At 38.9% G+C, this 231,423-nt stretch overlaps 1 protein-coding gene across 2 annotated transcripts; it reads right to left on the bottom strand.

The window, feature by feature from the left end:
• Window positions 1-21,927: 21,927 nt before the first annotated feature.
• Window positions 21,928-207,346, bottom strand: SYT9 (synaptotagmin 9). 2 transcript variants are annotated; one of them, XM_081262235.1, is made up of 7 exons: window positions 207,039-207,346; window positions 138,411-138,762; window positions 126,957-127,503; window positions 69,934-70,054; window positions 68,440-68,611; window positions 66,122-66,251; window positions 21,928-24,125 (listed from the first exon to the last, which is right to left on the bottom strand). In XM_081262235.1, exons 1-7 carry the CDS (start codon window positions 207,181-207,183, stop codon window positions 24,117-24,119), a joined length of 1,476 nt encoding a protein of 491 aa, XP_081118361.1. In that variant the 5' UTR covers window positions 207,184-207,346; the 3' UTR covers window positions 21,928-24,116. The 2 variants fall into 2 exon arrangements, 1 of the variants encoding a protein (XP_081118361.1); XR_014018141.1 differs by having other exon boundaries at window positions 24,110-24,125; window positions 66,122-66,246.
• Window positions 207,347-231,423: the final 24,077 nt, after the last annotated feature.

Raw genomic sequence — 231,423 nt, 5'->3', positions numbered from 1 at the left:
TCTGGCTGCAAATTCTTTTAACTTTTGTTTATCATGAAAGATTTTTATTTTGTTGTCATACCTGAAGCTTAATTTTGCTGGATACAGAATTCTTGGTTGGCATCCATTATCTTTCAGTGTTTGAAATACATTGTTCCATGACCTTCTTGCTTTCAGCATCTGTGATGAAAAATCCATTGTTAACCTTATTGGTTTACCCCTGAATGTACTCTGTCTCCTTTCTCTTGTAGCTTTAAATATTTTCTCTTTGTTCTGTATATTGGATATCTTCATAACAATGTGTCTTGGCGTTGGTCTACTGTGATTTTGTGTGCTCGGTGTCCTGTATGCATCTTCAATTTGTATATCTGTTTCCTTTTTTATTTCTGGAAAGTTTTCTGTAATTATTTCATTCAGCAGATTACTCATTCCCTTAGTTTGAATCTCTGTACCTTCTTCTATCCCGATGACTTGTAAGTTTGGTTTTTTATGTTATTCCATAACTCTTGGATGTTTTTCACGTGATTTTTTTACCAGCTTTTCTGAGTTGGCTAGACTCTTTTCAAGATGATATATTTTGTCTTCATTATCTGACGTTCTGGCTTCTACTTGCTCCACTCTGTTAGTGATACTCTCAATTGAGTTTTAATTTGGTTTATCATTTCCTTCATTTCTAGAATTATTGTTTGATTATTTTTTATAATCTCTATCTCCTGATAAAGATGCTTAACTTCTTCTTTTATCTGTTTATGTAATTCATTCTCAATGTGTTCTTTCGCTGCTTGAATTTGCTGTCTCGTATCCTCTTTAAGGTTCCATTCCATCTGTCTAAGGTGTTCCTTGAGTTCTTTATATGACCATTTTTCTGATGACTCTAGGTCCTCCTGAATATTTAGGCTGTCCTGCATTGTTTGTACTCCTTTTCTTCCTTGCTTTTTCAAGCTGCTCATGTTACTTCTTGTTCTGTTTGACTGCTGAGTTACTGTTTACTCCTATAAATTTATTTGATGCTTGGGACGAAAAGTATTAGAAGGGAAGGGAAGAAGTCACTAAAGAGAATGAGAGTAAGCAGGTAGAATTCAAGGAAGGGGGAATAAGAAAATTGAAAAGAAATGAAAAGACAAAAGAAGAAAAAAATAGGAAATAAAAAAAAATAAATAAATAAATGAAAAATAAAAATTAAAATTAGAAGAAAAAAAATTTTTAAAAATTGTAAAAAAAATTAAAAAACAACAAGAAAGAAAAATGAAAATGAAAGAAAAAACCCAAATTAAAAAAAAGAGAAAAAAAAACTAATAAATGCAGTCTTAGAGTCTGATTAACTTCTCTTCCAGTCGGTGGCGCTGTGCCCACCAGGCCAAGTTTCTCCTCTCAATACGCGGGAACCAATCACTGTGCAGCAGCTCCTCCTCCCAGACTGGGCGAGTCTCCAATCCTGAGTGCCTAGGGCCTCCTCTTGTGCCTAGTCACTTCCCCACTTTTCCTCTAGCCGGGCCCCTCTCCCGGGTGCTGCTCACCACAATACTGGCTACACGCCAGGTCTGCTGCTCCCGGGAGCCCTGTTTTCATGAACGACTGGGCACACTCTCCCAGTTTGCCATTCCCTCAGACCCTAAGTTTGTAGAGCTTGGGGCTGAGAATCCTCAGCAAATTTTACTTGCCCTCCAGTAGCCACGCCCGCGGTAGCTGGTGCAAGAGACCTCAGCTGTCAGCCCTGGTGGGAGCGGTAGTTCCGCGCCGCGGGTCCCGCGCCACCTCTGATTCCCTCGGGCTGTCTGTCGCACTCACGGGAGAGCTGGGAGGGGCCCTTACGGGAGAGCTGGGAGGGGCCCTTAAGGTTTCCCCGATGTGTGGAGAGGGAAGGCTAGGGAATTACACACCTGTAGCTGCAGGTTTCAATGAAGTTATCTCCTCCGCCGCAGTTTGGTGACGTCAGTTCTCTGCCATGGTGGTATCTCTTGCAAATGGCGACAGTTCGTTTCCCTTTGCCGGGCGACCAATGCAACGGGTGGGTCCTTACTGTCTCTCCCAAGCCCCGTTTCAAACCTGTGGCCACTACCTATGAAGGCTCGGTTGGCATTTACCTCCATAGGATCAGAAGGGCTGACCAGTTGTTTCAGCCGGATGGATTAATGCTGAGTCACAGCTGTTTGTCTGCAGGAAGCAGGCGAACGGGAGCTTGAATTCATCTGATCCGGGCTCAGTGTGTGTTCTGAGAGGCCCAGACTGTTCGCCCCAGATCCATGTCAGCTCAGCATTGCCTAGTGATCCTGAGCAAACAGAATTTAGATTGTTTACGACTCCCTATGCCTGCACAGCTGAAGAGGTCAGAGACTTGATCTCTCCACGCCCGCCGCCATGTTGGAATCCTTCAAATTTCCTTCTAAATGATTTTTTTTTCAGCATCATCTTTTACCTGGTTACAAAGACAAAAATGCAGGTATTATTCTAGATTCTTCCTGTCTTTTGTTTCTATGTTTGTTCAATTAATCAGTCATCAATGCATTAATTTTGCCACCTAAATACATATAAAATATGCCACCTTCTCTTTTATTCTACTGAAAATTCATTACTTAGGGATTCTTTGTTTCCTACTTTTTATTCACTTGACAAATAATATATCAGGGAACCTATTGTGTTCCAGATACTGGACTCTGCCCTAAGGTTACAATGAAGACACAGTAGATAGATTTCTTGTCCTCACAAAGGATGTAGGCTAGTAGGGAGATAATTTTATATATATATATATATATATATATATATATATATATATATATATATACACATAATTATTATCAGCATAATTTAATTAAGAAGTTACAGGGACTGGGGTTGTATCTCAGTGATAGAGCACTTGTCTGGCACATGTGAGGCACTGGGTTCATTCCTCAGCACCACATACAAGTAAATTAATCAAATGAAGATATAAAAAAAATCAAAAAAAGAAGTCACAGGGGTTGTACTAAGTGCCATGACAGAATGAAAGTGAGTACCTGAGCTCAGGAAATCAGAGATAAATTCTCAAATGAAGTGCATCTTAGCTGAGATTTGAAGGATGAAAAGGAATTAGTACTATGGTATAGATAGTGAGGAGAAGGGCTGTAGGCAGAAGCAGCAGCCCATGCAAAGATCCATAAGCCAGAGAGCTTAGCAGATTGAGGAACTGATAAAAATTGTATATGAAGTTAGTACAGGACTGGGACAGTATAGGAGTTTAGGCTTCCCAGGAAACAAACTCAGATGAATTTATATGTAAGATGTATCTTTGAAACAATACCTATACCTATGAGGAAGTAAAAGAAGCAGACTGGGCAGAAGAAAAGTTGAACTGAAATTCTTGGAACACAGGCCCCAACTGATGGCACTTGGAGTTCTGCAACTAGACGGGCCCAACAGCTATGCCCTTGGCATTCCCACACCAAGCAGTCATTGGATGAGCACTACTCCCAAGGAGGGAAGGCATGTAGTATTGAGAGTTTCCTTTGGCTGGGGATAATTACTGGAGAGAGACTCAGTTGTGACCTGTTAGTGTCCATACTTGCACAGCTGCAATAATGTGTGTCCTTGTCATAAAGGATAAGGTGGGGGCAGTGTACCACAATGTCCCTTTAAGTATGATAAGGAGAGGCCAGGTATTGTCAATTTTTTTAGGACCTGCCAAACCTTCCAGGTGTTATGGTAAGAATGAGAAAACAATTAGAATTTCAAGTGGATAATGCAAATAGATTTGTGTTTTAGAGAGCTTTCCAGAGGTCAGGTGAAGAGGTATTAGAGGGCAGCAAAAATAAGTTCTTGGTGGGAGATGGATTAGGAGGTTGGCACAGTGATTCGGAAGGACCAGGAGAGTGTATTGTCCAAGAAGAGAGGAAGTTAGATGGATGCCTTTGAGAAATATTTAAGATATAGTATTAGTGGAACTTGGTTACTGATTTAATGAGGAACAGAGCAAGGGAGAGTCAGGGTGATGGCCAGATTATGAACTGTTTACTGCAGCCTCCATTCTGAGCCCTTCTAGTCTATCATTGCATCGTAATGGAGCCAATATGCAAACCTCATTATGAAATGTCCCTACTTAGGAGTCTTGATTGGATGCCAGCTCTCTCCCAATGAAGACTAAATTCCTCAGGCTCAGGGAAGTCTTTGCAAGTAAATTGCATCTAAGCTGAGATGGATAACAGGAGTAACTGGTAGGCACAGGAGGAAGGAGTATGTGAGATACATTCCCAATGGCTGGGGATGCGCGTGCGCGCGCACACACACACACACACACACACACACCTTTTAAATGTAGCTCTGGCCAGAAAGTCGTCTTTTCAGAATTAAGCACACTTCTGCAGTCTCTGCTATCCTTCTAGTCTTTGCTACATATCCCTCCCTGAGTCTTGGAGCCTTGGTTAGACACCACATTCTTGCCTGATTAACTCCTGGATGAATGGCAATTTTCCTCTTGGTCTGGGTTCAGATTTGCTTCTAGAAGTAGCCCTTCATCTAAATCATGCCCCCCCCCTGCAACCTTGCCAACCTCAAGAGCCTCCAGGGCATATCACCTGAGGGCTTCTCTGAAAGGCACTTGGAAATTCACAGAGCTGCACATCAGTGCCTTAGTCCCTTTGTTGATAGATTTTAGCAGAGACGCCAAATCTTATTTTGAGAGAATCAGTTCTTCTATCCCTTAGTAAATGGATCAGATTTGGGACAATTTCACTATGGTTCAACATATTCCGCCTACCTGTGAAGATGAAGTTGCTGGACATGTCAGACTCATGGGCAGTGCAGTGCTATGGACTTGATACCTAGTTTCTCTACAATTGCTGAAGAACAAGACAGCCCTCATAAATAAATTTTCAAAAAAATATAAGGCTTCCCCATCGCCAAACCCCACACTGGAAAAAGCCAAATTTTTTTTAAGATATAGTATTTCCTTTTTTAAAAAAAATTATTTATTTCATTTTTATGTGGTGCTGAGGATCAAACCCAGGGCCTCACATACGCTACACGAGCACTCTACTGCTGAGCCACAACCCCAGCCCCCCAAATATTTTTAAGCTTAAATATTTTAATGGAAATCTTTCCAAGCATATTTCAAACATTTATTTTTTTTAAGAAAACATATTTTTAGTTGTAGATGGACACAATACCTTTATTTTATTCATTTATTTTTATATTGTGCTGAAATTCGCACTCAGTGCCTCATGTGTGCTAGGCAAATACTCTACCGCTGAACCACAACCCCAGCCCTCAAACTTATTTGTTTTTTAAAAGCCATTTATTATTTTCTTAATGACATAAGAAGATCTTTATGATTCATTTACTATATCAGGTACAGGGATCTTTCAGAGATTATTATGGTATAAAGAGATCTTTTCCTTAGTACTTACTAGGCAAGCACAGCTAGGAACTCCCAACTTGTGAATTTGCTTCTTATATTTTCTCTGACTGTCCCTTCCCCTCTCTGTCTCCATCAAACTCTCTTTTAAAAAAGCAAGCTAATTCTCACATTGGTTCCCTCCTAACATGTGAAATAGTCTTGTTTGGAATTAGGTTTAGTCTTAAGCTTCAGAAATTATTTGAGGCTGCCTCCTATTTTGCTTACTAGCTTCTCTGTGTCCCCATCACCCGGAATCATGATCTATTTCAATAACTTGTCCTGGTCCTTCCCTGCAACAGGACTGAGCTGGTTGTTCTGATGTATTCAGCACTCTTGACCATGGCCCTCCCCTCTGTCCTCCAGGTTTGTGGGCCTGTGACCCTAGTGGAGACCTCTGGCACCCACCCAGGGTGAATGCTCAACTCTACTCTCTCAGAAATCTCATCCTGCTCCCTTCAATCTCTTCGTGATGCCCCAAGGTTTCTTCACCCTTCACCAGGCTCCACCACACAGTCCTCCCAAGGAAAGAAGAGAATTTTGACAAAGGTTTGGGGAGGCCTTTTTAGGGTTTGAGGGTAGTCTGGTTCCTTCCTACTCTGTAAAGAATTATTCTTCTCCAAATACTGAGCGTATTTTGAAACCCAAGAAATTCCAGAGGGCCTTCCACATTTTCAGTAAGAAACCACCTTGCCTTCTACCTTTCTGCCACCCCAGAGAGACAGACAAATATCAGCCTGCACCCACCAGTCTTTGCAGTAGCTGTGTGCGGAGGACTTTGCAAGAACAATCAAAGTTCCCAAATTCAGGTACTTGCAGGAGGGAGGGGGTACTGATTAAAGAAGGACAGCCTGAAGTACCAAAAAAACTGTTAAAAATTCTCAGGGTTAGTCCTTTTAATTCAAAGGAAAACCAGAACTAGAAACCTTAGAAGACTGGTTGTAGTGGTAGCAAAATAAAACAAACAACAACAAAAAAAGCAAGAATGACTTATAGAAGTGTCTAGGTTACATCTTCATTGAGGTTTTTTTTGGTGTGTGTGTGTGTGTGTGTGTGTGTGTGTGTGTGGTGCTGGGGATTGAACCTAGGGCCTTAGGGCATGCAAGACAAGCACTCTACTAACTAAGCTAAATCCCCAGCCCTTCATTGAGTCTTGAGCCAATGTGCTATGAAAGTAAGAGGACATAGCTCTTTCCCCCAAGAACTTACAATTACTAGAACTGAGGCGTGGGGAAGGGAAGCAAGCAATAGAACAGAATCCACTTGTGAGGAGTTTTTTTAATTTTTTTTTGTACTTGAATGAGAGTACTGAGGAGTTTAAATGAGCTATCCTTCTTAAGCACAATGACATTTGCCAAAATGTATTGATTTTACTATTAATTTACTATTCTTTTTCTTTTCAGTTCTTTGGATTATGTGGAAGAGAAGGAGGTGAAAGTGGAGGGAAAGGGTGTGGTCTATGGGATTTCATAGGGACTAAATTCAGTTTCAGGATGGACTAAAAAGGAACAAATATATTGTCAGAGGAATTTAAGAGTTTCTGACTGAGAAGTTTTGGTAAGAATTTGTTGGTAACAGGTTATTGAAACAAGTTGGTATTTTTTAAGGAGATATTTCGAGAATCATTTTTTTCTTTTTTTTTTTTTTGAGGGAAGAGGTCGATTATTTAATACTTTTTTTCCAGTTACAAAAAAAACTGCAACAGAAGCAAGAAGATAAATGAGGACATACTCCTCATAGTTGGGTTAGCTTTCTTGGTGCCTGCCCTGCAATACCACCAGTCAGGGTGAGGTAATTCACCAGAATTAGAGCTGCCAGAGGCAGATGGGCAGTTCAGAGAGAGCCATTTGTCAACAGTTCTACTTTGGACATTGAGAGGGGGAAAATGAGAACCTGCCTCTAAAGGAAGTAGGCATAGTCTTTGTCCTCTGTTTAGGCAGTTTGGAGCCATTTCCTTCCCTTTGACTTTAGATCCGTTCTGCATTCTGCCTCCTTCCTGCCCAGAATGTTCTCTACGGCCTCACAGCTCCTCCTGCCTTTTCCAGCAAGGGTCCAGGCTTTGAATGTCTCTTCAAATAGAAGACAGCCGAAGCTTCTCCTCTAGACCGTCTCTAGTGACTCACCCAGAGCCTTCCACACATCTAGCATGAACTGAATGAATGAATGATGAATAGGAATGAATGTATCTGACTGGTTTATTACCAAGGTTTTATCTTTTATTTAATTTATTTTTTTATTGGTTGTTCAAAACATTACAAAGATTGCAGAATCACATCGGTTACACATCCACATTTTTACATAATGCCATATTAGTAACTGTTGTATTCTGCTACCTTTCCTATCCTCTACTATACCCCCACCTCCCCGCCCATCTTCTCTCTCTACCCCATCAACTGTAATTCATTTCTCTCATTGTTTTTTTTCCCTCTCCCCTCACTTCCTCTTGTATGTAATTTTGTATAACCCTGAGGGTCTCCTTCCATTTCCATGCAATTTCCCTTCTCTCTCCCTTTCCCTCCCACCTCTCATCCCTGTTTAATGTTAATCTTCTTCTCATGCTCTTTGTCCCTACTCTGTTCTTAGTTACTCTCCTTATATCAAAGAAGACATTTGGCATTTGTTTTTTAGGGATTGGCTAGCTTCACTTAGCATAATCTGCTCTAATGACATCCATTTCCCTGCAAATTCCATGATTTTGTCATTTTTTAGTGCTGCGTAGTACTCCATGGTGTATAAATGCCACATTTTTTTAATCCATTCATCTATTGAAGGGCATCTGGGTTGGTTCCACAGTCTAGCTATTGTGAATTATGCTGCTATGAACATCGATGTGGCAGTATCCCTATAGTACACTCTTTTAAGGTCTTCAGGGAATAGTCCGAGAAGGGCAATAGCTGGGTCAAATGGTGGTTCCATTCCCAGCTTTCCCAGGAATCTCCAAACTGCTTTCCAAATTGGCCGCACCAATTTGCAGTCCTACCAGCAATGTACAAGAGTACCCTTTTCCCACATCCTCGCCAGCACTTGTTGTTGTTTGACTTCATAATGGCTGCCAATCTTACTGGAGTGACATGGTATCTTAGGGTGGTTTTGATTTGCATTTCTCTGACTGCTAGAGATGGTGAGCATTTTTTCATGTACTTGTTGATTGATTGTATGTCCTCCTCTGTGAAGTGTCTGTTCAGGTCCTTGGCCCATTTGTTGATTGGGTTATTTGTTTTCTTATTGTTTAATTTTTTGAGTTCTTTGTATACTCTGGATATTAGGGCTCTATCTGAAGTGTGAGGAGTAAAAATTTGTTCCCATGATGTAGGCTCCCTGTTTACCTCTCTTATTGTTTCTCTTGCTGAGAAAAAACTTTTTAGTTTAAGTAAAACCCATTTGCTGATTCTTGTTATTAACTCTTGTGCTATGGGTGTCCTATTAAGGAATTTGGAGCCCGACCCCACAATATGTAGATCGGAGCCAACCTTTTCTTCTTTCAGTCGCATAGTCTCTGATTTGATATCTAGCTCCTTGATCCATTTTGAGTTAACTTTTGTGCATGGCAAGAGAAGGGGATTCAGTTTCATTTTGTTGCATATGGATTTCCAGTTTTCCCAGCACCATTTGTTGAAGATGCTATCCTTCCTCCATTGCATGCTTTTAGCCCCTTTATCAAATATAAGATAGTTGTAGTTTTGTGGATTGGTTTCTGTGTCCTCTATTCTGTACCATTGATCCACCCGCCTGTTTTGGTACCAGGACCATGCTGTTTTTGTTACTATTGCTCTGTAGTACAGTTTGAAATCTGGTATTCCTACACCTCCTGATTCACACTTCCTGCTTAGAATTGCTTTTGCTATTCTGGGTCTTTTATTTTTCCATATGAATTCCATGTTTGCTTTATCTATTTCTACAAGAAATGCCATTGGGATTTTGATTGGCATTGCATTGAACCTATAGAGAACTTTTGGTAATATCGCCATTTTGATGATGTTAGTTCTGCCTATCCATGAACAGGGTATATTTTTCCATCTTCTAACATCTTCTTCTATTTCTCTCTTTAGGGTTCTGTAGTTTTCATTGTATAAATCTTTCACCTCTTTTGTTAGGTTGATTCCCAAGTATTTTTTTTTTTTTTTTGAGGATATTGTGAATGGGGTGGTTTTCCTCATTTCCAGTTCAGAAGATTTGTCGCTGATATACAGGAATGCCTTTGATTTATGCATGTTGATTTTATATCCTGCCACTTTGCTGAATTCATTTATTAGCTCTAGTAGTTTCTTTGTAGACCCTTTTGTGTCTTCTAGGTATAGGATCATATCATCCGCAAATAGTGATAATTTAAGTTCTTCTTTTCCTATTTTTATGCCTTTAATTTCTTTTGTCTGTCTAATTGCTCTGGCCAGTATTTCGAGAACTATATTGAATAGAAGTGGTGAGAGAGGGTATCCCTGTCTTGTTCCAGATTTTAGAGGGAATGCCTTCAGTTTTTCTCCATTTAGAATGATGCTAGCCTGAGGCTTAGCATATATAGCTTTTACAATGTCAAGGTAAGTTCCTGTTATCCCTAGTTTTTCTAATGTTTTGAACATAAAGGGATGCTGTACTTTGTCTAATGCTTTTTCTGCATCTATCAAGATGATCATATGGTTCTTATCTTTAAGTCTATTGATGTGGTGAATAACGTTTATTGATTTCCGTATATTGAACCAGCCTTGCATCCCAGGGATGAATCCTACTTGATCATGGTGCACGATATTTTTGATATGTTTTTGTATATGATTTGCCAGAATTTTATTGAGGATTTTTGCATCTAAATTCATTAGGGATATTGGTCTGTAGTTTTCTTTCTTTGAGGTGTCTTTATCTGGTTTGGGAATCAGGGTGATATTGGCCTCATAGAATGAATTTGGAAATTCTCCTTCTTTTTCTATCTCCTGAAATAGTTTGTGGAGTATTGGTATTAGTTCTTCTTTAAAGTTCTTGTAAAACTCTGCTGTATATCCATCTGGTCCTGGGCTTTTCTTGGTTGGTAGTCTTTTGATGGCTTCTTCTATTTCCTCACTTGATATTGGTCTGTTTAGATTATTTATATCTTCCTGACTCAATCTGGGTAGTTCACATGTCTTAAGGAATTTATCGATGCTTTTACTATCTTCTATTTTATTACAGTATAGTGTTTCAAAATAATTTCTAATTATCTTCTGTATATCTGATGTGTCTGTTGTGATGTTGCCTTTTTCATCCTGTAAGCTAGTAATTTGGGTTCTCTCTCTTCTCTTTGTTAGCATGGCTAGTGATCTATCAATCTTATTTATTTTTTCAAAGAACCAACTTTTAGTTTTGTCAATTTTTTCGATTGTTTCTATTTCATTGATTTCAGCTCTAATTTTAATTATTTCTTGCCTTCTACTGTATTTGCTGCTGATTTGTTCTTCTTTTTCTAAGGCTTCGAGATGTAGTGTGAGGTCATTTATTTGTTGGCTTTTTCTTCTTTTAAGGAATGAACTCCATGAAATGAATTTTCCTCTTAGTACTGCTTTCATAGTGTCCCAGAGATTTCGATATGTTGTGTCTGAGTTTTCGTTTACCTCTAAGAATTTTTTAATTTCCTCTTTGATGTCTCCTGTAACCCTTTGTTCTTTCAGTAGCATATTGTTTAATCTCCATGTGATGTAGGATTTTTCCTTTCTCATTTTATTATTGATTTCCAATTTCATTCCATTATGATCAGGTAAAATGCATGGTAGTATCTCAACTCCTTTGTAATTGCTAAGATTTGCCCTGTGACATAATATATGGTCTATTTTTGAGAAGGATCCATGTGCTGCTGAGAAGAAAGTGTATCCACTTGATGTTGGGTGGTATATTCTGTATATATCAATTAAGTCTAAATTATTAATTGTACTATTGAGCTCTATGGTTTCTTTATTCAACTTTTGTTTGGAAGATCTGTCCAGTGGTGAGAGAGGTGTGTTAAAATCACTCATGATTATTGTGTTGTGGTCTATTAGACTCTTGAACTTGAGAAGAGTTTGTTTGATGAATGTAGCTGCACCATTGTTTGGGGCATATATATTAATGATAGTCAAGTCTTGTTAGTGTATGGTTCCCTTGAGCAGTATGTAGTGTCCTTGTTTATCCCTTTTGATTAACTTTGGCTTGAAGTCTATTTTATTTGATACAAGTATGGACACCCCTGCTTGCTTCCGGGGTCCGTATGAGTGATATGATTTTTCCTAACCTTTCACCTTCAGTCTGTGTATGTCTTTTCCTATCAGATGAGTCTCCTGTAGGCAGGATATTGTTGGATTTTTTTTTAATCCATTCTACTAGCCTATGTCTTTTGATTGGTGCATTTAAGCCATTAACATTTAGGGTCACTATTGAGATGTGGTTTGTATTTCCAGCCATATTTGGTTATGTATGTTACTTAACATGATTTGTTTTTCCTCTATGTTTAGTTTTTCCTTTACTGTACTACCGCCCGCTGTTGGTTTTCATTGTTATTTTTCATTTCCTCTTCCTGTAATGTTTTGCCAAGGATGTTTTGAAGAGCTGGTTTTCTAGCTGCAAATTCTTTTAACTTTTGTTTATCGTGGAAGATTTTTATTTCATCTTCAATCCTGAAGCTTAATTTTGCTGGATACATGATTCTTGGTTGGAACCCTTTTTCTTTCAGTGTTTGAAATATGTTGTTCCAGGATCTTCTAGCTTTCAGAGTCTGTGTTGAAAGATCAGTAATTATCCTGATTGGTTTACCCATAAATGTAATCTGCTTCCTCTCTCTTGTGGCTTTTAAGATTCTCTCCTTATTCTGTATGTTGGGCATCTTCATTATTATGTGTCTTGGTGTGGATCTCTTATGATTTTGTACATTCAGTGTCCTGTAGGATTCTAGTATTTGGATTTCTTTTTCATTCTTTAAGTCTGGGAAATTTTCTAGTATTATTTCATGAATAGATTGCTCATTCCCTTGGTTTGGACCTCTATACCCTCTTGTATCCCAATAACTCTTAGGTTTGGTTTCTTGATGTTATCCCATAATTCTTGGATGTTCTGCTCATGATTTCTCAACATTCTCGCTGAGCTGTCTATGTTCTTTTCAAGTTGAAAAACTTTGTCTTTGTTGTCTGAAGTTCTATCTTCTAAGTGTTCTACTCTGCTGGTAATACTCTCATTTGAGTTTTTAATTTGGTTTATTGTTTCCTGCATTTCCAGGATTTCTGTTTGTTTTTTATATCCTCTATCTCCCTATAGAGTTGAACTTTTGCTTCTTGGATTTGTTTATGTAATTTATTGTCAAAGAGATTTTTCATTGTCTGAATTTGCTGTATAATGTCTTCCTTGAGACTCCGGATCATCTGAAGCATATATATCCTGAACTCTTTGTCTGACATTCCATCAGCTGCAGATATTACCTCATCTAATGTTGAATTGACCTGTATTGTTTGTGGTCCTTTCTTTCCTTGTCTTTTCATACTGCTCATTATTCTTTCTAGCTTTGTGAAACTGTTGTGCTAATGTTTTTCCCCTTATATATTTGTATTGTTCTTGTATAGCTCCAAAATCCCTCTTTTGTGGAGAAAGACAATGTTAACAGTTCCCAATATCAACAGTACATTATCTAAGCACAAGTTTTCATTATTAATACATTTATAGTTAGATTCTAAGACTATAGATATTAGTTTTAATTATTACTTAAGAATATATTCATTAGTTTCATAAAAGGCATACCATATCTGGTGGCATATAGAAAACTTAATTTCAGACGGAGGATGTTATACTTAGAGGGAAAGGAGTGAGGGTATGAGGTTAAACTAACTTAGCACCTTTGGAGAACTCTAACCAATAGACTGGTAATTTATGGAAGAATGTATAGACTCAACCTCCTATCTGTATTTAGATAGTTACCCTATGTATAGATAGCAAAAGTTAGGAGATTAAAAGTGGGATAGAGAGAATACGAATGAAAAATAAGAAAAAAAATAACAAGGAAGAAAAGAGAAATAAGAGAAGGAAAAGGAAAGTAAGATAGAAATAAAGAAAAAAATGGGGGGAAGGTGGGGTATATGCAATTCCTCTATATTATATTACTTTGGTAATTCGGTTGGTCATGCACAGTTCTTGGTTTCACATATGCTGAAGTTGTGGAAGAGAGAGAAGAAAAGAGAGAAAGAAAGAAAGAAAAAAAAAGTCTCTCAGAACACTGTTTTCCTTGCTTCCAGTAGGTGGCGTTGTCTGTTCCTAGCTTGAGTCTCTGTATTCAGGGTGGAGGGTATAGCCAGTGTGAAAGGAAATGAGCTTCCACCTGTATCTTCCCTACTCTAGTCTCTGAGGTAGAAACCAGGTGCCTGTACAGTTGTTGTTTTGCGTTGATAGCTACAACCCCCAAAAGCTTGTGGGAAATATTTTGAGTTATCGCAGCTAAGGGTGGGGGAGTTGGAAACTGGGTACCTGGATCAGCTGTAGAACCGCGCTGGTAGCCACACCCCCTTTGATGGGTTTTAAGGGTTGATGGGCTTCCTCCTGACTAGCACTCAGGGCGGGGCCAGACTTCCTCCTCCAGTCTGGCTTGGCGCCTGGCGTCTTCCTCCTCTGGTCTCGAGAATCATTTTAAAACTAGTATGGAATCAGGAGAGAACACCTCCATATAGCTAATAGAAACTTTCTTATGTAATTGTGATATCTCTAGTCATTTCAAACTAGGCCTTTAATTACCTTTCTGTCTCCATGTATCCTTTGCTGTGAGTCACCAATTTTCTTAATTAACTTAGATCACTATAACAAAATACCAAAGACTGGGTAACTTAAACAACTGATATTTTTTTTTTCACAGTTTTGGAGGCTGTAACATTCACGATCCAGATATTGGATTCAGTGTCTAGCAAGGGTTGCTTCTTGGTTCATAGATAGCCATCCTCTTGCTGTGTTCTCACATGGTGGGGAGAGAGAGGGAGCCCCCTAGTCTCTTCCTCTTCTCATAAAGATGCTAATCCCATTATGGCAGCCTCATCCCCATGACCTCGTCTTATGCTCACTACCTCCAGAAGTTCCCACCTCTGAATGCCATCACCTGGGGGGCCAGGGCTTCAACATAAGAATCTGGGGGAACACAAACACTCAGCACCAGTATTTCCATTGATCAAGAATGTCATGATTTGACATGAGTGAGACGCCTCCAAGAGGCCCCCTTCACCTCCAGTTACCTCATGTTGTCCTTCCTCTTCCCTCACTTGGCTTGAGTCTACTCAGAGCACAATCTCAGTTTTGGACATTCATTTATGACTGCCCCATGTTTTACTGGAAATGTCTTCTCTCCAGAACCTTCTCAAGTGGCTGGCACAGGTGCTGTTCCCTACCTGAAGTGAAGAGCCTGGCCTGCTTTCCCACAGTCCTCAGGATGCCCAGCCTTCACTTGGTGGGCATGGCCTCCCTCTGCTCAAACCTCTCATTGTGGTTGCTCTGGTTTGGCTTTTGAAAACCACCTGTGCAATTTCCTATAAATGGATTATTTCTGGAAGCCAAGCACCTGGTCCTAATAGATCCTAGTCAAATGCTGGACACATCAGTTGTGGTTGGGTAGGCTCAGGTGGCTTATATTGAGTCTCTGTTTTCTTAGCATCTGGCAACCACATCTCTGCCAAGAGCTTTTGAAATTCTGCCTACTATTGTGCAGCTTGGATAGCCTCTAGTCTGGGGGTGTACAGACGACAGAGTAAGGGACTGAGTAGTGAAAGCCACTGACAGGAGTGAGATGTGCGTTAGTGACTCCTGGAGGTATGGAAGGTGTGGCTGCAGCTGGAGATGATGTTGGAGATGATGGCCAGAAGATGATGTTGGAGGCCCCAGGCCCAGGGCTGGTCAGTATGTGTGAAAATGCTGGGTCTTATCCAGGCTCTGTGTCTGCCCAGCACAGGACTTATCCTGAGTCTCTCCTGCCCAGGTTCCCAGGTGACATCTCTGAAGTTTTGTGAACATCTATCCCATTGGGGAGAGATCCCCAGGACTTAAAGCTGATGGTTACCTACGATTCCCAGAGAGTTGGGACACTGAACTAAGAGTGGTCTTAGTTCAGTGTCCCAAACCTAAACATTGGGTCAACTTTTGTGCAAACTTTTTGTTTGGAGCCTTTGGCCACTAGAGGGCAGAGGCTTTTCAGGCAGGCATCGGACTATGCCCAATTGTGTTCCTTTTCCTTTTTAGATTTGAATGAGAATATATTCTATTTAAAATAGGTACCCACAAACCTTCTCCTTTCTCTTTCCTCCTCCCCTAATCAATCTGACCACCATTCCTGATCAATTGGAAGAATGACTTGTGTGGTTTTATTTTCAAAACAGGCTGAGGAATGAGAATGACTGTCTTTGCAGTCAGGAGAGAAGCAGGTTCAAGAACTCCACAACTTGATCCAGTGCTGCAGGGGCTGCTGAGTGGGTGGGCAGTGCTGGTTTGTGTGAGCTGTGCAGTTTGGAGTAGAAGGTACTTGATTTTGACACCCAAATACCTCTGTCTTGACAGAAGTGAGCACAGAGCTGAGCAGCATGAGCTGCACAGACAAGTCCATGGGCTCATAGGACACAGTTTTCTATGACAGCCCTAGGCAAGGGATGAGAGGCTGCCCCTTAAAGAAGTAGGCCAGGAGCCGGGCACGGTGGCCCACACCTGTAATCGCAGCAGCTCAGGAGGCTAAGACAGGAGGATCGAGAGTTCAAAGCCAGCTTCAGCAAAAGCAGGGTGCTAAGCAACTCAGTGAGACTGTGTCTCTAAATAAAATACAAAATAGGACTGGGGATGTGGCTCAGTGGTCGAGTGCCCGAGTGCCTGAGTTCAATCCCTGGTACCAATAAAAAAAAAAAGTAGGCCAGGAAAAGAGGTGCTCAGTGTCCTGCCTCCTTCCTGGCCCTGAACTATCCACACAGACTGTCTTTCTCCTTGTTCTCATCTAATACATCCTTCTTTGTCAGAATTTCCCCTTCCAGGGAGCTTCCTGTGGCTCTACCCTTTCCTCTTTCCAGCTTCCTTGTAGGACTGGGGTTAACCTTTTGTGGGTACTGAGAGCTCCTGTTTCGGTATTTAATTCAAAATGGAATTTCCTCTGCTTAAGGAATTCCAGTCCTGGTTTTATGATCTGCACTAGACATCACTGGTTATTAAAGAGATTTTCTGGACACTCTCAAAGTCAAATTCCTTTCAGATCATTTGTGAAAAAAGAAAATCTATTGAAGAGGAAACTGAAAAACAATGGAGGGCATGGAAAGACAGATGATGTTCTATGGAAATCAAAATCCTTCCTCCCGAGGTAGCCTAAACTTGAGTTTCTTGGCAGTAGGTGTCGAGCACTGCACCATCACAGCCCAGCAATGTGGCTTTCCCAGTAACGGGCATAAGCAGTTCCCTAGACTCAGAGACACAAAAACACCAGAGACAGAAGGGCACAGGATACACTGAACAAACCCTGCCTCATGTGAGAAGAAAGGGAACCCCACAGGAAGGGCTTGGCATCAGAGGTAGGAGCAGAGCTCTGGGCTACCCTCTGTATATGACTCTGCCCACACAGGTGTGGCATCTTGGTCTTTGCTCAGCACTCCTCAGGCTAGGAGTCATGTGCAAACACTACATGTTAATGACAGCTTATCAACAGAATTGACAGCTCTGACAAGCCCTATGCATTTACACTGTAGTCTCTGACATCTTTTTGTAACCCACATATTATGGCTCTGAAAAGGTGGTGTCACCTCTAGGATACTTTTTCTAGACTGGTTTATGAAAATGAGTGTTATATGGAATTTTGCATAAAATGATGGGTGAGAGCTTCTGTGACTGCATGTCACAGGCATCTAAGGAGACAGGAGGCTCCTGAGAAGACCAGTCTATCTGTCCTAGGTGGCCGGGTACATTCATGGAGAACTCACCTTGTTTCTGGCATTCCCCCGGCAGCAATTTCCATACGACCCAGAGAGCTACTTGCTACAAAGAGATACACAAGGACAAATCTTCCAGTTCTGATGGGGCCATGCTCTCTGCAATAATTTTCCTTGGCCTGAAAATGACATCAAGTTCTGCACCAGCCTTTTCTGAGCTGGTCCTGCCCAGTAATTTTACTGGTGCATGTGTATGTGTAGAGTGGCATGAGGATGCCAAGCGCCATGATAGGACACCAGAGAGGGGTTGGGTCAAGGCAGAAAGTTCTCAGTAAGGGTTTCTTATGTCCATGCTTTTTTTTGTTTGAACCATTTGGGGATTGCTAACGTTTTCTAAAGACCAGAAGAGTGGGGGCCAAATACAGTCACAGGTGTGGTGCTTTTCATTTTCTCACATGTCCCCGGCCTGGCTACACTAGGGGCTGACAAGGGTCTGGGTGGGACCTGATGGCAAGGAGTACAGGAACGGGAGGCCTGGAGCTTACAGGGTGGTAAGTAGGTTCTTAGGACTCCACGGGGCAGGGCTGTCTCCCACCTGTGCTCAGTTTGAAGGTAACTGGTTTGAGTTCCTTTTGCATCTTCTGATTACCAGCTGGTCTCTACCACTACTTCCGTCCATCAGAATAGGGCAAATATTTTCTGGTTAGGACCCCAAACAGTGAGATGATTCACCAGCATAGTTTCAAGGAGGTGGTGGAAGTTTCGTCTCCCTCCCCAGGCCTTAACTGTGTAATTACAGTTTTAAGCTTAAAATCTTCCTCTCCCAGACTAGTGTTTTTACCTTGTCTCCCGAAGTCATAGAAGGTCATGAACTGAAGGTCAGTGGAGGAGGAATCTTTCCTCATTTATGGAAATGCCTTCCTCAACAAGGACCTGCCCCATTCCTGGGAGCATCACAGAACATGAAGGCTGTGGTTTCCTAAGCTGCTCTTCTCTTCCTAAGGCGCAGTGATTTTCAACAGAACTTTACACTCGGGATCAAGCAGTCCTTTATGAAGGAAACTGCTGACAGCTGCTTTGGCATGGGCTGGAAAAATTGACATAATGCCACCAATCAGCCAAATATCAATATTTGATCTACCAGATAATCAGGAGCATTTGAATGATTTGCTAAACTTTTCTAGTTTTATGGAACTCTTTAAATTTACAAACATAATCTTTAGATTTCCTTTGAAATCCACTGTTTATATATTTTGAAATCCACACTTATTTTTCCTAAAACTTAAATACTTTAAAACAGAAAAATCAAGGAGTCTATATCCAAATATAGACATGATGTTTCCCCCTCACTGCACTCCCCTTTTCCACATGGTGGTTGTCCTTGTTCTCTCCTGTTTGATGACATGGATACACTTTCTTTTCTTTCTTACTCTCTCTTTCTTTCTGTGGGGAACAAGAACACCTTTTCAAGTTAGGAGACAGCAAAACCCTTGGTAGTTGCTGTCAAATTGTATTATCTTGACCCGAGAGCCCCTGAGTGTTTGTCTAAGCTGCTAATTGGACTGCTATAGTAAGCACTGTCTCCCATGTCCAGTAGTCACTGTGAAGGGCCCAGCAGGTGTTCACAGCACTAGTGAGGGCCAGGATCTACCACAGCATGTCAGGTAGGCAGCCTCCTCTTGCTAACCCCCCAGGACCAGCTGCATCTCACACATGAATGTCATTGGCTCTTCAACATGGATTTCAAATGTGGAAAACACTGGAAGTCAAAACATAAATGATTTTTTGTGCCAGGCATGGTGGCACATGCCGATGATCCCAGTGACTCTGGGTGCCAAGGCAGCATCTAATGTCAAAATAAAAAAGGCTGAGGGAGATGTAGCTCAGTGGTAAAGCACCCCTGAGTTGAATCCCCAAGTACCCACCCCACCACAAAAGTTTTCTTGTTAATTTTAGGGAAGCAAATAGGATTCTTTCAAAACCAGAAGTGCTCTTTAAGATAACATGACACTGGGCTGGGGTTGTGGCTCAGCGTTGGAGCACTTGCCTAGCATGTGCAAGGCCCTGGGTTCGATCCTCGGCACCACATAAAAATAAACAAAATAGAGGTATTGTGTACAACTACAACTGAAAAAATATATATATTTTTTTTAAAAAAAGATAACAGGACACCTAATTTTGTGGAGAACAAGGTAAAGCCAATATGTATTTTAGAAAATATTTAATTTGGTTGGAATACTTTTAACTCCTGGAGTTCTAATTCGGAAGATAGCATTTTCCTGCTCTTCTTACATTTTCCTGTGCTGCCCAGACACCACCTTTTCTCTGGAAGGCTTGGCACAATGATGCCTGGGTCTTATTCTCTATAAAAGATTTTATAGTTGCTCTTTCTATCCTGAAAACAAAACATGGACCATAGTGTCGAGCCATAACGCAGATTTTGTGCTTAGCTAAAACGGCCCAGGAGCCTTGCTACAGCCAGCAGGTCCAGTGAACCCTGAGCAGAGGTCCATGCTGAGCTGTGGATGTGACATACAGGGACGGTGTGTTTGTTTTTCTTTTACAAATGTGCAATTTGTGGCAATGCCTTTCTTTTCTGCGCTCTTATCTTTTTGCACTTTCTTGTGTGCTTTTAAAACAGGATTGTTTGAAAGTTTTATTTCACAAAAAAACAAAAACATAAAATTTTAAACTTAGTTCTAGATTTCCTTGAAGAGAAAATAAGTATTTTCAAAATCATTACTTTTAAAAACAAAAGATCAAAATTTGTTTCTGGAAGGCCTATTTGCAAGCTCATTTCTGAAGTCCTGACAAGTGTCTTCAGGTATTTGAAGAAATGGTTTTAATATTCTCTGAAAGCTTTGAGTCTGGCAAATTGGAGAAATTCTCTTACTTTGATAAATTCAAATCGGATAAATTCAAAATTAAGACTCTGGACATCATAAAAAAGGAATTTTATGTACAATGAAAGCCAGCATCTTGGAGATAATGTTTGCTTGATGGGAAAAACCATAAATATTCCTATGTAAAATGCTGACTTGGAAATAACTTTAATGCAATGAATGGTCATTGAAACAATAACTACAATACATTTAGCATTGAGCCAAAAAGAAATAAATTAACTTTTTAAAAACTACGTTTACTGTTTAGAATCAAAGTTGAATTTTCAAAAAATAAAGTAAATAGATAAAAGCAATATCAAATATTGTAACCTGGAAGATGTAATGTCAATTATGATCAATGAATTTCATATTGATAAATAAATTTTCATATTGATAAATACATTTCTTCATTGTCTGGCAATGCTCATTCATCTTTCAGAGTCGTCTGTTTTATGATGTAGTTTAGGGATGTGGTATCAATGACAGAGCCTTGAAGACAGAATCCATGACCCAGGTCCCTTTGACCTATTCTTCCCTTTCCTACTAGCAGGAGGTGACATGAAAGTCATTGTCATATTAAAGTTTGGTGCTGGCCTGTGGGTGAGCTTGAGACTCTGATGCCACTAAAGCTTAGTCAAGATGACTGGACTGCAGGGTTGGGCCCCAATTTTCTGAGGCTTTGGGGGATCATCTTTAATCTTGGCTCTTAATCCTTTCCAGGCTCAGAACTCTGTACCCAATTGGGAAGACACCAGGGAGGGAAGTGCAGAGGTGATCATATAGCTAGTTGAATTTCGTAGCCCATATGCTCAGGGAACCTGGGCAGCAAGTGACAGTTAAGAACTTTGAATGGGAGAAGGAAGTGGGTTTCTGCCAGTCCCTGGGAGAGGCCTGATCTGCTTTCATGGGACATTAAGTGAAGGGAGATTTACATCTGCCATCAGGGATGCCTGAGGAGGTCCTGGCACTTCTCAGCACTTCTTTTTGCCTCATATCTGTCCTGGGCTTAGAGATGAGGACCTAGGTTCACCTTTTGAAGCTCCCAGAATGTTAGAAACATTATCTTTTCCGGTTTTCCTTGGAGTTGTCCCACAGGTTTTCCCTAGTGGGACCTTTTTTTCCCACTGTTGGGACAACATTCCTGTTTATTTTCTTTCCTCAGTTTTATCATTTCACTTCTTCCACGAAGGTCAGCCCAGATAACCCACATAATCTTGAGAAAGAATGCATTTCTACTTAAATCACTATGTTTTGTAGTGCTTTGTTATGTGATTAGAACATCCCCTATCACAGGACAGGATAATCATGAAAATACCAAACCATTTTCCATATCTCTCTTCTGTCAGTCTCCTTTCCTTCTTTTCATATGAAATATAGGTTTATTGATGACAATGAGGACTAAATCCCTGGAGTCATAACTGTTAGGGAAGTTTGAAGGCATCTACATTGTAGAAACCACTCTTTTCCCCTCCCTGACTCCTGCTCCTGCCATGTACCAGTATACTTTCTGGTACATGCTCAATGTGCACAATTCACCGGCCAGGAAGGGGCTCTGGCAACAAAACACATCCAGGGTAATTCTCCTTGAAGATGATGGCAATGAGGAAGGGGCTGGGACTTAGTGCCAGGAAGGTGAGAGGACAACTGGTTTCTTCCTTTCTCCTGGCACCAATCCTTCCCAAGGTTCCTCCCTGAGACATGATTAGTTGTTTCTCTTTCTACTACTATTTCCACTTTCCCCCAAGGTATTTAGTGTCCTTCTCTACCCTGAAAAAGATACTGAAGAATCCCCTTCCCACAAGTTCAATGAGACAAGGTTTGAGTTTTTCAAAAGGAACATTTACTAGGAAACTAAAGGGCAACCAAACAGAATGCAAGAGAACAGAGGCAGAGTTGCAAATGGGCTGAAGGAGTTCAAATTTATAACCAGACTCTGGCCACAGCTGTACTGGCTGGGCAGAGCTTTCCAGACACAAAATACCTACCATATGGGTAGTCACATTTGCCTGATGGCCCCTACAAAGCCACCATGTTTCATACCAACAAGCCAGTAGCATACTCATTAGGACCTCAGGGCTGCTAGGTCTGGGCAGGAAGATGCTGAGGTGGAGACAATAGGCACAGCTGGCTCTCCAACCCAGGCTCCCCTTGCCAAGGGCATGCCAAAGTGGAATGGGTTGACCACTGCCAGCTATTGGAGACAGTCTGGTTTCTTTGGGATCATACCTTTGGGCTCTTCTGCCTGGATCTAGTGACAATATTTCTGTGCACTCTCTTGCTGGCACTAGCCCTTCGTGCTTTGGTTCTAAACACTGCTATGGTGGAAGATGCTAAGGTGGGAGGGATGAGCTGAGGAGAACCTTGGGCAAGGAGAGATGAATTTTTCTCATGTCTTTAGACATAGGCAGGACTGGGATTCCCTTTGAATCCCAAGGTTGAAAGATAATGATATGGAAATGAATTAGGCAGGTTGGGGAATGCATGAAGCTTGAGTGTATTAATACTGCCTCACACACCAAAGGCCTCCACCATTTTTTGATTTGATATCAGGATACATCTGACATCTTGTACCAGGCAGCCAAGGTAATAAGAATTTCTGAGGATATGCAATGATCCTGCTTCTGCCCAGCTGGTCCCACATCAAAATGTTAATTGAAATGAAGATAATGCATTTTCCAGTAAGATAAACTACAATCCAATTCTGGAATCTGCTGCAAAGAGACTGTATGAAAAGGGAGATGTTATCTTGAAGTCATGGTGCAAATGCATGGATAGGGTGCCTTGTACCCATAATGAGAGAGGACCGCTAGGTAACAGCCCCCTGGTCCTGCCAGGGTATGCTGAGGCCTTGGTTTCATTTCTGTGGAGGCAGAAGCAATAATGATGGGGCACATAGCTGGTAGCAGATTGGCAAAAGGGAAGCTGAATAATGGAAGAGTTACCCGGGGAGAGCCCTTGACCTTCACTCCTATAGGTATTTCCATTCCCCAAGTGCTATGGAAATGATATGTGTCTGAAGTGAGAAGAAAACCCGTGTCTGTGGCTGTCCAAGGCTAGGCTCTGAGCTTCTGCATATGGAGATACCCCAGAAGGCACTCAGGCCAAGGAGGCCAAAAGCTGTGCCTTCCCCCAGGGAACCGCTGTGAGATCTCCATGATCTTATTTCACACATTGCTCTACCTACTTCTGAGGCTGTTCCCTCACTGGACAAATGTGCCTGGGAAAAGATATTCCAGAATGCATAGGACCTGAGAGGTATACCTCTCTAATAGAGATGACAATTAAATTTGATTCTAATAACACTACCAATTGAAAGGAAGTGACTTGGTTACTTAAAAATAATGTTGTAGAATCTCAAAACTCAGAATCCGGTTTGGGCATAAAAGAGGGCCATGATCAACTGGTAGTCTGCCATGTACACGGGAGGAGGCAGTGAATTTTCTGCAAACTAACCCTCTTTACACTAGATTTTTCTCCAGGGGAGTGGCCTGCTTATCCTATTATTCTCTGGGGGCTAGTCTTTGCAAAGCTGGAGTACTCCTGAAGGTAAAATTAGTCTCCAAAGACAGTTGTTAGCTAGGGTAGGTAGTGGAGTTTGAATTGAGATCTGCTGCTAGCACCTGGATATATTTTTAAATATTTTATCCTTCCAGGGCATTCAAGCAAATAATCATGTCGGAGTGACCACTGCCATAGCAGGTGCTATGCTCCCATCACCAAGGGCTTTATATCAATCACTAAGAGTCCTGATACTCTTGGGACTCTCACTATGTCAACTTGCTTTCTTCCATAGTCCAATCTTGATTCTTGGCAATGAGAGACAAGCTTTCCCTGTAGTTCATCACCATGGGCCACCCAAAGAAAGTGGCTGGACTATTCAGGTTCACCAAATCCAAATAGCAAAGATGGCCAGTTATTGCTGTGTTTACAGCTGAGCATTTGGTCACTGGAGTCATCCGGGTGTTGCTGGATGGAAAAAGTTACTTAAGATCTTTGTTAGATGTTGTCCTACTGTGCCTTGGGTCAAGCAGTTCTTCATAGTCATCGTTTCTGTAGGAAGATGAAACAAAAAGAGTGATTTGGTTTTCAATTTTACATTTTTAGCGTGTACCAAACAAGTGCCAGGCATTGTGAGGGAAGCTGGGAATACAAAGACCATGGGTAAGATAATTGCCCTGATTTCAAAGCACTCAGAGGGAGAAGTGAATAACAGGTGAACATATGCTGCTATAGAGACTTGAGGGGACTGAGGAGGTCTACTGGGAGGATTCTGAAGGGTGAGTCTTGAGCTATGCCATTTAGGCTGGAAAAAAAGAGTCCATCAGGAGATGGGGGGCAAGAACTTTAGGCAAAGAAGAGAGCCCAGGCAAAAGCATATAAGGCCTGGTGCATTTTGGAATCGTCAAAATTTAGGTGACTGCACTGTTTGTGAGGAGTGGAATGGCAGCAAGCAAGGCTGAACTGGAGGAAGGGGTCTGAGTGGTGCAATATTGCAACATCTATTCCTTGTTTTGAGGGGTAGGCTTTCTTAGTAGAGCCCCAGATTTAGATTAGCAGGATATCTTGTGTTGTACACTAATCTCAGCATTCAGTTGAAATACAACTCATCTTCCAGGATAGATTAAGGTTGCTGATTCTGTAGTCATAGGGACAAAGAAAGGCAAATTTCCATGGATATAGTAATAACAAAAATATTACTCACAAACTATGGGAGAGAAGCGAATATTCTCAAACTGAAGTATATGGACTGCATTTCAGAGATCAAAGGTTCACACATAGGGATATAACTTAAGGAAAATAATAAAAGCCAGAGTGTACACTGTAGAGGGGAAGGGCATGCTTTACTATGTCCTTGGCTTTGAAGTGTGTGAATGAGTGTGTATATATACACCCACACATCTCTGAGAAAAGGGGTATTTGATTCCGTATATAGCAGGAAAAGGTGAAAGGATATTTGTTTTAATATTATGATTTAAACATAAGTTTCCCAGAGAGGGTGCTACTCTGCAGTGCCCCCCAAAGGGCTGTTTTCCATCCTACCCCTCACATTGGACCTGGGTACATAGTCCCTTGCCCAGGTGTGAGACCCATCCTTGAAGGCCCTGTTTGCTGGTGCCTGAGTCCCATTAGTGAAGGCCAGAGTCAACAGCGTCAGCCCCACCAATGTATGAAGTCGGGAATTAGTTGTGTTGCTATTAGCACAATGGGCTCTGTGTACCATTCCTTCATTTTTGAGTGCCCACTGTGTGCCAGGTACTAGGATATGAACTTTACAAATCCTTAAAAGAACCCAGGGAGGTTCTTTACTGGAGGATACAGAGATGTAGAGAGATTAATTTACACGAAGCCATATCATGAATAAGTGTCAGACTTGGGATATAAACCCAAGTCTTCTAATTTTGAAGTCCAAGCTTTAGCAATTACATCATTCCTAAACACACTCTGTATGCCCAATCTCCACATCTGATGCATTTAAACGGTTTTATCTGCCTTGTCTTTTTAGACACTAAATCTAGATGTGTAATGTGCCTTGAAGATCCAAGCCAGTATCATATAGCAGGTGTCACATCCCTCATATAGCTTCCTAGCTTCTCATTTAGTTCCTCTAGATTTCCCTGGTTGGCAACTTGCAGGTACATCTCATTTTACCCCTTAGTTCTATATAAAATCTCTTTATTCCCTGTTATGACCTTAGCTTCACCAATTCTTTTAGACTGCTTTGGGTACAACTCTTCCAAAGTACCCAGGCCTGCAGAGCACTGGGTTTTGTTAATGGCTTTACCTTAAGTCTGATTAGTGAGCTGGGCTATGACTGCAACCCATTTTTACCACTCCCCATACCCAGGGATACCACCAGCAGAGGCCATGTAGTTGATGACCAAATCAGAACACTGCTCCAACTGGACCTCTATGGTAGTGTTTTACTTATTTGACAAATTTCCTTGTGCATTCAATTAGCGAGAATCAAGAACAGCCTCTAGAAAAACTGTGAGTGGCCTACTGGTCTTTCCATTCTTCAGGTGAAGCCTTCAGCTGGATGCATTTTCTAGACCCTGATCCTGTCTGGGCCTAGAATCCTTTATTTTCCTCCTCTTGACAGGGCCACTAAGGTCCCAAAATGTTGTGTTCAGGGACTAAGCCTACAAATGACAGGATAAAGGAGTGTTGATATATCTGGGAGTGGTGGGTCATCTCTACCAGAGGTCTTACAAGGGAAGTTTCTTGGGAACAAACTTTTTCTAGAGAAAATAAGGCATACAAGTGAGGTCTGAAAAAGGAGTCCAGTTGTCTTAGGGGAAAGGGCAACTGAAGAAGACATGAATGAAGCTGTCACCCAACCCTACTTTGTCTGTCTTTTGGGACAAAGAAAGAGTGTTGTTTTTTTTTTTTAATTGAATTCAGTTTTTTAAGACAATTTTTAAACTTTATTTTATTTATTTATTTTTATTTGGTGCTGAGGATCGAACCCAGTGCCTCTCACATACTAAGCCAGTGCTCTACCATTCAGCTATAACCCCAGTCAAAGACTAGAAAAATAACCAAACAAAGCAAATATCCAACATTTTTCCAACTCCAAAAAATAATGAGCTCTTTCTCAGCTAAGATTTTTGTAAAACAAGATGTGAGGAAAGATTTTCCTGTAGTTACCATATTTCACTGCCTAATTATGGCATCCTGCTTTTATAGTCCCAAAATTGGTTTATAACATTCTATCACATAATTTTCACATGGTATAATTCTATTCCTCATGCTGCTTAAAAGGTAAATAGAGTAGCAAAGTGTGGTGAGTGGCATATGGATGCACATTTGTCTCCTTGCACACTGTGAACTGCAAAATTAGAATTTTCAGTTCACACACATTGTCAGTATATTTCCACTGTCTTGTTTGATTTGTTTAGAGTGCTGCAATACTAACAATAAATACATCTTGTATGAGTGGTGCTGAGGATGGCACATCAGATGAGGAAACCAAGCTGGGTGCGGTGGCACACACCTATAATCCTGACTTTATTTTCCTCCTCTTAGAGGACAGGGCCACTAAGGTCCCAAAATGATTTGGGAGGCTGAGGCAGGAGAATTATAAATTCAAGGCCAGCCTCAACAATTTAGCAAGACCCTCAACAACTTAGCAAGACCCTGAATCAGCACACAAAATAAAAAGGACTAGGGATGTCCTTTTTTAAAAAAAGAAATTATTTTGAGATAGGGTCTTGCTAAGTTGTTTAGGGCCTTGCTAAAGTTGCTGAGTCTGGCTTTGAACTTGAAATCCTCTTGCCTCAGTCTCCTGAGATGCTGGGATTACAGGTGTGCATCATCATGCCTAGCTGGATTATTCAATTTTAATGAGTCTTCCATGTATTATAATTTTGCATCATATCACTTTAATAATTAATGATTTTTAAGTAATACTGGTACAATTTTATCTTTTAAGAAAGCTTCAATGGTCACACTCCACTTTTTTTGTATGCAAGGATTATTTTTTATTCCCTTGTGTAGATAGTCTTATAGAAAAGACAATTTTATTAATTTATCTAAAATTATGTATTTAATATTTATAAGGAGCAAAATTTGAGCTACTCACATTGAGAAAATTCAAAGCTAAAACACCATGCACATGCCTTGCCCCCTTCATATCTCTCTTGTTTCAGTCACTTGCACATCATTTTAAAGGTTATATAGCTAGTTACTCATAGATCTGGGATTGACACAGGTAGTCTGACTTCAGAGGCTAATACTGATCCTAAACTGACTCTTACATAAATTTATCAAAATGGTGTATTCTTTTTGAATTCTAAAAATGATTTCATATAGCAGTAGTGGGAATACACCATGCTTTGTGATTTCCTAGGAGTAGAATGAAGCATATAAATGGTTGTACAATAAGTGTTATGTACTATGAGAACGGACGTTTCAATAAACTGCTGTAGGAGATATATGAAGAAAAAGCATGACCCTCCAAACAAGAGGAATGTTCCACTTTAGGGCATGTGGGTGGATGTTCAAGCTGGGGAAGGAAGTATAGGAGATGTGTGACAAAGAGTGAGAAGATAATTTTGCTGGAGCACACATTGTGTGATTACAAATGATAGAAAATAAGATTGGAATATACAATAGTGAAAACACCGAAGGAACTTTTGATAATTATTTACTGTGTTCATGACAGTAAAGAAAGAATCTGGATGGAAGCTTAAAAATCTAGAAATGTATTGCCCCATGTATTTTGAGTTTGGCAATGTGTTTTAGAATGTAGTTTGAGAACTGTGTTGATTAAGTTATTTATTAAATATGCAAGGAAGTGCAACCTTGAAATTTGGGTAAACTGTCATCAGGTAGTGGCGGATATGTCAACTTCTTGGTCTGGATGATTGGACTATGAGAGAGAGCCAGCTCAGAAATGCAGCTCTTGACGTGGATAGGCTTGTGTGTACCATGTAGAGTTACATCCATGTCCAGGTCTATGTAGGATGATTTACTATAAACAGAGCAGCAGAATCCCTTTTGTATCTGACTTTTTTCCCCTCAAATTTAAGTATGAGCAATTGATCCAGTATTTATTCATCAGAGGTTGAATTTTCCAAAGCAGATGCTGGGCAGTGATGCAACTTGATAAAACCTCAAGTGAGTACTGCCCTAATTTACTGTCTCCTACTTTGAGTTGAAATGGCTAAGCCTTTTTCACTCCTTAGGTGAGAGCTGCTCTGAGAACAGCAGACCCCAGGCAAAGTAACTTGCAACTGGCAACTGAGGCAGTCGGCAGAACAAGTGCATGGTGGAGGCTGTCTGTTGACTGCACAGCTTGGGACTAGTCATTCAATCAGTTTCAGAGGTCTCAGTAGACTGTCTATCTATAGATAGACAGCACACTCCATTCTTGGGGGGCTTGAGATGAGGCAGAACATTATGTCGGAAGAGTGTAGCAGAGGGAAGCAGTTCACATGATGATCAGAAAGCAGAGAGAGCCACACTCCACTATTTTGAAAAAAAAAAAAAAAAAAACAAAACTTGGCATAAAATCTGCAATGATTATGCAGTGAAATACTGTCAGGACAGCATTGACCCTTGGGATTTGATGGGAGTTTGGGTGGAGACTGTGGCATCAACACCAGAATGAGCAATGACGGTTTAAACATGATGGCCCTAATGTTGGCCTAGCTGGCTCCAGGGCTGGCTCCAGGCCCACTGCATTGAGCACAGTGGCACTGTCTCAATGGCAACAGGAAGTAGTGGTTACAATCCTATCTGAACAGAGAGGATTTTAAGTGAATTCAATTGTTCCGAGACACAATGATCTGATTGGAATTAAATTGAATTGAAACCAAAGATGAGAACTGTCCCAGTGAAAACTGTAATGTGCAATGACATTTCCATCACAAAAATGACAGCTGATGTGAGACAGGCCATTGAAACTGACCTCAGATTAAGAAAAGAAAAAGACTTGAGTGGAGCATTAGATAATATCTCCCTGTGAATCTGAAAATGGATTTTGATTGCAGGAAGCATCTAAAGGCTTTGAAATAAGAAGCTTGTCAAAAATTGAAGTGGCTCTTATTACATGATTTAATCTTATATGTACTTAATACTTGTATTTAAAATTTCTATTTGAAAAACACAAAATCTCAGCATTTTGTTGACTATTATTACTTAGCATAGCTTTACAAATATGTATGTGAGGAAACATTATGTTCTGCCCACTTAGGATATGATTAGTTCCTTCCTTTCAAAGAGGGCATTCAGGCATTCTTTATTTTTCGTTCCCTCTTTCCTCTTTAAGAACTGGTATGTAAAAGAAATAAAGAGTGTGAATATGACTATACTGCCAGTCAGGAGAGTGGGACAATAGCATAGAGAATTAAAGAGTCCACTTGACTAATAACATTAACTGAGTGCTTAAGCACTTTGCTCTACCCTAAGAGCTCTGCATACCTTATCTCATTTAATTACTTATATCAATGCTCCATGATAGATGTTTTAGTCAGCTTTTTTTGTTGTTGTTGTGACCAAAGGACCCTACAAGAACAATTAGAAGAGAATAAGTTTACTTAGGGGCTTATAGTTTCATAGGTCTCAGCCCATAGATAGCCAGCTCCATTCCTCAAGGCTGGAGGTTGGGCAGAACATCATGGTGGAAGAGGACAGTGGAGGAAAGTAGCTGAGAACATGGCCACCATGAAGCATAAAGAGCACTGCTCAACAAGGACAACCAAATACCCCAATGATCTGTCCCCAGGGTCCCACCTTCTCTAGCCACACTCCACCTGCCTAGAGTTATCATGGAGTTAATCCCTATCAGAGGATTAACACAGTGATTAGGTTAAGGCTCTCATAACCCAGTCATTTCACCTCTAAACTTTCTTGCATTGTCTCACACATGAGCTTTTGGGGAACACCTCATATCTAAACCATAAAAATATATAATTATAATTATATATTTTCAGATTAGGTAACCAAGTTTGATAAAGACCAAATAATAAAGGATGGCAAATGGCAGAGTCAGAATCTGCCACCATGCCTTTATGGATCAAAATGTATACTCTTAAGAATGTAAATTATGGTGCTTCACATACCAACTCCATTCACTACATGGATGGAGCACCTTTCTACAAGGGAGTCTCAATCTAGACAAGAATTTTGAATAGTCCAGATGATACAAAAATGTGTCAAGATCCATTGTTAAGTTGACCTTGAGGAGAAAGGTAAAAAAGAGTGGCATGTGTGCCATGTACATTGTTATTTACCAAGAAGAATTCATTGGCAACAATCTGAGAAGCAAGGCTCATTCAGAAGGTAAGAAGAGTACTTCCATATTGTTTCAGATGAGGGGGATAGTTAAGGAATTGCTATATAAGACAAAAATTATTCTATCCAATGAAGTTAAGTGATGAATATTTGAATTTTCTTACTCCAAATTTATATTCATTACATTTATTTATTAATGCTTTCAACAAACATTCATTTAGCACTGGGGTCATTTAAATTGAGCAGTAGGAAAACAAAGATGATCAATGCATACATTGCTCTCTCTCTCTCTCTCTTTTTTTTTTTAATGAAGTCCTGCTATGGTGCTTGGACTGGGCTTGAACTCTTGATCCTTCTGCCTCTGTCTCTGTATTATGTATTATACATAATTATAGCTGGAATTATAGGTGTGTGCCATACCCCCATCCCCAGTTCCACCTTACTCTTGAAGAGCTCACAGGATTTACAGATGGCTATAGAATCAGGAATAAGAAAGAAGAGTAAAATGAAGTCTCAGTTGTGGTCTCTGAGCATAACTGCTGTGTTGGGGTGTGTGTGCATAATTCCATCCACCAAAATGAGCAAGTAAGACAAAAATTATGATAAAAAGAATGGATAAGAGTAAAAGTTGAAAGACCCCGAGTGTGTATGTGATGCATTGAATTCTGAAATGAAACAACAATTACTAATAGGGCATTATGTAAAATTGTGGATGTGTAACCGATGTGATTCTGCAATCTGCATTTGGGGTAAAATTGGGAGTTCATAACTCACTTCAATCTAATGTATGAAATATGATATGTCAAGAGCTTTGTAATGTTGTGAACAACCAATAAAAAAATAATAAAATTAAAAAAAAAAGAATAAAACTGTCCAAAAAAAAAAAAAAAAGCTTGGTATGGGTCTCCTAATGACAAAATAGGAAGCAGAAGCTTCCTTGTTAATTCATGGCTCCAGTAGGATTCCCCTGAGAGGAAACCTACTTCCTGTCCCCTCTGCAAGTTGGGACTCACATCACTGACTGGCCATCTGCTATCTCAATTGCTACAGAGGACCTGAACTGATAATTCAGTTTTTATTACTTGGAAAAACAACTTTGCTACACCAGAAAGATATTTTAAATAAGATTTATATATGATGAAGTAATGATGTTTTTGTGCAAGTTTTATTTATTCAGGTGCAATACACATTTTATAGTCATTTTTTGTTTATGCTTTTAAACTAAGTGCTCAATAATATGCTATACTAGAAAATTACTAAATTTTATTATTTTAATGTATATTTTTAGGAGAACTTAACTAGCTAAATTTATAGTCAACAGTTAAATGCTTAGGAAAATGAATAATACTAAATAAAGTTGATTTTTAAGATGTTGAAATGCCTAAAATAATTGAATGAAAATATATAAGATTTTATTTTTTAACATTCTGAGAGTTGATAAATGCTTGAGAACAATTTAATGCCTACTGTTTGATGTTTGAAGTATTTGATATAATCACATCTTAAGTTTGTTATTTTAATTTGAAATGTTGAGGGGAATTGTTCATGAATTGCTTAAACTGTGCTTAAATAATTAGGTCAATTTTCTTTGCTAGATTTATAATGTCTGTTTCTTTATTTTAAAATGTTTACGAGAATCTGATTAAGTATGAAATTCTTATTTTAGAAGTTTAGGAAAAAATTTAACCTGTTAGGTTAATGAGCTAAATGAGAAGCAATGAGCAAGTAAAAATGAGTGTTTTAATTTCAAAACAAAATGATAAGGTTTATAATCATAATAACATTCAACATTATATAGCATTGGTTATGTATACTTTTCTAAGAATATGACAAACATTAATTAATTTACTCTTCACCACAACTTCCTGAAGTAGGTGTTCCTATTATCCCTGTTTTACAGATAGGAAAAATCAAGGTACAGAGATGTTAAGTAACTGCTTTACCAAGTGTATTAGTTTCTTAGTGCTGCCCTAACAAAATACCACAAACTAGATGGCTTAAAACAACAGAACCTTAATCTTTCAGTTCTGGAGCCTAGACGTCTGAAATTCAGGTGTTGGTGGGGCCATGCTCCCTGTGAAGGCTCTAGAGAAGAAAACTTCCTTGCCTTTCCTAGCTTCAAGTAGTTGCCAACAATCCTTAGCTTGCAGCTGCATCTTTCCAATTCCTGCCTCCGCTGTCATGAGGTGTTCTCCTTGTGGATCTCTTGTATTCAGATGGCCTTCTTATAAAGACATTAGTTATTGGATTTATGATCCACCCACATCCAGTCTGACCTCATCTTAACTAAATATATCTGCAAAGACCTTATTCCCAGATTACGTCCCATTCTGAGGTTCTGGGTAGACATGATTTCTTAGGGAAGACACTATTTAACCCAGAATCCACTGTCACCAATATCTAGCATATCTTTAAACTTGGTATCGGTTCTCAATCCTCATTTTGACACAGCTGGCCATTCCTCCTCCTGGAAAAAATTTCTTATTGGTCTTTGGGTATAGAACATCCTCTTGATTTTCTTACTGCATCAGTGACTTTCTTGAAATTTGTTAAATTTCTCTAATGTTGGAATGTACCATTCTTGGTCTTTGGATCTCTTGTATTCTCCATTTATATCTCAACCATCTTTACAACAATAGTTTGACTTTGCTCTGGAAATCCAGATCCCTGTATGTATCTAACTGCTTCTTGATGTTTTGTGTGGATAGAGGCTTCAAACAGCAGGTCCAACTCCACTGTCTCATACAGGTGCTGTACTTGCAGGTTTCCCCAGCTCATTTCCTGTCACCTCCATTCTTCCAGTTGCTCAGGCTCCAAATTTTGAAATAATCATTCACTTCTCTGTTTCATACCTGAAGATCCTGTTGGGTCTCCCTTAAAAACACATCCAGACTGAAACCATGGATCACTTGCTTTTACAGTGGTTCAAGTCTCTATCATTTACCTCTGGATTACAACCACAGGTTCCTAATAGATATTTCCACTTTCACAGTCCATTCTCAACCTGGCAGTAGGTGGATCAGTTATAAGCTTAGATTTGTACATCAGTCTTGAAAATTCCGCAATTGTTCCCTCTACGTCTCAGAGAATGAGCCAAAGTACTTACAAAGATCTAACAGGTTCTTTGTAACCTGCACTCTACCTACCCATTACTTTTCTGATCTCATTTACTTCTCTCTTACATTTGCTCTGCGTCCTTCACATTGCTGTCCTCACTGTTCCTTATACAAACTCCTTTAAGGCATCTAAATGGGCTGTTCTTGAGTCTGCATACAGCTTTATGGCTTGCTCCATCTCCTTCAAGTGGTTGCTCAACTGTTTTAATTATCTCATTCCCACCATGACCTCTATTAAAACTAACCCCCCTTAAACAAAAATCTATGCCACACTTCTGCTATCCCTTATTTGCTCAATTTTATTTTTCATTATTCTTACAATGTAAACAGGCATACTTCAATATCACACAATATACTCATTTGCAATGTTAATTTTCTGCCTCTCCCACTACAATGCAAGTACACTAGGGCAAGGATTTTTGTCTACCCACTTCCAAATTCATCACACCACAGTAGATATTCAACCAATATCTGTTGAATAGATAATTACTCCAAATAAAGTATTTTCTTCTGTGCAGTCATTGTTTTATTTCTTTCTTTTGGTACTGGGGTTTGAACTCAGGGATGGTTTACCACTGAGTTACAATCCCATCCCATTTTATTTTGAGATAGGGACTCACTAAATTACTGAGGCTAGCCTCCAACTTGTGATTTGACTGCCTCAATCTTCCAAGTCACTGGGATTACAAGCAAGTGACACTGCACCCAGCTATAAAGTGATTGTTTTAAAGGAAGTTTGGATGATTCTTACTTGAACGGATTGCATAAATGTAATCAATGATGCAATGTAAACAGGCATCTTGAAAGCTTTCTGAGATAATCTGGCACATGGTCACCAGCATGGCAGTTCCCAATCACGCAGGAATTCTGAGCCTTTAAAATAAGAGAAGTGTTCTTACAAAGACCTTTATGAGAACTTTTTGAGCCCCTGGGCTGCTGCAAATTCCATCTGAAATGATGCCTGGGACCTCAGCTGCCATCGTCTTACCTCTCCCATGTCTATTGCCTGGTATTTGAAGTAAGTGCCAGAAAGAATGTACTATCATTTAGTCCCCACACCGGATGGAACTTCTTTGGCTTTCAGAGGTAGTGCTCAGCTACTTTCATGCATTAATAGAACCACTATGTCTTGTCCACAGCCCATGCAGATAAGACGAACTAGGTTTAAAAGAGCTGGCTGCAACATTAAGCTAAGAAAGTGGTGAAAAATCATACAACATGGACAGTAGTTTTTAAACTGAGAGCAGAACAGCTCTGCGATCTTAAGGGTCAGCTTCCGCACTGGAAAGAGAGCGTGAGCCCCCATTTCTTTTTTTTATTTTATAGCGGGGGACATCAGAGACAGGGATAAGGTTTCAAGGGTGGAGTCTTGCTTCAAGACGTCTTGTGGTCAGCAGATTGATTGACATCTTGGCAAGTCACACCCATCTCAGGTGCTGTGTGGGATCTTAGGCAGAGCTAGAGGGGGAGGCGTACCTGCATCCTGTGATCAATCCCCAACAGGGAGTTCGCAGTGCCAGGCCTAGTCCCTCTTTTGGCTACTGTGCTCAATAGTCCACACACACAGCCCTTGGACGGCTGGTGACAACTATGCCTGTAGCTTTGAAATACTGACATGCAGAGTCTAAGAAAATAGGAATCATTTTATAAGTTGTAAGAGAAGAAATTGGGATTCTATCTGACAAGAGTTTATTTAATGCTGACTCTTTGCTATAAGTACTGGTTATGATGAATAACAGTCTCCATTCTTGAGCAGCTGGATGTGCTGGGGATGACACATGCCCATTCATATAAAGTGATACCAGTGCTATGTTAGGGACAGGCACAGGGTGCTAGGAGAAGACAACTCAAGCAAGAAACATTTAACTCTCATCAGAAGATCTTCAGAATGCTTCCTGAAGACAAAAACTGATCAGATGTTTAAAGATGAGTTGGAGGGCTAGGGATGTAGCTCAGTGGTAGAATGCTTGCCTAACATGCTTGAGGCCCTGGGTTCAACCCCAGCACATGGGGGTTGCGGGGGTGGAGGAGCTGGAGCTGGATCTAGCCAGGCAAAGAGGTAGATAGGACAATGTAACTTAAAAGCAGGAGTAAGGGTGTGATGGGGGAATATAAATCATTATGTGAACCAGTGGCAACTAGGAGTGACCCCAATATTCAGTGTAAAAGGGAGATGAAGACACGGTCACAAAGGACCTCGGTCACCAAAGGAACCTCTTTATTTTATTCAGGACAAAGGGCAACTACTGAAAGATTTTTAAGTAGGGGACCAAAATAGTCAGATTTGAATTTCAGGACTAAGACCCTGGAAGCAAGGTTGGGTTGAAGAGTGCACAGGAGAGCAAGGAAACCAGAGTCGTGTGACCCCATTCACCCTGTCCCTGTGGAAGTGCAGGTGAGTGAAGATGAAAAGAGATACTTGTCTTTAGCACTTGAGAGTTCTACAAGGTTAGTTTCAAATCAGTCCCAGAAGGCTTAAATTCTGCATTTTCTGTAAAGGGCCAAAGAAGCTCTGGGAAAAAAAAAAAGTCAAAAATATAAATGTCAAAGAGATCATGAATATAGAGTCATATAAATTTGCCCTCCAGCCCCCAACCCTAAACTTTAGTGTACAGTAAAATGGATGAGATGTGTTCACCTGTGAACTTGATTTCAGGGTAACGCATATTTCTGGCTAAAGAGCAAGACCCCAAGGTCCTCTCATTTTCATTTCCCTGACTGGAGAGAGGGCATCTACATTGTCTCTCTTCTCAGGTTGCTTCTACCCACTGTTAGGAACTGTGGTGCAGACTGCATCTTGTCTTAATCCTCCTTTGGACACTGATCTTCCTCCTGCCTGATGACTATTATATGCTAAAAACTTCACAGAGTAGAGGCTCCATCACCATCTGTAGTAAAGATCAGCAGGGAGTCTAAAGCAACTCAACCCAATGATTCAGTGCATACTGACAGACCCTGCTTTTCACTTTTACCACTGGCAGAAACACTATTCCAGACCTCAAGGGGTTCACAGTTAAGACTGATGTACCTAATTAACTATAAAAGAGAAACAAGAGGTGGGGATTGGTCAATGTGAATCACAAAGCATTATGGGAGTACTTTGTTCTAAGTGGGGGTGTGGTTCACTGACACCTCATTGGGGAAGTGGCACTTAAACTGAACCTTGAGGATAATACAGGATTTATATAGAGAGAAAGCATAGAGGAAAGGTATTCAGGACTAACAAAGAACCAGGAGGAAAGGTACCCACACAGCAAACTGATTTAGGAAACAAAGAGGTACAGCCAACAGTGGAAGTTTTAGAAAAGACAAGACATGGTCAAATCTGGGTTCTCCTTCCAAAGGAGAGTGGCTTAGGGTGAAAGGGAAATGACTGAAGGGCTGCTAAAATTGCTTCTAAGGACGAGGAAGGGATGGCAGGCACTGGGTGACCTCCTTCTTGTGCACCTGCTGAGATCCCGTTCACTTAACTGGTTGGTGATAATTCGGCACACATGTCATTCTCACTTGGAGTTCACATGAGAAAAGAAGAGTGGCTTTGGAATTTATAACCTATTGTGAATCCATGAGGGATAAAATACCATCCACTGAAGGGTCTTAAGCAAGGGTCTTCAGCCCCCTTCCCAGGTCCTTCATGCTCCCCTTTGCTTTTCCAGGTATAATTTATAGACACGTTTTTCTCAGTTTTGGAGGAGGTCTCAGAATTAGCTTAAACACCAGAAAGTAGCTGAATGGAATAAACACATTTAATAGGCTGAACAATAGTCAAGTAACTATTTCTTAATACTGGGATATTTTTTTAAAAATACCAGATATCACTTCATCTATTAATCATCCATATGCATCTCTAACAGAAATTTTTTAAAAATATATAACCATAAGCCATTATTGCCTCTAACAAAATTAATAATGATTCCTGAATACCATCTTGTACTTGTTAGAGTTCACATTTCCCTAGCTGTTTCAAAACTATCTTTAAACAGTAAGTTTGTTTGAATGAGAATCAAATACATAGATGAATGGATAAAGAAAATGTAGCATGTATATACAACCGAATATTACTCAGCCGTAAAGAAGAATGAAATTATGGCATTTGACAGTAAACGGATGGAACTGGAGACTATCATGCTAAATAAGCCAATCCCAAAAAACCAAAGGCTGAACATTATCTCTGATACATGGATGCTAACACACAATGGGGGCGGGCGGGGGGAGAATAGAAGCTCTTTGGATTAGACAAAGGGGAATGAAAGGAAGGGGCATAGGAATAGGAAAGACAGTAGAATGAATCAGACATAACTTTCTTACATGAATACACAACCAGTATAACTCCACATCATGTAAAGCCACAAGAATGGGATCCTAATCAGAATGAGTTATACTCCATACATGTATAATATGTCAAAATACACTCTACTGTCAAATATAGTTAAACATTTCATAGGCAGTGCTGTGCTGTGTCAAAGAAAGAAATATACCATGTCCAGTTGTCCTATTCCTTGTGATCTTAAAGTAGACCACTGGGGTCAGATGTTATGTCTCATCCACACATCATCAAGTTCCCATCAACATATCCTTATTTTCATAAATGTTGGTGATAGTTGCTAACATGTTGAAGGCTTTTATACTGAAGAGCACAGAGCCAAGAGAAGGCCACAGACCTGTGGTACAAGTCCTAAAGACACTCTGGATTATACTGAAGAGCACAGAGCCAAGAGAAGGCCACAGACCTGTGGTACAAGTCCTAAAGACACTCTGGATTATACTGAAGAGCACAGAGCCAAGAGAAGGCCACAGACCTGTGGTACAAGTCCTAAAGACACTGTAAACCTCTGGATTAACATGCACCTCTTACCTTTGGATTTGCACAAGACAATATTTTTATTTTACTCTTTAAAGCAGTTGAATTGAGTTTTTAGTTCCTGTGGCTACAATGGATGAGCTTTACATTCTGTGCATGGGACCAACTCTCCGTTGAAAGTTAATCCCTTAGGTCATATGTTAATGATATTTGAGAGGAGAGGCCTTTGGGACTGGGTCATAAGGGCTCAGCTCACATGAATGATTCAACAGATCAATAGATGAATGGATTAATGGGTTATTGTTAGGAATGGCTCTGTTACAAAAACAATTCTCTCTAGCTCACTCCATCTGTCTCGCCATGTGATGCCTTGTATAACCTCAGGACTCGGTAGAGTCACCACCAGCAAGAGGGCTCTTCCCAGGTGCAGTGCCTCAACTTTTTGCCTTTGAGATGGGCGCAACCTGAGCACCCACGACCCTACAGGATAGAAGCAGTGGGTGGCCAGATGGCAGCTCTTCTGTGTGGAAGGAACTTCAGGGAACAGAATTGGAGTGAAAGCCCTTCAGTCCTGGAGTCAGACAGTCCCCAAGGCGCCTGGTGATTGCCCTGCTGTTATTAGGGGATGTGGTCCTTACCTGTTTGCCAGGACATTATCACCTGGTACCTTGAGGCCAACATGGCATCAAGCAGCAGTATTTATAAGTAGATTTTCTAGATGTTAATTGCTTACACTTTTTGGATTTCTTTTACATTTGACTATGATTTCTTATTACAGTTTGTTTCCTAAAATTGTGTTTTAAATCTGAAATGCTGTTAAGTCAATAAGTTTTCACTTATTGAACCTCATTCAGTTTCAAATTGAAAACTATATATTATGTGTTTGTTTTCTCTGCTTTTGTGATTGTGTAAGAATTTTCTAGCAGGACCATTTTCTAGCTCGCTCTCTCTCTCTTCAGATATAGGACTTTTGACCGGGAGACATGTCAGATTTCTTATTGTTGGTCACGGGGTCCATGCTAGTCAACTGCAAGAGACATCTACAGGCAAAGGTGGATGCAGAGGTTCAGACAATGTCATTAAGACCCATTAGCACCATTTCCATTTCTTAAATCTGCTTTCTTTTGTTTTGTCCCATTCTGGAGTTGGGTTCCACTGGGCTGATATCAAGAAAACAGCTAGCAACTACACGCTTACATGCTCCAAGAGGATTTATGGCTTCAAGTTCAGTGGAAATGTGGGACTCTTCCATATAGTCCAACAAGATTCCTGGGCCTACATTGAATCATGTGCCCAGCCTAAACCAATCCCCAGTGTGCTAAAAATAGACTGAAGCCTGAGAGACACTCTGGATCTCTGTGGGGTTACTTCTCCCCAAACCACATGAACAGAGTGGGGAGGTGCACTGAATCCTCAAGGAAAATGGGATTCTTTTATCAGAAGAAGACAGAAGGAATGTTGCATAAGCAAAAATCAAACATTTTTACTCCAGGGCTTTTCAAGCTAAAATAATTAGGCAAAATCATGTTCTGCTTCAGAGAAATCAAATCTTTGCATCTAAAGTTGAGTCTTATCAAAATGTGACATTTTAAAACACATTTGTGAGCTGGGTGTGGTGGTGCACACCTGTAACTGAGTGACTCAGGAGGCTGAGGCAGTAGGATCATCAATTTGAGGCCAGCCTCAGCAACTTAGTGAGATCCTGTCTCAAAATAAAAAAATAAAAAGAGCTGGGGATGTACTCAATAGTAAAGCATCCCTAGGTTCAAGCCCCAGACCAAGGATAAACAAATAAACAAACAAACAAAAACCACACTAGTGGAAAAACAACTCTAGAACATGCTATGAAAATATGAAAAATATGAAAAAGAGTATTCTATTAGCTTTTAGTGTTTTAAAAAACCAACAGTTTTCAGTTACTTGCTTTTACTGCATATTGTTCACTGCATGCCCTATTGGCTTTAGAAATTATGGTTATATTGAAGCAGATGATTTGGTGGGGAAGATACAGCAGAAACAAAACAACTGAAAGTAAATTAACAAAAACCTTACATCACAAATCATTCGGGAATGTGAGGCCATATTGGACAGTGAATTGGTGCTGGCAAAAGGCATTGTTTTAGTTTCACATTATTAAGTGAGCTGAATGTTAAGAGCACAGAAGGGAAACTCTTTTAAAACCAACATAGCCATGTGATCCCTCAAATGACTGTAAAACTGGTCAAACCCTGGCTTAACCAGTCTCCTACAACTGTGTCTCCTTGGAAGCCGCTGTTGAAAGGTTTGCTGAGTTCTGTAGGTATGTGCCAGGGTTTTCCCAAGGAGAGGGCAGTGGAATAAAAACAAAATTGCAACCCTAACATCTAGAGATTGTGAGATTCATATTGAAGACAAAGTAATGAAGGAAGAGAGCCTCTCCTAAGGGAGGGAAGTCTGCATCTGGACCCAGCTTTGTAGCTACATTGAAGCAGCACTAGGGTGGAACAGTACATGAGTTTAAAAGCACTGCATGGAACCGGAAGGATCTCAGTTTAACTATGTGTCACTCAGCTTTTAGGACAATAGCAAACAACCCTCAAATCTTAGGAGCTTATGCACTAATTTCTTGTGGGTTGGCTACAGTTCTGCCAGACAGGGGAAGGTCTGCTTCCCAGTCTTCTCCTTCCAGGATCAAGCTGAAAAAGCTTCCATTGTTCAAGGTGTTTGACTCCCGTGACAGATGTCCAAAGTTCAAGGAGGTGAGTGGAAACGTGGGATGCTTTAAAACTCTCCCTCCACATTCTATTGGCCAAAGCAAGTTTTATGGTTTAGATATGAAGCATCCCCCCAAATCAGGAATTTGGGGAAGTGAAATGATTAGATTTTGAGAGCTGTGACCTGATCAGTCCATCCTAGTTTGAATGGATTGACTGGGTAGTAGCTGTGGATGGGGCCTGGCTGAGAGCAGACCCTGGAAGGGCTCATCTTCCCTGCAACACCTTCCCTTCTCTCTCTCTGTGCTTCCTGGTTGCATGAATGGATCAGTGTTCCTCCTCCACACCATTCCACTCTGATGTTCTGCCTCGCTGTGGGCCCAGAGCAATGGAGTCAGCCAATCATGATCTGAACCTCTGAAACTGTGAGCCAAAATAAACTTTTCCTCTGCTAAGTTGTCCTGGTGGGGCATTTTTGTCACAGCAATGAAAAGCTGACTAACACCAAGCCCAAAGTTACTGTGTGTAAGGCCTTGACAAGAGTGTGGGAGAGGCTTATGATAATGAACAAATATTAAAACAGACCTCAATCTGCTAGCTCTATTGTTTATTTACCTAATGATGTGCCCCCTTTGTTCTGGGGAGACAACATCATTTACCTATTTACAGATGAGGCTTGTGCAGCATGTGGCACAGTGCTAACATTATTTTATTATTAATCTGAGGTGTCATAGACAGGCTTGGTGGCTTGTGTGGTAAGCAAGGGTCAACTCTGGGGAGACAGCAGGACAGGGATGGGCAAGTTAGACAGGCACGGGGAAGGAGGTGGTGGTCAGGGAGGCAGGTAAGGGTTTATGGTGGTGGGAAGACAAGGGCACCTTAGACCCAATGCTCATAAACACTGGACAATGGCTGAATGAAGGGGTGAATAGTGACAGACAGCTCAGGCCTTCTCTCAAATAACCCTACAAAAGCAGCTTGTCTGAGATAGTGGTGACTTTATCTTCTCAATCCCAGTATAGCCCCCAGGTGAGGCAGACTTTGTTCCTGGAGACTACATCTGCCAGACCTACCCTTTTGCACCCTCTTTTCCCTGTCTCCAGCCCTCTCTGGTGCTCTCCACCATCATCTAACTCTCCTATATCCTTAACCCTTTATTAAAATCTTCTATCCGCTTGACTGAATCTTGGTTCTCCCTCCAAGTCACAACTCTTTGTAGCCCTTCTAGAAGGAGGCAATTTAATACCTCACATTCTGTGACCCCCAGTGGGGTTATGGGGCTGTGTCTTTTGCTCTTCAAATCCTTTGTTTCTTCATCTCCTTGCAAAAATCCCCAGTCAACTCTCTACCCCTCCTGCCTGCTACCATCAGTAACACCTTGGCTATTCCTCTCCAGCCCATAAGGACCTTGCTGCTCCCAGTTCTCCTTTCCACCAAGTGCTGCCACTATTCTCTATCAGTAAACCAGGAATGGTAGGTGTCTCATCCGTGGTCTGAATCCTGGGGCATTATGGCTGGGAGAGTCAGCTCTGGGGAAGTTGCAGAGACCCTGCTCTAATTCATCTTGCCTGCTGAAGAATGAGTTATTTGAGAGAATTCTTTGCGCTCTGTAGTAGGGATTTTGCCACTTTATCCAATTATTTTAGTAAATCTAAAAAACAGAAACATGCATGATACGAGGTCGGAGACTCAGTGGGCACAGCTGCCATTTTCAGTATAGTTGAAGTGGAATCACTGTAGCATGAAATTATAAGTAAAGCACAGTCATCTTATTGAAGCCAGCACCCTCATGGAAGATGCTTTCTTCTTTGGAGCAGGAGGTATGGGCTAGTTCTTTCCACCAGCAGGAAATGTGGAGCCCAGAGGGGAAGACAAGGTCTGCTTGTGGTAGCTGTGTACACACTGCACTGGTAGCAGGAGCCATCGAAGGCAATGAAGATTTCCTGAAGTCTCAGGCCAGGTCCCTGCACCTTAGTCCAGTCCCCTCATGGGCTGCCTTCTGAACAGATCTGTGATGAAAATGAATGATCCTGAAGCCTTCTGAAAGGCCAATGCTTCTACATTCTGTTCTCCTTCCCTGCACCTCTCACCTCCTCAGTTCTTCAAAGTCATCAAATTGCCTGAAAGTATGAAGTACATGGGATCCTGAAGCCCAGAAGAACCCCGAGGTCCTGCAATATTTCTCTGTGAACCATCAAGACTCTTTATAAAGCTCCTCCAGAGAGGGAGATCTTACACTGTGAGGCAAAGAATGGGATGCCACCAATAAGGGCTCTTTCCATTCAGCTTTTCAGTGTGTAGAAGGTTTTTGTTTGCTTGGTTGGTTTGGTTTGATTGGTACTAGGGATTGAATCCATGGTTACTTTACCACTGAGCCACATCCCAGCCCTTCTTAATTTTTATTTTGAGACAAGGTCTCACTAAGTTGTTTATGTTCTTGCTAGGTTGCTGAGGCTGGCTTTGAACTCATTATCCTTTTGTCTCAGCTTCTGGAGTTGCTGGGATTGTAGGCATGTGCCACTCCACCTGATTAAGAACTGTCCTCAGTAAATAAGCCAAGGGCTGTGGGCAGGAGGGCAAGATGCACTGAGCCCACACATTGGCTGAGGACTGATATGGCTGACTGGATGAGTCACTTCACAAATAGGTGACCTTCCTAGGGCCCACCATGTAGCAGTGCCTCTGAGATCCCAGCATTAGGTAGAGTCTGAGGAGATGATTCAGCCCAAGCATCCAGACTATTAAAATTGTCTCTCTGGAATAACTTAATGTTCTATAGCATGGTAGGATAACTATAGTTGGCAACAATTAACTGAATATTTCAAAATAAGTAGTAAATAGGATTTTGAATATTCCTAACACAAAGCAATGATAAATGTATTAGGTTATATATATATATATATATATATATATATATATATATATATATATATACTATTAGCCTGATAATTACACATTGTACATAGGTATTGAAATGTCACACTGTAATCCATAAGTAAGTAATTACTATGTGATTGATTATGTATATATAGTCTCTCTGGCATCAGGAGGACAGCAAATAGTTTCATTCCTGTGGATCATGGGCCCCCTCTTCCCAAAAGGTGTTTTGTATGTTTTAGAAAGTGGCTTAGGACAGAAACATGGTGTGTGACCATGTCTATCGGACCTCTGATGTCTGGGGTGGGGAGAGCATGAAGGACATCAGAGATATGGGACAGCAGGCTTGTGTAGGAACCAGCAGAGCATGAGGCTCCTGGAGAGGCATGCAGACAGGAGGAGAGGGAGGGTAGATCAGAGAAGAAAGGGTGACGAGTGATGCTTCAATCAGGGGGCTCTAGGGTGGCAGGAAGGGAGGTCAAGGATGGTAGTGGCATCAGCCCACAGCTCTCCGTGATTTCAGAGACTCCTGGTACTACTTGAAACACATGTTTGGACACTCTAGTCCTCCTTCTCCTTCTTTTCCTCCTCTGATCATACTTTTATGTTAAATAAAATTGATTATTAAAATTTACCTAGAATCCATTAAGTGTTAGGCACCGTGATAAACATGTAACATTCATTTCTTCATTTAAGTCTCACAATAGCTCTATTAAGTAAGATCTATCATTGTGTGGTAAAAATGTTGAATAATCCAGTTAAAGAAATGTAGAAACTTGCTCAAGGACACACAACTCAGAAATGATAGAGCTAAGATATTGACCCACTGGTCTGACTCTAGAGCCTGTGCTTTTAAATGCCACATTCTTCTCTAGGGTCCCAAAGGGAAAAGGCCCCACCTTTGGCTTTGATTTAGCATTTGGTGGCTCAGGGACTCTGCAGGAGAGGACCCCCATGGAAGCTTCCTTGCTAAACAGGCCACTCTTCTGTCCCCAGCACTGGCCTCTAATTCCTGGCACTAATCTGCTTTAGAAAATCATGAATTCCATGAGGGATCAAAGGCAAAGTTGGGGCTCCTGCCTGCCAATCCATTCCTACTTGCTCCTTTATGTGGTCCAGGCCTCCAGGAAGCAGTGACCACGAGACACTCTGGGCTCTGCCTTCAGAGAAAGCATACACGTGGGCATCTGTTGGCTATGGAAATTGGGCAATTTTTCACTTAAAATCATCTGAAAACAAACTTCAGTGCCTTCAAAATTATATATTCACAGAACATTTCTAGACTCTGGAATAGGATTAGATGGTAATGATTTAATTGATGGTTAAGTGTGTAGATAAAATGAATGTGCTGAATCCTTTCCGTAATTATCTCTCCAAGGAGCCCTGGCAGCTGTAATTACTGTCTGAGGCCAAAATTACAAACCAGCTGTAGTTTTAAGCAAAATGTGTTGCAGCCCCTGCTGGATCTATAAGGAAAAGTTGGCCACTAGCTGGACAGGGACCCTGGAGGACCTGTCAGAGCAGAGACCTTGAAGAGGTTCATTTCCCAGACATCGGGGAATAAGTTCTTGCAGAGTTTTTTGCGTCCCCACTCCTCACGGTCCCTGTACACTGCTCTTCTCTCTTTCCCTTGCCTCTGAAATTCTTCTTCCTCCCCTTTGTTTACCAGAAAGATTTCTCAGACCAGTGAGCTCACACTGATCTCTTATGTTGGGGGTCAGGCAGTAGGTTGAATAAGGAGGAGGACTCTTAAACCTCAACTCAGGGATGATGGTGGAGCCAATTGTGGCCCCGGAGGAAGTCTGTTGATATCACTATAATTCAGTCTACACCATCTTGGTAGCCAATAGATGAAATTAGATTATGTATTTACTTCTGGTTACAATGAACAGGAGTGCTGTCTCCATTGATCCTATGAGTTCATTCATGACTAAATTATTTGAAGATATCCAGCTCCTCCTGGACAGTTATGAAAAATGCATGTGTTAATTCAGTGCACATCTCAGAATTATGGAGTTCCTCTTATGTGCCAACTGAAGGATTAGATATGTGAAAGATTAGATATACATTGATGAGTACAGCAGATATGGCTCTTGTAACCTTGGACTGTGGTTCTTGGATTATCCTTGATTTGGAACCTGCCAACTGCCCTGTCTATCAGGGTCTGCATCTAGAAATAATGTAGTTGGGTACAAGAGGGTTTCTGATAAAGTGAGCATGCTACAGGAGAAGAGAGCACTTGAGTTGCTGATTTCAGCTGAGCTGGCTGCAGACACCGACCTTGGCTCTAGGGAAGAAGGTCCCTCTCTGCTCTGCAGCCTCTTTCATGCATTTAGAGTTCTTGAGATGCCTACTATACTCATAGGCTATGTTCCTCTGTGGTTAATTTCTTGTATCCCCCGAAATATGGAATGCCATGCCCTATCTTTGCTGTGTAGAACTTTTACTAGGTATGAATAGGATAGAACACAATTCCAGGTAATACTTACCATAACTATTATTAAACAATCTATGTTTACTTAGCAATGGGGATGAAAAAATCAGCATTTCCCCACTGTATCTCTAGAAATATTTATTTTATAAATGAAAACAAGGCCTATAATACTAGACAGGAAGAAGGCAGATGACTAACATAAGCATTGACTGCAGGGAGGTCAAAGACCTCTAACTCCACTCTAAAAGAGGAAAGGATTCTCATTTTCAAGGTTTTTTTCAAGTGAAAGAGTTAGGCAGTGGAATTATGAGGATCTGCAAATGAGCAAATCTCAGCTTCCACAGGAAATACACTAGAATTCATCCATTCCCATTCACGTTCTCTCTCCCTCTAACCCTTTTATTACTCAACTGTGTTCTCTTGGAAGGAAGACAATATATATTTTTATTGCAGTATTTATTTATTCCTCAGCATCTGAACATTGCACAGTACTCAGAGGCAAGAACCCATCAGAGCCCAGAGCATCACCTGTAGTGATGTCAATGGCCAGAGGAGGGCAGCAAAGGGTAGCAGAGCTGACAGCTGAAGCCCAGGAAAGGACCATTTGCTCTTTGGGAGAAAGATGCTTGGTGTTGAGGTGAGGGTCCTATTACCTATATGAAGAAACTGCTGACAGGAATCCAGTGAAGCCAAGTGTCATAAAGGAAGGAGGCCAATTTGAGTGGAATCTTGAGAAGCCCGTGGATAGTGCTGGGGTAGAGATGTGGGGAGAGAAGCTGAGACCCAAGTTTCCATGTCTGGTGGGCTAGAGTAGTTTTGGCAGCAAAGCCCTGTGTTAAGTACCTCTGGGAGCTCCAAATGTGCCCCTGGGACTCTCTGATCCTGAAAGTTGGGGCTGATACCACCTTCATTCTGGTTTGGGCTTAGGAACAGCTGGAGGAAAGGGCCAAGACCAGCTCAGTGATGTGTGTAGGATATTCTTAGGTTACCAGCTTAAGTCCCACCACAGGTATGGGTGCTGGCAGAATTTTGGGAGAGCTTTAGAAGCCATATTCACTGGAGAGTAGAGTGTTGACGGCATGTACAGAGGTGTGACAGGCAGCAGTGGGGACCTGCCAGGATCAGGTCCTATCTGGAAAATTTCTCAATGAGAGTTCCTGGTCTGGCAAGCATAAGGAACCAGACTTGATCTGGTATTCTGTGGTGCCTATGCTGGCTTGAACCTTTTGAGATGGGCTTGAAGATGGGTTGATTGTAGGAAGGCAGATGATGAAGTCCTGGGTTGTAGGGAAAAAATTGGCTGGTAGGGGGAAGAGTCAAAGCTGGAAGGCTAGGCAAGTATTCCTAGGGAAGGGGGTGGGGAATGGTGTTTTTCATGGTGTCTCAGGAAAAGGTCCAGAAATAGACCTGTTTGGCCTACATTACTTCAAAAATGGGCAAACTTCTTGTAATGACAGATAAATGGAAAGTCTGATGGGGACTCAAGGAAGTTTTTCTTTGCTCCTAATTGAGAGGTACAAGAAGGACATTTTCCTCTGAATGTTTTCATGTCTGAACTAAATGCCTAGAACTGAATCCATGTAGCAGTTGACATGATTATGAATAAAAAGGAAGGATAGCTAACAGCCTGGGAAGAGCTGATGCTCCCACACCGTTGTTAACCATCAAATCTGCAATCTCTCAACTTTCACCCTACCACTAGACAATCTATCTGGCTAATGATATAATTTCTCATTGTTGAGTTTGTATCTCTATATTAGAACTATTCCAACAAATGTGTCTTATAGCAAGCAATTCAAGAACTTTTCAGATATTCTATGTTTTACAAAAGGAAGACTTTCAGGAAACATCTCTTCAGTGGGCTTCTATTGACAATTACGAGTTCTGTCTCTGTATTAATGTTATGATTTGCTTTAGGAACATCACCTGTCTACCTGGATATTCCCTTAGGTAGGTCATTTCTGCTAAATCCCATAATATGCTTCTTATTAAGAGCTTTTTTTTTTTTAACTGCATGCACAGCTTCCAGGAAGATACAGCACATTAATTTGTGTGCTTCTAAGTGGTCTCCTGTAGTGCTTCGGTATCAGTGATGCCAACACAGCTGCAGACATTGCCCTAGACGTTTTGTTTGTTCCCTTTGCAGGATGTATCAGGATACCTGTGGCCATGTACACCTCATACACCTGGGCTTTCCATCTTATATCTTTGAATCATTAGGCACCCCCTATCCTGAAACTCTATTTTCCACATCCCTCTTAATGTCATTCACAGCAAGTAGCAGCATAGGCTAGCTGTCTTGTTGTGTTGTCTCCCTCTATCTCCTGGTATCAGTTCATAAATCTTGATGAGTTGGCTAATCAATCTCTGAAAAACACAATCCTTCATGTCTTTGTAAGATTCTCTGCATTTTTGGCTAGAAATTATTTCTTCTGGTATCTTAAGCCATGGTTCAGAACCTCTTTTTAAATGTCAACCTGATCTTTTAAGGCAATTACTGATTATCTTTGAGGTACTCCTCAGTTTTCCAGAGTTCCAAAGGGCAGTGGGAAGAACTAATGAAAATTCTACCTGTATTCTCAAGTCCTTCAATTTCCTGTCCCAAAAAACACTGCCTCTAAAGACACATCCATGTTCACTCTGAGTAGATTGTCTGTCCATGAGAAGTAATGACTTGACCAATTTCAGCACACTCGGTCACACCTTCTACAACACCAGGAAGGCATCTATCTACCCATTAAACCTTTTTGGTCCATACACAGTCCAAATAAAGACATGCCTCACAATGAAGCATCACCAATAGTGATCTTTTTTTAGCTTCCCACTCAAGTGATTGGGGGCCTCTCCTTCATCTGTGCTTCTTTTCCAGAAATACTGGCTTCCTTCCAATGGTATGAATCTCATTTCAATTTGTATTATTTTATTTTGCTCAGTCTAGTTCTTTTCTACTCAGGGGATTGATACCATTTTAAGGTTTCATTTTCAGCACAGTTAAGATTGTGGAAAATGGTAGAACAAATGGAGAGGCCAAATACATCCTTTATCAGTTTGCTTTCGGACACGCCCACAGCTACACCTGTTCTGGGGAGTCTTCAGGTTGCCAGAAACACAGGCCCAATTGAGGGTGTTCGACACAAGTTTGGATTGTTTGTGGTGATTTATAATGAAAAAATTCATGGAACAATTATAGAAATGAATTCCCACAGAAGTTCCAAAGAAGAAACCATTATAGGAGTGGGTACAGGAATTCTGTTTGGGGTCCAGAATCTCAGCTTCAGAACTTCTCTAGATTTTTTGATCTGGTGTCCACAATTAATAAGTCTTACTTCTTTGTTCATCTGTTTTTCTCTCATCTTTTTATTAGCTGACTTCTTTATCCTCTTTTTGGCAAATATTTCTTATCACTAAAACATAGGATACTTATAACTATAACGTGGCTTTCTCATCTCTATCAAGACTTGCCACATTCCATCTTGAAAGTCTTTTGATATTTCAGTTTCTGGTTGTGTTGATTCTTCATGTTCTTGACATTTTAAAGTTTGGTGAAAGACTCTAATTCACTCAACTCACCTTAGGGTATCAGACCATGTCACTTGCAGCCCACAGATTGGCTGCTGGGAGCATGTGCCCCTCTTGATCCAATCACCTTTGACCAGAGATACACATTTTACAAACCATGATGTTTATGAGGTAGAGTTGTGTATGCATGCAAAGGAGGTTGAGCTGGGGCAAGCTCACATACTAGATAAAGGTTTTATCCCATCAGGAAATTAAGTAAATTGATTGACATTTCTTTTCTCCTGTGCTATGTGCATGCCTCCATGTTCTTATTGATTTGTGTAAGTCCAGTTTGTATAGTTTCTTTTATTCTCTCCTAGAACTTTGTCCTTTCTAGTAAGTTGTGTTTTTTTAAGGAACATTTTCCAGATGGCTTCATCCTCTGAATGTCTTGGGGTTTGTCTGATTGAAGCCAAAAGTAAAGGTGATTGTTTGCTTTCTGGGTGGTGAGAGTGTTCACTTGCATCAGAGTTGGGCCTTTTAGAACTTTAGAATAAATGCTCAAAGACTGCCCACAGCTGGACTTCCTGGAAGTGAATGGAGGAGGGGCTGTGAATTGGACCTGGGAGGAATGGACTTAGCAGGAATATGATTCTGTATTAAGAGCTGATACTGAAATCAGAGATGGCTGGAATAGAAGTGTGACATTCAAGCATCAGGGGCGGGATGTGGGAGGTGCCTGATATGACTGGAAGTGGGGCTCTGATCTAACGGGTGCAGTTTCAAAGTGCTGAAGAGAACACAGGGAAGAGGCTGGGTCGTTCCAGATGAAAGCTGAAGGAAGAATCATAAGAGGGGGGCCTGGATGCTTCCAAAAGTCCCAGTAGGACAAAGGTGAGAAAAGAGGACCCTTTTAAGGCTGAACTGGAATGGGAGAGGGTAGAGCCATTTCCAAGACACCATAGTGTGCAGTAAGTTTTCAGAGAAAGTCTGTGTATCAGAAACCCTGGGGAGAGGAGGAAGGTGACTGGCTGGGCCCTAGGTCTGGTAGTTTCCCAACTACCAGGTGGTATAGGGGCACTGCATAAATGTTGGGTCCTCCTCTTGTACTGAGAGCAGTGCAAGGTACTTCCTAACTCTGCCCATGGAGTCACATTCACTTATGTATGTTATGGAGGCAAGATGGCACCACAAGGCTTGTTATGGGAGGGCAGAGCATCTTGTATGCCCTGTAAGAAGGACTGCCCTATGTCTCTAGGTCAAAACCTACATAATAATTATCACTCTTCTGTATTTTCAATCTTTCCTTCTCTGTTGTCCTGTTCTCAATCTATAAAAATGGTCATATATTTTGCTCTGAAAAGGAAAATACCTCTCCTATAACCCTTCATTTTTTCCAGCTATAAGTAAGTATTCCCCTTTGTGCCAAAAAACCCCACCCAAAACCAAACAAAAACACTTGAAGGAGTTGTCTACTAACATTAACTCCCATTCCTCACTTCCTAATTCCTCCCTCCTTGTCTCTCTCTAATCCAAATGCTCCAGATACCATTGCCCCACTGAAACTGCTCTCTTTCATGGGAGGCAGACATAAACACTCAGAGCAATCAGCCCAACCAACATGTGCACATGAAACAAGTAGCACTGGGATGGGGCGAGTGCTGAGAGATGATTTAAAAATACCACTAAGTTTTGTTTGAAATTGAACAGATTTTACTGGACTTCCAATTTGCTGTAGCCTGCTCCATGGACCACTGTTGATATCCTGGTTATGTCTCCTTGTTTTTCTCCCCAAAATTTGCTTTCTCTCCCACTCATTCTTAGGAGGTCAGCCTCATATGATAAGGTTCTTTGCTAATGGTGTTCCTTTTTTTTTTCCTCTCTTGGCCTTGGAAAGGAGAAGCTGTAAGGTGCAGAACCCACCGGTCTGAACTGAGGTCCCTTCTCTCTCTCTTTTTTTTTTCTTTTAGAGAGAGAGAGAGAGAGAGAGAGAGAGAGAGAGAGAGAGAGAATTTTTAATATTTATTTTTTTTTAGTTCTCGGGGGACACAACATCCTTGTTGGCATGTGGTGCTGAGGATCGAACCCGGGCCGCACGCATGCCAGGCGAGCGCGCTACCGCTTGAGCCACATCCCCAGCCCGAGGTCCCTTCTCTTTGAGGAGGGGTGGTGGGTCACAGCTAAGCTGCCCTTTAACACTGATACATCAGGCCATGGGGGAAAAAATCCAACCTCCCTTAATCCAGAAAAAGCTTCTGTGAGTAAAGTTCTGAGTTTTCTGACATACTTTTCCTTAAAGGCTTAAAATTCAGGCTAATTAGCCTTTCATCAGCAGATTAGAGGCATAGGCATTTTCATTGTAAAAGTCAGCGAATCAACCTGCAATCATTCATGTGGTCTTAGTCCCAGAAAAGAACCTGACTGTCAGCTAAGAAAAGGGTAGTACATAGGAGCACTGTGTGCGTGCTTGTGTGTGCGTGCATGTGTGTGTGCAGGGGTGTGTCTGTGTACAGGAACAATCATTAAAATCTAAGCAACACTGTTGTGGACTCAGTATGTCTTAAAAAAAATCTTTTAGAAGGTATGTGTGAACACTGCATTTTGTCAAATTCCATTGCTCTTAGATCCAACACACTGAAACTGCTAAATCTCTCCTTTCTCCTTGTCAGCCTCCCCAACCCTCAACCCTTACCCCCTGGCCCCTGGCCCTTCTCTACCTTTCAGGAGCTCAGTAAACAGCAGGACCATCCATCTGGTCAACATAGAGGTCTGGCTCTCATCCCAAACTCCTCCCTCTTCCTGCCCTCTCATTCAATTTTAGCTCATAAAGCTTCACAAGTGCATTCTTCCCCGTCCATCCCCTCTACTTCTGCCCTCCTCAGGCTCCAGCATAGCTCATCTCTACCACTGCAGCTGTCTTTGCCTCCAGCCTCAACCCCTCCTGCCCTCCTCCAGATGGTCAGCATGATCCTTTTAAAACACCAAATTGAGCATGCTGCAGCTCCTCTTAAAATCATTCCAAAGCTCCCTCGCAGCCCAGCAGAAAGGCCAAACTCCTTCTCCCTCCCTTTTTGGCCTCATTTCTCTTCCCCAGGTTCCCTGTGTTTCAATCATCTGAACTCTTTGGTGTCCCAGGCACCGGCCCTCCTCTTTCACAACTTTGTGCCTTTGAACACACTATCTTTATTCTTTTCTTTTTCTTCTTTGCTCAGTAGGAGGACTCTTACACCTTTCCAAGAGCCTGATCAAGTGGGACCAGCTGTGTCTCTGGTTACCACTCTCTGCCCATGGAGGGTTGGGAACTCTCATCTGTGGTCCCACACAAATTTCAAAAACACCAATTACATAATTTATGACATCACACTGGAACAATTCACTGTCAGGGTCCCCCAGAAGCCTCCTTGAGGGCAAGTACTTAGTCTCCATCCCTGTGTGCAGAGCATTCAGTGTAGTACCTTGCCCCCAGGGGGAGCCAAGGAGTCCTGTGCAGTGGTCACTTCAGGGTTTTTTGGGTTTTTTTTTTCATAGCCTGACACACAACTTCAGTGAGAAATGCCTCTTTCCTTTGTCTCTATACAAAATTTTTCCTTAATTATAAACACACAGCTCAAAATCTAAAGTTAAATATTCATGGTAAAAATCATTTTGTCATGTTCACGCAAATATGGCAACACAAACTCAAGCATGTAGCATCCAGTGCAGAGAAACTAAAACCAAGGGATAATGTTGACTTCCAGCAAATATACTGATGAAAAGCCTAGAATTCTGGTCTTTCAGAGAAAAGACTAGAATGGATGGTTCTAAACATGTGGGCAGTTGATCGTGATTCCATATCTCCCTCTTAATACTCCCATATTAATCAAAATTACAATGTCCTCTGTGAAACTGAGTATCCTTTACTTCAGTGTTTTTCATACTAAGAATAATGACCCATTATTAGATTCATGACATTAATGATTGTGACCATTTTTTTAAAAAAGAGATAAAATTTAAAAAACAAACTACATTACACATATGTGCATTGCTTCACAAAACTTTGGTTTCAGTTTTATATGTGTGTGTATTGATATTAAATGTATTTCCTGCTGTGAATCACAGGCATGAATATCTGAGGCACCCTGCTCCATGTATAACCGGGAACTTGTTGAAATTCTGGGCTGAGCTTACATTCTTGACCCCAAAGTTTCTGTGAAGCACTGGTAATTCCAAAAACCAGTGCTAGGTGCTTTCATAAATATCATCATAACAGGTATTTAATACCAAGTACTAATATCCCCATTTATGGAGGAGGAAACTGATCTTCAGAGACATTGGGTAATTCTTTTTTAAAATATTTTTTTAGCTGTAGATGGACAGAATGCCTTTATATATTTATTTTTATGTGGTGCTGAGGATCAAACTCAGTGCCTCACATGTCCCAGGCAAGCACCCTGCCACTGAGCCACAACCCCAGCCCCCCCCCCCCACCCCGACACTGGGTAATTTGTTCAAGTCAATAGCTTTATGTGGAACCTTTTTGTTAGACACTAGTGACAACAGCACAATTTGAGTAGCCCACCAGAAAGTTAAACTGGGCCATGCCTTTCTCTCTGATTAAATAATTTTTCTGTCCTCAATTTTTGGCTGCTTTGATTACAAGTAGCTCTTGCATTTATTTGTTTTACATATTCAGCTTCCAAATTAAACTTGGCCTCAGGAATGAGTTCAGGAAAAAAACCCAATAAACTGGCCACCACTGTATTAAACAGTTAATTTAAGTCTTTATGTGTTTGCTTTAGTTTGCTAAGTAATAACTTAAATTTATACATAGATGTAAATATAAACAGATTTTAAATAATCTAGAATCACATAGGAGTTCTATGGACCACACCTAGTTTGTGGCCAGACTCAGCAAATTCTCATTATAAAATCCAAATGTAAATCTAGGTCAATTCTACTAAAGGTATTGTCCCCAGTTTCTGCTTCCCTCAGGGCCATCAAATTCTGCTCTCTGAGGCTGGCTGCTGCTTCTACACTTCACTTCCAAACTTATTCTGTCTTCAGCTTCTTCAACCACATGGAAGAAATCTTACATAACGATCTCCTTCCCCACCCCGCTCAATAGCTATTAAGTTAGGATGTCCTACTCAGCAGCACAGAACCTTAAAAACAAAGGCCACCTGTTATATGGGTATGGAGGTGGTGGTAACAATGGAGGGGGTGGTGATGATGGAGGGTACTCAGTCCTTAACTTCCAAGCCTCCCTTTTTTTTCTAGGATGGGAACAAGTGAAGCCCAAATCTGGTCCAGATCTATTTCTTTAATATTCCAGCTTCTCATTCTGTCTCATGGAGTCTTCAGGTCTCTGCAGCTGATTTTCTAAATCAAGTTATATCAGTCTCTGTCTGCAACTGCTCAAGGACGATTCTCTAATGTTTAGAGACCATCCACCTCTACAACATGGGGATAAGCTCTGTATTTCCACTGTTATTGCTATTATTAATTCTGTCCCTACTTTCTTCCGTTGAGGAAGCCCATACACAGCAGGACAGTCTCCTGGGCTCCTATGAATTCAAACACAATCTGTAAAGACAGCAAAGGAAGTTACATCTGTGCTTGGGGGCTTTAGAGAATTATTGCTTGAAACAGTAAGAGGAACATCTTCTGGGCTGAGTAGTCCTCGAAGACTCCCATGTGATTCAAAAGTCCTTTTTTTTCCTATTATTCCCTCTCTTGCTTTCAAGCATCTCCTCTGGCAACAGCAACTGGAGCTAAAAGTGATTTCCCTGTAACAAAAAGCAGCTTTCTCAAGGTCTTTGTTATTAACTCTTTCAGCTCCAGACTTCTGCTCCTCCAACATGTCCACTGACATACACTGGGCACACTGTAGCTCCAACATGCTCTCTCATAGATTGGAGGAGCAGAAGGGCTGGTGGTGCCCTAACTCAGTGAGATCAAAGATGGTATCCCTGATTTCCCCTCATTATCCTGAGTGTAGGGTTTCTCTCAGTTATGATTTCTTTCTCTGCAAGGATCTCTGGATTCCTGATTTAATATTTATTACTAGATAAGTCCATATTAGCGATATGTTGGTTTCAGACTTGAAAAACAACCGAAATGTCAGATTATTTGTAAGTAGCAGCCTAAGAACCATTATCCCTACTTCTGGAAGTAAGCATTCTGTAACTTTTAAGAACAAAAAGCTTGAAATGCAATGGAAAGATCAGATTTTGTCACCCTATCTACTTACTTAAGAATACAAAGTTCATGCTGCAGGCTGGAGGTGGAGAGGCAGACCTACCTTCCTGTGGCTATCTCCATGCTTTGGGGCCCTGTGACATAATCTTCCAGTCACAGTCTTGGTCGTCAACTCATTCTTGAATCTCATGTGCCAAAGTGAACTTTGGCAGAACTTCCACTCCATTCACTTCCACCACCAGATTGACACCGCCTTCCTGGCTAGGGTCCTCCAAGCTGGATCCCACTTCAATCCTTAAATTAAGGGCTCTACTGCTACCTTCTCTAAAACCAGAAGCTTATGCTAATCACTGCCAGGGGCTCTTGGTTCCTTCATTAAGGCATATGGCTACCACTGGAGGGCCCCACTCACTATTGCAGAACTAAGATGGAAACATCAGATTCTCTGGCTTGAGATCTTGTTTATGGATTCTATGGGCCTCTCGGCAGCCAGGTCAACTCCTGTTTCCCCTAATGGAGTAGATGTTGCCTGTTCCAACTCAGCCTTATTTCTTGATGTGACCCCGACTCCAGGCAACAAGGTGTCTTAGTCTTTTTGGGTTGTTGTAACAAAATACCCAAAAGTAAATAAATAAATTAATACATAGTTTATAAACTGGGTAGTTTATAAACAACAGAAATTCACTGTTCACAGTTCTAGAGGCTAAGATCAGGGCGTCAGTAGATTTGGTGTCTGGTGAGGACTAGCTCCAGTGCCTCAAAGACAGCGCCTCCTTCCTGCATCCATCATGGGCCTCTTTTATAATCCAATTCATGAGGACAGGGGCCTCATGGCCTATTCACCTCCCACCTCTTAATACTACCACATTAGGGATTAGTTTCACATATCAATTTTAGGGGGACAGAAACATTTAGACATCAACAATGATAGAATGAAGATGAGGCCCAGTGAAAAGAACAAACAGATGTAGGTTTAAAATCTCCATGCCCCCTTTAGAGACTTCATTAAGCATTAATATCAGGAAGGAAAATCCAGAATGTTTACGTTTTTAAATTTGTAGTCAGTCTTATTCCCTTTGGATGACATTTACTTTCTTGATTGGTTTTATGACCTTTCGTTGGCAAACTGTCAATCTGAGCACTTACTATCAATATGTAAAGTATCTAAGCGTATACAATTCAGATCCTTAGTTATGCAGGGAAAATCACCCTGATGTGTTCCATTTCATTCATAACTGCTTCTGTTTCTGATGCTCTGAGCACAACTCACTATAGCATATCCTATACCTAAAAGTTGAGATTGCATTATGTAATTGTTGATGATTTGTAAAGTCCCCCTGGCTATTTTAGGAAAAAATAACATGGGAATAAAAGAAAGTTGCTAAAATATTGTTTAAAAAGTATAGATTTCCATTTTCATTTTAAACAAGTGAATTTAAATCCCTCATAAGAGACACTGATGGGAAAGAGGCAAGGAGATAACCAATGTTCATTGCTGAGGATCTATACCTTTCAATCCAAGGGAGCCATCACACATGGAGAGCTTCCCATAGACCCTTCAACCCACCTAGGACTCAAATTCCTTTTGTAAAGTAACATATAAATACAAAATAAAAAAATTCCTCCTTAGCTACAAACAGTATTTATATATCACAGAGAGTAGAGTGTCTCTCTTTTGGTCATGAAGGTTTCAACACATGAGCTAATTAACCAAACATCAATCATTGGTTTCATTAGGAAAACTTTGCTAAAGGTCTACTACATGCCACACATTTTGTTAGGTACTGGATATATCACAGAAAGGAATACAGAATAGTCAATCTTATGGCAGCTGTGGAATAGGTTCCCTTCACTCTAAGGGTAGGAGTTCATCTGTGTCTCAGATAAGAGGTTTTCTGTTCTAAGCAAGAAATACCATCTAATGTTGCTCACACAACAAAGGGAATTTATGACTGATATATTCATAAAGGCCAGAGATTATACTACATTCAGGATAGGCTAGATCCAGAAGCTCAAAGTGTATGACTAAAATTGTGGATTGTTATTCTCTCTCTATTCAGCCACCCATGGGGTTGACTTCTAAGTCTGGCTCCTCTATAGAAGTCCAGAGAAGCCACAGCTGCTCCTTGGGCATACAGTTCTTTGTTTATGTCCAACAAGAAAGAGACAGCATCTTTGTCCTAGCATTCACACCATCTGTTTATAACACTCTCTGGTAGAATTCACTTCGACATTGTTAATTCCTAAAGTCACTTGTGCCACTCCTGGAGCTGAGATTGGAACCAGGCTCTAGGGAGTCATCAGTGAGAAATCAAGGCCATCAGAAAGGAGGCTTAATGCTGGAGAGGCAACCAATAGATGTTCATGCTGCCAGGGTGCAAATACCCACAGAACTGGGCAGAATCCTTTGCCAGCTCTCCAGTGTTTTTTGTTCTTGGAGTGTGAGAACTAAAATCGTACCACAACACAGTTCACCATCCACAAAGTAAAGACTGTACATTAACTTGACTTTACCATTCTATCGTTATCGTCTTCATTAACATAACTTTACTGTTCCCACAGAGTCTTGCTGAGAAAAATGAAAGTTGCAAGTAACATTTTCATTCCTGGGCTTCCCAAAAGGCCATCACTGTTTCTTAGAAAGCATTCAGAGATAGTATGTACCCCAAGGCTTTGAACCCCGGGGCTTGAAATCCTCACCTTGTTATGTCCAGTGAAACTATCAGTCACAATCCTTCCCCCAATCCTAAACTAGCTTCCCTTACTCCATGCTGCACTGAAAGACTCACCCTAAACCAGACTTCAAAAGAGCAGTAATCAAACCCTGCCTTTTCCCTTCTACTACCAGGGAAAGCAACATACACAGCTTTGTTGGAATTTGCAGGTTGGATGGTGATGTGTGAGAGGCAGCATTTGACAGGACCATCTCCTGAAAGACTTGTTTTCAGGAGCAGCGGTCTTCCTTGATGTCCTCCGGCCAGGATGCTCCACCTTTGCCTCAGGGTCCCTCCTCAGACAGGACACAGTCCTCCTCTCCCCAAATTATCGGGAGCTAGTATGGTTCTCTGAGTGGCATAAGCTATTCTGATTCATTTAATCTGTGGGAGAAGAAATGGCCCATCCCATCATGTCACACTCACCCATGAATGCTGTTCTTGGAGATGGGGAAAGTTGAAGCTCAAGCCCATTGTCATCCACCTTTCTATTTAATAACTATTCAAGTGTGACCTTCCAGGGAAGAGACTTCTGCAGCAAGGCCATTTATGAATGAGAGGAGAGTCAAGATGCACTTGACTTTCTGTTCAAGCAGAAATGTTATTTTCCACCACATTGTCATTATCTTTTATACCTCTAGTGTTTACCTTGAGCACTCCCATATTTTGTATGATTACTCTCTTCTCTCCAGACCTTTGGGAAAGTCACTGGTTTTGTATCATACCTAAAGATGAGACAATACTTAGCATCCTTCTGTTTTTTTTCCCTACAGATAATTCAATACAGGAAAGAAGATTTGCTTGGGAAAATCTGAGTGGTCTTGGATTTGCTTGCCAACCTCCATCAGCTAGAAACAAAGACCCATTAACACTAATCGTCCCTGCTTGTCCAAAAAGTGTCCTGGTCACTTATGTCATCAGGCATAGATTCTATCAGGCTTGTTAATGTTTTCAGATCCAGAATACACAGCACATTTTTATGTTCTTTTAAATCAATTATGATTCAGTGATTCTACGAGTGTTTTTGGACACTGACTTGCTAAATTCCACCATCAAAAATAGTTCATCTTTTGGTAAAAAACAAAAACCCAAGAATAAGTCCTTTATGTTACACCACTTCCCAATTTCCCTTCATTTTCCTCTTTATCTTCACAGATGGGTAGAGCAAGGCATTAAAAGAAGAGTGCTTCCCTGGTGAGAGCAGCTCGCTCGAGGGATGCTTGCACCCTTGTCATCCTCGACCAGTTCTCACTTGGGTACAGCAGTCTGCTATTCAACACAGGGACACTGTGTGCTTCTCCGAGTGCTTCTTCTCTCTTCAGAAAGGAGATACTGAAGTACTCCAGAACCTGACCACCTATATCAGCTTAAAGGGGGGGTTGTGTTTTACTAGTTCTCAAATTATACTCAAAATGCAATGCCACTGTCATCAGATGGGAGTTCATGGAAACCAAGGGAGTAAATAACCTCTGCTCACGTACTTCTAAATGAAGAAAGGTGATCAAAACTTGAAGCTTAACTCCGGCCATCTCCATTGAGCAGCCTATTGCAAATTTATTCTTTTATAACTTCCCTAGAACTGATTTCTACTTTGAATTCCACTGAATGGGGGAGTTTGTAACTTCAGGATTAAAGAAATCCAATTTGTTCCATTCTGTACCTCATTTGTTTATTTTTTCATTTATTCATCAAATACTAATTCAATATCTACGTAATAGGGATGGCATTTTTATTGTCTATAAATCATGTTGTCCAATGCATTGCCTCCATACCTTGTATTTTTACAAGCTGAAGGTAGATAACAGAAGGTGGACAACCAGCTAGTGTCAGTTAGTCTTAATGAAACAACAGTCTTAAAGCCAAGGTTTGTTAGGAGAAAAGGCACTTCTAAGTTCTGAACATTTCCTTTACATGTTGAAAGGAAACCTTGTAGTCCTGAACATAAATCATAGTTAGTAAGAACTCATGCTATAGTAGAAAGGAAGTTTCTACCAGATAGGAAGAGGAAGTAGAAAGCCTTTGAAGAAGAGATAGAGATGGGTAGGAGAGATTCTGGCTTCAGCTCAGGCTTGAAACCCCAAAGTCAGATAGACTGAGGGGAAGCTGAAGGCAAATGTGGCCCTGCGCCAACATGAGCTAGAGGAACAGGTAGAAAATACCATGCATCTGTACAGGCCAAGGTTCCCACAGCTCTTGTGTCCTTTCTACCCATATCCTTCCTGAAGAAGTGATCTTATTTCCTAAATCTGTCGTGAATTAATAACTTGCCCAAAGGCTTAAGTCTTTCACTATCTCACTTCAAACTTGTTTGGGAGCAGTCATGTTTACTGTAGTCAACTTCCCTTGTTCTTTCTGGACTCTTCTCAAGAAGTCTATTCTCCAAACTTCTGTTGGAATGGGTACCAGGTCATATCTCCAATATCCAACCTAGGCAATCAGATGCTTTCTCCTGGGAACCTTGAAGACTTCAGGTAGGTTCTGCTGAGCACTCAATAGATAATATCTAGAGATGGTTGAAAGGGGCTGCTAGTATAACTTCAAGACATGTCTGGGTAATTGACATTTGCTTTAAGCCTAAAGCTCTATTTTCACATAATAACCTATTTTGTCTCATTGTCTCAGATGTAGAACACCTATAAAAACTTAAATTGAGCAACAAATATACCATTTATAGGAACATTGAAATAATTACGAGCCAGACATGGTGGAGAACACTCAGGATGCTGAGGCAGGAGGATTGCAAGTTCAAGACCATCCTCAGCAGAGAGGCTCTCAGCAACTTAGAGAGACTCTGTCTCAGAATAAAAACTAGAAAGGGCTGGCAATGTGGCTCAATGGTAGAACATCCCTGGGTTCAATCTCTGGTACCAGAAAAAGAAGAAAAAAATGATTACTATGTTCACAGAATTGAAAACTTGGAACTTAATGGGTTAATGATGCTGAGGGTAATAAATGAGGACTCTATTCATTTCAGAGTATATGGTACCATAATTGCAGATAGTTGTGCTAGAAATCAAATAACCCTGAGTACAGATGGGCAGCAGACTCAGTCAGGAGGTCAGACAGCCAGACTAGTCCAGAATCATTTTAGCCTGATATACATGTATGTACAAAGGCTGGGCTTAAAGAGAGGAAGACTGATCTACACTTAAGCATCCCTTAAATAGGACTTTCAGAGTTAGAATCTTGCACCTCTGTCAATTAGAATAATGGGCTGATCTTTACTATATATGATTTGACACCCTTTTCTTCATTCTCTCAGAAAACTAAAATTTGCTTTAACCAAATGGTGTCTGTGTCTGGTATTCCCATCAAACCAAGCCTACTCCTCAAGAGTACAGAAATTACCCAGAACTACACAGGAAGCAAGGAAACCTGCAACCATTTCCCATTGCTCTTCCCAAAGTTCATGATGTAATTCAGCTTGACATTCAGGAGGATAGGAAAGGTGCTATCACATGTCAGGCCAATACCATCTTGTTACAGCTCTATAGAGGCAGGAGCTGTGGTAATGGCCCCTAGTGCTCTGTCATCTCCTTTGGCCCTCAATGGAGGGGACTTTCCTATCCCTGAGTGCCCAGTGGCCTGCTTGGGAGGAATTTACACAGCTCCCCAGCCTTTTGACATCATGGAGAGTAAAGGCAGCAGTGTTGGCTGACCTTTGAGTATGCAGTGGAGCCATCCAGAATCCCTGAGACAGAAAAGGATTTTTGAACTCACTGGCTTTGAAGACTCCATCTGCTACCTGCTCTGGCAAGGTCAGGGTGTGTTGGATGCAGCCCAAGCAGGCTGCCAGATCTCTGCAGGGTTCAGGGTTCAGTGCTAACCTGCTCCCCCACCTTTCATATATGTACACTTATATGTACACACAAACACACATACTTGTCAAGAAGACTGGGATTTAACACTGGTTCTTTTTAAAAGCAGAAATCTAAGAGAGTAAAATAACAACTTATCTTTATAGCCAAGGAAAATAGGAAAAGGGATAGAACTTAAATCTGGGCATCTATGTCCAGCCAAGTCCTGAGTCAGCTCCTCTCCTACCCCAATCTGAGATGACAGCTCAATGGAGTTCAGGCCTTTCTCCTGTTCTCCATGGCAAATGCTATGGATGACTTTCCCTTGTGTGACACAGTCCCATGAGGACACACAGCACCCAGTCAGAATGTGGGGCATGTATAATGATTATAAGTGAGTACTCTACTGAGCATTTGCCATTAGCCAGCCACAGTGCTGCCTCTCACATAGATTAGATTGTCTAATTCTCACAACCACCCTTAGGAGACAGGTTCTGTTATGGCCACTGAGATGAGAAAACATACAACACCCAGGTGGCAGCACAGCAATGTGAATCTAGGTCCATCTGACTCCAGTGTGTGTGTTTCCAAGCCTCTGTCTACAGCCCTGTAAGAGTGGAGGCCTACAGAGCATGGACCACTTCCCAGGACTGCTTTTCATCTCATCTGGTACCATTGCCCTAATTCTGCCAGTGACATGTTTATTTTTAAAAGGGAAAGCATCACTTCCCCTCTCTAGATGGATCTGGAGTCCAAGGCATACTTCAAAGAGACAGGAAGCAACAGGGAAGAAGCAGCCTCCCTTGGCTTGCCCTTCATATCAGGGGTGTAGGCATTCCATTTCCTTAGTTCTGTTGCAACAGTTGAGAAATGGCCATTGTATTAGCTGAAGGAATTCCAGCTGTTCTACAGATAACTCCCAAGTTTCAGTGGTTTAACCCTAAAGACATTTCTTTCTCACTTACATAACAGGGACTTGCAAAAAAGCTAAGCATTCAGAGTTTAAGGGATATCTCCCAGGTGACCAAGTCTTACAGCACTTCTTCCTCAACAGGGAGGCCTCCAAGGTCTGCTTTCCACCACTCTCTTTGCATAACACCTGCTGCTGTTCAGGGCTGGGTGTGTAAACCACTCCCCATACACACCAGGGTTACTCCCCTGTCAAGGTCACTGCCTGTGCAAGAGTCAGAGCTCATTTCCCTCAGCCCTTCATCACCCTCATCCTTACTCTTTTCCATTTCGTATCACAGAGCTTCGGCATTCCTGATTACAAACCAGAATTAAAGTCAACAACACCATCTAAGGATGCAGGACGTCTATGACAACTGGTCTGCCACTACTAGTGGCAGGCCCGGACAATTTAATGAGCCACAGATAGACTCCTTTGAGAATTCTACCAGGAGAGGAAGAAGTGATATATGGTTCAGTCAGGGTCAGCCCCCCCCAGCTACTTTTCAAGCAATTTTAGGTCCTTTGGGTCTCCCTGAGGGATTAATTTTGAGTCCAGGAAAGAGAGAATCTTGGCCTCTATGGCCCAAGGGTAGTGATGTCTTAAGGGACCTGCAAATTAGGGGGACCTAGGATCTCCTTGAATTCACCCAGAGGCCCTGATGCTTGGAGTTTCAAGCATTTCAACTAAGGAAATGTCCTTTTGTCCGAAGACCTGAGTTGGGAGCCTCTGACCTCTCCACCACTACCCTGCATGATTACTCCAGCTAGACTCACATGACTGTCAAAGGCAATGGAGCCCACACAGTGTGAGGCTCTGGTCTTGGTCTCTCAGGATGATTATGTTGAGAACAGCTGCCTGCACTGGGAGAGCACAGTTCTCTGCCTGGAACCCTTGCACCCACATAAATAGCTCCTGCCCACTTCCTGGTGATCCCATTCCTAGGGGTTCTGTCCTCTTCACTTACTGAGAGCAGAAAGAAGAAAGGCTTTATGAACAACCTCCTCTAAGTACAACAAACAACTCTCTCCTTTGTGCTCTTGTAGCACTTTATATGGATGATAATGCTTATGATGTACATGTTAATAATCATGCACCATCTTCTTCTGTCTCTTATTATCTATAAGTTCTATAATAGATGACTTCTTATTTACATCTGTATTTTCTGTACCTACATGCATGGCATTTGACCTTTAGAAATGTTACTTAGTGGATGTGAATTATTTTTGAGGGAACCAGTTAGCAAATGAATGCATCAATATGCAAAGACGAATAGGATAAGAATGAATGAGAAGAGATAGGGGAGGGAGTAGTGAATGAGACGAGAGTGGCAGAATGATGGCCAGTCGCCTTCAGTATCCTACCCTCCTCTTCTCTGCAAACATAGCCCTGTTTTGTAGTTGAGCATGTTGCCACAGTTGAGCAAAAAGAATATATTTCTAACTTCCTTGCAACTAGAAACATTCAAAGTTCTGTGACTAATTTAAGCATAAGTAGCAGTGATGCATGAGATCTCAAAGAGAATCCTTAAAAAAGGAATGTGTGTTCTCTTGACTCTTGCACCTTTTTATAGCCTAGAAGATGTGTGATAGATAGTTGGAGCTTAGCAGCCATATTACACAACAGGGTGAATTCTAGGTACAAAACTACAATGGGACCGTAAAGCAGAATGACAAAGTCCAGGTGTCTGTTGATCATGGAGCCACTATAATACCCTACCTTGCCTTCCTCTACATCTTTTATATACAAGAAAGAAAGACATTTCCATTTCACCTGTTGTTGACTTGTGGTTTGTTGTTTTTATTACATGCTGTTGAACCTGATTCTAACTGATTTACCCAGAACAACAGTTCTAAAATCCAGGCCTCCGCTCTCCCATTCAAGTTCTTCAAGAAGTCAGGTTCAAGACAACCTATGATGGACTAAGACTGTGCACTCATCCAGATCCTGCACAGGCCCTCCAAAAGATCAAGGTGGCACCCAAAACCATAATGTGAATCAGAGAATCTTGATCTTTTACAAAGACAATCAAAGTAAGGAATGACTCCTGATCAATGTTCAAAACCTACTCGATTAATGGGGGCACAGACTGAAACTTGCATTGAATGCAAGTCCCAACGACCCCAGGAATTGCAACCAGGGAAACCCATCTATGACTAGATCCTGGTGCTCTTAGGACTGGTCAGTTCTTGCATTTTTGACAGTAAAGTACTTACTCTTTTGCAAAGTGGAATATGCAGGGTTAGATCTTACCTCCACCAGGGAATGCCAATGTGCAATGGGCTTCCGAGGATATGACAGCATTTCACTCCAGTGGTCTCTGCCCAGCCTCTCAGCCTCGTTGCCAACTTGACACACGCCAATGATCTCATTGTGACCTACACTGTGAAAATGGCCCACAATAGTTTTTTCTTAATATTTTGGTATATAAGAGCATCAGTTACTCAAGACTAAATTGATGGCAGGAATGGGGAGATGGTATTTTTATATTATTCCCTAATCTAAAACAATAGGCCAAGCTTAACAGCCAATAGGACTTTCAATGTTGTACCCCAGTTTTCCTAACACTGAATGGCTTAGCTTATTCCCAAGAACTCTGTGTTCAAAGAACTTCTGATGCATGCTAAGAATGCCATCTCTGGTTCTGGAACTACATTGGTCCCCATATCCATAAAATGTAAAGGGAACCCTTTGAAGGAAGTTTATTTATTTTTTATTTTTTTTTTACAATAATGGCCATTCAAATCACCATAAGAAGCTACTCAGGATGGGTGAGCGAGCAGCTCTGGATCACAGCCACTGGTCTGGAGCCCACAAATGGAGCAGATTGGAGGAGGAACCTGGGTCTTCTTGCTCCCCATTTTGTTAAGAGAACATGGATATCATCTTATGCTGTTCTCTCTTTCCCTCTAAATCCAATTTTTGGTTCTTTGACCCAACTTGATTTCTCAACTGTACAAATAACTCTTTTAACCTCAGGGATGATATTTCTGAAACTCCCTGGGTGGGTCTCTGTCTGGGCCAATTTGTTTTTTCCTTAGTAATTTTTTTTTAATAAAAAATCCTTTGCGTCAGGTGCAGTGGCTCATACTTGTAATCCCAGTGGCTTGGGAGGCTGAAGCAGGAGGATGGCGAGTTCAAAGCCAGCCTCAGCAAACGTGAGGCATTATGCAACTCAGTGGGATCCTGTCTCTAAATAAAATACAAAATAGGTCTGGGGATGTGGCTCAGTATTCGAGTACCCCTTAGTTCAGTCCCCAGTACTCCCTTCCTTTTTCCTTCCTGCAAAGAGGAGTAATTTTCTCCTATTTGTGTGTGGGTGGTAAAGAGAATAGAAGGGAAGGGAGATAGTTTAAAGGATACTCAGGTCTATAATCATTAAAATCAGATGCATATAGAAACTCCATGGATTCTGTCATGGATTTTTCCGGTCCAGATTAATGAGTTTACTGATAATTAAATTGAGGCAGAGATCACATAATCAAATTTGTCGATGTAGGAAATTTGACAATAGCTTAAAAAGTGTTGGTCTAGGCTTCCACAGTTGGCAGTCAACACCCTCTCCTGGGGTCTGACACTAATGGTGTTGTGTGTTGCCCATAGGAGATGGGATAAGGTCTGTCACAGCCATAGGCAGGCGGATTGGAAGACGGTCATGCGTCATACAAGCATCTGCTGAAGACCGCGTTCAGGTCACTGGTGCTGCCTTGCTGACATTTCAGAGGTAGGTGGGAAAATTTTGGGCTACAAATAATATTTGTAAGATTATATTAGAAGTCAGAATGATTTTTTTCTTTTAAAATTGTTCCCAGACCACGTGGGAGGTTTCTAATTAAAAAGAGACTTTGCATTTCAGTCTAATGACTGGTTTAACATGTATAATTCCCTGTTGGTACTTCCTTTGCATATTAAAATGACTGTTTTTCAAATCTGTCCTTTAAATACACAATTGGCTACAATGTAGGCTATAAATATCTCTTCTGTGCTGTATTAATTAAAAAGTCTAGCATCTTATGCATTTTAATGTACCCTGTCATCCATACTGATTCTAGCATTTTCAAGAGAACATTTCTGTGTTTGCTTTCAGACTTAAGTGGATGGAAATGATCTTTATTAAACAGGCTGCAAGAACAAAAAAAAAAGATTGAAGTTATGTATTTAGAAATGTTGATGGTCTGGCTACAGTAATCATTCTGCTGTTTTGAGTTAATCTTTTCCCTAAAGGTAATCAGGATTGCTCAACAGAAGATATGACTTGTGGGACACTTCTTTAAGCCCAGATTCCGGGAGGTGTGCAAACATGAAAAAGGGAAGAGGTGGAGGTGTGGGGAGAATGGAGGAGGAGAAAGATGTAAGAAAGTGGGAGGAAAGAATGGAAGAACTGAGGCACAGTGGTAATCTGACTCTACAGAATGGTTTGGAAACTGGTGATTCCTTGTCAGTCTTCCTTCTACGTGCTACTCGTTCAGGCATTTCCTGCAGCCTGGGATACTACCTAAGAATCCATGGCCATTCCTTTCTGTTCTCACTGCCCAGGGCACGACAGACTTGCACTGAGACAGGGCTCTCACCGGTCATAATCCATGACTGCTATGGACAAATGGATTTGGTCAATGTTCTCAGGAGGGACATCAAAGACTATGGCTTCGTTGTAAACAGGATTCAGTGTGTTCCTCTTGGTGGATGTTTTCCTCTTCTTCAGTCTCCTGCCATCACACATCAGTGACACTTTCACATAGGGATCTGTATAGACCGTGAGAAGCAGGGGAAATGTGAAGGTTAACGTAGATGGTGGGTTTGCGTGGACAATGGTACACAGAACTCCTTTACCTGCCTCTGGACTGGAGTTTTGAGGATTTTAATTAACGTGCTATCTGGGCAGTGACTAGTTAGGATAATTAAGTCATTCATTCAAGAAAAAATCACAGGACACTGTCTCCTCAAAATGTGTGAAATTTAAAAATAGTGTGAAACATCTGTTACCAAATTAGAAAACATTCCAGCTAGAATTTAAGACCAGCTTGTCTGTGACAGAAAGAGAAATACAGACACTTCCAAGGAGTGGGAAACAGGCCTCAGACCTCCAACTTTGAGCCACCTCAGGGAATCTTTTCCTAAAGATCAGCGCTTTGAGAAAGGGAATTCCTGGATTCCTAAAATTTCTGAATCCCTACACATGGAGAAAGAGCACCTGGGGGTGGATCTCCTGGAGTACAGGGCACCTCCTGTCATCAGATTTCAAGGGGAGAAGCAGTCCATCCTCCAGGGAGAAAGGAACACGGGCTTCCTGTGGTGCACTGCTGATGGGGGCTGGTGATGAGCTGACCCCTGCATCACGCAGCTGGTCTCACCCATGCCTCACACTGTACTCCTGCTCAATGGCAGGTTCTCCATCTTTCTTTACTTGTGTAGCCATGTGCTTTCCTGACCCCTGACCCATCCCAGGAGGGACTTAGAGGGCAGAGACTTTTCCAAGGCTTTTCCCCCCCTTTAGAAAAACACCAACGTATAGGACACAAAATATCATGTATCTTGTGTTCTTTGATTTCAGTGATCGTGAGCCATTGTGCCCTTTATTCGTTGGAAAACCCAAACTGTTATGTTCACTTTTATAAGGAAACGGAATTATCTGCAATCTTCAATAAGCCTGGGATGGTGATATCTGAGGAAAAAGACCAATTAGATAAGCTCTACCAGGACGGACAAACCACAGATCCAGTTTACATGGTGACAGAGAAGACCTGAGAGAAAAATAATATTGCTGACAACTAAAATTATGCAGCATTTAATGTAGACCAAACATTGCTTTTATGAATTTTTATGTATTAACTCATTTAATCTCACAACTCAATGAGCTAGATACTATTATTACTCTATTTTACAGATGGGAATCTGAACCCCGGAGAGGTTACATGACTTGCCCAAAGTCACACAGCTCTTAAGGTGGTGGCTCTCTGATTCAATCTATGCAGTTTGGTTCCAGGGTCAATGTGCTTTATTACTATATTAGAAACTATATAAGACACTACATTAGAACCAGAGAGACTGAATTGATGATGTCCCACCTGATGCTCCTGTTATGTCCATTGCCTTTAAATTTCTTGCTTTTATAATGGTAATGGTCAGCCTGCCAGCCGTGGGAAGATAACAGAGGGAAAACATCAGCTCTCCAAGATCCACATTGTCCTGTTGAGAAAGCAGAGTGAAGCATTAGAAAATGTCTTCGTCCAGGTGTGCATGAGGCTCAGTGACAGGGCACTGGAAGGGACCATGCTGCTCCTTTTGCTCAGTCATGAAGAGTCACTGGTGTCTCTTCCTCTCCTGTCAGTCACATAGAGAAGAATATACCCTTGCACTCTAGGAGCTTCTCTTCCTAAGGAAGCACAGCACGTTTAGATGGTAAAGCTGCAGAGGCTGTCCAGGACTTCTACCACCATTTATCTAGCCACACACAGCCCTGCAAAGCCTCCACGGATCCCTGTAGCTCAGAACACAACCTCCAGTGCAGAACTCCACAGTCTTAACAATCTTCCATGGCGCTCCGCCGTGTGACTCTACTCACATCCCTACCACAGTCCACATAGAGCTCCCCACACAAAGCTACACAGAGATGCCCCACAGTTGTGCATAGCCACCCCAGTCCAGGCTCTGTGTGCACAGTCTCACAATGTACTGCAAAGGGTTTCAAAGAGGTCTGCACACAGCCCACAAGGTCCCCTACACAGTGCTCTCAAGTTAGCCACAGTATCCCCATATACTCTGTCCAACCACAACCCTCCTGCAAGTCCCCACTTCTCAGAACACTGCACACAACCTAGTCACATGTGACCTGTGCAGGACTCCATACCCAGAAATCTTCTAGCTCCTCACGTAGCTCTGGACAAGAGCACTGCATAAGTGTGAGAGTAGCAGCCCGTGACCCCACACATCATGGCCCTGGACACACCTGGACACTTGCTTCATCCTGTAGTCTCCATGAAGAAAGAGAAGGGCAGAGCCCCAGACCCCTGGGTGCCCTGCTGCCTGTCCCCAAGGTCCCCCTTTGCCACAGCTGTTCCCTTCTCTGGTGTTTCTATAAGGAGCCCCCATTCCCTCTGCTAGGGAAGACATCTTTTTGTGTGATGTGCAGCCATTCAAATAGGTCAGAAGACATGAGCCTCTTTTTCTCCTTTTTGAGGAGAGAGAGAGAGAGAGAGAGAGAGAGAGAGAGAGAGAGAGAGAGAGAAATAGAAAAAAAGCCAGTTCATTTAGTTTCAATTTCTGAGAGATACCTGAGGTTATGAAGCTGGGTGTCTGTGTCTAATTAATACAATTTCATACTGACAATGCTCTGGGGAGTCAGGTTCTTGCCCTCAACATCCACAGTCTCCCTTCCCCTTCTAGATTCTCCAAGGAGGCTTCTATTTTTAGAAGCACAGATTCAGCTCTGGAAGGTCACCTCACCCAACCTCCCGCCTTGACTGCTTCCACAGGAGGATGAGGCAAGCAAAGGGATCTATTTAGTCACTAAGGCAGATGGATTGCTCTGCATCTCCCTGCATCAATTGCCCCATGTAAAGCAAGCACCTCACCTTGCAAACCAGTTTCCCCTGGCTCCTGGAGCTGTGACCTCAAGAGACCAGGCAGCAGGGCATTTCCCTTTGGGGAGAGGTTGTGGGGGATGGGTTCTCTAAGAGTGATGGTTCGCACACAACAGGCTATGGCTGCTTGTGATGCTGGGTTCCCTGCTGCCTGGGAGCAGGATCTGAAGAGGATAAGTCTGACCCAGCTTTCTGCTGGTAGCAGATGGGAAAGAGAAGCAACAGCTGTCCCCACAAATCATCCTTTTTTGTCCTTATTCCCTGCCCCATTCCTTTGCCCTTTGACTTTCATTCTTCCCTTGGAAGGCTTTCCACTGCACGTCGCTCTCTCCTCTCACCTCATCCTGCCCAGAAAATCTTGGTTTGATAAAGTAATTACAAGAGCAACCAAAATCATGCCTGTGAAATTTCATAATCAGTTCTTTTGACATATTTCCTGTACATACACCCACACTGTAAGGTTTGGAGGAACTTTGATTGGGCAATGGGTAGGGAGAGTAGAGAGGGTGCATGGGGGTAGGGAAGATGGTGAATAAGATGGACACCATTACCCTAGGTACATGTATGACTGCACATATGGTGTGATGCTACTTCATGTACAACCAGAGAAATGTAAAGTTGTACTGCAACTGTGTACAATGAATCAAAATGCATTCTGCTGTTATATTTATAATTAAAATAAATACATTAATAAAAATAAAGGTTTGGGATATGAAAATATTCTCAGTCCAGTCCCTGCCCTCAAGGCTGATGCACATAATGAAATATGTCAGATCTCTTCTGTACCAGGTACATTGGATCCCTTTCCCAGCATAGACCCCATTCACAAAGATTGATATTATATGGCTATTTGCTTATGAGTTAAAAATAATCAAACTTCATACTCGGTACTATATTCAGAATGTGAACTGGGGCTACAGCACACATTTCTACTTTTTTTTTCTTTTAAATATAAGTTAAAGAAACTGTTATCAAAGAGAAAATGCTTGGTTTGATCTCTAAGTGCTTTAAAAAGAACTCTTCTAAAATTTTCTAAATTATAAAAATAAAATTCAAATATAGAAAAAATTTCAAGTTAAGCAGTAAAATATTTCCTTTTCTCATGCATATGCCCATAATGTCATTCCTTTCCCCAAAGTAATACAGTAAGAGTCATCCAAATCTTGTTCTTTTCATGTGTGCATCCACCCACCCATCCATCTGTCTGTCCATCCATCCATCCATCCATCCATCCATCCATCCATCCATCCCTTCACTTATTCTTTTAACATGTGCCATGGTTATAAGCATGGGTTGAGCATGCTCTTTTCAGAGGCCTGGAGCTGAATCTGCAGTAGTGTAAAACAGTCACTATCCCGTGAACAGACATGGATTTGTGGGGCAGTGGAACAGGAGTTAACTGGCACCTAATGGTAACTGTTTTTCCCAAATAGTTTATCTGATTGGGGTTAAGAAACCTGTAGATTTCAGTGTTTTGTAAACATTCTGAATCAAGTGGTTCTCAGTTCATAGCAATTTTGCTTTCTTAGAGGACATCTGACATTACTGGAGAAATTTTTAATCATCACAACTGTGTAGGGTGATGACATCTAGCAGGTAGAGCCCAGGGATACTTTAAACATCCTACAAGGGAGAGGGAAGCCCGTTATCTAGTCCATAATGTCAATGGTGCCAAATTCCGATGTATATGGACATGCTTACATTCTTAGTAAAAGTTTTTCTGAAATGCTCATAAAAGTCAAATGTAAAGGGGGTGGTGGAGTATGTGGCTTCTTTTTCTGCTTGACAGGAATCAGATATGCAGAAGTTTCAGTGTCAGCTGAGTACCCTGGAGAACACAAGGGGGAAGGAAAATGCCACACAAAGAAATGCTTCATTTGCTCCAGCTTTGTATGGCCAAGTTCAGAATTGTTAGCAAGATGCATTGGGAATTTATGGCAAGCATATGTGAATTCACTACCTACCAACCTGTAAATGTTTTCTTGATCTGTTTGCCTGGAGTGGCCAAGATAGCTGTAGTTTTTAGCTAATTAGTACACTTTTGTAGTCCTCTTCTTGGACTCTTCTGGTGAATTCCTTCCAAACTCCATGAAGATATGAAGGGCTGTTACCAGAATCCAGGCTAACTAAAATACTTACGCCCCTGTTCTTTGCTGGGATGAAGGATGGGTGTATACCCCAAGAAGGATCATTTAGAGTCATTCCTGGGATTGAAAAACATCAATATTGAGAAAGAGAAATTTTCATTTTATTGCGGTTATTTATTGGAAGACAGGAGACCAGAATTGTTGCAAGGTTCTTGTATTATATATAGTACAAATGGCATAATACCACTTTAAGTTAATCTATGTCAGTTAAAGACAAATACTCAAAGGAAATAACTAAAATAACACAACAAGGAGTTATAGCTAATAAGATTAACAAAAGAGATAAAGTGGTGCCTTTTTGTCTGATAGGAGGCCATAAGGCCCTCAGTGCAGAAGTGGTCCTGCCCTATTTCCAGGAGGAAGAAACACCAAGACAGAGAAACCAAGAAGATCTGAATAAACCGTGCCTTGTTGAGATTCCCCCTTCAGTGTGTCACCACTAGGTCAGACCCTTTTGTTCAATCACATTTCTACATGTTTTCCATTCTTCATTGAACATAAGCTTACAAATAAAGTTTTCCCTGAGTCTTTGGATCTTCATTTCTGAAGGCTCATGTGTCATATAAAACTTCGATTAAATAAATTTATCTTTTCTCCTGTTAATGTGTATCTGTCAGTTTTTATTTCAGACCTATAGAGGAATCATAGGAGTACTGAGGAAATCTGTCTTCCCCTACATCAGTCTGTGAACTCCTTAAGGGGAAGGCCCATTTATCCACCTCTCTCAGTGGTGGCCATGTAGGGATGGCTCAGTCAATATTTCTTGCACTAATGAAGTGATGCACAAATGAAGGAGAGGTGGTCCTTGGATATGTATCATACTCTCAGTAGCTCTGTGGAGCCTTTTATCAAATGTCCATTCCTTCCTCCCCAGTCCCCACCTACTCCCTGCCACCATTATCACCATTGTCAGCATTATCAGCTCACCGAGAAATCCTATTTTTACAGAGACTCTTTCAAAAACAAAACCTTGTAAAGAACAGTAGCAAGAAATCATTTGTTTAGCAAATACAATCCTAGTTGCAATGTTTCTCTCAAATGTCCTCTACCCTCACCTGTAATAATCACATTGATGGTTCAAACCTGGTCCACCTGTAATGTGGAAGCTGTTAATGATCTGATCTTCCTACTTTCTCAAAAAGAGAAAAAGTATTCCCCATACTTTCCCCAGACATGACAAAATTGGCAAAAATGTCCTTTTCCAGTGACGGATTCTACCAATAATTAGCATGCACTGTTAAAGTAACTGTTGACTGCACTTTATTTATAGATATTAACATGATTAATTGCATTGGAAGTGTGCCTGGAGGATGACACTTTCTGAGCTGGTGGTAGGGCACAAGCAAACCAGCAGCCCTCATGGGTTGTGGGAGAGAGCTGGGACCAGCCATGCCTTTCCTATTCCTGTTGGAATTGTTCTGTCAGGAGATTCTAAGTTTAATTCCATAAAACTAGCCTCCCTTAAGAAAGGATTTTCTTTGGTCCACTATATGTTTAGCTAGGAATGGACAAGATAACAACATCATATAGGTAAACACATGGGTAAAGTTCTTAGGGTCGACAAAAAAAAAGGCCCATTACTACTATATCTGGTCTTATCCAGTTCCCTGGTTTAACATGAAAAACATACGGGTGACCCCACCATTCATATCTGTTCCCCAGCCTCTTCCTCACATAAGAGCCTCTTATATCCAAATGTCTTCTTTAGATCTCCACTTACAGTTGTTTAAGAGCCATCTCAATCTTAAAAATACTTCAATAATGGAGTTCATTTTCCTATCCTTTCCCCAGCTTTCCTACCAAATCTTTCCTCATCTCAGTGTGGTAAAACCTCTAAGAGGCTGATGCTAAAAACGTGGTAGACATCATATCTATATTCCTCCTGTTCTCTCACCCTCCCACATCTGCAAGTCACATCATTTCTCTCTTCAAAAATATTTAGAGTCTATCCAATTTTCTCCTGCTCTGTGGTGCTACCCCATCTCAAGACACTACCATCTCTGTCATACGCACCAAGAAGTGAGTGCAAGGGCAGGCCACCTGCTGTGATGTGTGCTTATCACAGAATTTTGTCCAACCATAGACAGGCTCCCAGCTTGGGATTCCCTCTCTGGCCTGATGCACTGGTAAATACTCAGGATAGGGTAAAGACTTCAGGATAGGGCTGGTGTCACCTGTGGAGGTGAGGAGACACTGAAGTTCCTTACCTTCCCACATGATTGGGGTTTTCCCCTCAAAGCCTTCCTGGGTGCCCCCTATAAAACAAAAGTGGCTCTGACTCATCAGGAAATTTATGATGTCTGGCTTTGTTCCACTGGGACTTGAGTCTTTCATGTTTCTAAACACAGCCCAAATCAGGGAGGTTGTGGTAAATTTGGCAGGCACATTCTTCTGTGACATACTTAAATTATAATATCTCACTGAAGGCTTACTAGGTACCCTGCTTTTCTCAACACTTGAGGAAACTGGTTTCTTCCCCCATGGAAACCAACTATCTAGGGTGACAGGGCAGAGCTTGAGCATGGGGCAATGGTCTGGCACCACCTGGCAAATGAAAACCACATACCAAGTGTAAAGAGCTGAGTTTTTCTTGGTAATCTTGGTACTCATCTCAGGCCCGTTATTAGTATTGATTATGGAAAGGTATGGTTTCTGAACCCTCAAAAATCATTGAGTCTGAATGGGTTCATTACAACTAATATCACTTTCTTTTTTGATTTGGGTTATTGGACCTACGTATCAGGGAACCTCTATAGGCACAGTGAATGGACCTCAGCACAACCTCAGGTAAGCTCTTTCCTGATATCCCTGTAGATGATCTGGATCAAAGTAGCCCAGATGATAGTAAATGTGCATTCATATCTAGTTTGACGACTGTACCTAAAGAATGCTAATTAATTATTCAAAGAGCTAGGTATTATTCAGTTCTGTAATTTATCAATAGTTTAGAAGAAGAAATAGAATTTGGATATGAAACAACAAGCAAAATAAATACATTGTAGTCTAGAATCAAGATCCATAAAAATCCTGATAGGTGACATGGATAAAGCCTAACAATATAAATTTGTCAAGATAAATTAATTGACAGCCTAAAAAGTCAATGATGTAATCTCTGAAACAGATGCAACCTAATGCATGTTAAAAATTATTTTGAATCAAAATATGATATAGCTACCAGAAAGTAATTTTGCTTCAGGCTGCATCAATAGAGGTACAGTTTCAAAAGGAAGGGTGTACACCAGTCATAAGACATCTGAAATGTTCATTCTGTTCTGGGAATCTCAATTTTAGAGATACATAAGTGGCTGGAAGATGATGATAAAAGCTAGAACCACTATAAAAGAGGATCAGGATTACTAAAGGAGCAATGATGAGCTATTAAGCTTTATAAGAAACATTCGAAAAACACAAGATTCTTCTCAGCACTAATTCTATTGGTGTCAGACACCAACTTGTTTCACCACCACCCCCAGTAATGGGGATTAAATCCGGAGCCTTACACATGCTAGGCAAATGCTCTATCACTGAGTTACAATCCCAGCCCTAAAAAGTGTTTTCAATGGTTCCAAGGATAAGCAAAATTAGTTTCTGGTAGCTATATCATATTTTGATTCAAAGGATAAGAACTAGGACTAATAAGTGGGAGCCAGAGGAAGATTTAGAATATTCTTCTCTCTCACAATCTAAAACCAAAGGCTGTCTTTCTCTGAATGTAGTCATTTCCCCATCTGTTTAGAAAGTTTTTCTAGTTTAAGGAAGAATTAAGTTTGAAGTAGGTAGATGGAAAAAATGTAAAGCCCTCTCCAGTCCTGATCTCCTATAATTCCCTCTCTCAGACATTAACTGGAAGGTGAGGGAAGACCATACGTTTCTGGAGCAGGGCAACTATAATTATGGAGATAGGGTCTGGTAGAGTGTGCAAGTGTATTGGAAAGGAAGATTTCGAGCTGAAGGGGCTAGAAACAGTGAAGGTTTGTTGCCTAAAAAATGCTTAATTCAGCATCCTAGGGACGTGTATACTTTCAAAGGGGACAAGATGAAGTGAATTCCCAGCATTGGTGTGCCTGGCATAGGAATTTGGAGTACTGGAAACTTCTGTTTTTTCTCATCATGCTTCCTCAAATGATACTTGGAGATTCATGTGTGATATTTTTTTAATCCTTTTATTTTCCTAGGTAGTATATCTAGTTAAGGAGAGTTCTTGGCTAAACAAAGATAGCATTTTTTTTAATTAAAGGGCTATAGAAAAGGCTTTAGAATTTAATTTGAAGTTTAATAACTCATTCTGAAAAGATCCATCAATTCTCATAGGAAAAAAAAACAAAGAAATCAGAGATGAAAACTTATTCTTAGTTAAAGGCTGTGGGAATATCAGAGCATCCTTAGATTTGAGCATGTGTGCTGGCTTTGATGGATACACTGTGTTTCTCTGGCTTTTGAAGAAAAGAAAACACTAAGAAGAATTGGAAATAATTTTGAATTCACCCTGCATTCTCAGCATTCTTGTCATCCTGAAAATTTCCATCAAAACTAAGAATTCATGCAGTTTTGTGGGAGACAAGAAGGGATTTTCAAGTAAATATGCCCTCCAAAGAAGAGAACAGCAGGAAGTGAGTTAAATCAACATGTTTATGAACAAGCATAAATAAAAACACACTATTTTTATTCTACCATAAATGGAGACTTAACCCAAAGATAATCAGAGGGCATAGATGTTTTTGTTTTTAAAATCATCTACTGGAGATTTACTGGAGAATACTTTGCATTCCTGCATACCTTTTTTTGTCTCCCTCAGCTCTTCCTTCATTCCTATTATGCTTAGTACCAGGGTCACCAAGTCATGTTGATTCTGCCTCTAAAACATCTCTTGATGACCACTCTTCCTACTCATTCCCTTTGCAGCAGTATCCAAAAGATTAGGAGCATTTTACATTTCTGATCCATCTTACTTGTAAACACAGGTCTGGTCACGTCACTCCTTAAATCCTTCAACAAACCCTGGGTGCTCTTAGGTTAAAATCCAAATCTCACAGTATATCCTATAAAGGACAGCATCTCCAGCTGTTCCACTATTTCTCCTAACACACTGAATTCTCCAATCAGTCTGAACTGTTCTTCACTCCCCCATCCCCCAACACATTTCCTTCTCATTCCATTGTGTGCTGTTTCTTCTTCCCAAATTACCACTGTTCACTTCTATGGAGGCAAAATTTTCTTTTGTAGCTCTGAAGACCTAACTTTCCAAGTTATCTCCTGCGTGCCATTTTCAGCATCTCTCCAAGCCTGTGTTCTTTCTCTGCTCTGGCTACTCTTTGTCCATATTTCCATATTTCTTTATTTTATATTTTATCCATATTTCTATCTCCATACAAAATTAGAGATCTGTGACTCTGAGATGCTGAAGGTAGGAACTATGTCATTCTTGTGGCTCATTTATCCAGGGCTGCAGCCATTCTTCAGAGGAGAACAGGGTCAGAGAAGTTATTTCACTTACCCAAGGTCCCATGGCTAGTTAGTGCCCAGGCCATGTTCCCAATTAGTCTGATTAGGGCCTACAGTGCCCCCAAATGGGGACCCTTTCTTAGCCCTAGAGGCTCTTAAGGATGGGTAAATGGGGAGGTGGTCGAATTCCTTCTTGTGTGATGGAGACTTAAGGAAACTCAGAGGAGCTGGACTGGGAGCTAGAAGGGCCCGGGTTCCTTCCTTTGATCCATGATATTTTTGCCTCAGGATTGGTCTCCTCTCTTATCATTTATCTTGAGGAACTATTTTGCCTTGGCAGCTAATGGGGAAAAGAGAAAACAAGAGAGAAGTACCCTCACTGAATCCAATTTGAAAACTGGGGCAAATGGCACTTTAACAAAAAAAAAGAATCTGCCTTTCCTTCAAGCACCAGCATCACATCACTTTCCTCTGTATCCACTGCAATTTTATAACACAATTGAAGGAAATGAGAGGTTTTACTACACTAAAGGGCAGTATAGGTGTAATCAGGAGTCATCTTAGATGCATTTCAAATAAGAACAAAAGAATAGTCTCTCTCTCTCTCTCTCTCTCTCTCTCTCTCTCTCTCTCTCTCAAATTAAGTTAACTAATATTTGTAAAGCCATTAACACAATGCCTGAAATATATGTGTTAACTCATTATATGTGTCATTCTGTACCTCCTAGAATAGAGCCTGGCACAGTGGGTCCATGATAAGCATGCAGCATATCAGTAAGTGAATAGCAGTGTTCTCTACAGAAAGGGTAAGGCAGAATGATCAGGGACAGCACAGAATAGGATTCTTCTCCACCATTCTTACATCCAGATCTACAAGCTGGATAAAGGTGACACAAAGCATGCTAGAAGAATTCCTAGGCAGTGGACAGAATTAGCAAGAAAGAAAACAAATAAGAGCCATTTTAAATGGTATGCCTGAGAGCTTCAGGAGGTTATCAGATATCATCAGAGAGGCTGAACTATTTCCCTGTGTCAAGAATAGGTCTGAATGATACTTTCCATCCCTATGTACTCTCTGACCCTAAGTCTTCATTAAAAGACAGTGATTTTTTCCTGCACAAAAGTCAATACAAAGTAGATCAATCGCCAGAAATCTTGCAACTGCTAGAAGAAAACATAAGGCCAGCACTCCAACAGTCAGGCACAGGCATAGACTTCCTTATTAAGGATGTCTAAAGCTCAGGAAATAAAACCAAGAATTAAAATGGGATACTATCAAATTAAAAAGCTTCTACACAGCAAAGAAAACATTTAAGAGTGTGAAGACAGAGCCTACAGAATAGGAGAAAATCTTTGCCAGCTACTCTTCTGGCAGAGGATTAAAATCCAGAATAATATAAAAAACTCAAAAAATAAATCCCCTCCAAAAAACAACCCCAAATAACCTAATTAATAAGTGAGCAAATGGATTAAACAGACACTTCTCAAAAAGAAGATATACAAATGACCAACAAATATATGAAAAAATGTTCAGCATGATTACCAATTAGGGATATGCAAATCAAAACTACACTGAGATTTCATTTCTGGTTAGAATGGCAGCCATCAAGACTATGAACAATAATAAATTCTGGTGAGGATAAGGGGGAGAAGGAAATAACTCTTGTGGTATTATAAATAGGGTAACCATAATGGAAATCAGTAAGGAGGCTCCTCTAACGACCAGAAGTGGAACTACTATTTGACCCAGCTGTGCCACTCCTCATTTACCCAAAAGAACTAAAGTCAGCATACTATAGCAATAGGAACATACACATTTACAGCAGCACAATTCACAGTAGCCAAGTTTTAGACTCAGTCTAGGTGTCCGTCAGTGGATGAATGGATAAAGAAAATGTGGCATATATATGTAAATGAAGTTTTATTCAACAATAAAGAAGAATGAAATTATATCATTTGCAGGAAAATGGATGGAACTAGATGTTAAGTGAAATTAGTCAGACTCAGAAAATCAAGAGTTGTATGCTTTCTCTCATGTGGAAGATAGAAAAAAAAGGGGGAGAAGTGGGGGAAAGGCAGGGAAGGAATTTTCAGGAAAAAAGAAGGAAGAAAGACCAGTAGAGTATGGGGATTAGGGGGAGGGAGGAGAGGAGGGAATAGGGAGGTACTAGGCAATGAAATTTACCAAATTAAATGCATATGAACATATCATAATGAATCTCACTAGTTTATATAATTATAATGCACCAATAAAAAATAAAAATAAATACAAGATTAAAAAAAGAGAGATTTTTAGAATGTGTCAGATATTATTAGAATAATTTTGGAACAAACCTCCCAATCCAACTCCTAGGACATATCAGAGGGTCTGTAGTTTTTAATCACCCAGTGTTCCATTAGGCATTCACAGGCTTTCTAGGAAAAATGAGTCAGCTGATACAAGGAATCTACTTGTCTGTAATAGCCCAAGGTCACTTCATGTGTTAGGATGGTTTGAGAGACAAACCTGGACAACGGCAGTTGCCATGTTGACCCAGGGAGTTCCCTGGTTCCCTAGGGTAATGACTTAAGTTTCTGGTGTGTAGGAATCTGTTCTTTCCACAAAGGCTTGGCTCTCATTCACTTGGGAAGAGCAGCTATGGGAGAAGCAGGGGAGAATCTGGAGGGGAGGAATGGAGGGAGGGAGGCAACGAAGGAAGGAAAGGAGAAAATGAGTAAGGGAGGGAAAAGTGTAGGGGCAGGGAAGAAGGCCAGTTTTCTCTTTAATTCTTTTTTTTTTTCATTTTTCAGTGGTACTGGGGATGAAACGCAGGGCTAGGCCAGCAATCTACCACTGAGCAACACCTGTCAAGTCAATCACTTTAAATTTATTCATTCACATATTCAACAAATATTCCAGGCATTATACTAGAATCTAGAAATAAAAGGGAGATGAGGGAAGGGTAAAATCCTTTCCGTAATGGGATAGCCATTTAAACTGCATTTCTAGTCAGATAATAAGTTAAATGAGTAAGCTATAGGAGCTGGTGGAAGGAGATTCAATTTTAAATAGGATATTCAGTGAAGACCTCAGAGATGATGCCATCTGGGAGAAAACCTGAGGGAAGTGGGTGCAAGGTATAGGGCTATCTAGGGCAGTGGTTAGGCAGGGAAAAGAGCACAGGGCAGGAGTGTGAATGAGCAACAGGAAGGAGGTTAGTGTAGCTAAAACATATAGGTGAGAGGCTGGGGAGGAAGTCAGAAATGATGTAGGGTTGTGGGGTCTGAATCCTGTAGGCCACTGTAAGGACTCTGGATTTTACTGAGATGAAATGAGGAATCACTGGAAGATTTGGGGCAAAGAAGTGATAAGAACCAACCAATAATTTAAAAACATCACTCCAGCTTCTATACAGAGAACGGAATTGCAGGGGGTGGGAGATGGAACAAATTAGGAACAGGAAAACGAAGAAGGAGGCTATTGCAATTAACCTTCAACTATACAATGCTATTCAAGCTTCTGTTGTTTTTAAGATTACTTAGAAGAATTGTCTTGGGTTTTATAAGGTCTCCTTTATCATTAAGAAATACTTGGGACCAGCCAAGCCCAAGCCCGCACTGACCCCCGGGCTGAGTTCAGGATTGCTGACGGGGACGAAAGCGGTACAGCCCCTCCCCCCACAAGGGACACTCCACTAAGGTAACCAGCGGCCACCATCTTGGACAGCTGAAGTAACCACCGCCACTCTCCGACAGATTGCAACAACAAACAGGTGTGTGTCACCCAGCTCAGCCCCCATACATAGGGGGATTTCGCTTAAAATCTCTCCTAGACTTTCAGGGGGAGAGACTATCAGAGTGAGCCTGCATAAAGACTAAAGGAGAGCTAGAGGCACCTGACCCTCAACCCCCCCCCCCATCAGCAGCCAAAACAAAACCTGTCTAGCCAGCGCTGGGGAGGGGCAAGCAGAAAAAATCAAAACCATAGAGTGCCGGGGATCCCAAAAGCCAACGGTGTGACCCCGGAGATCCAGGCTGTCTGATTCGCGCGGCCTGCCCCGAGGCTACAGAAGGCGTGGCGCCGCAGAGAAGGGGTTAACCAGTCAGCAGGGAATTAAGTGGCTGCGACACGGTGGTATCCCACCAGCCGAGCCCAAGCCAGCACTGACCCCCGGGCTGAGTTCGGGATTGCTGACGGGGACGGAAGCGGTACAGCCCCACCCCCCAGAAGGGACACTCCACTAAGGTAACCAGCGGCCACCATCTTGGACAGCTGAAGTATCCACTGCCACTGTCCGACAGATTGCAACAACAAAACAGGCACAGAGTACAGTTTGAACTGCCGAGAATCATCACTGAGGGGAAATCTGGTCTAGCAGGAGAAACCAAGGCTAGCAGGAGAAACCAGGAGCCTAGAGGCAAGGCCCTCGCGACTGGGCAGCTGTAAACTGCAGGCCCACCGGCAACAGTTCACCCACTGCCCGCGTAACTGGGCGGTAGGAGAACGCCCTCCCGTTGGTGACGGATCACCTGCCCGCGGCCTGTGATACTGGGCGGCTGGAGTCTACCCGCCTGCCACGACCGGGAGCTGAAACCACACAGAGACAGTCCAGTCACACACCCCCATTAGGGCACCCCGGCAAGGAGACTGGGGCCCGTCATAGCAGAGTAGTGTCGTCACTGGAGCTCGAATGTCGGAATTCCTTCCCAGCGGAATCCACGTTAGCAGTCATACTTCAACAACACAAAGGAGAGACATCAGAGTAATACAGAAACAAAACAAATCTATAGAGGAGAGCAGAAACACGACAATCAAAAAGAGCTGGAAAGTAACGTGGACAACATGAGAAAACAAGGGAAAAAAGGATTACAAACAATGCAAGACTACTCAATTCTACAGGAGGACATAGAAACTTCAGAAACAGGTATAGGGAAAGAACTCAAGGCATACCTAACTCGAATGTAAAGGAATATTAGAGAAGACATGAGACAGCAAGTCCAAGAAATAAAAATATATTTTGAAAATGAATTAAACAAACAAATTCAAATGGCAAAGAACGAGCTCTACCAGGAGATAGAGATATTAAAAAAAAATCAAACAATAATCCTAGAATTACAGGAAACTATAAACCAAATTAAAAACTCAAACGAGAATATTACAAATAGACTTGATCAAGTAGAAGTCAGAACATCAGATAATGAAGACAAGGTTTATCAACTTGAAAAGAATATAGTCAACACAGAAAAGATGCTTAATTCCCACAAGCAATCTATTCAAGAGATATGGGATGTCATAAAAAAACCAAATCTGAGAGTCATAGGGATAGAAGAAGGCACAGAGATTCAAACCAAAGGAATGGACAGCATATTAAATGAAATAATTCTAGAAAACTTCCCAGAGATGAAAGATGGAATGGATTGCCAAATCCTGGAAGCCTACAGGACCCCAAACATTCAAAACCATAATAGACCAACCCCAAGACATATAATTATGAAGATAGCCAACGTACAGAACAAGGAGAGAATATTAAAAGCTACGAGAGAAGAGAGGCAGATTACTTTCAGGGGTAAACCAATTAGGTTAACGACAGATTTCTCATCACAAACTTTGAAAGCGAGAAGATCCTGGAATAACGTATTTCAAACGCTGAAAAATAATGGATTCCAACCAAGAATACTATATCCAGCAAAATTGAGCTTCAAATTTGACAATGAAATTAAAATCTTTCACGATAAACAAAAGCTAAAAGAATTTGCAGCAAGAAAACCAGCTCTGCAAAGCATTTTGAACAAAACACTACAAGAAGAGGATGTGAAAAATAGTGCCCAAAACTAACAGCAGGAAGTATCTCAGTAAAGGGGGAGGAAAATAACCAAAAAGCAAAACTAACCAAACTAAAATAAATAAATAAAGAAGCATGACTGGAAATACAAATCATATCTCAATTGTAACCTTAAATGTTAATGGCCTAAACTCACCAATCAAGAGACATAGGCTAGTAAACTGGATCAAAAAAACAAATCCAACAATATGCTGCCTTCAGGAGACTCATATGATAGGAAAAGACATACACAGGCTGAAGGTAAAAGGTTGGGAAAAATCATACCACTCACATGGCCCTCGGAAGCAAGCAGGAGTGGCCATACTCATATCGAATAAAATCAACTTCAAACCTAAGTTAATCAAGAAGGACAAAGAAGGTCACTATATACTGTTAAAAGGAACCATCCACCAACAAGACATAACAATCATCAATTTGTATGCACCCAACAATGGAGCTGCAACGTTCATAAAACAAACTCTCCTCAAGTTCAAGAGTCAAATAGACCACAACACAATAATTATGGGTGACTTCAACACACCGCTCTCGCCATTAGACAGATCCTCTAGACAAAAACTGAATAAAGAAACTATAAAACTCAACAGCACAATCAATAATCTAGACTTAACCGACATATATAGAATATATCAACCATCATCAAGTGGATACACGTTCTTCTCAGCAGCACATGGATCCTACTCAAAGATAGACCATATATTATGCCATAAGACAACTCTTAGTAAATATAAAGGCGTGGAGATAATACCATGCACCATATCTGACCATAATGGAATGAAATTGGAAATCAATGATAAAAGAAGGAAGGAAAAATCCTACATCACATGGAAAATGAACAATATGTTATTGAATGATCAATGGGTTATAGAAGACATAAAGGAGGAGATGAAAAAATTCTTAGAGTCAAATAATAACACAGACACAACATACCGGAATTTATGGGACACAATGAAAGCAGTTTTAAGAGGGAAATTCATTTCTTGGAGTTCTTACCTCAAAAAAAGAAAAAACCAACAAATAAATGAACTCACACAACACCTCAAAAATCTAGAAAAGGAAGAGCAAAACAACAGCAAATGTAGTAGAAGACAAGAAATAATTAAAATTAGAGCAGAAATCAATGAAATTGAAACAAAAGAAACCATTGAAAAAATAGATAAAACTAAAAGTTGGTTCTTTGAAAAAATAAATAAGATAGACAAGCCCTTAGCCACGCTAACGAAAAGAAGAAGAGAGAGAACTCAAATTACTAACATACGGGATGAAAAAGGCAATATCACAATAGACACTACAGAAATACAGAAGATAATTAGAAAGTATTTTGAAACCCTATATTCCAATAAAATAGAAGATAACGAAGATATCGATAAATTTCTTAAGGCATATGAATTGCCCAGATTGAGACAGGAAGACACACACAATTTAAACAGACCAATAACAAAAGAAGAAATAGAAGAAGCCATCAAAAGACTACCAACTAAGAAAAGCCCTGGACCAGATGGGTATACAGCGGAGTTCTACAAAACCTTCAAAGAAGAATTAATACCAATACTTTTCAAGCTATTTCAAGAAATAGAAAAAGAAGGAGCTCTTCCAAATTCATTCTATGAGGCCAACATCACTTTGATCCCAAAACCAGACAAAGATACTTCAAAGAAAGAAAACTACAGACCAATATCTCTAATGAACTTGGATGCAAAAATTCTCAATAAAATTCTGGCGAATCGAATACAAAAACATATCAGAAAACTTGTGCACCATGATCAAGTAGGATTCATTCCTGGGATGCAAGGATGGTTCAATATACGGAAATCAATAAATGCTATCCACCACATCAATAGACTTAAAGACAAGAACCACATGATCATCTCGATGGATGCAGAAAAAGCATTTGACAAAGTACAGCATCCCTTTATGTTCAAAACACTAGAAAAACTAGGGATAACAGGAACTTACCTCAACATTGTAAAAGCTATCTATGCTAAGCCTCAGGCTAGCATCATTCTGAATGGAGAAAAATTGAAGGCATTCCCTCTAAAATCTGGAACAAGACAGGGATGCCCTCTATCACCACTTCTATTCAATTTAGTTCTCGAAGTACTAGCCAGAGCAATTAGACAGACAAAAGAAATTAAAGGCATAAAAATAGGAAAAGAAGAAATTAAACTATCGCTATTTGCGGATGACATGATAATATACTTAACAGACCCAAAAGAGTCTACAAAGAAGCTGCTAGAGTTAATAAATGAATTCAGCAAAGTGGCAGGTTATAAAATCAACACGCATAAATCAAAGGCATTCCTATATATCAGCAACAAAACTTCTGAAATGGAAATAAGGAAAACCACTCCATTCACAATATCCTCAAAGAAAATAAGATACTTGGGTATCAACCTAACAAAAGAGGTGAAAGATTTATACAATGAAAACTACAGAACCCTAAAGAGAGAGATAGAAGAAGATCTCAGAAGATGGAAAAATGTACCCTGTTCATGGATAGGCAGAACTAACATCATCAAAATGGCGATATTACCCAAAGTTCTCTATAGGTTTAATGCGATGCCAATCAAAATACCAACGGCATTTCTTGTAGAAATAGACAAAGCAATCATGAAATTCATATGGAAAAACAAAAGACCCAGAATAGCAAAAGCAATTCTAAGCAGGAAGTGTGAATCTGGAGGTATAGCGATACCAGAGGTCAAACTGTACTACAAAGCAATAGTAACAAAAACAGCATGGTACTGGTACCAAAACAGGCGGGTGGACCAATGGTACAGAATAGAAGACACAGAGACTAATCCACAATGTTACAACTATCTTATATTTGATAAAGGGGCTAAAAGCATGCAATGGAGGAAGGATAGCATCTTCAACAAATGGTGCTGGGAAAATTGGAAATCCATATGCAACAAAATGAAATTGAATCCCTTTCTCTCGCCATCCACAAAAATTAACTCAAAATGGATCAGGGAGCTAGATATCAAATCAGAGACACTGCATCTGATAGAAGAAAAAGTTGGCTACGATCTACAAATTGTGGGGTCGGGCTCCAAATTCCTTAATAGGACACCCATAGCCCAAGAGTTAACAACCAGAATAAACAAATGGGACTTACTTAAACTAAAAAGTTTTTTCTCAGCAAGAGAAACAATAAAAGAGGTAAATAGAGAGCCTACATCCTGGGAACAAATCTTTACCCCCCACACCTCCGACAGAGCCCTAATATCCAGAATGTACAAAGAACTCAAAAAATTAAACAATAAGATAACAAACAACCCAATTAACAAATGGGCCAAGGACCTCAACAGACACTTCTCAGAGGAGGACATACAATCAATCAACAAGTTCATGAAAAAATGCTCACCATCTCTAGCAATCAGAGAAATGCAAATCAAAACCACCCTAAGATACCATCTCACTCCAGTAAGATTGGCAGCCATTATGAAGTCAAACAACAAGTGTTGGCGGGGATGTGGGTAAAAAGGTACACTTGTACACTGCTGGTGGGGCTGCAAAATGGTGAGACCAATTTGGAAAGCAGTATGGAGATTCCTGGGAAAGCTGGGAATGGAACCACCATTTGACCCAGCTATTGCACTTCTCGGACTATTCCCTGAGGACCTTAAAAGAGCGCACTATAGGGATACGGCTGCATCAATGATTATAGCGGCACAATTCACAATAGCTAGACTGTGGAACCAACCTAGATGCCCTTCAATAGATGAATGGATAAAAAAAAATGTGGCATCTATACACAATGGAATATTATGCAGCACTAAGAAATGACAAAATCATAGAATTTGCAGGGAAATGGATGGCATTAGAGCAGATTATGCTAAGTGAAGCTAGCCAAGCCCTAAAAAACAAATGCCAAATGTTTGCTTTGATATAAAGAGAACAACTAAGAACAGAACAGGAAGGAAGAGCATGTGGAAAAGACTACAGTAAACAAAGACGAATGGGGGGAGAGAAACGGAGAGAGAAGGGAAAGCATATGGAAATGGTAGGAGACCTTCAAGGATACATAAAATTATAAGAGGCTATGAGGGGCAAGGGGGAGGGAAAAAAAAGGGAGAGAATTGAACAACAGCAGGGGAGATAGAGAGGGAAGATGGGAGGGGAGGGGAGGGGAGGGGGGATAGTAGGGGATAGGAAAGGTAGCAGAATACAACAGTCACTAATATGGCATTATGTAAAAATGTGAATATGTAACAGATGTGATTCTGCAATCTATATTTGGGGTGAAAATGGGAGTTCAAAACACAATTTGAGTCTAATGTATGAAAGATGATATATCATGAGCTATGTAATGCTTTAAATAATCAATAAAAAATTAAAAAAAAAATAAAATAAAATCATCATGTACAAATGGAAAAAAAAAAAAAGAAATACTTGGGCTGGGGATGTGGCTCAAGTGGTAGCGCGCTCACCTGGCATGCGTGGGGTGCTGGGTTCGATCCTCTGCACCTCATAAAAATAAAATAAAGATATTGTGTCCACCTAAACTAAAAAATAAATATTAAAAAAAAGAAAAAGAAATACTGATAGTTGGGTGCAGCGGCACACGCCTATAATCCCAGCGGCTCAGGAAGCTAAAACAGGAGGATTGCCAGTTCAAAGCCAGTTTCAGCAAAAGCAAGGTGCTAAGCAACTTAGTGAGACCCTGTCTCTAAATAAAATACAAAATAGGGCTGGGGATGTGGCTCAGTGGTTAAATGCCTCTGAATTCAATCCCTGGTACCCACCACCCTTCAAAAAAAAAAAAAAAGCAAAGAAAAGAAATACTGATGTTTTTTGCTACTCAAAGAGTCAGATTCTGTAGTGATGGCAGGAAGTTACTTTTGTTTAGAGAGAGTTGCAGTAGGGGCTCAACTGAATAGTCTCCCCAGGAATTCAGGGACAGCAAAGCAAGAAACTCTCTAGAGCAATTTATATAAATGTAAAAAGCATGTTGAAATGTTCACGGGAAGTCCTTCCTCCATACCTGGGGCCTCAATCACTCTTTTGATGGTATCACCCTCCAGAGTTTCCAACAGAAAGGAAGAACAGGTTTTCCCAGGTGCCAGGTGATTCCAAACTCCAGGAGGAGTCTAAGCACTAGGCTGAGTTATGTGAAGTTGCCATTTTTGTAGGTCAAAACGGGAATATCAGCAATTTTATATAGTTCAACCAATTACATGGCTCAAGGTCGTGACAACTGTGCTGATTGCTGTCCTAGATGTGGTCATTAAATGCCCTCCAGCTTAGTTCATGAGAAGTCATTCAAGATAAAATACAAACCTGAACAACACAGGGCAGCCAAGGATGATGACAGAACCTATACTTGCAGCAACAGGACTGTATAAACAGGTAAGGCAGGGGCCTGGGAACTCTGGGGCTCGGCATCATCAGTAAAACAATATAGGAAAAGGAGGTATAAGGCTGGGAAAATCACTCAAGGAAATAATAGCTGGGAGAATGGGGATAACAAGGTAACACACATAGTCAAATTATTTAAAAATACATCCCAGAAGAGGAAATAATAACAATGCTTCAGCATCTCCATTGATTTTAGTATGATTCTGAAACCAATATTAAAAATGCTCAAACAAGCAAGCATCTCCACCAGAATGGTAACCAACAAGCAAACAAAACTATAAGCCACATCTTATATGAGTTTGGTTGAAAAATCTGTGTAATATATTAACAAGTAAAATCTACAGGCAGTATTAATAATATCTTGACCAAGTAGTGTTTATTTCTATATGCATTTATATTTCAAAATTAATAAACTAGGAATATAACAAGTCACATCAATGGGATGCAGGAGAAAAAACATGCAAACATCTCAATAGAAAATATAACAGATAAAATTCAATATCCACTTATACTAAAACACACAAAGCTTAATACTGTATATCTAATGGCATTATGATTAAGTTCCATATATAGACCAGAATTCCTACTACCATTCTTTTATTCAATAGTTTGGGCTGTTTAGCCAATGTCATAAAACAAGAAAAATACATGAAATACTAAATTATTATAAAAATAAGTTGTCATATAATTATTCAAAGAGGATATGATTGTTTTGTTAGAAAACCAAGGTAACCAAGTGGAAAATTACTGAAACTACTAATGAGATGGGTGACCAACTGTAAGTATACAAAAACATAAATTAGAAGATAAATAATCCAATTAAAAATGGACAAAAAACTAAAGCATCAATTTAATGAAAGAAGATATATATAAAAGTGCCCCAAATCATGAGTCATAGAGAAAAGCCACAAACACCAGCAGTAGAATGTCTGAAATTAAAAAAAAATGTGACAATTGGGTGTGGTGGTGCATGACTGTAATCCTAGTGGCTTGGGAGGCTGAGGCAGGAGGATCAAAAGTTCAAGCCCAGCCTCAGCAACTTAGTGAGGTTCTAAGCCCTGTATCAAAATAAAAAATTAAAAGAGCTGGGGATGTGACTCAATGGTTAAATGTCCTTCCGTAAGAAAGTGAAGGAACTGAAAATCACATGCATAGTTGGTGGGAATGGAAAATAGTAATTTGAAAAACTATTTTCATTTCTTACACATGTCTCCTATAGAAGTCAAATCATCGCTGTTTGCAGATGATATGATCCTATGTATAGAAGATCCCCAAAACTTCATCATAAGACTGCTAAAGCTAATAAACATATTTGGCAAAGTAGGTTATAAAATCAACATATAAAAATCAATAGCTTTCCTATATACCAACAACAAATTTGCTGAGAAAGAAATCAGAAAAACAATTCCATTCACAATAGCCTCAAAACAAACAAACAAAAAAACCCAGGAATAAATCTAACCAAGGAGGTGAAAGACCTCTACAATGAAAACTGCAGAACATTGAAGAAAGAAATTGAAGAAGACCTCAGAAGATGGAAAGGCTTCCTGTGTTCACAGATAGGCAGAATTAATATTGTCAAATGGCCATACCACCAAAAGCAATATACAGATTCAATGCAATCCCCATCAAAATACCAATGACATTCCTCACGTAACTAGAAAAAACAGTCCTAAAATTCACTTGGAAGAATATCAGACCCAAAATAGCCAAAGCAATTTTAAGCCTCAACAGCAATGCTGGAGGCATCAAAATACCTGACCTAAAATTATACTACAGAGTTATAGTAACACAAACTTCATGGTACTGGCATTAAAAACAGACACATAGACCAGTGGTAGAGAATAGAAGACACAGAGACAAACCCACACAAATAAAGTCATCTGATCCTTGACAAAGGTGCTAAAAACATACAGTGGAGGGAAAAAACAGAGTTTTCAACAAATGGTGCTGGGACAACTGGTTGTCCATATGTAGAAGAATAAAACTAGACCCTTATCTCTCACCCTGCATGAAAATCAACTCAAAATGGATTAAAGACCTTGGAATTAGACCAGAAACTATGTAACTCCTAGAAGAAGTAAGGTCAACATTCCAGCATATAAGCACAGGCAATGACTTTCTCAATAGGACCCTTAAAGCTCAGGAAATAAGGCCAAGAAGTAATAATTGAAACAGCATCAAATTAAAAAGCTTCTGTACAGCAAAGAAAACAATTAGAAATGTGAAGAGAGAGAATGGGAGAAAAATTTTACTACCTAATCTTATGAGAGAGAATTAATATCTAGAATATATAAAAAGCTCAAAAAACTTTACACCAAAAGATTAAACAGCACAATTAATAAATGGGCAAATGATTTAAACAGACACTTCTCAAAAGAAGAAATACAAATGGCCAACAAATACATGGAAAAATGATTAACATTGTTAGCAATTAGGGAAATGCAAATCAAAACTACACTGAGATTTCATCTCATACCAGTCAGAATAGCAATAATCAAGAATACAAATAATAATAAAAACTGGATAAGATGTGGAGAAAAGGAATTCCTGTATTAGTATTTAGAAAATTTAGAAAAATTCATGTATTGGTATTAGAAAATTCCTGTATTAGTATTCCTAACAGATCCCACAATCAATAGGCTTATTGTAAGAGTGTCCATTTAAGGACAACAATAATTAGCTTTCAAATTCTAATTATTTCACTTTTACCCCAATTTCATTACATTTTTGAGGTTTGTACTTTATAGCTGCAACAAAAGTTTAAAATGTGAGTATTCGTTATATGACATTATTGGTAGTATAGGAAATATTGGTTTATTCAGATGGGATAGAGATAGCTAATTATTTGAGGGATAATAGTTAAGATTGTTACCTTATAAATACACTAAATTAATTCTGAACAGACTTGTGTTTTAAATAGAGATTACAGCTTAGAGTGTGGCATCTGGAGTCAGATTATCTGGATTTGATTCCAGGACCTTTCACTCACCATGTGACCTTGAGTAAGTCACTTAACTATTTGTGTCTCAGGTTTTTTTTTGTTTGTTTGTTTTGTTCTGTTTTTTTTTTTTGGTAAAATGAGTTAATAATAAATATTATATGCCTCATAGAGTTCTTGATGAAGAAAGGAAATGGTATATACAAATTTATTAGAATAGGGCTTGGTAAATGTTTAATAACAGATATTAGTTCTTAATGTTGTTATTGTTAATATAAAAAGTTTTTATAATCTCAGGAGTAAAAGTGCTTAGGAGAGACTTACTAAGCATGAATCTAAAGGTTGGGTTTCTCCTGGAAGAACATTATATATGGGAATATATAAACATTTAACCAGGCCAAAAAACAAAGCTGACACCTTTAATTTTAAAGAGATCTTAAGAATTACTAAGGAAACAAAGTAATTCTTATTCCAAAAATGGGTAAAAAAAATAGGCAAGTCACTAAAGAAAAAAAAAAGTCAATAAACTTACCAAAAGGTGTTATGAACCTCATTAATATTAAAACACACAAATCATATCAAAATGGCCATGTCATATTTTGCTTATTAGACTGGTGAACAATAAAATTATAGTAACAGAAAAACTCTAGAAAGTCTAAACTAAACAAACAATAACTACAATTAGAAAAAGGATCAACAAAACAGCTACAAATCATTCTCTCTCATGGAAAGAAATGTGATGACAGGAGGGTATTAACTGCCTTCCTTACGGCTTTGTATAAAGTTTAAATTTTCTATAAGGATCAGGTATAATTTCTCTAACTCATAAAGTTATTTTGTGTACATTTATAATATAAATATACATACCTACACTGAAGATAATTAAATAATATGTTTACAAGAGAGCAATGAAATTGGCACTTGTACATGATTTGCAGAACTATAAAACAGTAAAACCAGATAAGAAGACAAATTAACAATATATATAAAAAAACATAAAATGTGTATATCCTTTGATTTTAAATATCTACACCTAGGACTATATCCTGAGGAAACAATTGGATAGTGTAAAAAACATACATACAAAGATTTACATCATGGTATAAAGCTGAAAGTTAGCAGTAACTCAAATACTAGTCAGTAGAAAATTGGCTAAAAGACATTATAGTACATCCACACATGCAAGAAAATAACAATAGCCATAGACATAAAATGAAGATTAATTGATGTGGAAAGTGTTTTTATTTAAAAGAGAGAAACATCAGATTGCAAAGGAATATGCATGGTGTAAGCTCAGGTTTGTTGAAAAAAAAAGTATTTGTGTGTTTATGCTTAGGCATTAAACAAAAATCCCAATACAAATATACCAAAATATTAGGGGAGTCTTAGAATAAGAATTGTCTGTACATTATCATTGCATAGGTGAGGAGAGCCCAGGATTTGGCAATTCAGTGGGAAAAAGAGAATACCTAGGAGAGTAATACACTTGAAGATGGAGACCCAAGGCCCAGGAATGTCAGAGCTCAGAGAAGCTACTAACTACAGAGTGACCAATGTGAGGAAGCAGTAGGTCCTCATAGCTGGTAAGAACAAGGAATCATTGGAGCTGGCTTGGAGAGTCATGTTGTCAGGCAGCACCGGGAAGGTGGCCTGGCCATTGACACCTTTAATCCCTTAAAGGGTAATTTACCAAAGCAGCTAGGGCTTCCTTCAAGTGAGATAATAAGGCTATAGAATACATCAGCAGAAGAGGAGTTGGTAATTAGTAGTTGCATCCCTAGAGGCACAAGGACTGCCATTATGCTGTAGTGGCCCCAAATTCTACTGACTTCAAATCCTACAGGCTATGAACTAGAGCTGGATGGGAAAAGAGTGAAAGTCTGATGTTTATCAATAGTACATGTGATTATTGATGACTTCTAACCCTGCTCACACATTTAAAAAATTTAAGTTGTTTTGGCAACTTAAGCAACAAATATAGCAACTAGAAAAAATTAAAATTAAAAGAGGTATAACACACTTTCTGAAAATGTCAGTAAAGAGAAAGCAATGACAACCAGAGGCCAATGAGAACCAGAGGCCAATGAAAACTGTTGGTGAGAATACTCTGAAAGTTTAATTAGCTTATTCATTCATTTATGAGGTTTGTGGTGAGCAAAAGTGAACAAGGTTTGTAGTGAGCAAAAGTGAACAAAACTATTTCTTCACACGCAGAGTTCCAATTCATTTTGCTCAAAAGTGCAGATAAAATACAAAGTAGTTAAACATAACACACACATGATTAAAATGTGATGTACTACAGTTTCCAAAATATTTTTTAGGCTGGCAAAGGCAGAATATGAGAAATTTAGTTTTTCTTCATTTTCAGCTGAGAAAGTCCAACAAAGTATTCTAGTCTATAAATCGGAAGATTAAAGGTAGATTTTTTTTTTTAAACTACAGTGGTTCCCTCACCAACAAATCATCTGTTCCCATTTCCCCTCCCAATCTTGAGACTTTCAATGCAATTTCATCAGATTTTTTTCCTTTCACAGACATGAATACAAAAATGCTCACAACTCCATTATCATTGCTCTTCGTAAACCTTCTGATTACTAGAGGGCATCAGTGCACCAGAGAGTGAAGGTAGGATAAAGGTAGGGTGGGTCTGGGAGAACAGGTTCCTGGATGCCCAAGGAGCATGCTCACTCAGACATACCAGGACAAAAACAAGGGACCCCTAACAAAGCACACAACCTGTCTGGGAGGCAAGTCTTACCGTCTGGACAGAAGGTTCAGTTTAGGACAGATTTTATTTTCCCCTTTCTCCCTCTAGCATTTGCTCTCTCATCCATCTGTCACAGCTGCAGAGTTCCCCAGCCATGAAGAAATCTGACCCCAAATTCTATTTTAGTCCTAGTGATGCCTGGCATTTATCAGAAACAAATGAAACTACTGAAGAAACTCTGTTCAAGCAGGTTAGACTTTTCAAGTAGTTCACAAAAAGATCTTAAATATCCACATGAACTATAGAAAGGCCAATGAAGGGACAGCAGAGAATTTTCGGCAAATCAGCGAAAACCTGGAGATTATTTCTGTTTTTATCACACTCTTTTAATTTTCTGAATTAGTGTCAGCTTCAAAGTTAAACAGATCTGAGGTTCAAGCCTAGCTCTGCCATCTGTGTGGCATACATTCCAGCTTTATAAGTTTGGGTAAATTCTTTAACATTTGTTTTCATATCTATAGGTGAAACTAATAGCATTTATTTATTTATTTTGTCTGTGTGTGGGATTTAGAACTGATATATCCCTGACACTAGAACTTCAATGAAATGTTGGTATTACTTACTGATTGATCAGATCTCCTATTTCTTCTCAAATCTTTTGACTCTTACTATTTACCTAACTATCAAAGAATGACTTTGCTTCCTATTTCACGGAAAAACCAGAAATCATTTAATAGGAACTCCCATAACTTGCTACCAATATCCTTATGAAGAGGTTTGCATCTTTATTCTCCTTCCAGTATTGAAAGATGTACTCCTTATCTTACCAAGTAGGCTGAAAACCCCAACCCACCAAGCTTTCTCAGAAACCCAATGGATTATCTTTGCACTCATTGTTCTTCAGCATTTCACTCTCCATTGGATCCTATGTTTTAGTGTTTAAACATGCATTGTTAAATTAACTTCCTCCTTAAAAGCATAGGCCTTTCCCAGCTACTATCCATCACTTTCTTATCTTGCCAAACTTCTCTAAAGGATTGTTTGAACAAAATAACTCAACTTCCTTATCTCCCACTTGCTCCTCAGCCTAATTCTGTCTGGCTTATGCACCTAGGGCTCTATCTAAACTGCTCTCACCCAGGTGTCCTCCATATTACTAAATAGAAACCCTCTATTCTCATCTGTACTTCTCAAAGGTATCTGTCATAAATATTCACTTCCTTCTTATAAAAATATTCACATCTCCTGGACTCCACAATGCTAGATTCTCTTGCTTCTCCTCCTTTTGACTCAATCTATTCAGTTTCCTTTGGGAAAGCTTCTACTCCATTGGCACTTTAGATGTAAGAAGTTTTTATAGTTTGGTCCTAGGCATGGCTTCCCTTTCACTCTTTACCATCTAAGATGGTCCTTTCCCATGCCTTCAGTATGCTCAGACTAGTTATACTTTTAAGCTTCAAACTCATTTATGTAACACAAAGGGAAATGAAGGGAAGGGAAAGAGGATGGGAATAGGAAATAGAGTAGAATGAATTGGACATAACTTTCCTATATTCATTATGAATGCATGACCAGTGTAACTTCATATCATGCATAACCACAAGAATGGGAAGTTATAGTCCATGTATGCATATCAAAATACACTCTACTGTCATGTATATCTAAAAAGAACAACAACAAAAAGCCCATATATGTACTAGTCTATCCAGCACACCACTTGGATGGCCAACAGATGCCTCACATTCACTATGTGTAAAACTCAATTCACGATCTTTCATTCTTAAAGAGTTTCATTTCTAGTATTCTGCATTTCAGTAATGATCACCATTCACCTAGATGCTAATGTGAACAAGCTAGGCATTATCATCTTCCTTTTATGAGTCCTTACTGTTAAGAATTCTCAATTTGATTGGACCATGTAGGCAAGTCCAGGAAAATAAAGGTTAGTTGTTTTCCTAATTATTTAAACAGCTAGTCCAGTGAAGTCATTCAGACAACAGAAAAAGAGGATTCTGGGAAGCCATCTAGATGGTTATACAAAAAATTCAGCAGAGAAATGATCAAAGTAGTAGCAGTGGGGATTCAAGTTAAAGGTACAAAGTGAGATTTACAAATACTGGTGTCTGATGTAATGTTTGGTGAAAGGGTATGAGAGAGATATTTCAAATTCCTAATATAAGAAATTAGTAAAAGAATGGTGTAGTGGACAACCAATAAAATGATCAATTCAACAAATGACAAAAAAAATAATAGAGATGAAAAACAATCAACATATAAACTAGGAAGTAAAAACTATAAGATGATAGAAATAGATCCAAATATACATACATATATGTAATATATGTATATGTAGACACACAATACATACATACATGTTTATATTCATATTATATATAAGTGGATTACACTTTCAATTAATGAAAACTGATTAGACTGATTAGATTTAAAATCCAGATCTATGCTATTTATAATAATTTAAAGTATACAACATATTAATGTTAAAAATAATGAAAAATATGAGATAAATATTAACTGAAGTTCATATAATATTAGACATGGTCTTTAAGGAGAAAAGCATTATGGATAAATTAATTATGGCATAACACTTCTGGTTTTATACATAGTATTAGTCTCCTTTTTCCTGAATAACTGAACCCCAATTCAATTGGGGCATTAATGAGCCCAGTTAAAAATATTCAATTTTCTAGATTCTTTTGCAGCAAAGGATCATCAGTAACCATTACTGGCCACAAGAATATGGGTGGAAATCTACTGGATGATACTTTTAGGAAGTCTATTATTTTCCTGACACAAAGAAATAATTTTGATTGGCATATGATTCCCTTCAACCTCTACCATTTTCTTGTATGTAGTGCCAAGTTGCTGCAGGAGGTAGACAAGTCATTTAGTGACTATGACTTCAAAGTAATTCTAGCATAAGAATGAAGGAGCATAAAATTAGGATATTTGTCCTTGAAAACTTTCTTGAAGAACATGACCAGCTCAGAGCTATTTACTAGATTTCTTTATTCTTGAGAAATGAAATTCTTTTACAATAAGCCATGCTAGTTGGTTTTTCCATTACGTGCAACTGACCTCATTTCCAACAGACATAATAAGGAGCACTTTTCCAGAAAGAAATCAACAAAATTCACAATCATATTTAAAAAGTATCACATCTCTTTCAGTAAATGATAATCCTAGCAGATGACACATGTCAGAATATAGATTATTTGAACAATACAATTAATAAGCTTGATCTAAGTGACACACATGGAATCCTGAATTCAACACTTTAAGGAACATGGAATAGTTATAAAATGTAACCACATATAAGACTACAAAGCAAACTTTTGTTAAAAAAAATGATGTTCTTCAGACAATATTCTGTGACTAAAATGCAATGTGTATTAATCAAAGATTAAAAAGTCAAATATGTCTTTAAATTTGGAAACTTAAAAACACACATCTTAAATAATAGTCAAAATGATTATTATGGGAATTAGAAGCTGCTTAGAAGCTTCCAATTTGACTCACAGGGTATAATGACAGACTACATCAAAAGTTAGATGAAAGACTATGCTACACATGCATACACAAACGTGCGTACACACACATAAAACAAGAGAATGAATAATCTCGAAAGCTGAGTTTTTAAAAAGCTTTAACAAATTAGTTAAATCCTTGACAAAAAGTGAGCAAGAAAAAAAGATAAAGGAAAAACAAACTGTTACAAATGGAAAAACCGTAACTGTGCAAATATTAGGAACTTTTAGCAATGTTAGCAAATACTGTGATCAATTTTATGTCAAGAAATTTGAAAATTTAATGAAATAGAAAATTGTCTAGAAAAAAATTAATAGTCATAATCAAGAAAAATAACTTGAAAAAATTCAATTAAATTAGTTATTTAACACCCACCACAAAAAAACTCTTTAAAATACGTAACTTTACAGATAAGTTCCACCAAATCTTTACAGAACCAATATCTCTATTTTATATAATTTTTCTAGATAATTTATTCTAATACAGAAATTTCTCCAATAACCTCAATATCATAACCAGGTAAGAACAGTACAAGAGCAAAAAAAGTAGAGGTCAATTGTTTTTATAAAAATAGCTGCAAAATGTTAAAAATCACAAACAAGCAAAACAAAGCAATATATAAAAAAACACATCATAAACAAAGGAGGGTTTATCACTAGCATTCAAGGAGATTTAACATTGTATAATCAATTGTGTATAACATGGTGGAAATGGAAATAAGTATTCTTTTCTCGATAGGTTAAAAAAACACTTAGTAAAACTTAACACTCATTAATGCAAAATATATTTAACAAGCTATAATTCTTTAACCTGACAAAAGGTGTCAATGAAAAAGTCACTGAAAAAGTGGTGAAATATTAAAAAGCATCACTTTAAAAATAAGAATACTTGCTTGCACAATTTCTGCTCAAAATTGTATTAGAGGAACTAATAGTGCACCAGATAAGAAAAATAGCAATTGGCAGGAGAATTGAAGAAAAATAAAACTGTATTTTATTTAAAATGACAATCTAAGGAGAATCTGTAAACTGAGTAACTAAATATAAAAGTTTGCTGGATATAAGATCGATATTTTAAAAATCAATATCATTTTTATTCACCAGCCAAAAAATGTAATTTTGAAAGACGACAACTTCGGGCTGGGGATGTGGCTCAAGCGGTAGCGCACTCGCCTGGCATGCGTGCGGCCCGGGTTCGATCCTCAGCACCACATACCAACAAAGATGTTGTGTCCGCCGAGAACTAAAAAATAAATATTAAAAATTCTCTCTCTCTGTCTCTCTCTCTCTCTCTCTCTCTCTCTCCTCTCACTCTCTCTTTAAAAAAAAAAAAAGACGACAACTTTTGTACTAGCATCAAAAACTATATTGGACTGAGAGATGAATCTATTAAAATTATAAAAGATTTTAAGGAGACCATTATTATTGAATGACATAAAGGAACACCCTTTATAAAACAGTATGTGACTAGTTGTAATTCTTTTTTTTTAATATTTTTTTATTTTTTATTTTTTAGTCGGACACAATACCTTTATTTCACTAATTTATTTTTGTATGTGGTGCTGAGGATCGAACCCAGGGTCTTGTACGCGCGAGGCGAGCGCTCTACTGCTGAGCCACAACCCTAGCCCCTAGTTGTAATTCTTTAGTCCTTTCCACACTGTTTTTTCTTCTTCGTTCTACTTGACACCTCCTAACATATATACTTTTTATTTATTGCCTATTTTCCCTCAGTAGCCAGTACCTTTTCTGCTTTGCTGTTTAATAGCATGTGGAATATTATGCCTTAATAAAGAAATAAATTGTGCTTATTGATATAAGAAAATCAATATTATAAAGATGTTGATTCTAGTCAAATTAATATAAATTCAATACAATTTAAGTAAAATAACTCCCTACAGTGGAATTGATTTTTTATAACATTTCTCACTATTTTAATCTAACAACAATTTGTGTAATTATTTAATATCTGCTTCCCTCCTGATTGAAACACAATGGAGGTAAAGAACCTAGGACACTGTAGCACAGTGTCTGCCACATAGTAACCATTCAACATAGAACTGTGGAATGCATGGAAGAACATATTTAATATTACAACTAGAATAGAGGGAAGAAAAAATAATTATTCTCCAAGTAAAAGAACTTGTAAGTGGAGCTTTAATCACTGATGATCATAATTCTTTTGAACTTCATCTATTGTAAAATGTGACAGTTGTCTCTAAAGGACTGATAAGGTTCAAAAAGTGGTTTTTATTGTTATCTCAAATGTTCTCAAGTCAGAGTTTAAGTGATTAAATTACAAGAGGGAAAGAAGCATTAGTGGAATACAAAGGCATAACGTGCAGCAGAGTATCCTCTACTTTTTCCTCTCTGGGGGGCTTGGACTATAGGGAGTCAAAAGGAAGTTGCAAGTAAGGAGAGAGAAAGAGACCCCAAACCAAGCAGAGGTTGCCAAGGCTACAGCCTTGATGCAACTGCTTGTGTTTCAGAATACTGAAACACAGAGTAGCCATTTCACTCAAGGGACAATCTGGATAATGAATGTCACAGTATCAAACTTGAAGAACTAGAAAAACAACCCAAATTTGAATGTGCAACTGGCAGATTCTTCAGTGTTTCTTCCTGTGTTAGAGTTACAATTGAGATCCAGGCTGTCAGCCTCTTGGATCTGCTTCCTTCATCTTTTGTTGGGCTCATTTCCATCTGTCAACTTTAACTATAGTGACCAATCTCAGCTCCTGGACAGGCTCAAACATGTTGTCAGTTATCTCAGGTTAGGCTTGAGACAATTGATAAGCAGAGAAGAAACTCTCATTTCTCTGGAATGAATTAGGTGTAATTTCCAAATGAAAGTCCACAGAAAAGATTTAAGTGTGACTAATCAGGTAAGAAAGATTTCATGAAACCTAGGACACTGTAGCACAGTGTCTGCCACAGAAAGATTTCATGAGCTTCTATTCTGTGTTGTGGGACTGTGCCTGCATAACTTACCAGAAATCTGAATTCTCATACTTGCCAGAAATTTGCCTTGTAGATGCCAAGAAATGTTGTTCACATGGGAAGATGTCCTGCCAGTGGCACTCTGCTACACAACCACCCAAGATGTGCCTGGGGAAGCTTCTGACTGCTAAGCTGAGCATTGGGGAGGCCACGTGTGTTGGGGAGCCTGGCATGGACACAGCTGCTTACACTGCAGGAGCCATGTACTAGATGTTGGAGAATCTGTGCCTCCCTGCAGAGGCCTGAGGGGGGGGGCACCAAAAACAGGAAGGAAAAAAAGCCTTTCTCTTGCAATGCCTCTCTGTTGACCCAATATTCCAGGTGCTAGAAGGGAAACTATTTAAAAGTTCCAACTTGGCTTTTCCAGTGTAGGTAGTGAAGGGTGAATTTGGAACTGAGAGGAAATAAATTTAAAATTGACACATGTATTTCAAAAATTTTTGGAGCATGCACCTCTATATTTACTTACTTATAAAATATATGCATATATAACTCTAACAAATTATCTATATAATAAACATATAAATGAAAGAAAAATAACAAAGATGAAAAAATATAAATAGAAGCCCTAATATTTTATTCTTCTACCCCAATGTATGTCAACCCCTTCCCCAATATTGAACTCATTCCATCCACCTAAATTGTTCAGGGACCAGCACCAAATGCTTAGTACACCATGCCTTGTCTCATCTTCCTAGTTCAGAGGAATCTGTGTATTCCACATTATATTTGTATACATCTTTCTCTGTATTGCTATTTCAGTTTTTCTTAGGTATATCTCATCTTAATGACAGCAGGGAACAACCATCACATTATTTCATACTATTTCCCGTGGAACTAAGTAAAAATGACAGTCATCACAGGTCAGCTGATTCACTAACTATTCTTAAATAACATCAATATCTACCTTAGCACTTCATAATTCTTTCTTAAACAGATCATAACCAGTTAGAAGCACCATATGTTTTCAAACTTTAAACTACAGATCCTTGGGTCTTATTGTCTGTCATCCCAGGATACAAAATGAGTGAGTATTTAATTAAAAGCATTGGTGTCAGTACTGTTATGCCTGCTACACAGCTTTCTGACTAGTCTACACAAACCCTCTGTTGATCCCAATATGGATATTCAAGGCAGCTGAGCAAACCCAGCTACCTTGTTAGAGACACAGGTTTCTTCTCTATCTCTGATGTGCCTAGACAATAATTGTATGGAAACTCCTGGAATTTTAAATTTACATAAGTTTATAATTCTTCAGGTAGAAAAAAAGCCCATTTCCTTTTAAGTCACGTACATCATAAGTCTACCTGAGGCAGAGACTGCTCTACTCTGATTAAAATTTCGTAACACTTCACAGACACATACATTTCCCCAAAACTTTAGGAATGAATGGTCACGTGTCTGTTTAAGCCAGTTGAGATTTTGGCCAAATGACCACTACCTGCTGTGGGTAGACCTGGACCTGCAAGGAAAGTAAGGTCTAATGGTCCTTCTGCTCCCTCCCTCACCACCTTGTCCTCCACCACTGCTATGGAGTTTATTTCCCAGAAAACACATTCGCAAACCAACAATTACCCCCTCACCTATAGAGCAGGCTCTGGAATAGAGCGGCTGGTTACTCATTATTTTTTGCTTCCTTTCTCCTTACTCTCATGCCTGAGGGTCACACTCCTGGTGATGTTTATAAAACAGACAGAATTCTCCCAGCTTCGGGTATTCAAACACCAGCCTGTCTTTGAAGGAAGCCCACTGTTTGAGAAGGCTCTGCTTACTAGAGCATCAAAATGTTGACAAAACATAGCATTGCCTCATCTCAAGTTTCTACTTCCATCTTCACAATCGATGAGGATTCTGGAAAGTGCATCATTAATCCCATTACATCATCTTATTGAAGATGCTGGGGTGGTGTTTACAAAAGGAAATGCTTTCTTTCTCCATAAAATCAGTGATGACAGGGTAAGGCTCTGGGCGGGGAACAAACAGTCTGCAGTTCCAGTCTGACACACAGCTCTGACTTGGGGAGCGGGTAACTCAGAAGCCACTCTTGAAAGTAGGCCAGCATCACTGCTGCTTTGTGCATTAGGTGGCTGCCATCAGAATGACTGCCCAAAGCCTTAGGGCCATTTTATACCAACTGTGGGAGCTTGACCTGGCTAGTCACCTCCCTGGTCAATCAGCATAGCTAGCGAACTCTTGAAAATGTAACCACCGCCCCAAACAACACTTGGATCATACTTGACTTGTACAAAGATCTTGGAAATTACTGAGCTTTTAGTTTCCTCACCAAAGTTCATGGTATTTAACCATTAAGAAACAGGCAATACATACCACTTTATTTTTTTTCAAAGAGGCAAAAATAATCATGAGAAATCATTTTCAAAGTCCTGGCTATTTATATGGAAGTAGGACTTTTTTGTGTTGTCCATTTTTAGGACAAAAGTATCATATCACAAAAATCACTGGTTTTATCATCAAGCTGATGTTACCTCATGCCTGACCTTATTTTATAAGTGAGTGTTGCTCACAAATAGGATGACAGTTGGAAGCCTCCACAAATTTTTGTTTTATACATTATTTATAAATGTTATGAAAACTATAAGTTTATCTGTTTAGGTAGTGTCAAAAGGTATACAGCATTTATTTTCTCCCTCTTACTCCCACCTTGTATCTTCTCAGGCTGAATGTTGGTGGCAGCAATAGCAGTGCCGGTTACAAAAGGAGAAGCTGTGACAATGGGAATTGAGGAGAGAGGACTGAACCTGAGTCGAGCCTCAGGATAAGGAAGTGAAGGGAAGTCAGTCCAGCCATAGGGCTGCATTTTGGAGGTCCTTATTCAGGAGGCAGAAGTGGACAGAGATGTAGGGAAGAGAAGATGAAGCTTTATGGACTGCAGGATAGATATGGGCAACTTAGGCAAGAGATGACTTTGGCTGTCCTTCAAACTAATATAATTTAAATACTTGCTCAGCGTTTATTAGAAGAAAAGCTGACCACTATACTGGGTAGAGAAAGAGGGTATCTGGAGGCAGTACTAATCTCTCTTCTACTACCCAAGTAACTCTAGCCCAAAGCTTGCAGTTGATTAGAGACAGACCTTCAGAAGACATGGTAGGGAACATTCACTGCAATCTGAGCTATGTGGAAATGTCATCACTCTTCTTAATTGGCTTATTAAAGTATTACTTCCAACTATAGGTAATGTTTTCCCAGAAAGACGTACTGATTAATAGTTTCATCCACTTCAATGTTTTAGTACACACTATTGATTAGATTTCTGATGTATCATCTATTCAGCAAAAACTAGACTGGGGGCACAAGGCAAAACTAGATTGGGGACACAGGGTGGCAGGAGTGACTCACAGAGTAAATTGTGATGAAAACAGCAAAATACCAGTGGTTCTTCTTGTAAGTATGCTGGATTTCAATCATAACACAAGCTCATTTTTATTCCAGAATTGATTGAATCACTATTAAAAGTGTGTTTTTATATCAAGAAGAGTGGTATAATGATAGAAAAATACCATGGGTTTTGGAACATGGTCTTGGAACAGACTTACATTCAAACTTTGTCTTACTCCTTATCATTCGTGTGACTTTAATCAAATAACGAACCCCTCTATACCTCAGTTTCCTTTCTTGTAAAATGGTCATCATATCTATTTTTCACTTTTATGAAAGTTAAGTGGGAATAAAAGCAGTGAAACTGTGTTCTGGTACAGAGGAAGCACCCATTGCTCTTGATGCCCCTTCTTTCTTCTGCAGAACTGGCTAGGAATCCTGCCCAGGCAGGCACTCTAGTATATAGGTTTCACCTCAGTGAAGCTGCTCCTTGAATACTTTGATGATTTATAGAAAATTTAAAAAAAAAACAAACTTTCAATCCAGATTTTTTTTTCAACTAGCATACTTAGTACATAGAAAAGAACTTTTGCATAGGGATGGTGAGAATTAGAGGAAGAGAATGAAATAAAATGGGTGGTTTTTGTTAGGACAGATGTTGGCAAAGTGATGGGGCAGGGCTCTGGGAAGCTGAGGGAAGCTGAGCCCTCACTGCCTAGAGCCTCTTCTAAAGTAAGAAGGTGCCACCGTCCCTATTGGGATACTGTTCCCAGCCTCACCTGTGTGCTGGGGTCTGGGATTTCCTCTGCTGATTCCAAGTTCCTTTTGCATCTGGTAGAGGATTTTAATGTTTTATTTGAAGTATGCGTGTTTGTATATTTTTAATGTGGTAAATTATACATCAAATACAATTTACCATTTTAACCATTTGTAAGTGTATAATTTGGTGGCAAGTATATTCACAATGCTGTGCAACCAGCACCACTATCCATCTCCGATAACTTCTGTGTCATAACACACAGACATTCTGCATCCATTAAACAATTTTCCTTTCCTTCACCCATGGCAACCCTGATAGAGGTTTTTAACCCTTAGTAAAAAGAGTATAATAGTTGTGACTGTAGATAGAAGCCCATTTGAAATTTCCTATTCAAACCCACTTATGAATTTTTTTTTTACCCTTTGGGAAGTCACTCCTGGAAAGATATAGGGATCTCAAAACCACATTAGAATGTGGGATCCTGCCTGAGAGCCCAGCAACACTCCTGCCTCAGCCATGGTCCTGTAACTTCCTTGGTTTGAGGAGGCCAGCCTCCTTTATTTTCTTTAGGATCAGTAAAACAGACCTCAGCTACTTTTATAACTGCTATGAGCTGAGAAATACACAGGACAGAGCCACAAGGCTCATAACTGGGTATGAAATCTAAGAGACAGTAAAAGAAAAATCCATTTCTTAAAAGGATCAGCTCAATTCCTAAAAATCACCAATCCACAATCTGAAAATACAGAAGGATTTTCTTTTGTGTTTTTTAATTTTTTTTTTTTAAAGGAGGTCTGATGGCTCTGATACCTGGAAGGGATTAAATGCTAAAAATAGCTCAAGGTGTTGAGAATGCTGAGGGATATGCAGTTTGTGAAGCAGAGGGCAGTAAAATCTGGCATTAAATGCTAACAAGAGAGGAATTCGTCAGGATCTGTGAGTCTGTGGGAACTTTCATTAAGTGTAAAGCAATATTCTTTACTAGCAAAAGGATTATGGATCTTACTGCCCAGCCCAGTTTGTTAAGAAAGCACTATATGTCCAGAATGGATCTCATACTGATCTGAAATAAAGGAAATGAACTATGGAGTAGATTCTCTAATACCTCCCTGTTTTGGGTAAAGCCCTGCTGATGGCCAGGTGACATTTGCAGGGCCATCTGGTGACATTTCTTTTTGGGAACGGATTAATGGAGACTGAGGAGGGTGGTAGAGTTGGTATAAGGGCCAACACGAGATTCTCAGGTGGCTTCCCAGAGCTGTGTAGGTCTTTCAAGGAGGAGGTCCCCTATTTTTTTCTAGGAGAATATGGTCATACTAAAAATTTTTAAATATGGCACAACCCAGTGGAGGACTCCTTCAGTAAAGAAGGAGTTCATTTTAATTCTAAAAGCTTCAGTATAAAACCCAGGTATTAAGGAAGGTTCCTTGTTGAGAAATTATAAATCTTCCCTCCCTTCACTCCTCACAGAGTGAGAGAATAATAAATTCAGCTAGAGCCAAATTGCTTCTTCATGGAATTGCTTCCTGGTTTTATGCCACAGACCTAGCCTCCTGCCAGCCTGTGGTTTCCTCCTTCCATTTGTATGGGCATCCCAGTACTTAGCATTAGGCCTGTTTGTTGAAAGAACAAATGTTTCACTGGGGCTGGGACCACTCCCTCAATCTCTGCCTTCACTGAGTTCCTGATTCCTGTCTCAATCTGGCAGGACTCCAAAATTCTCTCTGTTATGTTTCTCATCCAATCAATGAGCTGCTATCCACAGGCTGCTGTGAAAAAATAGGAGAATTTTCCCTCCAGGCCCAAGTAGGATCACTTATCTTCAAGCTTCCCAGGGACCACAGCATCCTTTATTGTTGGTTACAAGATCTCAGCAGCTGCATATAAAATTTCCCCAGTACCTGTTCCTGCAAGCATTGCCCTACTTTATTGGAATAGTTTGATCAAGACAGAAAGTAGTATTGTTTAATTGATCAGTGCCAGATTCTCTTCCAGACACACTGACTATGACTTCAGCCTCCAAAGAGAAAAGCAAAAGCAGATTCTTTTGAAGGCTATAGGCTGGATTTTTGATTGGGGCTGCATGGCAGACAGGGTACACCTGTAACAAGAACTAAGCCCTGTCCAGCTGCTCAGGAACAGGGGCCCCACCCACCTACAGACACACAACTTTATGTTCTGCTTGTTAGTCAGCTTTTTATCACTATGACAAAATAGCTGAGAAACAAACAATTTAAAGAAAGAAATATTTATTTTTGGCTCACAATCTCAGAGGTTTCAGTTCAACATTGGCTGGCTCCAGTGCTTTGGACCTGAGGTGAGGCAGAACATCATGGCAGAAAGGCATGGTGAAGGAAAGCTGTCCACCTCATGAGAAGCCGAGAGAGAGGAAGGAAGGAGCCAGGAACAAGATATACCCTTCCAGGGCATACCCCTGAGTGGTCTTCTTCCTCCAAACAGGCCCTGCATCCTACAGTTCTCACCACCTTCCAATAATATCATAGTTATAGCTTGGATACGTGGCTTCCCCCAGAAGCTCATATGTGAGACAACGCAAGAATGTTCAGAAATGAAATGACTGGATTATGAGAATTGCAATCCAATACTGGATTAATCCCCTAATGTGGATTAACTGGGTGGTAACTAGGTAGGTAGTGTGTGGATGGAGGAGGTAGGTTGCTGAAGGCAAATCTTTGGGGTTTATACTTTATCCCTGGTGAGCAGAGTTCTGCCTCAGGTTCCTGGTGCCATATCTTGAGATACTTTCCTCTGCCAAATCCTTCCTCCATAATGTTCTACTTTACTTCAAGCCAAGTGCAATGAAATTGGCTGTCTATGGACTGAGATCTTAAAACCATGAGCACCAAAACCTTTTCCTCCTCTAAAATTGTTTTTGTCAGGTAACAGTGGCAAAAAAAATTGACTAAAATAACTATTAAATTATGAATCCATCAATGGACCAATCCATTGAGGTTAGAGCCCACGACATCCAATCACCTTCCCAAAAGCTCCTTGTCTGAATACTGTTGCTTTGGGGACCAAATCTTCAACACATGAGCCTTTGGGGAACATCCCAGATCCAAACTTAAACAGCTTCTTTCTTTAAACAAATTAAAGGAAGGAAGCAAGCAAACTAGTGTAATAATCACATAAAAATAGTAAGAAACACAGACAGAATATACAGGAAAGATAAGGAAAAATTTTAAAAGTGATTATTTTTGGATAGAGGGATTATGGGTGACGTTATATTCAGGATTATCTATTCTTCTGCTTTTAAGTCTTCTACAACTGAGATTATCTAATAAAGGAAAATTTGAACACAATATACTTGAAAAGTAAAATAGATTCTAATGTTTAAAGCAGACTAAAGTTAAAGTGAGATTGAGTTTAAGATGTAATATTTTACAGTTACTCTTAAAGGAAATTATGAGACCAGTACACACCAACGAACGGACCACAAGCTCACTGAAAACAAGCTATTTCATATTCACTCCCTGCACATAGTTTATAGGGAATATAGAACACCAGGTGGGATTATACTTAACTTCTTGCTCTGGATCCATAAATATATCTGCACTTGTACTAAGTTCTCCTTCCTGTTTGTGACATGGGAAGTTGCATTCTATCTAAAGCCAATGCACCAGCTCTATTCTGAATACCACTTGCTCTCACTTTTCAATGGGCTCCCTCCCAGCCATGAGGCCTCCCTTGGCAGCTCATCCTCTCTTCCTTGCATCTTCAGGTTCCCCCACTACAGTGGCTCTTACCTGTAAATATTTAAAATATCTGGTTGCTCCCATGTTCAGAAAACTCTCCTCATTTTCAGTTCCTCTTCTTGCCGCTAAACATGTCACAGAGCTATTTAAACCTGTTGTCTTGACCCTGGCTTCGGTTCTTGGGGTTCTATGGAAAGTTCTCTTCTGGAGTTTTTTAATGTCTTTCGTGTTGCAGGACACAGTGGGTTTCTTTCTTTTTTTTTTCAGTCTTTTTTTGATTGACATCAGTGCAGCTTTTGACCCATCTGATCCCTCACAGCTCCACGAAACACTCTCCTAGTGACTTCCATGACACAATCAACCAGTGTTCCTTTTATCTCTTTGTCTATCTCACTTTAGGTTACTTTAAGTTCTCCTTCTGTACCCAAATTCTAAACATCAGTATTCTTCAAGAATTGGTTCTATGCTCTCTTCCTTTATCACCGTTATCTTCTTCTATTAAGTCACTTTACAAAGTGACTTCTTCAAATTCTATAACTAGTATATGTTAACAACTTCTAAATTCACATTTCTACCTCAGGTACTATTTCTGAGCTCTAGTCTAGTATACTCAATTGCTTTTTATTTTATTAGACTTGAATGTTTCACAGTTAAAACAAATTGAATATGTTGAAATAGAACCTATTCAAAAAAAATAAGAAGATACATACTATTCTTCACCTAGTGATTCTCATCTCATAAATACCAACACCTTCCTTGAGGTTGCTCATGCTAGAAACCAAAAAATAATCCATCTTTGACTACTCCCTTTTCTCAAGTCTCAGAGAAAATGAATCATTTCTGACAATGAGAGGGAGGAGGGGAAAGGAATTAACTCTCATATTTAAACAACTAAAAACATTGACAAAATACCAACATGAAACAATGATTTCCAAGCCACTGGACATTAGGCAATGAAGATATGGGATCTTTGAGAGAGAAGAAACAAATAAGGTGAGTCCTCTGATGGCCTAGCTCATTACCTGCAGTTTCTAAGACAGCACAAATAGGAGGGAACCCAGGCAGAGTTTATATGCTTAGGAAATGACTTTGGGAGTTTAGAGAGGTCAACCCAGCTAGTTTGCAGGTCAGAAAACTGAGGGGAAAAAAACAAAAAAACAAAAAAACACATGAATAATCAGTGAGTTCCAGAGAACTATATTATAAAACATTGTTGAGAGAAATTAAAAAAGATATACTAATGTGATTGGGAAAACTCGATATTTTTAAGCTTTCATTTTTTTCAGTTGATTTTATCTTCAATGCAATCCTAATCAAAATTCCAAAAAGATTGTGTGTGCATGTATATAAATAGAGAAAATGATTATGATTATGAAATTCATATAGAAATGCAAAGAACCTAGGAAAAAACATAACAATTTTGAAAAAGTAGGTCAGAGTTGGAGCACTTATACTACTTGATTTCAGGACTTACAAATCTATGACAATCAAGATACTGTGGTATTGGAATAAAGCCAGACACATAGAGCAATGGAAAAGAATAGAAAGCCCAGAACAGACCCATTTATATGATCAATTGATTCTCTTTGAGAGTGCAAAAGACATTTATGTGGATCAAGTCTTTTTGAGAAATGGTTTGAGAATGATTGGATACTATAAAGAAAAAGAATATTCATTAATACCTCGCACTGTATAGACACATAAAAGTTAACTCAAATGGGTCAAAGCCATAAATGTAGGAGCTAAAATTATAAAACTTCAAGAAGGAAACAGAAGAAAATCAAACTGTATAAATTTGGATAAAGCAAACATTTCTTTGACATGTCACAAAAAAGTACACTCTAAAAAAAGATAAAATTGATGAAATGAACTTGAGCAAAATTAAGAACTTCTCTCTTCTGAAACACAATGTTAAAAGAATTAAAAATACAAGTCATAGCTTGGGAGAAAATATTTGCCATCATGTATTTGATAAGTGACTGGTATTCAGAATATTTAAAGAACTCTCACAACTCAATAATAAGAAAAAAACCTACTAAAAATAGACAAAAGATTTGAACAAACACTTCATCAAAGATAAAGAGATTACAGATGAGCACATTTAAAGATGTTCAACATCATAAGCCATTAGGGAAATGCAAAATCATCATGAGATTCCATTTCATACCCATTAGAATGTCTAGAATTGAAGACGAACCCCACCAAGGACTGGTGAAAATGTAAAGCAACCTGAATCATCTCAAACTAGTGTGAATAAAAAATGGTATGACCATTTTGGTAAACAGTTTGACAGTTTCTTAAAAAGGCAAACATTTGTCTACCATATGATTCAGGCATTCTATTCCTGGTTTGTATAAGATAAATAGAAACATATATCCAAACAAAACACATGAATCTTCACGGTAAGTTTTTTTTTTTTTTTTTGTAATATCCCAAACTGAATGTAAACCAAAGGTTCATCAACAGGCAGGCAATGAATAAACAAAGAATAAGGTTATCTTGGGCTGGGGGTGTGGCTCAGTGGTAGAGTACTCGATCCCTATGTGGGAGACCCTGGGTTCGATCCTCAGCACCATATAAAAAAAGTGAATGAACAAAATAAAGATATTGTATCCAACTACAGCTAAAAAATAAATGTTAAAAAATAAGGTTATATAAGCAATGGAATCATATTCAGTATTAAAAAATATCAAAACACATAACATGGATGAATCTCAAAAATAATTATTTTGATTGAAAGAAGCCAGCCAAAATAGAGAACATACTGTATGATTCTTATTTATATAAAATCCTAGAAAATCCCAAATAATCTTTAGTGACTGAAAACAAATCATTAGTTGCCATGGATTGGCCTTTGGGTGGCAGGGATGGGTGATAGGAGAGGCTACAGAGGGACACAAGGCAAGCTTTAGGGAAACAAATATGTTCATTATTTTGATTATGAAAGGGGTTTCACAATGTATACATTCGTCAAATATTGTCAGATTGTATACTTCAAATATATGCAGTTTATATCAATCATTCCTCAATAAAACTGCTTTAAAAGTTTTCTGGAATCTGTCACTTTTCTTTATGTCTAGTACCATTACCCTAGTGAGAAACACCATTTCCCCGCCGGCCTTCTATAAGAGCCTGACCTTTCCCACATCACTGCTCTTGTCCATTTTGCACCGAAGCCAGACAGATCTTCTAAGAAGACAAATCTATTTGTGTCACTTCATTGCTCAAAATCCTTCAAAAACTACTCATAAAATAAAGACTCCAAGACTGATCCTTGCTACAATATGCTTTTTAAAAAATTTTTTTGTAGTTGTAGATGGACAGAATGCCTTTATTTTATTTGTTTATTTTTTGTGGTGCTGAGGATCAAACCCAGCACTTCACGCATGCTAGGCTAGTGCTCTGCTGCTGAGTTACAGCCCCAGCCCTACAATATGCTTTTTAATCTTGCTCCCACCTAAGTTCTAGTCTCTTTCATTTGTTTCCCCCTTTTCAAACACTCTACAGTTTCAGCTCCTGGGCTTACCTCAATTTTTTCTGCCTTGGGCACCATACTTGTCCTGTTCCTTTGCCTGGGATGATGCCCCTCTCCATTGAAATTGCTAAACTATCTTTAGTCTCAGTTTCAATGTTATTTCCTCCAAGCACCCTTTGATGGCCAGGCAAGGTTAGGTGCAGCCCTGGAACATTCATTTATGTCTCCTTTACAGCCTCAATCATACATGTAAGTAATTATTCATGCAATTTATTATTTATATCTGTTCCTTCTTCCTACATTCCCATCTCCAAAGACCATAAGTACAATGGAGGGTTTTTTTGCAAGGAGGAGGGGGGATGGATATTGAACTCAGGGGTACTTGAACACTGAGCCATCTTCCCAGCCCTGTTTTGTATTTTATTTAGAGACGGGGTCTCACTGAGTTACTTAGCACCTTGCTTTTGTTGAGGCTGACTTTGAACTCTTAGTCCTACCTGTCTCAGCCTCCAGAACCACTGGGATTACAGGCATGTACCACCATGCCTGGCACAATAGTTTTATTCAGCCATAAAAAAGAACAAAATTATGACATTTGCAGGAAAATGTATGGAACTGGAGATCATCATTTGAGTGAAATCAGTCATTCTTAGAAAAGCATTATGCGTTTTCTCTCATATGTGGAAGCTAGAAGACAGCGGAGGGCGGAGGCGAAGGGAGGACAGAGAAAAAAGAAGAAACCATGAAAGTAGAAGTAAAGTGAGAGAATGGGGGAAGAGAAGGAGAAAGTGAGGATGAGAGAAATTGGTCAAATTACATTTTTGTTTGTGTATGAATATGCTACAATGAAACCACATTTTGTATTATTAGTATCCACTGTTTTTTAAGAAAAGGGAAAACAGAAAATTGGGGTGAATTGTCTTCAAAGGAAGGAAAAAAATGTAATAGAAGGCTTGAGGTATAGTTCAGTGGTTGAGTGCACAAGCCCTGGGTTCAATCCCCAGCACTAAAAAGAAGAAAAACAAAACAAAACAAAAAGAAGTGCAATAGAGAAGTTATCTTTCAACATTAAACACTTTAAAAACCAAAGTACTGAATTTATAAGAGAGTGTTTATCACAGCTGAATTGATGGGTCGGTCTTTTTTTTTTTTAAAAAAGTCAGCTGTGCTCATTTTAATGATGCATGTATTCTGGAAGTTTTAGCTCCAGACAGTTAACAGAGGAGGAAACCAGATGGAGATGAGGCTAGAGCCGGGGCTTTGCAGGAAATGAAGCCTGACTGACCACTAATCCTGTGCTACCATGTCTTTAGCAGAGCAGTGGCCTAGATTCTCCAAGTAGCTGAGCGTGTAGGGCTGGGAAGATAAAGACTGCAAACATGGCCACTCTCCAAAGCAGCTTCCAAAGAAGCAGCCTACTCCCCTGCCTCTCACTCCCCCACCATGTTTATTTAGACTCCCCTTAATTAGAGCATTTCAGCATGGAAGTATAATCCAATCTGAAGGAAAATTTCCCTGGAGAGCCATCTGTCAGAATTAGACTACACTTAGCTACTGGACAGTGAGGCTATATTGTAAATACCACAGACTGCTTTGATTCTCAAAAGGCTCAAAACTCATTTTCCAAGCAAGTAAATGCCAATCCTTGGGAAAAGCCTTTCTGTTAGGAAGCTAGCTCACTATTTTGGACAGTAATTCTTCCACAGGTAGAAGATCATTAAATGTAGTCCCAGGGAGACATTCTACCTGGCTAGTCTCACTTTTCTTCAGAGATGAAATTGCTGTCCTTGACAACTCTATTAAGTTCTCCTTCATTGTTCTAGATCTACTAAAGGTTTTTTTTTTTTCCTATCTAGCTTAACTTTCCCCATGTATTAATGCATGGAATAGTTCAACTGTGTAAGGGGGACCACTTCTGCCCCCAGCCTCTCTCTCAGGAGCAGCCAGCTTACCATGCAGACACTTGCCTTGGGTACCCATACCAAGGCAGTAAGCAGACTCTTACCTAGGAAAGGAGTGTATAGCATGGGAGGTGGGGGGAAGAGAGTCCCTTCTCTCCTCCATAATCTCTCTACATCTCAGAGATCATCAGAGTCAGGGTCGCTCTTGTGTTTTCATGACCCCTTTCCCATTATTCTGTTATGCCAACTATTGAGAGACATCTCTGTGCCAGACCCAGATCCACTTGACTAGGCTAGTACTTCCATCCTTAGCTACGTGAGGGATTGCTTCTAATCGTTCATGAGTGTATTCTCTTTGGAAGGATTCCCTTCAGCTGACAGAAGTCACTTGAAAAATGGACATATTATTCCACTCTCCCACCAAGGGTAATCTAAAATCCCCTTGTATCAGGGTATGATACCTCCATGGTACTTCATGCTCCAAAGCTCTCTGTATAAATGGGCTCAGGTCAGACTTTAGCTGACTCACCAGCCATTTTCTCTAGCTCTTTCCCCTCATCTACCTGTTTAGCAAAGGTCCTCAATAGACACTGTACAAGAGTCCTTCTCAGACTCTGATTCAGCAATTCTAATTTAAGGTACATATGCTATATTGGAGCAATTTTCATTTTATCTTATTTATTCACGCATGCATGTAAAAATAATTTTAATGTCCACCTCTTAGGTTAAGTACTGAAGGCATAGTCACAGATTTTATTGTCACAGAGCAACTAGTCCAGTGGAATAGACAAAGATACATAGATAAGTATCAGAATGGGTTTTTTAGAAATCCAGCTATATAATACATACACATAAAATATAAGGATACAGGAAATTTGGAAGTAAAAGAATCGAAAAAAGCATATCAGACAAAACTAACTTAAAAAAAGATTTTATAACTCTATGAATACGTAAGTATACTTGAAGGCAAAAAGCATCTTTCTAGCTAAAGAGAGAAACTTAATAATAACAATTTTGCTATTGCCAGAAATATATAAAAACTACTAATATCATAGCTTTAAATAGATATAAAGCAAAAGTTGATAGGACTACTTAGAAAATATTGAAAATTCATCATTATGGTAAAGTATTTCAAAAACATTTTATCAATAAATAATATATAAGATTAAAAAATCAGTCAAAATGCTGATAAAATACATAAATTTTTTAAGTGCATATATATGCATATTTATAAAAACATATATACATATTATAAAGTTTTAAAAGACTAAAAATTACTAGTCTAAGATACAAGAAATTAGAAATAAAATAAATGAATAAATCTAAAGAACAAAAAGAAAACATGAAAAACATATTCATTAGAATCAGCAAAACTAATGAGACTAGAAACCTTCAATGACACTGATCAAGGAGAAAGAAAACAAGAACAAGTAATCAATATTAGAAATGACAGAAAGGGATAACTACGTTTGAGACAGATAATAAAAACATAAGAAAAGATTATGAAGAACTTCAAGCCAATATATTTTTGATTTTATTTGTTTATATTTTTGTAGTAATGGGAATTGAACCCAGGGCTACTCTACCTCTGAGCTACATCCCCAGTCCTTTTTACTTTTTATCTTGAGACAGGATCTTGCTAAGTTGCCCAAACTGGCCTTGAACTTCCAATCTTCCTGTCTCAGTATCTGGAGTTGGTGGGATTATAGGGGTTTGCCACTGTACCCAGCAAGTTAATATATTTAAAAAATGGTTAAAATAAATTCCTAGAAAAATGTAAATTACCAAATCTACTCATGAAGAAATAGAAAATTTGCATAGTCCTATAACCATCAAAAAAAATTGAATAAATTTCCCCCAAAGAAAATACGTGACCCAGAAAGTTGCAGAGTGTATGCTATGATTGAGGGAAAGGCTTATTTTAATTTTGTATAAAGTTTTCAAGAGAATAAGAAAAGAAAGAGTGCTCTGCAGTTCATTTTTAAGGACTGTATATCTTTGATAATAATTGAACAAGAGAAAACAAGAAAATAAAATCATATAGTTCATAAACACACATTCATGTATATCTAATACTTATGTAAAAAACAAAGTGAACAAGTTGGATTTGTCCCAGAAATATGTTTTCATTAAAATTAGAAAACAGCTATATAATATTAAAAGATAAAAGGAGTAAAACATATGCTTATCTCAGCAGATTTAGAAGAATAGTATGATACAATTCAACATCCATTCAGGTTTTAAATGTATAGTCAATGTTCTATTTAGTGGTAAAATGTTCAAAACATTCCTTTAAAGATTAGAAGCAAGTCAAGGATTACTTTTTTGGCCTTTGTGTTAGAAATCCTAGTAAGTACAATAAAATAAGCAAAAAGAATAGGGGAGGGGGAGAAGTCAAAAGAGTTAAAAAAAAGAAGAAACAAAGTGGTTATTCATGTATGAAATAACTGTCAATGTATAAAATGCAGAAGAATCTATCATCAAATTATTAAAGACTAATAATTAGCAATTCCAAGGGTTGGAGAAAACACAGCCTAAGATGAGCTCATATACTGCTGGTGGGAATATAATCCAGTCAGATCACTTAGAGATATACTTTTCTTTGATCTAGTGACTCCATTCCTAGGTGTATACCCTAAAGAAATTCTTCACCCATTTACCAAGAGACATGTACAAGAAAAGTAACAGTAACATTTTTTAAAATAGAAAACAACTCAAATATCTACTGGTAGGAGAATAGATGAATAAATTATAGTATGCCATATAATAAAATGTTAAAACACCACTGTAAAAAAAACTAGTTATGTACATGAATGTAAGTGATTCTGATACATATGAAACTAGACATGGTTTGCAGAATAATACAAATACTATAATTTCTTTCACATAAATTTCAAAAATAGTGATGACTGAACAACATATTCTTACATGGTAAGATTATTTTTTAAAATAGTAGATATGAGATTTAATATACTGATTACCTCTGGGGATATTTTGGGGATGGATGAGGGGTACCAGGAAGCTTTAAAGACACTGATAATTTTCTATCTTTAGCTAAGTTCTGAATTAACTGACACTCACTTTGTTATTTTTAAACCATATGCATACATTATGGATTTCATCTAAAAAATCAAATGCCTTGTCCTGGCAACTTGATAGAATAAAAGCTTCTGAGGCCTCTTTGTCAGAGACTTGTAGCTTCATCCACCTCTTTCTTCAGGTATTCTGTTCCTCTGCTCTGTCATTTCTCATTCCCTGTAAATCATCTAGATGTCAGGAGGATTACTTGAGCAGGAAAACTGACAGGGTAACATTTGCAAATTCTCATGAGAATACAGTTTGGTAGACCCCAATGGTGGCCAGACTCCACTCAGATCCATGTTATACAAAGAACCTGGCTCCTCTGTCAGTAGTTACAAATCATTGCTTTCTAGTTTTGTTTTGTGCTTTATAAAGTGATTGTCCCTTATGATCAGCTAACCCAGTCCTTAGTGTTTTTAGCATCACATTAGTGATATTCTGGAACTGGCTATCATCAGCTGGCACCAGCTTGGAAAGCCAACTGGAAAAGCATCTTTTTTCCAACTTTGCCTTCAAAGATGTTACAATGACTTCTTGAAATAACTACAGGAATCAGCAAATGCTACTTACCAGCTCCCTTTTCTTTCCTACACTCCTCCCATCCATATTCAGTAGTGAATATGGATATTGAATATGATATAGCCACAAAATCATTTGATAATCACTTATGACATGGAACAATGGAATTAAATGGGATTCAAATTAATAAACTTTTTCAATCTCAAAACCTGCCTGTGCTATTTGCATTTAACTGTGAAGAACAAGCATCCTGAGCATCTCTGACTACTTATACCCTCCCCTGCCTGAGTGATTCCACTCAGATCTGGAAATGGCCTGAGACCTAAGGAAGACAGTACATAAAAATTCCCAAATCAGCCACTACAAAATACTGAAACTTGGCAATGGTTCATAAAATCAAATTTTAATGAAAATATAATTTTTTGATTATTAAGATTAAAAAATGTCTATATTATACCACTCCCTTTTCTGAACTGGAATCTATTAGCACCTCATAACTTCTGTCACCATGTAAGAACTCTGGCATCTTCTCCAAATTAGTGTCCAACTGAGATGATCATAGATCTCAGAGCAGTATTGGAACCAGCGTCTAGGCAGGCCACCAAGAAAGAGACTTCTGAAGTACTTCATGCCTAGATGCCAGTGAGGCAGTGATAAACGTCAAAGGTACAGACCTAACAGCAACATTCCTCCAGCCCACTAAACCCAGGCTCTCTGAAATTTTGTCCTGTCCCAGATGCTACTTTCTCTCTTACAGACAAAAATCCCCACAAATATGCATTATACTATTATTGATCTGGCTTCAGAAGCTAAGAGGTTTAATTATAATATCATTTTTTACATTCAATAATTGCCATTTTGTTTCTCCCCAGGAAAGCATGAAGATTAGTTTTTATATAATGCTAACATTTATAAAACTCATACTCTCTTTGGAGGAATAAAAAAAACTAAAGGAGATTAGTTTATAGGCTCAGCACTGCATAACATCTTCCAGCCCAATCCTCCCTAGAGGCTCATCAAATGAGCTCCTAAAGGGGCTTCATTTTATTTGGCAAGTGCATATTAGGTATCTTACTTCTAGGCCCTATTCTAGAGGTTGGGCAGCAGCAGTGAACAAGTCAAATTTGGTCTTTGCACTTAAGTAACTGTTTCCTGGAGGAAAATACTATTGAACAAATATAAAAAAGAAGATATTTTGAGTAAATGATAGAAGTAGAGTATCGTGGAAGCAAACACCAGAAAAGCCTACCCTAATGCAGGGCTCAGAAAAGAGTTCTCTGAGGAAGGGGGATTTAAGCTGGGATCTGAGAGCTTAGGTAGGAGTTAGCAGGTAAAGAGGGGAAGAAATAAACAAGCATATGTGATCATTTTGAAGCACTTTTCATAAACACTAAATTGGCTACTGAAAAACTTAAGTCTTAATTGGCCATTATTCAGCCATGTAACCCTAGCTGAATCCCCCAATGGCCCTCTACCTCATATTATGTGAAAAATGAAGATTTTTAGATTGCAGGACCTCTAGAGTCCTATTCAATTGCAAGGCAAACATGTGATACATGGATTACTATTAGTATAAGCAAAAATAGCTCTTTTGAAAAAGCTTCAAGCAATATAGCCCTGTTTCCAGTTAATAGAGTGAATATTCACAGAAAGTTTTTCTGGTAAGAACACTGTGTTATAATATTTCTTAATGTGTAGTAGAGCTGATGGAACAGAAATGGAATCTTTCAGTGGCCAGAAACAAAAAGTCAGCATGAGTTCAAAGAGGTAAATAAGCTATAGAGCTCAAAGCTTGAATGGAGATAAATATGACTTGGGTATTTAGCAGCTTAGTGGCTGGTGTTTAGAGGACTGTGGGAGGGTCCTGCATAAAGATGGAGTCTCAAAGCTTATGGGTCACATCCTTAAAGGATACACAATAACAGAATTTCTGCCTTGCATAAGTTGATATAGGGGTAGATGCTTGTCTTGGACTTCCTCTTGGTGAAGAATAAAAATATGTCTCCCTAACCAGTTTCTAACCATTAATACAAAACTGCACTTACATACCTGGAGATATATTCTCCCTAACTCTTATCCAAAACCACTCAAGCTCAAACATTAATTTAAACTTTTCTATGTTGGTAGCTTACTTAGGTACCTAATAGAAATAATCTTAAATCATCTTTGAATGAATACACTTTAAACTCATGCCTTGAAATTTCCTATTGACAAAGTTTCAAGCTACATGAGCTTACAGTCACAAATTTAAATAAAGAGGCAGCAAGGCATAATGAGTTAGAGTCAATGGAAATGCAAACAAATCAGAGGTGCAGATATTATAGCTACTGAAGTTATAAGAAACAGAACACAAAAATAACTATGAATGGAATGGTGAAATAAATATGTGTGTGTTTATGTTTATGTATATGTAGATGTGTTTTTATATAGAGAACTGAAGAGAAAAAGAGACAAATGTGAAAACATCTCAAATAATGGAAAAAAGTAAATGAAAAATTTTTAGAACTGATCAAAGGAAACAGGCCCAGATTGGGGGATCCCCATACATTTCCATTAGAATAAAGAAGAAGAAATGCCCAATTAGTGGTATTATAATTAAACTACAGAACATTCAAGAGAAAAGCAAGATCTAGACAGCAATAAAAAAAACCTGACCTACAGAGTAATAAATATTAGGCTAAATATTGACTTCTCAAAAAAATGGAAATCAGAAAACAGTGGAATAAAAGTTTTAGAGTGTCAAAATCAAAGTAATTGAGAATTTTATGCTCCTGATTTTTATTCCAAAAGAATATGAATAATCTAATAATAATAACAACAACAAAATAAAGACATATTCAGTAACTACAGCTTTCAGCTAAAGGTTATTGCCAGCTTATGAAATAGGGAAATAAATATCTCAATTTCATTTCCCTCCCTTCCTTACCATCTGAAGCTAAGCAGAAGCCAGACACTGAAAGAGTTCTTTCAGTGTAAATAAAGAGAAGTCAGGGTAAAAACTCTTAAGTCTCCAAGGACACTGAGAAGGCATACAGGGAAGGCATGCAAAATAATACCTCAACAAACTTTATAAAGCAAAAATTACCATGATTCCAAACCAAAGAAGGACAGTGTGATACCATAAATTAAATGCACTCCTGCACACAAATACAAAATGAAACATTGGCAAACCAAACTCAGCAGTATATAAAAAAGGTAATGTATCAAAGCAAATCTGTATCATTCTAGAAATATAAGATAGGCCCAAAATTAGAAAACTGATTAACATAATTGACCAAAATAGCAGATCAAAGGAGGGAACTCACAAAATCATGAAATTTAATAAGACAACTATTTTTGATAAAAGGTCTTAATAAGGAATAGATTGATACATCCTTAATATGAGGAAGATATCCACAAAATATCTATAACAAAATCATACTCTATGGAAATGTAAAGACATTTCATCTAAAATGAGGAAGAAGTCAAGCATGCCTGCTTTCATGTTTATTATTTAGCATTGTACAGAAATTCTAATCTGTACATTAAGTAACAATAGAAAAATAAAAGATACAGATTAGAAAGCAACAAACAAAACTATTGTAATTCATACATAACTGATTATTTACAAAAAAATTCAGAAGTCTAAAACTATAAGAATTAATAAGTTTTATAAGATTGCCAAACAAAAGACAAATATGCAAAATTTCAACTGTATACTAGCAATAGTTAGAAGGTGCAATTTTAGAAAATCTAACATTTAAAATAACAAAAAATTAGGTACACATAAATAAGTCTAACAAAAAAAATACAAGATTCTCATGTACAAAATTAAAAGTCTGAAACAAAAAACTTTAAAGAACAACTAAACAAAGGAAGAGATACACTATGATCATTAATAGAGAGACTCAATATCACAAGAAATGTGAAATTTCCCTAAACTACCTTATAGACTACAAACAAGTCCAAACAAACACTGGCAAAAAATTTTGCTTAATGCAACTTTAAAATGGATAAGAACAATCAAGTGTCAGTCAACATTGAACTAAAGGAATAGGCTAGTGATTGGCTCTTCTAGATATTACAACCTTTTTCTAAAACAATAGTAATCTGCAATTTGTGCTATTTATAGAGATAGTCAAATAGAACAATGGATAGAAAAAGAATCCAGAATAGATTCTTTATATGTGAAAATCTATATAGGACAGAGCATGCACATATAATTGGGAAAATATGCCAGAAAATTATTTACCCATTTAGAAAAAGAAATATGGATACATTATAGGCTGAATATCTGTGTCCCCTTATGTTGAAGCCCTAATCTCCAATGAGAGGGTATATGGAGATGGAGCCTTTAGGCAACAATTAGATTTAGATAAGGCCATGAGTTTGAGGCCCCATGTTGGGATTACTATTCCTGTAAGAAGAGGAAAAGACACTAAAGCTTGCTTTCTCTCTCTCTCTACCATGTGAGAACACAGTGAGAAGGCAAGTAAGGAAGAGAGGCCTACCCGGAGATGAATTTGCCAGAATTTGATCTTGGACTTTTCAGCATCCAGAAAAGTAAATGTGTGTTACTTAAGTTACCCAAAGATGATGTTTGCAATACACATAATAACAAAGGATTGAATCTAGAGTATAAAACAAGCATATGTGAATCAGTATAAAAAAGAAAATGATAGAAGATAGTGCTGAACAAGCACTCCCACAAGAAAGGAAACATTAATGACTAATAAGCACGAAAAGATGATTAACCTGGGCAACCAAGGAAATACCAATAATACATCATTTTACATGCATGTACATACATACATGTGAATCAGTATGACATATGCAAGTGGAGCAGTAGGAAGTGCCACATTTCACCAATGGGAGGATCAATTTACAAACTGATATGTACAGCCACTGTATAAATGACCTTGTCGATACCTAGAAAAGTTGAACACATGTATACCTTATCTCTAATCAAGATTATGCCCTAGAGAAACAATTGTACATGTGAACCAAGAGATGTATATAAAAATCTTCTCTATGATATTAATAGAACCACAAAAACTAATACCAACTTGACTGTCATCAGCATAAGAATGTTAATTTGTTATATATTAATGCAAAGGAATATTATATAGCAATGAAAATATCCAAATCACAGTGTTCTACTCATCTATATTGTCAAATACTATAATCAACACTGACTGGAAAAAAAGTCAAAGAACTAAGAGAAACAAAAAAAGACAAAATCTAAATCTATATCATCCTACATATATATCACAATATAAATAAAATTTAATACAGTATTTTCCTCTTGAACTAAGAGGAAATGTGAAAACCATTTAGGGTGAGCAAAAGTATTGGCAATGTTCTATTCCTCAGTCAGTGGGTTTATGTCTGTTCATTTAATTATTCCTTCATTAATCTGTGCATATTATACTGTATTATATACATCTATACTATAAAGTTTAAACCTTGGCAAATCTCAGGTATTTATGTTCAGTCTCTATACATAGTCATAATGGAAGAAGTCACATAGACTCAAATAATACCTTTAAAATATATGAAAAATCTGTATTTCTATTCTCAGGACCTCCCATCTCCTGTGGCTATTCAATGGCCTAGATAAATGCCCAGAAGTTTTTCTCTTTGGTAAATAATCTCACATTCTTCTTAACTGTATAGAAAGCCAATATTTTCCAACAATGGACAGAAAATTCTCAGTCCCCAGAAAGTGCCACTATGGCCAGAAGGTCTCTGCAGGCTGCCATTCTGTATTCTTGTCCCTTGGGAACCTGCTTAAGGAGGTGATACCACCAGGGATCAGTCATTTCCAGATGTTTATCAGCCTCTATGCACACAGTGTTCTCTTTCCACAAAGGTTTCAAAAGGCAATTCTTAGCTAGATCCACACTGAGCTTTCTAATGACCTCTTCAGCGATTTTATGGAATCCATTAGACAGTGGAATGAATCTGACCTAACATTCCTATGTTCATATATGAATATACCACAGTGAATCTCACCATGTATATCCATAAGTTACTAATTTAAAAGAAAACAAGTATAAGTAATAGCAGAAAGAGTAGAAGAATAGAGGAAGGGAATGGGGTGGGAGGATGAAAGGGATGTACTGGGGACTAAATTAGAACAACTTATATTCCATGCTTTTATAATTATGTCAAAATGAATTCTGTTGTCATATAAAACTAGAAAGAACCAATAAAAATATATGTGTGTATATATAAATTGATATCTCACTAGATGGTGTGACAAATCCCTCCCTCTCCTAAGTCCAAGGCTAGCTGTGACTAGCTGTGTCTCAGTTTCTGTAACAAAAGGAACTTGGTAAAATGCCCCAGTGAGAGGGTTAAGTCTTAGGCCACTTATACCTATAAGCAGGCTGAAAAACTTCTTTTCTTTAAAGCTTCTCAGTTGCCTCCTGATTTTAGCAATATATCTGGGAGAAAAATCCTTGCTCTCTCCAGCATCCACTTTTGGGTTTACATATATCATAATCTTACCAGAGAAAGAGGTCTGTTCTATCCAAATATCGCAAATCACTTTAATTTTATCAACTGCTATTCTCTATACCTTCTCTAGCTTCGTCTTTTCTTTCCCAGTATCATGACAATGGCTAGAAGAACTCCATGCTATGCTCTCCTTATCTGTATAGCAGTACTAAGCTGGCACTAGTACCTTCTGGCATGTGGAGAGAGGGTGTCCCATAGAATAGCCAAAGAAGTGGCTGAGGGTGGGGGGTATTAGTGAGGGTATCTGGCCACCGGGCAGAGCTTTTGTGTATTCTCTTCTTGAACAGAGTTGAGTCTTTCACTAAATAGGTTCCAAACTCAAGCTGGACCAGTGTCATACATAAGTAAGAATGATGGTGCTTGATCCCTTCAGATGCTATGCTGGCCTCTAAAGGGCTAATATTCAGGACAACAAGCTAAAAAGTTGTCTCAAGGAATTTGGATGGATGAAAAAAACAAGAGGCTTTAAAATATCAATTATCTAAGAAAATCCAACTTTCCCTTCTGTTTTTGGAATGTCAACACACCTTGGCAGGAGAGGGTAAAGTATGTGAATGGAGTGAAAAAATATTGCCTCTGGGATTCCATGTTTAAGATGTAAACATGGACACATGGACCAGTATAGAGCACCTCTGTCTTCTCTCCTGGGCTGTAAGTTGGATTTGACCTTCTAGAGATCAGTTTTGCTGTTACGTGTATCTTCTTTTCGACCTCCTCGTAACTTTGCTTCTGTGAAGTTTACATTTAAAAATGTGGTGCCAAGTATTATCAACCATTTCTACTTCTAGTGTTAAAGTTGAGCCTTTGATTAGCGAAGTGTTGTTGAGTCAACCTGAGAACACAGGCAAGAACTTGGTCTCTCAGACCCAGGCTGCAGAACACAGTGAAGAAGATTCTAAGACCCACTTAGCACAAACAACCCAAGAAAGCTCTAAAGGAAATGTGGTGAGGAGGACAGATATCTGCTATCCATTAGGGAACAGCTAAAAATCAGAAAGCTAAAGAGAAAATGGGATTCTTTAATATAGGTTTCATGAATAATTCTTGGAAATTTCAAAATGAAACTTGATAAAAAACCACTCTGGAAAGGCTCAAAGAGGTTCTAGAATAACATCTATAAAAATATAAACATGAATTTTATACTTTTCCCCCCAAATAAAATAACATTAGCAATTAACATCTGGGAGAAAAAATCTGTTTTCGGGCTCCCCAAAAAGAACTCCCCCCCCCCCAATGAATAAATGTTGGACTCACGTTAGTGACATATTCAATATCCTTCCAAAGGATGCACTCCCTGGGGAAATCAGCCAAGTCTAAGAAGTGATCCACCACCACTTGGCCGATTAAATCGTGGCGAGAGAACCTGTCAAAGTCGTACACAGAGAAATGAAGCTTCCGAGCCTCAAGGTCATTGTAGGGAACTGGGAATAAAAACACTTCATCAAACACAGGGTTCAGGGTCTTTCTGTGAACTTTAGTCTGATGTTTTGTTTTCCGATCAGGAAGCAAATAGATCTTGACGTAAGGATCTGAAGTCCCAGAAAAGTCCTTGGCGGGCAAATTGACAGCTTTGTGAATCTTCACTATGAGCTGCTCTAAATCGCAGTCATATTTTAAAATGAAGTTCAGTTTCCCACAAGCTTTGCTGTTACTCCTTCTCCCATCATCATTATCCAATGACCTCTGCTTATATAATTCAGGTTTAATTCTACCAATTCCAGTCAACTGTTCCTGTTTTTGAAGCTGCTGGATATTGAAGTCCGGGTTTGACAGGTTGAGTTGTCTTCGGATTGAATTATGCCTTAAATGAAGAGCAAAACAGGGTGAAGTTATAACCTTATTAGCTACGGGTCTTTCAGAAACTTGTGTCTGGAATGTAGGTAGCTCTTATGTTATGTTAAGAGCTTAGATCTGTGGGCTTTTTTTTTTTTTTTGGCCTAAATTCAAAATGCTCATCAATGTGAGTAAGCTGCTCCCTAAGGCTTGAAGCTCAAAATTGAGGCTGGTATCAGGAAATGAACTTACTAACATGTGACCTTGAAGCTTTAAAGGTTTAATGCACTTTCTAAACTGTCTAATGTGCCATTAAAGAAGCTTATCTGGCTGGTGGAATGTAAAGATTTGTATGGGCTACTTTAAAAATGAAATTATTCACCCTTATAGATAATATCCTGAAATTGAAATACTTAGCTAAGTGTTGTCTTAAAAAGAATGAATGCATCTTTCTCAAAACTGCATAGAGTTTTGTGTGATTGACTTACAAACTTATAATGAAGTAAATGAATCCTTTCTGGTTCAATCAAATAATTTCATCACAAGAACACAGTTTTTGCTCATGTGACTAGGATGTGTCTGCCTACAGGGATCGTGCTGACTTTGACTGGTACAAGAGACAGTGTTGAGATTGTGTTTTTGCTGTGCCATATGGGTGATTAGCGATCAGGAGGATTCATTTCTGAAATAAATAATAATGGCACCAAAATTAAAGATGAGCTACTATAAATGAAGATAGGGATTAAGTTAGAGAAGCTTGGATGTTGATATTTGCAAATTAAATATTTGTCAGTGGAGTCTACTCTTCATCCTATCTACTTTTCATCCTATAAGCTTATTGGTTTGAGTTAGAAGTTTCCCTAAAATTCTCTTTAAAACCTGTTTTACCTGTGTGGATCCTCACAAGTTGAAAAGGTTTTTGTTGTTGTTGTTGTTGTTTTGTTTTGTGTGTGTGTGTGTGTGTGTGTGTGTACCAGGGATTGAACCCAAAGGCACTTTACCACTGAACCACATCCTCAGCCCCTTTTTTAATTTTTAATTTTGAGATGGGGTCTTGCTAAATTGGTTAGGTCCTTACTAAGTTCTTAGGCTGGCTTTGAACTTGTGATCTTCTTGCCTCAGCCTCCCAAGCTGCTGGGATTACAGATGTGCACCATTGCACCTGGCACAAAGTTGGTTTTAGGTTATTTTTGCTTGTTTTCAGCCCCAAATTGACAGTCTTTATATTATGTTATATGTAGCTACTCAATAAAATAGTCTGCGGTAAAAGGGACAGCCAGGATGTCTCTGAGGGACTAGTAAAGAGGTGGAGAGGCAGAGCAAACATTGGTATTTATCTTTAATTCTTTTCTTACAACTACATTGTGACATGAAGGTGTGATAAACAGACCTCAAAACATGGTTGAAATTATTCAACCTCACAGATGTCACAATGAACATTCCTCTTCCTCCAGAAATAACCTCCTGATCACTAATTATCCATCTGGTATAACAAGAGCACTGTCACAGAGCTGTCACTTGTATTTGACACCAAACATAGTCCCCAACAAGCAGATACACCCCAGTTACAAACATTCCTTAATGTGCAAAAACCATGTGGTCTGAGATTTCAATTTCTTCCAGAGAAACCCACATTCTTCAGGTTTCTCTGTGTCTCATGATTTTGGGGGTCCAGGAGGCAAATGTTGGTAAGTGACCAAACTGGCTTTCCACACTAGTACAGCTAGGCCATTCTTTTGTCTAGAATTGGAACCAGTGTGGTGCTAGAGCAGAGCTTTTATCTTGCCCTGTCAGCCTCTGAGGACAAAAAAAAAAAAAAAAAAAAAAAAAAATTGTCAGGAAGCAACAAAGGCAAGAAGAGGATGGGACCAGTGCCATCTTCCTCTGCTACTGATTTTTCTTTTTTTTTTATTGATTGTTCAAAACATTACAGAGCTCATGATATATCATCTTTCATACATTAGACTCAATTGGGTTTTGAACTCCCATTTTTACCCCACATACAGATTGCAGAATCACAACTGTTACATACTCACATTATTACATAATGGCATATTAGTGACTGTTGTATTCTGCTACCTTTCCTATCCCCTACTATCCCCCCTCCCCTCCCCTCTTCCCTCTCTACCTCCTCTGCTGTTGTTCAATTCTCTCCCCCTTTTCCCCCCCCTGCTACTGATTTTTCAATATGGGTTAGATCCAAAAAGGGCCCAAGCTTTGGTACTCAGTCAGTTCCCACAAACCTGAGTGGGGATTAGTTAATAGGACTAACTAGTGGGGATTTGTATGGACTATTCTAGGTGCTGTTTAGTTAGTGGTACTGATTTACATAATATAAATGCACCTTCAAGACCCACTGGATGCTCCTTCTTGGATTGGAGTCTGATGTAGCAACAATTCTATGTCTCCCAGGTCCAGCTACTCTGCGGCCCTTTCTTCCCTGGGTGGCTGCTGAGCAGAGTCTCTGTGAATGTCACCTTTGAGTTTTTTTTTTTTTTAACTGGCTATGTATTCATCACATCTCAGCAATGTTTTGTTTTAGATCTTGTCTGTAGGACTAATTCTACCAAGTAAATTTAAATTTAAAACACATGGATTTGGCTACTTAGAAATGGAACATATTCTGTTGCACATGTGCATTTTTCTTAGACACAAAATGTGCAGAGAAATTAGTACTACATGTTCGGACCTTGCTAACCACAATGGATTGCCAGCAGGTAAAGGGAGTGAGGTGGAGAGGGCATAATGGATTTGTACTTCAAAGGCCAAAATAAAATTTCATTCCAAGTACCTGATTGCCCACGAAGACCCATATTCAAAATTCCAATATAACCAAAGATTCTTCTTAAAAACCAATCACAAATATGAATACTATTACCTACCAAATGTATTACATGCTAATTTATTTCCCAATACTTTTTCCCCTTTCAGAATTACTCCTGGGCAAATAGTTGAATTTTACTGTAAAGGTACTGGCTTAAAGCAGATGGCAAAGACTAACCAGGCACAGCAGTTTCTCATTGCCTGGGGCTCCTTTCAGGCGGCACTGAGTTTACGGGAGTTGGGGGAAGGGGTAGAACAGAGAAGTTCAGAACAGCCAGAGAATCTGGGTAACTTGTAACTTCCTGCATAACAGCTAGAGCTCCAGGGGCTGAGAGATGAGAAAGTAGAGCAAGAAGGCTGCCCCAGGGACACAAAGGAGAAGATGAGGTAGAAGAAATTGAAAATCAATATTCCATAGCTTTTATTGGCTACTGAAATGGAAGCAGGAACAAAAAGCAAATCCAAAGCAAGAGGGAAGAATGATCCGAACATAGTGTTATGAACTGAGCTCTCTCCACCCCAAAAGAGGGGGTTTCCAAATGGTCAATGGAGGTGGTCTTTGAGTGTCCTATACAAGAGGTTCTTCAGGACCTGGTCTGGAACTTTAATATCACAGAGTGACATCGATTATGATATTGAGTGATCATGGTAAGGGGGAATCTGTGTTCAAAACACAGTTTTCTGAGTAGATCTGGGGATCCTGGATTTTGGTGTTCTCAGGACTCAAAGTGCACAATAAATGGAAAGAGAAAAAAGTAAACCTCAAGGATGGTGGGAGAGGGAGGCAGAAAGCTGAAAGATAGTCTCCTCTGTAAGTAACTTGCTACAGAGAAGCTGGATGCTGGGGTTTAAACTCAGCTTCCTCCACCTCTCATTCTCTCTCAGGGGCAGCAGAAGAAATTTCCTATCATGGAAGAGACAGGGAAAAGAACTTAAAGACTGAACTTGGCTGAGAAATGAAAAAGACTTGAACTGGAAGATTTGTGGTTGAGCCTGTTGAAAGTTTGAGTTCAAATATAATTAACAAATTTTGTAAAGTGGGTTTCCCATAATAAACTCCAAAACATAACTTGTACACCTGAAGCAATCTAAGCCTTGTGCTGAGCTGCAGCCATGGGTAAGGAAGAGGCAGGAGCCCAGAAACAAAAAGGTTTTCCTTCTTTCCTTTTCTCAAATGTGAATTAACCAGTCTCAGCTCTAGTCTCAGGCCCTGACTCATCACCCAAATAGCCAACTATGTCCATCAGATCTTAAGAAAGAGGACATTACTGTAATTCAATAAATGTGAATATGCAAAGGAAGTGTCAAGTGGAGCGGAAGTTATAGAGAAGCACAGCCCATGCCTTGAAGGAAATAACAGGTCAGGCAAGCGAGGAGATAGTCCTCCAGGATCTGTAAAGCAGGGCAGATGGGGATAGGTCAGTATTTAGGGGTTAGAGAGCCTGAGAGCAGAAAGGGAGAATGAAAGTCCTCTGGCTTAGGACATTTTCATGGAGCAGATGGTACTTGAGCTGGGCTTGCCTATTTAATTTAGCCTCATCCTTATTCTCTTCCAAAGTGATGTTGTAGATGTCCAGAGAGAAATTAACTAATTTTCATCTTGGTCTCAGCTCTTTAAGAGGATCTTCAGTTGTTTGACTCCAGTTTTCATATAAGCCCAGCTATCATATATACCCCTTTACATATATGTCCACCACATCTCACATTCCAGGCTCTATAAGAACCAGTGTTTAGAATTCCCAACATCCCTTTCATCTCTGGGTTTAAGGTACAACCATGGACAGGTGCACTCTCTTCCGTGTTCCCTCACCTCAGTGGCCTCATCTCAGAGGTGAAACCCGACCTATCCCTTCCCTGGTTCTGGGGTACTAGTGTTGGCCAGGCTTCAAGGTCCAAGGAGAGACAAGACAGAATCAAACTGTAACTTCAGAACTATCACTGATTCCTTGACTACATTCTAGTCAAGGCAGGAAGTGTGGAAACACTGGAGACAGGACGCTGTTTATCTTCTCTGAAACTCCCATGGTGGTGGAGAGGCAAGAGTTTGGTTGTTCTAAACCATAGCAGACATAGAAAGGGAAGAACTAGACAGGGGCTGTTAATACACTTCAAGGATAGGAGGGAATAGGAACCTGAGATTTTCTTGGCTTGGGCTTCTCTAGTGACTGAGATAATGAAGGCATCAAGCATCAGGCCTTGGGGCCAGTAGAGTAGTGTGGTCAAGGGCAATTCAATACACTGAAGTATGACCTGCTTCTTTACACCATTTCCCAAGTTAAACAGGTTAGAAACCTTGGTGTCACTGTCAAATACTATATCCCCCATAACCAGCAAGACTTTTGCCCACCAACACCTTATCTAAAGTCACTCATATCATCTGTGTCTTTCCATTCCCACTGTTCCCATGACAGGCTTGGACTAGCCTTCTGTTTCCACTCTTTGTCCTATCCCGCATATCTTATGCATTCAAATTAATCTTCTAAAGAACAATTTGAACACTTCAATGTTTGTAACTGATGCTTTTCTTTTGGGTCTTTAAAGGGAGGACTATATTTTTTTTCTCTCTAATACCAGAACCTAATAGAGAATTTGACACATAACAGATGCTTAGTACATGTGTTTATAGTAAGTATACAAACACCATGAACATAACAATTTCTGAAAATTAAATCCCAGTAGAGAAAATACACATTTATATCTAATTTCAGGGTCTCATGGAAGTTGAGATAGGTCTAGGCAACTTCCACTTTTTAAGTTGTTAGTTTATTAAAATCTGAAGAAATAACTACAAGTGGTTCAAAAGCATTTTGCTCTCAACACAAAAACATAGGTTCACAGAAACGTGCTACTCATGATTACAACATTTAATCTTTGTGTACTACTTATGAGAGTTGTGGCCAGTAAAGGGACCCAAGTTTAAAATGTGATGGTTATCTTATTCTTTCAATCCTGTCATTGCATTTCTGTACGTCTGTGGATTGCTTAATTCAGAAATAAGGTCAAAAGTCTAAATGGGAGACTCTTAATGAATGTGAAGCCTGAGAAAAATGGCCTTCTGCCAGTCTCACACCATTATGAGCCCTACTCAATTTATACTTCTGGCCATTTGCCATTCTTGACAGCAGAACAAGAGAAAAGCAGCCTGCTATTGATCAATGTATTCTATCAGTCATTCATGGGGAAAAAAAATCTGCTATATACCAGGCACCAGGTACAGAGAAAGAAACAATACAGATGTGGTCTCTGAGTTGACAGAACTGTTTGTCTAGTGGGGAGTATAGGCAATAAATAGTCACATAGAAATAGTGTTCAATAAAACAAGGCAACATGAGAACTTAAGAGTGGGAGAGAGTGCAGGACAAAATGCATCTTTCAGGTGGGGTGTCAGGGAGACCTTTGTGGGCAGGAGATATTTTAGCTAGGACATTCAAGTTGCAAAGGATCCAGGAAAGGCAAAGATAATGGAAAAGCATTCCTGGCTGAGGGAACAGTGGTGTGAAGGTCTCTAGGTAGCAGGAGGCTTGGTATACTGAAGGAAGCGGGAGAGATCCGGCTAGTGTAGCCGGACTGTGATGAGCTTTCTATAGGCAACGCCTCCTACAGAGTCCTCGTAAACAGTGTACACTGGAGTCTGCAACATGGAAGATCTGGTAGGAGGAGAGGCTCTGCCAATACCATGCAAGGCCTTCACAGACATGTTAAGAAGTTTGTGATACGACCAGTCAGTTTTCATAGTACCAAAGTGTTATACAGGAAATTTGAGAAGGCTTAAATAACCAGGATGGACTTTCATCTTGAGACATGAAGAGGAAATGAATTTGACAGCCTTTCAATGTTCCTTCTATTTTGGAGAACCAGAGATTTTTGTATACTCGGGATAGAGTCCTTTATAATAAAGCTCTGGTATTGAAAAACTCTTGAGAAATGAAGATATACACATTTCCAACACATTAAATCATTAACACAGAGGGATTTCACCCAAGTTGAAAAGAATTAATAGCAATTTTAGATAGTTTTAATAGTAATTGAGCATAGAATCTTACATGCTTGGTCTTGCAACAACAGAAAGTCATCCTGACCAGAAACATTTTGAAGATAAAACAAGGTTCATCTTTTGGGTATTCCAAATGGCACTGGTATGAGCCATATGAATCCAATTTGAAAAAAGTTAAGATTTCCAGTGTAAATGCTATGACAGAAGCTATGGCAATCATGGTGACAAGGAGGATGTCTTTAAACGGGAACCTAAGTCATATGCGCAACTGGGCCAAAGAAGGTAAAAGAAATAATGGCTGGCAGAACAGACTACTCAGGGTCATTTCAACAGAGTACTTTTCCCCTTCTCAAATATGTTACTTAAAAAAAGAATGTTAAAAATGTTTTGGAGATGAAGGAAATTTCATTTGCTTTCCCCCTTTGTCAGGAAAAAGGTTTGTGTGTGTGTGTTCTTATAATGCAACACAATCACTAAAGAATGAGAGGACCATACACTACTAGACAAAGATGTGTATCTGCAAACAGAACCCACAAAACTAGGTCAGTAGTAATTTAAGTATGAATGTTTTAAATGCATAAAGATGCAAATTCATATTTAATACTAGGTCAAATGCAGCTGGGAAGAATTTAGTTTTCTAACAGCAGTTCAGCTATTGCTAAACCTGATTTTGGCCATCAGAAAAGATAATTTAATTACATGTCTCCCAAACTAAAATAAATCTAAATGTAAAATTCATTTTACAGGGATAATACCTTTGCTTCCCCCCCCCTCTCTTTTCTTCTACCCAATTTCTACAAATCAGTAGGGAAGATAACAACGTTTTTTCTCTTTTAAGCAAATTATATTTTTGATACACAGGGTACTCATATATTTTTCTAGAATAAATATGATAATTATAGTGATATTATTGGTATCAGTTTATTACAATTATATGGCAGAGTGCTCAGATCAAATCTAATAAAAACAGTTTTATCACCCTGCATTGGAGGAACCCAGACAAGATAAATTATATGCAGAAAAGAACCAAATAGAAGACAATTTCACTGGAATCCTCATCTAAAAGGCTCCACATCTTAAAGTACTGAGAGGATTTTATTATGAATCTGCACCACTGCATGAACTCCATGATGACATCAAACAGAGTTCTAGTTATATTTAAGTCTTAAATCTGAAGAGAAATCCTAGTGATAAAATCTGAGGGTTTCTTGTAAATCAAATGGCAAACAACCGCCCATTTCCTTACAGAGGAATATTTTCAGTTTAGCTCTTTGATTCAGAATTGGAAATGATGCTAAAACAGGTTTCTGAAAAAATTAAACTGTAAACTGTCATATTCCATCCCCCTGAATGTGAATGAGCAGAGCCTCTAGGATAAACTTGATTAACATAGAAAAGGGTAAAATCTTATTTCTGGTTCTACAGAATAAAAGATTTCTTGAAACACCCCCAAACTGTGTTCATACTGTCCAAATAATAGCACATGCTATTCCTTTACTACTCAAGCAAATGTTTTCATTTTAAAGAAAGTTGCTTCCATGTTTTTTTTTCCTAACATCTCTTATTAAAACTAGGCTGTTATATCCAGTGGTTTAGAATTGGCTGTTTAGCCTCAAACCCACCTTTCTGCAATCTGAGTTGAGAACAGGCCTGTCTCAATGACAACAATGATAATAATAATAATACAAAAAGCAAACTGGCAGCACTTACTAGGTGCAGATCTGTGTAAGTGTATGTTGTCATTTCCTTTTAAAAATCACCTGAAAGTTGGTATTATTCTACTTCTCACATAAAAGAAGAAATGGCACATATGGACGCTAAGTAATTTGTTCAATGTTACACATATAGGTAATAATAGGTCAATTCATTAGACCTAAGAGCCCATGATTTTTATTACTCTCCTTCATTATTTCTCTACTGTTTAAGAACACAAAGCACCCAAACAATAGAAAGAGAGTGACCTAAGGTTTCTAGGTACTCTGTAGGCCTTACAAAGGATGGAGATGGACAAAGACCTCCAGCTACATTGTGGAGTCTAAAGACAGACTATTTGTGACTCCTAGGCCAGGCCAGGCCAGAGACACAGTGAATAAATTCTGCAGCTCTCAGAGAACAGTAGTGAAGGAAGAGCTCAGGTTCTAGTGTTGGTTAAACCAGGGTTCACAATGGTATAGAATACAGGACACAGAGACTAATCCACAAAGTTACAACTATCTTATATTTGATAAAGGGGCTAAAAGCATGCAATGGAGGAAGGATAGCATCTTCAACAAATGGTGTTGGGAAAACTGGAAATCCATATGCAACAAAAGGAAACTGAATCCCTTTCTCTCGCCATGCACAAAAGTTAACTCAAAATGGATCAAGGAGCTTGATATCAAATCAGAGACTCTGCGTCTGATAGAAGAAAAAGTTGGCTCCGATCTACATATTGTGGGGTCAGGCTCCAAATTCCTTAATAGGACACCCATAGCACAAGAGTTAATAACAAGAATCAACAAATGGGACTTACTTAAACTAAGAAGTTTTTTCTCAGCAAGAGAAACAATAAGAGAGGTAAATTGGGAGCCTACATCCTGGGAACAAATTTTTACTCCTCACACTTCAGATAGAGCCCTAATATCCAGAGTATACAAAGAACTGAAAAAATTAGACAATAAGATAACAAATAACCCAATCAACAAATGGGCCAAGGACCTGAACAGACACTTCTCAGAGGAGGATATACAATCAATCAACAAGTACATGAAAAAATGCTCACCATCTCTAGCAGTCAGAGAAATGCAAATCAAAACCACCCTAAGATACCATCTCACTCCAGTAAGATTGGCAGCCACTATGAAGTCAAACAACAACAAATGCTGGCGAGGATGTGGAGAAAAGGGTACACTTGTACATTGCTGGTGGGACTGCAAATTGGTGCGGCCAATTTGGAAAGCAGTTTGGAGATTCCTGGGAAAGCTGGGAATGGAACCACCATTTGACCCTGCTATTGCCCTTCTCGGACTATTCCCTGAAGACCTTAAAAGAGCATGCTACAGGGATACTGCCACATCGATGTTCATAGCAGCACAATTCACAATAGCTAGACTGTGGAACCAACCCAGATGCCCTTCAATAGATGAATGGATAAAAAAATGTGGCATTTATACACCATGGAATATTACGCAGCACTAAAAAATGACAAAATCATGGAATTTGCAGGGAAATGGATGGCACTAGAGCAGATTATGCTTAGTGAAGCTAGCCAATCCCTAAAAAACAAATACCAAATGTCTTCTTTGATATAATGAGAGCAACTATGAACAGAGCAGGGAGGAAGAGCAGGAAGAGAAGATTAACTTTAAACAGAGACATGAGATGGGAGGGAAGGAGAGAGAAAAGGGAAATTGCATGGAAATGAAGGGAGACCCTCATTGCTATACAAAATTACATATAAGAGGTTGTGAGGGGAATGGGAAAATAAACAAGGACAGAAATGAATTACAGTAGATGGGGTAGAGAGAGAAGATGTGAGGGAAGGGGAGGGGGGATAGTAGGGGATAGGAAAGGTAGCAGAATACAACAATTACTAATAGGGCATTATGTAAAATTGTGGATGTGTAACCGACATGATTCTGCAATCTGCATTTGGGGTAAAATTGGGAGTTCATAACCCACTTCAATCTAATGTATGAATATGATATGTCAAGAGCTTTGTAATATTGTGAACAACCAATAAAAAAAAAAAAACAGGGTTCAAATCCTGACCTGGATGCTTGACTTTGTTACTTAATCTTCTCAACTTAAGTTTCTTCTACTATAAAATAAAATGATAATAGCATCCATATCAAAGTTTTAAGTTATAATAAAATAATGCATATAATGTTTATACATTATACTAGATACATGATAAGTTCTAATAATGTTAGCTATTACTTTTATGGACTTGGTAGAGACTAAGTAGCACTCAGGAACTAACTCCTCACAGGAAGCACAGTTTTCCCATATTCATATTTCTGATACTGAATGGACATCTAAAAGGTTACATGCTTCTTGGCTATTCAATGCCATAACTGACAAAAAAGGGAAGGGTGGTCTCTGCCTTGCATATCAGAAAGGAAGTGGGCATTACTGACCGAGCCGATGAGGTTGGCTCTGTAACTTGGCGCTGCACACGGACGCCATGGGCACAGTTCTCCTGGACCCCTGGCTGGGTGGAGAGGGGAATATCAGGGGAGGTGTGGCTGATCTTCATGGAGGAGTCAGGGCAGGGTGTGGGTAGATCTAGGAAGTCCTCACTGTTCTCCTGCTCGTTGGTCTCTGTGTCCGTGCAGTTAAAAGGTTCCTGGTTGTTTTCTTTGCTACCAGAGAGTAGGCCTCGTTCTCGCCATGGAACCCAGCAGAGTTTCCAAGACACGAAGAGAGACACACCAAAGAGGGCAAGACCACAGGCAGTGACCACGAGGGTCAGCAGGCTCACTGAGATATCTGAAAAGAAGCAAAGATCAAAGGTCAGTGTGATTGTGCTTCCAATATATATCCATTGCACTGTGTGAGAAGAATCACAGTCTCATCCATTTATTCCTAAGGAGGTGATTGCAGGAGGCCAGGCTGGGGGATGCTGCACGGTCACCTGATTCTGGGGCAGTAACAATGAGAATTTGGACGCAAACCAGAGGACCAGCAAAAGCAGAGAGGAGGTAAGATAACACGCAGGATGTGTACAGAAACAATGAGAAGCTTGTTCCACAAGTTGATTGAGACCCTATCCTACATGCAGCACAAATCGTTAACATTTTCTGAGCAGGGTACTTGCAATTGTTATTTAAAATTACTACGTCATCTCAGAGAGCTATATTATGCAATTTGGGAATTAAATTACAACTTTTTAAAACAAGAGACACTAGGGTGTTTTTTTTTTCACTTTTGCTATTAATTTTAAAAGATCTAAGCAAAATAGAGCTCAAGGTGGGATCCAAGATGGCAGGCCAGAGGGAAGCAGCATTCTGTGTTGCTCTGAGACCTGGGTCTCAACTAGTGGGAATACTGCTTTGCAGACAGCAACAGAGGACCCCTCCACAGCTGATCCTGGCACAAGAATCACAGCCGCCATGCTGCACAGGGCCCCAGGCCTCAGCATTAGAAAAGGACTCCCTACTCCCAGACTACTAGCCCACGCAGGTCTTGTGGGTGCCTCAGAAGGACCACCAACATCAGCAACAGCACAGAATTCCCAGACGCCTCGCAGGAAGGACACTCAGCCACTATCCATGTACAGGAACTTCGGCTGCCACTCCTGTGTGGACCCCCATCTACTAGTGTGGGGCTCCCCTGGTTGCCTCCGTCTTGGGACTCGACAGCTACTGCCATAGTCCCCTACTCGGGGTAGCCTGCCTGCACCTAGGGACATCACAGGCTCTTCAGAAAGCCGACAGTTGCAACACTGCATCATCTCTGAACATATTACACAATGCCATGGCCCAGCTCCCCCCACCCAACCTGACACCCCATGGTTGAATGCAGCTGCCTCCATCCTGGATCACCTCCATCACCATCTTTAGTCGGGGCAACTACCAGTTTGGAACACCAGATAGCCAGGTACCCATAATTTTCTAATTCCCCGCAATTCCCAGCAGCCGCTACATCAGCAGAGTGACTGTCCAATACAAACAGCCCTCTGGGACAGGTGCGCAACCACCAGAGTGCACACACAAGACACCTGGAGAGAAAGGTTCCCGATTAGAAAGAAGAAAGGAAAGGGTAAGGGAGACACACTTTAGAGACTAATTTAGAGGGCAGGAACTGTGAGGTCTACAGGCAAGATGAGGAGATAAGACCCAGCACCCACGTCAAAGGAGCAGACTGCAAAGGAGATCCTTGAGGTGCAGTCTCCCAACTGCATTGACGGGTGCCACTTCCAGGTGCCCTCCACCCAAGACCGACCCTCACACCCTGGTAACCCCCACCATCCTGAGGGTGGAGACACCAACTAAGAACAGACAACACCATCTATTGGATGAGAAGAGAAGCAGGAAAGATACTTATCTCCAACCAAAACAATCCTTGTTTCTTCCTTCGGGGATTTTTTTTCTTCTCTCTCTTTATTCTCCAGTCCTCACCACCCCAACATATATGAAACCAAGTACTTTGCATGAATTAGGACACTGAGGACTGAGACAACTGAATACTATATTATAGTTGTGTTGCATATTCCTTTTATTTGTTTTCTCTCCAAATTTTACTATTTTAACATTTTTATTTTTCTTAATATATATGTGTGTTTGTCTTATGTTCTTTACTGTCTTCCCTCTTACTTGTCTACCCAAAATGACTACCTCTCTATTCTCCTGCTACTAACCTTCTTCTTTAGATTTCTCTTTCACACTTCCTAAGATATAATAACTCGATATCCTAATCTCATACCTCCTCAGCATATCTTCCTACACCTCACCCCTGAATCTTTGTCCACCATCAGAAACTGTAAACACTTTTACAAACCTACTGATTATGTTGTAGATAATAATTGAATTCATCATTTCTGTATATTGTGACCAAACTGTAAACGTCTTAACAACAACTATTTATTTTAAAAGCCATGAGAGAAAAGAATCAGATCACATATAGGGGGAAACCAATTAGTTTATGTGTAGATTTTTCAACCTAGACCCTAAAAGTTAGAAGATCCTGGAACAATATATATCAAGCTCTGAAACAAAATGGATGCCAACCAGGGATTTTATATCCAGTGTATCCAGCAAAATTAAGTTTAGATTGCATGATGAAATAAAAACCTTTCATGATTAAAAAAAAAGTTAAAAGGATTTATAGCTAGAAAACCTGTACTACAGAACATACTTGGCAAAACAGTCTACGAAGAGGAAATGAAAAACAACAATGAAAATCAGCAGAGGGAGGTATTACACCAAAGAAAAGCTAATCAAAGGAAAAACCAAGTCAAGTTGAATAACAAAAGTGGCTAAGAATACAAATCATTTTCTCAATGATAACCCTGAATGTTAGTGGCCTAAACTCACCAATCAAAAGGCATAGGCTAGGATTCCAACATGGCGGCGGGCGCGGAGAGATCCAGTCTCTGACCTCTTCAGCTGTGCGGGCATAGGGAGTCGTAAACAATCTAAATTCTGTTTGCTCAGGATCACTAGGCAATGCTGAGCTGACGTGGATCTGGGGTGAACAGTCTGGGCCTCTCAGAACACACACTGTGCCCGGATCAGCTGAATTCAAGCTCCCGTTCGCCTGCTTCCCGCAGACAAACAGCTGTGACTCAGCACTAATCCATCCGGCTGAAACAACTGGTCGGCCCTTCTGTTCCTACGGAGGTAAATGCCAACCGAGCCTTCATAGGTAGTGGCCACAGGTTTGAAATGGGGCTTGGGAGAGACAGTAAGGACCCACCCGTTGCACTGGTCACCCGGCAAAGGGAAACGAACTGTCACCATTTGCAAGAGATACCACCATGGCAGAGAACTGACGTCACCAGACTGCGGTGGAGGAGATAACTTCATTGAAACCTGCGGCTACAGTGACTTCTTCCCTTCCCTTCTAATACCTTTCTTCCCAAGCATCAAATAAATCTATAGGAGTAAATAGTAACTCAGCAGTCAAACAGAACAAGAAGTAACATGAGCAGCATTAAAAAGCAAGGAAGAAAAGGAGTACAAACAATGCAGGACAGCCTAAATATTCAGGAGGTCATAGAGTCATCAGAAAAATGGTCATATAAAGAACTCAAGGAACACCTTAGACAGATGGAATGGAACCTTAAAGAGGATACGAGACAGCAAATTCAAGCAGCGAAAGAACACATTGAGAATTAATTACATAAACAGATAAAAGAAGGAGTTAAGCATCTTTATCAGGAGATAGAGATTATAAAAAATAATCAAACAATAATTCTAGAATTGAAGGAAACGATAAACCAAATTAAAAACTCAATTGAGAGTATCACTAACAGAGTGGAGCAAGTAGAAGCCAGAACGTCAGATAATGAAGACAAAATATATCATCTTGAAAAGAGTCTAGCCAACTCAGAAAGGCTGGTAAAAAATCACGAGAAAAACATCCAAGAGTTATGGGATAACATAAAAAAACCAAACTTACGAGTCATTGGGATAGAAGAAGGTACAGAGATTCAAACCAAGGGAATGAGTAACCTGCTGAATGAAATAATTACAGAAAACTTTCCAGAAATAAAAAAGGAAACAGATATACAAATTGAAGATGCATACAGGACACCGAGCACACAAAATCACAGTAGACCAACGCCAAGACACATTGTTATGAAGACATCCAATATACAGAACAAAGAGAAAATATTAAAAGCTACAAGAGAAAGGAGACAGATTACATTCAGGGGTTACCAATAAGGTTAACAATGGATTTTTCATCACAGACGCTGAAAGCAAGAAGGTCATGGAACAATGTATTTCAAACACTGAAAGACAATGGATGCCAACCAAGAATTCTGTATCCAGCAAAATTAAGCTTCAGGTATGACAACGAAATAAAAATCTTTCATGATAAACAAAAGTAAAAAGAATTTGCAGCCAGAAAACCAGCATTGAAAAGCATTTTGAGCAAAATACTACACGAGGAAGAAATGAAAAACAATAACCAAAACCATCAGTAGGAAGTGCCTCAGTAAAGACAGAGGGTGAGGGGAAAGATAATCATGGAGAAACAAACTGAATTTTTTTAAAACAAGGATAAATAATCAAACATGGCTGGAAGTACAAACCATATATCAATAGTAACTCTAAATGTTAATGGCTTAAACTCTCCAATAAAGCGACATAGGCTGGTATCATGGATTAAAAAAACAAATCCAACAATATGCTGCCTCCAGGAGACACATCTGATTGGAAAAGACTTACACAGGCTGAAGGTGAAAGGATGGGAAAAAATATACCACACACACGGTCCTCGTAAGCAAGCAGGGTTGGCCGTCCTCATATCGAATAAAATCGACTTCAAGACTAAGTTAATCAAAAGGGATAAGGAAGGACATTATATACTGTTAAAAGGAACCATTCACCAACAAGACATAACAATTATCAATATTTATGCACCAAATAATGGTGCTGCGACATTCATAAAACAAATTCTTCTCAAGTTCAAGAATCAAATAGACCACAACACAATAATTATGGGTGACTTCAACACACCTCTCTCACCATTGGACAGATCCTCCAAACAAAAGTTGAATAAAGAAACTATAGAACTCAATACCACAATCAATAACCTAGACTTAACTGACATATATAGAATATATCAACCATCATCAAATGGATATACTTTTTTCTCAGCAGCACATGGATCCTTCTCAAAAATAGACCATATATTATGCCATAGGGCAACCCACAGTAAATATAAAGGGGTGGAGATAATACCATGCATTTTATCTGATCATAATGGAATGAAACTGGAAATCAATGATAAAAGAAGGAAGGAAAAATCCTACATCACATGGAAAATGAACAATATATTACTGAATGATCAATGGGTTACAGAAGACATAAAGGAGGAAATCAAAAAATTCTTAGAGATAAATGAAAATACAGACACAACATATCAGAATCTATGGGACACAATGAAAGCAGTTTTAAGAGGGAAATTCATCGCGTGGAGGTCATTCCTCAAAAAAAGGAAAAACCAACAAATAAATGAGCTCACACTTCATCTCAAAGCCCTAGAAAAGGAAGAGCAAACCAACAGCAAATGTAGCAGAAGGCAAGAAATAATTAAAATCAGAGCGGAAATCAATGAAATTGAAACAAAAGAAACTATTGAAAAAATTAACAAAACTAAAAGTTGGTTCTTCGAAAAAATAAATAAGATTGACTGACCTTTAGCCATGCTAATGAAGAGAAGAAGAGAGAGAACTCAAATTACTAACATACAGGATGAAAAAGGCAATATCACAACAGATGCTACAGAAATACAGAAGACAATTAGAAATTATTTTGAAAACCTATATTCCAATAAAATACAAGATAGGGAAGACATCGATAAATTTCTTAAGTCATATGATTTGCCCAGACTGAGTCAGGAGGATACACACAATTTGAACAGACCAATATCAATGGATGAAATTGAAGAAGCCATCAAAAGACTACCAACCAAGAAAAGCCCAGGACCGGATGGGTATACAGCGGAGATTTACAAAACCTTCAAAGAAGAACTAATACGAATACTTTTCAAGTTATTTCAGGAAATAGAAAATTCATTCTATGAGGCCAGCATCACCCTGATCCCGAAAACAGACAAAGACACTTCAAAGAAAGAAAACTACAGACCAATATCTCTAATGAACTTGGATGCAAAAATTCTCAATAAAATCCTGGCGAATCAAATACAAAAGCATATCAAAAAAATTGTGCACCATGATCAAGTAGGATTCATCCCTGGGATGCAAGGATGGTTCAATATACGGAAATCAATAAATGTTATTCACCACATCAATAGACTTAAAGATAAGAACCTATGATCATCTCGATAGATGCAGAGAAAGCATTCGACAAAGTACAGTATCCCTTTATGTTCAAAACATTAGAAAAACTAGGGATTAGAGGAACTTACCTTGACATTGTAAAAGCTATCTATGCTAAGCCTCAGGCTAGCATCATTCTGAATGGAGAAAAGTTGAAGGCATTCCCTCTAAAATCTGGAACAAGACAGGGATGCCCTCTCTCACCACTTCTATTTAATTTAGTCCTTGAAATACTAGCCAGAGCAATTAGACAGACAAAAGAAATTAAAGGCATAAAAATAGGAAAAGAAGAACTTAAATTATCACTATTTGTGGATGACATGATTCTATACCTAGAAGACCCAAAAGGGTCTACAAAGAAACTACTAGAACTAATAAATGAATTCAGCAAAGTGGCAGGATATAAAATCAACACGCATAAATCAAAGGCATTTCTGTACATCAGCGACAAAACTTCTGAAACGGAAATGAGGAAAAACACTCCATTCACAATATCCTCAAAAAAAAATAAAATAAAATACTTGGGAATCAACCTAACAAAAGAGGTGAAAGATTTATACAATGAAAACTACAGAACCCTAAAGAGAGAAGTAGAAGAAGATCTTAGATGATGGAAAAATATACCCTGTTCATGCATAGGCAGAACTAACATTATCAAAATGGCGATATTACCAAAAGTTCTCTGTAGGTTCAATGCAATGCCAATCAAAATCCCAACAGCATTTCTTGTAGAAATAGATAAAGCAATCATGAAATTCATATGGAAAAATAAAAGACCCAGAATAGCAAAAGCAATTCTAAGCAGGAAGTGTGAATCATGCAGTATAGCGATACCAGATTTCAAACTATATTACAGAGCAATAGTGACAAAAACAGCATGGTACTGGTACCAAAACAGGCGGGTGGACCAATGGTATAGAATAGAGGACACAGAGACTAATTCACAAAGCTACAACTATCTTATATTTGATAAAGGGGCTAAAAGCATGCAATGGAGGAAGGATAGAATCTTCAACAAATGGTGTTGGGAAAACTGGAAATCCATATGCAACAAAATGAAACTGAATCCCTTTCTCTCGCCATGCACAAAAGTTAACTCAAAATGGATGAAGGAGCTTGATATCAAATCAGAGACTCTGCGTCTGATAGAAGAAAAAGTTGGCTCCGATCTACATATTGTGGGGTCAGGCTCCAAATTCCTTAATAGGACACCCATAGCACAAGAGTTAATAACAAGAATCAACAAATGGGACTTACTTAAACTAAGAAGTTTTTTCTCAGCAAGAGAAACAATAAGAGAGGTAAACAGGGAGCCTACATCCTGGGAACAAATTTTTACTCCTCACACTTCAGATAGAGCCCTAATATCCAGAGTATACAAAGAACTCAAAAAATTAGACAATAAGATAACAAATAACCCAATCAACAAATGGGCCAAGGACCTGAACAGACACTTCTCAGAGGAGGATATACAATCCATCAACAAGTACATGAAAAAATGCTCTCCATCTCTAGCAGTCAGAGAAATGCAAATCAAAACCACCCTAAGATACCATCTCACTCCAGTAAGATTGGCAGCCACTATGAAGTCAAACAACAACAAGTGCTGGCGAGGATGTGGAGAAAAGGGTACACTTGTACATTGCTGGTGGGACTGCAAATTGGTGCGGCCAATTTGGAAAGCAGTTTGGAGATTCCTGGGAAAGCTGGGAATGGAACCACCATTTGACCCTGCTATTGCCCTTCTCGGACTATTCCCTGAAGACCTTAAAAGAGCATGCTACAGGGATACTGCCACATCGATGTTCATAGCAGCACAATTCACAATAGCTAGACTGTGGAACCAACCCAGATGCCCTTCAATAGATGAATGGATAAAAAAAAAAAATGTGGCATTTATACACCATGGAATATTACGCAGCACTAAAAAATGACAAAATCATGGAATTTGCAGGGAAATGGATGGCACTAGAGCAGATTATGCTTAGTGAAGCTAGCCAATCCCTAAAAAACAAATACCAAATGTCTTCTTTGATATAATGAGAGCAACTATGAACAGAGCAGGGAGGAAGAGCAGGAAGAAAAGAGTAACATTAAACAGAGACATGAGATGGGAGGGAAAGGGAGAGAAAAGGGAAATTGCATGGAAATGAAGGGAGACCCTCATTGCTATACAAAATTACATATAAGAGGTTGTGAGGGGAATGGGAAAATAAACAAGGAGAGAAATGAATTACAGTAGATGGGGTAGAGAGAGAAGATGTGAGGGAAGGGGAGGGGGGATAGTAGGGGATAGGAAAGGTAGCAGAATACAACAATTACTAATAGGGCATTATGTAAAATTGTGGATGTGTAACCGACGTGATTCTGCAATCTGCATTTGGGGTAAAATTGGGGGTTCATAACCCACTTCAATCTAATGTATGAAATATGATATGTCAAGAGCTTTGTAATGTTGTGAACAACCAATAAAAGAAAAAATTAAAAAAAGAAAAAAAGAAAAAAAACAAAAGGCATAGGCTACCTGATTGTATCAAAATAAAAAAGACCCAACAATATGCTGCTTCCAAGAGATTTATTTCACAGGAAAAGATATCCACAGGCTAAAGGTGAAAGGTTGGGAAAAATCATACCACTCACAAGGGCTATAGAAGTAAGTAGGGGTTTCTATCTTTGTATCAAATAAAGTAGACTTTAAGCTAAAGTTAATCAAAAGGGACAAAGAAGGACATTTCATACTGCTCAAGGGAACTATATACCAATAAGACACAACAATTATAAATATATATGCTCCAAAAATGGAGCATCTATGTTTATCACACAAACTCTTCTCAAGTTCAGAAGTCAAATAGACCACAACACAAAAATTCTGGGTGACTTTAACACACCTTTTTCATCACTAGTTAGATCTCCCAAACAAAAGCTGAACAAATAATATAATCAATAACTCAATAATACAATCATTAACTTAGACTTAGTTGACATATATACAATAGTTCATCCTTCAACAAGTGAATACACTCTTTCAACAGCACATGAATCCTTCTCTAAAATAAACCATATATTATGCCACAAAGCAATTCTTAACAAATACAAAAAAAGTTAAGATACTACCCTGCATTCTATCAGATCATAATGGAAGGAAATTAGAAATCAATGATAAAATAAAAAATAAAAGCTATTCCAACAGCTGGAAACTAAATAATAGGCTACTGAATGAATAATAGGTTGCAAAAGACATCAAGGAGGAGATTTAAAAATTCTTAGAGGTAAATGAGAACACTAATTCAACATATTGAAATCTCTGGGACACTTGAAGGCAGTACTAAGAGGAAAGTACATTGCATGAAGTTCAGTCCTTTTTTCTTAAAAAAAGAAAAAGTCAACAAATAAATGACCTAAGACTACATCTCAACGTCCTAGAAAAAGAAGAACAAGTCAACACCAAAAGCAGTAGAATACAGGATATAATTAAAACCAGAGAAGAAATCAATGAAATTGAAACAACTGAAAAAATTGCAAAACAAATAGTTGGTTCTTCGAAAAAATAAACAAAATTGACAGACCTTTAGCCATGCTCACAAAGAGAAGAGAGAAAACTCAAATCTCTAACATACACGATGAAAAAGGAAATATCACAACAAACAGAAATACAAAAGATAATTAGAAATTATTTTGAAAACTTGTACTCCAATAAATATCGAAGACACCAGCAAATTTCTAGGGGCATATGAGTTGCCCAAATTGAATCAGGACGATATACATACACAATGTAAACGGATCAATTTCAAGCAAGGAAATAGAAGATGCCATCAGAAGCCTACTAACCAAGAAAAACCCAGGATCAGATGGATACACAGCTGAGTTCTACAAGATCTATAAAGAAGAACTGACACCTGTACTCTACAAATTTATTTCATGAAATAGAAAAAGAAGGAGCACTTCCAAACTCATTCTATGAGGCCAATATCACCCTGATCCCAAAACCAGGCAAAGGCACATCAAAGAAATAAAACTTCAGACCAATATTTCTAACGAACATAGACGCAAAAATTCTCAATAAAATTCTGGCAAATTGAAAACAAAAGCATATCAAAAAGATAGCACACCACGATCAAGTGGAGTTCATCCCAGGGATGCAAGGTTGGTTCAATACACAGAAATCAATAATTATAATTCATCCCATCAATATACTTAAAGATAAGAATCAAATGATCATCTCAATAAATGCAGAAAAAGCATTCAACAAAATACAGCACCCATACATGTGCAAAACACTAGAAAAACTAGGGATAACAGGAACATATCTTTTAAAAAATATTTATTTTTTAAGTTTTTTTTTAGGTGGACACAATATCTTTATTTCACATTTATGTGGTGCTGAGGATCGAACCCAGTGCCTCATGCATGCTAGGCAACACTCTACCACTGAGCCACAACTCCAGCCCCAGGAATATATCTTAACATTGTAAAAGCTATCTATGCTAAACCCCAGGCCAACATCATTCTAAATGGAGAAAAATTGAAAGCATTCCCTCTAAAAATTGGAACAAGACAGGGATTCCCTCTTTAACAACTTCTGTTTAACATAGCTCTTGAAACTCTGGCCAAAACAATTAGCAGACAAAAGAAATTAGAGGGATACTCATAGGAAAAGAACTCAAATTAGCACTACTTGCCGACGATATGATTCTATACCTAGAAGACCCCAAAAATTCTACCAGAAAACTTGTAGAACTAGTAAATGAATTCAGCAAAGTAGCAGGATACAAAATCAACACCCATAAATCAAAGGCATTTCTGTATATCAATGACAAATCCTCTTGAAGGGAAATGAGGAAAAGTACCCCATTTACAACAGCCTCAAAAAAAAAAAAAAAACAAACCACTTGGGAATCAACCTTATTCGGCATTAAAAGAGAATAAAATTATAGCATTTGCAGGTAAATGGATGGAGTTCGAGAAGATAATGCTAAGTAAAGTTAGCCAATCCCAAAAACCCAAATACCGAATTTTTTCTGTGATATAAGGAGGCTTTTTATAGTGAGTTTGTGGGGGGCGGGGAGGAATAGATAAACCCTAGGTAGGTAAATGGTGGGAGGGGGAAGGAGGGGCATGAGGGTAAAAAATACTTTATATACAACCAGAGATATGAAAAATTGTTCTCTATATGTGCAGTATGAATTGTAATGCATTCCACTGTCATTTATATAACAAATTAGAATTTTTTAAAAAAGAAAGTTAAAAAAAAATAGAGCCCAAGACTTCTGTGAATTTTGTGCTTCAAGAATACCTACCACTATAAAAAAAAAAAAGAAAAAAAAAAGAATACCTACCACTAAGTGTACAGGTTCTCAGGACCCAGGGCAGACTGTCACAATTTGAGTTTCCCAAGTAACAGACCCTGAAACGAGTTACTTAAGAGCAACAAGTTTATTTAGAAGGTGAAGAAAACATGAAGAAGGAAAGAGAGGAGAACTAGAGGTTAACCCTGCAGGGAGGATATTTACAACTCAGAATTACCCCACACAAGGGAAGAGGGACTTGGGTTGCTTATCTACAAACTCCCTTTAGTCACTGACTTGAGGGTGGCTCTCAAAGGCATTAATGCCTGCCTTTTCAAGCTTCAGCACATGTAGGCAACATGAGCTTCAGTGGCAAGAAAAATCCCAAGCTACAGTCAGTACAGAGGTGATAGTAGAGGTTGACAAGCATGCACTGAAGTGGTAAGGGGGAGGGGCATGGCAGGTGATGATTGCAACTGTACATGACCACAGTCCTGAAGCCATGACGTAGCCAATGCCTGTGTTCCTAACTTTCAGTACAGAGCCCAATTTCCTAGGTTTCCACCCCAACCTACAGTAGAACTGGGGAGGCTGATTTCAACCTGAAATCATTTCTGGCACTATTACTGTAAAGGCCACTTCTACCTGTTTTTCCTGCACTCTACTATATTCAGGAGCCCAAATGAGTCTCCTGGGATTTGCTTCTATTTGTCCATAATTATCTGCATTGCTTCCATTAAAGTTTTCTGAATGTCCACAGTACCAGGTATTATGCTAGGCTTTGGAGATACTGTATCTACAATAGGGAGCAGGACAGACTCCATACCTTCACAGATTCACATTCTAGTGAAGGAGAAAGTCAGAGATGATTTCATCCTCATAATTTTAACTATCCATGGCAACATCAATGTTCTATGATCTTTGACAAATTGCTGAGGCATATACGGATCCTCCTACAAGCAAGCCACTTACCTACTGAGTGAAGCTGATCAGCTACCATGTGTGTGCTTTGGAACATTACTTTGAAGGCACTTGATCATTCTTACCAAATGACAGCACTGTTGCTTCATGAAAAATTGCTCTTGAGAGAAAACCAACTTCCAGTTTAGTAATGGATCTACTAGATCTCCCAAAAGCCTCCCAAACAATCTTTGCCCTTGTGGTGAGACAATATTACATCTCCATTTGAAAACATTTGGGTTCTGATTCTAACATGGGTGAGCTGGTACAAATCTTGGTCTCTTCTGTCTCTTTAAATCCCAGTGAAATGGGATAAGCAATGGAAAACAAGGAAGGGTACCATCAATCCATCACTGAGCCAGTAACTTTACAGAATTTCTGGAATTTAGGAAAAGCCAATCAGTGCTGAACACCTAACAAAGACAAATGAAGGGACACTGAGCACAAATAAATATTAAAAATATCAGGTGCAGGAACAAGGGAGAGGGATAAGAGTCAGTGAAGACAAAGTGAAATGTACTACAAACTACACTTCACAGAGCCCCAACATGGGGTGAGAAAGAACATGATTTGACCGAAGGCTCCACTTGGCTGACAGCTCACACAGCAGAGTAAAAAATTTATTGCTGCAGACTCGTATGATAAGTGGTAGGCTGTGTGCACAAGGAAGGAGGAGACCCAGTTCCAGATAATCAAGCTGCCCCCCAAAATACCAATTTCCACCCCCCTCAATAGGATTTAAAAACAAAACAGGCTCTGTAGAGTTGTGAAATCCATTAATATATTCTGTAATCCAAATGGAAGCAAAACTCCTTCCCCGTGAACTGCTAATTACTTCAGCTTTGTCCTGACATAGACCTGGTTTGGAAGCTATTAGCAAAGACTAAAGGAAGGACATGCTGGGAGGCAGTAAGGTTTAGGAACGTGAGGTGATAACTGTATTAAATCCACTAAGTAGTCACTCTCCCCTGCCACAGTGTTCCCCTCCCAGGAGCCAGCCTAAATCTCAGTCCTCTGATGTCCTGGACATGTGGCTTGATCTGGCTAGTGAAAGGTGAGTGGGTATGGTCCATTCCACCAGAGCCCTTGCCTTAGGCATAATAAGAGTTCTCAGATTAGGGCTGATCTTCCAGTTTGTCTGTGTAGCATAAAAAGACTTGTGGCATAGGCCCAAAGTCCAAAATGAAAAATAAATTTAAACCTGACCCACAGGCTACTGCAGAGCTGCAAGCAATTCACAGATCTGTGAGTAAAACCTGAATATTTGGCTTTTAAGTTGCTAAGATTTTGAAGGGATTTGTTGCCATGGCAAAAAAAATTGACTAATAGGCATGACTGTCCATATTTACTGTCCAAAGCTGAGATACTTTAAAGAGGGAAAAGGGTTATATTAATAACTACATGAGGATAAGATACTTAACCCAGAATTGTCCAGGGCAAACTAGGACATATGGTCACCCTGGACTTAAGAATCCCACGAGTCTGAACTCATCAGCTTAGTACAACATGACTTCTCAGGATTTAGCTTGGCATAGACAACATGCCAAATAACTTGAAGCCTTCGGCCCACTTTTACTTGTAACCAGAGGGCCCCTGACCCTCCTCAAGAACAACTCCAGCTTATTAGCTGGTTTCTAGCTGATGCACTCAAAAGACAGCTTGCTCAGGCATGAGGAGCCATGACAACAGAGATCTTGTCCATTTTAAAACTCAATGCATCTCAAACAGCTCCTGGCATACACTAGGCATTCACTAAATGATGAAGCTCATTGGAGCAGCGCTGTAGACACCTTCTGCCAAACCCGAATTATTGTTGCATAGGTTTGTGGACTATAAACTCTGAGGAGTGATAGTCACATTCATAGTCTTCCACATTTTTGTGCATATGATTATTATAAAAAATTCTAACAAATGATAAGAGTTGATTTTTATTATTTGCATTAAGATGCCATGTGAGTTAGGAGTGAGCCAAGGAACACCTGACAGGAGAAACCAATGATGGTATACACTGCCACACAAGTCACTAAGTGTAATCATAAGGAGTTCTGTTACAAATAGTTCAGTGTGCCTGCTAGATGCTATATTTGTGATTTTTGTCCCTCTTGTCAGAAAGAAGTAGGAGTCACTAGGGCCATACTCCCCACCTCAGATCCAGGACCTTAGCAAATAGACAGAGAATCAGTTTAGAATCACAGAATAGTTTTATTTTTGAAAGAAGTTATTTCTCAAGTTAGGTGGTAAGTATGTGATTATTTATCTTATTATTAATCTTAAGGTATATGTATTCATTACATTTACTCTTTGGCATATATAGCATATTTAACAGCAAAAATTGAAAAAGAAAATAGTGGCAATAAAAATAATGAGATATTTTTTCTACAGAATAAGAACAGCATAATTGGTTCTTTCATTCAAGGATCAAAAAATAACAACATGGTGCTGAAGGGATTAAAGGAGGTGAATAGCATACCAGTTTTGATTTAGATCCCTGAAGGTACTTCTGCTTTGGTAGGGGGTGATGGTTCATGAAACTGTATCAACAACTATGTGGGATGCATCTTTCCCAGGGAGGCAATATGGAATAGGATGCACTGCAATTAGGCTCCAGTCATACCCTATGTGATGTACCACAGCAATGTCCCTGCAACACCAGACACAGCACTCTGTTGGACCTCTGGACTCAGTAATATCCTAGTTGGAGGTATATAATTCTAGGGGTTCCATAAAAGCCTAAAAGAGTGCAAAAATTATGGCAATTTAGAATGGCAAAAATTATTGGCTAATGAGTCAAAAGCCTGAATGCCCATACGATTCATATGGACCAAGAAACAGTAGTTATCACCCTAAGGTGTGAAGGGCCAGGAAGAACACATGAGCATTGTAAAGTCATGGGACAAATAGAACAAATCAGCAGATTGAAAGTGTTCAACCATGCTGAGCTATCAGAGCAAATGGACCCTGAAATGAAACAAATTCATGTAAGAGGCAAATTAATTTGTGAACTGAGATTTATAATATCACAGCTAAGAGCAAGAAGCATGGCAATAGCAGTAACCAGAAAGACACTCTTGAGATCCTTCTGATCTAGAAATAAAATAACATGATTGACTAAACAAAAGAAATATTCAAGAGGTTAAAGTGAAGGAACTTAACTGAACATAGACCAAAAACAAAGCAAAACAAAACAAAAAACAACCCAAGACTTCAAACATATAAACAAAATTTAAAGGCTGTACAATATTCACATAGGAGGCCTAATATCAAAAGTTAGGAAGATTAGGAAGGAGAAAATGAAGGTAAAAATCACCAAAGGAAAAATTTAAAATTCTCTAGAAATGAAGGACAAATTGACAGAGTGCTCTGATCACTTATAATAAGATAATACCTTAGATGCCTTATTGTGACATTTCAAAGCATTAAGATAGGACAGAATCACAAAACTTAAGAGACAAAAATAATAAGGATATAAAGAAATGTTCTCATACTGGCCCTGGACTTCTCATCAAAAACAGCAGATAATGCAATAATGTCTTCAAACTTCTAAGAAAAAACTACATTCAATTTCGTATTCTCTACCCAACATGTTACTAAGAAAGTATGAGAGTTGCAAAAGCCAGTTTTTGATCTGCAAGAAGTTAGAATGAACACTTTCCGTGGATCTATCATAAGAACTTATTAAAGGATGACTGAGGAGATTAAAATGAAACAGAAGAAGACACAATATAGGAATATTTTATAATATCACAGCTAAGAGCAAGAAGCATGGCAATAGCAGGAAAAATTGCCCTCAACTCAGAAAACCAGTGAAACAAAGTCTCAGAGAGGAGGCACTGCAGCCTGGAGCAGTTATATTATTAAGCAACTAAAATCACTACACAGTTAAGAAACAAGTATAAAACAAAGAAATCTGAACTGGAAATCTAATGATATTAGAGCTTATCACTAATAACTATTAGGTGTGATAATCAAATTGTGGTTATGTTTTATAGATACATATGGAAATATGTGCTATGATGTCTGGAATTTGCTTCAAATTATAGATGAGATCACATTGACCTTGAGTTGATAATTACTAAAACTGTTTTTTTTTATGTGTTGAAACTTAGTTTTGAATGTGTGGAGGCTATTTTATTATTCTCTCAACTTTTGAATATATATGTTTGGCAATTTCCCAATGGGAAGTAAAAATAAAACACTCTTTGGTAAAGGGCAAATGTTGATCCCTGACACCAACCTTAAGACATTCTTATTTAAGAGGTCTTAGGTGAGGTCCAGAATCTCTGTTTTTAACAATCTTCTCAAATCTCAGAAGAATCTTATACAGATGGCCTGTAGATAACACTGAGTAAATCTATATGTGTATATGTGTGTGTGTGTGTGTGTGTAGATATAGATATATATGAATTATATATGTGTGTGTGTTCAGAATACAAGATACTTTCCTGATCCTCAGATAATTGTTCCTTGGGGGCCTAATAAAGATAACACTGGGAAATTTTGTTATGGAAATCAGGTCATGGGGAACTTGAGGATATCACATGGTTCCTTAACAGAGAAAGTGGTAATATAATTAGATAGAGGAAACAGGCAAGACCAGACAACCTTACAATGAGATTTTTCAGTGAACACAACCAATGAGAAACACTGTATTAGGACCTTAGGGATCTTCCAGTATATTCCATGTGAGAATTCCCTCATTGATACTCTTTCATGTGACTACGAAGTCTTCATTTAATATTTCAAATTTTCAGTATTGTTAAATTTTATACAATGAGTATATATCACTTTTGCTATTAAAATGGTACTGTGAACCTAAAACTGCTCTAAGAATAAAGTCTATTAAAATAAATAGAAGAGGAAGAAAGGGCAGGAAAGGGAGGAAGGAAGAGGAGAAGAGGAAGGACAACTGTTGAATAATTCTGACGACTCGATAATTCTGAAATTATTGAGTGAAGGAGAATTTAGCTCCATATACACCTCAGTAGGCTAGAGGGTATTTTCTAAATGGTAATGCTGATGCATTTTGGAAAAGAAGCATGCAATAGATTTAAGGTTAAAATGAGATGCTTTGGTGATTAAATGATTGAACTGAAGTTGTCTGGGAAATGTGATATTGCAGAGACATTGCTCTGTAATTATACTATAGGCAACACAGCACAGTAGCTGTGAACACGGATTCTTTTGTTTTTCACTTTTAGATCCCCTTTTATTTTCTTTTTTCCTCCTAATTCGTGAGTCACAAAGTCAAGATTTGCACCCTAACATTATTGTATAAACTTAGATAAATTTCTCTGTATCTTGTTTTGTTATAGTAATATTGGGATCATAATCTCTGCCTCTTAGGATGGTAATGAGTACTCACAAAGGTGCTGGTGCTCAATGTAAAGAAGTTACTGTGCTTTTGTGGTGGTTGTTGTTGTTTTTCCATGATGTATCTTAGGATGAAGCTACTTCATGTCCAGTCTTATCCTTATAAATCATAAGGGTCTGCCAACAAGTGATCACCTTGGTTACAAAACAGTGAGGCCTTCGGCAGCTTTATAAAATGGGCTGGCACCAAGCTAAAAAGAGATGTTCAATCAGTGCTTAGTGAACTGAATTACTGAGGAAAGAGAAGGACCTCCTATTGTACAACTGATATTTGCTAAGAATTAAACTATTAGTCAAAATAAATAAAACTAATCCTTGCCTTCAAGAAACCACTAGTCAAAAGAATTTCCATACTGCTATTCACCATTCACTGAGAACTACTATAGCCCAGAAGTCAGAGGTATGCAGCCATGTCTGGAATTCAGAGAAGGCTTCTCATATGACTAAGACAGAAATTAGTCCTAAGAAGTGGTGTGCTGGTGGGAGGAGGGGGTGTGTGCTATAACAAAACCCTAAAAATGTGGGAGCAAGATAATGTGTAGAGACTGGAAGAATTCTGAGATGTGTACTTGAAAAGGTCTACACTGAATGGACCATTAAGGGTGATTCTGGTGAGGACTCATAATGAACAGGAGAGCTGTACAGAGAGCCCAAATCTTCTCAGAAAAATACCTAAGTAATAAACACGAGCAGATTGTTGGTAGAAATATTGTAAAGGCTATCATGATGAGGTCTCAGACAGTAATGAGGAACAAGTTATCAGAAACTAGTGGGAAAAAAAATGACACTTCTTATAAAGAACTTGGCTAAACTGTGTTCATGTTTTACTGTTTTGTGGGAGGGAGAACTCATGAGCTAGATATTTAGCTGAAGTTATTTCTAAGCAAAATGTTGACAGTATGGCTCCTCCTGGCTGAAAGAATAAAATTAGAGAAGAAAGAAATCATTTTAACAAAAGACAAAATTACTATTAAGCAAAAAGGAACTAGAATTTTAAGATTTGGAAAATTTGGGGCATATCCATATTTCAAAAAATGAGAAAGCATGTTAAATAAGAGAACACTAAGGATACGGCCAAGCAAACCTTTGACAAGTAGGTTAATATGAGTGTGCACCATGGACGCCTCAACTAGAAAGTTGACAGTTTGAATGAAGGGGAAGGTAATGGGCAGAAACAAATGAAGGCTGTCGGATTTGGATTTTGCAGGATGATACCTGCAAAATCACATTTAGCTGGAAACACATCCTATTTTTCAAAACAGGAGAAAAATGATCCAGAAGAAGATTCAGAGATTACCCAATCTACCCCTTGGAATCAAAAGGGGGGTCATAGCCTTGCTTTCAACAGACCAGATGGCCTCCACCCAGAGCTGCCTGGGAACAGAGCTGCCCAGAGGCATGGATATGGGGCCACGTGGAAGAAGCCTGGAGGTTCAATTCATGTTTGGCAGAGCTGGGGAAGCAAGGTAAGAGCTCCCTGTGTCCAGAAGGAGGGGCCACTGCCCCAGTGGTCCAAAAGGCAAAACCTCATCCCAGGGGTCCTAGAAGGAACAGTACTGCGCCAAAAGTATTGTTTTAAGCCTTAAGACCTCCTGGAGTTTTCCTTGCAATTTGGACTGACTTACTCTCTTACTTCTTTCTTCCTTTTGGACAGTAAATACCTATCCTATGCCCATCCCTCCACTGTATTTTGGAAGCTTATAATCTGGTGTCAAAGGTTCATATTTGGAAGAGAATCTGTCCATATCTTGAGTCTCACCCATATCTGATTTACATTAGACTTTGGCTTTAAGACTTTAGAGTTAATATAATGAATGTATTTTTCAAGTAAAGAACATGGATATTAAGGGACTTCAATACAACTTACTTTTAATTCTAGATTAGTTTTTTTCCCCCTCAAAATTCATATGTATAAGCCCTAACCTTCAATGTGATAGCTATTAGTAGGTGGGGCCTATGGAAAGTGTTGAGATTATTAGTCTCTTTATACAAGGGACTCCAGAGAGATCCTTCACCTCTTCTGCCGTGGAAGGACACAGTGAGAAGATGGCCTCTGTGAACCAGGCCGCAAATCCTCACCAGACACCCTATGTGCAGCCATTTTGATCTTGGACTTCCCAGCCCTTAGAATTGTGAGAAATAAATTTTTGTTGTTTATAATCCACCCAGGCTATGGTAATCTGTTATAGCAGCCTGAACAAACTAAGATACCAAGATAAGCCCTGAACCAAGTCCTACTTATGACCACTTTACATATACAAAAATGAAACCCAAGTAATCTGGCTATGGGTTCAACAGATTTCACTGGTTGAAAAGGGCAGCAAGGGTTTCTGTGTATGACCATGCACACTACACAGGTTACTACCTGTTCAATTTACATAGTAGCTTGAAAAAGATCTTGCATATTCCAAGAGACGTAGGCCCAGCTTTGTGCCACTTATATTTTGTGACCATGAGTAAATCACTGCCCCACTATGGCCTGGATGTGGCTCTCACATTCTGTGGTTCTTATAAAACTGTCAAATGACCTTAGGTTCAACACAATGTCTGTATCTCAGGCTGAAGCCATTATAATAATTCCCATTAGTGACCACAAGTCAAGGAGTGCTATCTAACTGGAGGCTATAATTTAGGGCCATTCCTCCCTTTTATTTTTGCAGCAGACAGGGTGCTTTCTTAGCACTGGCTTATGGTGAAAATTGCAAGGATTAAGGAGCATTAACTTGGGCTTGCAGGAGCCATACCATTATTAAGGTATTGAGCCAGGTAAACAGAGCATGCAGCTGCCTTAACTCTAAGAAACCCCAGGGCTAGTTAAATGAATTAGAACATGAAAACTGGCAATGGCGTTAGTTGCATCTTTCTGCAACTATCATGAAGCAAGGCTCATCTGTAATAGGACTTGTCTCTGATCCTCAGATCCTTTCCTCAGAAGGCTGCCAGATGATTCTGCCTATGTAACTAAGCAGCTGGCCTAAAATTAGTGTTGAGAGAACACTTGCTGTTGCACCTTCTATTTGCAAAGTGCTGTCTCATGGGTGTGACCAGCTCCTCCTAACAGTGGCATCACCACCTCTGCCTTGCCCAGATGGGGCAGGGACTGCTGAGGCTACAGAAGCTGGAGCCATGAACACTCAAAGCTGGATTTTAGCTTTTGCATCCATAATTTCTCTCCTTCAAAGCCTGTTGCACCTGAGCCTGCTGCCTGTATAAAGGAGGGGTTTAGGAATCATAATCAGGCTTGCTCCTCTTTCCTCTCTTTTTATTTGGTCTCTCCATAAAGTATTTAACTGGGGGAGGGGGAGAGAAGTACTTTAAGAGAATATTTTTACCACTCACTTATTTGGAAATGCTTGTGAAATCTACTATGTTTTCTGTATCATGGGATTCTGGGGTTTGGAAAGTAAATGGACACACTCAGATGTGCTAGGATTCTTGTAAAATAATAGAAAATAGATGATAGGGGTATTTGCCTGAAAAGAACAACATGAAATAAAACTCAGTGGACAGGAGATAGGATAAAAGAGGTTGGTGTGTCCATGGGAAATCATAGTCCTGCCCTGCTAGGTAGTGCTGGGGGCAGGGCGTGGATACTGGGGTGCAGGAGTTGGCAGTTGAAGACCTGGTGTTCTGCGGGTACCCACCGGAGACTGTGGATTTTCTACTACCTGTTGTGGGCCATTTCTTACCTCTCTGATGGGGGAAAAATTCTTCCTTGTCTGGCTATGCCCTTGAGTGTATATAAAAGCTTGTCACGGTGTTTTATAGTGTTTCTTGACATTCTCTTTAAGTCTAACACAGCTACACTGGCCCAATAATTCACACCTCCCAAGGACCCTTTCCTAACTTTTTTCAGTTGGAGTCCTTTACTAGGCCAGATCTGGTCTTGCTTCATTCCAATTTATGTTTAAATCTCTCATCTACCCTGTGAAACAAGATCAAAAGTTTGACTGACAAATACCTTTGTGAACCAACATTTAGAAAAAGCTCATAAAGCAACACATAATGTGAGAGTACTCCCTTCCTCCCTCCTATTTCTGGCTTGCATGAGGAGGGACTTTTCTCTGAATGATACCGGTCACTTCTCTCACTCCTTCTCCATTCAAAGGGAATTGAGTTTTTTGATTAGAAAGCTCAGGCTTGGTTCTGCCTCCCCCATCTATTTGACATTTTCCTGCACAGGGTGTGGTGCAGCATCAGAAAGTTTGTTGTGGTTGTAAACCCCAAAGTTAGGTGGATTTTTCCTCCTGGTCCTTCCTCAGACCACAGCTAGATACCGTCAGGACAGGGGCTTAATTCTTGGACATCAGTCTAACTGAGAGCTCTCACATGTGCTCTCTGTTATGTATGCCTATACTGGTATGGCAGAGACCCCCCAATTTCTGTTGATATGAAGGGAATTAAATGGGGGATTTTTTTCAGGGGCACAGAAGCTGAGCAAGAGACAGGGTATATATAAGGAAATGACCTGGAGACTGAGTGCAGATTTTTTTAAGCACCTGTGAGAAACTCCCCAGAATCTTCTAATATTTATTGACATAGAGAGAGCAGAGCTCCCTGGAGAGCTATTGAGGACAATGGGCCAATAAATTTTATGTATAAGTATCTGCAAGATGTGCATACTCCAGGTATTTCAGCTTGCAATTCTATGATTCTTAAACAATATTTTCTTTTTCAAATTAGAAACTTTAAAAATCCGATACTCAATTCAGCATTTGTACATGATGCACTTTATAGTCAAAGACATTCTTCCATTATCTGACGAATACTGAAGCTATGTCCTACCATTTGCTCAGTAAGTCCTGCAGTAAGGAACTGTGGAAGTCCAGTTTACCATTCTAAATTCACTCTCCTCCACTCTCTCCCCGGTTCTGGGCCCTTCAAGGATGACCCACATGAACTATATCCTGGCTCACCCTTGACTTTTGCTTCTGTTTAGTTTAGCTGACAGGAGCTTCTAGTGGAAAACTGGAGGCCAGGAGGAGAATGAAGTTAAGGTGTTCATGCTCCTGGCTGTGTTATTGCCAAGTTATTGTGTTGCACATGCCCCTCTTCTAAAAGCTACAGCTTTTTTTCTGGGTTCTTTCAGACATATGGGTAGTGATAGATCCCTTCTATTACTGGCCCTGAAATATGCTACCACTACCCTTTGCTGATTACCTCAAATCCTGACCATATCTTTTTTTGGGGGAAAAAAAACTTTTATTAACTCTCCTCAAATTTCCTAGTTTGACCATGTTGACTGCTTCTGCTGGGAGCCATACTGATTCACTTACAATGGGCTGTTTTCTATTCTGGGCACTACTTTCTAGTTACCTGGGTAACCTCAGGGAACCTGTACTCATAGATGAACGTGAGATTCCTAATATACAAAAAGAGATGTGGTGAGATGGAAGGGCCTTCCAGATCTCATATTCTCAAATGGAGCAAGAAATTCTATTTCTAAAGTATCTTCTACAACCCTGCATGATGTCTGACATAAAAGGCACTTCAGGTTTGACAAATGACAAAATTCAAAGCTATGTATCATTTCCATTTTATATCCATTCCTTACTCCACTAAAAATGTGCTTCAGGAAAAGGAAATGCCAAAGAAACTGTGTGTTTAAGTATATAGAGACCTAGCATTAAGAATATTTTCTCATCATGATTGAAAATGATAAAATATTCCACACTCTTCTGAACATTTAAGACTCCGTTGAGGAAATGTAGTATATTGCAGGAGTATGGGCACTGGAGGCAGGCATCATTTGTTAAATTAACTTCATAACACATTGTATTGTGCTTCCTCCTGTGAATATATTATGTAACTGGGGGTGGACAGACTTATCCAGAAAGTGTCAGAGAAATTATATCTTCAAGAGAATCTCTGATGTCTTCAAATAATCTTGTTCCTTTGGCCAAGACTAACCCTGAAAGAACCTATTTTGAGTACATTTATTCCCATTCCCATTCTTTCCTGCTATTTCCGTCTCTGTCTGGCTTGAACCCTGGTCCATGCTAAAAACACAACACCATTCCAACATATAACCCCTTATCAGCATGGACCATTATACCCCCAACCAAAATGTACCCCCAGGTTATGGATCTGCCTGTGCTAAAGCATGATCAGGATTAAATTCGTTGTCAAAAACATGGGCTCTTGTGTCTCTATATTTAACAATCAACTTTCCACAAATAACATGATTTGAAGCTAACTTCCTTTCAGCAAAGATTTCATGTATTATCATGTATGGAAAGCCATACATGATAATATTATCATCAGAATGACTAATATTACTGGCATATGACCAAGGAGTGTGATAATTAGTCTAAGGAGCAGTGATCAGTAAAGAAAAAAAAATACCTAAGACTTCAATATGACTTTTAATTTTAGATGTAAAATACAAGGAATACCATTTCTTCTCAAAGTGTTCTCTGTAGGTCTATTCTCTCCACATGTTCTAGAAATGCTGCCTGACAGGCAGCAGGCAGAGCTGTGGCTATGAGCAGGCACTTATGATGTTTCCTAAGACATTTCCGGAATCCTCACTTTGTTTTAAACCAAGTAGTTGTTTTTAACATTTTTAAAATTGTAGCAAAATATACATAAAAATTACCATTTTAACCATTTTAAAGTATATGATTAAATGGCATTAAGTACATTTACACTGCTACACAACCATCACCACCATCCATCTCCAGAACTTTTCCCACCATCCCCTACTGAACCTCTGAATCCATTAAACATTAATTCCATATTCCCCATACTCTCTAGCCCCTAATAACCACTGTCAACTTTAAGTTTATATGATAAACCAAGTAGTTTGTTTCATTTGAATGAAAGTTGTCACTAGACAGGAGCTTCACCTTGCAAACGTGTGTAAAAAATCAGGGCCAGGGAGCACAGGTATGCTGCTACATGAATGATGAGTAAAGATGAGAGTCTGGGAGTCCATCCCAAATGATGCACGGGAGGCCGAGATGGGGAACAGGTGTTTAACCAACATTCTTCAGATCCTCTGACCTGAATAGAAATGTGATATTCTGAGTAACCTATATCTCTAGGGGTGAAGGTAAGCTTAAGTTAGAAGGGTTCACTAATGCCAGAAATGTGAGCACTGAATTCAGGAATAAATTAGACTTCAAACAACAGCAGTAGAGAAGGCAGGGTCCCTCACCTAAAGAAGTGAAGAAACTCAGGCCAATTCACTAGCAGTAGACAAGGCAGTAGCCTATGGACAAATAAGAGGTTAGCAGGCAACCAAGGCAAAGAGAATGAAGGAGAAAGGATGACATTAGTTGTAGGCTCAGAATATTGGTTAAATACCTATTCCCCATCTCAGGCTCCCGTGCATCAAAGCCAAAAGGAGAGGACCATTTATGTAAAATATCGTTCTCCACCATATCTCCAAGGGAAGATTCAGAGGAAAACAGAAGACATGAAAGTATAGGGGTCCTTCCAATCCCCTGGTAGGGAAAGGATAATGGTCTAAGAAGTCGAGGCATAAAATGACAAAGTAGCCTCTTTAAGCTCAAAAGTGGGTGATATTCTGGAAATATTTGGATTACCCAATAATAAATGAAACAAATTTAAAAAAATAAAGTTATTGAAAAGGATGAGTCATTATTAACATTAAAATATAAGAGGGTCAACTAAATAAGGAGGAAATTGATAAAGAGTTAGATTTTTTTTTACAAATACATATAATTCCATAGATTTCCTAAATACCAATAATAGCCAGATACATAGTCCCTCCTAAGCATCCCTTCCACAGCCTTCTCATGAAATTCCCCTCCCCTATTTCCTAGGGTCTGGTGACTGTCCCAAGGTTTCCCAGGCATCTGACAGATACTTAATTATTTCCTACTGATGACTCTGGGAATCTATATTAGAAAACACTTAAACAGGACTATAAAATTAAGTGTAGGGAACACCTATCTTTGCCATTCGCTAAGATATCATGATGCTTCTTCCTACTCTGAACATATGGATTGCTATATGTCACTTGGAAAAAGTGGCACATCAAAGCTTAAACAATACCATTTCCACCAGATAACTTAGTAAATATGTAACAAGGAAATGGGATAAAAGCATAAGGGGTTTGAGCATCCCCAGCCCCTACATCCAATATGCATATTGTCTTAAGAATTTCTAGATATTTGTTGCTTCATAATAGAAGGGACTCCCTATTTCATTATCCCAAAATGAAGAAGAAAATGTTGAAATTAAACCTCATCATCATTAATCATGTCAGGAAAAAAATTAAGGATGCCAAATATCTCAAGGGAAAGAAGTAATGACCATCTTAGGAGTAAGGAGATTGACCATGAGAGAAAACCACCCCTCTTCTCAAATTGGCAGTGACTCAAGTTCTAGTCAGACCTTTGGACAATTAAAGAGAGAAAACATAAACACAGTGAGCTGAAAAACCAGTGTGAATAATAATTTCTGACTATTACTTAATGCTGTCTTAAGAAGTAGACATTCCTGAAAGAAAATTGGGTTGATGTCGGTCATAGTGTTCTAAACCTTTCACTGAAACACAAATTAGCAAAACCATTAATTTAATATGTGTATTGAGAGGGAAGAGAAGCCCATCTGATCTTTAACTCCCAAACTCCTCTGAAATAGGGTCTAGAGATACCCCTGAGGAAATGGAAATATAACCCCATGATTGAGTGAACTAATTTTGTGCTATTCTTTTGTTTCTCAATGCTCAGATTCCACAGTTGGAGGAAGGGGGAGGAAGATGAAAGAGTCCTCTACAAGGAGAAAGTACGGAAAAATAAAAGAGTAAACCATATTAAGTAATTTGAGGTAAACTTAAGACATTAAAAATAAGGAGAGCACACACATACACACACACACACACACACACACACACGCACACACAATAGAGAAGCATAGAGGATCAATTCAGGAGGACCCCTAAAGAGAAAACTAAGAAATAGAGGGGGGAAATTGTCACAAAAATAACATTTCCCAGCATGAACAAAAGACATAAGTTTTTTTATTAAATGTCAGAAAATGCTAAGCAAGAAGAATGAAAAAGGGCAGGGCAGGCACCTAGATAAATTGCTATGAAATTTCAAAACTTTAAGGTTAGAGTAATACCATATCGAGATCTAGAAGAAAACTGTCTTTGGACTTTTTCTTAAGCAACCCAGAATATGGAAGACTATTAAACAATACCTTTAAAATTCTAAGAGGAAATTGTTTTTATTGTGGAATATATACTCATTCAATTCATTAGTTAAAATAAATGCAAAATATAAGCATTTTAGAAACATAAAGGGCACAACATTTAAATCTTATGTCCCTTTTTCTGAAAAATTTACTTGAGGATGTACATCAGATACATTTCTTAAAAGGAATTTAGAAAGATAAAGTAGGGAAATACCACCTAATCTTCAAGGCTAGTGACATGAGATCCCAGGAACTCAGCTATGTACAGGTTGGAGAGACTCTTAAGAGAAAAATACTGTGAAGAAGAAAGTGGAGTCCCAATACCAAATGTACAATCAAAAGGCTGGATGTAGGGGCTGGGGATGTGGCTCAAGCGGTAGTGCGCTTGCCTGGCATGCGTGCGGCCCGGGTTCGATCCTCAGCACCACATACCAACAAAGATGTTGTGTCTGCCGAGAACTAAAAAATAAATATTAAAAAATTCTCTCTCTCTCTCTCTCTCTCTCTCTCTCTCTCTCTCTCTCTCTCTCTCTCTCCTCCCTCACAATCTCTCTTAAAAAAAAGAATTTAAAAAAAGGCTGGATGTATTTAAGATATAGTGAAGAAACATGCTTCTTTTAAAATATAGTGAAGAAATATGCTTCTTTTAAAATATAGTGAAGAAACATGCTTCTTTTGTTTACAAAATATTCTTAGTATCTTAGAATGGAAAATATTACAAAATCATTTTAAAAACACAAAATGCTATAGGGGAAAGTAACAACCAAATACAAAGTCAACTAAAACATGACAAGATTTTTAACAATCATTGACACATAACTGAAGACTTTGTATGCAAGAAACTGAATCTTTAAGACATAGAAGATTAACAACATAGAACTGGTTTTCAAATCACTTTGTTGTTCTATAGTAATTTTTACAAAATCACAACATTGTAATATTAATAACATTAACTCCAATTTGAGTGCCTACTAAGTGCCAATGCCGTGGTAAGGAAATTCCTTGATCATCATGTATCTATGATTACAACAGTTTAATAGCTGAGGAATGACACAAAAAAGTGAAGTAACTTTCTGAAGGCTACTCTTAGCCTAAGAAGGTCCTTTTAGCTAATGTGACTGGTACTAATTGAGAAAGCTGGTTAAATATAGGCACAGGCAAAAACTTCCTGAATGAGATTCCAAAAGCTCAGGAAATAATAGGAAGATTCAACAAATGGGATTCATAGATTTAAAAAGCTTCTGCATAGCAAAGGATAAAAGAGCATGAAGAGAAAACCTACAGAATAGGGAAAATCTTTCCTAACTACTCTTCCAACAGAGGATTAATATCCAGAATATACAAAGAACTAAAAAATCCACAAAACACACACAAATACAACTCAAGTAATTCATTCTATAATCAAGAAAATAAACTAAACAGACATTTCTCAAAAGTATTAGAAATGGCTGACAAGTATATGAAAAAAAGTTTCAACATCATTAGCTATAATGGAAATGAAAATCAAAACCACACTGAGATTTCATCTCACTTCAGTTAGAATGGTAATCATCAAGAATACAAATAATAATAAATGTTGGTAGGGGGCACTCTTATACATTGTCAGTAGGGATATAAATTAGTAATAATCACTGTGAAAATCAATATGGAGTTTCTTTTAAAAAAACTGAAAATAAATGGAAGAACTTTAGATAGGGCAAAGGGGAAGGAGGGGAAAGGAGGGTTTAGGGGGTAGGAAAGATGGTGAAATGAGATGGACATCATTACCCTAAGTACAGGAATGAAGACACGAATGGTGTGACTCTACTTTGTGTACAACCAGAGAAATGAAAAATTGTGCTCCACTTGTATACTATGAATCAAAATACATTCTGCTGTCATGTATAACAAATTAGAACAAATAAATAAGTTAATTAATTTTTTAAAAACCTGAAAATAGGACTACCATATGGTCCAGCCATACCACTCCTTGGTATTTTTCCAAAAGAAAGTCAGGACACTTTAGAGATACATATACATACCCATGTTGCTCGCAGCACAATTTACATTAGCCAGATTACGGAATCATTCTAGGTATCCATCAACAGATGAATGGATAAAGAGAATTTGTATGTATGCACACCATTATGTGTACATATTTTTACACAGTCACAAAGAAAAAATTATGCCCTTTGTAGGAAAATGTATCGAACTGGAGAGCATCATGTAAAGTGAAGTGAGTCAGACTCAAAAAGTATTCTATGTTTTCTCATATGTGGAAGCTAGTGGAGAGGAGAGAGAGATTGAGAAGGGCATCATGAAAGTAGAAGGGGAGACCAATAGAGAAGAGGAACAGGAACAGAGGAAAGCAGGAGAGGAAGAGTGAAGGAGGAGGAAGAAGGAGGGAGGAGAGGGTAAAGGAAGTACTAGGGAGTGAAACTGATCAAATTATGTTATATGCATGTACAAATATCACAATGAAATCCACCACTCTATAAAAATAACATGCATCAATAAAATATTGGTTAAAAACAAAAACTACTGTCCTTAAATATTAATTTACTTTATTTTTTTTAATTTTTTTTTAATTTTTTTCTTTTTTTTTTAAGAGAGAGGAGGGGGGGAGAGAGAGAGAGAGAGAGAGAGAGAGAGAGAGAGAGAGAGAGAGAATTTATTTATTTATTTTTTACTTTAGTTCTCAGCGGACACAACATCTTTGTATGTGGTGCTGAGGATCGAACCCGGGCCACATGCATGCCAGGCGAGCGCGCTACCGCTTGAGCCACATCCCCAGCCCCATTAATTTACTTTAATATAAACTTTATTTTAACTTAAGACATTAATTTACCAATCTTTTGACCTAAGGTTAAGTTCTTTTCTTTGAAATGAATCCACTGAGTATAGTTTTGTGTAATGCTTTTTACACCCAAAATGTCCACAATATATATTTAAAGTATTAATTATTTATAATTATTAGATATTAATAATTTATGGAAGAGGAAAATGCTTCTAGATTTTTTATCACTCCTTTTAATCTTTTACAGCTGCAGCTCCAGTATTAACTCATCAACATTTTAAGGAACCTGCCTTTCTTGAGCCTTACAAGGCATCTGATTCAATTTTCATAGAAATAATCTTTTAGTATTCATATTTCATCAGTATGTGAAATATTTAATTAAATTGCGTAATTGCAACAAGTACTACAGAATAAACAATTTTGGGGACAAAAATAACTGCTTCATAGTTAAGCATTCAGCTTAACTTACAGGAACAGAAATAAATGAGAATAGTAGTGAATCTGCAATCTGTGAGCACTCAGTCTATCATGTATCTACTGAAATGTGTTCTACAATAAATGGAAATCCCTGATAATTCGGGCCAGATATTTGAAAACTGGTTAAGAACAATTCAAATGTACGATCAACATGGCTCATAGGTATGTAATATTTTGAATTAATATGACTGAATTATAGTCATCCCTCAGTATTATTTCTTTGCCCTCAGATATCAAGATAAATGGATGCTGAAGCCCTTTACATAAGATGCTATAAAACTTCAAATCATCTCTGGATGACTTATAATACCTAATAGAATGTAAATGCTATGTGAATAGTTGTTATATGGTATTGTTTAGGGAGTGATGAAAAGTTTGTACATGTTCAATACAGATGCAATTTTTTCTAAATGTTTGCTATATTCAGAAAAATACAGAAATACATTTATGTATAAATATATACATATATATATATATGTGTGTGTGTATGTATATGTGTGTGTGTGTGTGTGTGTGTGTATGTATGTATGTATGTGTGGTGAGCCGTTTCTGCGGACTGTGGTCGCCATTACAAGATGGCGCTGGCTCCGCTGTGGTCTGTAACAAACAACTCCTTATTTGGGAGAGTTGGCGCATGGTTTTTTAACACCCTATGAGAAAGCTCCACGTGGCAGCTTCGCATTGGGGCTTGAGATGCTTTATTAAGGCTGGGAGAGGCATCCGAGAGGGAGAAGAAGAAATATCAAGGACCTGAATAAACGGCTGAAAGAAGATTCCTGTTGTTGCGTCTTCCTTGCGGGCAAGGGGGTCGCGACAAGTGGTGCCGAAACCCGGGAACCAGAACTTTCAGTCGTCAGGGGTGGTGCACCGGATAGTCCCAGGTAAGTGGGACCCGCGACCAAAGCGGGGATAGTCCCAGTAAGTGGGATCCGCGACCAAAGCGGGGTCAGCTCCTCTACAAAGAAAGAGAGAGCCTCATATTTTATTGCAGCTGCAATGTGTACTTTCACTTTTGTTTTCTGTGTTTCTTTTGTCGTCTGTGTCTTTTGTTTTCTGTGTTTCTTTTGTTGTTGTGTCATGGGTGCCGCATCTTCAAGTCCGCTTCTCCTGGCCCTAGATGGCCTGTTACGTTCCAAGGGCCTGGAAGTGAAGCATCGTACTTTACAGAGATTTTTACAGAAGATAGATATTGCTGCACCGTGGTTTGCATTTTCGGGCAGCCTTACCATACCTAGTTGGGATAAATTAGGCAAAGATCTTGACTTTGCTTCTGAACAGGGCATATTAGAGGGCGGGGTGATACCCCTTTGGAGAATAGTCCGTAGTTGCCTCACAGAGGACAGATGTCATGACGCACTTACTAAAGGACAGGAAGTTCTAGAACAATTACATGAGGAGAAATCAGAGACGGCAGGAAGTGAGGTATCTCGGGAGGATGGAAGTGTGCGGAGCGTGAAACAGGGGAAGAGGCGATTGTATCCAGATCTCAGTGCGCTGCGCACACCTCCATGTGAAAGTGGGTCAGAGGAAGAGGAGAATGAGGAGGAGGAGCTTGGGAGGCTGTCTCGCCAGCTAGGGAGTTTAGCTGTAGGAGAAGGGAGCAAAGATAAGCAGGGGCTCAAGAAATGTGATCCTCCGGATCCACCGCCGTATGGTGGGGGTGTTTCGGGGAGAGCTTTCCATGCTCAAACATGGAAGGCTGTTCACACTGAGATGGGTCTTGCTTATCCAGTTTTTCAGGACGATAAAAATCAGGGAAGTGGCGCCTACTGCATGATCTACGAGCAGTTAATGCTCAAATGCAACTTATGGGGCCCATTCAAAGAGGGCTGCCTCTGCTCTCCTCTGTTCCTCAAGGCTGGCACATTATTGTTATTGACATTAAAGACTGTTTCTTTTCTATTCCTTTGCATCCTAAAGACTCGCAGCGTTTTGCCTTCACCCTTCCATCGTGTAACCACGAGGAACCAGATCAAAGGTTTGAGTGGGTAGTGTTGCCGCAGGGAATGGCTAATAGTCCCACGTTATGTCAGATGTATGTGGGGAAGACACTCGCACCTCTCAGACAAAAGTATTCCTCCATCAAGATCATTCATTATATGGATGATGTATTATTGGCTGCTAAATTAGAGCAGACAATTCATGAGGCCTATAAAGACCTAGTGAAGTTGTTAGCTCAATATGGACTGCATATTGCACCTGAAAAGGTTCAAACAGGGGATTCTATTAAGTATTTGGGAGCAACAATTGGGTATGGCAAATTACGACCACAAAAAATCACCATACGAACTCAGGATCTCCAAACTCTAAATGATTATCAAAAACTGCTGGGAGATATTAATTGGATACGAGGATATTTACATATTTCTAATGTTATGCTACAGCCTTTGTATGCTACTCTTAGGGGTGATCCAGATCTTACTTCCCCTCGTAGCCTCACTAAAGAGGCTAGAGCGGCCCTTATGACAGTAGAAGAAGCTATACAACATGCTACTTTATGCAGGCTCCAAAGTGATAAACCTTTCCAATTATGTGTGCTTGCCACTATGCGGCAGCCTACTGTTGAGCGTGCTCATCGCACCGTAAAGGAAACTTTACAAAAACAAAAGGGGGGAATAGGAGCTGAACATACTCCTAAAGAACGCCTGTCCTTAGCTCTCTTTACCATTAATTTTTTGAATTTGGATATTCACGGTCGCTCTGCGGCCGATAGACATGTGTCCCCTCAGCCCTCTGTGAGTGGCTATGTTAAGTGGAAAGATGTTCTTACGGGCCAATGGAACGGCCCCGACCCCGTGCTGACATGGGCACGAGGATCTGTATGTGTTTTTCCCCAGGATCGCACGGAACCATTGTGGGTCCCTGAACGCCTGACAAGAAGAGTCTTGACGCCAGCTACTCAGCAACAAGAAATACCACAGCAATCCCGTGATGAGGATCTTCATTCTGCTGAGCGCTCTGGCTCTGGTGCTGGTGCCGATGACATGGATGACACCAATGCAGTGGTGGGCAGCGGCACGGGCTTGGCCAATGCCGATGCCGGTTCATGATTTAATGATTCCAGGAATGCCTCCCGTATCATTGGCGAATATTTGGCCGGGAATTGGTCCAGATAAAGCTATGATCATACAAGCTCTTGCAGCTTTAGAAAATGGCATCTCATCTCAAGTCTGGCTTGCGCAGATTAAACAGTAAATCTTTGACATGGTCGTTGCACCCCAAGTTTTATGAACATTGCACTGGGATCGACATGTCTTTCTTTGTTATTCTCTTAGTGTTGGAAAGCCCTTGCACTCTGCCGGCTTTACTGCCATTGCACGCAGATGGGTTTCCACACTAGTGCTTTTCTATCGCCTTAAGACCCGTGCCTTTCTTTTAGGGTGTTGCCAACTTGTTTGTCGTCGTATTTCTATACAGCCACAGTTCAGCCTCAGCCATCCCCCTTCGTCCACCATCATCACGATACAGGATGCGAGGCAAGGCACTGCACTTGAGTGATCCTTGAAGTGGACCTCAAGGAGAGCATGTCCTATTGCATGCGGGTTAGACGCGTCTACGCCCCGTCCCACGAAAAAAGGCGTCGGCTGATATGGCCTCAGATCTGGGGAAGGGCCCTCCTTGGGGCTGAGCCATACTATGCAGCCACTTCTGCACAGTGGGATAGGACCTCTACTCTCGCCTGTATTGTTTTTGGAAAACAAAAGGGGGAACTGTGGTGAGCCGTTTCTGCGGACTGTGGTCGCCATTACAAGATGGCGCTGGCTCCGCTGTGGTCTGTAACAAACAACTCCTTATTTGGGAGAGTTGGCGCATGGTTTTTTAACACCCTATGAGAAAGCTCCACGTGGCAGCTTCGCATTGGGGCTTGAGATGCTTTATTAAGGCTGGGAGAGGCATCCGAGAGGGAGAAGAAGAAATATCAAGGACCTGAATAAACGGCTGAAAGAAGATTCCTGTTGTTGCGTCTTCCTTGCGGGCAAGGGGGTCGCGACATGTATGTATGGTGGTTGAATCCATGGCTGGAGATTTCAGTGGCTACGGGAGACCAATGATATAATTCAGAATGTAAAAATTTTACTATCACAATGTAATAATAGACAACATAACAGTCAACCAATATATTCTTTCCACAAATGGGGAGTCCAGAGATAATGTCTAAGGTGGATAAAATAGGAAATGAAAGTTAATTTTTTTAAGTTAACCATGTAACAAATAAGTCAAAATGAATAAAATCAATAAAATTGGAAATGGGAAGATTCCTTTTCTCTCTCCCCCTCCCTCTTGCCCCCTCCCCCATCTCACACACACACACACACACACACACTTCAGTTATGAAGGGAATTACCCAAAATCTAAACCCTAAAAAAGGGTAAACAAATATATGATTGCTTTGAGAGGGGACCCACAGAATTGAAACTTTTCTTTCTTCCTCTCTTTTCAGTAGTGTGTGTGTGTTTAACACTGAACATATATTACTTGGATAACTATAATTAAAATTGTAAATTGAATGTGAATAAGTTAAATGCTATATAAAGAAAACATGTTCTAAATTGGGAAGCTGAAACATTCCAAATTCTGACTATGAGGATTATGAAGAGACCCGTGTGTGTGTGTGTGTGTGTGTGTGTGTGTGTGTGTGTGGTGGCGGTGGTATCTGTCTCAGGGGAAATAGCTACCAGAAAGCTTAGGAAATCACCTGCGTAGGTCTCTGCTCTTGGAAACTTCCCACAGCGCTGCCTACAGGACACCTGGGGATGGAGGGCCCAGATGGCCACAAAGCGGTCTTGAGTCGGCGCCTGTGCAAGGAGCCCAGGGAGGTGCACTCCGGAGGAACTGTAATGGTGCCTAGCCTGCCATCTGTCCACCTGCCCGCCCCTGGGAACATACACCTCCATACTACCTGGTCAAAGGAGATGTTATAGAAGCCCTGGGTTGTTGACCCAATTTTTAAAATGTTTTTATTTATTTATTTATTATTTATTTGCCCTGATATAGAAGCACGGAATAAGCGTCACATAATATACATCTTTCTCATGTAATCAATTTGGCTTGAAGAGAAAAAATGGAAAACAGGCATTAATGCTTACAGATGAATTCTGCATCTCCCTCCAGACATCAAATTTTATTTTTTTCATAATATAAAAAAGTGAATTTTTTCACTTTGTAAATGTAAAATTCTACTATAATATTAGGAAAGAGGCTTTCTTACCCCAATTAACAAACAGTGGACTCCATAACACTTTTTAGTTAAGGTAGTATTTGAGGACCTGTAGGACACCTTGTGTGACCAAAATAGAACGAAGCTGCTGGGTCATGGCCAATGCCCACAGCAGGAAAAAACAATTAGCAACTTTAAGCAATTTTGTGTTTATATTCATTCAGCAAGCAAAGTTCTGTTTCAGTAGGCCCCTGTGCCATAATTACAAGGGTCAGTACAGAAAATATTGATATAGGCCAGGTGCCTACAGTGGAAAATTCAAACACACTTCAGGAATGTTCTTGGGAAGCATAATAAAATTATTTAACAATTTGCTTGCAAGTGCAATAGTAAGAAAACAGGAAGAGAGAATATGATTGTACTTTAGAGGAATATTACTTATCCCATGACTATCCAAAAACTCAAAGAAACAACATTCCACAGTACTGTTTTAATAAGCATTTTCATAAGGATTGTGGTTCAAATCCTAATATCTTTGCATGTGGCAGTAACTTCAAACTTTCAGTTCCTAAAACTTAACTTTAAATAGCTTCTTTATCTGGCTTTGTAAAAATGGCTCCAAAAATCTACCTTGTAGCCACAGCCAGGCTTCCATCAGAATTTGATTACAAACTAAATGCCCTTTTACAGAATAGGTATAGATGTGAAGAGGTAAAAAAAAAAAAAAAAAAAAAATATATATATATATATATATATATATATATATATATATATACACACACATATATACATACATACATACACACACACATACACACACACACACACACACACACACACACACACACACACACCAGTCTATTCAGAAGGGCTTGTGATGTATGTAAAGGTATCAAAAATAGTTTTGCTGAAATCAGTAGGATGTAACACAAGAGAGAGCTCTTTCCATGTCAGAATATCAACTGATGCAAAATGCAGAGCTGGCAACAAGCATGAGTCATAAATAGTTTCCCAGACATGACGGGAAACTTGTTCTATTGGATTTGACCTCATCCACTTAGGAATTCCTCTATACACTGATGCCCAGGGGCAGGAAAAAATTGTTAGGTATGTTACTGCTATGCTCTAGTTTAGAATAACAGTATTTTTATGTAAATAAATAAAATGCCTGAGTGTCATATCTGTGACCCTGAATAAAAGCAGAAACATCCCTGTCAGATATCAGTGAATTCAGAACTTGCCCCTATTCAGTAGTGAAGTAGAACCAGCTCAAAGAAGCTCATAAAAGCCAACAATTAAATTTTTAGGAATAAAAAAAAAAACTGGTTATTAAACACAACCATTACTAACACTTAAATTACATAAACTTACAATTAAATAAGTTATATTGGAAATGAAGGTAATATATACCCCATAAATTATCATTTGTTACTCATTTTACTATTATATATGCTCTTGAAAGTTATTTACACTCATATCTGTGTGCTGAAAATATTAGCTAGTGATGTGCTACCATGCATCTCTTCCTAATTCTATGCTTAGCAGTATCACTTGGTAGCTTGAAACGGGCCATGATGGAAGGACTTACACCACAAAAATTGCAAAGACCACAAACCAGAGCTGGACTTATCATTTTATTCATATCTTATGAAAGTTATATCTTACTAAAGTCTTACAAATGAGAGAGAAAATTTTAACAACACAGATGAAATGTATGCCAGGTTTTTAGCATTTACATGGTGAATAGCAGAAAAAAATTGAGGCTGTATTCTTCCATTATGATTCAACAAAGAAGTTGCTAACATTATCAATGAATAAGTGAAGCTCTGACATGTGTTGTTTCACTTTGATCTTATCTGTTAACATAAACAACCAATATGTATATTGGACCTATACTCATTTGTCAATTGCAATCAAAGGTTTCTGTGGACACAGGAGTTTGAAGAAGATCAAGGAAAGCAGCCTGTGAAAATCAACTGTAATATAATCAATAAAGTACAATGTGTATTTTATTATAAATTCTCTGGTGTGTCTTTTACATGAGTAACATTTATAAAAACTTGTGTGTGTATATTTATGCATAAACTTTCAATTCTGGACAGCTGGTTGTTAAACATATGCTAATATGTCACTGTCCCCAACCCAGGCACTGTGGAGACTGATTTTCTCATGGAATGGTAAACAACCAAGTTTATCCAAATATGACTATTGCTCTTTAAATTAGATCTTTAATGCAAAATTCACATTTTAATGCTCAAGAGATGTGCCTCATCAGCCATGCTTTTGCAGCAATAAGTGGCTGTCACCAGATGGCAACAGGGTCGGGCTTGACCCTGGGCAGTTAGATGTAGAGGAAGATCAGAATTTCTGAGTCATAATCATATGCAAAAAAATGAATCTGCTTATGAAACAACTAAAGAAGCCTCATATTTCTCTTTCTGGGTAACTTTCTTCACAGCAGATAATCTTATCTCTGAAGCAACAGTTATGAAATTTATGTGTGCTTGATAATTGTCTGTGGAGCTTATGAACAGTATAGATTCCTGGGCTGCATCTCCAGAGATTCTGATTCTGGGTGAGGCCCAGGAATCTACAATTTAAATAAACAACTCCAAGTATCTTTGAAGGTAATGGCTCGTAGTTCACAGTTTGAGAAATGCAGTATTATGGGACACTCTGAACATAACAATGGTAGCTTTTCTAAGCTCCCCACTGCTTTCTTAAGCAGAATCTGGCATTAGCAAGCTGTCCATAAGGAAATATTTTCTTTTCTTTCTCTCTGGCTTCTCTTTTCAGCTGGCATTAGCCCCACCCCACCCACCCTTTCCCCAACTCAGTTTTTTTGTTCCCAGTGGGGAGTGGGGAGAGAAAGGACATGCATTGGTTATCATAAATAGCCCAATAAAAAATCTTGCTAAAATCAAATTATAATAGGGACTCTACCAATAAAGGAAACAGGAGGCTTCCTATGAATTGGTTGTAATAAACTAACTCTGGAGCACCTTTCATGATGCTTGTGAACCATCTGCTAAATTGGCTTAGAACTTTGCCAGGGTCACCAAGACCACGGGTCTTGAATTTCTAGGTTCCACATATCTTCCACTCTGAGGGCTGGGCCATGTGCCCAACTCTATCTGCTGGCACTGTGGCTTCTATTGGATCTCTCTGGCATCTGTTACCATTACTCCCTCTCCCCAGCCAGGGAAATATCTTCCTTTTAGGTTTGAACACAGTACATTTCTGATTGTTTTTGATGTTTCCAAAACACCAATTCTTTCTGTCAATCAGTATTCCTGAGAATATCTTCATAGCATATGCCTCCTGAAGGTTTCCTACATGTTTACTTATCAGGCCCCTTTGTTATATACCTCAAATCGTTTTAATTTATGCTCCAGTATCCAATACAGTGAACTTTCCTCTTCCTTTCCACTTGTAAGGGTTAGAAAGGGAGAATCTAAAAGATCTCTTATGTTTTTCATTCTTCTTGAGCTATTTAGACTCTTACTACATGAAATTATACCTCTTATAGCATAGAACACAAGTCCAACTATATATAGCCAAATCAAATCAAATATTATATAAACCTCTACAAATCAGATATCAGCATTGTTGCTCTGGCTGTCATGGGAATAAGTCACAACTTCAGCACCTTAGATGGACAGAAGGCTCCCAAGATGATTTTGCAGAAACTCAGGGCTCCATAAAGCAAAGTTTTAAAACCACTGTGCTGAGTCAAACACTTACTTAAATTTGGAGCTGGCTTTTCTCTGCTGTTTAATGTGCAACATTCCTAGCTTCTAGCAATACTATAGCATCATTGGCACAGTGCCTTTCTTAGCTATCTTTACATGCCACCCTGACAGAATTGTTCAACTGAAAATATTCTGGGCACGATTTTCAATAAGTTGATAAAATTCTGCAACAGAAACATTTGTTTTCACATTGAAAATTCCAATCCAGGATGTACTCTGGGGGAAAGAGCATTAACTTTCAACCAAACACACACTAATCCTTAAAAAATCATCTACTACACCATTCTGCCCCTGTGCTTACACAATACATATCATAACAGTTACTTTACTACTGCAAAAAACGTTTTGTTTGAGAAAACTCTTCAGATTCACAAGATAAAGAAACCAACGGATGTAATCTTCCAATAGTCCTTTTTACCCCCCCCTTTTTTATTTTAAGTTATTGTAAAATTGACTTTTGGTCTTAATAGGACAACAAGGAAGGTAAGACACTGGATTTTCTGACAAATGAATATTTTGTAGGATAGAGCACATAATGAATTTTCCCTAACTTGATGACAATGATCAAAATGCAGCCCAAAACACCCATCTATACAGGCTGTTCATTCTTCTTTCACCTACTAAAACATTTATCAAGTGCCTACTAGGCTTCAGGAAAATGCATAGTACACAACCCTTTCCTTCAATGAGCTCCCATTCTAATAAAGGGGGCAGATACATGGACAGATAATGTTTAAAGTGTAGGTACAGTGATAGGAAAAATGCAGAACAGCACATAGAATTCAGGTGATCCCAAAGCTGAAGTTTTAAAAGAATGATTAAGAAGAAGCCACCACTAGGGGCTGGGGATGTGGCTCAAGCGGTAGCGCGCTCGCCTGGCATGCGTGCAGCCTGGGTTCGATCCTCAGCACCACATACCAACAAAAGATGTTGTGTCCACCGAGAACTAAAAAATAAATATTAAAAATTCTCTCTCTCTCCTCTCTCACTCTCTCTTTAAAAAAAAAAAAGAAGAAGCCACCAGAAATGAATAGGAGAGAGCAAGGAGAGTCATTTTTGGAAAGGGAACAATCTGGAAGCTTGAAACTATACAGCAAACTCTGTTACTATAAAGGAAGGGACAGCATATTGTAGCACTTGACTTATGACTTCATCTTGTTGCTGACTGGAGCCACTAAGATTTTTACAAAGAAGAACTGTGGAAAAAAGAATTTTAGAAAGGAAAGCAGCAGGATCATGTCTTTTTAGAAAGACCATTTTGGCTTCTATTGAGGGTACATTTAGGTGATTAAAGACAGAAACACAAAGCACATTAGGAGCTGCAATAATACAGGGAAAGTTTTGATGTCCTGAAAAATGGTAGTGTCATAGAAATGGAGAAGAGAGACAGATTTGATAAATAATTATAAGGTAAAACTGGCAGATATTGGTGAATGTTGAATGTAGAAGATCAGGGATATGTGGTGATTGTAATGGAAGTTTCTGAAATGACTCAAGTTTCTGATTTGAGTGACTGGGAGTACAGATGGTGATATCCATTGAGATAAAAAAGAAGTCATTCTGGGATTGGGGGAATGACTTATTCATTCACTTAATATTTGGGCACCAGGAATTGGTTCAGGTCCTATAAACATAATAGTGAAAAAGAAAAATAAAGCTTAAATTATAATACGGGAAGGCAAAAAATAAACAACTAAAGAATATTATGTTACCTAAATTCTGATATTTGTTCTCTGAAGAAAGAAAAGGAACATACGGAGCCTTTCTAAGATGATGTTCACTGAGCAAAGAGGCTAAATGAAGTGAGGCATGGCTAGGTAGGCCCTGTGAGACAAAAATTTCAGGCAGAGGAACAGCATTAAGTGTAAAGATCAGAATGATAACTAAGTTTTGGACATGTTGAATTTGAGAACACTTTATCCAGATAGAGATGTCCAGGAGGTGGTTAAATGTACAGGTTTGAAGCTCAACAGAGTCCAGGCAGTAATATGAATTTGGAATTACCACTATGTCAGAGACTCATGAATCTTGAAATTAGAGAGGACAACTTGGAGAAAAGTGCACAAGATAGAGAAGCAGTGGGTCAAGCTCAGTAATGTGAGAAATGTCAATATTCATGGGACAAATAGAAGAAACGAAGCCCATGAAAGAGAAAAAGAATAACAGGATTCAGCGTTATTGAATTCAAGAGAATAGAAATCAGAGCTCACCATTTTAAATGCAGCATCATTCCAGTAACTGAAATGTGCCCACTGGGATTAGCAATTAGCAGGTCACTGATGACTGCAGCTGGAGTAGCCTCAGAGAAGTGGTGGGTATGGGAATTGAGCTACAGTGATTTAAGAAGGGATGGGAAGGAAACCCAGTAAATATAAGATATCTTGTGAGCAGAGAGAACACCTACACTGACAAAATTCTGATTCTGGCCAGTCAGAGAGAAACAGCTGAAGCAAAACTGGCAGACAAAAGGATGCACCCAGAACTGGTGCAGAGATCATGCCCTCTCTGCTAGCTGGCTGTGTGCAGTTCTGATTATAGAGAACTTAAAAAAAAATATATGGTTACCATGAAGTGAACCCAGGATCTCACATATATTAGGCAAGCACTATACCACTGAGCTACACCCCAGCCCTCAGGAACTAATTCCAACCAAGAACCTGAATTTTACTGGGCTAGGATGGAGAAGCCAGGTCACCTAGCATTTTTCACTCCAGTGATGCCAGAATCATCAGGAAGTTCTCCCCAAATTTGTGTGAAAGATCAAGTGCGATGTATAATGTAGTGAAAACATAACAAATGATTTTCAGTGAAGGAGCCTGGCCAAGGAAAGGGATTTGGGATCTACTGCTAAGTTTCCTGAGAAGGTGGCCTTACGCTTAAGTCTTCATTTCTTCATCCCTACCAGAGTGTCAGTGCCAGAAGTTCAAGGTCTTATCCAGTTGTATACATCAAGTAGAATGAGAAGTAAAGAAAGGAGAAACCTGAGTAGTGATGAAGATGAGTAGTGATCTAGCTATAGGGGGAGAAACTAATCAAACACACTAATGTCCTGAAAAGATTTAACAGAGGGATGAGTAAAGACTAAGCAATTATGACTGATATACACTACAGAAACATAGATTTGGACAATAATTTTTGATGTCAGAATGAGAAGGCTTCACTGGAAGCAAAAGAAAAATCAGGACCTGATTAGTCAAAGGCAGTTCTACTTAGCCTAGCAGGTAATAACCTTATATGACTTTATCTTAGGGGCATATAAGCCAGAAATAAAAACACACTGAAGGGATTTTTAGATAAATCCAGCAAGAGCAAAACCATGATGTTCTTAAATCAAATCAGGTCATTTGGAGACCTCTTTAATTTTGAAGATTGAGTATAGGTAGAATAAGACTTTATCACTTACTCCAAAACCTCATTCAGACCCTTCTTTGATACTTCCTTCTTGAAGCCAAACTTCAAGTTCCTGTAAGCAACTTCTGTGATACCAGAGGCAATAATAGTTCATTTTATTCTAATTGCCTTCACAGGAAATACACACTGGATTATTTCCCCCACCTCAACTATATTCTTGCACTTTAACCTCTCTTGAACACACATTATAGGCAATGATTACTTAAATATACACACTAAAATATAAGGACAGGAAGAAGAACAAGAATCGTTTTTTAAAGTAGGAAATAATAAATGCAGTCAATCAGAATTTTAAAATAAGATTTGAAATTGCTTTTTCATTTCAGATACATATTTACAATTATTATATAACTCACACATAAATTTCTGAAACCCACTTCAGTCTCTCTCATTCCCTCGACCTATTTCTACTTTTGCATTCTGCATGGCCCAGCTGCCTAAATAGAAACCTCAAACTTCTTTATGCTTTTCTCCTATTGCATTCCATGTTCTGTGAATCCATTATAAAATAAATCATGATTACTATTAGGAAAGAATTTGAATTCATAATATGGCCCACAATACTTATCTTTCTGACTTTGTCTGTTATCATATAAGTAGTTCACACTGTAACTTTCAAGTCCAATTCCATCAACCCTAAAATCATTCAGGTTCATGCAAATGTTTTTTTCTGAGCATTTTTGATAACATTTCAAAACATTTATTTATTCTTTGGGGAAGTCCTTCTTCACACTACTCCTTCTTCAAACTACTACCCTCACATACTCCCACATCACACAGCATTTTCCATTACTGCACTATAGTTGCATATTTATTTGTTCGTATTTCCACAGGAAGGTCATGTCCTTCAGGACAGGGATTATGTCTTACTTGTTCGAAATACTTCAGAACCATGGACAGTGCCCACTGCACATAGGTCCCTGTTAGCTGTGATATATAAACAGCTTAAATCAGAATAACATTCTGTTTTAAGGAAAGCAACCAAAAACAAATAAACAAAGACAATAACAAGATTTAAATATGAAATAAAGAAAATGTGAATAAGAGGTAGAGAAAAAGAGATTAATGGAACAAGTAAAAGAGGTGAAAATGGGAGTTCAAAACACAATTTGAGTCTAATGTATGAAAGATGATATATCATGAGCTATGTAATGCTTTAAATAATCAATAAAAAATTAAAAAAAAAAAAGAAAACAAAAAGAAAAAAAAAGGGCACAGTAAGAAACACTTATGCAGATTTTTGTGAAGCATAACAAGAATCTCAACCAAGCGGATTAATAAGAGTACTAACATTAATTGATCTCTATGTGCCATGACCTGTCCCAAATACATGATCTTATTCACACCTTATAATTCCCCATATAAAAATTATCCTCATTTTACACAAAGAAAGTTGAGACATCAACATTTGGTTAACTCTTCCTAAATTATATAACTATTAAGTAGTGCAGCACTCTCTGAACATGCTAGATGGACTGCCTACAACATGTGCTCTTTCCTGGAAGTGCTCATCTAGAAAATATTTAAATGTACACAAAAGGCAGATTTGATGGTTAAAAATTCTAAACATCCAATATTACAAATGAAGCCATAATTTACATTCTTATGGCTCAGCTTTTCTGTGTGTGTGTTTTTCTCTCCTTTTTCCCTCTAAATTTCTATTGTATAGCTCCTCCTCTATCTTATAGTACAATCTCCTGAAGTCAGCAGTAGCCAACATCCTATATTGAACTGAAATCACAAGCATTCATTCCTCCCTGACCCCTCCAGGGAAACTTGTGGCATGTAGGTCTGGGCCAGTGACCAAAGACTCAATTCTATATAATGGGTTGCTCTCCTTCACCCTTTGCTACAGCCTCAATCAGAGTTGAGAGTGCTGCTATGACACCAAACAGCAATCCATGCTACACACAGTCCAGCAGTAGCTTTTCCTTGTTCTAACAATTCTCTTGAAATGATCACTTCTGGGAGTGCAGGATTGAAAACTGATATGACTCTCAGGTAAGGTACCAATCAGGACCGAAGGAAAATGCTTCCTAAATTGGAATTAAAAATAGGCTTAGACAATCATGAAATTCATTTGGAAAAATAAGAGACCCAGAATAGCCAAAGTAATCCTTAGCAAGAAGAGTGAAGCAGGTGGCATCACTATACCACACCTTAAACTATACTACAGAGCAACAGTAACAAAAACAGAATGACTGGCACCAAAATAGACATGTAGCCCAATGGTACACAATAGAGGACACAGAGACTAACCCACATAATAAAGGTGCCCAAAATATATAGTGGAGAAAAAATAGCCTCTTCAACAAATGGTGCTAGGAAAATTGAAAATCCATATGCAACAAAGTGAAATTAAACCCCTATCTCTCACCAAACACAAAATTCAAATCAAGGTGGATCAAGGATCTAGGAATTAAGCTAGAGACCCTGCATCTAATAGAAGAAAAAGTAGACCCAAATATCCATCATATTGGATTAGGTCCCAACTCCCTTAGTAAGACTCCTAAAGCACAAGAAACAATAAATGGGATGGATTCAAACTAAAAAAACTTATTTTCGGCAAAAGAAACAATCAGTGAGGTGGATAGAGAGCCTTCATTTTGGGAACAAATTTTTACCACATACACACCACAGCACTAATCTCCAGGCTATAATAATAATAATAATAACTCAAAAATATTAACAGCAAAAAAAACCCCAAATAACCTAATCAATCAGGGGCCAAGGAACTGAACAGACACTTCTCAGAAGAGGATATACAATCAATAAACAAATATATGAAAAAATGTTCAACATCTCTAGCAATTAGAGAAATGCAAATCAAAACTACTCTAAGATTTCATCTCACTTCAGTCAGAATGGCAGCTATTAAGAATACAAACAACAATAAGTGCTGGCAAGGATGTGGGGGAAAAGGCACACTCATACATTACTGGTGGGACTGCAAATTGGTGCAGACAATATGGAAAGCAGAATAGAGATTCCTTGGAAAGTTGGGAATAGAACCACCATTTGGCCCAGCTATCCTACTCCTGGGTCTATACCAAAAGGACTTAAAAACAGCATACTACAGGGATACAGCCATATCAATGTTTATAGCAGCACAATTCATAATAGCTAAACTGTGGAACCAACTTAGATGTCCTTCAGCCCTTCAGTAGATGAATTGATAAAGAAACTGTTATATATATATATATATATATATATATATATATATATATATATATATATATATACACACACACACACCCATACACACAATGGAATATTACTCAATATTAAAAGAGCATAAAATCATGACATTTGCAGGTAAGTGGATGAGTTGGAAAATATTATGCTAAGTGAAGTAATCCAATACCAAGAAAACAAATGCCAAATGTATTCTCTGATATAAAGATGTTGATCCATAATGGGGATGGTTGGGGGGAGCATGGGAGGAATGGAGGAACTTTAGATAGGGCAAAGTGAGGAGCCATGTGGGTAGGGAAAATGGTGGAATGAGGTGGACATCATTACACTAAATACATTTATGAAGACACAAATGATGAGACTCTACTTTGTATTCAACCAGAGACATGAAAAATTATGCTCTATATGTGTAATATTAATTGAAATGCTTTCTGTTGTCATATATAACAAACTAGAATAAAAAGGAAAAAAATAGGCTTAGAGCTAAAAAAATATATATTGTGTTACTTTATACTGGAAAAAAATATGTTCTCTCTCTTTCCCTAAACTTCTATAACAATAAAAAAGCTTTCTCATGACAGTTAGTATTCACAGACGCTAGGGAAGGCTACCCCTGTGGTTGAAAAAAAAACCATGGAGTGGCTATTATGCTGCAGGTTACTGCATTTATCTAAGTCTTTCCAAGTAGAAGCAGAGACCTTAAAGGCAGCCCTTTGAAACCTTCCCTTATCTTCCACACTTTTTGAATTTACTAGGCTTTGCAGATTTTTATCTATAAATATTCTCCACTTCTAATGAGTATATATATATGCATGTATTTCATGTGCATCTAAACATCAAAGCAAATACCTCTGATGAAAGCAGATTTTCACAAGAAATTAATTTTAACTGATTCAATTTATCATCTAACAGTGGTTACCAAGGATACCAAATAGCCCAAATCACTTGGCTCTAACTTGCTTGTTAAATCAGAAGATATTAACAGAAAACTGAAGAATTACTGTTTTCTCAGTAATTTGGCCAGAAACAGTGCCCCCTCCCAGTGTTCCCAAGTCCTGAAATCAGTTAAAAACATTCCAGTCTATAATAATCACTAAAAACATACAAAGATTTTTTCTAGGATTTGAAATTCGGTGATTAGTATTTTTAAAAAAGACCACTAATGGTTTCACTGTAATTCAAATCTTGATGAAGAACTGAACTGAGAATGGCTACTGATTTGATCTTCTTATCAATCTGAAAGCAGACAATTCTCACCGTGACAGTTAATTGAGCATTCAGGTAATCTTGCTCAGTCTGTCCTAGATCAAGCAGCCCATCACTGGGTATTTATTAATATACAGGGTAACATTTAACATATGAACTTAGAATGTGCCCTTGAGGGCAAAGAATTAAAATAAAAGTATTCAAATAAAAAACAAAGCATACATAATACTAAGCAATATCTAAAATATATTACTGTACATTTAAAGAGGAACTCAAGAATTGGTATTCTTTCTCCAAAAGGCACAGGCAGTCAAATTTCTTACTAATAAATGTATTTCTGTGTACTTTAAGAACATTAATTCTATCATCGATTACTATTATTCTGTCCCACACCGTGGTTTGTCAATTTTTGTCCATAGTATCTTTTGCAAAAGAAGGTGTTTATGTTATTATGTATGTCAAAATCTGTCAACCTTGTCTTTTATGGTTGTTAGCTTTGGGGTCAGGTAAGGAAAGTGTCACCTACCTCAAATATGACAGCAATTGGTAGTTGCCATTCAATGTCTGTTTTTCTGGATTCCCAGAACAACAGAAGTTACATTGTATTTGAAATGAGGATCTATGAAGCTGAAAGACTGTTTTTCAACCTTCCTTGTGGCTAGGTATGGTCGTGTGCCTGAATCTGATCAATGAGATGAAAGCATATCTTTTGAGTTCTACATCCAGAGAAAGAACTCAAGAAGAGCAGAATCAGGTTGAGGTAGGATCTTTTCTCTTTCCCAGGGAAGCAAATTTGAGTGCTAGAATTCCAGGAGCCATATCAACCCCTGAGGTTACTTTCAGCTAAAAATCATGCACTAAAGGAAAAAAGAAGCAGCAGCAGCAACCTGGGTCTTATGACTCCCTGGAGACTTCCAGACCTGGGCAATCTGCCTTTAGATCTCTTTACAGGAGACAATTTTTAAAATTTACCTTCTATGTTTAACATATTATTATGTTTTGCTGCCATATGTAGACAATTCTGATTATAAAATAATTAGCACACATTTTCCTTTGGAATTTGTATGACTTTATTTCTCATAAAATTTAAACCATGTGAAAATTTTGGGAAGCAGGAATGCAATATTTCCTCCAAACAGTAAATTATATCAGCACTATAGCACAATCCATTTTCTCCCCCATTGATTTGATATGTCGCCTTTGTCAGATACTGTACCACCATGTTATTTTATTTTTGTTCCATTAGTGTTTCTGTACAGTATTTTTTTTTCTCTTGGAGAAGTAGGAAGTACAATTCTCTGAAGAAAGTCGTGTACCAGCAGAGCTTCAGATTAGTGAGCAAACAAGGGAGAGGCCACGTAACTATGAAGCAACAATGAAGGCCAACCTGTGATGACATTCTCCCTTTTATGGCATAAGGATTAACAGGGGAAAGGTGCATACAGAGTGTCTGTGTCTGGATTGCGGCTCCATGACTCATTAGCTGTGTACAGTAAGACAAGTCACTTAACTTGTCTATGCTTTGGAGTCCTCCTCTGTAAAATGGGATAACACTAAAACCTACCTCAAGGTTACTATGTGAAATGAGTTATTATATGAAAGCTTCGAACAGTACCTGGCACTAAGTCCTACTAATTATGATGATGATGATGATGAGGAGGAGGAGGAGGAGGAGGAGGAGGACGAATAGCTATAATGTATGTAAAAATGTAACTGTCATCATCACCAACACTAATCATTATCATCTTTATCATCTGAAGATAGTGGTTTTTGTTTCTTAATGTATTATCAAGAATAATGTTGAATTTTATCATGTGCTTTCTTGGTACCACCTGAAATGACGTTGTTTTTTTTTTTTTTTTCTCCAAAAACTTACTATTGTGAATAAGACACCATTTCACACCCTCTGGAATGATAGATAATGACAAATATTGGCAAGGATGTGAAGAAATGGGAATTCATACGATCACTGGGGATGTAAAATAGTACATTTCAGAAAACAGTTTGATAGTTTGTCAAAATACTAAACACAGAATTACTAGTGTCCCAGAATTCCTACCTGTAAGTATGTAACCACTCTTGTTAATGAAAGCATGAACGTGTACCTGAATGTTCTAAGCATCAATATTAAAATAGCACCAAAGTGGAAAAAAGCCAATGTCCAAAGACTAGTAAATGGATAAATAAAATAGTATTCATATAAGAGAATACTTATCAGTAACAAGGAAAGAACTAATGATACATGCTACAACATGGCTAGACTTCAAAAACATTATGGTAAGGGTAGGAACTGGCAACAAAATAGATCATATATTATATGATGTCATTCACAATAAATGTTCAGAAGAGGTCGATTTATAGAGACAGTAGATTAGTGGTCTCCTGGGGAGGGAATTCACAGTGAATGGATGTAAGGGATCTTTCTGGGGTGATGAAAATATTATAAAACTGATTTTTAATGAGGCTTGCGCAACTTTGTAAATTCACTAAAAAATAATTGAATTGTATACTTAAAATGGATAAATTGTATGATAATGCTTTGCCTCAACAAAGCAATTTGGGTATAGTAGTGGGGACTAAACACAGAGTCACTTAACCACTGAGCTACATCCCCAGCCCTTTTTATTTTTTATTTTTAAATTTTGAGACAGGGTCTCACTTAGTTGCTCAGGTTGGCCTCAAACTTGCAATCCTCCTGCCTTAGCCTCCCAAATCGTTGGGATTACAGGAATGTGCCACCACACCCAGAAACAAAGCTATTTTTTTAAAGTGAGGGTATAGTTTAGCTGAGCTGCAGAGAATGTGTGAAATTTCTTACTTATTTTGTATAAATATAATTAAAAGTTACAATAAATATTTATGTTTAAAAAACAACTACTACTAGTGTGATAATAGCCTTCTTACTGCTTTCCCATTCTTGTAGTCTTAAAATAAACTACCAGGTTACAGTACATCATTCTTTTAATATAAAGGTGTATTTATTTTACTATTGCTTAACATAGAATTTGTTCATTTATTTATGTGCTTACCTGAGATTGACATCAAGATTTTTTTTTCAATGTCTTTGTCAAATTTAGTATCTATATGATAATAGAATCAAAGTGCTTTTTCTGTATACTTTCTATGCTATGGAATAATTTTTAAAGTATAATGAATTCTTAAACCTTTCTAGAGGACAACTTGATAATTGTGTATCAAAATAAGTAATGTACATAAGCCTAGATCTAGAAATTTCACTTCTAGTAAAAATATTAATAGTAATTCTTTCTAGATAGTTAAAGTACTAAAGATCTTTACTCTTGTGTTAACTTAGATTTTTTTTTATTTTTGCAATGAAAGTTTAAAAATAAATTTGCAATGTCTAATATAGTTCCAACAAATAAGTGGGATGATGCATTACTTGGGATTTTGCTAAATCTGACTTGAGGAAATACCTGGGCCTATAGCTTTGTATGGTGATAGTTCTTTGGTGATCTATCAATTTCCTCTATATATTTTTACACCCACTCGGAGATGTTTTCTCTTTCTGCTCAATTTGTATTCTAGTTTCCTAGCATATATATGGCATTTTAAATATGATTTTAAATCTTTTTTATTATTTACCTGTTATTCATTCCTTTTTTCATTCCTTTTGCTTTATAGTCATATTTTTTCTCACAATTTTTTCTTGGTCAGAATAGCCAACTATTTATACATTTGCATTTCAAAGCAAAACATTTTGGTTTTGTTTAATAATACCATTTCTTCTTTGGTTTTGCTTTTTTTATTTTTCACTTCTAATTCATTAATTTTTCTTTGGATTTTACTGATGCTCCGCTCCTTCTTTTTTGGTTTACCTTTTTTGTCCATTTTTCAGACCTTAAATCCAATATTTGGTTTAGTTTTTCTATTGCTCTATTTCCTATAACAAGTTAGAGCTAGCAATTTGTTTCCTAAATATAGCTTTGGCTGAACTCCCCAGTTTTGATACATGTGCTCTCATTTCCACTATATTCTTGATGTCTATAATTTAAGCTTCTATTTCTGATTTTTGTTTTTTACTCAAGATTTCTCAAAGAGTTCTATTTTCAGGTGTTTAGGGTTTGGGTGGTGCTGTTTTTTCCTATTATTCTTTCATTGACAATTTTATTGCATCATGGTCAGTAAAAGTAGCTCATATGCTTTTTACTTTTTGGAGTTAATGTTTCCTTTACGTGGTCTGATCATGTACTGATCAATTTTCAAAGATGGTTTCTGAACATTATTTTCTCTTGTTGGGTAGAAAACTCTGTACATAAGTCACACTAACTACATTATTTCTATCCTCTATCTATTTGATGTATCATATTATTAGTGAAGTATGATAGTCTTACAAATCCGATTGTTTTTAACTCATAACATTTTAACAAACTTTTTTTTAAAAAAATATTTTTAGATGTAGATGGACACAATGCCTTTATTTATTTTTATGTGGTGTTGAGGATCAAACCCAGTGCTTCACACATGCTAGGCAAGCACTCCACTGAGCTACAACCCCAGCCCTCAAACTTGGTTTTAGATACTGCCTCATTAATTAAGTTTATAGCCACTGAGTATTCACTGTCTATTGTATTATTTCTGAACATAAATCTCATGAGGACTTATGCTGTATTAGGTATGTTTATTACAGTAATGTTAATGTAATTAGCATGAGGTTTTAGAAAATAGCAGATAAAGATAATATAAAATCCACAGATAAATACTCTACCCTTATAACTTTAATATATTTAACAAAAACTACTTCTTGAATATTGAAAGAATTAGATACTGTAGAGTAATTCTGATCCTCTTCTGACAAATTCCCCATGTTCTCAACTGCATTATTAAGGCCACTAAATACTATCCACTTCTTCCCTGAACGAAACCTGACAATTGTCCACAGCTCTATGGAATATGAACACAAACCCTAAGACATAGCCATTTACTACAAAGGCACATGTTACAGAGTTCTGTTTTTTTAAGAGTTATTTTCTTTTTTAAAAAAATTATTTTTTAGTTGTGGGTAAACACAATACCTTTATTTTATTTTATTTTTAAATTTTTTATTTGTTTTAATTAGTTCCACATGACAGTACAATGACCTTGACATATCATACATTTGAATCAGATGGGATATAATTTCTCATTTTTCTGAGTGTACAGATTGCAGAATCACATTGATCATGCAGTCACCTGTATACACACAGCAATATTAATGTCTATTTCATTCTACTATCCTTCCTTTTCCCCATCCCTTCCTCTCCCCTCCCATCACTTCTCTCTACCCAATTTAAGGTGATGCTATTCTTTTCTTTTTTCTCACATCTTCATACATGTATTTTGTATAACGATGAGGGTCTCCTTCCACCTTCCATGCAATTCCCCTTCTCCCTCCCTTTCCCTCCCACCTCTCTTCCCTATCTCAAGTTCTTCCCATGCTCTTCCTCCCTACCCCATTTTGAATCACCCCCTTATATCAGAGAAGACATTCAGCATTTGTTTTTTGGGGGACTGGCTAACTTCACTTAGCATAATCTGCTCTAATGCCAACCATTTCCCTGCAAATGTCATGATCTTGTTATTTTTTAGTGCTAAGTAATATCCCATTGTGTATAAATGCCACATTTTTTTTTACCCATTCATCCATTGAAGGGCATCTAGGTTGGCTCCACAGTCTAGCTATTGTGAACTGTGCTGCTATAAACATTGATATGGCTGTGTCTCTGTAATATGCTGTTTTTAGGTCCTTTGGGTATAGACCAAGAAAAGGAATAGCTGGGTCAAATGGTGGTTCCAATCTCAGCTTTCCAAGGAATCTCCATACTGTTTTCCAGAGTGGCTGTCCCACCAGCAATGTATGAGTGTACCTTCCCGCCCCGCCCCCCATCCTCACCAGCACTTGTTGTTGTTTGACTTCATAATAGCTGCCATTCTTACTGGAGTGAGATGGTGTCTTAGAGTAGTTTTAATTTGCATTTCTCTGATTGCTAGAGATGATAAGCATTTTTTCATGTATTTGTTGATTGATTGTGTATCCTCTTCTGAGAAGTGTCTGTTCAGGTCCTTGGCCGTTTGTTGATTGGGTTATTTGTTTTTTTTTGTTTTGTTTTGTTTTGTTTTGTTTTGTTTTTGATATTTAGCTTTTTGAGTTCTTTGTATACCCTAGAGAATAGAGCTCTATCTGATGTGTGAGGGGTAAAAATTTGTTCCCAGGATGTAGGCTCCCTATTCACCTCACATAGTATTTCTCTTGCTGAGAAAATACTTTTTAGTTTGAATTCATCCCATTTGTTGATTCTTGGTTTTAATTCTTGTGCTATAGGTGTCTTATTAAGGAAATTGGGGCCTAACCCCACGTGATGGAAATTAGTACCAGATCTATACTATACTATACTACAGAGCAATAGTAACAAAAACAGCATGGTACTGGAACCAAAACAGGCTGGTAGACCAATGGTACAGAATAGAGGACACAGAGACTAACCCACAAAATTACAACTACTTTATATTAGACAAAGGTGCTAAAAGCATGCAATGGAGAAAGGATAGCATCTTCAACAAATGGTGTTGGGAAAACTGGAAATCCATATGCAACAAAATGAAACTGAATCCCCTCCTCTCGCCATGCACAAAAGTCAACTCAAAGTGGATCAAGGATCTAGGAATCAAACCAGAGACTCTGTCGAATAGAAGAAAAAGTTTACCCTATTTTATTTTATTTTTATGTGGTGCTGAGGATCGAACCCAGAACATGTGTGAGGCAAGTGCTCTATCACTGAGCTAAAACCACAGCCCCCAGAGTTCTTGTTTTGTGAGTCTGCCCAGTTTAACTTCGTAACTTCCACACTGAGGCACTAGGAAGACAATTGTGATTGAGTTACTAAAGCATAAGACAATATAAAAACTAAAAGATTAAAAAATGGAAAAGAGCAGCAACTTTAATCGGTATCAGTCTGCCAAGGGGATCCTCTCAAACTGAACCTGTGGAGATTAGATTTCCCTTCCAGAGAAACCTCCAGTAATCCACACATAAATGGCTTCTATAGCAGCATGGAGTTGGAATCAATGATGTTTCTACCAACTGCATATGGAAGAAAATAATGAAACACTTTGTGAGATTTTCTAGTTCTCTTTGTAGACTGTTTCTGAAATATATTCCGCAACATGATAAATTTTAGCTCCCTCAAAATTAAATATACACAAAATACTTTAAAAGCTCCAGAAGAGAGATGACCTATAAATCCAGGATGTTACAGTTACATTAAATCTAAAGTAGCAGTCATGGTGGAACAGATTAAAGAGCACGCAGCCCTGTCTTCTCATTCCTTCTGAAATAATCTAGGAAGCCTTCAGAGGGAGCTCAGCTAGACCAGCAACTGGTATCCATCTTACTCAAAACAATAAAAATTTAAAATACAGTAAAAGGCACCTGAATAAAGTGTTAAAAGAGATTCTAATGTGGCCTCCTCATTCGTATTTAATTTCTTGCTCTGATTCAGGGGCTTTATTTTTTTTTTAAAAGAAGTAAGCATACTGCAAGATGATTTACAGTCTACAAGAATAAAGGAACCATATTCTCTAACATCATGGCCTACGGTCTTTATAGAGTTTATTTATCATATGGTTATCCTAAATTAAGAACAAATGATAATCATATTGTTTACTTAGCAATAAAGAAAACTGCAATTTTAGTTAGTGCTAGGATACGACAGTTATATCCTGCAACTAAATTCTCTACAGAATCTATTATTAATTGTGCAAAAAGCAGCTGTACTTACTAATAATTTAAGATTACTCCCATTGTGATTTTTTTAAAAGGTATCAGTGATACATAGTTATTACATTTTTGTGTCCGTATTTCTTCACATAATATTATATGAGAGTTTTATACAGATGTTTGAGCATTTACTTTGACAGTGAGGCTATAAAAAGTAATTTCAACCCATGCAGGCCATTAATGTATGTCAGTCACAACCCTGACTACACATCAGATTCATATGTATGGATATTTTAGGTGTCACCCTGAAGACTCTGATTTAATCAATCAGGTCAGGACAGCTGTGCCTTTGAAAGTCCACCAATTGATTTTGATGCATAGCCAGAATTGGTAACTGCTCTCCAAAAACCTTTGAGTTATAAAGGGCCCTTAGTGTTCAACCATTTCTTATCCTCATTGATTTCCAGTAACTTCTTCCCAGGGGCCCACCAGTCAACTACTCTGGCACCAGGTATCTCTATATCCTCCAACTTAACATGCTCAAAATTAATATCATTATTTTCCCACAAAACATACTTGACTTCCAGTAGTAAATCTAATAAATCATGGGAACATATTCCCATGAATGCATATCAGACAATTGGGAATCAGAATCCTCCAATTTTGTATCACTGCACAGACTATTTTACCCCTTAAATATCTATTTATTGCCTTAAATATTCCTTTAAGAGGGTGGCACATGCCTATAATTCCTGTGACTCAGGAGGCTGAGAAGAATGATCACAAGTTTGAGGCCAGCCTCAGAAACTTAGCAAGGTCTTAAACAACTTAGTGAAACTCTATCTCAAAAATAAGAAATAAAAAGGCTCTAGGAGGTAGCTCAGTAGTAAAGTATCCCTGGGTTCAATCTTCAGTACTAAATAAATAATTATTTCTTCAACACCTCTGCCTAGATAAAAACTAACAGTTGACCACCTACTGATGTTTTCTCTAAAATCCCCCAGTTTTGAATATCCAATTGTCTGACTACACCACAACTACCCATTCTTGTGTTGTAGACATCTATCACTCCTCAGATAACTTCACCCATTCCCAGAACAATCCACTCATTGGCTTACTGTCACTCTCTCCAAACCACCTTCATCATAATTCTTGGTTAATTCAATATCCATGTAGTGATAACATTTCCAAAAACCTAACACTTTAGCTCTTGAGCTCCTCTCAGTAATTTGTCCTCTAACCCTACTGTGGGGCCTCACACTGTTATCATGCCCAAGAGCTGGTCATGCCCTGGAGCTGGTTGAAACAAGTGCAGCTCCTCCATCATCATGATTTCAGGCATCCCATCCTATGGACTCCTCCTCTTCACGTCATTCCCCCAAATCATCCCAGGCCTCTAGGACCTATAATCCAATAATTCTACCACCTCTTCACTATCCCTAATCTTTTCCCATGTCCATTTTTCTTTTCTTATTCCAATCAAATTTCAGTGTCAATCACTCCATCACTCTGTGCTATACACCTTAAACTTTTTTGCTACTCTTTCATTGATATATATACACAAACCCAATATAAACACAAACTTCTCTCTCTCAGGTCTGTAAAAACTTAGCTGAATGTAATGGGCGATAAAACACACCTATGCTGATGGATTTTATTTTAAATGCATGATTACCAACTTCAAGCAGGACCCAAGTATTTCCCAGCAATCATCCTCTTCTCCCACTCTCCTAGACAATCATTTACCATTCTCCTGTCTTTAAACCTCCATCACTTCAGACCCATCCTCACTCTCAGCTGATCATTTTGCTACTTCCTATTTCACTGAGAATGAAAGAGCAATCACAAGACAAACTTCTATGGAATTCTCACAGCACATCTCACACCTGTGCCCAAATATTCTGCCTTGACTCTTTGACAATGAACAAACTATTGAAAAACCCACTCAGCATATCACTCCAGTTCAATCCTCTGCATAATTTTTCCATTCTCTTTAGCATACAAACATGTAGTAATTTTCCTTTTTAAAAACAAAACTAAAAATTATGCAAAAAATTTTTCTCCTTTCCCTTCATACATCAAAAAAAATGTTTCTGTTCTATTTCTTCAATTTCTGTTCTCTTATTCCTCTTTGAAGAGACCCTTGTCGGACTTTCATCAACTCCACTTGTCCATCACTCCTCCAAAATCACTGAGTTCAAGGTTACCCAATGAACCTCCATGTTGCTGAATGCAATAGTCAGTTTTGGTCCTTATCTCACTTGACCTATCAGCTGTATTTCATGAAGGAAATCATTCCCTCTTCTTACGAATATTTTCTTCACTTCCAGACCACCACACTCTTGATTTTTCTTCCACTTTATTTGCAGAGTCTTCTCAGTTTCCTTGTTGGTTCTCCTTGTCTTCTCCACCTCTAATTGAGTATTTAACTTCGTTTCTATATTCATTCACCCCTTGGTTAGTGCTGTGGTCCATAAGTCTATGTTTCCCCAAAAATTCATATGTTGAAAGTTAATTCCAAATATGATAACATTGGGAGGTGAGGTCTTTTGGCAAGTGATTAGAAAATATGGGCACAACCTCCATAAATAAGGTAAGTGCCCTTAGAAAAGAGGCTCAAGAGAGCTTGTTGGCCCTTTTCGACCACGTGAGGAGGCAGAGTGAAGATGCCATGTCTGAGAAATGGAGTTTCACTTGACACTAAATCTCTAGTGCTTAATCTTGGACTTCCTGACCTCTGGAACTATGAAAAATAAATGTTTGTTGTTTTAAGCCATGAAGTTTATGGTGATTTTGTTCTAGTGGCCTGGATAGACTGAAAAAGTAAGCTCATTTAGTTTTTTTTTTTTTTTTTTTTTTTTTTTTTTGCTTCAAATTTTGTGCATGTACCTTTGGTACCTATAGCTGCAGTCCAAACTTCTTTCTTGAACTCCTGTGCCCAACCAAAGACATCTCTCTAGCAACCCTTCCTTCTTTGTCCTACGTCATGTACTCCGTACTACATCATTTCCATCACCTTCCTCAGCTTGGCTTCCAGGTCAATGCTCTTGCTTGGATTTTCTTCTTCATTTCTGGTCCCTCTATAATTCCTTTGTGATTCCTCAACTTCTCTCCAAACCTTCAGTGTTGGAGAGTTCCAGAACTCAGTTCCAGTAACCTTCTCTCCTCTATTCACACTGCCTTCCTAGATGATTTCAGTCAGACTCATTTTAATATCATTCATATGCCAATAACATTCACATGTATATCTCCTGCCCAGCCATCTTTCCCCAAACTCCAGGCTCATGTTTCCAAGTTTCTAGTCTGTTCCCCTACTTCACTCACTAATGAGCATTTCCAACTTGACACATTCAACACTTAGCTCCAAATCATTCCCCTCAAACATAATTCTCTTACAGTTCTGTTGTCAGGACAAAATCTTGGAGTCATGCTTAATTCTTCTCTTTCACACTCCACATCCATCCAAGAGTAAAACCTGTCAGCTCTACTTTCAAACTTCCCAGAATTGAACAACTTCTCACTACCTCCACTGCTATCACTATGATTCACACCACCGGCATCTCTCACCTAACATTCTTCAGTTCATGACTGCTGTCACGGATTCCACCTTTCTATCTACAGTCTGTTTTCCACATGCTGATCAGTGATCCTTTTAAAATTTTTCTATTGGTTTCCCATCTTATTCTGAGTAAAGTCACATTCCTTACACTGGCTTATATGCTCTACACTCAGAATGCTATCACTTCTCTGACTTCACCTATTACTACCCTACCTCTTGTCAACTTCTCTACAAACCCACTGGCCCCTGCCTCAGGACATTTCTCCTATTGTTCCCTTGCCTGGAATGTTCTTCCCCTGATATGTGCATGTGTTGCTCCTGCATCTCCTGATCTTTACTCATAAGCAACTTCTCAGTGATGCTATTTTAATCTCTATGCCTTATTCTCTTCCCATACTTTTTTTCTTAGATCATACCTAACATACTATGCAATTAATTAACTTATATACTATCATTTTCCATTTGCCAACATGTATGTTCCATGTGGGAAAATTTTTTGCTCTTGTTTTGTTTGTACAACATTGCTGTATATACCATTACATGTATATACATACAGATATGCCTGTATGTAGGCCTCTAGGTTTTGTACAAACAGTCATGTGCCACATACTGACATTTTGGTCAGTGATGGATGTCATATACAATGGTGGTCCCCAAAAATTGTAATTGAGATGAAAAATTCCTATCACCTACTGAATCTTATCTGTCTTAATATCATAACACAATGTATTACTCACATGTTTGTGGTTATGCTGGTGTACATAAACCTACTATACTGCCAGTCATGTAAGTATAGCACATATAATTATGAACAGTACACAGTACCTGATAATAATAAATACCTTGTTGCTGTTTATGTATATATTATATCATACTTTTTGCTTATGCCTTTTACTTATACTTCTACTTATAAACTTACAAGGTTTACCATAAACAGTATGACATGTTACATTGGCAGCAGCCTCATACATCTCCAGTTTACCCTGTCTTTTGACTATATCAAGAAGCCATATCAAGTGATTGGCATATACCATTAGGTTTGTGTGAGTATACTATGTGATGTTCTTCCAGTGATGAAATTCCTTAACAACCCATTTCTCAGAACATATCACTGTCATTAAATGACTTCACCCAGAACAGAGCTTGGCATATAGCAGATGCTTAATAAACATATAATGAGGAAATTAAAGGCAACCCCAATTATAACCTCTCTAATCAATCTTCCTCCTGTCTCCAAAATGATCTAATTAAGAGGGAAATCTGCTTAACTCAATCTTTAGTTTAAAACCTTTCAGTGGTTCTCCAGTACTACAGCTGATGCAAACTGAAATAGCTAGTCAGGCATATTCCATAAATGTGATAAATAAAATGTATATGTGGAGGTAGGGTCGGGACACATGTGAAAAGCAGACAGTTGGGACCTACCTAAGAACATTTGATCCAATTCTTTTAAATAATTTTGTCTGTTACTTAGCAATTGACAGAGAAAAAGAAAGAAACATCTCCACAGCATGGATTGGTGGGCACTGAGCAGGTCTGCTGTGCTTACTACCTTCTGGGCCCTATAACACCAGAGAAAATAGACTGTACATAATCACAGACTACACTTTTGCAATGCAACTGAATATATTGGTTTTTTTTTTTCATTACTAAATAACCAGGCAAGGAAGCAAGATGTCACTGTTGGCATAGTCAGAAATTATATCCAGAACCCAGATGTTTGAACCAGATGATTAAACTTGCTAAAGGCAGTCTTTACAACTGTAAGCAGGTAATTATGCTTGATATTCAGAGTGACATGATTGGGGATCTAACATAGGTAACCTTCCATTCAGTGATTCCCGTCTGCCAGGACTTTACCTACACAGGGAGAACATCATCAGCACCAACTGAGGTGTATTTCCCATGAGGAATCAGGAAGACAGGAGAAGCCACAGTCACAAAACTTCCCCTAGCTGGAAATCTCCTGGAGTACTTTGCTGAAAATGGATCCTTTGGGCTCATCATAGCAAACTGTACTTTCAAGACTTCTGTGTCAGAGTGTGCCAGCCTCGTCCTCAGTGGACTTTGACAATGGCATACAAGGACTTCAAGATCGACCAATGTTTATAGGGAAATCTCAGCTCTCAACATTCCCAGCACACAATGCACCTACTATTGCCAAGGATCCATTCTCTCCTGTCTTGCAGCCTTTGTAATTTCCTAGAACACCCATCCCACCCACAAGTTCCAGGCAAACTGCTCCACCCCAAGAATAACTTCTCTAGGAAGCCTTTATAGATGCACTCAAGTCAGCTAATTACTTCTCTTTTCCTGCACTATATATCCAGTATATATCTCCTTCCTGACTTGACTTTATTAATTGAAATTATTATTTTATCTCAATTCCATAGGGGTGGTAAGCTTGTCTAATGTATCTTCAAAATACTGAGGCCTGACCTAGTATATGGCACTTAAGAGGCACTCAATGAATGCTTTTTTAATTTAACTTAATTCTAATTAGAAAAGATTGATCAAATCAGTGGGGCTAGCATAAAGGCTACATTAGGGAAGGGTGGAATGGGGAGGAAAAGAAAATATTAAAAAATATAAATTGTATATTTATCCTAGTTCATACAAATAAAGGCATTATTTTGCATTGGAAAAAAAATGTATCCCTGAAATTTTAAAAGATGATATAGTATAATACAGTAATTATAGTCAAAAAACATAATTCACTATTCAGAACTCCTAGGAGCTAATTCAATAGAATATTTACATCCTACATAAAACAAACTGGTAAGAAAACACTTATATTCTCAAAAAATAAATTGGCACATTGTATAGAATAAATAAAAATTACATGTAGGTTAAAATATTCAAAATATTCAATCCTACCATCAATAAAATACAAATTGAAATAACTTGGTAGCTACTAAATAAAAGTGTTCAATTCACAACCTTTTGTTCACATTCTACCACCAACTGTTGTAGACATGTAGCAGGACTAATCAACATATATCTTCTAGAAATCAATTTGAGTTCATGGTTGCTAATTTAACTTTTAAATTTTTTTTCCCAAAACAAAGTAGGAGACTATAGATACATGATTTATATCCAGTGAAATTTTTAAAAGGCTGGAAACACCCCCAAAAGAATTAGTAAGTTAAAAAAGTATAACTACTCTTTCATACAGTCATAATCATAATAACTGAACAATGGTTATTCCTCATGGAAAAATTATGTAATCATAGTAATGATGACCAATATTTATTGAGCATTTACCACATGTCAGATAATATGGTAACTATGTGACATGTATTATGAGATAGATACTAGAATGGAGTTGCCAGCCTTAGCAAATAAAAATACAGGATGCCCAGTTCAATTTAAACTTCAGATAAACAACTAACAACTGCTTTGCATACATATATTCCATGCATTACTATGCACTGTTTACCTGAAATTTAAATTGAACTGGCATCCTATATTTTACCTAGATATTAGTAACACAGATCCTCGTAACCCATTTTACTGATGAGAAAACAGGATACAGAGGCTAAATAACCTGTCCAGAGCCATGCAGCAATAAATAGTGATAAAATGCTATGTTTGCAAGAAATTTTACCTACATATGATTAAGTATAGGTAAAATAGATAAATGCCAATGGACCACAGCTAAAAGGATATGTGGGGCAGATGATACCACTACCAATGATACCTATTTATCAAGCAATTAATAAAACATTTACTCTGGGCATTGTGCCGCAGGACCCATCTACTCCCATTTGACAGATGAATAAAATGGAGATTTGCTTAAGGTCACTAAGCTGGTAATTGCAGGGTCAGAGTCTGACTCCAAAGCCTTGGCTTATTCTGATTTTCTCAGTGATTTTCTTGTTCCCTTTCTTTCTTTCTTTCTTTCTTTTTTTACTTTCAAGTACATTTCTATCACTGTTGATTAAAAAAAATTTGTGTGATAAAATGCACACACAAGGATGCATGAATATTTCAAGGAGATCTGCAAAGCATACTCTTCAGGGTTTGCTTTGGTCTACAGACATTCCTAGAGAGCCAACTAAATGAAACACCTGAAAGAAAAAAATTGTGATGCACAAGGAAGATCAATGATCACAGTGAAAACTCCACAACTCATGTTGTAATTTCATTCAGAAAGAAGTGCATACTCTACCTTATCCTTAAAAAATGATACTGCTCTCCCATTTAGGCCTCTCACTAAGCTCTTCCCCTTACTCTATACACATTGGTATGTGAACTTGTTAGTTCCCTCAAGTCACTCTGGTAAGGAGATTATGAATTTTTTCTAAGCAACCATATAGAAAATTTCACATGCACACATGAACACAAAAGTGCCAATATGCTTTTCCAGTGAAAACAATATTTATGCTCTATACATAATAGGGAATTTTAGCATGAGTTTCCCTTAGCTGTCAGATTAATTTTTACTTCAGAGTTTTGCCCACATCAAAAAGTATGTGCTTTTGATTGTTTACTCTGAGAGAGGCAGCTGGCCACAGGGCTGCCTGTGATGCCTTTACCACAATTTGCTTTTGTTTTCCCCTCTTGATAATTACCTCATGACTAAACCATTCACTGGCCCATGTAGAGGAATCCCACAGAGATGAAAACACACTTGTTTAAATAAAATATTTATGAAGAAGCCCTAAAATGTCACTGAAGTAAATGCAAATTAGATCTTCACATATTGTGCATCCAATATGCCACTCATTCCTTAAAAGACTATTTCCTGATTGCAATTAACATTAATTTTTTTAAAAAATTAATCCCATTGTGCATAATCACACCAAAGTCTATTCATAAAAATCCGGTGTTTTAAGATTTATTTTCTTTTGACTGACTTGAAAAGTTTGAATTAAGACTAACCCTTAATCATGATGGTTATTTTGAAGATTTTTTTTTCCTCAGAAACTATATTTAATTTATTATTTCACATGTACATTTCCTAATAAGTGATTTCACCATAATTCAACACAAGGTGACATTAACAAAGTTCCAGCATTCTGGCCTTTAATGAACTCTTTGAATGATATTTTTCTCAATATAATTTGAGATTCTTCCCCCCCCTTCAAATTGGGTTAGATACAATAGAGTCTCATTATATTCTTTTCATCATATTTTTAAAGAGATCTCAAAATAAAATTTGGCATAATATTGTCACAAGAAAGTTAGGAAAGAGCTGATATGGAATCTAACCATACAAGGGTAATAGTCAAGCTCCCTGGTTTTTGATACCATTTTCCCTAATTTTGCAAAAAAAGAAATGTGATCTGAGCCAAGAAGAGTTAGGTGCTCTCATTCTTTGCCTCATGGTTTCAAAGTTGTCCTCCACTGGGTTGTACATTAGAATCAAATGAAGAACTTAAAAAATTATACTGATACCAGGTCCTGCCCTCAGATAATTCTGATTTAATTGGTCTAAGATATAGCCTGATCATTATTAAGTTTGTGTTGTTTTCTTTTTATTTGTTTGTTAGAACTCAGTATTTCTAATATACAGCCAAAGCTGAAAATCATTTGTCTAAAAATTTTTTTTCCAAATAGAGTAACATTTATCTGGAGAGAAGGATCACTAATGATGAGACTTAAGGCTCTGCTTCACAACCAGACCTTGTGAATATCTTATAAACCTTGGGTACATGCAGAAGAGTCTCCAGAATACGAAGATGGAATGAATGGAAAACCAGTACCCTGGAAAACAGAATTTGTGATAAAATACTAAGGTGAATCTCTAGTTACATAAATTTAACCTACAATTGAGGATTAAATTACACAAGTACAGAATAGAGAAAATAGGTTTAAGGATGACTTTTATGTATTTTCTTTCACAATAACTTCTAAGTTCTTAGTCTACTCATCCCTCCATATCTGTGGGTTCCATCTCCATGGATTCAACCAACCATTAAAAATATTAGAAAAACTTGCATCTGTACTGAACATGTATAAGTTTTTTCTTGTCATCACTCTTTAAATAATATAACAGCTATTTACATAGCATTAAGTATTATAAACAATCTAGAGATGATTTAAAGTATATGGGAGGATATACATAGGTTATATGCAAATACAACATCACTTGATATAAGGTAATTGAGCATCCTCAGATTTTGACATCATGAGGGGTCCTGGAACCAGTGTCCTATAGGCACCAAGAGGCAACTGTAAATGTTATGTGACTACCTAAGAAGCTACTTTGACTTAGACCAAACTCTTTTTTTTAAAAAAAAGATACATAGCCTCTGGCTACTTTACTTCTCTACACTTCACTTTGTTCATATATACCAATAACTTTTAGTAATGCTTCTGGTATTTTAATGTGCCCACAACTCCCTTGAGGATCCTATAAATATTTAGATTCATAGTCAGTAGATCTGGTTTTAGCCTGAGATTCTGCATGTCTAACAAGCTCCCAGATGCTGCTGATGCTGCTGGCCCACCCCACAGACCAGAGCTTTGAGAAGCAAAGTCTTAGAAAACTGTTAGGAGGACCAAGAGAAATGACCTACATAAAGTGCTTGTTGGTACCCTACCAGAAAAAAAAAAACTCAGGAAAGTTATAAAAACATGTTTAAAAACTAGAAGTTATATGATCTAATCCTATTGTCTTTCCAGATGTGGACTACAGTAGGTCCAGATAGTTTAAGATTGTTCCCTCCTAACAGCCAAAGGTATATAATGGAGAAGAGGGATGAGACTAATTCTGAAAAAAGTATAAACAAGATCAATAAGTAGAAGTGTAAGAGAGCTTTTAATTCCTACAAGGGAAATCTTCCAACAATAAATGCAGCTCTACAACCAATTGGCCTATTGACAATGAAGTTTCCAGTTACAAACTATAAGCATAAACCAATTGGTGATATTCAGAAAATATTCTGAATATTCAGATCTCAGGTTACAATACAACTAAGCTTCTCTACCTAAAGAGGCATCACACACTTAATACGTACAAAATGTGAAAAACAAAATAGAAAACTTGTCATTTCCCTCCCCACTCCAACCTTCTTTGTGAAATCTTCTGCTCAGCAAATGGAATTACTTAGGTCAAAAACCTTTAGGATCATCCTAATATATCTTTCATCTTTCACATTCCTTCCATCAAAAATACTAGTGGGGCTGGGGATGTAGCACAGTGGTAGAGTGCTTGTTTAGCATGCATGAGGTCCTACGTTCAATTCCTAGTATCAAAAATTAAAAACAAACAAACAAACAAAATGTTTAGTGGCTGTACCTTCAAGTTGTGTCCACAATCCAGTTACTTCTCACCACCTACATTAGCACTATCCTGATCTATCCTTAACTATCACCTCTTTCTGGATTCATGAAATAGCTTCCTAACAGTTTTCTCTGTCTTTATCCTTCCTCCACAGCATTTTCTCACCATAGCATTCAGTGTTGTCACTTCTCAACAACAATTAAGGCTTTGTATATATTCAGAGTAAACACAAAGTCCTTACAATCATTCATAAGACCTTATATGATCTGCCCTCTTCAACCCTTGACCACATTTTTTGTCACTCTCCATTTTTTCACTCTTCTCCAATCACCTCTGACGTCACTGCTCTTTGTAGCAGTGATGTTACTGCCTCAGGACCTTTTCACTTACTCTTCTTTCTGCCCCAGGCACACTGGTCTGTGACACTGCCTTACCCTACCTCTGAAGAAATGAACAAACATCCTAGACAGAGTGTCACTCTGCTATCCATAGGGGATTATATCTAGTTTTCTCCTTTTATAACTAATATTTTTAGTGGAGTTTGAAAAAGCTAGCTACCACTGTGTGAGTATGAACAGACAATAGGCAAAGAAAGCTGGAAGGTGGTGTTCAGATGGATTTCTTTAAAAAAAAATGGAAGTCACCCATCTACAGACAACTCTCTCTGGGGACCCATACACCAAGGCTGCTCTACACGATTGTTCTGCTTCACACCACACAATAGCTTTATTCACATAGTGTTGTGCAGTGTAGCTTCTCCAGCCACTCAACTTTTAGGGCTCACAGATTAAGGCCACTCTTGGCTTGCACAAACAGCTTCAGCGGGATGGAGATAAATGCATCTGATGTAAGAATTAATGTGAGCAAGGCAAGCAAGGAAGGAAATGGAGGGAGATTTGGCCTGAGCTGAAGTGCCCTGAAGGAAAGGGTGCACTTTTGATGTCATCTTTGGCCTCATTTCCTCTCACCTTGCATTTGCAGTCTCCCTCCCCTGCCTCATGAGCAGGCTACTTTCTGACACAAACTAAAGAGCCAGAGGGGCATGCGGCTACCTCAAAACCATGTGCCCTAGTTTAAGAAAGCAGAGCACTGCTTTCAGGAACTCAAAGAGCAGCAGGGCAGACTCCTATCTACAGCTATTTCTCAGCCAAGGAATCAGATTTCCTCTCTAAAGAGTATTCTCTGTGGCTCTTCCTCGAGGGCTGGCCAGTGTAGGGCCTGAGGAGAGCCTAAGAACATGGAATTCAGTCCCTCGATTCCAAGGAGCAGAGCAGCCAAGTGGCCCAAATGGTTTGGTGTGGTAAACATGCAATTTAGACAAGCCCACCCACCTTCTCTTATAAAGCCAAAGATGATGGCTTTTGTGGGATAACAAGGAGAGCCCATGACACAGTGTCAGGTAATAAAGCAAGACGTTTTAGCACTAACACTTACTTTGAGTGAAGCATGTTAAAAAAATGATCTTGTAATCTTGCTGTGTAAGACCAGAACATAACACACTTGGGACATATTTCTGGGACTTGTGTTGGTGAGAGGAGCACTTCATCAGCATCTCTGATCTATGCAGGGCAAAGCATCCAGCAATGAGACACACACAAGCTGGATACTAAACCTCCTGGGAAATCCAACTAGGATCACTGAATTCTCCTCTTTGAGGTAACACATTAGTGATCATTTGATAAACTTATTAATGTAACCCACAGGCAGTAGAGAACAATAATCATTCTTTTCCAAGATAAAAAAATGCTTTGAGTATGGAAAATCTGATGTAAATTTTAAAAGGCTGCATTCTCCACACATATCTTGAATATCCTATCAAGGATATTCTATTTAAGTCAGGCTCAGTGTGAATCTCTTTAGGAGTCAAATAATTCTCTAATATATCCTTTGGGCAAATGTATTTTTATATAATGGATTGGCTTAAAATGAGGTAAACTGGCACTGAATAATTTGCACAGCAATAGCTCATTGCCAATATTTATTACACACAGGAATATCAAAGGAAAGGCCATGTTCTCATCCCATTTTAAACAATCCAACCACAATATGCTTTTTTTTTTAATTTGAAAGTTCTTAGGTTATGAGAATATTCAGGAAAACAATTTCTCCAGGTGAGAAGACTCTCATGCAAACATTTAGAAGGAATGAACTAGTAGTGGATGAGAAGAATGCGAGACCAGGCGCCCTTGGGGAAATCAAATGGCATCACTAAAACTCCCCCCTCCAACCTTAATTGGCCAAATGCCAAAATAAATGAACTTTCCAAAGTTAGGAGCTTCTCAACTTTCACTAGGGATAACAGCAGGTGCACAAGCCCTGACGGGAAAACCCACCCTAGTGTGCTGGGCGGAGATGCCTTGGAGTCAGCGCCCAGGCCCAGGCCACCTCCGCGCCTTGTGACCCGCAGGGACTGGGTTCAGGCCCAGCTGCCCAGAACCAGTAGCTTCCCACCTCCAGATCCCGTCCCGTCCTTTTCAGCCCAGACCAAGGAAAGAAACTAGGTGCTTAGGAGCCAAGGTAAGCAGCTCCCGGTGGGATTCAGCCGCAGCCGGGGTCCGTTCCCAACTCCCAACTTCCCAGAGTTTCCTCCGGCCTCGTCCCTCTTTTCACAGCTTGGGAGGCCGCCGGGCCTCCCCTGGCTCAAGACGCAGAGACTGGGAAGTAGAGCTCCAATATTAGAGCTCAGGAGCTGCCCCCAGGAGCCCTGTAAAGGGGAGCGCAGGTGGCGGGCGTGGTTCCTCCTGCCCTATCCCTGCCCACCCTAACTCGGCCTCCGTTCTGCAGCCTCTGCCCGGGTCCCGCCCGGGTCCTGCCCGGTTCTAGCATCGGGCCACGGGGCACACTGCTTCTTGATCCCTCTTTAGGCTCAGTGGCCACCCCCTGCCCTCCGCCAGTCCGCGTCGCTCTTCTGCTTCAGGCCCCGGTCATCCCCAAGTCCCAGCCTAGGGCCCTTTTGGTCGCGCCAGACGGCGGCGGCGGTGGCAGCACTCACCTGGGTCGCGGAGCCGGGGTCTGGCACGGTCCCGCAGGTGGTAGATGAAATCTTGGCAGCTGTCGTGCTCCAGGGCCCCACGGGCACAGAGCTCGGCCAGCAGCTGCAGCGCCTGGTGACAGAGCGCGTCCCTGGCCCCGGGCATCGCCCCCCCGCATCCTCGGACCGCGCCGGGCAGGCGGGCGCGGGAGACAGCCCTCCGCCTGCCAGCTCAGAGCCGCCGCCGCCGGGCGGTCCGCGCTCGCCGCCAGAGACCCGCCAAGAAACGTTCCGAGCTCAAGCCGGAGCCCCAGCCGGCCCGGCCTCCCACCGGTTGCATGCAGCTCTTCCCCAGCCGGCCGGTCGGGCTTTCTCTCTCTCCCGCCCGGCCCCTCGGTCCCTCCTCCAGCGCGGAGGGGAGGTGGCGCCGCGCAGCCCAGCGCGCCTCTAGCCTCGCGCTCCGCCTGCCACTCGCTGCCGCCGGGGGGCGGGGCTGGGACAGAGGTGCGCGCCGCGGGGTAGGCTCGCGGCGAGGCCCTCGTTTGGGCGCCCACCGAATACCGGGGGCGCTTGTCGGCTTCTGGCGTAGCGCGGACCGAACTCGACTTGAACCTCGCACTCGGAACAGCCGCGCCCAAGCTTGGAGAGTGTGAGCATGTGCATGCTTCGGACGCTCTCGCCACCCAGTTCCTCTGCCGTGATGCAAAACCAAGCACCCCTTCCACTACTTCTTGCAGCGTATGTCCCAAGGCACATTCTGGGATGAGTGGCGCTAAGGTTGCAATCTGGACCACACCCATAGAAAAACGGAGTGCCTGCCTCGAACTTGGAAAGCGCCTCCTGGCAGAAACCATGGACCTGAGGGCTCTAGACGCCCAAATTCTGGGTTTGGGGCCAAGAGTTAACAACAAAGGAAGGATTTCACCCACGTGGTGATTTGGACAAAGTGGAAGCTCTCCTATCAGAAGGTCAAATAAATGACTCCTGCAAAGACACCGAGGCTGACTTGGTTTTCTAGGCAACTGATGGAAATCCAAGGATTGTTAGCATTTCCCCAGCACCCACGGGAGTGTATCCCCAGATTTTAGTATTTGGAAGGGACCTCAGAGTTATCTCTCAACCTCCCAAGACTTCAGCCCTTCGGGCAGTAAGTTCAGAAATAATCATGAAATATTGAACTCTTTTGCTTGTGTGTCAGACACTGTACCACAAGCCTTTTGTATGTATAATCTTATTTAATTCTCTGGTTGGGTCAAAAAGTCTGTATGCCAATTATCCTCATTTTGCTATTGAAAAACCCGTACTCGGAAAGGTGTCATTTGCCCAAGTTCATACAGGAGAGAAGGGTACCTTTCTCCCTTTCCCTCTCCTTTTGAAGATTTCCTTAATGCTAGTGGCAAGCCTCATTCTAGAACAGTTAGAAAGGAATCTCCACAGCTGGACACGCACTCTAAGCCGTAAGGTTATGCTTTCTCTAGAGACATCTCATAGCAAAACATATTGTACAGAAAAATATTCAAGATTCCATAGTGTTCACCCAAAATGGAAGATTTGAAATCCTGCTGTGAATGGTGCTAGGTGTCAAGGAGCTTATAGGGGAATAGTAGAGAAAATGCAGAGTTGTGAAGAATTATTCCTAGAGAATTGCGGTAAGACACATCCTCTGTCTAGGAAAATGAGGAGAGAGGAGAAACCAGCTGGGAGGGAGCCTATGGATGAAGTTGAGCAGGTATTGGTACTCCAAACTTACAGAAGGTGGAAAGGCCATGTAACACTGAAGGTGACACTGGAGACAGCATGATGTAGAAATTGGCAGAAGTGAGTGTTAAACCTGTAAAAATATAACACCTATGTCAGAAAGGAACTGAAAATAGTAAGAAATGACTTTAATAAACCAAGTAAGATATGATAAAGACCCTAGATCAGGCCTAAATCAGTAGCTGATAGAAACATCTAAATTTGAAAAACATTTCGATTATCAACAAAATTGCAACAGTAGAATGAGGAAGAAATGAAAGACACTGAAATTTCAAAAAGTATACCTGGCTCATATGCAATGAGACCCTGAGGGCACATAGAAATGCTAACCTAGAGTTGAGAGAGGGGAAACGCAATCAGCAGTGGAAAGGCAGAAACTGATTTGCCATATTGTATGGGTTCCTCCAAGAAAGAAGAACTGGAGAAATAGGAGAAAAATGTGGAATTTAAAATGTGGCTCAATGAGATGACTGGAAAGTAGCAATCAGAGAAGAAGAAAAGCTGAACAGAGGAGAGTCCTAGAGGTCAAGGGATGAGGAGTATTTAATAGAGGAGTGCTTAACAACATCAACTGTCAACTTTAAAACAGTTTAAAGAGAAACAAAACCAAAGAACTGTCCTTTGGCTATACCATGTAGTAAGACATTCAAGAATTAGAATAGTTACTAAGCAACCAACCTTGTGCAAGTTAAATATTTGTGCTTCAGATTTCTCATCAGATAATACTAATAGGTGCATCATTGAATTGTTAATGAGATTACTTAAAGTAATATATGTAAATTACTAGGAACAGTGCTGCCACACAGTATGGGCTCAATCAATGTTTTTGTTTTTAGTATTATGTGTCTACTACAATGTACTAGGTGCTGACCACATTTTCTTAATCTATTACTCACAACATCCCAAAGTGGTGAATGTTTTACAGCCATGAGCCACATAACAAAGTTTTGGTAGATAATGGACCACATGTATGATTATAATGAAGCTGAAAGATTCCTATCGCCCAGTGATATCTTTGCTGTCATACTGTTATAGCCCAATGCATAACTCACACGTTTATGGACATGCTGGTGTAAACAAACCACTGCATTGCCAGTCATATAAAAGTATAGTAATACAATTATGGACAGAACACAGCACTTGATAATAACAAACTATTTTTACTAATTTATGTATTTACTACACTATATAGCTTATCATTATTTTAGAGTGTATTCCTTATACTTATAAAAAAAGAAAAGTTAACTTAAAATAGCCTCAGGAAGGCCCTTCAGGAGGTGTTCCAGAAGAAGGTATTATTGCAATAGGAGATCACAATTCCATGTATGTTATTGCTCCTGAAAACCTTCCAGCGGGCAAGACATGGAGATAGAAGACAGTGATATTGATCACCTTGACCCTGTGTAGACCCAGGCTAAAGTGTGTGTTTGTGTCTTAGTTTTTAACAAAAAAAGTTAAATTTTTTTAAATAGAAAAAAATCAGTAGGATAAGGATATAAACATTTTCATAAACTTTTACAATTTGTGTTTTAAATTTTATATAGTCAAAAAAATTTAAAAATTTAATAAAAGTAAAAATGATACAGTAAGCTAAGGTTAGTTTACTACTGAAGAAAAAAAATTATAAATTTAGTGTGGCCTGTGTATACAGTGTTTATAAAGTCTACCGTGGTATACAGTAATGTCCTAGGCTTTCACATTCACTCACCACTCACTCACAGACTCACCCAGAGCAACTTCCAGTCCTAAAAGTTCCATCCATGGTAAGTGCCCTGTGCAAGTATGCCATTTTTTAAATCTTTTTCTCCATAGTTTTATTTTACCTTTCCTATAGTTACACAAATACTTGCCATTGTGTTACAATTGTCTACAGATTCAGTACAGAAACAAGTTATACAGGTTTGTAGGAGCAATAGGCCATACCACGAAGCCAAGTTAAGCAGTAGGCCAGAGCACCTCGGTTCGTGTAAGTACACTCAGATGTTCAAACAACAAAATCACCTAAGGTTGCATTTCTCATTATCAAGCAACACGTGACTATTTCCTACTTTACAGATGAAGTAAAGTCATGTGGTTAAATAATTTGCTCAAGGACAAATTGGTACATTGTCTCCAAAGACAGTTACATGCATCTTTCCCATTTCATATGGCCTTGAACAATGTGACTTCACTATTCCTCCCATCAAGAAGTTATCTACTATGGGGCTGGGGATGTGGCTCAAGCGGTAGCGCGCTCGCCTGGCATGCGTGCGGCCCGGGTTCGATCCTCAGCACCACATACCAACAAAGATGTTGTGTCCGCCGAGAACTAAAAAATAAATATTAAAAATTCTCTCTCTCTCTCTCTCTCTCTCTCTCTCTCACTCTCTCTCCTCTCTCACTCTCTCTTTAAAAAAAAAAAAAGAAGTTATCTACTAGATATTACTGTACACTTCTGTAGACTTTATAAACACTGTACACATAGGTACACAAAGTTTATATGTGTGCATATACGTTTATTAATATATATACATGTGTGTATATACATATATGTGTATACATTAAAAATACATATATATTTTCCCCTTCTCCCCGAATCTGGGCAGGCCTTGTGACTTACTATAATCAACAGAATGGATGGAAGAGGTCTAGGGCTTAAGAGGTCTTGAAACTTTTGCAGGAAATCCTGCTGGAGAAACATCCCAAAGAATGAGAGTCAATGTGGAGAAAACATCATAGGAGAGGGAAGAGATACTGTTATAAACTGAATTGTGTCCCCCCTCAAATTCTTATGTTTAAGCCCTAACTCCCAATGTGACTGTATTTGGAAATATGGCCATTAAGGATGTATTTAAAGATAAATGTGGTCATGAGAGTGAAGCCCTGATCCAATAGGATAAGTGTACTTTGAGAAGAATTATCAGTGTTTGCTTTTTCTCTTCAAATGCAAGGACAGAGTGAGAAAGCAGTTGTCTGCAAGCCAGAAAGTGAGCCCCCTTTAGAAGCTGAATCAGCTAGCACGTTGATCTTGGACTTACAGCCTCCAGAACTGTGAGAAAATAAATTTCTGTTCATTATAAATTTTTCAACCTCAAGTATTCTGTTACAGCAGCACAGAATGACTAAACCATGGGTATGATTCCTGGTAATGCTTTTGAACCATGAAGTTTGAGAACTTACAGTTTATATGCTGAGGAAAAGAGCCTTTGGGAAAGGACATTTAAAGTCAGCTGTGATGTCCTCTTGGCAATAATATTAATGATTGATTGAAACAGATAATTATTGGGCATTTGTTATATTGTTATATATCATGTATTTTATATATATTACTGCATTTCCTCCTGATCATCCAACGTGGTCACACACATTATATCTCCATTTTTACAGAGGAAGAAACAAGTTCAGAGAGATTTGATAGCTGCCCCTAAGATCCCACAGCTTATTGTTGACAGCCAGGACTCAATTTCAAGTTTGCTTGGCCCCAAAGCCTATGTTTTCTATATCATACTACTGCTTTGGATTACCTCCAGGATAAAAATACCCAATAACTACTTGTTTGACATTGCTCCAAGTCTTCTTGTCATCTTGTTCATTGTCTTCTTTATGTAATTCTTTCCAAAATGTGGCACCTGAGCTGAACCCCAACCTCCTGGTGTAGTCATTCAACGGGTGGCATGCAGTATGTCCTGCTCTCTTTGTACCTCAAGTTTCTGCCTTGCTGTTTGGTTGACAGTACCTCAACAAGCAGTGGATGAAATCCCATAAGTGTTTCATACTACATCCCACTCCCAAAACATAGATTCTGTACTTGGGAAATAGTTTGGGATTACTAATGGCAGAACTTCCTAAAAATCATCATTTTGGTTGATAGAATTCCTTGCCTCTAACAAAAGAAAATAAAATTCAAGTGGCACAACTGGTTCTCAGTGAACCTGTGATATTTCCTAGTGATTAGCACTCCATTGACATGCTCACAAACCTTCTGCTTAATTATCCAAAAGAGGTATTTATTCATCCTCACACTTTGCTTCAGAGCTTGAAGAACAATTCACCTGGACCAAGAGATTAGAGGTAACTTAGAGCTCATGTTCTGTGACAATCACACTCTATGGTCTTGATTATCAGTTTCATCCTTTCCTGTTTGAAGTGAAAAACCAAAAAAAAACCTTTTTTTTTTTTTTTTGCATTGTTCTATTCTAAGCAATATCTCTATCTCTCTATCTCTCTCTCTCTTTGGAGTGAATTTTTCTTGAGGAGAAATGAAAAAAAAATTGGGAATTGAGTAGCACCACTTTGTCCATGTGACTGTTATCATTAAACCATTATCCCAAGGAGCAGATTGTTTTGGTATGTTCAAAATCGTTATTCCTCTTTCCTAAGACTGTGTGATTTCCTTCCTGGTTTTATGATTGACAACTACAAGTTATAACTCCCATTTCTTTCACTTTAAAGAAAGTATAGATTTATTAGTTTTAGCATTTAGTATTAAGGAATACACTGAAGGACAGGAGGCAATGTTCCAGGTCAGAGGTCACGTACTACTTTGCTATGTCTTAGTAGACGATGATTAGAATAAGGTTAGAGTAGAAAGCAGAGGTCAGATTTTTGCTGAGACTGAGAAAAACCTAGATCTGTGCATCTTCCCCTACCTGATGAATTTTTGGCTGGTGGGGATACTTACTGGGGATCAAACCCAGAGGTACTTTACTGCTGAGCTACATTCCTAGCCCTTTTTATTTTTTAAGACAGGGTCTTATTAAGTTGCTTAGGGCCTCACTAAGTTGCTGAGGCTGGCCTTGAACTTGTGATTCTCCTGCCTCAATCTCCTGAGCTGCTGGGCAGATCAGTTTTTCTAAACATTTTTTTTTTTAATCCCTGAAGCTGCCTTTCAAAGTAGCTAATGCCCCTCATCCTGGACAGGCTCTGAGGTGCAGTCACTCTGTATAAGATTAATGACATCCAGATCAGCTAGACTGTGACACAAGTGGACATGGTTCCAACTAACTTAAGGGAAAGAAAGATTCTATTTATTTTTATTTTTAACATAATAGCTTTATTTTATTTATTTATTTTTATATGGCACTGAGGATGAACCCAGTGCTTCACGTGTGCCAGGCAAGCAAGCGCTCTATCACTGAGCTACAACCCAAGCCCAATAAAGATTCTAAATAACTAACACATTTCCTTACCTTCTGTATCAAGCTTCCCTCCCCAGTGCTGAAAACCAGTGCAGCTTGGCCCATACTCAGGTGCCTGGGTTTTTTGTTTTGTTTATTTGTTTTGTTTTGGTTTGGGTACCAGGGATTGAACCCAGGGGCACTCAACCCCTGAGCCACATCCTCAGCCCTATTTTATTTTTTTATTATGAGACAACTAAGTTGCTTACAACCTCCCTAAATTGCTGACACTAGCGTTGAACTCACCATCCTCCTGCTTCAGTCTCCCAAGTCACAGGCATGTGCCACCATGTCTGGCTCCAGGTGCCTGGTTATTAAGAGAAAAGGTCAATGTGCACATTCATGGATGAGAATATGAGTATTAAATATTTGAGAGTTTCAGGAAGCCTTTCTTGATCCTTTGCTTAGTAACAAGTGGTTTTGACAACCCCCCCCCCCCATTTTTTTTTCTTTTTTTGTAAATACAGAGAGAAAGAAGACTAGAAGGACTTGGGAGGGAAGAGAGGAAAACATCCAATATTTGCCTCTTTGGTCTTATGCAGAAGACCATATAAAACTCATATGTTTTTTGCAGTCAGCACCCTGTCCAAAGAACCAGGCTCAGCTTAGTTGCTAAGTATTTAAGACACATTTAATCAACTAATATATTAATCAAATGTCTAAATGCAAAGGTTTTTGATATAACTTTTGTGATAGATCTTAAATTTCATATTTAAGGTTTCTTTTTCTTATATCTTACATTTTGGGGGGGGTTTATTTTTTTCTTATATCTTACATTAATTGGTTATAACTACAAAATCTTTCATCAAAATAGTCTTTCTTTAGACTTCATTTTCTCTAAATATTTTTTCACAAATATTATTCAAACTTTATCCTCTTAGTATTGGCTATACTATGAGTTATCCATACTGCAAATTTTCTTCCTTTTCCTTTCTACTTCTAACTATCTTCTCTTAATTTCCTTTTTTCTCATTTTCTTTCCATAAATTCGATCTGCAAAGCTTTTATTGGGAAGCAAAGTAGAATTTGGAACTCTAGAGATCTATTTCTAATTTATTATAACATTATATTATAATTCATTTTACTGTAGTTTTTAAAATTTATACTGTGTGCCAGATACTCTAAAAATGCTCTAAATGTATTAACTCATACAATCTCCATAACAATCCCATAAGGAGTGTATTATTATTAGTTATCCTATTTTTTAATGGAGGAAACATAATCACAGAAATTTAATAGCCTGCCCAAGTTCACATAATTGTTCAGTAGTAGAGTTGAGCTTCTATGACTCCTATGCCCTGTGTTTACCACCCTCTGTAGGTGGGCCCAGGTGACAGCCTAGAGCTCATATCCTGAGGTGAATAAGCCCTAATGGCCATTAAGAGCAGTATTGGGTGTAATTCCCTAGCCTTCCCTCTCCACACATCGGGGAAACCTTAAGGGCCCCTCCCAGCTCTCCTGTAAGGGCCCCTCCCAGCTCTCCCGTGAGCCAGCCCGAGGGAATCAGAGGTGGCGCGGGACCCGTGGCACAGAACTACCGCTCCCACCAGGGCTGACAGCTGAGGTCTCTTGCACCAGCTACCGGGGGCGTGGCTACCGGAGGGCAAGTAATATTCGCTGAGGATTCTCAGCCCCAAGCTCTACAAACTTAGGGTCTGAGGGAATGGCAAACTGGAAGAGTGTGCCCAGTCGTTCATGAAAACAGGGCTCCCGGGAGCAGCAGACCTGGCGTGTAGCCAGTATTGTGGTGAGCGGCACCTGTGAGAGGGGCCTGGCTAGAGGAAAAGTGGGAAGTGACTAGACACAAGAGGAGGCCCTAGGCACTCAGGATTGGAGACTCGCCCAGTCTGGGAGGAGCTGCTGCACAGTGATTGGTTCCCGCATATTGACAGGAGAAACTTGGCCTGGTGGGCACAGCGCCACCTACTGGAAGAGAAGTTAATCAAACTCTAAGACTGCATTTATTAGTTTTTTTTTCTTTTTTTTTGATTTGGGTTTTTCTTTCATTTTCATTTTTCTTTCTTGTTGTTTTTTAAAAATTTTTTTACAATTTTTTAAAAATTTTTTCTTCTAATTTTAATTTTAATTTTTTTAAATTATTTTTTTTTAAATTTTTTTCTTTTTTTATTTCCTATTTTTTTCTTCTTTTGTCTTTTCATTTCTTTTCAATTATCTTATCCCCCCTTCCTTGAATTCTACCTGCTTACTCTCATTCTCTTTAGTGACTTCTTCCCTTCCCTTCTAATACCTTTCCTCCCAAGCATCAAATAAATTTATAGGATTAACAGTAACTCAGAAGTCAAACAGAACAAGAAGTAACATGAGCAGCTTCAAAAAGCAAGGAAGAAAAGTAGTACAAACAATGCAGGACAGCCTAAATATTCAGGAGGACCTAGAGTCATCAGAAAAATGGTCATATAAAGAACTCAAGGAACACCTTAGACAGATGGAATGGAACCTTAAAGAGGATACGAGAGAGCAAATTCAAGCAGTGAAAAAACACATTGAGAATGAATTACATAAACACATAAAAGAGGAAGTTAAGCATCTTTATCAGGAGATAGAGATTATAAAAAATAATCAAACAATAATTCTAGAAATGAAGGAAACGATAAACCAAATTAAAAACTCAATTGAGAGTATCACTAACAGAGTGGAGCAAGAAGAAGCCAGAACGTCAGATAATGAAGACAAAATATATCATCTTGAAAAGAGTCTAGCCAACGCAGAAAGGCTGGTAAAAAATCACGAGAAAAACATCCAAGAGTTATGGGATAACATAAAAAAACCAAACTTACGAGTCATCGGGATAGAAGAAGGTACAGAGATTCAAACCAAGGGAATGAGTAACCTGCTGAATGAAATAATTACAGAAAACTTTCCAGAAATAAAAAAGGAAACAGATATACAAATTGAAGATGCATACAGGACACCGAGCACACAAAATCACAGTAGACCAACGCCAAGACACATTGTTATGAAGACGTCCAATATACAGAACAAAGAGAAAATATTAAAAGCTACAAGAGAAAGGAGACAGATTACATTCAGGGGTAAACCAATAAGGTTAACAATGGATTTTTCATCACAGACACTGAAAGCAAGAAGGTCATGGAACAATGTATTTCAAACACTGAAAGAATTCTGTATCCAGCAAAATTAAGCTTCAGGTATGACAACGAAATAAAAATCTTTCATGATAAACAAAAGTTAAAAGAATTTGCAGCCAGAAAACCAGCATTGCAAAGCATTTTGAGCAAAACACTACACGAGGAAGAAATGAAAAACAATAACCAAAACCATCAGTGGGAAGTGCCTCAGTAAAGACAGAGGGCGAGGGGAAAGATAATCATGGAGAAACAAACTAAATTTTTTTAAAAAAGGATGAATAATCAAACATGGATGGAAGTACAAACCATATATCAATAGTAACTCTGAATGTTAATGGCTTAAACTCTCCAATAAAGCGACATAGGCTGGTATCATGGATTAAAAAAACAAATCCAACAATATGCTGCCTCCAGGAGACACATCTGATTGGAAAAGACATACACAGGCTGAAGGTGAAAGGATGGGAAAAAATATACCACGCACACAGTCCTCGTAAGCAAGCAAGGGTGGCCATCCTCATATCGAATAAAATCGACTTCAAGACTAAGTTAATCAAAAGGGATAAAGAAGGACATTACATACTGTTAAAAGGAACCATTCACCAATAAGACATAACAATTATCAATATTTATGCACCAAATAATGGTGCTGCGACATTCATAAAACAAATTCTCCTCAAGTTCAAGAATCAAATAGACCACAACACAATAATTATGGGTGACTTCAACACACCTCTCTCACAATTGGACAGATCCTCCAAACAAAAGTTGAATAAAGAAACTATAGAACTCAATATCACAATCAATAACCTAGACTTAACTGACATATATAGAATATATCAACCATCATCAAATCGATATACTTTTTTCTCAGCAGCACATGGATCCTTCTCAAAAATAGACCATATATTATGCCATAGGGCAACCCTCAGTAAATATAAAGGGGTGGAGATAATACCATGCATTTTATCTGATCATAATGGAATGAAACTGGAAATCAATGATAAAAGAAGGAAGGAAAAATCCTACATCACATCGAAAATGAACAATATGTTACTGAATGATCAATGGGTTACAGAAGACATAAAGGAGGAAATAAAAAAATTCTTAGAGATAAATGAAAATACAGACACAACATATCGGAATCTATGGGACACAATGAAAGCAGTTTTAAGAGGAAAATTCATCGCCTGGTGGTCATTCCTCAAAAAAAGAAAAAACCAACAAATAAATGAGCTCACACTTCATCTCAAAGCCCTAGAAAAGGAAGAGCAAAACAACAGCAAATGTAGCAGACGGCAAGAAATAATTAAAATCAGAGCGGAAATCAATGAAATTGAAACAAAAAAAAACTATTGAAAAAATTAACAAAACTAAAAGTTGGTTCTTCGAAAAAATAAATAAGATTGACAGACCTTTAGCCATGCTAACGAAGAGAAGAAGAGAGAGAACTCAAATTACTAGCATACGGGATGAAAAAGGCAATATCACAACAGACACTTCAGAAATACAGAAGATAATCAGAAATTATTTTGAATCCTTATACTCCAATAAAATAGAAGATAGTGAAGACATCGATAAATTTCTTAAGTCATAGGATTTGCCCAGACTGAGTCAGGAGGATACACACAATTTGAACAGACCAATATCAATGGATGAAATTGAAGAAGCCATCAAAAGACTACCAACCAAGAAAAGCCCAGGACCGGATGGGTATACAGCGGAGTTTTACAAAACCTTTAAAGACCAATTAATACCCATACTTTTCAAGTTATTTCAGGAAATACAAAAAGAGGGAGCTCTTCCAAATTCATTCTATGAGGCCAACATCACCCTGATTCCGAAACCAGACAAAGACACCTCAAAGAAAGAAAACTACAGACCAATATCTCTAATGAACCTAGATGCAAAAATCCTCAATAAAATTCTGGCGAATCGAATACAAAAACACATCAAAAAAATTGTGCACCATGATCAAGTAAGATTCATCCCTGGGATGCAAGGATGGTTCAATATACGGAAATCAATAAATGTTATTCACCACATCAATAGACTTAAAGATAAAGACCATATGATCATCTCGATAGACGCAGAGAAAGCATTCGACAAAGTACAGCATCCCTTTATGTTCAAAACATTAGAAAAACTAGGGATAACAGGAACTTACCTTGACATTGTAAAAGCTATCTATGCTAAGCCTCAGGCTAGCATCATTCTGCATGGACAAAAGTTAAAGGCATTCCCTCTAAAATCTGGAACAAGACAGGGATGCCCTCTATCACCACTTCTATTCAATATAGTTCTTGAAACACTGGCCAGAGCAATTAGACAGACGAAAGAAATTAAAGGCATAAAAATAGGAAAAGAAGAACTTAAATTATCACTATTTGCAGATGACATGATTCTATACCTAGAAAACCTAAAGGGTCTACAAAGAAACTACTAGAACTAATAAGTGAATTCAGCAAAGTGGCAGGATATAAAATCAACACGTATAAATCAAAGGCATTTCTGTATATCAGCGACAAAACTTCTGAAACAGAAATGAGAAAAACACTCCATTCACAATATCCTCAAAAAAAATAAAATACTTGGGAATCAACCTAACAAAAGAGGTGAAAGATTTATACAATGAAAACTACAGAACCCTAAAGAGAGAAGTAGAAGAAGATCTTAGAAGATGGAAAAGTATTCCCTGTTCATGGATAGGCAGAACTAACATTATCAAAATGGCGATATTACCAAAAGTTCTCTATAGGTTTAATGCAATGCCAATCAAAATCCCAACGGCATTTCTTGTAGAAATAGATAAAGCAATCATGAAATTCATATGGAAAAATAAAAGACCCAGAATAGCAAAAGCAATTCTAAGCAGGAAGTGTGAATCAGGCGGTATAGCGATACCAGATTTCAAACTATATTACAGAGCAATAGTGACAAAAACAGCATGGTACTGGTACCAAAACAGGCGGGTGGACCAATGGTATAGAATAGAGGACACAGAGACTAATCCACAAAGTTATAACTATCTTATATTTGATAAAGGGGCTAAAAGCATGCAATGGAGGAAGGATAGCATCTTCAACAAATGGTGTTGGGAAAACTGGAAATCCATATGCAACAAAATGAAACTGAATCCCTTTCTCTCGCCATGCACAAAAGTTAACTCAAAATGGATCAAGGAGCTTGATATCAAATCAGAGACTCTGTGTCTGATAGAAGAAAAAGTTGGCTCCGATCTACATATTGTGGTGTCGGGCTCCAAATTCCTTAATAGGACACCCATAGCATAAGAGTTAATAACAAGAATCAACAAATGGGACTTACTTAAATTAAAAAGTTTTTTCTCAGCAAGAGAAACAATAAGAGAGGTAAATAGGGAGCCTACATCCTGGGAACAAATTTTTACTCCTCACACTTCAGATAGAGCCCTAATATCCAGAGTATACAAAGAACTCAAAAAATTAGACAATAAGATAACAAATAACCCAATCAACAAATGGGCCAAGGACCTGAACAGACACTTCTCAGAGGAGGATATACAATCAATCAACAAGTACATGAAAAAATGCTCTCCATCTCTAGCAGTCAGAGAAATGCAAATCAAAACCACCCTAAGATACCATCTCACTCCAGTAAGATTGGCAGCCATTATGAAGTCCAACAACAACAAGTGCTGGCGAGGATGTGGAGAAAAGGGTACACTTGTACATTGCTGGTGGGACTGCAAATTGGTGCGGCCAATTTGCAAAGCAGTTTGGAGATTCCTGGGAAAGCTGGGAATGGAACCACCATTTGACCCTGCTATTGCCCTTCTCGGACTATTCCCTGAAGACCTTGAAAGAGCATGCTACAGGGATACTGCCACATCGATGTTCATAGCAGCACAATTCACAATAGCTAGACTGTGGAACCAACCCAGATGCCCTTCAATAGATGAATGGATAAAAAAAATGTGGCATCTATACACAATGGAGTACTATGCAGCAATAAAAAATGACAAAATCATAGAATTTGCAGGGAAATGGATGGCACTAGAGCATATTATGCTTAGTGAAGCTAGCTAATCCCTAAAAAACAAATACCAAATGTCTTCTTTGATATAATGAGAGCAACTATGAACAGAGCAGGGAGGAAGAGCAGGAAGAAAAGATTAACATTAAACAGAGACATGAGATGGGAGGGAAAGGGAGAGAAAAGGGAAATTGCATGGAAATGAAGGGAGACCCTCATTGCTATACAAAATTACATATAAGAGGTTGTGAGGGGAATGGGAAAATAAACAAGGAGAGAAATGAATTACAGTAGATGGGGTAGAGAGAGAAGATGTGAGGGAAGGGGAGGGGGGATAGTAGGGGATAGGAAAGGTAGCAGAATACAACAATTACTAATAGGGCATTATGTAAAATTGTGGATGTGTAACCGATGTGATTCTGCAATCTGCATTTGGGGTAAAATTGGGGGTTCATAACCCACTTCAAGCTAATGTATGAAATATGATATGTCAAGAGCTTTGTAATGTTGTGAACAACCAAAAAAAAAATAAAAAGCAGTATTGGCCTTGTGCCTTCTCCAGCCCTGCTGGATGCACTCAAATCTTTGCCTTGGTTTTGTTTTCTGTATATAATGATGGGCAGGGTCTGACCAATGTATGTTTGTATCCTATTTTCCAGACTGGCATGTGTATCCACTTAGTCAATTGCTCTGCATTTCGTGCTGTATGCTGTGTTTAATGTATTTTTAATTTAATCATTACCACAATCATTTGAAATAGTTATTGTTATTACCTTCTTGATTGTATAGATTTGAGCATCAAAACCCTAAGTAACTTACCCAAGGTCATACAGAGATTCAAATCCATATAAGGGAGACTCCAGAGAATGAAATTTAACTGCCAAACAATATTCCTCCCCATAAATCTCAGAATTTTGCCTGGCAGTATTTTTCAAGTTTTATATATAGTTTTGGAGATTTTTATGATCCCCTGGACATTTGCAGGAAGATCAAATCACCGTTTTAAAATTAATTATATACAGCATATTACTAAATAATTCATTAAACACCCAGGTGAGTATACTACAAACAACTAGCAAAACACTCTGTGTTCCTATTATTTTGCTAATCCTGTCCCACCTAAAATATCCTCAATTCCCCTGGGAACTGAATCCTCTCCACTGACTTTCTCCTGTGTATATCCTTTTGCTACTTTCCTTCTGCACTTCTGCCTCTTGTGTCCATATGCACTAGAATTACCTTCCTCCAACAAAGAGACCTTAATTTCTCCATCTGCAACTCATCAAGTTTCAGATTTTATAGAAAGCTTTTTCACTAACCGGACATGTATTTTCTTCTCATTCAGTAACTGCAAAATAAATGATGCCCTGTGCCATACAAATATGTTTTCTCTCCTTCCTGGGCAATACTAAGTTACTCTTTTAGAGATTCCTTTTCATAGGAATCTCTAAACTATGTGCTGTGTTTGTATGTTTATCTAGTTGGGAAAGAGTACACTTTTCTGGGTTTGGCCAGTATAAATAACAAAATAACATCCCTGGATGCAAGTGAATGTAGCAGATAAGCTATTCTTTTCTTTCTTTCTTTTGTTTGTGGGGGGTGGGGGCATGGAGGCGGGGTCTGGGAATGGAGCCCAGGGTCTTACACATGCCAGGTAAGAACTCTACTACTGAACTACATCTGCTGGCATAGACTTTGCAATTCTCCTGCCTCTGCCTCTAGAGTAGCATGCTATAGCATGATGCACCCCTGCACCTAGGAAGCTTTTTTTTTTTTTCTCCCTTTTAACCATTTTATTTCCTATGGAGAACATTTGTTTCCAAGGACAGTTAGAATCCTTCAGGTTCACCAAGACACAGCAGTATGCCTTGGTGAGGGCTTATTTTGCATTTTTTGCGGGGTCTTCTGAATTTAGACCTCTTTTTAGACAGTGTGGTGTGTTGAAAGGAAGGAAACTCATAAAGTTCAGATAATAAAGGTTTTATGCAAACTATGAACTTTAATGAACTGTCGATGGCTGCCTGATTTTGAGGATTTAATTAGAGGAAGAGATGTACCTTTTAAACTATAACTTTAACCTCCATTCATTAGAATAAAAGCACATGTCTTAATTTTTATTTTAGATCTAAAAAACAGGATCATAATATATCAGTTGTCCTACTTGAAACAGTTCTATTTAAAGCAACATAATGATATTTGTGAACTGCTTAAAGTGTATTACCTGAATAAAATAGTAATTGATAGTCTTGTTCATTTTTTTGTTTTAAAATGCTTGCAATATTAAAAGATATGTTCAAAGTTTATATTAAAAGATACACTCAAAGCTTATTTTGTGGATTTTTTTAAGCCTTTGCCATGACATTTATGAGGAAAATGTCTTGCAAATATTATTCAAGGAAGAAAACGTAGACAGGTTTTCAAAAGTGTTGGTTTTTCCTTTTCTTTTCAATTATGTTCCTATTTTTCTTCAGTCTCCAGAGATTTTTAGGCTCAATTTGAACTTACACTCACTTGAAGTAAATCTATTTTATGAGCCTTTGAACACAGATGCAAATTAAAATGAAGAAGGTAGTTGTTACTTACAAACACAGACATTTAGGGTGGAGTAGCTTGGGCAGGGGGGAGAGCTTGGGAATGGGGGAGGGAGGTTTAGGAACAACTACTTGGCCATCTCTTTGACCTCTGAGAACTGTCTTGGTTTTCTTCTTTTCAGGAATCCGTCTGGCAACCATTTAAAGGTATAACTTCACCTTCACCTCAACACATTTCTTAACTACGCCTCCTTATTTAAGTGTTATTCATTTAATTGCCCAGGTCTGAATTAATGCATTATTACCTTTATCCCTTTCCCTTCCTTTCTCCTAATAGAATTCACCAGATTTTTGGCAAATAATATATGCCTAATCTGCTTCTTCTCCCTGTTCTCACTCCATTACTACTGTCACCTTTGCCTGGACCCTCTAGTAATATCTTATGGCAGACATAACAGTTGCTTACTCAGCATCTATTAATCTTCAGTATCTATTAAGCTCCTAATAATATTTTCAACAGCCACTTTCTTCCACCTGGCCAGGTCTTTAAGGGAGTCTGGCTCCTTCTCCTGATCCTGGTGGTTGAAACTAATATATCTGAGGCAACTGTAATACCATTTTCCTTACCTATGACTGGTTTAGGAAGGAGCATCTGACCAAATTATAGCCAGCAAGACCTGAAGGAAAATCTGTAGAGGGCTCTTGAGAAATATTCCTGGGCTAAAAAAGGGACAAAAGGAATATAGAGTCTCCTGAGATAGGAATTTGGGGATGGGGGGCAGGGGTATACTGAATCACAAAAGAAAAGTGCCTGTGAATTCTTGGAATTTAGTAAATTCCAGTGAACCACTGAAGTGCAGAAAAGGCCCAAGAACCATTGGAATGGGAAACAAGCAACTGAGTGAGGAACTCATCTTGTGCCTTTGGCTCCAAAAGTTAACATGCTCTGAGGGCAATGTGCAAGCCCTAGAAAAACTGGTAAGAAATTGCATAGCTCTGTCCTGACTCCACCTCTAATAGAGCCCCTAGCTACTGTCCCTCTATAAATAGTAGAACCCCAGAACAAGAGAGGCTTCTCACTCTCAGCAGATAACCAACACTCTCCCTCAAATGTGTCTCTGCTTTCCTAAATAAATCTATCTGCACCTCTAATTGACACATCCTTTAATTCATTTCTGTGATGATTGTCAAAAATCCCACTGGTCCTGAATTGAGGACCCCTCTCCAGGAACACCTCAGACCTCCTCAGGTGATCTTTTTACTTTTGGACACTGTCATGTCTAATCTAATACTGTGCTTGGAACTGCCCAAAACTGTAACCAACCAGAGAGGATAAAACAAGTGCACGTAGGACACCACTCTTGCAAAATGGAGCCTGAGTCTTGATGGCACACCTTTGCCATCTCCTTCCTTTGTACTTCTTGTTATGAAAATGCATTCATTTCCATTTACTTGAGCTACTCTGCAGCAGTATTTTCTGTTACTCGCCCTTAGGTACTGGGGATTGAACCAAAGGGTACTTACCACTGAGCCACATCCCCATCCTTTTATAAACATTTTATTTTAAGACAGAGTCTTGCTAAGTTGCTTAGGACCTAGCTGCAGCAGGCCTCAAATTTGGAATCCTCCTGCCTCAGCCTCCCAAGTCACTGGGATTACAGACATGTTCCACTAGGTTCAGCTGTTACTTACCTTTGAAGGCTTATGTGTCAGAGTTCCTAGCTGTCAACAACAGAGCCCCTTAAACTTATATAGTTTAAGCAAAATACATAAAAGAACATCCTGGAGTAAGAATACTTGAAGGCCAGGCAGTTGGGAATGATATCCACACTTCACCAGCAGACAACAGTGATGACTTTCACAATTCCACCATTGCTGGGACAGGCACAGCAGTTCACCAGGACAGAGGCTGGTATGATATTCACCACTAGCAACTGTGCCTCCTCTGAAAGCTAAACCTCCCTCCACTATTTTCACCAAAATGCACTCTTTGTAGTATCCTTTCCTTTATGTTTCCCACCCTGGCCCCCATCGATTAGAAGTCTCAGTCAATTGGGTCAGATTGGCAGTTAGCTCAGGTCATTTGCCTTTGCCCTAACTGCGAGGGAGGTTAATAGAGTCTCCAGGTTCTACCTTGTGAGAGCAGGACTCAAAAAGGGAATGCATTTATTATCTAGTTCCATGAAACAAATTACACGAAAAACTGAGCAACTTAGAACAACAAGCATATTATTTCACCATCTCTAAGTGTCAGGAATCTAGAACAAGCTTAGGTGGATAGTTCTGGTTAAGGATGTCTGGGGCTGCTTTCAAGAGCACTTACTGACTGAGTTTTTGTTGTTGTTGTTGTTGTTGTTTTTAACCAGGCAACCTCTCCACTTGAGGAATACCTGAGTATTCTAAAAAAAAATGCTATTTGAATACATGAACATGAATGGAAAAAGGGGGTTGAGAGAGAAGGAGAGAGAGAAAGAACACCAGACATAAGCCATGGTGTTTTAGTATTAGAAGTGATAGGCCATCTCTTCTGTTATGTTCTGTGAGTTATCCAAATGAGAACCTGACACTATGTGGAGGAGAATGCACAAGGATGTGAATGCCAATGTGTAGGAATCAGTAGAGGCTATCTTGAAGGCTGATAACCACAATGGTTAAATTCTTCAAACTTGGTGTATAAAAGAAGCATGATGGATTGGGTGTGGTGGGACATGCCTGTAGCTGCATCCCAGCAACTCAGAAGGCTGAAGCAGGAGGATCACAAGTTCAAAGCCAGCCTCAGAAACTTAATGAGGCACTGAGCATCTTAGCAAGACTGTCTCAAAATAAAAAATTGAAGGGCTGGGGATGTTGTTCAGTGATTAAGCACCCTTGAGCCCACTGTGTTCAATCCTTAGTACCCCCCCCAAAAAAAGATAGTCATAAAGGATGAAAAATATTCATTAGAGCAGTGCTTTCCAGTCTTTTTCACATTGTGGCAGACCTGGAAAGAATACTATTTATTCAGCATGTTTAAGCTAATGTATGAGTTTCTCTGGGACCAGACCAACCCTGCAGCTTTGTCCAACCCAGTCCTTTCCAGATTTGCCATAAGTCAATATCTTTACACCTACAACTTGTGTATGTGATAAAACATGCTAACTTGTATACTTTTTTCTTTCATTCTTGCCTCCTACAATCCTTTCTCCTCAAAGCAGCCTTGGTGATCTTTTAATTAATGGCTTAAATCACATCAATTCACTGCTTAAACCTCAAAAGGTTTCTAATCTCACTGGAAATCGAACCCAAGCTCCTTTGTGTGATCTGTAGTGTTCAGCATAACTGAGCTCTCCTTAGCCTTTCTCACACCAGCGGTACTACTCTCTCCCTTGCTTGGTTGTCTCACTACATTATTCTCTTTCTGTTCCCAAATATAATCAACCAATTCACTGATGTTTCATTTGCTCTTTTCTTAACTTAGATACATCTCCCCAGCTGGCTCCTTCCTTTTCTTCACATGTTAGTTATCACATATCATCACCTTTTCAAGAAGCCTTCCATCTTAGCCATACCTTAATGCTCAACTTCACATCAATCCTTTTCCTTCATATCTTATGTTACTATCAGAAACTATCTTGTTAATTCTATTGAATATAACTATTGAATATCTACTTTGTGCTAGAAACTGTTCTGGATACTGAGTATCTATTTGCTTTTTTAAAAAAAATTTATTCCCATCCCCCATTCCAAGTTCCAGGGTAGGAACTTGCCTGTCATGCTCATCACTGAGAACCCAACATCTAAGATGGTGCCTGACACATAAGAAGGATCTAGTGAATATTTGCTAAATAAAAGAAGGTAGATAATTAAGGGCAACACACAGATCCACATAGGTCAGAAGCGTCGCAGACACACAAGAACCAGTCAAAGAATCATGTTCATCAGGAGATAGAATCCATGTGACCATTCTAGATGTAGATGAATGCAGGAGAAGGAATAGAACTGTGAAGAACCAACAGCCAGATGGGAGGAAATCACCCATGCAGAACAAGTTAAGTTTCTCCTCCATTGTTATCTTTTTACTGTCAATCTTATCAACACAGACTCAACTAGCAATGGGTTGAACATTGCCCCCCCCCATTCAAATTCATGTCCACCCGGAACCTCACAATAAAACCTTATTTTGAAGTAGGATGTGTGCAGATATAATTATTTAAGAATCTAGAGATAAAGTCAGCCTCGACTTAGGGTGGGCTCTGTATCCAGTGACGAGTGTCCTTACAGAAGAAAGAAGACAGATCAAAGAGAGATACAAGAAGAAAAAAACAGAAATCACAATGCTACAGCTATAAGCCAAGGAATCCTAAGAAATTGCCAGGAGCTATCAGAAACTAAGAAGAGGCAAGGAAGATTTTTTTCCTAGGGTCTTTAGGAGAAACATGGCCCTGCTGACACCTTGATTTCAGAGTTCTAGCCTCCAGAACTCTGAGAGAATAAATTGTTGCTTAAGTTACCAAGTTTGTGGTAACTTGTTGCAGCAGTCCCAGAAAATCATGCAACAGCCATGCTGATCCCTGCCTCCCCACTGCCACCTGGGTTTAGAGCAATTGTTCATTAGTTTAATCAGGTAAGTTGAGGTTGACAACTTGCCTAGTATTTGGCAAAGAGCAGAATATTTTTTAAATGTTTGTTGAAATAAATGTTTGATGATTGAATGACCTGGTATAATTTTCAAAAACCCTTAGGAGAGAGCTATATCAAAACCTTCCAACAATTCTGTCTGTGAATATGAAGAGCAAAAAGCACCTGAGGAACCTGACCTTTTCTTGCTGGCTGAAATGAAAATGCACTGCCCTCGTATGTAAAATTATACAAAAACTAAGGTTAAAATGGAAAAGAAAACAGAAGGGCTTGCAAACAGGTCTCTGATTTTTATGCCAAGTTTGAAATGCCTTATTTTAAATTTGTATCCAAGGTTAAGATTTTTACTAGCTGTGCTACCTTTACCTTGGCCCAGGACCAAGAAAAAAGTTGCCTAGATTATTGTATCTGCCTCTTTCACACCATTTAGGTTGATAAATTGAGCTCCTTCATAATTATGACTTCAGTGACTCTGGGCTCTAGAAAAATGCCAGATCAATTTCTTACCTCTGGGAACTCACAATCATGGAGAAGGGACATGTGGGTATGGCCAAATGAAACATAGGGCCATATTAAAGTTTTTATAAAGTTACAAATTAATGTAAATGGACAGAGAGAGTAATTCTATCTAGAAGAATTGATCTATTATCTGGTTGTATGACCATAAGAAGGTTACTTAACATCCCCTGATATATGTGTCTCATTGGCAAAATGAATGTTTCACAAAACAAGGTCCTTTCAGGCATGGATGGTCTAACACCAATCTTGGATTAGGCTGTTTCATGTATGTTAGTCTTATCTATTACATGTCCCCAGGTAGAAATAGTGTGTCAATCACCTCTCTATCCACGGGTACTGCCTGATCAATTGGTGCATGCTGATTGGTTGGCTGAAATTTATCTTCCTCTTCTATTATCTCAGAGCCAGATAAAATTCAGTACCCTAAATCATCAGACTTTAAGGAACTGAATTTAAAGATAAATATTAAACACCTCCAGGGAGCTATTACTGGTCTGGCACCTTACCCTTGGAAATACCACTGAAGGTTTAACAAGAGCTCTGTGGCTTAGTTTTGCTTTGATAGCATTCTGTCAGAAAGCTCCTTTTTCTGTCACTTCCATGATCTCTTATTCTTAACAGCTTGAACCCAGTGACCATCATACATCCAAATGCATGTAAGTGTATTGAAGTATTAGTATATGTGAGAAGTATATGTGTCCACAAGATATCTCAGACAGATGCTCTGAGTGTGTGCTTGTATGTGTTGATTTGTCTAGTGAGAGGCATGGAGAACTTTATGGCTTGTAGAATCCCCAGGCCAATCTCTGGAACCAGAAGCTATTCTCTAAGTTATAGAATCTATCCCAGAGAACCAGCATGGGTGGACCTCTTGCCTCTTGCTTGCCAGTCATTAGCCCTTCATTTTTTTCTTCCTGGTGAGGGGCGGGGGCGGCAGGAAAACTCTTCACTGTTGACACTTTAGGAAATATAATCATGGGAAAGGTACCAGTATCAGCTTTTTTTTCTAGATTATTAAGGGACAGCAAATAAGCAAATTTGGCTTTCTAGCCCAAATATATGATGTTCTGTCAGTAGGACTGTTGTCTGGAAAGGTTTTTATGCAGATAGTTGTTTTAAGTTTATGATTTTCTCTATTTCTAGAGGGGCAAGAGAATCAATCATTTGTTTTTCAAAAGAAGACATAAGATAAAAAATAATGGCCCGGGCTGGGGATGTGGCTCAAGCGGTAGCTCGCTTGCCTGGCATGCGTGCGGCCGGGGTTCTATCCTCAGCACCACATACAAACAAAGATGTTGTGTCTGCGGAAAACTAAAAAATAAATAGTAAAATTCTCTCTCTCTCTCTCCTCTCTCTTTTAAAAAAATAATAATGGCCCAATAAGCCAATTTTCTCCTAGTGTAAGTCATACCTATTTGAGTGAATATGCATGAATTAAGACCAAGAAGGGCTAAGGTGTAAGCAAGTCCAAGTATGGGCCTCCAGAGACTGTCCCACGAGTATTAATATTAATCTGAGATTTTCAAAGTAGCCTAATGTCACACCATTAACACTCTTTGTGGGTCAGGATGATTCCTGAGGCAAAAGGAACATCTCAGCACTGGAAAAGCTTAAGGTTTCTTTTCTTGTCCACTATCATTTCTGCCTTCCTCCAGCAGAACCGGTTTTTTATTGCAGAACTAAGAGCTAAACAGAAGGAGACCATCTGGGGAGCTATTGCTGTTCTAAGCACTTTACAAGCATTAATTCATTGATTCCTCAAAATAATGCTATAAGTAAGTAAGGACACTGAAGCCTGGAAGACATTAAGTCATTTGCCCAAGGTAACAAAGCTCGTAAGGAGGAGAGCCATGGTTGGTTCAAACGCAGGAAGTCTGCTTAGAGACCACTTTATTAACCAGGATACCACAGTATCTGATTGGCCAAGTCACTGCTGCAGGCAGGTTCTGGAAATGCACGTGCAATGTCAATATTAAATAAAATTACAGCTTAAAATAGAAAAGAACATTGGACATTGTGTATTTGGAGATTGATTAATTTTAATGATTATAGCAAGGCAAATATAAAGGTGGAAAACATTGTGAATGTGTTTAACAGTTCATGGCTCTATCAGTAAAAGAACACTGATAGGAGTAAGAAGACTTCATTGCTTTCTCTGCTGCTGCTCTTTCATGCTATCTGCTTGATATCTCTGAATACAAGTCCATCATCTGTCTCTCTAAGCCTCAGCTATGTTGAAGCCTGGGAACTAAATTCCTTAAAAGCATACAGAAGAGACTTACTAATGAGTAGACTGTTATGTGTGGTTGGGGCAGGAAATGTATAAGAAGAGTGGCTTCCCTGCAGCCTTTGATATGTGAAACAGGCTACTTAAGGATCATTTACATGCGTGGCTTTACTTGGGATCTTCCAGATTATTTTGCAAATATTCCTATGTCACTTTCAAAGTTTTCAGGTTGGGTCATTGGGAAGTGAAAAAGGACAAGTGTTGTCTTTGTTTGGCTCCATCAGAGATATTGTGTCGCCTTTTCTAAGACAGGTCAGCATCTATATATTAGGACTCAAGTAGAATCATGAAAGTGGATGTTTTGGTATAATATTATGTGGCAGGATGCTTTATACCATGATACATTCTTGAACATATCAATGTATTTCCTACAGTATGACTCTATTAAATATTTAATTCCATGGCCGAGTCCCA

This window comes from Spermophilus citellus, assembly GCF_964194105.1.
Source record: "Spermophilus citellus genome assembly, chromosome: 2".
NCBI classification, from domain to species: domain Eukaryota; kingdom Metazoa; phylum Chordata; class Mammalia; order Rodentia; family Sciuridae; genus Spermophilus; species Spermophilus citellus.
The sequence above is the reverse complement of the archived record's forward strand: the minus strand, read 5'-3'. Positions and strand labels throughout refer to the sequence as shown.

Excerpts from the sequence above, each read along its gene's own strand:
- SYT9 (XM_081262235.1), bottom strand. The coding sequence starts at position 207,183 with ATGCCCGGGGCCAGGGACGCGCTCTGTCACCAGGCGCTGCAGCTGCTG. Across the intron at positions 127,504-138,410 it reads GAGCCAACCTCATCGGCTCG|GCATAATTCAATCCGAAGAC; the intron begins GTCAGTAATGCC and ends TCTTCATTTAAG. Across the intron at positions 68,612-69,933 it reads GGACATAACAGGAGCATCAG|ATCCCTATGTGAAAGTGTCA; the intron begins GTGGGACATCAT and ends CGGTCTATACAG.